The sequence below is a fragment of the Periplaneta americana genome, chromosome 3 (assembly GCF_040183065.1).
Source record: "Periplaneta americana isolate PAMFEO1 chromosome 3, P.americana_PAMFEO1_priV1, whole genome shotgun sequence".
Classification (NCBI taxonomy): domain Eukaryota; kingdom Metazoa; phylum Arthropoda; class Insecta; order Blattodea; family Blattidae; genus Periplaneta; species Periplaneta americana.
Window position 1 is genome coordinate 97,333,838 of NC_091119.1, and position 288,358 is coordinate 97,622,195.

Consider the following 288,358-nt stretch of genomic DNA (forward strand, 5'->3'; position numbering starts at 1 on the left):
CAGTTTAATAATACTAAAAAGGTAAGTAGTTTACATAATTTCGTGGTGCAAAATATAAATTAATGAAATATTACTTTTATTTTATTTGAGAAGTTAAATTTTGGTTGTTACTCCATTATCATGAAAAGAAAGAGATTTTAATGCATAAAACTGCAATAAGTGTATTTGACAGACTCTTTGATGCGAAAGTGGCCCTGGAACTAAGCGTTTTCAATTTTTTTTTCACGGCCTTCAGTAACTATGACAATGTGGTCATAATAGAGGAAGTGTTGGAGCTTCTTTCTTTGCACCCAATTATATAAAACATTTGGAAAAATTATCAACATAAGACGCAATAAGCACGGATTACTAGGGAAATGACCAGTTTTAATAGTATTGCATCTTGGACGTAACTAGTGTTATAGCCTATTTGTAACAAGTGAGGGGGGCTGCAACAATCCATTAAAATACAGAAGAATCAAATTTGTATCATTTTAATAAGTGTTGTCTACAAAATCGCATTAGAATACACAAGTATCAAAAGATTTTTTATCCTGAAAGTACAATATTTGTGGCTGCAAACCAAAACCTTATTTTTACCATATTATACAACTCGCAGAAGCCAGTGAAACGAAAGAAAATAGTGCCTTTCTTTGGTGTAATTTTTCTGGAGAAATACCATTATTCCCTCACTATATTAAACGGCATGTAGGAAATTGTATTTCACTTTATCACGAAACGGAATGGTACTGGTCACTTTTTCATGACCAGGAACAGCATTCTCTTCAGTCCAATAATGTCCAAACGAGTACAATGAAGAAAACTGAATTCTTAATCAATTACCGTGTTGACTAGCAAGTAATACATACAGTACTATCTAATATAAAATCATATCTATTCATTGTTAAGTATTATGTGATCATGAAGTCATAATTTCATTCGCAGCCAAAATTATGTTGATTGGCATTGCAAATTAGACACCTAACCTAATTAATGTCTGATTAAAGTTATCTTCTTCCATATTTATTTTCTTCTTTTATTTGAAAACCTCCCCGGAATAAGGACATAACGAACAAAACTGTAAATTCATGTTTCAATAGAAAGGAAAATTATTTCAGGAGCATATTTTATTAGTGCTATATTTACTATCACAATCATTTCAATAAACAGGGATAAACATTTATTCAGCCATTGAGTTCAATAATTTGTTATAAATAAATGCTTTAAACTTTTCTTTTCCTACCTACATCACATATTTTAATAATTTGATGTTACATTGCTTTTTCTGACGATGTCTTTAATTTAGTATTATTATAGTCATCGTCTCGTGTATCATAGTTATTTGTATGACACCGAAACATTTCAATGGTCGATCTGACATATTAGAATAATTTTGCTGTTTTCTGAATTTAAAACAGCTGAAAAATGTTTTCCCGATATCTGTGTGTAATCGTAATCGTTGACAGAGGTCGAATGTGTCTTGAAAAATTCGCTGGCTAGCGATCAGAGCGAGAAATGTGTTTACCTCGCGCGAGGTGAGCGAGAAACTCGTTGTAGTGTGTGACGTTCCATTTAAAACAATGCTTTCGATCTGACGCATTTCTCGGCGCACATTTCACATTACACATCTCTCGGTATAGTGTGTAACCGGCCTAAAGGCTGTTATGAAGGGACCTGTGAGAGCGATAGCGACCGACCGTCCACGGACCTTGGTTATACGTTATACTATCTCCTGTATTGTTTCCCTGATAGATTTCACACACCTTCTACACTCGAGAAACACCCTATCAACGCCGGCCGTGAAAGCCTACATTCTAAGATTAACTTTATATTAGTCTTATTCTCAATACATTCAGACTAATTTAAAGTTAATATTAAAATGTAGGCTTTCACGACCGGCGTTGATAGGATGTTTGTGTGGCTACAACCATGTTTACACCAAAGATATTTTGTAGTTTAACAAAGCTCAATACGTAGTAAATATGCATCCATAGATAGTTGCTAACTACTAGGATCGCTGCTCTCGCCTCATTACAGACAATGCGAAATAGTACCACCACAGTCTAGCACAATCTATTGTTCCTAGTACCCTTTAAACAAAAGACTGTGATGTTTATATGACTTTTTTTTTGCTCAAGTGTCTTCGGAAATACCGAAAGTGGCGGTAAATCCCAAAGACGTTATATAGTATACTAGACTCACACAGAGCGCTGGTGTGCTGTCCAAAATTGAAACCAGTCTGCGCATGTTTACGCCGCCATGCTACTGGTAGAAATAGAGCGGTAAAAACGATTGTTCGTTTTGTCTCTGGTGTTTTTAGTGAACAGTTTGAAAGTAATGACAATAGAATTTTGAAAGATGATAAATATTATCGCCGCGGACTCATACTTAACATGTCGGCATCATACAATAACGTGCGGTGTGCTTTTAAAACATAATTTTGCCGACCGATTGTTGCTCTGTAGGTTTCACTCTAAGCGTCACGTCTACTTCCTCGATAAGAATAAGCACTAGTTTGTTATATTGTTAAATGGCTATTATTAGTATAATTATTATTATATCATATACGAGTACGCTGGCTTTCTTAACTCTTAATAATAACTCTTTAATAATAATTTTTAATCACATACCTTAATGTTCGTCCTCAGCACAAGACATTGCAACCTCGGTTTTAGTCCACGTGGATTAGACAAGTAAGTGTCATTTAATAATGGAAGCAGCTTATTGGTTGCAATATTGAAACTGAGGCGAGTGATTGGAGCGGCGACACAAGAAATTGAAAACAATAATGCAATTAAATTTCAAAGACCTGCCGAATGTTATGCACGAGGCAGCTCAAAGACCTGCCGAATGTTAACCACGAGAGCGCGGCGATAATACCATCCCTGTTTAGTTTTCCAAGCCATTTGCAAAAGGTACGATATAATATTATCTCTGTTGTTACAATATCAATATCATTAAAAATCAATCAGTAGTTTACGACAATAAAGAATACTTATCAGACTGTAGAGAAATCCCACGGAGTGAATTATTTAGACTAACACATCAGATGTTAAAACATTAGTGGAAAGATACATTTTTGTTTCTATTATGTAAATGAATTTATCTGCATGATTATAAACTTTCATTTAAGATCCATAAATGGATAAATAAATATACAGATAATAAATAAATAAATAGCTATAAAAGCTAAGCCGTCTTTGTGAACTTATGATTCAGAGTTCACCTATAAATAACTCTTTTACATTTTGCCGGACATATATTTTATTAACAAAAGCAAGGAATGGCATTTTATTGATATTACATATGTGCATAAAAATTATGTACCATCACTCCGCAAGCAATGATAATATATTTATTTTATTTATTTAAAATAAAAATACAATGGCGGTATGTAAAAAATCCACACATGAAAAGTATGTGGTTTTTTTTATCTTGCATAAAGTGATTGTTTAGTTTTAGGTCTTCACATTACCTATTGTTTGCAATTTATTAGGTACCGGTACCGATACTTTTTATAATTGATAGCATTCCCTTGAAATTATTCAAATCTGCTTTACAGGGAGCTTCACCTGAAAGACTAGATTTGCATTCCCTTTATTAATTGAAGAATGAATTCAATGTAATTTGGCTAACTTCGCACATTATATTTTGCCAGATTACCTATGTCCTGTGGTCTAAAAGTATCGGTAATATAATTTTCGATTCTCTAAAACTTAACAACAGGTCTATACTGATTATCACATATTTATTTCACTTAAGAATTTGATTATAATAAGAACTTGTGTAATCAAGGTGCATATATTTATGTCTTGTGATCTAAGAGTAATGTATGTTAATATAATATTAGAGTCTCTGAAACCTAACAATTTGCTGATTATCGTAAAATTATACAATCTATAATGTGTATTGTGTAGGCCTATTTATGGATGTATGAGTATGTTTTCTATAAATTGCTGCGTACGTATTTTCTTTTCTTTAATGTTCTAATGCATATCAATGAAACTTTTAATGTGTTTATTTATTATTATTGTTATCCAAATATTGAAACCCTATTTTACCTTTGGTATATTAGGGTTGTAGTTTGTTACATGTGAAATACATTATGTAGTGATAATACACAATTTTAAAGAATTAATAGTAGGTGTGAATCATAGTTACAATATAAATACACTAATTAAGAGACAGTAAACAATACTAAATACGTTATGCAATAATTACTTTCAGTTAAAACAAAATGAAATAAAATTAGAAATTATAATCGAAGGTGTAGATAAATTGCAAGATTATTACATTAATTTGTGATCTTATACATAATTTTAAGCAATATGAATGAGATAATGCACATAATTGGCGTAGTTACAAATAAAATACCTATTATATAGTTGGTTTGCGATAGTAAAGAAAAAATAAAAACAAAATTACTTATGGTTACAAACTATATACCTGTCATCAAATACTCAACAATAGTAAAATCTATAATACAAACATAGTTATTGTTGTCATTACTATTATTATGTCCCAAAGATAGACACCTTGTTTTACATAGTGCATTAGGATTTTATAACATCATTAATTTATATACAATTACCAGCTACAGTCTTGCGTGGATGTGGTGTATAAACTCTGTGAATTGTTTGTAACAACATTTTTTTCTAAGAAAATGGTAAAGGGGTGTGGAGTAATTTAAATTGCAATCCGAGATATGATATCTTAAAAAGTGTCTTTTCCTTTCGAACACTGGACAGTGAAAAATCAAATGTTCAACAGTCTGATTCTCTTTGCATATGCACAGAGATTCTTCTGCACTTTTGATCCTAAATCTTTCAAAGTAGGAACCGAATTTTCCATGGCCGGTCATAAATTGAGTGTAAAAGAAGTCGGTTGAGAACTGACTGCAACATAGTCTGTCTTGTACATTGGGAAAGAATAATTTCTTGGTCACAGAGCCTTTAACACTAGAGTTCCAGTATGTATTCCACTTGAGTGTAGTTGTGTGCTTGATCTTCTGCTTGATGTACGAAATAGGAAAGGTGGAATATTTATATTCTGAGTTGGTTGAGGCCGCTTGCTTCGCTAATGTATCCGCTCTTTCGTTTCCTTCAGTACCTGTGTGGCCGCGCACCCACATTAAGCAAACACGACCTTCAAATTTAAGTATTAGGGATCTAATTTCGACGGCTATAGAATGCAAGTTGTATTTATCGTCAATGGTTTGTAAGGCAGATTGAGAGTCGCTGTGAATACATGAGTCAATCCCGTTGGTAATGCTCCATTTCACTGCTTGCAAGATGGCAAAGAGTTCTGCTTGGAACACGGAGCACATGGGCGCCAGGCGGAACGTGGCAGAGTGGACTTCAGTAGTGTTGTAGTAGGTAACAAAAGCACAGCCCACCAAGGTGACGTCGTTCTCCTTTTGCAACCGAGAGCCGTCAGTATAGATGTTGTATTCATGTCGATCTGTACATGTATTTGATGCACGGTGAAAATCTTTCGGATGACCAGTTAATTGAAAATGTGATCTTTTTTCCACCTCAAGATATGATTCTTGTTCTATAAATATCCCATTTCTTTTCACGTTAGAGATTTCAGCTTTAGCCATGGCTGTTAAAAACAATGGTGGTATACCCGCGATCACTAGGGCTGCGTCTGTCGATGTGGTTCTGTAAGCCTTCGTGATTCGTAGAATGAATCCACGCTGGATTTGTATCAATTTATTTTGAACCCACTTTCTGTGAAGTATATTTTGAAATGCCGAGACACAGTATAATATCAATGGTTCGAAAGCGCCATGATATATTGTTCGCAATATATCAGGACTAAGACCCCAGGTTGGTCTGGTGGCCCTATGCAAAGCAGATTGAAACTGGTGTGATTTAGTGACTAGTGAATCAATATGTGCCTTAAAAGACATACGTTTGTCGAGAGTGACGCCTAAATACAAGAGTGTCTCTACTATGTCGATATCCTTCATGTCCATCTGTATGTGTGGTAGGTCGTAATTTCTTTTCCTTGTAATCAGCAAGGCTTTTGTCTTAAGAGGGTTGAACTGTAGTTTGTTGTCTTTTCCCCACTTGGATATGGAAGTCAGCGTTTCATTGGCTTTGTTTTCAATACAGTTTATATTGTCACCTGTTATTAGGACGAGAGCGTCATCAGCATATGCTATTAATTGACAATCATTTGGCAGATCCATCTGTAGCAGGTCGTCATATAAGATATTCCAAAGCCCTGGACTACAGCAGGAACCCTGGGGACATCCTTTATTAACGTCTTTCATTAGAGTAGTAGTTCCTATCGTGAGTTGTACTTTGCGATTGCTAAAGTAATTTTTGACTAGGTTATATAGGTTTCTAGGACAACCTTTTTTCTTCAGTTGAGACATAATTTTAGGCCACCAAGCGTTGTCAAATGCCCCCGAAATGTCCAGTGATATGAGTAATCCGAACTGCCGACGTCTTAGAGTTTGATTTGCCCAGTTCACAACATGAAGCACTGCATCTTCTGTGGATTTTTGCGGTGTGAACCCATATTGATTCCCTTTTAACATATTTGTATTATACAAGTTATACATAATTCTATCTATAATAAGTTTCTCCAAGTGTTTTCCCATAACAGGTAGCAGACAGATAGGCCGATAGGCGTTTGCTGTTCGGTTATGACAGTGCGGTTTTGGTATTATTTTAACATTTGCGATTTTCCAGCAGTCAGGAAAGACTTGCAATGACATACATTTATTGAAAATACTCACAAAGAGATCGGCACAGCTCGTATGTACATTTTTAATTATATTGGCAGAGATTGCATCAATCCCTGGTGCTTTTTTATCATTCAATTTTTTTATTGCCCTCTCTACCTCTTCTGCTGTGAATTGTGGTTCATCTTCCGTGTCAGGTGACAGCTCGGATTCAAGTCTGGTACGCTTGTGCACATCCGTGTCTATAGAATCATCAGGAAAGAATTTATTGATTAGGACACTAGCTGTTTCGTATGTATTAGAGGTAAACCCGTTGTCGGTTTGGATAGTATTGAGAGATCTGTTGAAGTTCTCGGGTTTTCGACACATTTTATAAATTATCCCCCATGGGTTTTGTGGACTTTGCGATGAGCAGAACTCCTTCCATGCCTTAGTTTTAGCCTGCAAAATTTTGTTTTTGTAATCAGTTTTAATGTTGTTGTAAAATTGCTCGTATTTAATTCGAAGCGTTTCACATTTACATCGTTTGTATCGTCTGTGGCTGGCTAACACTCGTTTTCTCATTATGTTTAACTCTGCGGTCCACCAGTAGTTTTTGATCGCGGTTTGAGATTTCTTTGGCAGATGAGCTTCACATAGTTCTGTTATGTTTCTAGTCAGTTGTTCTATAGCTGAGTTAAGTGATTCCGGCGTGTTGCTATTATTAATGTTTATGGATGTTCGACGCAGTTTGAGTCGTGCTGCTCTTTGGAATCGCGACCATTTGACGTTGTTGGTTTTGTAAATGCGTGCACTTCCTGCATTAGTATATAACTTTGGTTGTAGTTTTATGTCGATTATGATTAATTCATGATCAGACATTGTGTGAAAGTCACTAACTTTCCATTCTACGATGAACGGTGTTAGAGAATGACTACATACACTCACGTCGATGAAACTCGTGGAGTTGTTGCGTCTGAAGGTAGGTTTGTTGCCAGTGTTCAGGATAGCTAAATTGTGTGAGCAACAGAAATCAAAGAATTGCTTTCCTTTAGAATCGCTAACAGGACTATTCCAAGCATGATGTTTGGCGTTGATGTCCCCTACAATTAACAGATGTTTTCCCTTAAGATCTGAGCAAATAGCCTCCAACTCATTCAGTATCTGCGTGAAGTCACAGTCCGGGTCGCAATAGATATTACAGACATATATATCTTGACCGAAAAGATCAACACATACCACTACTCTGTCAGGGGTGCAGTACTGAATAAGATTAATAACATTATTGTGTCTTGTTATTGTTGCTGCCCTTATGTTATTGCCCTGATTATATATGTTTATTTCGTCCTAATTTTACGTTAAATGTCGAAAATGGCAATAATCTGTCAATTTTAGATCATCACAGCGTTAAATTGCATGATTTACGTACTACTATTATGCGTCTGCTCTCCAACAATATGGCGGCAAGCGCAGCGTTCAATTTGCCCCGGTTTCCTCGTTCGCGCAGCCGAGAGTGTAGGGGCTTGGTAAATCCTCGTGAATCACTGAGTCTTCTTCTCTGTATCAACGAGTAGAGTATGGTACCATTGCCACAGAATGCAAAAGAATTTCCTTTCCCTGTTTCAGCCATGTTGTTTACGAAAATATATTTTGCGTGTTGGCGACACTGAATGTTGACGTTTGGTTTGGTTCACCGTTATGGCGCGTGTAGATGTTGTGAGGTTAGAAAATTGGGTAATATAATGGCACATTTGAGTCTAAACCAGTACCTGCAACAGGTAATGTAGATCAATAGGCAATAAATAAGGTGAACAGATAGAGGAGTTGTTAAATTCATTTAACAAAGTAGTCTCATTTATTGTGGAACTTTGTGTCCACTCTAACTTTAACACACTACAAATCTATCCCATTTGACATGATGGAGAACCTATAATTAATCAGAATGAATATTTTTATTTTATTTTATTGGGTTATTTTACGACGCTGTATCAACATCTAGGTTATTTAGCGTCTGAATGATATGAAGGTGAAAATGCCGGTGAAATGAGTCCGGGGTCCAGCACCGAAAGTTACCAAGCATTTGCTCGTATTGGGTTGAGGGAAAACCCCTGAAAAAAACCTCAACCAGATAACTTGCCCGGACGGGGTTCGAACCCGTGCCACCTGGTTTCGCGGGCAGACGCGCTGACCGTTACTCCACAGGTGTGGACTCAGAATGAATAAGTGGAAGGGTTCAGTATACCGTTTCCTCAGTGCGAACAATTTATCTTCATATAAAAAAAATGAGTAGATTTGTCTGTTTGTGGAATGCTCATCATCACACTTACGAAAAGGCACTGCAACAATTTATTTTGTGTGCACAAGGTTGGAAATTTTGAGGGAAGAGGGGAGTTAGGATAACTGTGTTCTGAAGTTTATCCGAATAAGTAGGCAATCGTGAATTGTTTATATAGGCCTACTTCTGCCTTACATAAATTCATTCAATTGAATCTTCGATCTCGCTACGCACCAGGCGGGACTGACGTCTGATTAATGTTGCGTTATTTCATGATGAAATGATACAGAGATGGTATGACTTTATAAATATCTGGAAAAATAAATAAGCGCGCTTTCGTAAAATCGAGGATTAGTGTTAGGTTAAATTTGTCCAGGCTTTTGGTATGCCAGGCATATAGGCTTTCTGGTAAATTATATACATAAATAAAAGAAAGGAGTGCTTTCCTGCATAGTACAACATGATGGTGTTACCAGAGGATTGCGTAATGATTTCGTATAAAAATGCCTGAAAATATCGATCGCGTGGTAATTTCATAGAAGACGGGCACTTGGTTGAATATAGTAAGTATTACCAACTTCTTTATTTCAGAGTTAAATGTTAGTGATCTTTTAGTGACTTTTACATGTTAGTTCTAGGTTTTTGTAGTAGGTGTCGCCGTGATTTTCTTTTAATTTTATTGGTTATAGTTGTCATTTGTTCTAGAATTTTCGTTAATTTTGAATGGATAATGACGTTATCAGTTGTTCTTGGTTGTTTGACGTGAGTGGTGTTGTGTTGTGTCTGATGGCTAAAAGCTATTGAAAGTTTCTCATTTTATGATTTTTGTGATTTTCTTTCGATTTGATTGGTTATAGTTATCATTTATTCTAGAATTTTCATTAATTTTTCATGTATAATGACGCCCTGTTGTTCTTGGTTGTTTGACGTGAGTGGTGTTACATTGTAGATTTGTCTGCATTTGTCAAATGCGCATCATCATGCTTACGAAAAGCCACTTTTCAGTGCCAATAATTTATTTTGTGTGCACAAGATTGGAATTTTGAAGTAAGAGGGAAAGGAAGGAAACCGTGTTCTGAAATTTATCTATTAAATTTTGTGTCGATTTTGGTTTAGTTCTTTCGCTGGTGAAGAAGGATTGTGTTGAATGTTGAGAAGAAATCTGTTTTCCTGTGGTTTAAAGGAATTATTTACTGAATTTTCTGTAGAAGTTAAGATGTAATAAGTGTAAAAAAATTGTACAACATTGTAAAAATTGTAGAAAATTACTAAATTGTAAAAATATAAAAATTTGTAAAAATTGTAAGTGTAATATTGTAAAATGTTGACATGTTCCACATCTTAAAGCTTCATTGCTCATGTAAGATCTATGGAATAAAATAAATGAATGAATGAATGAATGAACGAAGAGAATTTCATTTAGTGTAAACACGTGGTTTATTTATGCAAAGTTGACTGTACGACAAAGTGTTGGTTTAGTTCTTTGTTGCGTGCATGGTTTAAGTTTAGATTACCTTAAAGCCTGTGTCATTTATACTGGAAGTGAAGAGGTTGTCGTTGAAGATGTCGATGAGAATTGAATTTTATTTGATAAGATGATAAATTATTATGTTTTGTTTTGTGTTTTAGTGATTTTTGGGGGTAAAGTACGGACGAAAACTGCCAGAAAAGTACTACCAACTATGAAGTTCGAATGCCACCAAACGCCAAAAAAATCAAAGGCGAGAAATTAAATATATTTTCATTTTTTGGAGGGCTTGTTCTTCTTTATAAAAATATGAATATATATTTGATTTTTCATCTTTGATTTTGCGATGTTTGGTGACATTTGAACTTCATAGTTGGCAGAAGGTTTTTGGTAGTTTTCGTCAGCCATGTTGGATTTTGCCCGTCTTCTAGGAAATTACCGATCGCGTATATAGGAAAGGAAGGTATTTGGGAAAGGCTTGGTTGGGTTAGTATTTTGTAGATGTCACATCTTGCCTCTAGTATGGTGTGCTAGAATTTTGAGGTTATTTTCAATGATTTAAGTACGTTTTTTACTCCCGTATGTTGTGTGTACTGGGATCGAAGATTCACTGTTAATTCATTTACAATTTCAGATTGAAAGTGCATGCCGAAACAAGGATGGAAATTCTCTGTCGGTAAGAAATTTCATTATAACGTAAATGTTTGCTTGTGTGTGATAGTCCTAATTGAAATAAATTCAGAAGGTATAACAATTTTATGTAGGTAGCTCCGAAACGAGCCAAGACTTTAGGTTGGTTTAATTTAGTTTAGGTAGACCTATATATTTTTTGTCATTAATTTCGTATTGTATAAATCATGTAGAGGCTGTCTAACGGTTGGTGAAGATTTACAGATTTGTATTCACTTATAGGCCTATTAAGAGTGTGTATTGTTTTCCCACAACATTTTAGGATTTCATTTCCTTTCGTCATGCTCACGTTGCAAGCAGCAAATTACAGCTTGAAAATCCAGAATCAGCTGTCGAAAGAGTTCTCGAACCCCCACTCGATGAAATCATTGCTGCTCACTTGAGGTAGGTAATGCATCAATTTTATATTTAATTACTGATATGTATCTAGGCCTAAGTATAATTTGCAGATGCTGACAATGAGTCATAAATGTGTTATTCTGATATAACCTGGCTGCAAGTTTATTCTTTGTGTCTGGATGAGAAACTACGAGGTTTGTTGATATGATTACATTACTCATAATATCAAGTACATCTTGCACTACGAAGTGATTTACTGAGGTTACAGTGCTACCTTTAAAACGACATGTGTATCTTGGCCGAAGAACTTCCGTTTCTTACTTAATTTATAATCACTTTATTAATTTGTGCATGTGTTAAACTTCAAAATTATATTGAATTTGCATCCAGAGCATTGTGTATCCCATGCTTCATTTTACATTTCATGCAGACTGTATAGTATTGCTATGCTGTGTAAGCAATGCCAGCGCCACCAAATGAAACAGATAAACCCTTACCCAGGTGATAATGTGAGTACTAGCTCATTTCTTCTTCTTTTTCTGGATCTACAGCCAGATTTCAGCCTTGGCCACTCAATGATACTTTTCCATGCACAGTCAACTCCGGCTATAGTGAACCTCTGCAGATTTGCATATTATGTTCACTATATCCGAAGTTCACTAAATCTGAAGTGAATCTCCCCTAACCTTAAATGACAGAATTAATGAAATTTTGAACAAGAAAATAAAATACTATATAGTAATTAAAATACTTCATTTCTGTGGAATGAATTATACTTGTATACTGTAGCCTATACTGTAACTCACAGTTGATTTACTTAAACTATGCTGTTGACCCACGTCCACTTGTGAAAGACCACTTATAATATTCGCCTTATCTTCCAAAGAGAACACTTTACGCTTTGACATTCTTGTACAGTAAATTCACTGTTCGAACAATAGAAACAGACAGATCAGATAGAAATGGCAAACGCTGTTATGGTGTGACTGCATACTCAGCCTTGGAATTTCCTAGGTCACTTAATGGAAACTGGGAGGGGGTTGATGGAATTTGAAAGCCATCAGAATCTTACCTTCATTTATGCTCTGGACATGGACATAATGTCCGTCCCCTTTTAATAAAAGAAAGCAATTTCATTTTCCGTTGTTTCAATGCTATCCGTCATAATGGAAATGTTTCTGAGAATAAAAGGCAACCCTTCGACAGTGGGTGGGGCAAGATCATCACATGTTGCCTGAATTTACAATTTACAGTTCATTGTCTAGGTATCACTAATCCTACCTTTGTCCTTTGACTAAAGGAGTAAGAAACTTTGTTCTCAATACATTCTTTCAATTTTATACAAGAAGGTCTGACTTCAAATAAGAATTTGTCAGGATGCAACTCTTGTAACTTCAGTTTTTAAGGTTCACTATAACCGAAGCGAAATAAATGGAAATATTAATGTGCTTTTAATGTATGTGGGTCAGGACCAAAGATTTAGGTTCACTATAGCTGAATGTTCACTATAACCGAGTTCACTATATCCAGAGTTGACTGTATATCTCTCCAGTAGCGGCTCGTGAGATTTGATGTTGGGCATTCACATATTGAATATCGGTACTCATAAATAAGTTGCGACATTAATTTATAGCATTACTGTTTTCATGTACATGAACTCGTTTTCAGAAAAAATAAACATAAAATCAAACTGTAAGAATCAAATAATCACCTAACCCAGTAATTCGGAGAAAGATGGTGTTGCTGTCGAATGTTTGTTGAAAATATGTTGATCACTCTCTCGTTGAAATCCACACATGGATTTTTCAATTGATAGCATTGCTAAGGCCATTAGACGTTCTTCCTCCATCGTGTTTCGAAGGAACGTTTTCACCTGCTTTAATGTAGAAAGACATCTTTCTGCTTCCGAGGTAGACAAAGGTACTGTTGCTATTATTTTCAGGCGCTTCGACACTTCACTGAATGACACTACCACGTTATTTTCTATGAGAAATTGCAAAAGAGCGACACCGGACACATTTCTGAAGTCATTTCTCATGTAGATCACATGCAACTCAGATTTCAGCTGTTATAATTTAAGAAATGGGTATGTTTCTATTACAGATTTCAGATTTTTCTCGGGGAACATTTTGTTATAATTTGGAAAATGTTTCGAGTCGAAAAGATTTGCTGCCAACATGTGATTTGTAACGCAGATGTGAAATTGATTAAACCTCTAAAGATCCCTGGGTTTGATGATGATGTTTTTTCATCATGTCCTCGCAGTGCTAATTCAAATTCACCACAAAAAATGAAACAATCGATAATTTTCGATAACACATACCGATTTTTTCTCACCACGTCATTATGTCTTTCAATATTTCTCCTGAACACAGTGTCGAGTTGTTCCCTGATATCTGTTTTTCCAAGCATTGACAGATCCAATGTTGCATTCTTATGAACCACATATTCTTCGTGTTTTTTAATTTCTTGAGTCAGATGACTTAAATCACACACTCCTGTTTTAACCCAACTAGCATCACTTTCTTTAGCAAAGAGCAAACACGAGAAACAGAACAATTTGTTTGTGACTTCACATCCACAGATCCAGTTATTTCTTTCATAAATTTGAGGCCTGAACACTCTACAAAATGATTTACCCATTACATGATCAGTCCTGAGAAATTGATAAAAGTGGAAGTGGTCCTCCCAGAGCCTTTATTTCAAGTTTATTTTCTAATGAAAGAGTTGAAAAGTTGATTGTCTGGAGAACATTAACACTATTTTCCGCCATTACAAATCACAAGTTTTATTATAGGCCTAGTTAAAAACGCACAACGTCCTTACATAAAATGTATAACGCTATTTTCCACAATTACAAATCACACGTTTTATTATTGCTAGAAACACACTTTCTTACGTAAAACGTATTTACAGTAACATTAGTTTCACTATTAGTATCGGTAGGTACTTATATAGAAGTTCGTGCCGCGGGAACACAATTTATGGTATGCATAAATTTGAAGTAAATGCTTTTGCTAAGTTTTCGTAATATATACTACAGTCTTTATGTATAAAAATCCATAGTAAATTCTTTCCTGAGTAGCAGAAAGTCGATCTGGAAGGCCGTGTTTAGTTTTATGCTAGAATCTGTAGTATAAACCACTATTTATATGCATAACAAGAAGTATATACTTCTACTTCTAAGTGTAAACTAAGAAAAATTGTAGTCTGCCCTGTTTGAGACTTCGTTTGCTCAGCATATGCATTTGTGTTGTTTAATATGACAGAAGAAATTAACATAAATTCATGGAAGGCGAAAACTAATGAATCTTAGCAGATAAACCTGAAGTACTGTCGATAATCGATATAATCGAATACTCTTGATAGTGTATACTACTGCCGCATAGTACAGACTTTGTAGTGGAAGTATGAGGTTTATGCATACAAAACGAAGTATATACTTTACTTCAAGTACCTTCTATAGTCAAAGCAAAAGGTAATACCACAGTCTACTTATACAGTCACGAAGCTTGAGTTTTGAGGGTGCTAGAAACAATAGACTGTGACAGTTCTATTTTGCATTGCCTGTAATGAGGCGATATTAGCAATCCTAGTGGTGAGCAACTATCTAATGTTTGCATATTTACTACGTATTGAGCTTCGCGACTGTATATACTAGACTGTGGTAATACTACAACTTTATGCATTCCACCCAATGTTGTATAACTGCTTCAGTGCTTTGCTAAAAACATTTCTTACAAATTCATGAGCTAGTCCTCCCCCACACTCATCCCTTCTAAAGTGTTAACAGAAGAGAAACCTATTCTATTTAGGCAGCTTTGAAGCAAGTTGGATAGCCCTCTTGCTTTAGAGAGAGAAGTGTGAATGACAGACGAGGGTAGTGTGAATGACAGAGAAGGACAGAGTTGGAGCCAAAGATTTCGTTGGCGACAACAGCGGTTTTTCTTTACACACTTTTCCTCTACTTCTTAGCGTGTTCCCACTGCCGCAGGCTGTTTTAAAAGGTCTAGCTGGTTCACGTCTGAGCATGAACCCCCAGATGCAACTATTTTGCCCGACTTTACTGGCTATAACTCACTTATGCTCTAACGGTCTAACCAAAAGAAGCCGAACATCCTGCAGTTTCTTTCTATAGTTACTCTTAATTATGAAGAGAATGAGTGGCTTCAAGAGACAGGGGGTTCAGTGAACCTAAAGATGAGCCGTGCCTGTATCTCTCCAACCATATTTCATTCCATCTGATTATTTTTATCAAAGGGATAGGACAACACTGACTTCCCATAACTTATCAGATTTGTGGTGTCCAGATTAGAGGAGCTAGGTTAGCTCAGTTGGTAGAACAACTAACTACAGACTGGAAATCTTGAGATTTGATACAAAACAAAGCCAATATACCTATTTTTTCTATTTTTTCCTACATTGTGAGAATGGAAATAAAGATGGTCTAAGCATGATACTGTTTTTTTTTTGTTTGATTAAGGAAGTATGGCATCTGTACTATCATGGCTTATATATTGTGGAAATAGTTATTATTTTGATTACGCTTTCAAATGAAGTGGTTATTCAATGTCAAACTTCTATATGATCGAGAAATAGCTGACGAATTTTGCCTGGAACACTCTACTAGGGATATAAGTTAGTTCCTTTGTATACCATAAATTTATGACATGGAACTTCCAGCTTTACTTACCTTTCAGAAGAAGCCATGATAAGAATTTTATTGGCCTTCAAATCCTTGCGAACCTCAAATCCAACAGCCAAGATCACTGAAAAATGACAATTATCGTCATACAATCGTATCAGCCCTGACTTATTTCTGTGATCTAAGAGAATAGTGAAATAAAAAAGGAATGGTTATGAATGAAAACAACGAATTTTGACTCTCATTATTCTCAGTGGCGAAAGTGGCTACCGTACTTGTCATAGATAGAAAGAGTATTCTTAGTCCACATCTTTTAGCCATCATTAGGGATAGCATGTTGGTGAGCTACAAAGTATCAAAATTGCCCTAAAACAGAAGTCAATCAATTCCTGTCAAGGATTAGGCCTTCTGGCCTGTTCCACCTCAGGTGAGCTGGTCTTTCCATTGCTTTTTCGGTCTTCCAAGGTCTCTCTTCCCGTTAGGTCTGTAAGCAAACAGTCTTTGAGTAGCCTGTCACTGGGCATCTGTGATGTGTCCATACCAGTTACCTCGGTAAATTTTTATGGTTTCAGTGATGGTTGTGGTGCCAACATTCCGTTTATGATCAAAAAGAATATAACATGCTAGGGGTCTTAGCAGTCTCATCTCAGTCTCTTCTGAAACAAAAGTAATGACCAAAAATTAGCTTGTGTAACAGTGATGTAGAATCTCATTTAACCATATGCTTGCATGCGGTTCTGTAAGCAGAAGGTCTCTTAACTCCTTGTTCGAGAGTACAGCATGCCTGCACTTGACATCCTTCACATAAAGTAACAATTAGTCTACATGTAGACAATAAATATTAGAGGAGAAAAATTCGCTCCGACACCGGGGATCGGATCTGGGTCCTTGGTTCTACGTACCAAGTGCTCTAATCATTGAGCTAGGCCGAAGTGCAATCCACAGCACCGGATCGAATTCCTTCCCTCCAGTGTTTTTCCATTTGTGGCCTGACTCCAGTTCGACATGTATGTTGACATTTTTATTAAGTCAACTGCCATTATACAAGGAGCGCACTCAGTTGAGTGACTTGGTGGCCGGGATTCCACCGTAATATGCACTGTTGCTCGAAGAATCTACGTAAAGATTAATTGTTACTGTAATAGACGTATTCTGTAGGAACAAAAAAAAATAATCTTTATGCAGATACTACATGTAAAATTACATTTCATTTTAATTCTCATGAATTAATTGGCAAAATAATGTATTATTTTATAAGACTGAAGTGAAGTTGATTGGCGAAACATTTAATTTAGTGTTGAGTGACACATCAGTTATTTATTTACAATACTCACTTACTTGTTTATTCATTTATTTATTTTTTTGTAACTTTTATATACATTTAAAATTGCAAGCCTCATCCAGATCTTAGATGTTCTTCAAACTGTCAGATAATATCCTGTGTAATTTATATAAAATAAACAAAGAAGAAATACCAATCTATATCACAGACACACTCATTGCTAAAACTTCAGTTGTGAACGAAATTCCTCCATGGAAATGGGTGATTCCAGAACATAGCATACAAATTCAGGAAATCATTTCAAAAATGATGCTTCATACATTCTTAAGTTAGATGGCATAGAACTACTCTGGAGCACATATATGGATCACCTTCAAATTCATACAGATGGATCTCTAAATTCTAATAAAGGGACATCAGGAGCAGGATATTATATTCCAAAATATCAGAAAGTTATTTCATATCATGTTCATCCTCCTCCAGTCTTGACACTGAATTGCTAGCTATTGATGCTGCTCTTCAGTGTGTTACTCAAATTTCTAAAAAATCTATTTGCATAGTTACAGACTCCAAGGGGGCTATATTTAATATAATTAAATATGTACCAAACCCATACACATATAGAATTATTCCAATTCAGAAACATCTAAGTAAACTAAAAACCTCCAAAAGGAAATAACATTTCAATGGATACCTAGTCATTGTGGTATATCTGCAAACGAGAAAGTTGATAATATTTAAAAACAGGCAACATATTTGCAACTAAGACCTCTTCAAGTGATATATCTATCCAGTGCTTTTGCTTCAGTAAAGTCTCATTTTATAAACCTATGGATCAACAATTGGCTCTCTTCTGACAAAGGAAAAATTTTACAGTCTGTACAAAAGAAACCAAATGACCTGGAAATGTACAAAAACTTGCCCAGACATGTGCAAACATTTTTAACAAGCGCCAGAACAGGGCACATTGCCACACAATTGTACTTACACCGATTTCACATTTCTGATAATCCTACTTGTCTGTGGTGTAATAATCATGATGAAGATCTGGAACACATTCTTCTATACTGTCCATCCATAAACCACAAAGAAGTAAATTAAAATTATCAGTACCAGTTGCAGAAGACACAGATCTGCAGTATATATTGACTACACCCCAACTCTGGCTACTAGCAATAGGCATCTATAATGAACACCGATCAAAATACCCCTCATTTCTCATGAAAAACAAAAACTGAATAGACTACATACAGTGCACTATAGTGGACTTTATGTTGTCAGCAAACTGCTGGATACATTAAAAAGATTGATTGATTGTAACTTTGATATTAATTTCTCAGTCTAGAGTTGTATTATACAATAGACACCTTGTTGTTGTTGTTCAGTCAACTATCCCAAGACAATTTTAATAACATATTTTCCATTAAGTCAGATGAATATAAAAGCAATAAATTGCAGGAATTATTCCATCTGTAAACTTGTCAATATACAAGCGGGGGTGTAATCCACTACATATTTTAGTGAATAACAAACGTTTTACACCTTAATAAGTCATCTGCAGGTTTACAGGCATCATTTTAAAATGTAAAGATGCTCACAATATCACACAAGATAGTCCTTTGACTTTGTATATATGTTTCAACTTAAAACTTTTAACTGACCTATGATATTTGTTACATTTTGCCCTGTTTTTATGTGTAGAGCTCATATGAAAGAAGTCATAGTTTATTGATAGTGAGCTCTCACGCAGTACATACATATGTATTATTTAAAATTGTAAAGACTGTCATCACAATGCTTATTATTTTTTTAGTAGGTTATTTTACGATGCTTTATCAACATCTTAGGTTATTTAGCATCTAAATGAGATGAAAGTGATAATGCCGGTGAAATGAGTCCGGGGTCCAGCACCGAAAGTTACCCAGCATTTGCTCATATTGGAATGAGGAAAAACCCCGGAAAAACCTCAACCAGATATCTTGCCCCAACTGGGAATCGAACCCGGGCCACCTGGTTTTGCGGTCAGATGCACTAGCCGTTTCTCCACAGGTGTGGGTTCACACAATGCTTATTATAGCTAGTCCTTTTACTTTATGCATATTTTAACCTAAAATTTTAACTGCTGTATGTTATTTGTTACATTTATAGCTCACACGAAACAAATCATGATTAACCGGTACTATGCTTTCATATACATGAATCTGAAGATGACCTATTAAGGTCGAAAACATTTGTTATTCACTAAAATATGTAGTGGGTTACACTCCCTGCCGGAACGGAACAAGAACAATTCTTGCAATTTATTACTTTTATATCCCAAGACAGGTTTGAATCTTATAAACGACACCAATAAGGCATCACTCTTGAGACAACTAAGCCAGGAGATAATGGGCTAGAGTGTCCTTTCCCCTCTATTGCATACATCACTGACTAGTAATATATTACACTAATCAGACTTCAGATGTATACAATTATTCTTTCTTTGACACATATCAAGTGAGATGTACTGCATGATAATAGATGTACACATCAGCCAGAACCTCAATCAGAGGTAAATAGACATCTTATCAAGTTTTAAAAAAATAAGTGACAGATGTTGGCTAACAATGTGGTAGCAACAGCAGAAGGGATTTGGTGGGATATTTTCCACCCTACTATTCCCTCCCTCTTCTTCTGCTGCACCAGATATTGAGAGCATAGCTGAAACTTCTTTTAGAATATTACTATGATGTACCGAAGTAAGTACATATGATATTTCCGTGCAGGAATTTTGCATTAACATATGATGAAGAATGGGTAGAATGGAGAAAAATTCTCTCCAGTACCGAGACTCGAACCTGAGTTTTCAGCTCTACACGCTGATGCTTTATCCATTAAGCCACATCGGATTCTAGTTCCAATCCCGGATTGAGTCCTTCTACCTCTCTGTTTCCCCGTTTGGTGGGCTATCCTCATGTACTGTGTCACAGAATATGTCACAGTGACACAATGTCCAACACTATGTACAGAGGTGCACTCATTACGAGTGACTAAGTGGCAAGGGTCCGATGGAACAAGACGCCTTCTTGAATTACAAAGTGATTACTTATGCATATGGGGCTGTCTTTATACTTTCACTGCATTGATTGGGTGTTGATATCTGGCTCATGGTAATGGAGCCAAGTCTCATCGCCAGTCACGAGTTTGGACATGAAGCCTTCTGGATCCTGACTGTTCACGTCCTTGCACTGTTGTCTGTTTACTGCAGTCAGGGACTTGGAGACCCACTTGGCAGACACATTCCTCATCTTAAGGTGTTCATGCACTATGCAGTGCAGAGTGATTCTGGCAAGTCCTCTGGCCGCCTTCAGTTCCGAAAATGTGATGCACCTGTCCTCCAGAATATGCTGTTCCACTCTAGAGATGTTGACTGGCATTGTCACAGTCACTTTTCTTCCAGAACTGAGTCCCTTCTCTGTTGCTGTGCGGCCATGTTTCCAGTTGTACACGGTTTTTCGTGACGGTACATGCTCACCACACACTGCCACCAGTTGCCTGTGAATATCTGCAGTGTTTACACCTTCTTTCCACAGAAACCATGTCCAGCGCTGTCCTTGATGGTCACTCTCCATGATGTCCACTCACATAATGACAGCAGTTGGGGAAATACACTGTAGTTTTCAGGAATTACGCCCCTCTATATTGTTCTGCCACCTGCTGGCAGATCAATGTACTACATACTTGCAACTGTAATGACAAGTCAAATGTGGACCATGGAGGGTGGGAAATTTGAAAGTGTAAATCAATATGGAACGCCCAATATGGAATTTTTTAAAACAATGAACTAACTTTAAGGATATGCATTATTATTATTTAATATACAAAATAATGTAGATATTTAATTATGTTAAAAAAAGTTATAGACATAAGTAACCAAAAGAATGTCTGACAAGAGCAACGTGGGTGCTCTTACGAACTAAAATAGACAAAACAGGAATAAAAAAAATAACCTAACAAAACCACTCCCACTCTTTTTGACGTAAATGTTAACGTAAGATGTAATTAGGCCTATGTTGTGTCATGTTTTTTATCTTAAAATAAAAAAAAATTTAGATAAAAATCATAGCCACAGCCATTTTTTTTTTGTCTCAGGTGCCTTATCTCACATTACCATGGCTAATGGAAGAACTTAAGTCCATCAGTCAGTCAACGTTTCAATGCTAATGCTAGTTATGTGCTGATGATGATTGCAGGAGCGTATGGGCAGTGAACAACCAGGACTTTGTAGAGGCGTACCGCTGTCAGGCAGTGGTTGTACAGTCCTTTGTTAAGATGCTGCAGACCCAGCGTGATGAGAACTGGTGCCTGCCAGTCATGTATACTGTGTGCCTCGATTTGCGTCTTCTGGCCATGCATGCTGACCGCACCCTCACTGTCAAGGGCATTGGACGTCCAAAGGAGACACTGGAGAAGGCAGCCGAGTGTCTCATGGCCTGTTTTCGGGTCTGTGCTGCTGACAAGTTAGTATCCCATGGAAGTATAGTAAAATTTCGTAAGTTCTGAAATTGTCATTTTACACAGAATTGCACTTGTACATGAAGATAATATATAAAGTTAGTCACCACATACTATATTTCACATAAACAGAGAGAGATAGAGAGGGAGAGATTTATTTTCTTTTTGTTGCTGAAATATTACGTTTATACAAAGTAAGCCATTGTTTCAAAACACTCAATATCATTTTTTTACAACCTAGCTTTTTATTATGACTTAAAAACTATTTAACTTGAACTTAGTTATTGCCCATAAATCATACAAATGACTAGACTCGAGATTTTTATATGATACTGTTATGCAAAATATGTACAATCTTAGAAAAAAGTTTTTGTCGCACAGATACTTATAAGTCCCAGAAGGGAGGTAGTGCACATGGTCAGAGGACATATGACCTGGGTCACAAGGGAACGACTAGTTGAGGTAACAAAATTAGTTTTGTTTCGTTGTATGTCTGATCATGTGCACTGCCTAATTTCTGGGACTTATAAAGTATCTGTACGACAAAACTTTTTTCTAAGACGGCACATATTTATCAAGAAACATAAGTGAAATATTGTGCATATAGTAATTTTGTATTGTATTTCATTAGTTAGATCTCATACTAACAGAGCCATAATGTAAATACTAAATAATTGAACAGAGAGATTTTAATAGTTTGTAATAAAAAATATGAATTAATGTATTTACACCTGTTTATACATAAATTAACTGTATATGTTACGAAATATCTAATTTGTTAAAGTTTTACATTAACTTGCGTGTAATACTTATGGAAGGTTGTATTTACAAAGTGACTCAAACTTAAGGGATCAGCAGTCATGCCATCTCTTGACATTACAGTCTGTCAAGCAGATAGTCAGCTCTCATGTCGTGGATAAAATTCTTGCTATCTCATGGCACTACAGTCTGGTAAGTGATTTTTTGCATAATTAGTGAAGTGTTTATTTAAGGAACTGGAGAAAATATTACCTGAATTTCGAAACAGTTGTTCAAAATTTCTACTGTTACGTTCTTTACATGAGATCGGAAAAACTCAATGTACTAATTACCACACGCAATCTCGCAGGTTAATAAGAATGCCATCTACTTAAGTTTGCTTTAAGGTCAGCGCAGGATACAATATGTAGATTTTTCTCACCAATTATTGCAGCACGCATGCAACACAATTGTGCTCGTACTTTACATTGTCGATCTCAAGGTATGGTCATACATCGCTACTTGTGCTGTGCAACTTTTTTACTGCAGCTCCAAAAGTTGGTTGGTTGCTAATGCTTGGCATATTGGAGATCTTCCATTTGCCCTCTTGTTGCAAAAGTTGCATGCTACTTTTCATGCTGCGCAACCCAAGTGCTGCAAAAGTTGCGACTGGAGGTTGTGAGTCTATTCATAATTCATACACAAGGCACTATTTTTAGCTGCAGCTTTGCATCTCCATGTTGATTCTTCAATATTTATTTTGTGATTATGTTCGCATTAGAATTTCAGATTATGAAACTCATGCGATACTTGCTTATCACCTCTTTTAATTATAACATTGAGAACAAAACATTAAACTACAAAAAGCAGATGATGCTGAGACAAGGAAAGAATAGAAATACAGAACAATTTGAAGTTACGATATCTGAGAACTATGATGGACGGGATGAATAGGCCCTAACTTTTTGCGAGTATTAGAAAAACTATTGTTTTTGAACCTTTCTTTATTGTATTGGTCCCGAAGACACTACATTATTTTTAACATCGTCTCCTGAAATTTGCAATTTCTGCTAAAACCTTTTTTTCTTTTTGTTGTGGGAATTGGCATTTGCAAATTTCAAGGGCATTGTCTTGGTTCAAATAGGTCTATTATTTTTCTGTCCTAATTTAGAAATTGACGTTTTTTTGTAAAGCTATTAGAAAAATGTCTATATACTTCAATGATAACCAATAGCATAAGAAACATTGGAAACCCTCCTGTTTGATATTACGCCACAAAAACAAAAAAGAAAAATTAATTATATCATAACCAAATATACTCCGACTGTGCTGTACATTTAGTTTCTTTTTCTCTTGTACCTCCGCGTACAAGATTCGAAGGCTTGGCCATGCTCTTGTACAAGTACAGCATGCCCCACCATGAACTTAACCCAGACTGTGGTATGGATGATGATATGTGAATTAATGATGGCTAAATGAGTCCGAGGTCCAATGCCGAAAGTTGCCTAGCATTTCTGCTTCAATTGGTTGAAGGAAAACCCTGGAAAAACCCCAATCAGGATTTGAACCCGGAACCGCTTGTTTCACAGTCAGACGCGCTAACCATTACTCCACAGTGGTGGACTGTACATTCAGTTAGTGTTACAAATCATTTATTTTCATCACGTCAGACATCAAAATATATCCAAACAATATAAAGTCTCACTGGCACATTTGGGTGGCAATACTGTTCGCAACTGCTGCAAAAGTTTCAACAAAAACAATATAAAAATATGTTGCAACTGCAACCCTGAGAACCCTGTTCACACATTGCTACTTTTAAGCTGTGTGCAACATGAAAAAGTAGGAAGCAGCTGATTTGACAGCTGCTACATTGTTCACACATCGCTGTATGAAAGTTTGCACAGTATTTTGTACTGCATCACTTCAAAAGTAGTGACATGTGACCGTACTTTCAGTTAGTCAGGTGTCTGAGCTGTATTGAAAAATACGTATTTTTAAAATAGTTAGATACAGTAAACAGTACAGAAATTCATTTTCTTCGTTGAAATGTATCTGCTGAAGAAGTCATATGAGCTGTTTTTACACAGATTTCGTCACTTTCCAGACACCACAGAACATTGTATTGTTAACTACGAGTATTTAATAAGTAGCGAGAAACAGGTTTTTTTCTTGATAAGGAGAAATGTTGTACACAGCTAATACACAATATTAATAAAGATGAACTCCAGCAAATATTCCAGAACTTGATACAAATCTGCATATTTGTGTTACAGCTTTGAAATTCCGATAAGATCCTCTCCATTTCCTTAAATAAATAGTTTATTAATTACATGGGAGATCACTTGCCAAATTCTAGTTACGTGGAATAGCAAGATCCTTATATGCGAAAGCTGGTGATCTGCTTTTCGGATGGTAGTATCGGGAGATGGCAAGGATGCTGATCTCTTAGGTTTCACTTGCTCTGTATTGGTATAGCACAATATAAAATAGGTACAAGGGAAAAAATGGAACTCTCTGCATCAAAATCCACAGTTAATTCTCGATTTACCACGAAAATCGTCTGTAGCTGCATTTAGATTGGCAACAGGCCATGATTGTTTGGCCAAACACCTGCATAGAATTGGAATATATCAGTCCCCTAACTGTCCATTGTGCAACTCAAACCAAGAAATGGATTCGGAACACCTCAAAATCTGTGCTTCAGTGGCTGGTCATGATAATATCTTTGAAAAATATTGGAGTGCAAGAGGTGAAATGACTTTATTGTCAAACGCCTGGCATTAGAAAACAACAACAACATTTGTTTAAATTGCAATGAAATACATGATACGTCTCCATGGTTTCTTCTGTCATGGCTTGTTGGTAATCAAATAAAATGTGTATAATATGTAGAAAAAGGTTTTTCACGTTGCAAGATCTATGTACATATAATATTTTAAAACGTCAGATTTACATAGAGAGATGCACTTCAAAGTATCTAACTATCTTTCATTCAGTTCTTGCATAGTGCAAGGAAGGTGGAGTAGTTCGGAAAAATGTTCCTACATTTAAATACTTGTGCTGAATAGCATACAATTCATTTTATATTGTATACCCGAATGCATTAATACAAACTGCTGAGCCATTTATACCCAAACCCACACTTTCTGAAGTCTAAATTGCAATAGAAAATCTAAAAAATTATAAGTCTCCAGGTATCGATCAAATTCCAGCAGAATTAATACAAGATGGTGGAAGCGCATTAGCTAACGAAATTTATAAACTTGTACTTGCTATTTGGGAAAAGGAAATTGTACTAGAACAATGGAAGGAGTCCATAAACGTACCTATATTTAAGAAGGGGGACAAGACTAACTGTAGTAACTTTCGAAGAATATCACTTTTGTTGATGTCGTACAAAATTTTGTCCAATATTCATAAATGCATCATTAGTTCTTTCCCACAATCTTACTTTAGCTGCTAATGTCAGTGCTACACATGCCATTGCAGATTGGCACACTTTACCTGTGGGAAACCATATAGATATTAGAAATAATTTTTGTATACTAGTTGTTGTGATTCCTTCATTCATGCTCCCTGCGAACCTGCTTCAACTCACATATTCTCTAGTTCGCCCTCCACATGGTAAATCTTAGAGAGAAGACATTCATTCTCCCCCTGCCTTCCACCCTTGCCGCCCTTGTTTGAGAAAAGGGAGATCGGCCACCTGGTAAGAAGGAACACATGCTGCTGGTCATGCTACTTTTTCCCTGCTGATATTGCATTACCCTGCCAGTTCAATTTAAGTCTGCAGGAGGCGCTATCATGGATAGTTCCCCCACCCACTCGACAGCCCTGTGTGACGTCACTAGTCACGTGATGGAGGATCCACCCTATAAAACAGTCTGGACGAAGTGAGAGTAGCTAGTTGTTTTCATTGTCTGAAAGTGCTCATATCTCCTTCCTGATGTTAGCTTCTGCTCCCTACGTCTCACTGTTGTAACGGTTCTGACTTCATTTTCCCCATGTTCACCGCAATTTACTCGATCCATGTCCTTCCTTCGAACCCCTCTGCTGTCGAAAAGTCACTAAGCCAGGCTAACTGATCCCTCGACAGAAGAGTTACCGTTTCCCCACTCCTGGTGTCGAAAAGTCGCGAAGCTAGACTCGTTTGATCCGTCCAAGTGACATGGAACCCTCTTCCACCTTTCCCAATTCTCACTACATGGGATAAGGGGATACTGGTCCTGTAATTTCAACATAATTTTGTATCCTAACAGGAGACTTTTACCGTATTTTCTTACTGCAAGAGACAAATTCATTCGCATATGAATATCCATCTTTTAGTGTCTCACAAACTCGATGCAGTAACATGTAAGACATTTAGTCCATAAGTACTAGCCGCACTCGATCATATTCTGTTCCTTCATTCCATAATACATATATGTATTGTTGAAAATTAATAATTAAACTGGTAATTACTTATGCAGCAGAAACAAGGTGTATGCAAAGGTATGAGAAGCTCAGAATTGCAGCATATTACGAAGAATATGTGGACCTAAGTATGAAAATGAGGAATGGAGAATTAGAACCAATAAAGAACTCTATGAATTCTATGGTGACCCCCAAATTGTTAGAACTATCAAGAGTGCAAGACTTAGATGGGAAGGGCATGTAGAAAGGAGCAAGGAAGGATCTCTATTGCAAAGGATATGGAAAGGAAAACTGGGAGGGAGAAGATGTGTGGGAAGACCAAGGAAGAAATGGATAAGAATATCGAGGAGGATATGAAAGAGTTGGGGAGAAGAGGATGGAGGAGGAAGATGCATGATAGAGGAGAATGGGCTTCGATAGTGAGACAGGCTCTAGCCCTTCAAGGACTGTAACGCCATGGAGAAGAAGAATTGTTGAAACTTTGCATCACATTAGCATTGCCTGTTTTGTTCAGAAAGTAGGTTTTCAAAAGTATGAGTTTCACTTGCTATCCATTTAGGAGTGCTACTAAAATGTTCTTCTTCCTAGCCATTATATTAAAGAGGGTTTTCTCCTGGTTCTACTGTTTAAATGTAAGGATTTGTACCATGTCTGTATGTGTAATCATCTTATAAGTTTTATTTTCTTTTTGAAATCTCTTCTTCATTGGAGAAGTTTTGACAAGTATGGACACAAATTATTTGCTATTGTTTGCAGCCGTTCATCAGAGGATTATACGAAGCGATGGGGCATGCTGGCACTAGTGAACCAGCTGTTCAAAGTGTACTTTCGTATCAACAAGCTACATCTGTGCAAGCCTCTCATCCGTGCTATTGACTCTTCTTCCTTCAAGGATCAATTTGCACTAGGCCAACGAGTGACATACCGTTACTATGTGGGACGCAAAGCCATGTTTGACAGTGACTACAAAGCAGGCAAGTGGTGTGAAGGAAGTGCTTGTCTGTGTTGGCTGGAATGTGTACTGATGTTTGTCATGTTGCAGCGGACGAATTCCTGACCTTTGCCTTTGAGCACTGCCATCGACAATGTCGCCGCAACAAACGCCTGATCCTCATCTACCTGATTCCTGTTAAGATGCTACTTGGCTACATGCCAAGCCCTGCAGTGCTAGAGAAGTATGACTTGACGCAGTTCACGGATGTGGTTCAGGCTGTGCAGCAGGGAAACATTCTTCAGCTGAACCGTGTTATTCAGCAGCATGAAACTTTCTTCATCAAGTGTGGCATCTACCTGCTGCTTGAGAAGCTCAAGACTATCACATTCCGTAACCTGTTTAAGAAAGTGTAAGTGTTATGGATTATGTGCTGTTAAGTACAGGATGTTGAATGGAAGAGAAGTTCCCAGAATGACCAAGGAGGCTTTCATTTGCCAGTGGCTATTATGAATCTGGAATTGTTTTCCTTGTTTTTCACTAAAAATACTTCAAGGTTTTACATGAGCCCTTTGCAGTACAAGAGACAGGAGGAATTCGGTTGGTTCTGTTCCCTTTAAAGTTTTTTTTTTTTTATTTTGCATGGTTCGTCTATCTTCCCTTCTTTTTTACTTGGTTATTTAATGAACAGGCAAGCGCTTTAGTTGACTGAGCTACACCAGTCCTATCTTCCTTTCTTTCTTATAATATTAGAGATTATTTTGTTGCTTTTGAGTTTGTCATTCAATATGCATTGCAGTCTAGCTAAAATACTAGAAGTTATTTTGCTTTTTTATTACCTCTTAAATCTGTATGTAATGGTACTCATTGGAATCTCATTTTCTTTTTCAGACTGGACAGTATGTATGCTATTTTTCTTATTCTTCCTAGATGCTGATTCAGGAGAATTAAAGAAAATTCCTGATTCTAATGTTAACAGAATATCTTTCATAATGATATTAATTCTGTACAAAAATACTGTAGGACAGTACCATTTGCTTTGTTTCATCCTTAAAGTTTGAGTTATTCATTAATAATTGAATGCACAATGGAAAGAGCTAATCTACTACAGTTCCTGTTTCATCATAGTTTGAAATCTAAAGTGTTTATATTTCTTCCAGATATTATCTGTCCAAGGTCTCAGTTAATATTTACATATTTACAGTTCACTGCTGTGAAGTAATGATTAGCATGTCTGACCATGAAACGAGTTGGCCCGGGCTCAAATCTTGGTTGAGACAAGTTATCTGGTTGAGGCTTTTTCTGGGTTTTCCATCAAGCTATTAAGAACAAATGCTGAGTAACTTTCAGTGCTGGACCACAGAGGCCCTGAGTCATTTCCTTATTTATTATTACCTTTATTTATTCAAACACTAGATAACCATCAGCATTGATAAAGCATCGTAAAATAAACTTATGAAAAATATTTATAGACCGGACATTGTCATGATGTAATAATTTGCAGATTGTTAAATGAAAGATGTCACAGCACACATGTTAAGTTTCCTATCTTGTTTATAAACCGATTTTTGTTAGCTTTTGTGGATGAATTTTTTCCTTACCTTGGCAATGTTTATCAGTTTCTCCAACTTCACATGCATGGTAAGAAAATATATTTACTGTATAATGGGGAATTGTAATAAAAAAAAAGAGTAGCCGATTGAAAATTATCTCTCTTTATAAATTTTTTCAGTTTCATATAAAGTTTGGCACAGTTCCGGTATGATTTCTGAAATTGTTCATTTTGAAATTACACGTAAGTAAATAAGAGAAGTGCTTGAATCTCTGGTTGCTAGATGTCTCAATATACAGCTAATCAGTCTGTAACTGAAATGGCTTTACAGTAGTTTTTCCATATTTTAAATCCAATTGTGTTTACTTGAAATTGAAAATTGGTGGGAGAAAGTGAAAGAAAATAACGAAAGACTACTGGGTCATTAATTCTATAGTGCGCGGTAAAAAGGACGTAAGCCAAAAATTGGTGGTTTTGAGTTATTACCACCATGTGAATACAAAAAATGTACTCCTTTAGATTGTAAAAAGGGCATATGTCTATTTTCTTCCACAATGATGTAGTGTGTCAGATTTCCAGCCCATCATAATATTGTATTTACTCGAAAATAAGACCTCATCGATTATAGGACTCTCCCAATTTTTTTAAATATTGTTTTATAAAAATATTTTGTGTGTGAATATTAAACCCATAAGAAAATACTGGTAGTAGAATTCTAGTGCCGTATTCTAAGTGAGACAGAAACTGTAAAATTTTTCAGAAAATCGTTGTCAAGAGAATTCATTAGATTCCTAAGTCAATAGAGAACGGTATGTGGAATACCGTTAGGTTCAGCCCAAGGACAGACTTCACCTTCTTTCCGTAACTTTTAACGAAAACATTGTAAAACAGGCAACATATTTGCAACCAAGACCTCTTCAAGTGATATCTCTATCCAGTGCTTTTGCTTCAGTAAAATCTCATTTTATAAACCTATGGATCAACAAATTGGCTCTCTTCTGATAAAGGAAAAATTTTACAGTCCGTACAAAAGAAACCAAATGACCTGGAAATGTACAAAAACTTGCCCAGACATGTGCAAACATTTTTAACAAGAGCCAGAACAGGTCACATTGTCACACAATTGTACTTACACCGATTTCATCTTTCTAATAATCCTACTTGTTTGTGGTGTAATAATCATGATGAAGATCTGGAACACATTTTTCTATACTGTCCATCCATAAGTAAACCACAAAAGAAGTAAATTAAAATCATCAGTACCAGTTGCAGAAGACACAGCTCTGCAGTATATATTGACTATACCACAACTCTGGGTACTAGCAACATGCATCTATAATGAACACCGATCAAAATACCCCTCATTTCTCATGAAAAACAAAAACTGAATAGACTATAGTGGACTTTATGTTGTCACCAAACAGCTGGATACATTAACAAGATTGATTGATTGATTAACGAAAACAGTGAGATCATAGGAGTGTGGAAGCTGGCCGTTCTATTTATCCTTTCTACCTGATCATGCCTTCAGTATTACAGCTCATAAAATCAGTAACTACTGGTAGTTTTGTGCTTGAATGACATAGTGCTTTCATGTGCCTTATGCGGTTCAGATACTGCATAAGAAAATGAATTTACAGAAAAGTTATGTAGTTTCATTTAAGTTGGATATTCTTGAATTTGCCGAGAAAAGTGGAGTGCAGGCGTTAAAATACTGGTAACTCAGATTGAGACTGATTGTTTTATGTTTTGCAGGCATACCTGTGAATGATGGGTGAATCAGACTGACATCCTGCTTTACTAGTAATTTTAATGATTTTGATTGATTTGATTTTAATTTTAGTCACGTAAATGTTTTTGTAATTTGTTTTATTAAAATAATTGTTACATACCTAGTTATGTAAGTTTAAACATCTTAATATTTTTAGAATTGAGGCCAGTTCCGGAAGAACGGCACATACCCATAAAGTGCATTTTGAGATAATGACCTGCAAAGGTGTTGTGTTGCCAGTACGCATTTCAAACACAGTTTTGATTTAGTTCCTTATATTTTATAAATTCATCGTCTGTTAATATGCCAATATGTATATATTACATTTGTAAACCTACCGATATTTTGTTACAATAATAAGTACAGGAGCTACGACCTATGTGCCCTTTTTCCAAAGATACTTTTATTTGCTTTAAATAAACTTAAAGAGTGATGAAAACGAAAGAATAAACAAAGGTAAAACTATTCACAAAATAATTTCAAATAGAAACAAATATTAACATAAAAATACTCACAATCTCATTGTATTTCAGTGAATAGTATAGCAATAATAATAATAATAATAGTAATAATAATAATGATAATAATAATGATAATTATTATTAGCCTATAATAACAATAGTTCGTTAACCAATTTATTTTACAAAACTTTTATTCTCTATGCATAGGCATAATACTACTTTGTTTATATTGTCAGACTCCAAAGCAGCTCTTCTATCAATAGTCTCTAAACACACACCTTCATCTCAAACAGCAGAAATAACTAAAATGCTCTCTCAATTAATATCACTCAATAAAAGAATTGTATTCCAATGGATACCATCCCATTGTGGAATCCTGGGAAACGAGAATGCGGATGCTTTAGCAAAGAAGGGCAGCACTGCTACTTACAGACCTGTTACTAAATCTACGTTTTACTCTGTGAAAAGATTTATTAAATCTACATACTTAGACTTTAACAAACAAAATTTGATAACACAATCTCAAGGGAAAAAATGGAGCTCTCTGCATCAAAATCCACAGTTAATTCCCGATTTACCACGAAAATCGTCTGTAGCTGCATTTAGATTGGCAACAGGCCATGATTGTTTGGCCAAACACCTGCATAGAATTGGAATATATCAGTCCCCTAACTGCCCATTGTGCAACTCAAACCAAGAAATGGATCCGGAACACCTCAAAATCTGTGCTTCAGTGGCTGGCCATGATAATATCTTTGAAAAATATTGGAGTGCAAGAGGTGAAATGACTTTATTGTCAAATGCCTTTATTGTCAAATGCCTTTATTGTCAAATGCCTGGCATTAGAAAACAACAACAACTTTGTTTTTGTATACATTATGAGATTCGAGGACAAATTCTAGCCATTTCGCGTTGTCCTCGTTTCATCATCATCATATCCGTCACATATTAGACCCTACAGGATCTGTTACGGTCTCATGCCAGCGCTTTCGTGGTCTTCCCAATTTCCTCTTTCCTCTTGGTACATAAGTAAGAATCTGTTTAGGCCATCTAGTGCGATCCATCCTTTCGACATGTTTTTTCCACTGAAGTCGATATTGTTGAACAAAATTAACTATAGGATCCATTTTTAGTTCCTGCAATATGTCCACATTTTTACGGTGTTCCAGCAAAGAGCATCCCGCTGTTCGTCTCATGAACCTCATTTCAGCTGTCATCAGCCTTTGCTCATCAGCTTTTCTGATTTTCCATGCCTCGCTACCGTAAATGAGGACTTAAGTTAAGTACTTAAATAGACATCTTATGTCATCAGCCTTGGCTTGGCTGATTGTTGGAAATGAATAATCGTAGGTTTGATATCATTATAACTATTTCTATTCAGTCTGATGGAATAGTTGAAAGGAATCCATAAGCGGTTGAAATTTTTGGAGCACAGAAGAGTACTATCCACTTTGCATTTCACTTTAAAATACTTCATAATCGTAAATTTGCGTCTAGGAGATGAGTCTTCTTGAAATATGGCGTTATAACTGTATCCCATTCTTTTATAATACGAGTAGTTTTACAATAGTATTATTACAACTTCAAAGTTACTAGGATATTTTCTGAATATTGCTATAGCTTTCAACCATGGTTTTGCAGTTCCAATCATTTCTTTCTTTTCATAGCAGATCTCACGAGTCCAAAATTTCTGTCACAGTGTGTAAATGAATGGCCATGAATAGGAAACATGGATTATTTCAACCTGATATACCTTGGCAAACACGGCAGAAAACTTCAGAAGCGTCAAATTTCTATTTCGTCCTCTTGCAGCATAAGACATCATTATGACAGTTTCCGCGTTAGGACTTTTTAAAGATTTATTTGAAGGCAGTCGTACAAAAACGATGCCACTGAATTAGTTTTCTTTTTTACTTGAGTTTCCATGGAACAATAGAAGTAGGAGTTTCCAAGAAGCAATAATGAACAAAATTACTCCAAGTATCTTCCATAATAATAATTACAAGATAAATTTTTAAATTGTTACACATAAAACGCTATCACCAATAAGCACATAGGCTACTCTATAGGTCTCAATCTGTAAACGGTCGAACCAACTGCACAACAGCATACGGACAGAATTATATACCTGTGAGCAGTGAACTGCCGATGCACATGGGATGCTCGATCCTGACCCCTAGCATCAATGCATAAACAGCTCTCCTGCCTCATTAAAGCATAGTCAAGAAACGAAAAGTGGTAGGTATATTCCTATGAACTCGAGCGGTCAACCCGCCTCAATTAGTCTGTGTTATACAATAGGATAATCTTTACTTAGTTACAGTTTAAGTCCTCAAATTGCATTTTCACTTTTCTATATACTCGAGTTTAAGACCCATTGCAAATATAAGACCCTCCCAAATTTAAAGACAAAAATCTAGTAAAAAATGGGAGTCTTATTTTCGAGTAAATACGGTACTATTCGTCCTGATTTCAAACTTTGCTTTTGCTCTCCTCGAAACTTGCAATTTACGACTTGTGCCCTTTTTACTGTGCACAATAGAATTAATAGCACAACAAGCAAAACCTTTTCAAAAAACAATTATCTTTGTATAATCCTCCTTTCTCACAAGCTTTATCTCTTTTATGTTACAGAGAATAATAAGAAATGCTGCACTTTTTACTGCTTTCTTCTTTCTTACATTCTTTTTATAAATTTTGATTTCGATGTGGACAAAGCACTGAAAATTTAAGTAATAATGTTACTGAACAGTGTTATTGTAAATTTTAATGTTAATGTTGTTGAATATTGTTCATGACCAATGTTTATTAACTCAGATCTAGATTCACATTGTTAACTCTTCTCAACTGGTCGTGGCTTAATTGATAAAATTATTGTGAAGCCTCTTATTTACACTTTTCAAAGGACTTGACGCAAATGTTGTAAACTGCAGGAAAGTGTAAATTGCAGGAACTAAAAAAATGTACTGAAATTATATGGAACCTTACATTAAACATGTATTGTTTACTACAAATTCAAAATTTGTATACATTTAGGATATCTGTAATGTAATTATGACTTGCATATACTTACTAAGCTGTAAAACAGCTAAAGAAAATAAACAATTAATTTGTAAAAATACTATACAAATAAATAACAAATGAATTGTCAGTGCAGAGTAAGGGCTCAGCTTTTTCTGAAATAGTCTGATACAGTAGAACCCCGTTTATCAAAAGTAAAGGGGGCGGGAGCCATTTCAGATAACGTGATTTTTCGGATAATCGATGAGAAATATTTTCGGTAAAAGTGGGAAGGAAAAGAGATAGTTATGCATGTAAATTATAAACAAAAATTCAATGAATGTAATATTGTAATTGCACATTAATTTTACATCGAATAATCAGTTATCATCATCTGTCTCTTTTTCTCGCATTGTTTGCATGGTGCAATATCATGCCAGCGCTTGATGAGTGTGTCACTTCACTGCTCTCTTTAACATATCGCAAGGCCACCTGTAAGAACATAGCAATTTTTTATGTGCTATGTATAACATTACCTTAGAATAACGTGTGTTGTATGCATGAGAAATTGGAAACTTACCTCGAATACATATACCATAATCCTGTAATTCCCGGGTAGATGGGAGGAGGGGGGACATAAAGAATGTCTCGCTTAATGGGATTGACTGCACATGGTTCTTCTACAAAACAAGTGTTGGGGGATGGAGGTGGAAAACAGATGTAACATTGCTGTGAGGACTGACACTTAAATTTGTAGCCATGCTACAGGGGATGAACAAAATATTGCAGGGATAAACAAAACATTGACTGCTTTTTTATTTATTTTTTTATTTTTTTTTTTGCGATATTTCGAATAAGCCAGATTATGGTTAACTGAAGTTCGGTTAAGAGGGTTTTTACTGTAGTTTACTTTGTTTACTACTTCTTTCTCTACTTATTTCCTCTACTTGTTGCTCAATTTTATTTTATGTAAATGATCAAAAACATGTTCACTGCCTTTTACAATTTGTAAATAATTTCTCAGAGTTGTAACAGCTTCCATTGCTTCCTTGTTGGAAGGCACGGGAACTTCTTCACCCTCTTCAGCTTCATCTCCATCATCATCCTTCATTTCAGTCATATGATAATGCAGAATACCATCTATATCTTGAACTTCAGATGTTATGACATTGGCATTTAGATGAACGAAGTACATGAATGTTGCTTCATTCTGTAGTTTCTTCCAGTTAAGAACAAGATCTTTATAATCTTTTAGGGTCTCTTCTGGTCCGTGAACAAAACTTTCTATGAAAAAACCTGCTTTTCAGAAACAGTTGCCAGTAGTTTTCTCTTTGACCTGCTTCCGAACTAGAGCAATGAAATGCAAGGCATCTGGCACTGTGACTTTCAGTTGTTTTGGATCCTGGCCAGAACTAATCAAATTCAAGGTTTTTTAACAAGTGCCTTTCTGTAATTTTGTTTGAAAACATGTATAATATCCAAATCTAATGGATGAAGCTCACTTGTACAGACCCCGAAACAAGGTTTGGGCCACCTGAATTTTATTTCTAGATCTGTACAATTAGCTGGGAAGAACACTAACTTCACATTCCGTAGATGGATACTGGTAGTACTGGATGTGCAAGGCACTGATCTAGGAATAAAGCAGTATTTCGTTTAAGGACCCTTATCTTTGCATCTAATGCGGGTTATTGATCCTGAAATAATTTCGTTGTCCAACTTTTGTGTTTGATGTTTACCTAAAGTGTGTGTGTGTCTCTATATATATAATTTCTTATATTCTTAAAACATATCGGCTTCTGTGCTTTTCTAGTGACAATTTCTCACTTTCATTAGTATTTGTTATTAGTCTTTATTTACTCAATTTGTCACCTTAGCAATTCCCATTCACAAAGCACAGGGTTTTATTTGGCAATACATTATAAAATAGTCTTGTTTCATTTGCGTTATAAATGCCCTATGGAACATATCCAGCCAAGTATGTCTGCAATTGTGATTGCTTCCAGTCCTCTGCAGTCTTCATATCCACACTCTTAATCTCACCACCACACACAGTTCTGTATACAATATTTTGTTTTCTTTTAAAGTTGTCAATCCATCCATTAGACTCAATAAAGTCACAGTCTAGTATATATACAGTCACGAAGCTTGGGATGATTTTTTGCATTTATCGCTATAGTTGCTAGCTGCTTGGAACGCTGTGAGTACTAGAAACAATAGACTGTGCCATTGTGCCATCGTGATCCAATACAGGCCATAAGGCAGACCATGTAACTCGCTTAACCCGATCACAGAGGGTGGCGTTTCAACCATATAAATTAGTTGGAATGCATAAAGAGTAACATATATGTAGTGTAATTGCATTAATAAAATTTAAAACGATTATGAGACACTTCAGACGTAATTCACTTGCAAGTTAAGGTGTAATATTTTTGGTGTGAAAATTACGTTGATCGTATGTGTAATACCTGCCTTTATTTCGATTAAATATTGCGAAATTCTTGTACATTCTTTTATGCATGATTCAGTAATTTTCAGTTGCACTGCACGGATATTTAGATATGTTAAAATTATAGGTTATGTTTACTGTACCAGTTGGCCCTTTCTGTCTAATTTTAGTGGTCTCCAATGCCCTGCCATTCATATCGAAATTATAAGTTATGTTTAGCCTACTATATTTAACTTATATTCCTAAATTCGCAATTATACATTATAATTAAGCACAATTCATCTATGATATCCTGCACATTCAATTTTTCTGTATTTTAATACTAAAATTGAGTACTGAATTATTGTATTTATCTACTACCTAAGAGACGAAGTAACACAATCGTCATCATCATCATCATCATCATCATCATCATTATCTCCGCACTACAGCCACACATGGGCCTTGGCGTCCTCAACAATTCTTTTCCATGTATGTCTTTCCTGTGCCTTCCTCCTCCAATTTCTCACTCCCAATGCCACCAAGACATCTGTCACGCCATCAAACCATCTGAGCTTAGGTCTTCTCTTTTTCCTTATCTCTTCAGTTTCATTAAAAAGCAGCTTTTTGGCTATTTCGTCTTCGCTCATTCTCATGAGATGACCAAGCCATCTTATCCTTTCTGCTTTTATAATCGCCACTATATCTGGTTCTTCATATAACTGATATAATTCTCGGTTAAACCTTCTTCTCCATATTCCTCCCTCATTAATCGCTCCATATATTCTTCTTAAGATCTTTCTTTCGAAAGTTTCCAGAGAATTTTCCTCTCTTTTTGTCAGGGTCCAAGTCTCTGCTCCATAAATCAACACGGGTCTTATCATTGTTCTATAAATTTTAGTTTTAATCGTACAAGGAACATTCTTTGCTTTTAATATATTTGCTGATCCAAAATAGCTCTTATTGGCTGCTATTAATCTAGCTCCTATTTCACTATCCATGGTATTGTTTTCTGTTATTACTGATCCCAAATATTTAAAAGACTTGACCCTCTCAAACGTAAATTCCTGTATCTTAAGCTCAATTGGTATTGATATTCTAGATACCCACTAAACATATATTTTGATTTCTCTTGATTGATGGCTAATCCCATGTGTCCAGCTTTTTCATTCAGTCTCTCAAATTCATTACTCAGACTTTTGATGTTTCTACTAATGATAACTACGTCATCAGCAAATGCCAAGGTCTGGGATGTTCTATAGAAAATAGTATTAGTTGTTTGTACTCCAGCTGCCCTTATTACCTTTTCTAGGGCGACGTTAAACAACAGGTAAGCTAAAGGATCTCCTTGCCTTAATCCCTTACTTATTTCAAATGCTTCCGACAATTCTGCATTTACTTTGACTCTACAACACAATCATACATACACTAATTTCATAAGAGTGGTATGGTAAATTTTCTGTCTACAATTAAGGAAGGTATATGTGCTAAATTAAAATCACAATATAAATTCTTCTTTATTAAACCTCAAACAAAATAGCTTCCATTCTAAACTTAAAATGTTGATGCGAACAGATTATGCTAACATGTAAAATTCTCTTCACATTAAAATAACACGGTTTTGTAATTATTTCTGCAACATATTATGCAACAAGAAGTAAACGGAACTTATGGACACATTGCCTAAATAAAACTTAGAAGTGATATGCAATAAAGTTATAATATTTCACTGAGCTCCATACATTGAAATAGAAAATCCGAACATACATACATCCCCTGGTCTAGCTCGAAAAGGCATTGACTGTGCTGTATTTCTCATTGTTGTGAAAAGTTCTGTAAACTGTGAAATGTTCGTTATCAGTTGTAATAACTGTAAATGGCTAAAATACAATAATTATAACATAAGGAGACATTTGTATTACTATAAATTGTAAGAAAAAGAGGTCAGAGTTATCCTTCTTCCAAAAGATCCAGGAAGGTGAGTTTATAAAATATAATATATACTTTATGAAAATAATATATAAACCTTATGTATTTCATATTTCAATAGTGGAAGGAAGGTGTTAATTTTTTCAAAAGAACACGATATCGAAAGTACAATATATTTTATCATCTGCTAGGGAAAGGGTCTGTGATGAATTGATAGTAGCGATCCTGATGGTTAGCAACTATCTATAGATACATATTTATTAAGTATTGAGCTTCGTGACTGTATATACTAGACTGTGGTAAAGTCTTCAATTCCTAACCTCACTGTAACTCGCAATGCTCCTCACGCAGATAACACCACTGACTGGCACATCTGTTGATTTATAAACCATTCTTTTAGTACCCCTTTCAGCTTTTGGTATTTCGAATTTTTATAGAGGATTCTACGTTAAGAAAAAATCATGGGCATATGGAGCTATTATATTAAATGACTAGTTTCCATGGAAATGCCCAACTCCTACAGTGTACTAGTCAGAGCCCATAAAACTAATGTTATTTTGTTAAAGTGGAATCCTCTATATATACTTCCTTTTCTTTGCCATAGGGGCCACACTGCACTGCCTTACCTTCAATTAATTAACTTTTTTTACAGTTGTATTAAAAATTGCGGTTGGTAAGTTATTTCACCAGAGAAGCACTCATTTCCACGTGCTTGTCAACCTGCTGCAAAAATGTGAGGTTTTTCTTGTAGTGCTTTCTTCCTTTATCATTGTTCCATCGTCCAGTAATCTCTTTCAGAACTAAAAAGTGGTATATTTGTGAAATACCGCATAAAAAACAAGCTATAGAAATAGATCTTATACTCTGTCCATGGAATCTGTAAAGTGTCAATCATGAAACAAGCCTTCTGAGCAACTGGCATCATAGCTGGTTGGTGCAATGAGTAGTTATGACGCGATAGAAATGGTATATGGGAGAGGAAAAACAATACACAAAGCTCGATCGTTAGCTTGGAGAAGGGAAGAGAGAAGCCTGTCCTGAGTGATGTCATGTGCCAATTTATTCTACAGAATCACGGATGGAGTATACAGTTGCTAAATCTCAAGACTGCTGACCACAAAACAAAACATTATAGAGTTACCGGATTCTGTAGTCTGAATAAAGTCTATTTCGTTACATACTGTCGGAACAAGAAGTCGAAAACAATAGATTATTATCATTATATACATTTGGAACAAGTAGTATAAAACAGTTGATTATTGCTGAACTTTCAAATTGCAATGTATAATCGATTTTTCATCACGAGGTTGTGAAGGCCATTGGTCACTTAAAAGGTGGGAAATCAAATTTTAGGATTCATGCTTTCACGAGAATGAAATATATCAAGATTATAGGAAAGAATATTCCATATGGCGGGATAACGTAAATTTGAGGTTTCACTGTACTTTAAATTTGTGCATCTCGTATTAATTAATGTTGGTAGTATCTTTACATAGCGAAGATTATGAATTGGCATGTTTCAGTTTTTCTTATCAGTGGTCTTCCCAATCCTTGTTGAGGTGACATCTTTTACAAAGAGTTAAGAATGGAGTAATGGTGGGCCTGGACATGAAATTGTACCTTTATATATATATATATATATATATATTAATGAACAAACGGAGCTTTGCATGCACTAAATCTGCAATATGGGACCAGCAGCTTTAATTTTCTATCTGATGCAAGCTGCATTTTAGATTTGTTCTGCAGTCTATTAAAGCTGCGTACCCATGAGTTCAGAGGCAATCATAGGAACTACTGAACAATTGAATACGACAAAATTCAAATTCAGAATAATTTACCTTTAAATATGTTGTTGTATGTAACATCTCATTTAAACATGCTTAGTTAGTGATCCTGTTGTCATATAAAGGGACTGTATTGAACTGTAGTGTTACTGAAGTTTTGTTTGTCAGACATGAAATGGAGATGTTCAAGAAAAATTCTTACAATGTCTATATAAAACCAGTAATTACATTCTGCGATAAAGTTTTAATAACAGCATTACATATAAAAAAAAACTATTATAAAATCATAGTTTACAATTAATTACAGGAACTGTCAAATCTACTCCAATACCTGCAATGCAACTAATAGTTCATCATTCTTCTATTCATTGCTGTCGTGGAGACCAAACAGGGCCATACATCATATGAGAACCTACAATTTTTTTAATTAATCATATGGGGAAAAGAAAATTTTGTCTGTATGGAGCTATACGGCATATGGGTGCCTAAGTTTTGTATGCGGAGATCTGTACAGATCTTAGATCATCTCTTGCTGTTCCTAATGTATTCTGTTTGATGTTTATAAACAAAAATTGTCCACCTCTGCAGCACTGGAATCCAGAATTATATAAAATAATGGTTGAAAAACAAGACGTGCTGCAAATACATACTTCAAGATTCATCAAGACAAGTGTGCATCTATGGTGGTGCTACATGGTGTATTCTTTAAATCAAACTTGTACAATTAAAATGTAAAGCAAAACAATTTCTTTACTTCTTCTTTAATATAAAAAAAAACATTAAATGACAGTCGGAGAGATAGAGAAGAGTAAAATATATTTCAAGGGAGAAAACAATGGGGGGGCATATGGCCAAGAAAAGAATTGCCGTGACAGCACTGCTTCTATTGAAAATGAACTCGAAAAGATTGCTGTTATTCAATACGAAAAATTGATCAGACTTCCATTTAACAATTGGGAGCTAAGAAACTTCATAGTTAACTTTAAATCTCAGGAAAACTTACAAAATCCCATGTTAACTTTATTATTTTCAACAGTCAAAAGATTAATTACTCAAAATATGAAGAATTGATTAGGAAGAGAAAAAGAAATAGATTGGATTACTGACTGTAAAGAAACTGCCTGCTGAAGGATACACTGGAAGGAATGATGAATGGGAGAAGAGTTTGGGGGCAGAAGGAGATATCAGAAGATAAACAACATTAAGATACATGGATCATGTGTAGAAACTAAGAGGAAGGCAGAAAATAAGAAAGATTGGAGAATGCATTATTTGCAGTGAAAGACTTGTCCTTGGGCAGAAAACTATGAGTGAATGAATATCAAGATATAATACCATATCATTTTCACGAAATTTAAATAATAAAAGATGAGAATGTCTCAATGTACAACAAAATATAATTCCTGAATATCCAAAGAAAAGTGCAGTTGCATCATTTCAATTACTCACAGGGCATGACTGTTTGTTAAAACACTTGAACAAATTGAAATTATTTCTTTACCACTTTGTCCATTAATGGCTTTAATGCCAAGAATTCAGCATTAATTAACAACAGCAACAACTGTCTCTTCCTTTCTTTCTCTAGTATACAAGTAATTTATTGCACTTTTTCATTGTTACTGCAATGTTTAACGAGATTACTATGACTACAAGGATTCTTTTTTTCGAATTTGTATGCTATGTTCTTTTTGTTAGCTATTTGTCTCTTTCACCAATCATATGCCACCATGAAAACGTGCATTACTTATATAAGAAAACATAACATTTTCTCTGTACTTCCCTTATTAAGAAAATCAGAGTAACATTGGATTAGATACAGGTATCTCTGTATCTGTCTACAACTGGAAAAGATGATTACACTTCCCGCACCTACACATTAGTAATGAATAGATCATTCGAACATGATATACTTCTTTTGTTGCCTTTTAATGTGTACAGTTCAAGCAGTTGTCACATATGCTATTTTGAGGCAAGTTGTGTTGTATAGTATGAGCTGGTAGTAATGAGTTGGAGTAATGGCAGGGGAAACAAGGGTATCACAGAAAACCTGCCAATATCTCTTTTATCTCCACAAATTATAGTTGAAATCATCAGAATTTAAAGTTGGGTCATGTGTGGAAAGCCAGTGCATTAACCATTCAGCTGAAATTTATAATAACAATATTAATTACCATTTAGCACTTGTTTTCATGCAGGTATCTTGTGATGAAGACACATCAGATTCCATTGGAGGCCCTTCTTGTTGCTCTCCGGAACAACAAACTTGATGACATTGACCTGGATGAGACACAATGCATTGTTGCAAATCTCATATACGAGGGCAAGATCAAGGGGTACATTTCACACCAGCACAAAAAGTTGGTTGTGAGTAAGCAGAATGCCTTTCCCGCTCTCAATACGCTGGCCTGAGAATGCAATAATGTAAGTATCACTCTTTTTATGAAAGATAATTGGGGGACGAGTGGTAGGCCTGTCTCTGCCATTTATGATTGCTCATTTAAGAAAACTATTTTATTTCTGAAAACCAATAGTACTGACTACTGCTGCTGTTCCTACTACCAACACCATGACTTACTACTACCATCACCACCATTACTACTACTACTACTACTACTACTACTACTACTACCATTACCACCACCCCCACCACCACCACCACCACCACCACCATCATGACGACTACTACTATTACTACCCCCACCACCATGACTATTTCCACCACCACAACTACTACTACTACTACTACTACTACTGCTACTACCACCACCATGATTACTACTACTACCATCACCACCATTACTACTACTACTGCTATCATTACTACTACTACTATTACTACTACTACAGATGAAGGTATAGAGATACTTTTCTCCTTTCAGTTTCGATAGTAACATCACTTTGATTGCACTTTTGACTGAAGATAAGATCAGCAAAATAGAAATGCAGAAAACATACCATATCCAAAGTGAAGAAAAATTGAGGGATATACATTCTACAATGCAATTCTTCGGCAAAAATGAAGACATTCTTCTGTTTATATAGTTTCCAATGGATTCTGCATTACATAAAAGTAAAGATCATTCAGTACACAAAATTAATTGCACTCCTCTTGCTTTAGTAATGTGTTATCATTAAAAGGAGTTCAATGAAAGAGTGCCATGTAAACAAAAACCATCAGTTTAACTGCAGAACACATGTACAGGAATAAATAACGAAATATTACACATTATGAAATAAATGAAACTTGTTGAAATAAAATCACAATATCACTTTGTATCTCTACTTACTTTTAAATAACCAGAAAAATCCTACAGTAATGCTCTTACTGTTCTTAGTTTGGCGTAGCTCAGGCAGTGGGCACATTTGCCTGTTGATCAGAGCTGTGTTTGATTTCTGCTTGGGTTCATTACCTGGTTGGATTTTTCGAACTTTTCTCAAACTATAACATGAATGTCAGGTAATCCCATGGCGAATCCTCTGCCTCATCTAACCAAATACTGTTTTGTTATCACCATTTCCAGCTATGCTAAATAATCTAATAGCTTATACAGCTTCGTTCAGTAAATTGGGGGGGGGGGGACCGAAATACGATATTCTTAAATTAGTCTTGCTCCCTTAGTGGAAGGAGTACTGAAATGTAGATGACAAGTGAAAGTCAGCTGCATATTTGTCATGTCACTTACAGTTTAATGAAGTTGAAGGTGTCTGTACTAGCTGTTGAAGAAATTAAATCTACTGCGAATAATGACATATATTTGTTGCATCTGTGGCTCGAGCACTAGCATAACGGTCTTCGATCCAGCTGGCCTGGGTTCAATCCCTGGCCAGGTTACAATGGAATTTGTGGTGAACAAAGCAGATTTGCAAAGAGTATTTCTATAAGTACTCCCATTTCTCTCTATGATTTCACCAACACACTCCACCTTTCCCTCATTTCATCTACCATCTGCAATAGTTAAAAATAGGCTTGCAGTTAGTATGGGTTTTCAATGCTGATATAGGAAGAACTTGGAACTCTGGACCCTGGGTCTTATCAGGTACTCGTCTGGAGCAAAATATTCTCTAATGCTGACAGTTTCTACTGTGAGATTGAGTTTTTCTGTTGTGTTTTTATTTGTTTTATAACGAGAAGCTCCTCTCGACCAATACGCTAATAGATGGCAGTGTTAAAGTGAGGAAATAATAACTTATACATTTTTTTCAAATACATCTTTGTCATGAATAAGTTCTAGCACTCTCTTAACTGGTATATTCCTATATTCACTGTTCTGATACAAAAGTTCAAGTTCAGTTTTTAGACACTGCGTCTTTTTGAATATGCTGGAATAACTAGCTTGCAATGAAGAAAGTGCATCATGTGGGAAGTTCCTACTATAAGTGTCAGATTTGGAAGTGTCAGCCAGGCTGACGAAACGAAGTTTTTTTTTTTAACCCTCAAATCTGGTATTGATCTGCGTGATGATGATGTCAATGACCTGAAAGAACAGTGTCTTGTAATTACGATTATGTTCTACATCACTTTTTCTACTGTAGTTTCCCCCTGAGAATTCTCTTCTATTTTTTGCTACATTCAAAATTCGAGCATGGTACTCCTCATTTCTCTTATTGAGAATTACATCACAAGTGGACTTAATTTGTTCATAACAAAAGCCAATGTCTAACGACTTTTCTTTTGTAAAACTCAAAGAGGATGCTGGTAACTTTCAACAGATCACTAAACACAAGGGACAGAAAGGCAAATTCAAAATCGTTTATTTCGTTGAGGCACCCTGTTAAAGACAAACAGCATTGTCATCTGATTTAATATGTTGAAAATCCACTTTCAAATTGTCCCAATGGGACAGTGCACATGATCAGAGGACGAGCGACCTGTTCACAAGAGAAGGACTATTGTCAGCATATTTCAAACTGGCAGATCAATGTCAAGCAATGGATTGCATTTGCCACACATGCTTACACCATTCCTGGACCATTTTCCTTAACTCAAGTCAGCTAGGATAGCTGAAATTACCAGTATTTCTGTTCACAGTTTTCAGTTCAGTGGCTCGTGTGTGCTTTGTACATTTGTACGTGACCTTGATCCATCAGTTCGAAATGCGCTGATTATAGTTGAGGTAATAAAATTAGTTTTGTTTCGTTGTATGTCTGATCATGCGCACTGCCTCCTTTCTGGGACTTATAAAGTATCTGTGTGACAAACCTTTTTTCTAAGACTACATCTATTATCTTTATAAAGTATCTGTGTGACAAACCTTTTTTCTAAGACTACATCTATTATCTTTATAAAGTATCTCACTAGAAGTGGGATGAGACAGTGTTTTGCCATCACAGCTCCGAACTGTGAAAGCTCTGGAAAAGTCACTTGATAAATAATAGCGATTTTGTCACAGTGTGATTTTTGTGTTTGGATGATTCTTGGTTGTAACGTCCTGGCATTCACAGAGTCATTCATTAAAGATGATGGCAATGCATGCCACATTCCAAGGGTAATGTCATCACATCATCAGTCGTAATGTAGAAGTTTCTTGTTGCTGCAAGTCCCAACTTGCTTGGGTTCTTAGTCTTCAATTCGTGCCCATTTTACAAAATTAAGGAATATACAGTCCATGAGGATTTACTTGTCTAGTCCCTTTTAGAAAGAGAAAGAATACTCACCATCTCTCTCTACCCTCATTTATGGTGACGGCGGTATGGTCGACACTCCTTCCAGCGACCAGGAGTTAGCAGCGGCGGCACTCTCTTCCTCTTCAAATTCTGACTCCTCTCCGCCAGAAAGTTCCTCGTCCGTGTCCGTGTCGTCCAAATTTATTACGAATCGATCGCTAATTTCGTCTACTAGTCCGTCCTTCTCCCAATAAAATTGTTCAACTTTTTCCACGTGTTCACAGGCCTTTCTCCAATTATCTTCCGTCACTTTTGCAAAAGCGCTCTCAAACAACAATTTCACGTCTTTACTTTTGAACGAAATATTACGCTTCGCAACGTAATTTTTAACCTGCCCCCATATTAATTCGATCACGTTTAAATCACAATGGTATGGTGGCTGTCTCACTACAGTATGGGAGTGCATTGTCGCAATTTGGTCTATTTCGTATGTTTTGAAATTATCTTTTTTAGTTTTTATAAGTTCATATAATACAGGTTTCGTGGATCGTAAATCAAATTCAATGTTATTGTTACGAAGCCAGGACTGCATTTCAGATTTCGGTGTTGATGAAATTGGTGCCTTATTGAGTTCTGTTGAATGATAGGGGGCATTGTCCATTACAATGATGCTATTGAGAGGAATGTTTGGTAATAATTGATTAATGAACCAGTTCTTAAATACAGTGCTGCCCATCTCCTCGTGGTAGTCCTTAGTTGACTTAGATTTGAAAGTTAGAAGCGCGTTTGGAATGAAACCTGTCGAACATCCGGCATGTAAAATAATAAACCGTTGACCTTTTCCTATTGGGGTTTGAAGTGGGAAGTCAATTTCGTGATCATCGCTTTTCCAAACTTTGCTTTTCTTATGGTTCACATTAACCCAAGTTTCGTCTAGATAAATAACGGCGCATCCAGTGGCGCGCAATTCTTTCATTTTTCTTAACAATTTAAATCTCTTTAAAATAACATCTGACCTTTCCATTAAACATTTTCTGCCTTGAGTATTTTTAACATACCTAAATTTAATTTTTTTAAGAATTTCTCTCAAACTCCATATGCTTCCAGTGAATAAGCTTTCCTTAATTAATGCGTCATTTATATCCTTCAAACTAGGCAAAAAATCAGTCCGATACAAAGAATAAATTACTCGTCTTATAGCGGCGGCAGAAAATGAGTCAATTGCAGTTTTCTGAGGGGTCCTGTTTGGGCGTTTCTTTCCTGGAGTTCGCAGAACACTTCCATTTTCTAGTGCCTCCCTTTGTTTTTTTAAAATCCTGCTAACACTACGAGACGATATACCTGTCGCTGCAGCAGTTCTTTCGATAACACTCGACACAGATATTGTTTGCTTTCCGCATTTCAGTGCCTCATATTCTTCAGTAAAGAATTTGTGTACATTAATAACCATGTTCATACTGTCCGACTTCAAGGCTTTCCCGCGTTTTCCCATATTGCCTACCATGATTATTAAAAACAAGAGCACAACACTCATTACAATGTTTAAGATAACAGGGAAACCATGCAATTCCGAAAACATTTTGTTTAAATTGTGAATTACTGTATATTATATTAAATTGACACAACAAGACACACACTTGCTTCACTATTCACTAAATACTACTGAATAAATGAACTCGAACAACGCCAAGACGCCACTGAGAGACCCACTAATTGGGTTTGCAAAAGTGTGTTCTAAAAGGGCCAAGGGAGAAGGAGGGAAGGGAATTCCAAGAATTCTACAAAAGAAAACCTTTTCCCCCTTACATCTGTTGACAGTCGATAGACAAGGCTGCAGACAAGGACAGTAGAAATCACGCCAACTTAACCCTCATGCACTGTAACTGTTCTTAGCGCAGCTGCTTACGAACTGGAAGGTCCGGGGTTCGATCCCAGGTGGTGACAGGATTTTTTCTCGTTGCCAAACTTTCAGAACAGCCCTAGGTTCACTCAGCCTCCTATAAAATTGAGTACCGGGTCTTCCCTGGGGGTAAAAGGCAGTCAGAGCGTGGTTCGACCACACCACCTCATTCTAGTGCCGAGGTCATGGAAAGCATGGGGCTCTACCTCCATGCCCCCCAAGTGCCTTCATGGCATGTTACAGGGATACCTTTACCTTTGTTTTTACCGTTCTTTGCAAGGATATGTATATCGGAGCAAAACCGGAATGAATCGAATGTTACAATCAAAAAGCATAGTATAGCTCCTAATATACCGAACACAAATCTTCGTTTTGAGGCCCAAACCATTACATACTTCTAACTGGTGACCATTGATGTGTTCAGTCTTCTTCTCTTTCACATATTCCATAACATTCGTTTATTGAGATGTTATAGAAATCAGTAATGAGGGTTACGTTGTTAAATTCATCTAAATTAATCGCCTTTAGCAATATGGACTATAAATTATCACTGTATTTAATCAAATCATTTCAGTGTTTCCCATCATGAGCCAACAAATGTTTATGTTTATCGCTTTTCTGCGGATTAAATGGATATACCTACTGCTGCAATGCCTATAAACAAAAGTGATTAGTGGGCCAAGTATACTAAAAACAAAACACACTCTGAGTAAATTACTGTGACCTGTGTTATTGCTATGTGTGGGTGTGTATATTCGCCCAAGAATATTTACGAAAGTGAGTCATTTGTGAATATCTTCTGACTTGCAGCTGTCTGAACACTGGCACTGTCATACGTACATCATTCACCATCGCTATGAACCACGTATCGTCTGTCTGATCTCAGACCTGTGATTTTGGAACTATAGTCACAGTCAGAACCAGTGACAAACCTATCACAGCAACAAAATCACAGGTCTGCAAATCACACCCCACCACTACATCTCACATGACGATATGTGTCAGAGGAAGAACAATTGTTGTATACAGCTGAAGTTTGTTACTAGTCAGCGATGTATGCGATGGAGGGAGAAGAAATTGGACACCCTACCCCCCATCATCTCCTGGTTTAGTTTCCTCATAAGTGATGCCTTATTGGTGTCACTGATGAGGTTCCAACTGAACAGAGAGACCTTCCTGACACTACATTTGAGTGATAGTTATTGACAAGTGCTTGTCTCTGATACTACTATGCTAGAGCTTGTTGGCAAGTATATCTCTTTATAAACCGTATTTGTAAATAATAGGACTAATTACCCAAGTAATTGATATCATGTCTTAGTCAAATCCTGATATCAAAAGTAATACTAAAAGCATTATTTATAAAGTTTACTGTTTTTTTAAAGAACTTGGAAACTGTGAGAACATTAAAAGTGTCCTATCATCAACACACACAGCCACTACCAAAGCCTGTGGCATTTCTCTACAATCGGTCCAGAGAATTTCTGCAGAAGGGAGACGAACAGTAGAAAACAATGTTGTGGAACCATCTTTTTCGTCTCTAAAGAAAATGGTAGAACATAAGTAACCTGTTACTGATACAGACGATTTCCAGAAGGATCTCATTAGGCGTAAAATTCAAAAATGTTATGACCAAGGAATGTGCCCCATGCAGGAGAATCAATTTCGAAGGTTCTAAGAATTTTGTGGGGAATATTCTGAGGTGTTATGAATATAAGTACAAGAGGAGCAATGATGGCAGAAGTTTTCTTGTGGAAAGAAACGACATTGTTGCAGGACGAATCTCTTTCTTAAGGAAAATGCACATCATCAGAGGAGAAGAAACTCTGAGCCCAATAATTTATATAGATGAACCATGGGTGAACCAAAACCACAGAAGAAAATATAGGTATCTTTCGTGCCAAGGACTAAAAGTATAAGTAAAAGAAAAATCAATTTTCATGCACCCTCACAATTAAAGTCATTTAGCAATAAGTAGAATTTTAAAAAATCACTATGCAATGCACATAAATCAGAAACAAAATATTTTGATATTTCATTCATTTCAAATCTTCACGAGTTTATATTGTTGCTGGTTTGGAAACTTCAAACCTCTGTTCTGAAAACTAGATATTTTGACTTGTACTATTACTGCCTAGCACGAAAGATATATGGACAAATGCATCATAATACCATTATTATGTCAATATTTTAGCGGTTTTTCACAGAATAAGATAAATTCCTTAATTGGTATGGTAATTATATCTATGTGAAATGGATAAATTGTGTTATATTGTATTAACATATTCCAGCCATCAGATAACAGAGGTGTTTCAACTTCCACCCTACAGCCCAGATCTTGCTCTCAGCGATTATCATCTTTTCTTACACTTCAAGAAATTCCTGTCCAGTCAGCATTTCCACAGTGACAGGGAGGTGTAGACAGCTGTTACATACTGGTTTCGATCCTAGGCAGCAGACTTATGACACAGGGATACAAAAGTTGATCCCATGATATGACAGATGCCTCAATTCCGGTGTAGAATACGTTGAAATATAAATCAACTATTGCTGTATCTGTTCCAATAAATCTTTCCATGAAATTGTGTTTCCTTTCTATAAATGGCTTCAGGGAAACTTCTTTCTGGATTCTTCTCAGCTGTCTTGCATAAGAATTCAAGAAGTGCTTGATGATACTGATCAAGACTCATTCGATTTTTGCCGACCAGAGGTTAATTTATGCTTAGTAAATACTGATTGTACATAAATATTCTCAAGAATAGTTACAGAAACATTGTACGCTTCACAATTATTCATATGAGGGGCGTTCCATATTGATTCATACTTCAAAATTTTTCACCATTTATGGTCCGACATTTGGCTTGTCATTACAGTTGCAAGCATGTAGTACATTTGTCTGCCCGCACCAGGTGGCAGCACAATATAGAGGAGAGTAATTTCTGCAAACTACTGTGCATTTCTTCAATTGCTGTCATTACATGAGTGGACAGCATGGAGAGTGATCATCAAGGACAGTGCTGGACGTGGTTTCTGTGGAAAGAGGGTGTAAACACTGGAGATGTTCACAGGTGATTGGTGGCAGTGTGTGGTGAGCATACACCTTCACGAAAAACCGTGTACAACAGGGTGGATGGTTGGAAACGTGGCCGCACATCAACATCTCTAGAGTGGACAGCATATTCTAGAGGACAGGTGCATCACATTCTCTCACAGGATTTGCCAGAATTATTCTCCAGTGCATAGTGCATGAATACCTTAAGATGAGGAAGTTGTCTGCCAGGTAGGTCCCCAAGTCCCTGACTGCAGCAAACAGACAACAGCACAAGGACGTGAACAGCCAGGATCCAGAAGTCTTCATGTCCAAACACGTGATTGGCGATGAGACTTGGCTTCATTACAATGAGCCAGAGACCAACGCCCAGTCAATGCAGTGAAAGCATAAAGGTGCCCCATGCCGAAGAAGTTCAGAACAGCGCCATCAGTAGATAAACGCATGGCCACAGTCTTTTTGAGACAGTGATGGAATCATCCTCGTTGACTGGCTCGAACCAGGGACCACCATTAACAGCACGGCGTATGTGGCGACCCTTCAGAGCATGTGTCATGCAATTCAAAAGAAACAGCCTGGAAAATGGGTGAAAGATGTGCTCCTGCAACATAACAATGCTCGTCCCCACATGAGTCGGGCAACCACGACTGCCGTTACTGAGTGGGGTTTCAGGTGCTGCCACATCTACCGTAGTCTCCTGACTTGGCCCCTTCTGATTACCACCTATTTGGGACTTTGAAGAAACCTCTGTGCAGACTTTATTTCGCGGACTTCCAGGAACTGAAAACAGCTGTCCTATTATGGATGCGACAAACTCCGAAAACATGGTTTCAGAAGGGCCTAGAGAAGTTGCCACATTGGTGTGCAAGTATGTACAGTTTAATGAAGACTACATTGAGAAAGTGAATGTATCTGCCGAGGCATAAAGGTTCTGGGTGACTGTAAAAAAATAAAGTGTAATTTAATATGGAATGCCCCTCGTAGATTTCAGAAGAAATGTGGCTGACGAGAATATGAAGTTTCTCTATTCAAATGGTGAAGGATCTAGGCTAGAGCCAAAGTTCTGTGGTGTGCAGTACTAATGAGTCCATTCCTTTGTTGCTGTACAGTAGCATCCCTATTATCTGGACTGTCTGGATAAAAAAAAAATCCAGATAATTGAGGGTGAGAGTGCTATATGATTTTTGAACCTGTATATTTAAAGATTCAAAGGTCGGACTCTATAATGTAGAAAGAAGTTACTCATTATTTTATTCATAATACACTAAACACTGACTTCAGAAAACTTTATTGTACAGTACACATACAATGGACTTTAAATAATGTTCATATTGTGGAGTTACCTTTCTTGTAGTGTTATCTACTGTTTCTTGAAAAACTTTGCTATTGTTGCCTGAATTTTGTACTATGTTCTTTTCCTCAATGCAATATTTCTCAATCTCCTCAGTAGCTGTCACTTCACTCTGCTCTTCTACATATGCAAGCATTTCTTTCAGGAATTTCAAGCCCTCTGTGTGAGTCATGTCAACAGTTTTTTTCTTCTCATTTCATGATCACTTTGAGTTTCATTGTTTGACACCATATCAACAATGTTGCCGTCTGTCACCTCGTGCATTTCATGAGTTGTCACCTACTCATCAGTGTCTTCATGTATCACAGTAGGTGCTTAAAAACTCTTAATGCAAACAAAAAAAAAAAAAAAAAAAATCTGGATAACATGGAAGGCCAGATAATTAGGACTGTACTGTACTTGAATTTGGGTCAGTGCTATATCTTTAAGGCTTTAGAGTCATTTGCATTATTCTCTTCTTAGTATCTTAATCTTGTTTAATCAATTGTATTGTAATAAAATTTAGAGACCTTTAGATAGGTTTTATTAAACAAGGTAAATTTTACAAAAGCCAAATTTAAAAAAAAGAAAAGAAAGAAAGAAAAGACATAGGGAGACAATGAAATGACTAACCATAAATAGCAAAATCACTGAATAATACACAGTTGCAAGGAGTAAATATTATATCAAAGGCCATTCAAATATCACACACAATTCGAAAAAAGACATGCTTTATTGTTTTATGCAAAAAATTATACAAATTTCTTTATATGCGAGTACTTTACTTTCATTTTGGACATTTGCTCACAACTCTACATGCACCAGATTTGAAGTAATTTGTCTTTTTTTTTATGTACAGTAGAGCTCCACTATAAGCTAGTCACATTGCAAACAGCTTTTTCAATGAAACACATAAATGTACTAGTGTTGCGCATTACATGCTCTACATTCAGTTCAAGTTTATCGAGTATGATAAAAAATTCACTGTGTAGAAGCTAATCTGTTATGTTCGAACTTGCCTTCCTCTTTTCCTTCTATCCCTTCATGCATAAGGATTTTAGAACAAATCTTGTGAAGTTTTATTTAGTGTAACTACAGATAATTTTTATTAGGCCTACAAAAATATGTTTAAACATTCACAGAAATATACATATAAATAAATCACAATCTTTGTTTACTATACGAACTACCGACAAAGCTTAATTTATATTCTTCATGTAATATTCAACTAAATCACAGCAAGAGAAGCTAAGGAGAAAAATTGAACAACATGAGTCATGACAGATGTGCTTCTGCATAGTGAGCTTCGGTTCTACAGAGACTTGGTAAATATGAACTGAACAAGGTCTCTTACCAATTTTCAACGAATTTGGTTATTTTAGTTTACATTCTTCTCTTCTATGTATTCTTGGATGCCTATGAAGTAAGGCAAAGTTTGTAATATCTTCATTTTCTCTCATGTTCGAACATTGTAGTATGCTGAAGAAACTGTGATAATTTGTGATTCTACTAGTCATACACAAACAGCAAACATGTTTTCTAAATTCACAAAATGATGAGGTGTAAGAGAAGTCTGACAAGACAGAATTATCAATACTTCGTAGGTATACAATTATAGGAAACTTTTCAACAATAAAATTAAATTTTTGCCACACCTTCCGGTACAACCACTATGTTACGACTTATCTCAACTAATAAATAATGAGAGCGACGGGCGATGTGTACATATTTTAGAGCCAAAATCATTATTACATATTTTATTATAGTTCTGTTAATTCAAGGTTTCAGAATATAAAACACCACTTTTTAAATGAAAATGTTATTTTCTGTAATGGTATTTTGCTATTTAATTATATCTGGCGTAAATGATCCTTGTAATTCCATTGTTACTGACACTGAAATGATTTAGTCAAATTATTGTAAGATCCCTATCGAACTGAGTTACTATACACTTAATGTAACTGCTTCCGACATGTGCAGAAGACTCTTTCAGCATTGTGCACTGTATGACAGTATTCACTAACTACAATGCATTTATGGTCTCAACTTCCGACAAATAATGGATCTCTACTATAACTGAAGACCACACAAAGAGGTGAAGTAGGCTACTCAGCCAGTGGTACCAGAGCCTCCATTCTGGTTCATCTGCTGTGGCTGTGGGCGCAGAAGGGCACGACCCTGGAGATGTTTGTTCTTAATGCGCTCTAGCTCATTGACACGGCTACGTGCATGCTCCAAGCGGTGCCAAGCCATCTGGAGCACCTTCTGTGATGCATAGCCTGACCCCTCATGAGGCTGGCCTGCAACAGTACCAATGTTCAGTAGAATCAATCTTGGAATTTTCTCATTTCAATCTGAACAATGAATGCATTATAGAACGCAATACTAAAAGAAAGTACAACTATGAGGTAAGCTAATGAAAGAAACAGACTTTTTTTATATACCAGTAACTGATATATCTACATTACCTTCTAAGATTCACTGTTCTCAAGTGCTTTCAAGATTTTACTAACAAAGAGGACAAAGCAATGAAAGATTATGAGTAAGAAAATAAAGTACAGGTATGGTAGTGTACGCCTTTGGACCCCTCCTCCATAAAAGAGAGAACAAAAACTACAATTATTACAGTAGTATCTCGTGTGCTTAAAAGGCGGGGTGGGAGGCTTAAGGGATCAACCTGAACTTTAGCATGCTGCCTCTCTGTTAATATAATGCGAAAACTTAGGCTACATATAGAAATATTTAAAAAGCTATCCCAAAAAAAGCACACCTATTACCTGTGGACACTTGTGTAAGATAATTGATCTGTTCCGTGAGTTTCGATTCCACGTGACCCAGGGTCTTGAGAAACTGGTGCGTTTGTCCTTCAGCTTGTTTTAAGCTCGACTTTTCTTTGCTTAATTCAGTGAGTGCCTGGCCTGAAACAGAGAAGCTACCTGCATCGCTAGTTCTCAATTGAACAGATAAATAAGCAAACAATATCCACAACAGAATATCATAAGCACATTTCTCCCAAAATCATTTCGGGTTCTCTTATCTTACTATTCTTATATCGCGCTGCATGGAGTGTAATTAAGATGCACTCTCCATTATCTAGTACCTATTTAAATTTTGGCTAAATTGCGCTGAGGTAGTTCCCTTCGTACTGCGCTACCTTGCTTATACGAATCTGTGACAGGTTAGGTTTGGTTAGTTTAGGCTTTTGCTATGTCTTGCATAAACGATTAGCCGCATCTTCACAAAAAAAAAAATCCCGGTCACTTCCAAAATCACCGGAACTACCTCCGCCTATTTCCATCTAATTTTTTTCATCAAGAGCAGCAATTACTGAGGTTAGGACGATCTGCGAAGATTACTTGAGTATGGCAGTTTTATGAATTAACAGTACATTATTTATGCCTACATAACCAATTATAAACTAATTATATTTGATAACTCACCCGCACTTTGTAAACATGTTATTATGTCTTTTTCTATGGCGTCCAAAACCTGAATCCTTTCCATTGGGGCCGTCATTGTTATGATATTGAGGTTATAATTTTTAATGCTTATTAATAAGGCCTATTTCACAAATATAAAGAAATGTATGTACAAAACTCTCTGTATATTCCTACTTTTCTTTTACTTATTTGTAATGTATGTTCCTAATTTAACCAAACGCAGAGAAACGTTATTTAAACGACAAATACATATTTGTAGAAGGAATTGTACAGTATATGTAGATGCCGCATCGGCGTTGTCAAACATTAGCATGGCCAACTTCGATATTCAATGTATTATTACCCTGACTTTTATCCTCATTACTATCAGAGTGGGTCATGGCAGATGAACCAAGGACAGTTCATTTCTGACATTGCAAAAAGACAAAAGGAAAGCATTTAATTATACAAAAGAAAAATCAAAATTAAATATTTCATGTTTTGTAGTGACTTATATTTATTGCATCAGTTCAGTCCATTGCAATCGAGTGTGACTTGTCAGAAGAAGAAAGAGCCGATTTGTATCTACTCAAGTAATGGTGTAGGAAATACACTGAAGGTCTTTTAATACAGAAAAAAGGGTGAGTAATAATTTTTTAGTTACAAAATATAGATGTTGACTCATGTATGCAGCTGTGTACTTTAATTTTGTAACAAGTAATCGTCTTAGTCATACGAAAGTAACTGGAAAACTACGAATTTGTAAGTATAAAAACAATTGACAGTATCTCGATGTATTTATTGTATATCACAATAAAAGTGTCAAAATCGTAAAATTAAATTATAAATTACTAGAAGATTTAAAAATTCCGAATGAATTATATTAGATTATATGTTATCAAAATCAGGTAATCATATCTAGATATATAGTTACTTAAACATAAAGGGAAATAGAGGGCTACAGATGTTGGCAGGGTTAAGAACTTTAACTTACTTGAGGAAAATGAACATTTGGAACGTAGGTCTATTAAAATTTTATTTTATTGATACAACATTTTCATATGTTGGCCATTAATTTTCCCATGAATTGGTGCAAAGGGAACATTTAAAAATAACCCATATAGGCTATTTAAAAAAAATTAAAATGTTAATGTCATATAGCTACAAAAATTAGTTACTGACAGGTCTAACATAGCTCTTGGCGCTTTTGGCATATGCCATTACAATTATTGGCAGGTTCAATATTACATGAATTTTATTTATTTATTTATTTTTTTTTTGAGATGCAGTTGATTGTATATCATGCATACTTACTTACTAGTACTTACTTACAAATGGCTTTTAAGGAACTCGCAGGTTCATTGCTGCCCTCACATAAGCCCACCATCGGACCCTATCCTGTGCAAGATTAATCCAGCCTCTTATCATCATATCCCATCTCCCTAAAATCATTTTAATATTATCCTCCCATCTACGTTTCGGCCTCCCCAAAAGTCTTTTTCCCTCCGACCTCACAACTGACACTCTAGGCCTATATTCATTTATGGATTCGTCCATACGTGCTACATGCCCTGCCCATCCCAAACGTCTGGATTTAATGTTCCTAATAATGTCAGGTGAAGAATACAATGCATGCAGTTCTGCATTGTGTAACTTTGTCCATTCTTCTATAACTTCATCCCTCTTAGCCCCAAATATTTTCCTAAGCACCTTATTCTCAAACACCCTTAATCTCTGTTCCTCTGTCAAAGTGAGAGTCCAAGTTTCACAACCGGTAATATAACTGTTTCATAAAATCTTTCAGATTTTTTTGACATTAGATGACAAAAGCTTTTCAATAACAGGAATTTCCCATATTTATTCTGCGTTTAATTTCCTCCCAAGTGTCATTCATATTTGTTACTGTTGTTCCAAGATATTTGAATTTTTCCACCTCTTCAAAGGATAAATTTTCAATTTTTATATTTCCATTTCACGAGACATAATCATATACTTTGTCTTTTCGAGATTTACTTTCAAATCTATCTCTTTACTTGCTTCAAGTAAAATTTCCGTATTTTCCCTAATTGTTTGTGGATTTTCTCCTAACATATTCATGTCATCCGCATAGACAAGCAGCTGATGTAACCTGTTCAATTCCAAACCCTCTCTGTTATCCTGGACTTTCATACTCTAGAGCAAAGTTAAAAAGTAAAGGTGATAGTGCATCTCCTTGCTTTAGCCCACAGTGAATTGGAAACTCATCTGACAGAAACTGACCTATACAGACTCTGCTGTAAGTTTCACTGAGACACATTTTAATTAATCGAACTAGTTTCTTGGGAATACCAAATTCAATAAGAATATCATATAAAACTTCTCTCTTAACCGAGTCATATGCCTTTTTGAAATCTATGAATAACTGATGCACTGTACCCTTACACTCCCATTTTTCCTCCATTAACTTATCTGTCGAATACAAAATATCTGATCAAAGTTGATCTATTACGCCTAAAACCACACTGATGATCTCCAATAATTTCATCTACATATGGAGTTAATCTTCTCAAAAGAATATTGGACAAAATTTTGTATGACGTCAACAAAAGTGATATTCTTCGAAAGTTACTGCAGTTGGTCTTGTCCCTCTTCTTAAAAATAGGTACAATTATGGACTCCTTCCATTGTTTTTGTACAATTTCCTTTTCCCAAATAGCAAGTATAAGCTTATAAATTTCACTAGATAATGCGTTTGCACCCTCTTGTATTAATTTGGGTATAAATGGCTCAGCAGTCTGTATTTGAATTTCATCCCAATCATTTCTATTTGACCTATGTACATTTAGTAATTACCCAAAATAGTTTTTCCATCTGTTTAGGATTGAATGAGAATCTGCGAGCAAGTGACCATTCTCATCCTTGATCACGTTTGCCCTTCCCTGATATCCCTTCTTAAATTCCTTTATACCCTTATATAAATCTCAAATATTTTTATTCTTACTAGCCTATTTGTTTCTACCTCATTTAGTTTTTCCTGCAAGTAATCTCTCTTTTTATTCCTAAGTGTACGACTTTCTTCCCGTCTTTCATTGAAATAATTATCCCTATTCTCCTCAACTGGATCCTGTAAAAAATTCATTTTGCCTGTTTCTTTCTTTCTACTACAATGCAACAATCTTCATCAAACCACGGTTTCTTTTTCTTAGTTTCATAATAACCTATGCTCAGCTGCAGTTTTGATAATATCTCTGATATTTTTCCACATGCTATTAACATCTAATTCTTCCTCAACTTCGTCGGAACTTGCTAAAGTGGTGAACCTATTTTAAATTTCGACCTGATAATGTTGCTTAGTTTCCTCATCCTTTAATTTCAAAATATTGAATCTACAAATATTAACTTGTTGCTCTACTCCCTTGGCTACTGATAGTCAATATCATCATAAACATCACGGGTTAGGCCGTCCAGCCTGTTCTGTCCCAATAGTTAATTGAAGTCTAAAACTGGTCACTCTATCGTTGCCTCGGTCTTCCTACATCCCGTTGTCCCATGGGTCTGTAGTTGTGCAGTTGACATTCTCTCTACATGTTCATGCCATCTATTTATATAGTTATGTGTTACATCTATTATATCTGAAATGCCTAATTCCTGTCTAATGTATTTGTTTTGTTTATGATCTAACAGTGTATATTCTGCCAATGGTCTCAACAATTTCATTTCTGCTGCCTCCATTCTTCTTTCTTGCTGTTCAGTTAGGTTCCAAATTTCTGAGCCATATACCAATGTTGGTATGACCATTGTTCTGTAAAACTTCAGAACTGTATCTGTCCTTACCTTCTTAATGAAAGTTATTTTAACTGTTCCTATTAGTTTTTGAAATTTTAATATATATATATATTTTTTTGTCAAAATCATTTATGTTGTCATATGATAATGTGCAGCCTAATATTCAAAATGGTTCACTTGTTCTACTAGTTCATCATTAAGGATTATTTTTAATCTTATTGGTATTTTTCCTTTGAATCCCATAACTTTTGTCTTTTTTAAAGAAATATTTGAGTTAAATTCTTTAGCTTATTATGTTCAGGTTATATAAGGCCCTCTGCAGGTTATCTTCTGAGTTAGCAAATATTATCTGATCATCTGCAGAAAGTAAGGTGTTCAAATATTCCTTATTTATATTAAAATTTGATTTTAAAATTCTCTGCCACTGTCTTGTGACTTCATCTATATAAAAGTTAAATAAAGTGGGCGACAAAGGGCACCCTTGTCTTACGCCTCTTGTTATTTCTCTAATTTCATTAGTGATACTTTGTTTGATTTTATTTTAATTGTATTTTTATATAAACATTGTATTGTTATTATTAAATGTTTTGGAATTTCTCTTGCTATTATATTTCCCATAATTTTTCTTGTTTGACTGTATCGAACGCCTTTTCATAATCATTGAAAGCTACACAAATTGGGATATTATATTCTCTGTGTTTTTCAAGTATTTGGCTTGAGGAAAATACACTATCTATGCATGATCTATTACTTCTAAAGTCATTTTGTTCTTCTATAAGCATTGTATCTGCTATTATATTTAGTCTCTTTGTAATAATTTTTTAGTACACTTTATATCCAGTATTCAGCAGGCTTATGCCTCTATAATTGGAGCAATCCTTTCTGTCTCCTTTCTTAAATATTGGCACAATAATTGCAATTTGCCATTCTTCAGGAATGTGTCCACATTTCCAGCATATGTTTAAGAAATTTAAAAATCTATATAAAAATATTTCTGGAGCATATTTTATCAGTTCCAAATTTATCTCATCAGAGCCAGATGCTTTTGGATTTCTTTAAGAACTGATTTTAATTCATCTATAGTGATTGGATCTATATTATTGTCAGTACTTATTTATTATTATCGGAGATATGTTATTTTCTTCTTCTGTCCAGTCCACACCTGTGGAGTAATGGTCAGCACGTCTGGCCGCAAAACCAGGTGGCTCGGGTTCGAATCCCGGTCGGGGCAAGTTACCTGGTTGAGGTTTTTTCTGGGGTTTTCCCTCAACCCAATACGAGCAAATGCTGGGTAACTTTAGGTGCTGGACCCCGGACCCATTTCACTGGCATTATCACCTTCATTTCATTCAGACGCTAAATAACCTAGATGTTGATACAGCATCGTAAAATAACCCAATAAAATAAAAAAAATTCTTCTGTCCATAATTTTGTGTAATAATCACGCCACACTTTTGCTATGATTGAGTTAATCTGTATATCATCCTTTTCATCCTGATTTAATTTCTTCAAGACTTTATATGCATTGGTCTGTCTTCCTTGTACATCATATTCAATACCAGCTATGAATTTCTCTCAACTCTCTCTTTTAAGTTTCCTAATCTCTTTTTTAACTATAGCACTCGGTTTCTTATAATTAATGTAATCTGTAACATAGAGCTTGATTGTTAAATGTTATAAGTAGATTTTGATTCTGAATTTCTGGAGAAAATGTAGACCTTCGTTGTTATCTACAGGGTGATCTAATGTTTCGATCTGTCCAAGAGAGTTAATTACTGGTCTCTCTCTTTTTTCTTCATCTGAGTATATGTCTCATGAAACTTTCATGAAATACCTCATTCCACATAAGAAATGGAATGAAGGATTGATTCTTATGCACTTCATGCATTTCTTTTCAGTGTTGTTGAATTTCTGCTATTATTTTCCTCTAATACATTATTTTGAACGTTTCAAGATCCAATTTTGAAATTTTGCCTAATTCATTAAGACTCTTTAGTGAGGTTTTCTTAAATATCTGATTCTCCAAAATATTATTTGTAAAATTAATATTATCATGATCCCAGAGAAGTAGCCCAGAAGCCTGGAATCTATTAATTAGGCCTATAGTATTCAGTTTTTATCGATTTTTTTTTTCCATCCTTGATTGGTATAAACACTGCTACATTTGCTGACTCCAAAATACGGGTAGCGAGCTACCAGAATTATGCCAAGATCACAACCTCACATGTTAGATGGCTCTTGTGCCCGCCAACAGAAAGAATAATAGGAGTTTAAATATTGTTATATTTTATAAATGACCCAAACAAATTAGCAGTGTACTCCTAAAACCCAACCGGTCGTTCCTGCCCATTCTCACGAATCAAATACCGCATGATGATGATGATGATGATGATGATGATGATGATGATGATGATGATGACGACGACGACGACGACGACGACGACGACGAGGAGGATGATGATGATGATGATGATTAGAATTGGAAGTGGGTTTTACCCCAACGCACCTCAGCCTGAAAGACTTAATTGTGCTCTTCCTAATTACTGATTCAGAAGTTAGATTCTACAGCTTTATTTAGATGTATTATCCGCTTTACCAAATCAGAGTTCACTTTTTGTTGTGGGGCGGCTTCAAAGATTAGATAGATTTTTCGCTCTAAGGCCTCACAATTCATTAGTACACTGTAGATGTCTTGCTGTTTGATCAGCTTGTTTACATAAACGACAGGTGTTTTCTGAGAGCACCATGTCCAGTTAGGAAGCAGATAGCTCTTATTAATGATTGTTTATTCAAGCTTAATAGAGTATCATTGAGGTTTTTACTAGACTTCCTTATTATTAGCCTGTAGAGTTTAGTCCTGCGAATCTTCCTCCATCTTTTATAAGATCTTGTATGTCAAGAAAGACTCCAAGAGCAATTTCCTGGTATTCAAGTGATTTTTCAATCCTACTAAAGCAGTTGATATAAAGCAGTATAGCATGACCTTCCTTATGAAAGGCATGTTGATTTTCATGAATGGGATATCTTATTAGAATTCCATTTTGAATATGTCTTTCTACTAGTCTCTCCAAGGTTTTGAGAATGAAGGAGAACAAGCAGATGGGTCGAAAGGATTTGGGACTCGTATAGTTCACTCTTTCTGGTTTCGGAATAAATACTGATCTGCTTTTCCTCCAGGCCAAAGGTATATATCCAAAGGCTACACTGACCCTAAGGATTTCACTGAGTAGATAGAATAACGAATCAGGTCCTTTCTGCAGTAAAACTGGAAAGATTCCATCTTTACAGGCAGATTTAAATGGATCAAATTTATTTATGGCCCATTTAATTTTGGAGACATTGAGGATTGATCTGGCCATTCTCCAGTCCTCTTCGGAGGCTTTTAAATTATGGCCGTTCCCTCGCAATCACTATCAATGAATTCACATTCTGGGAAATGTGTATTTATAAGCAGTTTTAATGTCTCTTTGCTTGAGGTTGTATGTTCCCCATTAGTGCCAACAGAAGAGACAGAATCCCGGGCAATCACTTTATGAAGTCTAGAAGCTGTCTTTGTTGAGTCAACTTCTTGACAAAATTTTCTCCAGAAAGCTCTTTTCGCTTCCCTTACGAATTTATTGTAATTAGTTAGATTTCTATAATATTCTTCTCAATTGCCGTAATTTTGGTATGATTGAACAGATGCCTTATTCTCAGATTATTCTGTTCTAGGTCCTGGTTCCACGATACAGCATCTTTTTGTTTAGGTCCTGTTTGGATGGGACAGTTCTCCTGATAACAATCAACAATTGCTTCTCGTAAATTCGAGGCAGCTGTTTGATGTCTCCTACTCAAAGAAGTCAGTAGTCTAACTAAATAATACTCCTTCTCATAGGATTGCCAATTTGTTGTTTTTTTTAAGGCCTCACAATCCATAGTACACTGTAGAGTCTTGCTGTTCCTTCAGCTTGTTTACATAAACGACAGGTGCTTTCTGAAAGCACCATGTCCAGTTAGGAAGCAGGTAGCTCTTAATGATTGTTCGAGTTCGAGGCAACGAACTCTAGCCCACTGAGCCCAAGACCACTAGCCCGCAGAGCCCAAGCAGACCTCCTTACAGACTCCAGCGATTCCTTCACAATTCGTCACAATTCACTTATATATTATTAACCATTCTTTCTGCAAATAATGCATTGCAACACAATATTCCTTTACTTTATGCATAATATAACATATTTGCGTAAATAATCTTATTTATTACTCTTATTATTTTCAAAATAACAGTATTACCACACTAAACTTGTTCATATTCGAATGAAAAGTAAAAAATATAAAAAAAAAATCTTACTTTATACAACATTACATCAATCCTTCAATACAGAGTTAATGAATAAATGAAATGGCAATTTTCTGACATTACTATTCATTCTCATTATTAATTGGATAATAACATATATTCATGGTTCCCAGATGTGTCGTCCACATGAGTTCCGTTGATTACCTTTTCATTTACATTACTCTTCCATTTTTAGTATATCTTTCTCCACTCCCTTTTCATTCACCTATATTGTTCGTATACAAGGATTTTTTGTCCATATGATATCACGGTCATAGAAAATAATAGTAATAATAATTTTATTATTATTCTATGTTAAGTGTATATTCTTCTCTTCGTCAAAAGATTTGCCTGTAGTTATTAATGTTTTCTTTCTCCTTATGGTTCTCCCGAATACAATTTAATTTAGTAATTTATGATTCTCAAATACAGGTTAATGTTATGTTTATAATATGTTTGATATCTACCCACAATTTGTTATAGTTGCCGTTGATTCAGGATGTAGACTACCTTTTTAACGAGGTATCGGATATTTACATGTCCCGTGGATAACTGTAGAATCGTCATTTGTATTTTCGAACGAACTTTTTCAATGTGTTGCAAAACGTCCGAATGTTTGAATGATTTGTTCTAATGAGCTTTTTGAAAACGAAAGTGCCACCCTTCCACATAATTTATTAATACTCTGCACTCTATTTGTCTCTTCGCCATAGACATTCCAAAGTACGGGCGAAAATCTTGGAGGTAGTTCTCTTCTGTCTCTTGCTAGACTGTTTCTTGCATATATTATCGCAATGTATGCAAAAAGATCTTTGGCATCATCTTCAAAACTGTCTGCTCTTTGATGTAAATTATCTTCTATATCTTCCAGTGAAACAAGAGGAAGGATCAGAAGGCGACGAAAGCCAATGCGAATGACATCATTTAGGAAATGTTCTCGAAGTCCAAGATTTACTGGGTGACGCCAAATGTTTTAACGAAAAAGAAATAGACACCCCTTTACCACAGTCTAGTATATAGTAGACTGTGCCTTTACCATACTATTTTGTGACGAAACTTGAGCGGCATTTATTGCACTAATTTTGAATTCCATTAAAATTAATTGTAGCTTTAAATCCGAGTTTATTCCTTGTGCTGTAGTTTTCAAATGCTGGAATATACTTTTTTACATACTTTCATCTTTTCTAACGGAAAGTGCATATAGGTCTATTATATAACTGGAAAATTTTTCTCAAACACAATTTCATTGACTATGTTTGTTTAGCTGTAAAAATTGAGGAGATATTTTATTACTTACAGACATTAGAAAGTTAATAAAATGTACATAGGTCCTAATGTGGAGTGGACATTGTATCTGTGAACGAAAAATTGTGGTTAATTAAGTTGTTACTCGTGGTGGTGAATATTTGTCTTCATCATTGTAGACTTCTTTTATTCTTATCATCCTCTACATCAGTATCACTCCAGCTCTGTCTTCTATTCCTTTACAAACGCTCAGTAAAGACACATTTTATATGCAATAATAATATTGCTTTTTAACTTACAATTGCATATTTTACATTGCTTGAAAATGAAATAAAAACATTAACAACATTAATTGTAATTAACACAACTTGAAACGCAATTTTTATGTAGACACTTTTTTATGTGTGAATACAGTATTTCGTTCTAATAATAATTTAGCATATTTAATATAAGTACCTTTCGTTCAATTTAAGTTACTTTGAAGGAAACTGTTTACATGTTACTGTCGGTACTATTGAATTTACACCTCTATATCGATAAGCTACCCCTTTTAAATATGCAGTGTGCTTTACTTGGCTTGTGAAGTAAGAGCAATAAACGGTGCAAGCCTGCATGTAGCTGTGTAACGCAAGGCCAAGAGGAACTTGGGCCGGGGACGGCTGATTGTTCATATCTAATACGTACGTACATACATACATACATACATACATACATACATACAGGTGAACCATAAGTAATATCATTAATTTCAAGGGGTTGTTCTTTGAGATATTTTAAACAAAAAAAGTTTAATACAGTTTTGCTCATTTTTGCTTTTCGATATAAAAATGTTATGTGCAAAATTTCATAGTATGTTTTGGGAAAGTTATTGATTTAATTCCCAATATGCTCAGGCAGCAGTGTATCATGATAATAAATTATTGAAAGAATTTTAGTTTTGTCCTTGATCCAAACAAATATAACATTTTAAAATTCTTTTTCAGAACGAAAAGTTACATTAGTTCAGATCAACATTTGTCAACAACTGTCACTATGCCAACAAATACACACATTATGGCCTATATACAAATTTAATTGATGTCAAAATTTGAAATACTATAAGTTTACAATTAAATCATAGTTTGCTTTGTTAATTTTATTTCCAGGTTCATTTCTCGGGTGTCTGCCTCATGAAGAGTCACACTCATTTATAAAGAAAAAATGACCTCTGTTTGGAAAAGGCTGCAGAGAGTCAACAAACATGCTGCCAAGTTTCAGTATACAGTTTCATATCATCAGGTGACATTAGAGACGACATCGAAATGGTAAGTTAACACTTTGGTAGCTATTATCACGTGGATTTAATACATTTACAATATTAATAAATGTCGAGGGATGCTGAATAAATATGTTCAGGTTCAATTTCCAGTCATACCAATTGGATTACATGGAGGAATTTTATGGTGTGCTGCAGGTTTTTTCGCGGCATTTCCGTTTTCTGTGCTGACTTTCCAGTATGCCGTCATCATTCAATTCCAAATGTTTTGAGAGTATCTGTCCCAACACCATCTTTATCTATTATCAGTTGCGCTTGGATTTGCTAGATTTTGAATCTGTGTCTTTGGCGTGGAAAGCTTGTGCATTAGCTATTTTGCTGACTGTGAGCAATTGTGTATACATACAGTTAAACTGAGACAACTGTTGGTATTAATTCTTCATAGAATAACATTGTAGTCATAAGAAAGTGAATCTATTAGTCCCAAGAACTGTTGTTTATATTAATCTAATACACGAGATTGTGGCAATGAGTTAATGCTTTTCTCTTCTGTGAAGTAGTTTGTTGTTGTTGTTGTTGTTGTTGTTATCTAATGCCGGGCTTTGGCAACGAAGCCATTAACGTTCTTGCTCTCCAATATTTCTCTGTGGTGGATTCATCAGGTAGAACTTCAGAGGTTTGTAGATGATCTTCAGTCATTTCTTCTTCTTTGGCAATTTGGATTTGTGTAAATTCCTATTTTATTCAAGTGTTTGGCCAAATAATCATGTTCCGTAAGCAGTCTGAATTTTGCTACTGCAGATTTACATGGGATTTCTGGAATAATTTCTGTTTTTTTTTTTTTTTATTAAAATGCTCCATTTTTTATCTTTGGCTTTGGTACATAGTGCTTGGTTTTGCTTGATTTTATATTTGTTTTTAATTAGTCTTTTCATGGATGTAAAAGGTAGGCTTGTACTTGTATTCTGAATTAAATTGGATCCTTTTTTGGCAAGAAAATCAGCAGTTTCATTTCCAGCAATTCCGCAATGTGTAGGTATCCATTACAATTGAATTTTTTTCTGTAGTTTTTGAAGTTGTTGGATCATTTTGTGACATTCTTTAATTTGGATTGACATCATTTTATATGAATTTATTGCATATAATGCTGCTTTAGAATCAGAGAGAATGACAGCATTTTGAAATTTATCTATTCTGCATAGTAGGTGTTGGAGTGAGATATGAATAGCCATTATTTCCGCATCAAAATTTGTTGTATGATATCCTGCTGGTTGATAAAATGAGAATAATGCACACATAATTCCTGATCCTGAGTTGTTATCGATAGTAGACCCATCGATAGTAGATATGTCATTAATGAATTTGTTTAAAATTGATTTAGGAAACCCAACAAACTGAGTGTGGTATGGACACGACGCAGCCGTAGAGTAACTTCAGAGGCATTGCCATGGGAACCTACCATGAAAGACCCATTGAGGGGTGTAGTGGTGTGGGCTGTGCCAGAGAACAAAGAGGTCTCGGTCACTCTCTTCAAGGACCCCAGGACACAGGAGATGGAGGATAAAGACTGGACATTCGTGATCGAGGATGTGAGCATATAGTTAAGGCTTATCATTAAAATATCTTCCTCTCAAACTTTTTGACATACTTCAGAATGCGTTTTCTTGGCTCTAGAAGCCAAAATCCGTTAAATCTTTCATTTAATTCTTTCATAATTTGCAACTCGTTTTTTGGAAGGGGATATTTGATTAACTTTTTAGTATCATTTATTTCATTATGACTAAAAATGAACATGTGCTCTTTTATTCATTGAGGTTCTTCTACCAGGAACAATATAGTATCTGATTTCTTTTCATAGCATGCTTACTTTACATAAGTTATTCAGTGGAGTATTGTATCATGATATATGATGTAACATCACATCATCTCAGAAAATATAGATTCCTTCAAAAGAATCAAAACATTATACCTGTAAACATAATGGGATAGCAGTTTGACGGTAATTTACTGTATGTAATGAAAATAAATGATAGAATGACCACTAATTCGAGTCCTTGAAATTTCCTCATGGAAGCTCGACCATTGTATGGAGCTGGTGCACATCCAGCATAGTAATGAATAGCGAGCTACATTAGTAGCGAAATCCGATTTTGTAAGCCAGCTATATTGACTAGGAGATCATCATGCTGACTACACATTACCCATACACTGGTTGGATGGTCGTTCACCTCTGGTGAGGCATATAGACATGAGACCTGCAGTCTGTTGATCGGCCTAGGCCCTCCATGGACTGTTGTGCCATGGATAAAAGCTGTTAATGAAAATAAATGACAAAGAGAAGGGAGATGTTCATAAGTTTCGTTGAGAGATTGATAATACCTAGAGGGCTCCAAGCAAAATTAGTGTGCCATTTCTAGCCCACGTTGAATTTCGAAGCTGAATAACTCCTGCAGTTGTAAGCATTATCAAATGAAATGATGAAATGTTATCCATTTTGATTTAATTCTCAGTGGTCCACAGCTCCCTTGACCTAAACATAAATACCCACGGCTCCTTTGGTACGAGGTGCGTCCATAAAGTAACTTTCCCACTCGTCCCACAGCTAGCAAACCAATATGTTGCGCGAAGCGACTGCGTATATATGATAGAGTAATGTCCTGGCATGCGCTAGCAGAACTTCCCGAGTGCTCTCATTAGCTACGTTGCATTGGTTGAAGATGGATGCTCCTTTCCAGCTCCCGCCGCGTGTGAAGTGCAATCAGTGATGAAGTTTTTGAATGCACAGGGCATAGAGCCGATTGAAATTTATCGTCAGCTCTGCCAGGTCTATGGGCCTAACGTCATGAGCAAGCAGATGGTGCGTTGCTGCTATAAACAAATTTCAGCAGGATGCCAAAATGTGCATGACAAGCGCAGTGGGAGGTCAACCATCATCACAGACGACCGTGCTCATGACGTTAGGCCCATAGACTGGCACAGCTGACGATAAATGTCAATCAGTGCTATGCCCTGTGCATTCAAAAACTATATCACTGATCGCACTTCACACTCGGCGGGAGCTGGAATAGAAGCGTCCATCTTCAATGAATGCAACGAAGCTACTGAGAGCACTTGGGAAGTTCCACTAGCGCATGCGTCATGCCAGGACATTACTCTTATCTCGTACACGCATTCGCTTCGCGCAGCATATGGTTTACTAGCTGTGGGACGAGTGGGAAAGTTACTTTATGGACGCGCCTCGTACATGTCATCCAACACGAAGTGTGGAGGTAAAAAAACTTAAGTTTCGAACCAAAATGAATAAGATTAGTTATATTTCGTCACATTAAATGTTAACACATTGTAATTAAATTTTAATTTTATGACATCTTATTCTTGTAACAAAATCAATTGAAAGGATGAGCTTGCTTTTTCTTCATCATTTCTTCAAATCTGGGCACAAGATTAAAACTACGATTCGCATCTCTTTCTCGATATTCAATCACGATCTGTATTTGGTTTTAATGATTGCCAATGCTGAAAACCCTACCTCACATAAGTAGGATGTTGCAAAAGGAATTAAAACTCTTAGGGCCTTATTATCTACTTGTTGATAATCCTGCTTCACTAAATTCCGAAACTTGGGCAGTGATGAGGAAACGAATTTCGATTTCAACGTGGAGTCTGAAGAAATATCAGTGAGTTGCTCTTGTTGTGGCTTTATCCAACTGAATAGCGAAATATCACGTTTGAGTTTTTCAGTCAACTGATCGTTAATATCGTCCATCATATCGAGTATTCAACGACTAATAGTGTTATCTGACAAAGGCACACTTACCAGTTGCTTGGCAGCAGATTCGCATATCATAGTAGACACCATGTCCACAGCTGCTGGTAAAATAAGGTCTTCCACAATGGTGTGAAGCTTCTTGCTCTTTGCTACATGTAGGCAACATTGTAAGATGAAAGAAGAGCCTTTGTGGAAATTGTAGTTTGTTTAGTGAAAGTTGTTTTTTGTCCTGTCATTTCTTTTAACTTGCGGGAAAAGTATTTCCGTGGTTTGTTTACCAAACTATCATGATTTAACTTCAAATGTCATTTCATTTTATTAGGAAGCATGCTTTCACTAGCCAGCTCTTTCAAACAAATGAGATATTATGGTCGTTCATTTCCAACAATAGTGCATGTAAAACCGAAATTCAAGTAACTGTCGTCATACTTCCTGTATTCTCGTCTACTTTTGTCTTTAGAATTGCATGATACATCTGAAATGTCACGATAATTATCATCTTGAACTAAAGATATAATGTAATTATAATAAAATTACATTATATCTTTAGCTCAAGATAATGGTTTTCAAAAAGACACAATAGAACACCTTCTTAGAAAACGTAAAAATAAATTGTTTCGGACTTAACACACTTTTCTTGAACCGGAAACCTTAAAACCCAAAAAAACTTGGACAAGCATGACCTATTTTGGACAAATTTCTGATCGACTGAGTAATTAAAAAAAAAAAAAAACAAAATTTAAACATTGCTTTCTCCGCTAGTAACAAATTAAATAATGTTATATCCAATAAACTTCATAACAGATCCATTCCAAAACAGTGGCGTGTACTTATTACAATGTAAAAATTGTCCCAATAAGTACATTGGTCAGACATGTAGAAACTACAGAACCCGGTTTAATGAACATGTTTCGGATTGTAAATACAATAGACGAAAATCGAAATTTGCAACACATCTGATAAAACAAGGTCACGAGCTAACCAATATAAATGATACACTACAGGTCATTCACCTCGTGAATGATAATCCACGCATTCATGTTGCTGAAGAATTTTACATAAGCAATACATATATTAATATAATATAATATAATATAATATAATATAATATAATATAATATTTTCCAAACTTACATAGTCCCCTTTATAACTTAAATTCTCCATGCACAGACAATTTCCGGCGTTCCAACACATCCTCTCCCTCCCCCTCTACTTTTCAATATGATAATACTTAGTCAATTTGTAAACGTAACACTCCTTTGCATTTGTGGTTCAGCTTCCTGCAGCATCGGACACATTTCTTCCACTCCGTTTCCATAAGTAATTTATTTAACTTGGTGAATCCCTTATGGGATTTTGTGTATTAGATTCACTTAATTAAATAGCATAATAGTTTACATTATCAATTCCCCAATATAACCAGAATTTTCCACGTAATTTCAGATCACAAGACCACACATGTTGCGAGCGTTGCATATATAGTTTACCACACATGGTGCTGCATATTCACCTTTCTACTCTTCTCAGCCATTTTGCAACAGTACAACTTGACGTTTGTAAATGCAGACATCATGCAATTTCAATTATATGATTACATAGAGGGTCGTTCTGATATTTATATTGTTCAGACCTCACATCTATTACTATAGCAATTGTTTGCTTTTTAACATTTTATCTTTTCCCTAATTTTTAATATTTTACAGTAACTTGCGTGTGTTTTACATCCATTAGCATGATTTACAATTTCATGCAACCCATTGTCTTTTCACTGATTGTTCACAATGTTTATTAATATGCTAAAATAAAAACATTGTGATTTTGTAATACAATTAGATAAGTTTTGACGGCCTACTAGTAATAAACTTTAATTACTCATACAACTTATCGGATCCAACATGGTTATAAAATTTATTTGGTTTAGGTATAACATTGGTAATGGGTGATCCATGTGTCTGTCTATTACTGTCATGCTCATAATATTTGCATTTGAGTCTAAAGGATGCTGCAGTGAGGTCATGTTATCACTTATCACTATTGTTATCATCATCTGTTCTAGGAACAGCTATTTTACCATACCCTTAGCTGATTAGCATATTAGGTTTAGCATGACAGCCATCTATTAACTCCACGTGGATTGATGTACAGTAATGTTGTCAAACATTTTTAAACTTGACCAGACTTAAGTATTTCGAATGTTCTTGAAGTAAAAGGTTGATCCATATAACGTACTTATGTGTATATACAAAAACCTATTTTTGGGGTGCCAAGCATTCGAAAATAAATTGCGAAATTATCCCTTAATCTTCAAATATAAATGTGCCAGTGCTGCTTCTTTGTCTGTTGCTCATTTTGATTCCCTCATCTTCATTGCTAGCTGACAGAACAAATGTCGCTATCCTGACTCGATCTTTTACACAATAATACATCAAAGCTATGCATCTCTACATCGCATCACGTGTTTTTTCTCTGTGTTAGTCATGACACGGAATGATCGACTTGTAACCCACTTTCAAGTATGTCCCAAAACAAGGCATTCCCACAACCCATTCTGACATGCCTTTATTAGCAGAATTGTTGGGTTTTAGAGCACTAGAGCACATACTTGTCAGTCATTTGTTGTCTTTCTCTGATGGTGCTTTATACACAGAATTGCATTGTAGTACAATAGAAATGCATCTTGCAACAACAACCAGAATATGAATTTGTGAATTGCAAAATATGTTTACAAATATTGTAAGCAGTTTGAATGAATAATTGTTTGTAATTAGCACATTTTAAAGTATTTCTCTTGGTGTTAGAACCAGACTCAGATTAAATGATATGTGTCCTCAGGTGTCATCAGGGGGCAAGAGACGGCAGGTGGCAGCAGCAAACATGAACATGCGCAAGTATGCAAGTGTGGAGTCGACACAGCACCAGCTGCAACTAGCACTGAAGCCCACCACCAAGAAGATTGTTGCTGCCACCCTGGAGTGCACTCTGTCATGTGTGCTCCTGCGTGAGGGAAAGGCCACGTGCGTACTCTTGCTTTGCAGATGTTCACTGCAATTGAGTTTCTGTGACAAAAATGGTTTAATTTGGTTGAAATGGGATGGATATGGCTGATCTCATCTTGAGAAGAAATGTATGGGAATTAATAAAATGTTGTAATATTATTGTGTTACTTGGTGTGTACATTGTTTAAGAGCAAAAAGGTAGTTGCTGGCTGAATGTTTTGTATGCACTTGCCGCAAAATGTGTGTTTAGTCTGTGTTTGCCTGCTGCTAATACATATTAGGCAGCAGTCGGTAAATATTAATTTTATTTCTAAGTATTTTTAGGTTCCATTTTAAGTTAATCACAGCATGGGCTATGAGGCATATACAAGAACAGTGTTGATTTTCTTTAGAGGGGCGGAAATTATTAAAAGTTTTTAAGTTCTTTTTTTTTTAATGTAATTATAAAACAACAGTTCATTTTTCACAGTGGTATGTATTTAAAAAAATATAATATTTTAACTTAATAAAAGTGAGTTATGCTATGTGTTGTCTCAAACATAAGTTTTTATACAATTAACCAAGGAGTCTTAAACTCTAGTATAGATCAAAGAGAAATACATAGGTTGGATAAAAAGTTATGGCAACACTGCTGTCACATGACGATGGTGCGTTCGAGAGCTGCCAGCTATGTGGACTGTTAGATGAGTTAGTGCAGCCAGCGGCGACAGTACTCTGTCAATCTACTGCAGTGTGTAGAACATTGACTTTCATATGGATAGTGCGAGCGCCCTAAGACCACTTTTACAAAACTAGAGCAACGTTCCTGGATCAAAATTGAAGTGACACGAGGTCGTAGTGCACAAGAATGTTTTCAGGAACTGTGTGAAGCATGTGCCGATGCAGCGTTGTCATATCGCACAGTGGCACAATGGGTTAAAGCGTTCCGGGAAGGCAGGGATCCCATTCAGGACAACCTCCGTACAGGACGATCCCGCATGGAGGACAACACAGTTCAACGCCTTGCTTCCCTGTTGGATGCTGATCGCCGTTGGACTGCACGTGAGTTAGCAGCGAAAGTCAGAGTATGTCACAAAACTGTGCTCCACATTCTGCAAGACATTCTGGGTTACCGCAAAATTACAGGGTGTTGGATACCCCATGAAATTTCCGAGGTTTAACAATGGCATCGCTATGCAGTTGCACAGGCCTTGTTGGACCGGTACCAAAGAAAAGATGACTTTCTTGGACGAATCGTCGCTATGGACGAAACCTGCGCTCACTCATACAAACCAACCAAACTTGAAACGTCAATCAAATGAATGGAAGCATCCAGGTTCTTCTCGTCCGAAGAAAGTGCGCCCTACACAAAGTGCTGTGAAAGTGATGTTAATTGTGGCGTATGAAATTGATGGGGTAATACTGCATCACGCTGTACCTCCAAGCAGATGGCAAACGCGGACTTCTACTGCAGGTTCCTGCAGCACCAACTTCGTCCAGCCCTCAGGAGAAAACGACGACACTTGGTGGTACAGAATCCCATCATTCTTCATGATAATGCAAGGAGTCACACCACTGCTGCTGTCAAGGACTTCTTGCACCGCTGGCAATGGGAGATTCTGGAACATCCACCGTACTCACTCGATATGAGTTCATGCGATTACGATCTTTTCACCAAAGTGAAAGAACCACTGCGAGGGACCCAGTACAATACCAGAGATGAACTTATCCGTGCTATAGGGCAGTCAATACGGAACATCAACAAAGATGGATGCGCTGATGGTGTACAATGCCTTCCAAACATTTAGGAAAAAGTAATAAATAAGGGTATGTAAATGTTTAACCCCTGTGAATAAAGCCATGTCAGAAGTATCGAACTGTTGCCATTACTTTTTATCCAACCTCAGATCATTATATTTATAATGTTGTTGTTTTCTAATGCCAGGCATTTGACAGTAAAGTTATTTGACATCTTGCACTCCAATATTTTTCAAAGATATTATCATGGTCAGCCACTGAAGCACAGATTTTGAGGTGTTCCGAATCCATTTCTTGGTTTGAGTTGCACAATGGGCAGTTAGGGGACTGATATATTCCAAATGACAAGTTGTAGCCAATTTAAGTGAACACCATATTTTAACGTTTTAGTGGCTACTTCATTTACACACAACTCCCAAAATGTCTGGAGGACCACACCTGCTGTTGGTTGACGGGTCCATTGGACCTAGCTGGGAGATCTTGTTGATCACCAGCTTTCCCTCCTTAAGCCACTGGAGGACGATTTTAGTGCCATAGCAGGTCAGCACTAGGAACAGAAAAGTAGAAAGAGGAGGAACGGAAGTGAAATGAACCCCTAGGGTTCGAATGCTCTAATGTCATCGGGGTCGAAGAAAGTAAGAGTTTAGTCAGAGGACTGGATAGGAAAGGGTAAAGAGAGAATTAGGTATTGAATAGAGGAAAATTATACGAAATTCAGTCATTAACTCATCAAGCTGACCAGTGCTAATTGATGAGTAGCCCCTCCCTTTAGTTCAGCTCGTAAAATTATGCTTACTAATAGCTGCACCACAGGAAGGTAGGGATGGGACATTGGGTATTTGTCCAGGTTGGTTCCTTAAAGTGGATTACGGGTATTATCCTTTCTCAAGAGATAATTTTTCCACTTTTTCCTGTATGTCATAATTTTTTCATTCAACGAAAATATACAGTATATCTTCATTTTTAATTTGGTCTAATCTAGTACATCCTTTTATTATTCGAAGGTATTTCATTTTTGTTTCTTGTATATGATTTCAGTCTTTCTTCCTTATAAACAGTCCATGTTTCACAACCATGTAATAAACTGTAACAGCCATTGTTTTATAGAATTTTAGATTTGTTTCTCTTAGACTTTTTCTTTTCAATTGCTATTACTCCACAAATGTGTTGACATTTATTTAGTTATAATGTAATAATTTATTTATAGTGTAAACGTGAAGCTAGAAAAAACATTTTTAATTTTTTAATGGACGTTCCAACACAATGTGCACACCAACTATTAACCAGAAACGACTTATTTACTCTCTAAGTTGCTGGACATATAAGACAGTAGAACATGTTCTTGCAGAGATGAGGACATGCAGAGCCTAGCCAGTCTCATGAGTGTCAACAACAACGATATTGCTCCTCTAGATGACTTTGATGACGATGAAGATACTGAAGGTGAAGTTGAAAATAATTATGTTGTGCCTATTATTATGATATTCTGTAATTTGGCGTACGTGGTGGTATAGGTCTAATGGTTACAGTTCTAAACCAGAAAGCCAAAGATCGCAGGTTCGATTCCTGATGGAGCCATGGATTTTCAAATTAACGTAATTCTTTCAGATGCACTATAAACCTGGGGTGTTTTCCTTGGGTGTAAAGACTGTAAGCACACAGGACTGACATCCTTACTGCTACTAATGTTGATTGCAAATTTAGAAACCTTAACCTCCTGCTATGTTGTGGGTCTCCATAGTCTGTAATAGGGATAACAAGGAAACAACAAATATTATTATTAATATGTACTATAAAAACAACTTCAAGAGCAAGATAGGCAATACATACTACTTGCTTATGAATAATTTTATTGCAAATATGAAAATTATAATATTAATATGTATCTCAAGCATTTGAACCACATTTTTTGCAGTTTTTAATGACTGTCACTACTTTGTTTGTAATAATTATAATTTATTATTTTCAAATATGAATCTTGTATGGATATTTTTATAAATATATTAAGCCACTCAAAGTAAACTGCTCTGAAGAGTGAAGACACAATGGATATTAAGAAACGTAATCCTCATAATTATATGAATTACCCTTATAAGCGTGAATATATGTGATTGTTACAAAAAAGGGGGGTGGGGTAAGCTATTAATTTTCACAAAAGTTAATAAAACAAATGAAACAAAATGTATTCTTTGTAGATCTGTCTCAGAAGCGCCAGGAAATGCTTGACTTGACAACGCAGATTGACTTACTAACCAGCAGTCTGAGCGGCTCTGAGATTGCCAGCACACCAATCAGTGGTAAGCAGATTTATTGTTCAGTCTTGTGTTAATAATGGAATGTCGTTTATATTGGGAACATGTTCATTGTGTCATTTAGCATTCCAATTATTGCAGTGCAACACATGGTTTAAGGAATGCCCTTATTTCAATGTGGTAAACGTTTCACTGCACTAAATCTCTTCATGAACTAGAAATTATTTGCTAACTACTGTGAATGTTTTGTAGAAAAAAATTCTTCAGGCGTGAATTTCATTAGAGGTACTGGTACTTACCATTTTGGTTTTCAGATATGCAAAATTCATAGTTTGAAATATCACTGGTACATACTAAACTTCTATTATCAAAGCTCTGAGTATTATTATTATTATTATTATTATTATTATTATTATTATTATTATTATTATTGTTGTTTGATGATGGTGATATTTGGTAATTATGATTATGATTGTTATCATGATTATCATCATCATCATCATCATCATCATCCTCATCATCATCATCAAGCTCTGAAAGCTCTTGGCTGCTGAGTTTGCAATGTAATACGAAAGCTTGGCTGCTGAATTTGCAATGTAATACCACTGAATCCTGTCCTGACAATTTTCCAGTTAAGTTATCATACATTTCTAAAAGTTTCAAGATCCTCCTTCAGATTGTTCATGTATCTAAGCCTATATCATTCCATATATGGATCGTATGTGGAGATTAAGAGGAAGGCAGAAAATAGGAAAGATTTGAGAATGTTGGGTTTGGAATGAAAGACCTGCCCTTGGACAGAAAACTAGGAATGAATGAATGAATGAATGAATGAATGAATGAATGAATGAATGAATGAATGTCTTCCCAGTGGTCTTTTCCCTAAAGGAGTTTCTGTGAACACCCTTTTACTCTTTTTTCTTCTGGGGCTCTTAGCATATGAGGCGTCTAGTATCAGAACTAGCCAAGTAACTGAAGGCAAATTTTTAGTATTCAGCAAGAACCTCCAGAGATGAACCGATGATAATTAATAAAATTGTTTCCTCATTGTTACATGGTTAATTGCTGTACATTTAGTTTCCCCTTCATATTTAAAATCTATTTCGTAATTTATGTACTTTTTCACTTGTTTTTAATTCTGACCTGGCCGGTTTTGTTGCAACTTTATATAGTTTTACTGTTTTTTATTTACAAATTTTCTGAAAAAGGCAAAATCAGCCACTGGTGTAGCTCAGTTGGCAGAGGCGCACGCCTACTGATCCAAAGCTGCTCCTGGGCGTGGGTTTGATTCCTGCTTGGGCTGATTATCTGTTTGGTTTTTTTTTGCCGTTGTTTTCTCCAGCTGTAAGGCAAATGTCACATAATCTATGGTGAATCCTCGGCCTCATCTCGCTGTCATGAATTCCATCGATGCTAAATATGTAGTAGTTGATACAGCATTGTTAAATAACCTCCTAAAAGAGAAAGGCTAATATTTTCTTAAATGACATGAATTAAACATCACCATTTGACTTTCCTTAATAATAATAAAACTGCATTATAGCATTAAAGTTACTATTGAAATATTACTAAAAAATGTATAAAATTGAGAAGAATAGGTCTACTGTGCATAGTAGATATCTCTTTCAATAAAATCTCAATTCATTTAAAACAAACATAACATTAGGAACTTGCACACAAACAGTGAATAGTCTGTTATAGTAGCAGTATTATGATTGACACTGTTCACACATACTAAGTAATATATATATTTTTTTAACTTCTCAACTAGCTCTCAGATTAGAATATCTGGCATTTCGTCACTAGCAAAGACATCAGGGACATCAGAGACTGTACTGGAACTCTCATGATCAGTGAAAGATCTTACACTAGTAAGATTATGGCCTTGTAAAACTGAAATGACTGTAGACATTCTCATGTTGGACGAAAATGTTTCTCCAAGAGATTTGTTATGTTTTTGGTTTTAGATACAGTAAGAGAAATTCTTACACTCACTATGTTAGGATTCATTTGAGCCACCGATTTGGCTCTTTTACACAGACTTTGATACTTTCCAGTTTCGTTGTGATAGAATACCTCATCTCTTGCAAGGACAGTAAATGGTGTTCTGTTTGTCCCCTTTTCCTTTTGCCTTGACTGAAGGAAAATGCCAGTCACAAGGAGGTTTCATCATATCAGCAGTCTCAGATTTCCAATCACAAAATTTACAAGCCACACCCAAATGAAAAACAGTTCCATAATGAGATAACAGTTGTTCATATTCATCTCGTGCTTTGTAATTTTTTTTTTCAATCCTCCAAAAAAGAAGATTGTCTGAGGGTAGAAACGAATGGCCTACAATTGAGGAAATGATATGAATTTGTGTGGCAGTATTAAATTTGCTAAGCATGTGTTTCATTCCAAGTTACAAAAATTTTGTGAGCAAAAACCTAATAGAAATTATAGCCTATCACTAAGCTAGTCTGTGAAGCACATATTCTTTGGTGACAGAGTTGAGTCACACCTTGTAGATAGTGCTATCTATTATAGTCGGAACTCAAGTCAACAATTGAAGTGAGTCAGCCAAAAAGTTAATTTGTTGGTGAACCATGAAGTTAATAAAGCTTAGTCTGGCCATTGAAGACAAGTATAGCTGTAGTTCAATTTTCCTGCAAAATACCTCAAAATTAATCATTGCATCTGAGGAAAACTATGGAGAGAAAGCAGGTAAGATGAGTGTCCTCTAAGGCTGCGCCAGTCAGCTAGTTTTGGTGATTCCAATGAAAGATCCTTCATACATAATAAATCTCGTCTCCAGATAATGAATGCAGAACTCAGGAAGTTGTGTTGTTGACAATGCAGAACTTCAGAATTTTTTATGCCAACATCATAAAAATGAAATATAAGGATTTCAAGAATAGGCAAATATGTTGTCTACTGATTTGGTGACGTTGTTGCGTAAACCAGAAATGTAGGATTCAAAACAAAAGCATCGCAGCAGGATGATGCTAAGTTGCTCCTTGACTTGGCTGGTTTTGAATTCCCTAGCTGAATGACTTGGCCTGTTTCGTTGCATGACCCTATATTCAGTGATCTGTAATATGATTATTACATGGCCGATTTTGTACTTCACCAGATAGAGATACACTACTACTTTCAGTTCATAATTAAAACTAATTTTCTTAAATTTTGTGTCTTGGCCGGTTTTGATACTATATGCCTCATATGTCCAATCCATCACAGTCGTCTTCTTATAATTCTGGCTCTGTATATTTTGTAACAGATACAGGATCTGCAGGTAATCTTTGTAGTTTCACATTATAATTAATTTATAATGAAGTAATTCTTTTAGAGTTATTGTTTCATCTAATATCTAATAGTTAACACAGTGCAAATATTGTGGTTAGGTTACTAATTATCCGTTACATTTAAAGAGTACATGGGAAAAAAGATGAATGTCACAATGCTTTTAAGGGTGATATCAGTATCTAATTCAACAGATTACTACAAACTTTAGTTTTGTTCTTACCAAACTTGGTGAAAAGGAAAATTATTACTACAGATAGTCATCCTTTTCTTAATTTTTAATAGGAACAGCAATAAATCTTTTATTAATATACTGGATTAGATCATTATCTCACTCTTAACAGCAATGTCACATTCATCCTTTTTCCCCTTTATTCTTCATTTATTTATTTGGCTCCATAAATATTTGAGCTTGGTCTGTAAGGATTCGTTTCGTGAGCGCACGAATCTGCAGATGAAAGAAGCTCCAGCACACTGATCTTCTCAGACTCCTTATTTCCTGTATACTGATCATTGGGTCTGGTGTTACAGTTGCCAGTCTGTCATCATATCAGCGGGATGAAGCCACACCTGTTGCCACTGAGGGTAGGAGCATCTTGGATTTCGACACTGTGGAGCATATAGCTGAGCCATGTAGTCCAGATGAAACAGAGAAGGATAGCGACCCTGAACAGACAGAAGATAAACCAGTTCCACTGTTAGTAACATAATTCAATCACATTCCAGGAAATTTTGTAATTTAGGTTGGCTCTTAAAGTCATAAGTAATGTCGGTTTTGTAAGATTTTATAGTTGAACAATGCAATTTACAGGGCGCTGTGGTTATTATTGCATATTGGAGCATGTGACATTAGTCAATTGTTAGTACAAGCATGTAACATGGAGGTGATAAAGTTTGAGATTAGAGTTCTTCTAAAGCACTCTGTAAACAGTATTACGAAGCTGCTGTCATGCTTCGAAAAAATATCGTAGGTCGAGGGTAAAGGTGTCATTAGTAAGTGTATAGCATAACTATTATTCCAGCATTTCAGTAATGAATAAGGAGACATTAAAGATTTTCAACATCTTGGAAGACCTAAGGCATGGATCTTCAACCTTTCAGACAATGTGGGCCACATTTAAAAATTTCACTAAAGACCATGAGCCACTAAACTATACTATGGTATTTAGAATTGTAAGATGCTTTCCAGATTCACAAGGAATACTGTTCATTTGATACTTTACATAAAATCCTATAAAAATAAATATTAAGTAGGCATGTTTCTTCAGCTATCTATTATACCAGTGATAAGTGGTACTTCAGTGCAGTAGAGTCCCGATTATATGATCTTCTGTGTTATCTGAATCACTTTTTTTTTTTAATTACAGTAATGTACATATATACAGTACTGAACAATAACAGAGTTTTTTAAATTCAATTACATACTGTACTGCATTATGAATAAAAACTCGTTTATTATGTACAGTAGTGGCAAAAGAAAACTGGATCAACGGAATAATAAAAGTCTCCGAAATGAGCCACTGTGCATGCCACACCCACATTCATAAGATAGCGAGTAATCTATTGAAATTGTAGTTTTGACTGCTGACATAGCCCATTTCGAAAGCCATTAGAAAATAAGCTGGTAAAATTCATGTTCTGGGAATAATAAGTTAAATAAAAGTAAAATATCGCTGCAATCGAAAAGTATTGTGAATAAATTTGAATAAGGAACAAAAAAAAGTTTCCTTCCCTGGCAGGATTCGAACCACGAAAGTCTTAGTTACCAGTCTATCGTGCTGTCACTGTACTATGGAATCACTTGAGAACCAACGTTCCTTGAGAGTCTGTCATACAACAAGTGATTTAAAAGGAGACTACGTCCTATGAGTAGCTTTAATTTAGAACTAATTTCACGTAATTTGCATTACTTGTGAAAACAAACGTTTCTGTTATATCTCTTAATTTAATTTATGTATCACTGGGTTGAGAAACTCACTACTAAATCACGTTATATGTTGCACCTTATCACAAATTTGTAGTCGATACAGAATGCTATGAACAGATCTCCTCAAAATGGCCGCTGCTAGAGAAACATGTATCAGACTGACAGCTCTGCTAGATGACAGTTATTCCATATCTCAGGATGCAGATAGGCTAGGAATGGCAAAAACTTCTGCGAAGAGGTGGGCTTATCGATACCTAGAAACTGGGGGGGGGGGGTTGAAAGATGCCGTGGATTTGGGCGTCCAAAAGTTTCAATGGGAAGAGAGGACAGGGCATTGCTCTGATTTCGTGAGCGTAATCCTTTTATGTCTGCAAGTCAATTATGAACTGCCTCTCGATTCCCTGGAGGCTGTAAGATGGTTGGCAATCGCCTTAAGGCTGAGGGTATTAGGAACTATAGGCTGTCCGTAAACAAACTTTTACAGAGGAGCAAGCCATAGACCTCCTGGCATATGCTAACAGTCTAGATGGGGTCGATTGGGGAAGAGTCATCTTCACTGACAAATCCCAGATCTTGACTAGTTATGCAGGACCTATACGTGTCTCTCGCGAGGCTGGCCGATGGCACAGTCGTGCTTATGTGGCTCCAAACCCAAAGCAGGGGCGCATTAGCATCAAGTTCTGGGGGTGGATGTCTCGAGACGGAGCAGGAATGCTACAACGGATAGATGGAACTCTGCGCACGGATCAGTATATTCATATTTTGCAGCACGTGTTTTACCCTCCCACCTGTGCACGTTATCCAGATGGACCATTATTGTTCCTGCAGGACAATTACGCAGTACACAAATCAATGGGTATTCAAAGATGGTTGCCGGAGAGGCTAGAGATCGAAGGGATTGCTCTGCCTCCCCTTTCATCTGATATGAACGTTATCAAAAATGTGTGGGCCAGACTAAAAGGAAGGACACGCAAACTGATTGCAGACAGACCACCTCAGAATCGTGACGAGCTCTGGGAATATGTTTTTGACACCTGGGAGGACATCACCCATGATCTTGACTATTTTCAGAGGCTCGTCGATTCCATGCCTAAGCGAGCAGAAGCTGTCAGAGAAGCTAAAGGCTATTGGACAAAATATTAGTAGTTCAATAGTCTATTTTATTTCATCATTTTTTGTAAATTTTTTTAAAAATATTTTTTTGTTTTGTTAGAGGAAGACCAGATGCATCTTTCAAATAAATCTTTATTTTTTTTTTAGGCCAAATAATAATCCACATTTTGTTTTACTAAAATGAAATTAGGTCCATAAGCTGTGACAATGAATATTACTGTCGTATGCTTAAAAAAAAATTGCCTGCCATGGGAATCGAACCTGCGACCGTTTGCACAATAGCGGCGCGCCCCAAGCACCTGAGCCATTATTATTATTATTATTATTATTATTATTATTATTATTATTATTATTACTTACAAATGGCTTTTAGAGAACCTGCCCTCACATAAACCTGCCATTGATCCCTAAGATCATATCTCACCTACCGGTACCTCAAATCTATTTTAATATTATTGTCCTATCTATGTCTCGGCCTTCCCAAAAGGTCTTTTTCCCCTCCAGATCTTCCAACTTACACTCTTTATCCATTTTTTATTCACACATATGTGCTACATGCCCTGTTGATCTCAGATATCTGGATTTAATGTTCTTAATTATGTTGTTATTATTATTATTATTATTATTATTATTATTATTATTATTATTATTATTTCTGTTTTTATTGAACAGGTAATGATATTTTTATGAGTTACTCATTGTAACACTATTGAATTATGTCAGTGTGAGTCTAAAAAACATGATGATGTGAAAGTTGTAACAATCATTGATGTTTTATCTTAAAATGAATCATACCAGTTCCTGTTGCAAACAGCATAATTGATTAAATATTTACCAGTTGTAACCCTAAAGCATGTGATATTACATAAGAGAAGGTTATTATGAACTAGAAGGGGATGATTGCTTAGGAAATTAACTTTTATGTGATAGTTTTCTATGGAATTATCTTAACTATACTTATCTTTAATTTCTTTTCTTTTGCCAACTGTGTAATTGTGTTGCAGTGGTGTGCAGGAAGTTCAGTCCCAAAATGTGCGTCTCACATTGCAGCCACTGAACTTGCAGCAGGTAAGTGCCAATAAATTAGTTTTGAATAATGATTTTCGAGTACTGGGTTCTGAGTGATGTTGAGTGGTAGCTACTGCTAAGTAAGTTCTGAATGTTGTTTGTTGTCATTGCTGAGTGATGTCTGCTAAGTTGTGAGTGGCTGAATAGAGAATTTTCTAATGACTTCCTAGTTACTAACTTCTGAATGCAGGTTGGCTTACTGTATCATTGTGCTGTCTTCAGGGAGACTGTAAGTCACCCCGGGTAAAGGAAACCACCCCTGGCCAGGACCTTCTGGAATGGTGCAAAGAGGTAACGCGAGAATACCAGGGCGTGAAAGTGACTAATCTCACTACCTCTTGGAGGAATGGCATGGCATTCTGTGCAGTCATCCATCACTTTCGACCAGATCTCGTGTAAGAAGCTAAATGTGTTTTTATTAAATTGTTCTTTAATGAACTTCTAAGTTACAGAGGTCAGACAGTTTTCATGTTAATGTCATAAGAAATACAGAGAGTTCCAACTTTTGCAGGAACTACGTATATACAGTATGTATATGAGAGAGAGAGAGAGAGAGAGAGAGAGAGAGAGAGAGAGAGAGAGAGAGAGGGAGGGAGAGAGAGAGAGAGAGAGAGAGAGAGAGAGAGAGAGAGAGAGAGAGAGAGTCTATTATAGTCACAATCATGCCATGGTATGAAAGAAAAATTTCACAACCACGAGCGGGAATCGAACCTGCGACTTCCTGGTCTCCGGTCAGGCGCTCTACCACTGAGCTATCGAGTTCGTCTCACGTCAAAGGCTCGGAATTATCCTTTCATACTGGCAACTCTGTTATAGAGTACTGTCCCTAGCGTCTGATCTTAGTCAGCACTGCTTATGGCTGGAAAGAAACTTTACAAATGTAATCTTCATCTTACGATGTTTGGGTGACGTATATACGTCCGTTGATGTGACATATTAATGAATTAAATACCGGAGACCAGGAAGTCGCAGGTTCGATTCCCGCTCGAGGTTGTGAAATTTTTCTTTCATACCATATACACACACACACACACACACACACACACACACACACACACCGGTCAAAAGTTTTCGATCACCTATGAAAACAACTATATACTTTATTTCAATGTACAGACACATCGGAAAAACTAAATAGACCAACAAAGTAAATATTTTCTCTCTCTAGCATTATGATATGATAGAATATTCAAAACGAAATCTCTGTTTTAACCACAAATCCATAGTTGAGATAGGTGATTGAAAACTTTTGACTGATAGTGTGTATATATATATATATATATCACACCATACAGTGTCTCTCGCATCCAACTCTGATTAGGTATTGAACAATGATGCCACACCACACATTGTTGGAATATTTCACTTGATAGGCAAGGGGATTTTCTACTCAAAGATGCGTTTTGAGATTGTTATATAACCTAATATGAAGCAACTGGCAAACACACTGTTATCAACCAATTTTGATGGGACCTAACATTCAAACAGCATCTGGCAAACACTGCCTCAGCCTACTATGATGGACCTACCCAAGCAACATATAATTAAACATGCATTGCTTAGTACATTGCTTCAACCTACTTTACTATACTACCTTCACCTTTATTATTTTGTAACATTTGATATGATGCACCATATGTACTACCAGTTTGTTTCTCTTTTTTTATACAATCTTTGTTATACTCTGTTTTTTATACAGGAGGAAACTTTCCGCTGAAATTTCAACCATCTGACTACCTTCACTTTGAGACGGCGCTACTGTATAGGACGTTTCTGAATAAGTTGACAAAAACAAATTCAACTAAAGGAATATATGAACGCAAAATACAGAACTACACTAAAAATAATTTCGTCTAAAAATATTATAGGTCTTCCTAATTTCTTCATTTTTCTCATTGTTCTTAAAAATTCGTTGCGATGGGCAACAATGTTGCCACATTCTGTTAAATATTTCTTGTTGGCCTCGTTTCTGCTGTACTGAAATCCAATAGCTTTTAGTACTTTCCGCAATGAGGAACGTGAAATTTAATTTGTAGTGTTTCATATTTTGCGAGCTTTCGGCAAAATGTCATCTACACTGAGTATAAAGCCTTTTTTATATGAAGCAAGTACTGTTCGTCTTGAAGCTTCTTAATTAAATATGTTCAGTATTGTAACAGAGTCACGAATGCGTATTTTGGAAGGGCTTCTAAGCTTTTCTCTCAATTCATTTCTCATTTTCATTTCTCATTTCTCATTTTCTTTCTGCGGTATATAGATACCGCAGTTTTAGACACACCCGTCTCCAAAACATGGCTAATGGAAGTTGATTGTTTTCCATTCCTCGCATTGTCATATTCACTATTGCAATATTGAACTAATTATTAAAGTTTACAATATAAGCATTTGGCAACGTTGCTGGATGGGGAAGAGGGAGTTTACAAATACACAGTACAGCTCAAGCGGATACAGACATACCGGTACAAAACAGATGCTCTGTTCTAATGCAGGGGTAGACCGTTGTTTACATAAAACGAACAGCAAATACAAACTTACAATCTCATTAATAGAACTTTATGGGTAAATTTTCATTTTATTTAACATTATTGGCAATATTGGTCCATTTTTTATTGTATGTCTAAAAAATAAACAATAATAGTTTACTGCACAAAATCACACGAATTTTTTTTTAATGTAACATTTTAATCTCCCCCCGCTTCCATAAAGCAGTACGATTTTTAATAAATTTCTGTTTGTGTGATTTTTGAAACGAGGTAAGAGACTCCTAGTTTCTAATAATCGTTGAGAAACTGCTACAAAAGTTCGCCAATTAGGTAACCTTCATTGTGGAAAACATTGACAGTACATCTTCTTGCCTCACTAGAATTACAACGACTTTTTCCATAAATTAATAACCTATGCTATTCCTAAACTGTGAATGATATCGTAAGTTGCTTATCGAATACCTAGTACCGAACTCTCATCCGCTCGGCAGTACCTATGGACAGGGAGCTTGAACTCAGCTGACATGTATGTACGTCTGTGCAGAGTACTGCCTGCTGAACACGTTGTTACATCTCTCACGCCAGAATATTAACAAATTTAAGCATGCAGTTTTATTTAATTTCACGAAAACGCAATAGAACACACAAATGTGTATTTAAACTAATATTAATACCTACTGATGTAATTGTTTTCGTAATTTTACTAACGATATAAGCAGTATAACATGAATAAAATAAGAGAAGACATATTTTTTTTTTGGGAATACTATCAAGTTTTGACCGTATGTTGTATAGGCATTTTTTGATCCTGTAGATTGTCCCCGATAGCTGTGAAAATAATGGCACTTATACCCCTTACAACCTGTATAATAACAATTAATATTTGAGGAGAAAAATTCGCTCCGGCGCCGGGGATCGAACCTGGGTCCTTGGTTCTACATACCAAGTGCTCTGACCACTGAGCTACGCCGAATTCAATCCACAGTACCGGACCGAACCCTCCTCCTACAATGTGGCCTGACTCAACGTTAGGCATATATGTTGACGTTTATGTCCAATGTCAACTACCATTATACTAGGAGCGCACTCAGCTGAGTGACTTGTTTGGCCGGGATTCCGCAGTTATGTGCACAGTAATTTGTACAAATATATGCACTGCTGCACTCAGCTGAGTGTGCTCCTAGTATAATGGTAGTTGACATTGGACATAAACGTCAACATATATGCCAAACTTTGAGTCAGGCCACATTGAAGGAGGAGGGTTCGGTCCGGTACCGTGGATTGAATTCGGCGTAGCTCAGTGGTCAGAGCGCTTGGTACGTAGAACCAAGGACCCAGGTTCGATCCCCGGCGCCGGAGCGAATTTTTCTCCTCAAATATTAATTGTCAATATTACAGATATTCTGTAGGACAAATTAATAAATCTATAATGTATAATAACAGCTATAATGCCAGAAATTTTTTTCTGACTTTTGTAACAGTCAGTAGTTCACTGTCATATCCATAGAGAGTACATTTTGTTGAGTATCTGTGCTTCAGTGGCTGGCCATGATAATATCTTTGAAAAATATTGGAGTGCAAGAGGTCAAATGACTTTATTGTCAAATGCCTGGCATTAGAAAACAACAACATTTTGTTGAGTGCAACACTTGACAGATAGGTGGCAGGCCTATTGCAGGAGATGTGATGCTAGATGAGAAATGATGGTGATAGGTTAATTGCTAATTAAGAATTAATGCCAGGAATGTGTACAGTATACATATTTTCTGTCTCATTCATAGTATTCATAAGGCACTCAGTTCGATTTAGAAGTTCATTTATTGCTGTGCTGTACTTGACAGTATGCAGTAGGATTCAGCTGATTTGAATGTCAGGTCATAAAAGAACTGCTGCATTTGAAGTTTTTTTGGGGGGGGGGGGGACAAAGAATTGCTGAATGCTTACTCAAAGACCTTACCTGAACCATTTTTGTAAATTTAATTTAGACATGCATTCTGCATACACTAAGAAGGCCGTTAGGAACTGGATAAGCAGAAGAATACATAGTTTTTTTGGCAAATAGAACAAAAGTGCGATTATCTCGTAAGTACAAATAAGTTTCCGTGGATTACAAGGCATTAGACTCTGCCACTTAAAGAAATACATAGCCGAGATTGAGGAAACCTTCTAAGGAGAAGAAAACTGTTGTTCACATCTTGTGAATGAGTCCTTTGCTGAGGTCAAATTTTTTCATCTTGAATATCCTTTGTGAAAACAAACGAATACTGTTAACATCGTGAATTTCATTAATGCTGCAGGTTTTAAACTGGGGCAAGGCAGAGAAGAGAAAATTCACAACTTGATCCTATTTGGTTTGTTTGTATTACTGTGGCATTGTCGCATTTCTGAGTAGCAAATTATGTCTGCATGTTCACTGGGTGAATGGTGAATGCATAATGAGAGAATATACATATGTGATATTTGTTTTGCATTCCGTAGTTATATCTAAGAAAATTACATAGAATGAGGTGTAGGTTGCAAATATTTACTATATCTATAAGTCACTTTGTGTATTACTAAGAACTGAACGTAGCTAAGTTAGTCAGTGACAGGTCCTCACGAAAAGAGGTAGTGTTTAACCCTTGTCAGTTCTTGCGGAATTTGTGGTGTACAGTGCAGCCATGGGATAATTCTTTATTAATTTTTTTATTTGATTGACTGCAGGGAGTTTGATTCTCTCTCTCCACATGACACAAAAGGAAACTGCAAGAAAGCATTTGATGCTGGAGAGGCACTGGGTATTCCTCGCGTGATTGAACCTGCAGACATGGATGTACTGATGGTTCCTGATAAGCTGGCAGTCATGACATACTTGTACCAGCTTCGAGCCCACTTTACAGGTACAGCATATCATAATATCACATATCGACAATGTATCTTGATACTTCGTCTTATTTGTGTGAAACCAATTGATAGAATTTTCTGATAATGATAACTCAAACAGTAATTAAACAAAGTTGTTAGTCTCAATTTAATATCTTTATTGAATTGTCTGTTATATACTGGATAAATTATCTCCCAGCCAGAAAGCAGCAACTTTGGCTATTGTTGATTGTCCTCCATATGTTATAGAGATGGTGCAGACAAACCACAACTGTTAAGGGGGAATGGAATTGGATTTTGAGTGAAAATGTTGATTTATTTTTACAATTTACGACGGTCGTTTTGTAAGTCATGGCAACCATGTTATATCTTCGGAACATTTGGCAACACGGTTCGTCTTGTATATAATATGTTTGAAAACCTGTGTTACACTCTACAGAATGCCACCGCCAGATGGTGCCTGTGTGCTTTGGTGGCTAGTTAATACCACATGCAAATGTTAGTGTGCTGTTGGCCGTGCTCCAAGATGGATGTAAGTAAAGCTGAACAGCTACCATACGTGAAAAATGCAGTTCTTCATGGCAGAAACGTTCATCAATGCCATGCAGAGCTACGAGAAACTGTGCTATGGATGTTCCAGTCGGCTTACACAAGATGCAAGTGGTTGCTATCAAATAGTTATTGAATGTTATTTGGGAGACCTGAAGGGAAAAGACCTTTGGGGAACCGAGACATAGATGGGAGGATAATATTAAAATGGATTTGAAGGAGGTGGAATATGATGATAGGGACTGAATTAATCTTGCTCACGATGGGGACTAATGGCGGGCTAATGTGAGGGCGGCAATGAACCTCCAGGTTTCCTAAAAGCCATTTGTAAGTGAGTATTGCGAAGCACATTCCAGTGACCTTCAGAAGCATGTAGTGGATTTCCATTGCTGCAGCTTTATTGGCTGATATAACACAGTTGCCATGACAACTACCCTCATATTTATATGGCTTTCCCTCTTTAAAATAATATATCACATATGATTGATTATACTGAAATTGTATCCATTTTAATTTTTAGATTTTCTGAGATAAGGTATACAATTTTTAATTTTAATGCTTATTTTGCAAAAATTTACGAATTTAGGGCGGAAAATTATTGTTTTATTTTTTCAAATTTATTCTTTGATATTTCCTCTTTAAAATGGTACAGTATATCACATACAATTATACTAAAATTATTTCCAGATTAATTTTTCGTTTTTCTGAGGAGTGGGTGTAGTATATGTATGTATCGCATTCCCAGTAAAATACTGTCGTATATCGAAAATTACATTACTTTCGTAAATTATTTCCAACTGTGTTTTACTAGTTGGAAGTATGAAATTTTAATAATGAAATAGTAAATTATCAAAGGTTTTGGTACCTATATGTTGAAAAATGTTTACAGCAGTATTTTACTAGGAAATAATATATCTTTATAAATCACAGTTTTTTAGTTACGATGCTATTTACTGGGAGTGCGATATGTCTTATTTTAACTCTCATTTTTCGTAACTTTAGTTTTTCATATGAAAGAAACCTTTTCTCAGCTTTTATTTAATCTAGAAAGCAAATATTTTCAGGATTGGTTTATTTGAATGTTTTACATGTACTGAAACAATGTTTTTGAAATTTGTTCAATTTTAACTGAAAATCGTCGAAAAAAATATACGAATGGGGGAAAAATTATTTCTCAGTAAGGAAATAAATTAAAGAAAAACTATTGTTTCAGCATAAAGTCAAATTATGTGTACATGAGCTATAGAAACTCAGTTCTCTAGCTTCAACAGTTTTCGAGAAAAACTTCTTTATGTAAGACATAATTTAACATTGTGAAGAGAGACTATTCCATATCCCTTTAATACAAACTATTATTAATTAATATAAACAGCTACAATGTCAGTTACTTAACTAAATCAAGAAAGGAGATTCTGAAACTGTTTCCCTTCTTGTTGAAACATTTTTGGCCAATGGCGTAGCCAGACTAATTATTTTGGGTGGCCAGATATGCAGGGTTTAGAAAGTACCTGAGCCATCTCTTGACAATGCCGCTGCCATCAACTCTCTTGAAACTCATTCTCGGAAGTCTTATTTAATAACATGCAAAATTATGATAAACAATCATGCAAGGCATACCTATACAAACGCTTCATAAGGTGAACTGGAGCTGTCGAGATTTCCTAGCAACGAATCTCTCGATCACTAATGATGGGTCCTTCAACAAATCCCAACTTTTCTCCCTCTCAATGGATAGAATTGCTAGATTACAAAGCCTTGTGCTTGACATACTTGTCGAATTTTTCTTCGTTTCAGAGCTTTGAAATATTTTATGTCATTGCCTTAATGAAGGACGAACATTTACTAATATCCATTTTTGGAGACTGAAGTGCTTCCAATAATGAATTTCCAAGAGCAAGAATATATTCTAAACATACCAAATAAAATAAGGTGTCAAATTTTTCTAGCTGATGTAACAATTCAATAGTATCCACGGCTTCCTTCTTTTTATTACTGCCAGACAATTTTTTAGGCCCAATCCAACACAGTTAAATTGGCTCTTGAAGAAATGAACGCATTTTTTACTTCTTACCTCAATGCTACGGACTGTAACTATTGCCCTGGATCCATGGTTTAGTTTTAATGTTGAATATTTTCCATAAAAAACGCAAATTTCGCATATGTTTGGGTGGGCCTGGGCCCACCTGCTGGCTACGCCACTGTTTTTGGCACCTGCTTGAAAAATATTATTCTCTGCAATTCCATTTGAGACACGACAGCACAGCTTTAAAAAGTAATTAAAGAAGTAAAGCAGACTGCCCGTATCTATAAAACTATCATTAAAATATCACGTTTCCCTTTTATAATCCTCCTAAGATAAATTTGACCTATAATTTTCTAATTTAATAAAATTCCTTATATCGAATTTATTGTTCTGACATATTGCAGGCTGTGAAGTAAAGTGGGGCATCATTCTCTTTATTTTTAAGTATTTACTCTCAGTAGACACTTATCCCAGTCCATAGTAGTTTCATAATCATCCTCTGCCTGCTTACAAACCAAATCCAATGACACTCTTATGATACTGGAATTGTGTGCCATGTTTTTTTAGCTTATTTCTTCTTTCAGCATTACTTTTATTCACGGAACTAACAAGTCTTCCTTTGTATCTCTATAATATGTTGTAAGAGTTATAGCATAGAAAACAATTAACTTCGTAATTTATGCAGCTAATTATATTTAACATCTTTATACAGGGTGTATCTATATATGTGTCCATAAATGTGGGGGCATATTTCTGACACCAAACCATAACAAAAAGTTCATATGAACATGGGTCTGCAAACTCATTAGGGAGTCATGGGTTTTTTGGTAATGGTACATGTGATACATGTACAAACGTTTTTCCACAAGGTAAGTGCCTCCCAGAGTACCTTTCTGCATAAAGTTGACGTGCTGCTACCATATTCCCATCTGCTAGGCCATAAATGTAGTGCATATTCGTCATTTCTCTCACTGACTACATCTTGTGATGTGATGAATGTTACTGTGAATAACACAAAACAGAACAAAAGGCAACCAGACAAAACAAAACAAATGTCATGACCAACTGTAATGAAGAAAGTGGGGAAAAATGCAAGTTTAAAGTGAATTACATAATCAGGGGTCACTACAGGAAATTCCTTTCATAACTACCTAACGAAGGGTTTGTGGACCCATGTTCATATGAACTTTTTGTTATGTTTTGGTGTCAGAAATACGCCCCCACATTTATGGACACATATATAGATACACCTTGTATATGGTACATTCAAGTAATCCCTCCTCAGGTCAAGTGTAGTTCTTAAAGTTCATTTTGGCATGTCCGCACTGAGTCAAGTCAAATCCTACAAGGGTGAGAGTGGAAGAAAGAGAAAGATGTATTGTCTTTACAAGCAGGCAGTATGTTACACAGAGAATAGTTGATCGCACTGTGTTATCTTCTAACTGCTTCTTGTCGACCTATGTACCAACCTAATAGTGACCTGAATAACTATATTATTATCCATCTTCCCGTAAGTCTTTTGATTCATCCATCCACTCACCTAATTCCTATTTATGTTTTATGTGTATGTCTCTTTATTATTCATTATCATTCATTCAGCCATTCACTCACATATTAATTAATTAATTTACTTACTTATTTAGTTCTTTACTTATTTTCTTTATTTTGTTGTTTTTGGTGTATTATGAGGAATCATTTTTCCCTAGCCAGTCAATCCTACTTAATGTGTCTTTTTGTTAGAAACATATATGTTCAGATCTGCGCATTCCATAAGATGTTCATTTAATATTTCGCCAGTGGAATAGAATTTTCATATGTTCTCCTCTATAAATCTGAATCTCTGCAGTTGTTCTCCCAAGCAGTCATTGTCTTGTAGCTAGTCTAAAGTGAGCCATTGCTTTCTTTCTTGAATTTTGTTGTATGGCTTTATCTCTTTTCCTTATGTTGGAGTAGCTTTTGTTTTGTATTTCCTTATTGAGAGTTTGTTAATATTTTTGTTCTATATTGGCGTAAATGGTATTTAGTTTTTCGTTGAGTGTGCTGTGTCTTTTTGGTTTGGATATCAGTAGAGCATCTTGGTCAGCTTTATCATTTCCTGGCCAATCCTACATGGGCAGGGACCCATTTCAGAATTATCTGTTGAAGTTTGTTTTGAGTAGTTTGAACTGTGATTAGATCTTCTTTGATGACAGTAGATTCAAGTGGCTGTCAAATGTTTCCGTTGCTTGAATAGCACAATTAGAATCAGTAGGAACAACTAAGTGTTTTTCTTCAGGTCTATTCTGTTTAAAATTATTTGCAAGGCTATTTAGAAGTTAATTTATCAATTTATTTTCATATTGGGTTAAGTCTATCTCTAAATTCATACATTCTTTCATGGGTGTACACAGGACACGAGCTGGAGGTGCAGCAAATTGGAAAGACGGCTGATGAGTCCTCGTACATGATTGGTCGCTTTAATACAGACACAGACACAGATGTGACTGTGCAACTGTTTGGTCAGGAAATCATGAATCTACAGAAGAGAGAAGCAGTAGAGCGCAAACAAAACAACAAAGGGTCGACAGGGAACAGAAGGTAAGGCAGCTAAATTAAACATAAAATTACTGTATAAGAAATTCTTGCAGATTGCTGCCAGAAATGAATTTCTGTCGAAAGTAATCTTGATTTTGTTCTTGATTTTAATTCCCATGTTTTATGTTATTGGGAAATTCCGACGAAGTTGAGGAGGAATTGGATATTAATAGCATGTGGGAAAGTATCAGAGATAATATCAAAATTTGCAGCTGAGCATAGCATAGGTATTATGAAACTAAGAAAAAGAAACCATGATTTGATGAAAATTGTTGCATGGTAGTAGAAGGAAGAAAACAGGCAAAATTGAAATTCTTACAGATTCAGTTCAGACGAATAGAGATAATTATTTCAATGAAAGATGGGAAGCAAGTCGTATACTTAGGAACAATAAGAGAGATTACTAGAAGAAAAAACTGAATGAGGTAGAAACAAATACTAATAATAAAAACATTAGAGATTTATATAAAGGCATAAAGGAATTTAAGAAAGGATATCAGGCAAGGGTAAACGTGATCAAGGATGAGAATGGTGACTTGATTGCAGACTCTCATTCCATCCTGAACAGATGGAAAAACTATGATGGTAGGGACTGGATTAATCTTGCTTAGGATAGGGCTTATATGAGGGCTGGTTCCTTAAAAGCCATTTGTAAGTAAGTATGTTATTGTGCTTCTTATAATAAAGTTGTATTAAAATTATAATTATTGTTTTAGAACTTCTGTTCTGATCCCACAGAACACCATTTAATTTTGATATTGCTGCTCTGTCTGTATTTATCCTCTCACTTATTTCAACGTAATGACTTCCATCTCTATTAATTTTTATTCTAAAATATGTGTATTCATTAGGCTGCATTTAATATATTTTAATATCCAGCTTTTTTTTTTGCCATTAAAATGAATCATTTGCATGTAGTAAATAATAGTTCGTGTTAATTTTATAATTAAGTTTACGACGTTATAGAGGAAATGGGATTAGGTTTAGATTGTTTTAAATTTTGATGAATTATAAGTAACGAAACTCCCTTTAACTTGTTTTTAACCATTTGTATTGGTCCCAAGTAAGATTTTTGAAAATTGTTTTTACACTTAAGACGATGTTAAATCTAATTTTCATTCAATATTACTCAGCAATAAAAAAAAAAAAACAAGAAGAAAAAATGTATAAGATTTGCTGATGATATGACAATATTAGCAGAAAAGGAGATGATACTAAGAGATATGCTACAGGAGCTAAATGACAGCTATGAGCAGTATGGGATGAAGATAAATCCAAATAAGACGAAGACCATGGTCATAGGAAGAAATATGAAGAAGGTAAACTTGCGAATTCTAAATGAGGCAGTAGAGCAAGTGGACATCTTCAAATACTTGGGGTGCAGTAACATGAGCTCCTGCCAGGAAGTCAAAAGAAGGATAGCAGTGGCCAAGGAAGCTTATAGTAGAAAAAGGAGCATCCTCTGCGAACCTTTGGAAAAAGAACTAAGGAGTGTGGCGTTGTATGGGTCAGAACTAAGGATGAGACTAGTGAAGTGCTTTGTATGGAGTGTGGCAGTGTATGGGTCAGAAACATGGACATTATGACGAAGTGGAGAGAAGCAAATAGATACATTTGAAATGTGGATATGGAGAAGAATGAAACATGTGAATTGAACAGGCAGAATAAGAAATGAAGCTGTCTTGGAAAGAGTGGATTAAGAAAGAATCATGCTGAAACTGATCAGGAAGAGGAAAAGGAATTAATTGGGTCACTGGCTGAGAAGAAACTGCCTACTGAAGGATGGACTGGAAGGAATGGTGAATGGGAGATGAGTTTGGGGCAGAAGAAGATATCAAATGATAGACGATATTAAGATATATGGATCATATGCGGAAACAAAGAAGAAGGAAGAAAATATGAAAGATTGGAGAATGCTGAGTTTGCAGTGAAAGATCTGCCCTTGGGCAGAACACTGAATGAATGAATGAATGAATGAATGAATGAATGAATGAATGAATGAATGAATGAATGAATGAATGAATGAATGAATGAATGAATGAATGAAAAAATCCTATCTGAATCTCTTGCTTCTCCTAATTGTTATTCTTTCTTTTCTCTCTGTCTCTGTCTGTCTCTCTCTCTCTCTCTCTCTCTCTGGTAGACTTTACAGACACCTCTTTACGCCAAGATAGGAATCTCTCCACCTTTTCCTCAGCCTCCCTGGTCATCTCTGTCCTATAGGTATCCCATCTATTGCAGCTTTAACTATTCCATTTTCGACATCCTTGACACATGTGCCTTCCATTTTGTTTTTCTTCTATATATCCACACAACTTATTACGTGATGATTTCTTACACTGTCTAGTCTTGTTTTAATAACTATCTTTCTTAAGATACTAATTTTAATGGTTTCAAGTTTTTGTTTAATTTTGCAGTTTCAACTCTAGTTTCTGTGGCATAATTATGCTACTGTACTAAAGGTTAAATTATAGATTTTATATTCTCACTTGGTTTATTTTCTTAAATATTTGCTTTTTCTTATGCCTTGGTTTAAGTATTATGATATTTTTGTTGCCACCATTGCTTTCCTTTTCCCTTTAAATTTGAAGAATGCAGTTGCAATTTTTAGACTGTTTACGGGCCATGACTGCTTGGCCAAGCATCTCCAGAGGATTGGAATATCTCCTTCACCATTCTGCCCCTTATGTGATCTTCAAGAGGAAATGGATCAAAATCATCTTCAACACTGCCCAGCCACTATCAACTTGGCGTCCTTGAGTGAAAAATATTGGAGAGCAAGAGAATGAATGATTTCATTGTCAGAAATTCAGCATTAGCAAACAACAACAACAAATTTGTCTTATGTTGTTTGCTTAAATATTATGTTTTTCATTTTGCTTTAAGCATGAAGATGCAATGCAAACATAATACAGGACAAAAATTAGGAACATTGTTAAATGAGACCATTCATTGTGATTTTATAATCATCTTCATCGTCTTAATTGTAGTTGTAATCGTCACCACCACCACCACTGCCACTGCCACCGCCACCGCCACCACCACTGCCACTGCCACTACCACCACCACTGCCACTGCCACCGCCACCACCACCGCCACTGCCACTGCCCTCACCATCCCTGCTGCCTGCTTTTTCTTCTTTTCCATTATTATTAGTCCTTACTGCTTCTCTTCATCTCTCAGGTAGTTTATCAAGAGATCTCTTTCTTTAGGGGTGATATCGGAAGATTTCTCTTGTGTTGCTGTTTCTATCTATTTGCTTTTTTTTGTACTATGTACCAAGTTGTATTCCTGGTGTTATTTTTGGTTATGGCTTGATGTAAGTGTAAGAACCTAGAAGCCTAAAATATTTACACTTTTAATTATTTACTTATTATTAGTTGTAGATATAAATGACGAACCACAATGAAAAAAAGAACACTGAAGCAGTCTATATTGATGAATTTATTTCGGTGCTGCCATGTTTGATCTCTTTCTTTGTGTATATTTCTTACTGCTGACTTTCAGGTCCGGGTCTGCTGACTCTGATGGCACAGTGGAGAGTGATGGTAGCAAGGGCAGTGTACTGACTCCCAAGGTAGTGCGTCAGAACTCAGGTCTTCGGTTGAGGCTGCCACTTGTGAGCAATACAGACTCAGGTGATAATAGCGAGCGCTCACCTACATCAGTCAAGGAAGTGAAGGACAAGATCCTGGCCAGCTCCAAGAGCATTCTGGGCAAAGTGCTCTCTCCCACCAAAGACAAGGACAAAGATAAGGAAAAGGAGAAGGTAAGAAGGACACGCAGAAATTATTTGAAGTGACAATAAAGTAGCACATGTATGAGCTGCTTGTCTTGCTTCTGTGTTTCAGAGCAAGTCCCCTGTCACCACAACATCTCGGCAGATGCTCATGACCAGACGCCAGCTGACAGATCCGTTTGGCTCTGATGATGAGGATGAAAGGTCTGTACTAGCATTGAGTATATTTTCAGAATCACATCTTTTTAATGGTGAGTGCTCGTGATATCATGATTTGCAAAGTTTGCTGCAGAAATGTAAAATGAGAATCATGTATCACACATATTACTTAAATTAGTCAACAAGGTTTTTATAATATAAGATAAAAGTAACTACAGTGAAACCTCTCATTTATGGACATCGAAAGGACATAACAATCTTCCGCATCTGGGAGGTGTCCTTTATTGGAAGAGAGGCTCCCCAATTTAACAGTAAATTTATAATATCCATTATGTATCCCTTCACGCTTTAAATGAAATGTATTACTGTAGTTTAATTCTAAATACAGTATACTGTACTACAGTAAATTCTTTGAAACTTCGAACTACCGTAGATAAGACCGAAAAAGGAAAATACAGTATTGTGCCATGCAATTATTCTAGGTCTACAGTTATGCAGTACTGTAATTTACAGTTTTCAAATTAACCTTTACATTCAGGTGCCATGTTTCTCGAAACAGTACAACTGATTGACGTGAAGAGTATAATCCTATTAATCCTATCATGTGTTGAATACAATTTCACGATCGCGGAAACCTTGGACCCATCAGACAGGTTAAATTTTATGACTTTGTTTATCCACCCGCTTCCAGCTAATAAGGGGTAGCCGGCTGGGCTAGTGGTAGGCTATGAGACCCTTATTATCTTCTTTCATGTTAAAGAATTTCTGTACAGTTCTCAAAACTAAATTTTTCATTTTTGTAACACATTAGGTCTTGAAATCCAAGTTCTGTCTGAGGACTGAAGTCAGGAGGTAAAGCAAGTTTTAGGACTGTGAAACAGCTGTCTGTGTCCGTGTCTGAGAGTGTCCGTAAACGAGAGTTAAATTTATCATTATTACTGTATTATTTCAGTAGGGACATAAAAATCTATCCGTATATGAGGAGTGTCTGTATCTTGGAAGTGTCCGTAAGGAGAGGTTTCTCTGTAATTTTTTATAATTTGTGTATCACGAATATGATGCCGAAAATATTCCAGCACATAACATTTTCAGAAACATATTTTATATTGAGTGAATAGTTTAAAAATTTGCTAAAACCGAACTACATTAAGCCCTGTTCTTTCTTTTAATATGGTTCTTTCACATAATTATGTAGCATATCCGTTCTTTATTTAAGATACCATGTAAAATGTGCTTTCATTTTTGTAGATTAGTTGAGCGTTTTGTTATCCTTACCATGTGACTGCTCTGAGGGAGATAGGGGAAGAAGTAGCATTATATTCTGCGATAGCCAATAATGAGAAAGGAAATGCAGTTGTGATTATCTTTTGAGACAAGAAATGAACATTTTTAGCAGTTAGTATCGATTGTGAAAGGTTCGTGTATGATACTATTATTCAGGGGCGTATTTTGTGGACTACTGGGGCTACCGGCAGTAGCCCAAGGAAATTACAAAAGAAAAAGTTTATAATATAACATAATGTAATAATTTTGTATTACCGTATTAGTTTTACCACAGTAATTAAAATTAAAGTAATTGTTAGATTTATATGCGCTCTCTGCTCTCGAAAGAAACAAGTTGTCAAGGCGGCATCACTGGAGAAACCGCTGCCGCGAAGGGTAGCCTGTGACTGTTCCGCTCACGTCGCACAACTCCCTGTCTCCCCGCTCCCTCCTGTTTCCATCGTGCACTGTAGGCGAGGGAGTTGCCGCTCTCGTGATCGGTTTCTTGGAAGGCGCGAAGCAACAATATGCTTAGTACACTAGCTCATTAATGTGATTGTGTTCTTGCAGTGCAGTATTTTAAATTTGTGATTTGTTCGAGTGTCTAAGAGTTATATTAATTGTGAATTATTAAGTTTTTAATTTCCCAATTAAGTGATATTGTGAAAAATATGGCAGAACAAGTTTCTGGAGAGGTTTGTGTTGAAAATGACTGTGTAATAGAAGGTTTATTAAAAGTGCCTTTTAACCGTCGTACATACAACAAGAAAGTTGAAATTGTGAAAATGGAAAGACCAACTCCTGAGTTAAATTTGTCCATGGACGTAAAAGAAAAACAGCGTGAGTACACACGCCATTTCACTTCAACATCATATGGTAAGTGGAATTGGTTGTGTGGTAGTTCTAAACTGTCTAAACTATTTTGCTGGCCATGTTTGTTATTTAGCCGCGAAACTAATGTGTGGTCAAAAGAGGGGTTTTCTAATATGAACTCCCTTCGAACGGCAGTCCTAAAACACGACAAATCAAAAGCTCATATTTATAGTAGCATGAACTTTGCAAACTTTGGGAAGACAAGAATTGATTTACAGCTAGATAAGCAAAAGGTTCTACACATCAACCAACACAATGCTCTTGTGAAAAAAAATCGGGAGATTTTACTGCGTCTTATTAACGCAGTCTGCTTTCTAGGAAAACAAGAATTGGCTTTTCTGGGTCATAATGAGAGTGTGGAATCAGACAATAGAGGAAATTATATTGAATATTTAAGTTCCTTAAGTGAATTTGACCATTTACTGGCCAATCATCTTGAGAGTTCAACAGTATTCCGTGGTACTTCTCCCGCAATTCAGAATGACTTAATATTTGCTATAAGTGGGGTTATGATAGAGAACATAAAATCTGAAATAGAAGAAGCACCTTTTGTGGCCATTGTTGTTGATGAAACAAGTGACTGCTCTAATCAGAGTCAATTGTCCACTGTTTTAAGATACGTCGACAGTACTGCCAATGTTCAAGAACGGTTTATAGGATTCACAAATGTCAGTTCGGGCAAAACTGCTGCTGCTTTGTTTCAGCATGTAGAAGGTGTTATAGCAGAATACAATGTCGGCAATAAGTTAATTGCACAGACATACGATGGTGCTTCAGTTATGGCGGGAAATATTAATGGCTTAAAAACAAAAGTTCAAGAAAAGTATCCTCAAGCACTATTTGTCCATTGTTACAGCCATGTTCTCAATTTAGTTTTGCAACAAACTACTTTATCCATTCCAGAATGCCGCATTTTTTTCAAAACACTGTCGGGTTTAGCTGCATTTTTCTCATCATCTCCTAAAAGATCAGAAAAACTCAAGGAATTTATGAAAAAGAAACTCCCAAATGTAGCACCAACTAGATGGAATTTTGGAATTTTACATCTCGGCTTGTAAATACAGTAAAGGAATACAGAGAACAACTGACTGCTTTCTTTGAAAATATCATTTGTAATGACTGTGAAGAAAACTGGGATGATGATGTAATTGTGCAGGCTCAAGGATATTTGTATTTTTTCACACAGTTTCAGAATATATTTCTTCTTGAAGTCTATGCTAGAGTGTTCGCACATACAGATGTGCTCTACAATATTCTTCAGACAAAAAGTCTAGACATAGCATACTGCTTGCAAGAGGTATCAAAATTAAAACATACTATATCCGAGTTCAGACGTAGTGGGTTTCCGTCCATATGGAGTAATATGGAAAATGAAAATTCTTCAGACAATACAATGGAACCACCATTAAAGCGAAGAAAAGGAGATGATGAATTGAAATACAGGCAGCTGTACTACAGCATACTAGATCGTATGCACATGGAAATTACTGACAGATTTTCTGATTATGGAAAGCTTCAGTTCACACATCTTCTAGATTCTCAAAAATTTTCTGCTTATAGAGAAAACTTCCCGAATGAGGCACTAAACAAATTATTTTAGTCCTATAACAGTCACTTTGATCAAGTACGTTTGAAAAATGAATTAAGTGTAATATATTCAGCAGAAGTCTTTGATTTTTCGAACAAACCTATCCATGAAATATTATCTGCCATATATGAAAACCAGCTGAACCAAGTTATTCCTGAAGTCCTTAAATTGGCAACATTAATTGTGACAATACCAGCTACGTCAGCATCGGTAGAAAGAACATTTTCTGTGTTGAAGAGAATAAAATCTTACTGTAGATCGACTCATACACAAGAACGTTTATCCGGCTTGGCACTGATGTCAATTGAAAAGTAATTTCTACAGAAACTTCGCAAGCGGCCCAACTGTAATTTCAATGACGAAGTCATCAAAGTATTTTCGTCCCAATCAAGACGTCTGGAATTCACATATAAATAGGTAAGGAATTTTATTATAGGGTTTTTAAAATATATTTTGTGTAATAATAGGGTCAGTGGTAGCCCAGACCCTTAAACCAGTATACGCCACTGCTATTATTTTGCAGTAGTGTAATAATGGATCACAGTGATGTTCATGTAAAAGTCTTTCAAATAGTTTCTGTTACGTTTGTTGTCAATTTACCTTGAAGTCACAACGCCAATCAATTACAACATTGTAAAAAGAGATGTATAACTATCACTTTGCTTGTCAAGTGGGTGAACAGGATAAAAATTGGTTGTCACACATTTGTTATATAATGTGTTATGTAAAATTAACAGAGTGGTTAAGGGGGAAAGACAACAATGTGCCTTTTGCTATTCCAATGATTTGGCGAGAACTTATCAGACTGTTACTCCTGCATTACCAAGACAGAGGGATTTTCAAGGAGACGTCATTCCAGAGGAACAAGAGTTATCAGAATTCTCAGACTGTCCAACATTTTCTGGTCTCATCTTTATTTCCGAACATATTAATAACCTACAACCAGAACCTAATGTCTTAATTAGGAATTTTCCAAGCAACAGGCAAGAATTATTAGCTTCTAGATTGCAACAGTGGAATTTACTACCTAAAGGTATTAAGATTTTGGTGTTTAGAGAGCTAAATGATAAGCTGACAAGTTATTTTAATTAAAAGGAGACATATTTATCAATTCATAACTTAGAAAATGTTTGAAAGACACCATTTTTTGAGAAAAACTTAAACCTAAGGAATTAGCAGCATGGAAATCTTTTGCATCTGTTATCAGGGATTTTTATACAATCACAGGACAGAAAACTACTACCAATTAGGGTAGGTATTATTGAAAAACTAACAAACTACGGGGTGCCACATATTGCTGAAGATACAGTCCTTAAATTCGCATTTGGGCTTTCCAAGCAACTTGAGGGCTGTAAGCGATGAGCAGGGATAGCGATTTCATGAATATATTGTTACAGTAGAGCAATAGTATGGAGGAATATGGAGTCTAATGATGATGAGCAATTACTGCTGATTTTTAAAAAGGGAAATTTTCATTTCTTATAAGAGGAAAAAAATAGTAAATTCTTAATTTTTCTGTATTTTATTAAGGGGACATTCAACTTAAAAATTGGAGAAAAAGTGTCATAGAAATGAAAAATTAAATTTCTACACTAATTTACGTGACAGAACTAAATCAATACGCAGAATTCTTCCCCTATTCATTGAGAAGTCACAGTCAAATGCACAAACCCAAAAAAAAAAAAAAAGATAATTAAAAGTGATATTTCAATTAATGATTAATTAAAAATTGAAATATTTTTTATTTTGAAAAGTATTGGATCTAATGAGCTGAGATTTTGCATGTTACTTTCCATATGTATATTAAACTTTTTCTCCAAATTTGAAAAAGATTGGTCAAATAGGAAAAAAGTTCCAAAATATAGTTGAGTGTCCCCTTAAGCATGTGAGAAACTTTATGTTCATTTATTTATGTGCCTAAAAGTTTTAATAGCTGGTTAGATACAGATTTAACAGTTTTCATCATAGCATACATTCAAGAAATGAGACAATATAATTTTTAATATGTAAAAATGCTTGGGTTTTCAAACTAAAGAGCACATATCCATAACACAAAAAACATGCTGTGTTACGAACTTTTCACTGTCATTTTGTGTTCAAGACGTGAGAATTAGCTAAGATCAGCATATTTCATTCATATTGAAAGGAAGTTTAAATTTGTAGATGTGCTATTATATAAAAATCTTCAGTAAAGTCCCATTTTATAAATCTTTGGATCAACAATTGGCTCTCTTCTGACAAAGGAAAAATTTTACAGTCTGTATAAAAGAAACCAAATGACCTGAAAATGTACAAAAACTTGCCCAGACATGTTCAAACATTTTTAACAAGAGCCAGAACAGGTCACATTGTCACACAATTGTACCTACACCGATTTCACATTTCTGATAATCCTACTTGTCATGATGAAGATCTGGAACACATTATTCTGTACTGTCCATCCATAAACCACAAAATCATCAGTACCAGTTGCAGAAGACACAGCCCTGCAGTAAATATTGACTACACCCCAACTCTGGCTACTAGCAACAGGCATCTATAATGAACACCGATCAAAATACCCCTCTTTTCTCGTGAAAAACAACAACTGAATAGACTACAGTGGACTATAGTGGACTTTATGTTGTCAGCAAACAGATGGATACATTAAGAAGATTGATTGATTATATAAAAATGATTGGTTTCTAATATTTCCATATATGACCGACTAAGAGCTCTCTGGATCTGCTAGTCTAGCATGACAGTTCTAGAAGGCAAAAAATGACTCTTGAATTTTGCCTGTATCCTCTTTTCCAGGTACAAATTTCCTTGAAAAATTGTGAAATCTATGACAGATTTCTTTCTTTCTAGAGGAAAGCCATGCTAATAAATAATTGTCATTGCCCTCAACTGGATTTCATCCTGTGAATTACGGATTTATTAGAAAATTATGTAACCATTTGATCATAAAATACGAAAATTCTTTGCCAGGTTTTGTTCATATTCTGTATCCACCAGTCATTTCATCTGGGAATGATGTAAGCCTACATGAAATATAAGGAATTTTAGAAAAAATAATATGTTTAGTTAAAAAATGAGAAAGGCATTTTATTCAAAATCGGCTCTCTAGAGATTTTTTCTTATAAAAGTCAAGTGATGAATGAATTATTAGTTATGATTATGAGGAGTTATAGACAGTCGTTCTCAAGTGCGTAACAAACAATGTAGTACTGGTACCATAATAAACGAATTCTTTAATTAAACAATGTAACACTTTGTTAGGACAATAGTTTTTTTACAATTTATTCTGCAATCGAGAACCTCTTTTATAAAAAATTTAGATTTGTTCAGTCTGAATGACTTTTCAGTATTAACATATTCTTAGCCATCATCACGTAAATGGAGAAAGAACTATTTTTTATGTAACTAGTCATTATCTACAAAATTATGCCATTAATACACAATGAAAATAAATTTAAATGTGCTTTGAAAAAGTACCTGTGTTTACATACTTTTTAACTGTACTTAAGTGTATGTAACATGAAGTCTGTATGTAGGTACAGTATTTATTTTCGTCGGCAATTATAATCAAGTTTCTCAGTATGAAAGGAGGCATTAGTCCTTACATTTATAGAAGACTTCTAGTACAATTCCAGGAATACTGTTTGTCTCGTTTGATAGTTTTCGAGTGGTGAAAATCATTGAAAGAGATGTAATATATAGTTTTGTACATGCTACATGTTCTGTGACTTCTGTCAACAAACAAAAGATTCAACGTGTTGAACTTATTTAGGAAAACTGAAGAACGTGACTGTGAATTGGCCAAAGAAGTAAATATTAGCATTGGTAGCACTGAACAAAATATTTACTAACACCTAAAGTTTTAAAAAGCATGTGCAATGTGAGTAATCAAAGCAAGACAAGTTAAACATTGTTTCCATCTTCAGCATAACAACCAAGCAACCAAGAGGATCATGAGTTCCTGAATAGTATTGTGACAACAGATATGACTTTGGTATATCAATATACTCCTGAAACCAACGTTGCTAACAAGGATTGCAAACATTCAGATTCACCACCTCCCCCCCCCCCCCCAAAAAAAAAAAAGAGAAATCATTTGAGAAAGTAATGAATACTGTGTCCTATTTTTTTAGGACGCTGATATTAGTAGATTTTCTCTTAGCTCAGCAATGAATGCAGCTTATTGTAGTAATATTTTGAAAAACAAATTGAAAGAAGCCATCATGTTCAGAAGATGTAGAAAATTGTCTAAAGGTGTCATTCTCTTTCATGATAACACCCGTCCTCATTGCACAAAAATCATATAAGATACCCTTACTGAACTTGGCTGAAAAGTGTTGTCATCATAGACAAGTAAATAGATTGCTGTATCATCCATTTAACTTGAATTTATTCCTTGCCACTATTACTTGTTTGTACTGCTGAAAAATGCTTAGGAGACAGACTGTTTGCAATGAATGACCTTGTGATGAAAAAAGACTGGAAATGACTGCACAATCAATCAAAGATATTCCTTCAAGAAGGAATGAAGAAGCTTCATGATCACTGGTAGAAGTGTATTAATGAGCTGGAGAAAGTAATAACGGTTTGGTATGTGTTATATAATGTTTACAAATAAATAAAATTTCACATTGATTTTTCTATTGATCCGGGGCTGTTCTTGGGCGTAAGTTTGATTCCAGCTTGGACTGATTACCTGGTTGGGTTTTTGCCGAGGTTTTTCCCACTGTAAGATGAATGTCAGGTAATTCATGGCGAATCTTCAGCCTCATCTTGCTAAATAGCATCTCATTATCACAAGTCCATTGATGCTAAATATTTAAATATTCTAGTAATTCATACAGTATCGTTAAATAACCAACTAATAAAGTCTGTATCAAATTTGACTTTCTTAATACTACCCTCAGAATTACTTTTCATTATCAGGCATTCATATTCATATATGTGGCTATATTCTTAAAAAACGTTTTGAGTAATGAAATATTCTCACTTGCAGCAGTATGGTGGTCACTGATGACAAGAAACCTATTAGCCTGCCCCTCACAAGATCTCAGTCATCACAGGACAGTGTGAGTACTCTGAGTGTATTCAGTTCTTTGAAGTAACTGGTGCCTGGCTCATTTCAAATCCCACTGATGTGAATAAACTATGTTGCAGGAGTCGGTCCATTCGGTGGACACAAGGGCATCAGAGAGCTGCGATGCGAATGGTCTCTCTCCTGTGCATGAACCTTTGACTCGACAGCAGCATGTAAGCCACTATGTTCATAGTCCATTAGTCGACCTGTTCCCTCTGTTTTGTACCATTTTGTGAGATTGCCAGAATGTAGTGCAGTGTTATTAATATTATACATATTTCCGCATTAAGAGTGTATTTCTCTTTTAGTCAGATTAGAGTTGAATTACTTCATTATAGCGAGAAATGTAACAAGTGTTGTCAGTTAATAACTTTTTTATTTCTCTGTTCAGCTGTACCTTGATATACATGGCGAAAGAGAAATTGGTAGACATGCATTCCACCATGTGATTCCTTGGTGAAAATATAGACGGAAGGAAAACGATGTCAGCTAACTAATCCCCAGTGCCATTGCGCAACAACAACATTTATATAAATATTTTAGCCTTGCATAGTTCTCCCACAAATATGAATTAAAATTGATGCTCTGGCAGCATTGTAAATATTCTTTACTGGTGCTCCTACCATAAGGAGTATAATGCTATAGTGTTGCAGTTTGAATGAATGGTTAGATCTTTGCTTTACAAGAACAGAATCTGAGGTGCAATCCTCCAAACATTTTTTTAAAATTCAGATTGAGACGTTTTTATTTTATTTTGTTTTTAAGTTATGAATTGAAGTATTACATATTGCATAAAATTAAAGAACATTCTGAACTCAGAATATATCGTATCTCCCTTGGTTTAATAATGGATAACATTGAATAATTTCAAGGGAAAATTATTCTAGGGCCAGGTATCGAACCTGGGACCTTTGGCTGAGCGTGCCAACACACTACCGACTGAGCTACCCAGGAACTATACCAGACCCTGGCTCAATTTTTCCCTTACATCCACATAACTCAAATGGGTTGACAGATCATCAGAGCCCAGCATTGAGTGCACACTTGCTGTGTGATTTAAATTTGTGGTCTTCTGTTATCGACACAGTAACACATATTATACAAATCTGGCTTTACAGGAAGCTATACTTGAAAAGCCAGATTTGTATAATTAATAACATTTTTTACGACTCATGTCATTGACCTTGGTGTGAATCATTTCATAAAAGCCCATTTGAATGCATTAACTTAAAACCTAAAGTTGAACCAAATCAAATTATTGCAGTAACTTGAAATATATTTGGAATTATTTAAAAAATCTATAATTTAATTTGTATCTCAGCTTAAAAAAATTAATGTGTTATACTGAACCTGTGTGCATGCATTAAGTACTCCATAAATGAAACGATACTCACTCACCCAAGCAACTGAAGTGAAAACTCTTTGTTTTATTATTGAACAGACATCATCTGAGTTTATTTACAATATTGTAAAATCGCCCTACCTTTCAATCTTTCACTGTGTGAAAAATACGCAAGATTGGATATGTATGTAAATAGAATAGTGTCTTATTTTGTTTCAAATAATAACATAGTTAAGTGCATGTCTGCTAATTTTTCTTTACTCTGTATATGTTGTCCTTATTACTACTCACTGACAGACCTGGTCATTCCCTCAAGAGTAATGAGATGAGACTGATAATGGACAGACAGAATAATAGTAGAAGTAGAAGCATACCAAGAACCATGCCCCAAAATCTTTGACTACTACAAATTCCAAAGTTGTCTTCTGTGATGGAGGATTACCTTACTCACTATCCTTAAACTTGGGGTTTGCAAGTTCAGATAAGGCCAAAAATGACTGATTTCTAAGAGTAAGCAAATATTCACAGTAGGTAATAGAATGCTCTTGCTTCCAGTAAAATTTTAAGCATTTATCTCACACGTACTAAAATTAAACTCTGATAGTTATCTTCACTTATCATGTTGCCAGGAGTATTGAATTGTGCCTTACAGGTGCACGCACCCCCTACTATCAAGAGTCCAAAAGAATCTTAATTATTCATATCCAGAGGCAATAGAAGCCAGACAGCAATACAAATTTCACGTAGTTTAGCTTGAATTTGAACATGAGCCTTGGGTTTGAAATGCTAATGCTCAAGAAATCCAGCATTCATTCATACTGCTGAACATAATATATAATAATGTTCCATCATGTGCCTTTTCTTCTTTCGTAATTGTTATCATGTTAAGTAATTTTGAAATGTTTTCGTTTCTTTCTTCTACATTTTTCTGTATTTAGAAATCTTCAAAAGTTTTCACAGGACACTTAGTCCATCTCTACCTTTGCTGTAGTGATGTTGAACCTTTTAAGCTCTGGTGTCATGGGTTTCTCTCTCTTTCACTTTTAATTTTATAGCAAATTATTGTGATTCAGTATGTTGTATGTGATGCATATGAATATGAAGAAACAGTATTGTATTCTCTATATTTACTTCACAGGGCACTGAATATGAGAAATAGGAGTCTCTTTGAACTATACACTGCCATTTCCATGAGAACTGATATATTATGTTATTTTGTGAAATCAAAGTTTACATACTAAGATTAAGATTGCCATGTGTTAATTTTACGAATTACATTTTCGGAATTTTCTTAGTGCCATCTGTTCTTGATGGGCGAATTTCTCTACCATATCATAGATCTGAAAACATGCAATCTTTAGAATACTTGGAACTTTTAGCGATGTTTGTTTCCAAGAGGTACTCTTTCAGTCCCAGATTATGAAGCCAACATTTGGCTCCAAACACTGGATGTTTTTACATCTGTAAATACGATGCAAAAACCTGAAAACCTCATACCGTGTTGAGCACCATGAAATTCTTTAAGTCATATGGCACATAACTATTGTTGAGGGATGTGATAGATGAGTCTCATTGTATGCAATGTACCTGTCCTCTTGACACTGATTACCGAACATTGTTCAACAGGTTGTAGTGACTTTGTAGAAGTCTTCAGAAACTTTGCAATGGTACTGAGAATCAAAAAGGTTTAGGTCATCTTTAGTCTCAGTGGACCCATTGTGGCTCCCTTTTTAACATTAAATAACTAATATTGTTCCACATATTTTAACAAATTTGTAGAAGTCTTCAGAACCTTTGCATTGGTACTAGGAACCAGTATGAGAGATTACTGTGATCTCATAAGGCCTGCAGAGACATGTATACAAAGCAGAAAACTTGGACAAAGACATGACCGGTAATGTTGCCTAAAAAATTCTCATTGAGAGACATAATTTCCTTAATTTTCTGTAAATCTACAACAAAGAAAGCCTCCCTGAGGTTTTTTTTTTGCTGTCAACAATCCACCATCCTTTGCTGTGTTTTAACTTCAAAACTTAGATCCAAACATGAGCCTTAGTAAGGACTAGATCACTGATTTTCCATGAAAATGTGTTTTTATGGTATTGCCCGTAAAACTTTGTATCTATGCCAAGATCATAAAAGCATAGAACTCTACATTCATGTCATTCGTGCACCTTCATGGCGTCTTTACTATAGAACTTCGTACATTGCAACAGAAATTGTGGTTTTGGATAGCCCAGCAAAAATATGGGTGTGTGTACATGCGCGTGTGCGAGAAGTGTATTGCCAATTTGCTCTTCTTACACACTTTGATGCATAATTGGTTCTTTCATCTGTTTCTTGATTCTTTAACAGCAGTTTTATCTTCAAGTGCTTAAGGTACCTGTTGGTGCACACATTTATGTAACTTTAAATACACTTCCCCCCTCCCCACCCAATGGCGGTACTTCATTTCATGTCATTCATCCAAGCATCCCTATCTATGAGCAATGTGCCAAAGCTGTAGTTCATTTTGTCGCCATAGATATTGCCTTTGATGCTACATGGGAGGTGAACTATATAGCACTGCGTGAAGATGCTGTCTAATGGAGCAGTGGTTGAAATAGGGGTAGGGGAAATGGAAGTGCCTTGTGAAAATCCATTGCTAAGTGCCATCTTCACTCAAAATCTCACAGACCACAGGGATTCGAACCCAAATTATTAGTGTAGAAAGCCAATGCTCTGGCCATTCAGCTAACATTGCGCCAATACACGTTTTTAGTAATTCAGTTACTATAATATTTTTCTTCCTTGTTCATATATATAGTTTTTTTCTCCCAACTATTCAGTTTGGCCATTTTTCGAGCCACGTAATAACACATCTCTCATCAGATGGCATTTGACATCTTGATACCTAGTTGTTTTATGAAAATTTATACAACATTTCTTTCGAATATTCTCTAGTTGTCTGTTGTTGTGGAAAAGCACACCTGGGGCCTATTTCTCAAAACTCACAGACTAGTAATACTAGTCTGTACAGTAGTAATATTAGTTTATTTTACAAGTCTGTGTTTCTAGAAACTACAAGGGTAAAGTAGTAGTTACCAGTTCACAGACTAATAACATTGGTCGATTTCACCAGTTCAAAAGTGATTCTGTTTCTCAAAATGCTAATCTAGTTGATTATATTAGTATTTAACAGGAATATTCTTACAAGACTCTAAAGACTGGTGATTTCTATATTATCAGTTACCAGTGGCAATCTTTCTCAGATAATCAAAACAAAATATTGTAGTTATTTTTTTAATAAATGTGGTTTAGTGATTTCGATTGAAGTAGTAAAGAAGTTGTTGTGAGAAGAGCTAAAACTATATCGAGAAAGAACAATTATTATTCCTTTACGGGAGCATTGTTTAAATATAATGAACGGTTTAAATAATGTGCTGAAAAGCTTGGAGAGTTGTTAAATATAGTGGGACCTGCCATAACAAGACAAACAAATAGAAGTCATGCATTATCAGCAAAGTTTCAAATACAAATACAAATCGGGATGTTGATTATTTTCCAATACCATCTGGTTTTTCTGCCCTAGACCAGCAACACATGCAGATTTTTTTCCTAATAATCTAAAACCGATTCATCAACTGCAGTAATTTTTGCTGGCTTTCCTCCTCCACTGCCAGTTCTTCTGACATTGTCAACTTTAGCCTACAAATTAAATACAAAACGACACCAATTTATGAATAGATCAAACCTAAAACTGAAAAAAAAAAAAAAAAAAAATAGCGATTTTTTTCAAGTCATAAGTGGCATCCATGTCGCCAGTAGACTCACTTGCTACATAGTGTGTTCATATTATGATACTGTGAACTTGAATTGGTACTCGTCAAAGTTGCTTCCTTAATGTTGGGCCAATAAGTGTCCCTAACGTAGGCATAATCTTTGTTCTGAAGTATCAGTTCCATAGCCTCACTTATTACAAATTTTTTTGTCCAGTCGTTAACTTTATCATTTTTGTTATTATTATGCTTGAAAACGCACCGAATGATATATCCTTTGAGTCATTAATCATATTGAGTATAGTTAATTTGCTTTCAATTGATGGAATTTCAAGAGAAGAGAGAAGTAAGAACCAAAACACAAACAACTTAGCCTCCTAACCTCAAATAACAATATCTACCAATGGGTATAAACAAATGAACTCAATCAGCTGACTAGCGAAAGAGATCATGTGACTAGTGAAAAATTGTCACAAGTTACTAGACTGGTGAAATAGTTTGAGAAACAGAATCTACTAGAGCTAGTGAAATATACTCTGGTAACTAGTAACTGGTGAACTACTAAACTAGTATTTTTGAGAAACAGGCCCCTGGTGTGTTTTACTCTTGTGAAGTTACATTTTATTACTGTGATTTTGTAACTATTAACATTCTCGCTATCTTGTCGTGCTATCTGTTAACAATGCATCAGAGACGAATTACACTTAACAAGTTTTACTTCTTCTGTCTTCAACTGATCGTTCTATATAAAAATTAATATCAACTATATTTCACATTTTATGAAAAAATTGAATATTGCTGTTGGCTTTATTTAGAAGGGAGGAGGAAGTGGTTTTCTCCATACTACTGTATTTCCGTTTCTGTAAATACTAAAAATAGGCAGCATTTTAAACGTTGAACTTCCCTTCGTCATCAGGTGAGGGACACTGAACATAACTGGTTTGTGTCATATCTGGCTACACCAATTGACTGATTGACGTATATTAAATTGTAATATCTTTTTCATTCTGTTTATGGCTATAAAATGTACTTCAGCAACACTTTGTACTTGTCCCACTGCTTATTTATGACCGTTTGTCCCTTCATTCAATCATCCAATCTCAAATATTCCAAATGTTGGCTTGTAATTTGGAACATGTAGTTGTAACAGCCGCAGATTAGTTAAATTCATCTTCGAAATATCATGTTTTTAAACATATTCACGTCTGCCACTGTGGAGTAATGGTTAGCATGCCTCTCCGTGAAGCAAGCGGGCCCAGGTTCAAATTCTGGTTGGGATAAGTTACATGGTTGAGGTTTTTTGCGGGGTTTTCCCTCAACTCATTAAGAGTAAATGCTGGGTAACTACCTGTGCTGGACCCTGGACTCATTTCATTGGCATTATCACCTTCATCTCATTCAGACGCTAATAACCACAGCAGTTGATAAAGCATCGTAAAATAACCAATTAAAAACATATTCACAGCAGCAAAAATAGTCTAGATCAGCCATTTTCCAGTAGTATATTTTTTGTAAAGTAATGTGTGCTATACCATCACAGCATGACATGATTAGATGCATGGAATTTTTTTCAACCTTATCTTGTAAATAAATTGTTTGTTTAACACATTGTGTGACATGTAATCGGTGTGCAGCATATTTTAACTCGCCATGACGAACTGAGAGAACGAGCTCGTCAGTTGCTGGAGCAGGCAAGAAGAGAGGCTGCTGCGCGTGGAAACAACCCTCCACTGAGTGCACAATCGCCTGTCAAGGTAACCTGTGCTGTGTGGCTTATAAACTTGACTATGTTCAGCCCAAATACTTACATGAAAGATGTGTCAATGTCTCCCCGAAGGATATCAGTGCATTTATATTTACGCGAATTTGAAATTATTTAGGTCTGTTGTTTTTGTATTATTTATTCAGTACATTAGTTCTCTTTTCTGTGGTCAGACTTCAGGAGGTGGGAACATTGTACTTTGTTTGTAATCTATTTCAATTTTTAGTAGCTTAGAAGTATTTAATTTCCATAAATATGAAGTTCTCGTAAACATTAGGCTTGTATTCCATATCAACTCTATTAATTCTTATATTTTGTAAACTAGTTCTTTTCTAATGAAATGTATTTAGTATGGAGTTTGTTCCTACCTGTTTTATGTGGTCTTTTTTTACAAGAGTAATACATGGAATAATTCTCTCACTTTGCTTAAAACAATGATGTGATATGTTGCTCATACAATTAAGTGTTTAATTTCAAATTTTCTTCCAAGGCCCTATGGTTAAGTTTTCCCTTATATGAGTTGTTCAAAACAACAATGATGTAAGTCAGATTTTTTATATTTTTGTATTTCAACTTATGAATGTCAAAAAAAATGTGAACTTTTCTGTTGTATTTAAAATATCAAACAACAGTCCCTTAAATTATATTTCAACAGATTTTTCAATTGCATAGAATTCAAAAGTTAAAATATATCTTTTCTTGCAATTCTTGACATACGCCACTGTTGCTTTTAACCCCTCATGTTTATCAAATTAAACCACTTCTGCGATATTACATTGAGTGATACCTGCTTCGTTGCAAGAGTCTTTTGAGGCACTGTCGCATGTTTTTATTGTTAAGGGTGAAGAGGAGAGACAACAGCAGCTGCGTGAGCGTGCCCGCAAGCTGATTGCTGAGGCCAGAATGGGAGTTGTAGGTGCACAGTCACCGCAGTCAGAACAGAGTAAAGGGCCTTGTAAGTTGTATATGTACTGCATTCAATATGCCAAGTTTTGGACATTCTGGTCGTGTTTAGATTACACCAGTTGATTATAGGTAGTGCACAAGAGTGCCAAGTGAAGTGTATGGAATGAGGAAAGGAACTGTAAAGGTAAGCATTCACTACATCGTATCGCACTCCTCGTACGAATTACACGCAACGGATATTTTAAGTGCAGTGCGTTCACTGTAACGGCTCTACTTCATCGTCTCATTGGATTCTCTATCAGCTGTTTAAAACATATGACGTACGATACTGACATTGCTGAAAACAGAGAAGTTTTGAGGTTAGGTCTGTTAATCAAGAGTGTTAGCGAATAAGAATTTGTAATTGTTTCATGCTCTTAATTGAAGAGGAAGAAACAAAAGAGATATTGGTTACATAATATATATGTAAGAAACGACTTGATTACTGTAATGGGAATGCCTCAAAATTATATAATTCTTCGCAGTTTTCTACAAGCGAAATAAATTTTCCGTCTGCCATTTTGGCACAACACTGAACATGACACAACATAATAGTAACAGTTGAGCAATTAAAATTGATTTATTAAAGAAGCCCATGATCGCACACATCAGGAAAGTTACTCATCTGAGAAACGTGGACCGATTTGCCGAGAGCCAATGCGTGCAATACGATGTAATGAACGTGGATACATAACAAATACAGCAAAGATTGTCTTTTTCCGATCTGTGCAATTCGTCTGATAAGTGCGATATGATGTAGTGAACGCTTACCTTAAGAGGATTGTATCACTGCTGGCGTGGTTTCCAGGGAAAGATTTACAGTACATTTATTATTCATATAATTGTAACAAGTAAGTTTTAAGTACTGAGCTACCAGTAGGGCCTGACCTGATTTTAGTTCATGTTGTGCCCATTGTCTCAAATTTGTAATTGTTTTGGGTGAAGACAAGAAGGTAATTCTATCATTATGCAACGAAACAAATAAGAAAGGCCTGAAGATTTTACGGAGACAGTGTTGCTTCCAATACGGAAGAAAAATAATAAGTTCAGGATTATCAGTCTGATATCACACTCGGCGAAGATTCTTCTGTAAATACTGATTGATGTTTATATTGTAAGATGGAAGAACAGTTGGAAGAAAAGCAGTTTGGCTTCAGGAAGGGAAAAGGTATGAAAGATGCAATTGGACTGCTACGAACAATTGGCGAAAGATACCTAGAGAAGAATAAAGAAGTGTATATAGATAGTATTTATGGACCTAGAAAAGGCATTTGACAAAGTGGATTGGAGTAAACTGATGATCTTAAAGAAAATTGATGTGAATTGGAAAGAAAGAATGCTGTTCAATAATCTTTATATGAAACGAGTCAGAATCAGGATAGGAAAAGAAATGTCAGAAGGAAGTGAAATAGGGAGAGGAGCATGTCAAGTATGCCCCTTATCACCTACCCTGTTCCACATCTACTTGTAGAATATAGTGAAGAACTGTTTTCAGAACATGGGCGGGGTGATAGTAGGAGGAAGAAGAATAAAGTGCATAAGATTTACTGATAATATGGCATTGTTAGCAGAAGAGGAGATGATACTAAGGGATATGCTACTGGAGCTAAATGACAGCTGTGATCAATTTGGGATGAAGACAAATTACAAATAAGATGAAGACCATGGTCGTAGAAAGAATAATAAAGAAGGTAAACTTGCGAATTCTAAATGAGGCACTAGAACAAGTGGACAGCTTTAAATAGTTGTAATGTACTATAAGTAGTAACATGATCTGCTGCCAGGGAGTCAAAAGGAAGATAGCAATGGCGAAGGAATTTTTTAATAGAAAAAGCAAATATCTTCTGTGAACCTAAAAAAGGATCTAAGGCAGAGACTAGTGAAGTGCTTTGTACGGATTATGGCATTGTATGAGACAAAAACATGAACATTACGACAAAGTGAAGAGAAACGACTTGAAGCATTTGGATATGGAGAAGAATGGAGCGTGTGAAATGGACAGATAGAATAAGAAATGAAGCTGTGTTGGAAAGAGTGAGAGAAGAAAGAATGATGCTGAAACTGATCAGGAAGAGAAAAGGAAATTGGCGGGGACGCTGGTTGAGAAGAAGGATGTAGTGGAAGAAATGGTGAACAGGAGAAGAGTTTGGGGCAGAAGAAGCTATCAGGTAATAGACGACATTAAGATATATGGATCATATGGGGAGACAAACAGGAAGGCAGAAATAAGAAAGATTGGAGAAAGCTGGATTTGCAGTGAAAGACCTTCCCTTAGGCAGAATACTATGAATGAATTAACCTCAACTTTTTGTTAAAAATAAATACTACAGAGGAATAATATGTGCACCGTCATGTTCCATGTAGTAACAATGAGACATTGTTATGGTGATAATGGAACACTGGAAATTAAAATGCTCCAAAATTCCTTCATCTATCATACATTTATAATTAGTCGAGCATCGAACTAGAAACTCTGAGATTAGGAGATGTCTGCTAAAGAATGTGTATGAGCTAGGAAGGATAATGAATTCCATTGCACAAGTATTCCTTTCCCAGAAATGGAATTCTTCACATTGCCAGGTTAGCAGAGTTATGACTAAATTAACATAAAAAGCCAAGTGCTATATCTTGCTATATCATCTATTATTTTACACACAGTGCGATTGTCAGCTTAAGACGTAACCTACTAGTTGAGTACAAATTAGCATTAATGTTGAGTCAAAAAATGAGATGAGTTTACACATACAGTTAATGGATTCTGTCTAATTTACAGGTCCTGGTGACATTGACAGTCCACAGGTAGACAGCCAGCAGAACAACTCTTCCCCAGAAAGACTTACGCCTAGTGACAAGGTATGCTTGAAGTGCTATCATATACTAATACAGTGTATCTAAGTTGTGAACTGTAAGTTACTAATGCATTTGAATATAGATGAAAGCACAGAATTTTCTGATGCTTGATAGCAATTCGAAAATTGAACAGCATTTTTTGATACTTGATAACAAATTGAAACTTTCATAATCAATATTCCTCCCAGATTTTGAGAGAAACTGAGCACAGTGGTGTAGTTGTTAATATGTTTACCTTGTGAATTTGGGAGGTTCGGCATTCGATCTCAATGACTGTCTGTCCTGACTTTGTTTTTTGTGGTTTCCCAAGTCTCTTGAGGCAAATGCTGGAATAGTACCGATTACAGGGGCCATGTCCTGCTTCTTAGCCAATCCTACAATCATTCATAACATTTTGTTGTCATCTTTTCACCTTCCGTGACTGGCCAGCTATCAGTCTGAGAAATATTGTAACTGGCTGAGTGTGAACTGCTGAAAAGAGTGGAAAAATCTAAGAGATGATGGACCCATGTTACTGTTACAACAAAACATGTTGCGATTCAACAGATACGAAACTAACTTACTCGACTGGTACAGTAATAATTACTGCAGTGTAGAATCAGTTTACTACAATAGTATGATTACGAACTCTAACATACTGTCATCTGTTTAAGCCTTCTCTTGATACAAAAACAAACGAAGGTATGCTATGTCATACACAGTGACAAAGGGCTGCATTTTGTTTCCTCAATTGTTTCTTGCCAAAGAGCTCACAGTATAGGAGATATGCTGCTCTTACAGTGATGGTAAACAATGTAAGAACAGAATATCTTCTACTGTGAGCTCTTGGATAAGAAACAAAACATGCTCTTATTCAACGGATACAAAACTAGTATGTAGTGACAAACAGTTACATTCTGTTTCCTCATTTGTTTCTTGCCAAAGAACTCGCACTGGAAGATATGCTGCTGTTACAGTAATGGTAAACATTTGCTCATTACTCAGAAGATATTAATTTTAGGACTCATGTTTATAGTTTTATTTCTTGTTTTGATGCATACTACCTTCTCTCTAAATATTGGAATCTTTTTTCAGAACACTCTCTATAATTCCTACTGTTTCAGCACAAGTACTTTCTGAAATACTTTGTAGAGTCGTGCATAACCAGTTACGAAAAATAGAAATTATATATTGCTGTTGAACGCCTGGCGCTGTAGTCAGTATGCAAAGCTCTTCCGTCTTGCAGGGTGTCTCAGGTTTGGTTTAACGAATATTTGAGTTGTTTCTCACTCTTTGTAGGTGGACGGCAAAGACAGACCATATTGAGCCATGCAGGAGTTCCAAGAGCCCTTGCAAAGATGCAATTATCATTGTGTAGGCCTACTATTTAATTGATAATTCTTCTTCTTTCACTACAGTCAGTCATTCAGTCAATCAGTCCATCGACTCATTGATTCATTCATCCATGTATTCATTGATTCATTGACTGATTCAGTGATTCACTAATTGGTTCATTCATTCATTCTCATTTATTCAGGTATTACAGTTGGCATTGTCAAAAGCAAAACTTATCTTCTTAAAAATGCATTATTAATGAAATAATGCATCTACTTAGAGTAAATTAAAGGCATTAACAACTACTGTTTTAGAGGTATGCATTTTGAGTTTAAAGTGTTAACGTTACAACAGAATGTGTGTACTTATTTTCTCTTCTATTTAGTAAGTAATTGTAATTTATCCTATTCTTGCATTTCTTTACACACCAGATTTTGTATTACTCATTACATTTATTTCTTGTTGCTGGTGTCCATTTGTCCATCTATATAATATGTTATGAAGATAAGTGTATTAAAGTATGCAATCAATTGTAGGCCTATATTAAGCAAATACATTTTTTTAAATTACATATGGTAAATTTTCTTCAATTGTTACTCTGTTTGTGTACTCAGAAAATGTCAGTGTTCTGTCTAGTCTGCAAAATATCAGGGTTGAAATTCGAACATTCCTACCTTGAGGGATGCTCTCTGTCCAGTCGAGTGAAAACTGGTTGTAAGCCCAATTCTCCAGCTTTCTAATACTTTGAAATCTTTCTATTCTGAACTTATTTAAATATTCCCCAATTTGAATGACTTTTAGAATAGCTATATGCAATACATTTGTTCATTCATTCATTCATTCATTCATTCATTCATAATTTTCTGCCCAATTGCAGGTCTTTCACTGCAAACCCGGTATTCTCCAATTGTTTCTATTTATATAGATTTCTTTTGTAGAATGCCGAAGAGGATGTCAATATGATTAACGATGACTGAAAACAATACAGAAAATTGTATTTCTTTACTACAACATCCATTTCCCAGACAGCAATATTGCCTTGACCCATGATACTAAAGAACAGAATGAAATTGGTTCTTTGTACTTGTACAATATTCACAAGTCATGAACTGAAGTTTCAGTGTCTTGGTGCTACTTTTGGTGCCTTAATCTCCACAAAAGTTCAGCCTATAATTTGCCTAAATGAAGAGTTAATATGATCCCACTATCTTATATCTGAGCAATAAGTATCAGCGTTACTGTTGCGAGGACATGGTTGTAAAATATCTCAACAGATATGTTTGCACTGACATCTATAAAAGTGTGAGTCTCTTTCGAACCATGCTAGACTCGTCCACATAGTGCAAAATTATGAAAAAACTCTCGAGTTTTGTACGTGAGCATGGTTCGTAATATTCCAAGAGTTAGTTCCCAAAACAGCAAACAATATCATTCTAGTCAAGGTTTGTCATGTTTCAGTATTCAGTGTACTTTGAAATACATAAAGATGATTGTGGATTTAGTCTCTTTTCAGAGTACTCTTTTCAAGACTATGCATAATTTTACTCTTCATTGCTTTCAGTGCATTTTCTCTTGGTTCAGAACGTTAATATTCAGTGTCACTTTTGAGTAACAGAAGTCACATGAAACGAGGATTAGGTGGGACGTTAAATAATTTCGATTTGCTCTGTCAGATATATTGCTATTATTTTTTTTATTAACAAAACTGCCTTCCACTGAAGGTAGCTCAAAAGGACTCAGTATACAAATACATAATAATTATCAAATTAAAAAAGGAAAGTGTTCAAACACATGAAGTGAGTTTGTATTATATGTGTGCAGGGAGATAGGAATGGTGCCGTGCTGATGAGAAGTCCGTCCAAAAGTGCAGATCCTGACAGCACGGCACACCCGACACAGCTACTATGGGAAGAGGATGGCTCCACTAAGAAGGCACACTCTCCTCTGCACTCTTTCACTTCACTCATGGACCGCATCTCACCAGACAAGTCAATGGGAGATATCTACCACAGAGGTGTAAGTCACACAATAGAAAATTGTGCTTTCATATTTCGATGGTATTTAATCTGGATTTTTAATAACATGATTTAAAATTTTTCCTCCAATTTTTCTTCTTCCCTTCTGAAAATCTCTCTATACATTTGAACAACTATGCCTGTAAAGTTCTGTCTGTACATTACTCTTTGAAAATGAACTTTACATTCAAATCTACACTACATGGAACTGAACTTATCTATGCTGAATTTGAAGTATTGGCTTTGAATTTATCATGTCCAAAAACTTTTTTCTGTAGTAAAGTACGCAACCCAAAGAATTGTGAACAGATAGATATATCTGACTTAATTTAATTTTTAAATATTACAGTTTAAGAATTTCTATGCTTTGGTATTGAAATTATTCAGCTCATAAATTTATCTCACTGTTGATTTACGTAAATCAATATATTATTAGGACTAGACAGTTCATTGCAAATCGAAAACATCCTCTTTGAGTAATTTGGTTATTACATTTTATGTGAAGAACATAATAATAAAAGGAGCAAAATTTTCTCTGATTTGTTGTCTTAAAAAATTCGAAATCATGTGTTGTAAATGGACATAAACTCTGTTTCGATTGCCACATTGTAGTATTTGCGTAATTATGTGTGTATTTTCTATCACTACTGATACATCAAAATTTGGATTTAAAATTCAGATCATGTAACTTTTAACTATAAATAATTATAGAGAGGTTTTGTAATTCCATACTGAATACTTGTGAATCATGTAGGGACTGTTACTATGGGATTTTCTTTGGTCTGCTCTCATTTCTATAAGAATATTTATAAACATAGGTGAAAAGTTCCACATTTCGATCCTATGTGTTGCGTAGAATGGCAGGGATATGGTGAACTACATTCAGAACGAGCTAGAGGCACTCGAGAGGGAACAGAAGCAGATTGATAAGCAGGCTGCTTTGCTGGAGAAGGATTTACGCAGAGTAATGGAAGCAGGTAGGCACCATGCCACTCCATGCAGATTACATATGATGCACTTAAGACGTCACGGCCTGCAGCTATATTGTTTATTTCAGGCAATGATCGGGAGAGAGAGGAACAGCTGATGGCCAAGTGGTTCACTCTTGTCAACAAGAAAAACGCCCTCCTTAGGCGACAGATGCAGCTTAACATCTTGTGAGTATTTGATTCTGTTTCGTGTTTGTGCGCGTGCGTGTCATATTATATATATATATATATATATATATATATATATATATATATATATATATATAAAAGCAGTAAAGAAAAGACATTTATATTTTTAAACAGCAATTTTATTTGCTAGACTCACTCTGGTAATGCTGTTTATCATTTGTTGCACATAACTACAAGGTGTTTCTCTAGATTATCAGCTATCAACACGGAAATTTTGTCATTTGACAGATAATACAGTTTTCAGAACAGAAAAAAACTTTCACCGTCCACTATGGTAATTGGAACATACTTGAAACAATCAATGATCAATGGGTCCATGTTCACAGAATCTGCATATTCACCACTGAGAATCTTGCTTATGCTTTTTATTGTTTTTATGTCTCAATTGGCAGACATTACTCTATTGCATTTTTCACTCACTGCAATTCCTATCATGCCTGGAACTGCTTGAATCAACTCCACTGTCCCTTCCTCAATCTTCAGAGATGTAACCATGGGTAATAATTCAAGTTAACTTGCTTAATGGGCAGTGATGAAGGTGAGATCATTTTGAATTTCTGCTTTACTGAAAAGATTTTGGCATCATGAATAGAAACAGCATCTCTTCAGAAAATCTATCTTCGTAGTGTATCCAGCTATTTGCCGACAACACATGTTCCACTATGTTTCACTATGAATTTCCTCTTCTTACAAATGATAGGTAGAAAGCACGATGCTTGTTGTATATTTCAGCAGCCACATTCCAAAGATGGGGTGTATTCAATATGTACTGGAGAGAATTGTCCAAGGTTTCAGGGATTGCAGATTTTAGATTAGTTCTATGGATGTTTATAACAGGGTAGTTTAAGAGGATATGTTCCAAATCTTCTTCGTTATTGTTGCACCAGCAACAACTACTAGAGTCAACAAGATTAAAGCGGTGAAGATACTTCTGAGTGATAATATGGCCTGTCCTGGCTCTTGCTAAGAAAGTTTGTATCTGTCTGGGAATGTTGCGGAACATTTGTGAATCATTAGGTTTCTTTTGAATGTTTTGAAGTACTTGGCCTTTATCAGAAGAAAGCCATAATTCTACCCATAAATTTGTTAAATGAGAATTAACTGCAGAATATGCGCAGGTTAAAGAAGTTATTTGCATAAGTTTGGGCACCAAAGATGTTGCCTGTTTAGCAATATTATCTACAATCTCACTTCCAGTAATGCCGCAATGACTAGGTATCCATTGGAATACTATTTCTTTTTGAAGATTTAGTTTATTTAATATTTTTTGTATCACAGAACTGCATGCATTGTACTCGTATTCTTCACCTGACATTATTAGGAACATTAAATCCAGATGTTTGAGATGGGCAGGGCATGTAGCACATATGGGCGAATCCAGAAATGCATATAGTGTGTTAGTTGGGAGGCCAGAGGTAATAAAACCTTTGGGTAGGTCGAGACTTAGATGGGAGGATAATATTAAAATGGATTTGAGGGAGGTGGGATATGATGGTAGGGACTGAATTAATCTTGCTCAGGATAGGGACCTATGGCAGGCTTATGTGAGGGCGACAATGAACCTCCGGGTTCCTTAAAAGCCATAAGTAAGTAAGTAAAGATTTTTTGTATAGAGGTTGTAATTTGTGCATAGGAAGTTGGAGTATATTTCATGATATTTAGAATAGCTCCCATCAAGTCACTGAAAATGCATACAATATATCAGATAAGGTAAGAGACATGTAAAAGAGCTGCCTCTATGGCCAGTAGTTCTGTTTCGAGACTAGAGGGAGATGAACATGATATATAATATTTCTCATTATATTTTGGAATATAATACTCTGTGCCTGAAAGTCCATCATCAGGATTCCGTGACCCATCAGTACACATTTGGAGAAAATTTTCATATTTGTTACAGATTAGTTCCATGGCACTAGATTTTAAAACATGTGGTGCATCATTCTTAGTATAATCGCCAGAGATATTAATATAACACTTTGGCCTTTTCCACATCCATGGTGGATTTTCATTGACAACTAAATTTTGTTCCATCGTTAAACAAGTTACATTTAAAGGAACATCTTCCATTTGTATATTATAAAACTTGCTGAAGTTGTGATCCGGTATTTGAAAAAACATACAACATCTTGACGAAGACTGAAGCTTAAGGTGAATTTTAAAAATTTTCTCACGTATATATAACCAAACAGGTTGGACATTACATTCAATTTCTATTGCACATGTTGAGGTAGTTTTAGGCACTCCCAAGGGTAAACGTGATCAAGGATGAGAGTGGTGACTTGCTTGCAGACTCTCATTCAATCCTGAACAGATGGAAGAACTATTTTGGGCAACTAGTGAATGTACATAGGCCAAATAGAAATGGTCGGAACGAAATTCAAATACAAACTGTTGAGCCATTTATACCCGAACCCACACTTTCTGAAGTCGAAATTGTGATAGAAAATCTGAAAAAGTACAAGTCTTCAAGTATCAATCAAATTCCTGCAGAATTAATACAAGAGGGTGGAAGCGGATTATCTAGCAAAATTTATAAACTTGTACTTGCTATTTGGAAACAGGAAATTGTACCAGAACAATGGAAGGAGTCCATAATTGTACCTATTTTTAAGAATGTGGACAAGACTAATTGTAACTTTCGAGGAATATCACTTTTGTTGACATCATACAAAATTTTGTCCAGTATTCTTTTGAGAAGATTAACTCCATACGTTGATGAAATTATTGTGGACCATCAGTGTGATTTTAGGCGTAATAGATCGACTATTGATCAGATTTTTTGTATTCGACAGATATTGGAGAAAAAATGGAAGTATAAGGGTACAGTACATCAGTTATTCATAGATTTTAAAAAAGGCATATGACTCGGTTAAGGGAGAAGTTTTATATAATATTCTTATTGAATTTGGTATTCCTAAGAAACTAGTTCGATTAATTAAAATGTGTCTCAGTGAAACTTACAGCAGAGTCCGTATAGGCCAGTTTCTATCTGATGCTTTTCCAATTCACTGCGGGCTAAAGCAAGGAGATGCATTATCACCTTTACTTTTAACTTCGCTCTAGAATATGCCATTAGGAAAGTTCAGGATAACAGGCAGGGTTTGGAATTGAACGGGTTACATCAGCTTCTTGTCTATGCTGATGACGTGAATATGTTAGGAGAAAATCCCGAAAAGACAAAGTATATGATTATGTCTCGTGACCAGAATATTGTACGAAATGGAAACATAAAAATTGGAGATTTATCCTTCGAGGAAGTGGAAAAATTCAAGTATCTTGGAGCAACAATAACAAATATAAATGAAACACGGGAGGAAATTAAACGCAGAATAAATATGGGAAATGCCTGTTATTATTCAGTTGAGAAGCTTTTATCATCTAGTCTGCTGTCAAAAAATCTGAAAGTTAGAATTTATAAAACAGTTATATTACCGGTTGTTCTTTATGGTTGTGAAACTTGGACTCTCACTTTGAGAGAGGAACAGAGATTAAGGGTGTTTGAGAATAAGGTTCTTGGGAAAATATTTGGGACGAAGAGTGATGAAGTTACAGGAGAATGGAGAAAGTTACACAACGCAGAACTGCACGCATTGTATTCTTCACCTGGCATAATTAGGAACATTAAATCCAGATGTTTTAGATGGACAGGGCATGTAGCACATATGGGCGAATCCAGAAATGCATATAGAGTGTTAGTTGGGAGACCGGAGGGAATAAGACCTTTGGGGAGGCCGAGACGTAGATGGGAGGATAATATTAGAATGGCTTTGAGGGAGGTGGGATATGATGATAGAGAGTGGATTAATCTTGCATAGGATAGGGACCGATGGTGGGCTTATGTGAGGGCGGCAATGAACTTTCAGGTTCCTTGAAAGCCATTTGTAAGTAAGTAAGTAAGCAGATTTTATGTATCATGCATTGTCAGTGAGAAATAGGAGAACATCATGATACCTAATTTCCCCTGGCCACAGCATATTCAAGACTGTAGTAAATAACTGACAAATAAGTGTGGATTCACTTGGTGCACTCACTGTTTAGTGTATTTCTCAAAAAATGTCTTCAAAGTTTGTTTCCAATTACCATAAAGATATCCCTGTCTCTAGGAATGCTTTACAGAAATCCATTGAAAACATTGACTGTTTATTCATTAAAGCTAACAACAGAGTACACTCTTTCTCTTGTTGGCCATCTTTGCTACAACAGAAACATGTTTAGCTGTTGCAATATATTGTGAAACAAAATACTACTACTTATAGTTTTCAGACTTTTCATATACTTTATACAATAAAATTGTTCCTTGTCGAGTCTAACTAAGGATGCCGCCAGAAATTTCCAGTGATGCTTTAAATCGGCATCTCAGTGAAAATTTACAGTGATCAGGTAGTGACCTACTTAAACTTGAACACATAAAATAAAATGAAATCTGCTGCAATACATTTTTACAACAGCTTAATGAAAACAAAATCAAATATCAGTATATGATAGCTAAAGGCTAATCCACATAAACTGGGAATGTTAACGACAATGAGAACGAGAACAGAAATATTGTTAAAATAAATTTATTTAGGCCTAAATGTGAGCATTCACAATTAACGAGAAGGTTGCTGGAGCCCGGGAACGGTAATGTGAGAGTTGGCCAAGATTTCATTTTCCATTTTCGTTTCTGATCACAGCCTACTAGATTCAGTCTGTTATCATCAAAAAGCTATTTGGTCGTCTTATATTTTGTAGAAAAGAAGCCGTGACATAATTTCTTGTTTATTCAATGCATGTAACTTATCCAGAAATTCAGTAGAATTACTTTCCATATATGCTATGTGTATATATGACCAGACTACCACATGAATTGAATTATTTAATATTCCATGCCGTAAATTTTGAAGTTAGTTAACCTGTGTTTATGTTAGTTGGCTTGTACTCATGAGAGAATGCATTGGTCGAGTATACACAAATGACATCAGAATGTGTAATATCGACTTTACATATCGTTATTGACATACATATTGATATGCATAGCCATTTCCATCCTCAGTTTATTGTGAATAAAAAATCTTGACGTTCACATTCTTCGCTTTCTGTTCTCGTTCCCGGTTTATTGTGGATCGGCCTTAACTCTAACTATAATGAAGAGCCGTATGTAACAATAGAAACATACAAATTTATGAAGGTAGTCAACTTCATATACCTTAGTTCCATAGTAACTAGTATAAATAATGTGTATGAAGAAATTAGCTCACATCATTGCCACTAATAAATCATATTTTGAACTACTGCATCAGTTCAAGTCACAAATATTGTCCAAAAGAGTAAAGACTATTTTGTATAAACCATTGGTAAAACCAGTGCTAATTTATACCTCTAATGAAAGGAAACTACTCTTGTTAAAAGAATTCTAAGAATAATATTTGGTCCAACACTTGAACATACACTGTCATGAAGGCGATATAACAAAAAATTATATACAGTAATGAATCTGAAGTTAATTATGTTAGTCAAATGGCAGCTACAGTGATAGAATCATGCATCCATAAGCTAACCCCTTGCCTCCCAGTATCTTTGGTGTTCCTTTGTCGCCTATCTCTAGATGGTGCTTGTCCATTTCTTCTTCCCGGTCTCATAGGATGCAGAATAGGTTCGAGTAGATCGCTGTTGATATAGGTGCTTAGCTAGGCAGTTACGTTCAGTAATTAGGCGGAAGATTGCAAAAGTCTCACTCCTGGCCAGTTGGGTTTGTTTATGACAGAATCTTTACACTCTTTTTGGGCTATTCTTGCGAGTTCATCTCTTCTGACTGTGAAAATCTTCTTTACTACTGTTTTGATGATACGAAATGATATTCTCTCTCTCTTTCTCTGTTGTAAAATACTAATGTCCTTTTCATGGATACTGCAATGGCCAATGTCAATTGGAAAATGTCAATTTTTTTTAGACCTCAATATGTGACAGTTTTCTACATTGTTTTCTACATTCTTGGATTGCAGGTGTTTTGTTCGTTGACTGTAGCTTGTATTACAGATTTTGAGTTAGATAATATAACTGCATTTGTGAATGTTATATGGTGGCAGTTCAATTGGTATACTGCTATTTTGATGGCCTCTGTTTCCCCATCAAAAGCAGGACTGTTTTATCCCACTGGTGAGTAAAATGAGAAAAGTTTGCTGTAGAGAACTGTGGCTGTATTTAAACTTTTGCTTATATGTGATCCATCAGTGAACATATAGAAGACCACCAGCGTGGCTCAGTTGGTTAAGGTGCTTGTCTGCCGGTCTGAAGTTGTGTTCAAGCGTGGGTTCAATCCCCACTTAGACTGATTACCTAGTTGGGTTTTTTTCGAGGTTTTCCCGAACCGTAAGGTGAATGCCAGATAATCTATGGCGAATCCTCAGTCTCATCTCGCCAAATACCATCTTGCTATCACCAATCTCATTGACGCTAAATAATCTAGTAGTTGATACAACGTCGTTAAATAACCAACTGTACAAACAACACATAGAACCAGTGATCCTTGGAATGATTTACATTAAGTATTTCAGATGTCATAAGTCGCAGTTGCAATTGGTCCATTTCCTTCAGTGTGGGTTCTTTCAGGTGTATGCAAATTATTTTCCAAAGGATTCTATCATGGCGGGAGATTAGATATGGTATTTTGTCATAACAGTTTATTCTTCAGATCTATGGAATTCTGGTTGAGTTCTAGTTGTCTCTTGAGATGTCATGTGCGGAATTCATATGTACACCAATAAGGGTCCCCTATGACCATAGTCAACCCAATATGAGCAAATGCTGGGTAACTTTCGGTGTTGGACCCTAGACTCATTTCACCAGCATTATAACCTATGACCAAGTAGCCTTTCATATACATTAGAATCAAATCCCTCTCTTCTGTAAGTGATTTGGAAGGTTATAAGTATAGGTACATAATAAATGTGGCCAGATTGAGATGGGCAGGGCAAGTAACCTATTTGGGTGACAATCAACTTACTCAGAAAGTATTATTTAGTTACCCTGAAGGACAGAGAGGACATGGACAGCCCAAATGGATATAGATTGAAGGAGTCAAAGATGTGAGGATAGTAGAGCTGGGGACGGAGCTAGTAGAACTGTTGAGTTACTCGGTTCTATTGGTTTATGTGCTTGGCAGCAGAGCATCGAAGTTACTCAGTTAACCGTAGCCATTACCGATCAGTTGAAACGTTCAAACAGAGTTCGCGTGTTTTACTTAATTCTAGCAGACAACAACATAGGTATTGTTGTATTTAAATTTTTCTGCTGCAGGACAAATTATTTCCTTATCCCCAAGGTGGGCAGAAAGGCCCCTAGTATTGAAGAGGAGTTCATCCTATTATATGACCTGTCAAGTGGACTTAATGAACATTGACATTCTGAATATATTACTATACATACTACTACTACTACTACTACTACTACTACTACTACTACTACTACTACTACTACTACTACTACTACTAATAATAATAATAATAATAATAATAATAATAATATTATTATTATTATTACTACTATTGTTATTATTATCATCATATTAGAGTGTTTGATTAATATTAAAATATGTTAAAAAAGGAAGTGCATTTTATTTTTCTTCTATTTGTGTTTATTGGATTTGTGCTACCTCATCAGTCATAATTTTATTTGTATTTATTTCTACGAATTATGTTACCTAATTACTTTAATTTATCAATAATATTATTCTTCACCAAAGAGAACATGATTGTATTGAAGGCTAGTAATGTTTCATACGACTTTTTATGCTCCACCATATTTCTAACTTGATATTATTAATTTTCTTTGTATCTGACCTTGACCAGTGTCCCGTATGTTGTGAGATGTGCGCGAAAGTATTGATTTTTTCCGAGGAACAGATGTCCACATTGACCTTGCTAGGCCATAAGAACCTACAGAGATAACATTGAAATTAAATTAGACATTGAAAAACGAGATGACAAATTGAATTTATTTGAATATTATTTACAATTAACGCTAATTATTATAGTAACAGAACATAACCTTCTGCGACAGTATTGGATTTCCAGCCTCCGTGACTTTTCGCTAATTCTCTTTCGATTGCATATCCGAGAATAATCGATACTTACGGTTTTATAACGGTAGAAAGCTGACCTGTCATTGGCTGAACAGTTGTAACCTGAGTCGTCATTGGCTGAAAGACCTGACCTTTAATGAGTAGGTGTACTTTAATGACATGCATTAAAGGTCTGCTACCAGGTGTATAATCACTACATTTCGGCATGGTCGAGCATAAAATAAATAAACATTATGCTCTTCAGTTTAAGATTCCACGTTTTATTGATTATTTTATGCACTTTCCATAATAGTAAATACTTCTGTGTGTTATTTTTAAGTGTTTTAGGCAGCGCTTCATGGAGCCCGTTTCTTTCTATCTTCTTTTTTAATTAGCTGCAGTGTTTAACGTTTACATCACATGTTAATTTATTAGTTGTTAGTATTATGAGTTATTTTATCAATTTTATTTTGTCTGTCATATATAACAACACTGAAAGTTAAATAGTCCTTTCATACAAATAACTCCGCAAATAGTTGTAATCACGCAAATGAATTTTGCAACTGCCATTTTGCAATGAAGAGAAGCACTTTTTTCTCGTCAATTGGCAAAGCGAAAGTGCTTTACTACAATGCTTTTAAAACACGCTTGGTTTCACTTTCAAAGTACGTTCTAAAATCGACTCAATCTATATAAATTTTAAATCTGCCACCACAAATTTATACTCGGTACTGTACTCGGTTCAACCGAGTAATGACGTCACAATAACTGCTCTGAACCGAACCGCTCCGTCCCCAGCCCTAGGGGATAGTATGTTATCAAAACTGAATAACACTGGCCAAAGATAGTAATCGATGGTGATACTTAGAAAGGCTTAGGCCCAGTCTAACTGTAGCAACACAGACCAACACCTATAGATAGATTATGAGCTTGTTGAAAAATTATTGTAAGCTACTGTAATTCGTATGCATGCAACAATTAAAAAGAAATATGGTTGGGTAATCATTTAGCCAGTTTAAAGAATATAATGAAAAAGCATAAAAAGTTTGCAAATTGATGAGAACTAGTAGCTTATAATTGATAACTTGATGTTGCAGAGAAAAGGAGGATGACCTGGAACGGCGGTTCGAACTGCTGAACCGGGAGCTACGTAGCATCTTTGCCATGGAAGGTAAGCTTGTAAGATGACTATATGTCCTTGTTTCATACACTTTGCATGTGAGCATAACTGTGATATATAGGCCTACATATCTTGTTACAGACTGGCAAAAGACTGAGGAACAAAAGATTCGCGAGAACTTGCTACTTGACGAATTAGTGACAATAGTCAACAAAAGAGATGAGCTGGTCCACCACTTGGACTCTCAAGAAAATGCGTAAGTTGGATACATTTAACTCCCCAAAGTCATTCTCATAATATTTAATTCTGAAATTTGACTTCAATTATACTTGGTTATTCAGTCACTAAGCATCTCTTGAGAGAACATTATTTGTTCCCAGTGAAAGCATATATTCCTCGTCTTTTACAGAATTAAAGATGACGAGATTATAGAGCTTGATGTGAACAGAGTTTCAATGCCAGCACAAAATCGAAGTTGTGTTGTGCAGTAAGCAGCCATAAATGGTGAGTAGAATATAACAAAATTATGATTATCTCATAGTATTGTTACAGATTTCATCATCATTGTTATTAATTTATCCACCAGAACTCTTTATTACCGTATTTACTTTATTATAATAAACCATCAGATATAACATATACCCCAGTTTGTGAAATTATTATGCAAGAATTGTCAAGTTTTCGAAGTGGAATATCAGTACGAACAAACACATGACATAAATCTTAAAAAAAAAAAAAAAAAAAAAAAAAAAAATCCAGTTTGATTACTTGGAAATCATGAAATTAGGAATGTTCTTTCTTGTTCGTTCATTTGTAAAATTTAAGCTGATTATTGTGTCCTTTAAAGTTACAATGCTGTTGTATGAACAGTCTCTGAACACTACTGATTTTTAAATGACCGGTACATAAATTGCATTGAATTATATTGTCATCTCTAGAAAAATACTGTCTACCAAATTCCTGTACAAGTAGTTGTAAATTAGAGACTATTTTACTTTCGGCATATTTATTTTTTATCACCAGTATTCTGCCATCCGACTACCACACTACTTTTGAAACATCTAATTATTCAAAACGAGTTCGTGTATTCTCCTGTCCCTTCACCACAACTTTGCTGCTGGAATATAGTAGGCATTACATGGCCTTGAGTCCGCTAGATTCAGGGGTTAGTGTCTAAAAAGTCTGCAGTCTAGTGATAACTCTAGTCATGTATCATAGATGACAATTAAAATCATTGTTCTGGTCTATATAATTGTTCCAATTTTATAATGTGCTTCTGCGAATATTAAAAATTAGTATGTCCTTTCTCATTTCACTACAAGAAGTTGCTGACAATAGAGGTCGTTGGTGTTCATATTGAATGGACACACAGAAACAAAATTTTCCCAAAATGTATTCAGGAAACATATGAGTAACGAAGGTTCAAATTGCAAAGATGTAATAATGAAAACAACAATCAATGTGGAGGATCGAACATGGAACATTTTCTTGCAGACTAACACGCCACTATTCAGCTATCAAGTAGATACAAAATGCATGAGTGAGTATAACGTTGAAGTTGGTTGGCATATATTAATATTATCTCTAATAACAAGTGCTGTCATGGTAATTTTTTTCTTGACCATATGCCACACTCTTTATTTTTCTCCCTTGAAATATATTTTACTTTCCTCTCTCTCTACCTCTCCGACCGTAATTTAATGGTTCTTTTAATATATGTTTTACGACTCTTCATCAACTGTAATGGTTGCATTGGGTTTGTGGAAAAACCCCGGAAGAAACTCAACTGGGTAACTTATTCCAACTAGGACTTGAATCTGGTCCCACTTGTTTCACAGTCACACTTGCTAATCGTTACTTAGAATGTTTTAATATAAAAGAAAGTAAAGAATTATTGTTTTGAGTTACATTTTCATAATTATAAAATAAGCGTGATTTAAAGAATATCTCATGAAGCCCTCATAGTAGATGCACACGTATCTTGATGAATCTTGGAGCGTGTATCTGCAGCACTTTGGTGTTTTTCAGTAATTATACAATTATGGTTCTGAATTCCAGCACTGTAGCGATGGACCTTTTATGATCATAAATGTCAAGTAAGATAATTTGCGGGTGCTCATGTAAAGGAGGTTAAGTATGATTTGGCAAAACTGGAATAAGTACAGATTTGAACTATCCACAATTACATTTCTCTTGTGTTAAAGAAGTCATTCTTCCATCTGTGATGCAGTTACAGGGCTCCATATTTTGTGACAAAGGGGTTTTGTTCAGTACCAAAGGAGAGAAGTTTACATACCTTGCAATTTGACTTAACCCCCTTTACACGAGCACCCACGAATTATATTAGGAACAGTATGTAAATGAGAATCTAAAATCAGTACAGATTTCCGTGTAAAAATATAGTTCTCCATGTAGGCCTACAAAACTTAGGCACCCATATGCTGTATGGCTCCGTATAGGCAGAAATTTCTCTTCCCCATACAATTCATTAAAAAATTATAGGTTCCCATATGCCGTATGTTCCCGTATGGCCCCCATGACAGCACTGCTAATAATAGTTTTTCAATCAACAAGCATTTACATTTTATAAATGTATATTCTCAACTTTCTAAATCTTGATTATGATGCATGTTCTTGTATATCAAACATCAGGATTAGTTTTAACTGTATTATTGTTTTTCGTATGCATGTTGAATTTATGCCGACAACTGTACCATTTGATGCTCAGTTCAGGAAACACTGGCGTCTGCTTTATGTTTCTGTGGCTGTACATTACAGTTTCACTGCGACATAGAGTCTGTGGAATCCAATGTTAATTTAACTGAATAGTGTCAGACAGTTTATAAGAAAATCACATCACCTTCATTTCTACTTTGTGATGACATGAAATGCAGAGAATGTGTAAATGAAGACTGCGGTTTTGACATAAATATGCTTGCACTGTGATACTAATTGACTTCCTTCATTTTGGAAATAAGCATGTTTACTTTTGGAAATATGCTGTGCTGCTCCACAGCAAACCTATGAAATACTGGAACTAAACACATTAAGTGAATCTTGTTAGGGAAAATAATTTTCAGTGTATGAAGATGACTGGTAAAAGTCATCTTCATACATGGTGTTGCATCAGTTATGAAAATTAGGAGGTCACGGATTTTCATCTCTTTATGGCAAAGAATATTTAGAGCATAGCTAAATAACTGAACATCTGTCCTACTGTTAGTTTTTTCCAACTGCTCTGAAGCAAAAGTATATTTGTTGGCTTATCTCATACTGTATTACTTTCATTATTGACTAAATAAATATCTTCTTAACACATCCATAGCTTTGTCATATTTTCTTATTTACTTTGCTAAGAATGTTTCGTAACGAATGGAACTCACTATCAGAGATGTCATATTTAAATGTGATTGTATTTTTATGAAAATATACCTGGCCAATCCATTGCCATTAACGTATCCCATATGATTGAAACTGACAAATAACTTGTCTATAAATACGAAGTTAAAGCGGTTGCCACTTGCAGTAACAAAAGTAGTTATAATACTAAGAAATTTAAAATGTAATGAATATCATAAAGTAATAATATAGAATTGTGCACTGAGACTCAAACACTAATGATAGTACTGAATAAACAAAGACTTACATAACAATACAATACCAACAAGATGAAAATCAAAATTAATGGAGAGAGAGACTGAGGAATAAATGGGTCAAGATTAATATTAAATTTTAAAACAGTGGCTAAGACGAAAGCCAACCGAGGTTGATTAGCCAATTCCCTGGCTCTTAGTTGATCTCAGAAGACGGCAACTAGCACAGGTAGAGACTCAGATCAAAACAACAGAGTCTAGACTGATCTGATTAAGGGTTACAGTGGAGGGAAGGATAGAAAGTGTTAAGAAGGGGGCAATTGGAGACCTGCAAAGCGAGAGAAAAAAAAAACAGAATATAAACTGGAGGCTTTTGAGTTGAGAAGAAGGAAGCGTCATTTTGTATCACATGCTTGTAATAAAAAGATAAGTAATATTTTTCACAATGTTGATTCATTAGGGATAAATTCTCCAGTAAATTTATGTAAGAGAATTTTAAGGAACTGATTTTCAAGCCTTCAAGAAGGTTACCAGCTTTAATGAATGTTACGTTAAGAGAATTGCAATTGTCTGCTGGAAGTTGTGACAGCTGTTGGCAGTAACATTTTGTTCTGTCCATGGTTTCTGGCCACTGCAGATTTGTGCTTGGCCAATAACATGTTGAGTAATAAAATATTTATTTTTGTTCGATCGTATTTTTAACAACCTTACCGATGTTGTTGGTGTGGTAAGTAAATAAATCAAATCAACTTTTATTTATTTACTTAAAAGTAACAAACTATCAGTGTCGCACACCACTATGTGCTATGAGGAAATAACTAAATGTCTTCTTATACCTGTATTCTTTCTAAATTAATTTATTGGAGTGGAGATTTGTAAGAAAAAGGATTAATGTAGATAAAATGTGGAAGTTGTTGCTCTGAGTACCACTCATGGAGTCGTGGCTGAATGCAAAAACATCCATGGAGTAAAATACGTATTCAAGCATTAACCTATACTGGTATGCAATTTATTTACACTGATGTATAATTAATGTATCACCCTGCAAACATTTTCTGTATGCTATTTATTTATATTGATGTATAATTAATGTGTCATCTACCTCCTTCTTTGAAGACAAAACTAAACTTTCTATAATTTATATTACCTCAAGGTGCAGTATTAAGCACAACACTATTCAACATATATATTAACGACCTACCACAAGAGCTGGAAAAACATGACACTAAAACAGCACTCTTTGCTGATGATTTGGTTATTTGGACGTCACATAAAACCAATGCAGTAGAGAAACTTCAAAATTCCATCCAATCATCGTTAGTGGCACTTGAAATTTGGTGTTCAAATAATATGATGTCAGTGAACACAGAAAAAACAAACTTTCAACTCTTCTCATTAAGAAAGAAACCAGTGAAAATAAATCTAAACTATAGAGATGATAAGTGACAAAGAACTGAAAATGCAAAATACCTGGGTATACATTTCGACAATAAGCTCACATGGAGAAATCACATTGAACAGATCAGCACAAAGGCAACAGATCGTTTTAAATTACTAAAAAGACTGGCAGGAACGAAATGGGGTAGCTCAAGGAGTACACTCAACACAACCTACAACACATATATAAAGGCTATCTTAACATACTGTGGTGAAGCACTAATAACCTCATCAACCACAAATAAACAGATATTAGAACGCACTCAAAACCAAGCTTTACGTCTCATCACTGGTGCAATCAAAACTACTCCAATTGAAGCCATGCAAATAATCACATCTAATAAACCAGTTGTAACAGATCTTGAAACACAAGCCCTTTTAACCTATGAAAAATTAAGAAGGCTTCCAAATTGGGATAAATGGAGTAAATACAAAGATTCTAAATTTACATTGAGGACCCAAAATGGATGCAGACAAGAGGTAGAAAAGCTTAAGCAAAATCTAGAAATACCAAGTGAAAAGGAAAATTTGATGTCTCGATATAATCCACTTAATAACTTCAAAGTAGATTGCTGCCTTGATCTTGATGAAGTCTTCAACAAAAAAGATATAAATCCAGAAATAGCAAAAGCCATTGCCCTACAAACAATTAATAGAAAATATCCACAAAAGGACTGGTTGTACATTTACACTGATGGATGTCTCATGGATCAAAATGAAGGAGCTGGAGTAGGAGTTACTTGCCAATACTTTTCTCTTTATAAAAATGTTGGCAAGTACACAACAAATTTTGATGGCGAAGTTGAAGCCATTTATACATCACTTCAAAATGTATTTGTTTGGCTAAACCAGTGCAAAAACATAGTCATCCTGTCCGACTCCAAAGCTGCAATCCAGGCATCAACTCAACTACATCCCCTAAAATGGAAAAAGTAAAAGAAATTCATTGCATAGAAAAACAAATTCAAATGCTAAATAAAAAAGTGGTCTTCCAATGGATCCCGGCCCACTGCGGACTGAACGGTAACGAGAAAGCAGATATGTTAGCAAAGAAAGGAACTGATATCAACTTAAAAACAAATTTCAAGTTCCCATATGAATCAATAAAGCGAGTCATAAAAAGAATAAGTTACAGCGAACAGGCAAAACATCAAAATTCAAAATGGAAAGAATCATTCAAAGATCCAAACCTAATTCCTGATCTACCTCGAAAAATCTGCCGTGGCCATGTTTAGATTGATTACTGGTCATGATTGCCTCAGTAAACACCTCCATCGTATTGGAGTATTGAATTCACCTAAATGCTTACTGTGCACCAGAGAAGAGGACATGGAGACGGAGCACCTGGCTAATTGTGAAACTCTTAGGACATTTGTGGACCTTCCATCAAAATATTGGGAAGCAAGAAGGATGATGACTTCATTGTTAAATCCAGAGCATTAGATACACACACACACACACACACACACACACACACACACACACACACACACACACACACACACACACACACACACACACACACACACACACACACACACACACACACACACACACACACACAAAATTTATATTATTACAACATTTTCACAATCGTCACTGATAATAACAAATGAATAACACCTATCGACAAATATGAATAATAACAAATGAATGACACCTATCAATGATTGTTACAGTGGGCCATGGAATTAGTTTACGTCTCCTTTGCATTTGTGTCTCGGATTTTGGCTCCTTGAGCAATATATTATTTTTAATACTCCTCTCTGACATCATCAAGACCTTTATTAGTTGCATAATTATTCGTGTGAGTGTTAGTGCGTCAACATCTTCTGTATTTATGTGTTAAAACTTCTTCCGAGAATCCACATATTTCGTGAAGACATTGTTACTATGGAAAGTAAACACTCTCATAAGTGATCTTTCTGGCTATCAATTTAGCGGCTATTCTACGCAGAGTTGCTTTAAATGCAAGTTTATCTTTCGTTTTGTGTATTTACTATCTCCATGTCTATTTACATTGTCAATTTTCGGTTCTTGCTATATTTTGATTATGTCCGACATTGATGTCTCCACATCAGCGCCGATTTACATGTCAACTCCACCTGAAAATCTTCATCATCCCTCAAGATCAGTTGATTGGTGCAGTGAACGATTTTCAAATTGCGATATCAACACTTCTCTTACCGGGAATCTCTCCGATACTCCAGCTTTTGACAATCATGATACAAGTACTACTACGGATAATGATTTTAATCTTAATGCACCGGTTACTACTAGTTGTGTCGATATTTCCAGTGATTCTTCTGACTTTGTTACCTGTCACTTATGCCCGTCTGGCTCCACTAAACTTTTCAAAGGATCCCTGGCTTGCGTGTTCATTGGTCTTGGGCCCACCCTAATATTCCATTTGCTCCTAATAACATTCCCTTTCCGAAATCATCACTAGATGATTTTCAAACACGTCTTATTAATAGTAAACAACATATACATGTTTTGAGGAGAATTCTTAAAGGGGCTCGTGCATTAGCTGCAAGCCGTTTGTCTCACTTCATTTCCCAATGTTTATCTCAAAATTCTGTTGAAAGTTGATGCAATCTCCTATTATTTGCCTACATCGCACTTCATGTTCCTGAGAAGTCTGGGGAAAAAAATCACTCATTTCGAAGATAAAAGACAATATTAATAATTTTCAAATTGCTGATATAAAGACTTCTTCAAAATCTTTTAAGTCCTCCCATGTCTGCCACATCAAACAGAAGGTAGCAGACGGTGACATACGTGGTGCAGTTAGAATTCTGTCCTCTGATGATGGTGTAGCGGATTTTAACATTTCAAACTATCAAGCCTTATTAGATAAACATCCGGTTCCCTCAAGACCAAATACATTTCCTGATCCTCCTATCCTTACTGATCATTTGTTGAAGATTTCAGAAGATAATGTCATCGTGGGATTACGAAGTTTTCCAAAGGGTTCAGCTTCTGGGATCGATGGCATCCACCCACAACATCTACAAGATCTTGTGTCTATCTCTGCTGGCGATTCTGGCAAAAGACTGCTTACATCTATTTCTAATCTCTGTAATTTTATGTTAGCTGGGAGAGTTAATCCTGAAATTTGCCCTTACCTTTATGGAGCATCGCTATTGGCTATTGCAAAAAAGGATGGCAGTGTGGGTCCTATTGCAATAGGCAATACTTTTCGACGCCTTGTAGCTAAAATATCTTGCCTTCTTATTAGAGATGATATCTGTCATTATTTCCGACCATATCAATTAGGTTTTGGTTCGCCTCAGGGCTGTGAATCTGTTATCCATTCAGTTCGCTCTTTCTTGAAAGATAATTCCTCCTCTAATAAGATCCTCTTAAAATTAGATTTTAAAAATGCCTTTAATTGTATTGAACGCGACATTATGCTGGATGCCATTAAACAAAATCTTCCCCAACATTTTGCCTTTCTTTGGCAAGCCTATAGATACCCTACGAAATTGTTTTATGGATCTGACACTATCTTATCCCAATTAGGCTGTCAACAGGGGGACACTTTTGGTCCTCTGCTTTTCTGTCTTTTATTACAACCAATTATTACATATCTTAATATGATATGATATATGATATATTTATTCCACCAGCTTACATCGGTCGTGATGGCCCTTGGCCCTTCACATTTCTGTATACAGTGCCATCACTCCCTTGGATACATAACATTCTGCTTATGCTTTTTCTAAACCTCGGCTATTACATATAAATGACCTTGATCACTTTTCTATCATGTCCCTCACCTCTGTTTCCCTCCCTTCTTCTTATATTCACCCTTCCCTTTCCTAGTTATCTAACTTATTCTTACTAATCTCATTTAACTAAACAATGACTTCTCTCAATCTCTTATAAATTGTTCCGAACATTATTTATATTTGTTGAACTCTTCCATAGTTGTTAACTTATTTATTCACTTGAATCACTAACATTTACTAACCACTTATTCCCATTAATCTAATCTGTATATTTTCAGACGAAGTAGTTTCTACAGTTTCATTACCTTTCCATTCCCACTTTCGTTATTATATTTGTATCACTACTTACTTATTATCACTCTCTGGTTATTACTTGTATCTTATCCTTTTTCACTATTATTCCCTTGCCTTACCGTCTTTTCTGTCACTATCACTCTTTTCACTTTGTCACTTTCTTACGTTTTGTCACTCATGCATACTATTTTCACTTTATCACTTTCCTATGTCTTGTCACTCATGCACCAACCTCTTAAGTTATAAGTTTTCTGTCCCTTACTTCTTCCCACTGACAAACCTCTATTCGGTGTCGCTAATGTTACTTCATCCCTTCCAGTTCTTGCAGAATCTTGTCTTCTTATCTTGGTATCTTCTTCATCTCTCAATCCCTTCTGTAATTGCTGACCCATATTTGTTCTTCCAGCTGGATTCACTGAACTCTTTTTTCTGTTCTCAGCTCCTGTATGCTGTCCTTCTGTTCTCCCCTGTCTACCTGATGTCGTCATCATAATTTTAGTGCAAGTCTCTTGTTTCTTCTTTAATCATTTGTTGACATCCTCGTCCGCTGCTGTTGCTGAGCTATGCATTCCTCTGGTCGCTGGCCTCTCTTCCTGGTTCATGTTACTCGCTAACTGGTTCATTCCATCACTTGCTATTCTTTCCTGTGTGATGACCTCTCCACCTTCTAATTTTTCAAATAGTTCTCCCATCATATGTTTTACTATAATGTTCCTTATTTCCTCTTTCATTGTCCCTATCTCTTTATGGTTCAAATTTTGCAAACAGAATTCCACATCAAACATCTGCCCATTTATCTTTAATTTGTCTCTGTATAATCTAGCGAATGACCATTTTTTCTTGCAGCCTTCATAAAAGGAATCAATATTCTTCTCCTGCATCTTACTTCATATTCAAAATCATGTTCCAGTCTAATATTTGAGTTTTTTAAGTACTTTCTTTTGCTCAAAATTTTTTCCTTTGCCATTATACTTGAGAATTTAACTAGTATAGGTCTATTTCCATTTTTCCCGATTCTGTATGCTTCTCTTATTTGTCCATCACTCACATCAATCCTGAACCAATCCCAGCACACACTCATTACAGTCTCGTATGTTTCCAATGCCTGTTCCTTCTTCCTTTCCTCGATTCCAAAAAATATTAACTTCTTCTCTGATCTTCTAGATATTTCACTTTACTTTTCATTAGATCATTTTCCTTCTGTAGTGTTTCCAACTTCTTGTAGATCTCTTCAATGTTTGCTTCAAGGTTTACTACTGCTTGACTATTTTCTTCAATATTCGCCATTTTACACTGTTACGCGATATCGGTGTCAATGCCTTTACTACAATATTTCTCCACTGCCGAGCTCCCTCCGCACACGTCTATACTGATCCGCTGTTTGCTGTGGACTGACATCTCTTAATAGTGATCTTAAATCTTTTTATCTTGATGACGGAACCTTAGCTGGTGATCCTTTGGTTGTTCTTAGCGACTTTCAGAAAATAATTTCCCTTGGTTCTCAAATTGCCTTACAACTCAACCCAGACAAATGCGAACTTTATTTCTGCTCTCATAACCTCGATAAAGTTGTATCTGCTTTTCAGCTTGTAGCTCCTGGTATTAAACTAATTTCTAAATCTGATTTAACCATTCTAGGTACCCCTATTTTCTTAGATGCAGTTCAAGATATTGCAGAGCAGAAATTCCTTCGTTTGAAAACTTTGCTTGACAGGTTAGTCCCTCTTAATCCCCACATATCTTACTTTCTCCTTAAGAACTGTTTATTGATTCCAAAATTTAACTACTTTTTGCGGACCCCTATATGGTTGTTTCCATCTTTCCTCTGTCAAACTGACAATATGATACGTCATTACTTAGAAATTTTACTTAATATTTCTCTTAGTGATTGCAGTTGGATTCAAGCTTCTCTACCTATTAAATTTGGTGGGTTAGGTATTAGAAAATTGAGTGATATTTGTACGTCGGCATTTTTAGCTTTTGCGCACGGGGTTTTAGACCGAATCAAATCTATTTTTCCTTCTTACAGTGATTCGGTTCAGGTCCCTTTTGTGCAGGAGACTTTAGTTCGATGGGGTGAGGTTTCCAATAACTCTGATCCTCCGTCTTTTCCAGCAGTTCAAAAGAATTGGGATGAAATACTAATCTCTCTTGTTAAGGAGTCCCTTCAGTCATCTTTTTCTTCAGATACAGATCGTGCTCGTTTTATGGCTCTCCAACAAAATGTTTCAGGATCTTGGCTTCATGCAATTCCTTCCCCTAACATCGGTACCCTTATGGATCCCAGATCCTTTAAAGTTTCCGTGGCTTTACGCCTCGGCTGCAAAATCTGTCACATTCATAAATGTATCTGTGACAATATTGTAGATTCTTATGGCCACCATGCCTTAAGTTGTGTCATAAGTAAGGGGCGTCTCTCTCGTCATTCATCGCTCAATGACATCATTAAAAGAGCATTAACATCCTCAGTGGTTCCATCCATCTTAGAACCTTCCGGGATCAGCCGTTCAGACGGCAAGAGACCCGATGGTCTGACTCTAGTCCCGTGGCATGTAGGCATATCCTTAATTTGGGATTCCACATGTATGGATACACTGACCCCTTCTCTCTCTCTTCAACCTCTAAGACACCAGGATCTGCAGCAGAAAGTGCCGCTATCAGTAAACACCATAAATATAAACATCTTGCAGATAATTATATTTTTGTCCCTTTTGCGGTTGAAACGTTTGGATCATGGTGTAGTGAAGCCAAAGCTCTCATCTCCACCATAGGCAGAAGTTTAGTGCAGCTTTCTGTGGACCCTCGAAGCAGTCAATATCTACGTCAGCGCATTGGTATCGCCATTCAGTGCGGCAATGCTACAAGTATTCTTGCATCCTTCCCCGAGTCCTCTTATTTAGATGAAATTTTCTTCCTTTAATTATTCAATTGATTTGTATTTTATTATAGTATACATGTCAATGTCAATACAATTTCCTTGGAAACAAAACAATTTGTTTAAATAATGACACAATAACTGAAATCTACGAATAAATTTTGAGCAGAAATAGTACGACATACATGTAATGAATGTGCTATAATAAAAATTGTAGGTCTACTTTATATATGACATTGTAACATTTATATGCATTAGTAGTTACTATTTTGTACAATTTAAATAATCCGTTATAAGTTGTCAAATTATAGTAGTATATCAACAAATAACAAATTGCGATCACATATGAAAATTTTAGCGTCCAAAAACACCCATTCCCTACACTACACTAACACTTACCCTAGTACACGACATAACTCTTCACAGATCACAGATACACATCATGCATAACGGGCCCACCGAAGTGGTGTGCAACTTGTAAATTGTAGGGCTCTGAGTTCTGCAGTCACAACTGGCCTACGTCTATGTTCATGATACAACGGAGTGGGCTATGGAAATTCAGCTCTCCTTGGCAACGGTTTTGTTGTGAATTGTTTTTGTATCTTTCTGACGAGAAATAAAAACTGTTCTTGAGTTTCACTTAATCAGTATATTGTATTTTAGCTACAATATTGGTGACCCCGACGTGATATGAACACGCACGAAGATACAGAGCAAAGTTTTTTACCAACTAGTAGTGGTGACAGAGTCGTTGTGTGTGCACAACATATTGAGAAGCCTCCTCCATTCTACAAGGACGATCCAGAGCTATGGTTTGCAGTGGTGGAAAATGCTCTCAGTTTCGCAGGGATTACTCGAGATCAAGCAAAATTCCAATATATAGTAAGTAACGCTGATCATACGTTTATTCCAATTATAGCTGATTTAATTAAATCTCCACCAGCCACAGGCAGGTATGACGCTATTAAAACACGTACCATTGCCGCTTTTGCTGAACCAATCAACAAAAGACTCAATAGATTATTGAGCGGCATACCTATAGGAGAGAAACGACCGTCCCACTATCTACAAGAGCTCAGAAGTTTAGCTTCCGGCCATTTAGGTGAAGAAGTCCTCAAGTCACTCTTCTTAGCACAACTAGCACCCACTATTAGAATGTCTTTGCTTTGCAGAGAAGAGGATAGTTTGGACAAGCTAGCATTTTTAGCTGACAAGATGCAGGAGACGAACGTAACAACTCAAATGTCAGTAGCTCGGCAAGACTGAATCAAAGGAAGAAATTTATTGTGATGTTTCGACGCAGGTCATTCGACCTTACATCCCATCTTGTCTTCGCAAGAAAGTTTTCGATAACATTCACAACCTGTCTCACCCTAGCGGTAAAGCAACTAAGAAACTTATACAGCGCAAGTTTGTTTGGCCTAGAATGAATAAAGAAATTATGCTGTGGGCTCGTATGTGTCTTCAGTGCCAGAGAAGTAAAATAAGTCGTCACCACAAAAATGTGCCCCTACACATTCCTATGCCAAGCGCGCGGTTCGCTCACGTACATATAGATATCATTGGTCCGCTTCCAGTTGTCAAAGGTTTTCAGTATTGCCTGACAATGATTGATAGATTCACAAGATGGCCTGAAGCGGTCCCGATATCTGAAGTTTCTGCAGAGACTATTGTAGACGCATTCTTCAGGACTTGGATCGCAAGATTCGGCGCACCTGCCACTATTACAACAGACAGAGGCTCGCAATTTGAATCTGCTATTTTTCGAGCGTTTTGTAATCTCATTGGTTCTACAAAAATACGCACGACAGCCTTTCATCCCGCCTCAAACGGCATGATAGAGCGTTGGCATAGGTCACTGAAAGCCGCTATCATGTGTCACACGGGATCTAAATGTTGGATCGATATCTTACCGGTTGTCCTACTTGGATTGCGCTCCAGCATCAAAGAAGATTGTGACGCTTCGCCCGCAGAAATGGTTTACGGAGCGACACTAAGACTTCCAGGAGAGTTTTTCGTCGACGATCAAACCGAACTGTCGCAGCGAGCCTTCGCTGAAAAACACAGACAGTTAATGCGCACTGTCAGATCGACTCCCGCTGCTCACCACTGCAACAGAAGAGCTTTTCAGCATAAGACATTATATACGTGTACGCATGTCTTTGTTCGTGTGGCAACTAAAGGATCCCTTGTACCACCGTATGAAGGACCGTATAGAATTCTTCGTAGGATATCTGACTACGTGTTCGAAGTCGATATTCACGGGAGCCCTAAAACCATTTCCACAGAAAGACTTAAGCCAGCTTTCTACGAAGTCTTCTCTGAAGATGATGGGAACAAGACCTCCGATCATCAACGACCAAGTTCTTCACATCCCCCACCATTCAGAACTTATCCTGGTGCAAGAAAAGTTTCGTGACTCAGCGTCACTGGGAGGGGAGTACATGTAGGGCTCTGAGTTCTGCAGTCACAACTGGCCTACGTCTATGTTCATGATACAACGGAGTGGGCTATGGAAATTCAGCTCTCCTTGGCAACGGTTTTGTTGTGAATTGTTTTTGTATCTTTCTGACGAGAAATAAAAACTGTTCTTGAGTTTCACTTAATCAGTATATTGTATTTTAGCTACAAAATGGGTCACAGTCCTGCCATCTATCCGCAGTATGCAGAACTCGAACCACGTAAGTGAAGTGGGTAGGCATTAGACACACACACACTATTTATTTAAAGTAAAAATGATTAATCATAATTTATTTTTTTTATTGAGATCGGCCAAAAAATAGTATGCAATACATGTGTTAAATGCATAACAGAATTTCGGAAGTAGAGGATTCGACTTCATCTCATCTTCTATAACTTTTCTTCGATTCTGTTATAAATGCACTTACCACGCTTGTATCACAATATACTATCTCATGGTATATACATGGGTTGTAAATAAATAATAATAATAATAATAATGCTGGATGCAAACAAGAGCCTACAGAGAGCCGAGGGTATCGTGTAGTTAGCATGATGATTAGAGACCACAGAATTTCGTATTAATTTCGAAAATAAATCGTGATAAAAATATTATATTTCGCGTTTTATCGCTAATTAGTTGTAAGATTATAGCAATAATTTCATATAAATCGGAAAGGAATTTTTACGTAAAAAAATAACGCTGTATTATGTATTAGGGTTCAAAATAATGATAGAAAAGTTTTTATACATAAATTTATTTTACATTTATTCTGATCCTATGCAAATTTTAAATAATTTTTATTAATATACAATAATTTGAAAAAAAAAAAATACTGAAAATTAGTTTGAAATATCAAATTAACATGATTTTATAGGTAGATGCGCTGAATAGTTTAGTATGATGGAACATTTACTTTAACTGGATTACCGGTATTTGTTTTATGAAAAAGCATGTAAAATAAAAATAGTATTGTTTTAATATTATAGTAAAACACGCATGCAATAATAATTATGATTATAAATATTATAATTATAATACTGTAAAAAAGGTAAAGGTATCCCAGTAACATGCCATGAAGGCACTTGGGGGGGAGGGGCATGGAGGCAGAGCCCTATGCTTTCCATGACCTTGGCACTAGAATGAGGTGGTGTGGTCAGCACCATGCTCTGATCGCCTTTTACCCCTGGGAAAGACGGTACTCAATTTTACAGGAGGCTGAGTGAACCTCGGGAATACTGTAGGTATTAAAATAAATATAAAACTATGAAGTCCAGGTGTATCTCAAGAAAAGCTAAAATAAGAATATATAAAACTATTATTAAACCAATAGTAGTATATGGAAGTGAAACCTGGACTCTATCTGAAAGGGCAATAAAGATCTTAAATGGCTGGGAAAGGAAAGTATTACGGAAAATCTTTGGGCCTACTTATGAGCAAGGGTTTTGGCGAATCAAAACAAATGCTGAGTTATATGAATTATATAAAGATATCAACATTGTTGTTGACATAAAACTCAGAAGGTTGGAATGGCTGGGACACGTAGCCAGGATGGAGAACAATCGCACACCCAAAGTTCTACTAGATGCATTGCCAGTAGGAAGAAGGAAGGTCGGACGACCTAAATTGAGATGGCTGGATGACGTTCAGGCTGACCTAACAAAAGTTGGAATTAGAAGATGGAGAACACGAGCATTGGACAGGAGTGATTGGTCGGATGTTCTGAGGGAGGCTAAAGCTAAACTGTAAGGGCCGTAATGCCAATGATGATGATGATGATGATTAAAATAAATACTCACCTGAAACATACTTCAGAAGCCAAGTTCTAACTGCTGTATCATCCACCTTTTCAATAGGAATATTTGCACTTAAAAACATTTTCGTAGTATCCATTACAAACTCCGTTTTTTCTTGTTTGACTTTCTTCTGACGATCGAACGAAGCTTGTCTTTTAGGAGCTACACTCTTTTCTTTAAGACGCACATGCTCTTTATTTTTGAAACAATGTTTGACACTGTGTCTCGTTTCTCCCAGTCTACCTGCATATTACAAAATTCACATATTAAAATGTTATTCTTGGATACATAAAGACCTGGAAACGAGAAAGTCGATAATATTGCAAAACAAGCAACATATTTGCAACCAAAACCTCTTTAAGTGATATCTTTATCAAGTGCTTTTACTTCAGTCAAGTCTCATTTTACAAACCTATGGATCAACATTTGGCTCTCTTCTGACAAAGGAAAAATTTTACAATCTGTACAAAAGAAACCAAATGACCTGGAAATGTACAAAAATTTGCCCAGACATGTTCAAACATTTTTAACAAGAACCAGAATAGGTCACATTGTCACACCGATTTCACATTTCTGATAATCCTACTTGTCTGTGGTGTAATAATCATGATGAAGATCTGGAACACATTCTTCTATACTGTCCATCCATAAACCACAAAAGAAGTAAATTAAAATCAGAAGTACCAGTTGCAGAAGACATAATCCTGCAGTATATATTGACTACACCCCAACTCTGGCTACTAGCAACAGGCATCTATAATGAACACCGATCAAAATACCCCTCATTTCTCGTGACAAACAACAACTGAATAGGCTACAGTGGACTTTAGTGGACTTTATGTTGTCAGCAAACAGCTGGATACATTAAGAAGATTGATTGATTGATACATAAAGACCCTCACTAGCAAATTCTTTAGCTCTGGAATGAACTGTAACTGTCGACGTTCGACCCATCTTTACAACTGAATATTAGAAAAAGGCTTTGGCCTTACTATTTTGTGAACACCAGCAATTCCTTTCCCTTTGTCAAGTGTCAGTGACCAGGTTTGGCAGTAGGGGTATTCTCTTAATCTCCTTTGGAATGTATATTTTTCCAGTTCTAGCTTTCAGCTTGTAAGAAGAATGTCACAAGTTGAAAGTGTTCAACCCATGAAACTAATAAAGTCACACAGCTGTGAAACTAACATATATATTATTGTTGTTAGTCAATTACACTGGTATCTTAGTTCAGAGTTAACTTTCAAAGAATCGGATTTATACGCGTTCAAAGTTCTCGCATGGTTTGTGTGACTACATCTAGGTACCAACATTATAGTAATCAGATCTGGGTCATTACAGGTTAAACCAGGACTGGACACTGGGAGCGAATCCAAACTCTAAACAGGGACGCTTAACCCTTAAGTAGTCGCGCGGGGTGTTGTGAACATCCCAGTCAGATATTTCGGAGCTCATAACTACATATTCAGTAAGGCTGTACCTCTGAAACTTTCAGTACCGTTATTGGGAAGGCAACAATAACCGTAAACATTTTTGAAATCAGAATTCGCATACTCGAGATAACGGTTTAAGTGGATGGGGTGGTTAAGCGCGACTGCTTAATATTCATCCATCCTGGCATCAACGCTGCGTGGTGTTCAGCAGAGAAGAAAGGGGTTGAAGAGAAGTCATATGGCTCCCAGTGAGAGAGTGCCCAGCCCTGGGTTAAACAGTGCATCAAATGTTAAAAAAAAATGAAATTAAAATGTTTAATCAATTTCGCCTTTTTTTCGCCGAAATAATTTATTTCGTTCTGAAACACATCTATTGTGATAATTCGCGATAAAAATTCGCTACTGTTATAGGCATATTCGTAAAAAAAAAAAAAAACAACTGACTTGTTGCTTTTATCGCTAATGCGAAAATCTGTGGTCAATGATGATCTACTAAGCCATTATAGCTGGTTCGCAGAACTGGATTTTGTTACCTATCATAGCTTCCCAAATTTGCCATTCTGTTAGGTGGGCACATCTCCTTTACACTGGCCGAAATTCCATGAGAAAATTTCTTCCTTCATAAGGATTCGAATCAGTATCTTATTCCATAATGCAAGTTCAGGTATAATGCCTTAGACCAAGACTTTAAGGCACTTAGTTTTAAGCAAGTTTAAACAGGTTAAAAAGGAAAAATAGGCACAACTAAATCTGGCGAAAATACTCGGAATTATTATGAAACATGTTTGTTTCTTTCAGTGGCAGCTGATCAGCTGAGGCAAATGAGGCCGGGCCTCAGTCACTTTGCTTTCTTAAACTCAAAATTTTAGTGGTTTTTAGTCGTATATAACATATTATATTAGTTATTTCAATGAAGCGTATAGAGTTGAAGTAGAAAACTTTGTGATGTATATAGGCCTGTCTTGCAGTAAAATTTGTTCCCGAGGCCAGGATCGCTCATGCCGGGTCTGGCTTCTACATTTCGTATGTTTCCACGGGTTTTAAGGTTGCACTCGGAAAGCTGAAACTGAGGCACATTTCTTGTGGCCTCGTGGCCTCGCAGGTATTCCCCCACCCATCAGCCTTCACTTCTCCCATTCAGAACCCGGTCTTTTGTCAATGCCAGTCTCAAGTGTCTGTTGGGATGAGAATAACAGTGGTGAATTGTCGTGTGATCCAGTGTGGTTATATGTTTCGGGAAAATAGAAATCGAAAGAAATGCGAGAAATAATAATGATAATTGTAATAAATTCATTGTTAGAGTATCATTTATCATTATCGATAGGAAATAATATTGAAAAAAGGAAAGTTTTAAATTAAGACAGATCTATGCCATCACTGACAATTTTTCAGAAAGATAATCTTAAAACGCGAGCTTTCAATGCATCCTGGTGTGAGTAACATAAATGGGTCTTTGGTAATGTGGTGCGAAATAAATTTTTCTGTTAGTCATGCTTGTTGCTGTAAAAAAACAAAACAAAAACAAACAAAAAAGAGAGAACAGTGTGTCTACTGATATTCAGCAATCTGAAAAATATTTCCAGGGAAATTTCAACACATGCTTCTTCAGTTGAGCATAATATTCGTTGCTTTATTAAAATTAAATAGTTAAGCAACTGAAATCAACTCACAGCATAGCAACTTATTTGAAGACTGACATATTATTTTTCATTAATAATAATAATAATAATAATAATAATAATAATAATAATAATAATAATAACAACAATAATGTAGTAATAATGTCAATCATAATAAAGTATCATCAATAATAAACATTTTGTATGGAAGGTAGCCTGCTTAAACACTTACTGCAGGCCTCACCAAGGATTTCGGTCACCAGCCGCTACTGGTTCCTTTGCAACTTAAATATACCAAATCGATTAAAAGGCTTTTTTGACAAACATTCAGATTAGAATGATAATGTATGAAGGAGACCATATTGTATACGTGCTTGTTTGTATCTAACAGTATCGACATTATGGAATTAAAAAGTTGAAAAAAATAGGCAAATTGTAACTTTTAATTTTAATGTGCTGTAATTTTATCTATTAAAAAATTACTACCGTTTTTTATGTCTTTTGTATTAACAGGTTGTATTAAAACAGGTACAATCATTCTTTGGAGTTTATATTCTTTTATTGGGTCTTGCTTTCTTTTTTTACAGTTCATTCATTGAATAACGTGCCACATTCAAGATTGCTGTAGACTGCCAAAGAGTCGATATTCTCACTCCATTTTAACTATTGCCAGACGATCCCATTGACGTGACATGCACACAGGTGATATGGTGAATATGTATATTTGTAATTAACTTGAGGTGTACGCCACACGTGACGTCTTTTGAATATGTATTTATTTGTTTTTTGTAATCACTCTGGAACTTTAAAGTGCTCTTGTTTGTCACATTGATGGTTGTCTCATGTGCCGACGCTTGCATGTAGGCACTGCTCTCTGCTCTGATTCTGACTGTAAATACAACGTCCATGCCAGCAGAGCAGATGGTGTCAACCTACATAACTGTGAATTGTGCCATTTTTAGTCTTAATATATATTACATAGCATCAGGTTTTGTTACGTTGAGTTCCTCACTCCTTTAGAGTGAACCATTATAGTTATAAGGCCTTAGAAAGGGAAGCAGAAACTGCTGAAACTGATGGTTACAATAATTGCAATCTGTCAGTTTTGCGGATGTAGCGATTCGCTTTCTTTTTTGAAAGTGAATTTGAGCTGCAGTTACCTGCAAGTTCATGCAGTATCGGGCATTCAATTTCTGTTGAGCAAAATTAAGGGTTTTCATTGCATTATCATAATTTAAAAATGTGAAATCAGGTGAGGAAGAAAGAAACTATTTGAATTGTTATTTAGATTGACTGAAAACCCTTCTTTTCAGTTTATTCAGGTTTAGAAATTTTGCGTTTTGCAGACATAAAACTGTGAATCTGTTACAAATTACATCCTTTGTGTTGTCTTGCATTGCTGTCTGAAATTAAGAGCAACAATTACGCAGGGAATCATTGAAAATTGTCAAAATTCACACATTCTTAGTGTTTCGGCAGTTTCTGCTGGGCCACACAGTGTTACCACATAGTCAGTAGTTGCTTGCAGATGTATAGTCATGTGCTTGACTCGTGACTTACAGTAAACTACTTTACATTATTATGTCTGAATTTGCTCTGCATCACTTTTCTCACATTTATCTTACCACCCTCCTCTCCTTCCTTTCATACGTTCACTTGTAGCCCTGTAACATTTTTTTGTGTTTTTATCATATTTGCTTCATCTGTACAATTCATTCTAAAATTATTCTCAAATAACTTTCTAGATATACAAATATATCAGAGGACTGTCATTTGGTATTACTTTGAGTGAGAGTTTTTACAGGAGAATTTAATACTGTGTTCATTAACTGTTAACATTTTTTCAAGACTGCATAAAAGCTATAAACCAGGAAAGTTTATGCTTCTGAACAAGACTTCATTATTCAGTTAGAAAGTGGAATGGTGCTTAGACCGACACCAGAGCGCTGTATGTGCCTCTGTAGTGGACTTGTGTTGGTATTCATGTTACTAAAAATTTGTACGTAATGTATAGGTAAACGAATATGTAGAGGGAATGTTAAATGTTACTTTACATATTTAATCTTAAATAAAAATTGGCATTGCAACCATTACAAAACTTTCTCCATTCTTACACCAAGTTTAAGCCCCTCTTAACATTGTCCTCAGAACAGATAGTGTTTCTCTAATTCAATATCATTTTCATCCTCAGTACTGGATTTGAAGAAATTTGCAGCATTAATATTCAGGTCTTCATGTTCATAAATCGATAAGGTGAAGACAGTTCCTTACATTAGATATTACAAGATTTTGTGTTAATTTCTGCTTCGGTATCATGACTATATATTTATAAAACACACACAACCACAGTTACAGACTAGTTATAAAATAGTCAGTTTGTATTTAATTTGAAATCTTTTTCAAGTGTGGCAATTTAACAAAGAACGTAATACAGATATAGGCTAACAGCATCAAAGAAACTAAGGAAACTCCAAGCTGAATTTCACAAAGTGGAAAAATACATAATTTTTTATGTAGATGAATGTATTCAAAAAAGGCCGAATTTCACATTTTATTTGCAAGCAGTTATGTGAATGAGTTGAACTGAAATATACTGGATGAAACCCTTGTATCCGTCCCTGACGAGCATCTTATACAGTCACTTTGTGCTGTAATGATGATCCATCTGCCGTGATATTATAAACTTCTTTTTTGCACGATCATGTTTTCTTGCTGTATTTACAGCTATTGTTGTTAGGCCTGAAAGTTAGAATTTCCACAATGAAACTTGTTGCTAAGGAAACCTTTCTTCATAACATAAAACTATATTGAAATAGACCCATTACAGTGCACTTATTGTTACTTAGTTACCATTACATTGCAGTTTTGTGAAGGCTTTGGAATAATATTGCTCTAAATTTTCAATGCAAAATATATTGCATTTGCAATTTTAAAAATATGAGCGTGAAAAAAATGTTGTACAATACATATTTGTGAAGAGCATTACAAAATCTCGGAAATTGAAAAACTCGCTCTGCTCGTTTTTAAAACTTTTCCTCGATTTTATAAAAAGCATTTCCCAACCTTATATCGTAATATACTATTGTGATTAAGTCTGTGTACTTAATGTCATCAAAATGGTGAATTTCTCCCTTGACATTTTTAGTTTGTGTAAGGAATATGATACAGTATTATCTTATACACTTTACTTTTAAATTTCCTTCACATATAAAAACCATATAGAACCTATTGAGGGAGGCTACAAACTATGACTAGGGACCATATTTTTGGTGAAATAAAATGGTTTATTTCTGTGTTAAACCTGCCTTACTTCGTTTGGGATTTCGTGAAATAAGTTGTCAATTCGGTAGGTATTTCGTGAAATTAGTTGTCAATTAAATATATTATGTTATGTTTAATATAAAACATTTCGTTACTTTTTTTGTTTACACATATCACCATCAGCATCGCCAAAAATACAAGCTAAGCATGTTGAGCGACAGCACATACTTTCGTGTATGTAGAAAAGCCTCTCTCACTGTCCACATTGGATGTAGGAAACCGCACTTCCTGCAAACAATTCACACCAAATTCATTGTGGTCCTCTGCTTGTCCTTCCAAAACCTCTTCGCATCAAAATATATTCTCAGGTACAAAGATTGAAGAATTTAGTATGTCAATCTTTGCTGCGATCGACTATAGAAATTGATCTTTTTTCGATAGCTATAGGAGTAAAAGTAAGTGTACACAATATCTGTAGAACAGGTATGCAGCATCCATGGATGTGTGGAAGCATTGCTTCCCTTTTCATTTTTGAATGAAAAATTTGTGTATATAACTTAAATATAAATTAATAATTTTTTTATACGTTTTGACTCTGGATGAATGTGAATGCACAGATGATGTGAGATGTTAGCTTCCGGCTACCTGCTTATGACAATGGGTTGCCGGGAAGAAAAGGGGAGATATACAGTACAACAGCATGATGTTTTCCTTCTCTTTAAACCTCTCACAGTAACTTGCGAATAGCTTTCAGTCTATTTCTGATGTTTCTCCACTGTATTGATGACAAGCATCAGCAAGCAACATGAGGTGCTGTTCGCAGTGCAATACTATAATGCATAGTGTTTCAAAAATTAAATTACTATGATGTTATTAGAAGTCATATAAATGTTAATAAAATGCAACATTACTAGTAAATAATAATAATAATAATAATAATAATATGTAGTGGTTTTCGTGATTCTGTTCGTCTGGTCTGTCCACGCCCATAGCACCAAAGTTATTCAAATGATTTTACACATATTTTTATGAGTAGACCTCGGATATTTCTTAAAAAAAAAAAATTAGATTTTAAAATATTAAAATAGATTCTAAAATACTTTTTTTTAGACATTTTAAAAGCACATCAGAAGAAAACAGCAATGCAGAATTAAGATATGAAAAATTTATGTACCGGTACCTAAATATTATTATGCAACTTTGATTTCATTATAGGTACCTTAGAAGGCAACAGCAATGTTAAAATTAAAGTACAGAGAACTAAAATTATACAGGGTGATTCACGAAGATTGTGCATTACTTTAGGATGTGATTTCTGACATCATTCTGATGGAAAAAGTTCATATAACCATATATCCGATTTTGAATAGTTTTGGATAAAATCACGTTTCTTTCTTCTGTAACATGCAATCTTGTGAACTTGTCTTTCTCTGGACGTCACCTGTGCTGTGAGCGTACAGTACGGCTGATATTATAGGCGACACAGAGTCTCGTGACATTAGGGCTCAGGGTTAGAGATAAGTCACACAATATTGCTTACACACAGGCAGGCATACATAAGATCACCGGCGTAGTGGGTCATTGTCTGTCATTCAATGCGTGTGTGTTAACAAAAATGCCATTTCATTTTTCCAGTATCAAGTATGCAGATATGATTTGTGTTTATGGCTTTTGTGAGGGGAATGCTAATAATTCTATGGACGAATATCAAAGATTTCTGGATTGCAGAATGCCTTCACGTGGTGTTTTCATTCACACGTTTCAGTCACTGAGGGATACTGGTTCAGTCCCCTATGTTGCAAAGGCATATGAGCATGCGGTTGCCGAGAATGAAGCAGAACGCGAAAATATTCTTCATATGGTATAACGAAGCCCATGCATGAGTATCAGGAGCATATCCAGACGACTAGGTGTTGCTCAAAGTAGAGTGTGGAGAACATTGAATGATGAGGGAATGTAATCCCTATCATTTACAGCGAGTTCAACATCTTCAGCCAGAGGACTATGCTAGACAAATGCAATTATGTGCGTGGATAAATGGTGATCTTGAGTTGCATCAGTTCATTTTGTTTAGTGATGAAGCTCAGTTTACCTACGATGGAGTTTTCAATATGCATAATTCACATGTTTGGTCGGAGAAAAGTCTCCAAGAGATCGTGGTACGTAATTTTCAGCATCACTTCAGTTGCAATGTGTGGTGTGGTTTGATTAACAATAATTTAATTGATCCATACATTTTTTAGAGTCATCTTACGGGGCAAAGGTACTTGCAATTTTTGCGAGAGGAATTATCTTCATTATTGGAGGAAATACCATTGCATACACGAGGACTAATGTATTTCCAGCATGATGGCGCGCCCCCTCACTTTTCACGGGAAGTGATGAATTATTTAAACGAGAGATTCCCAGGACATTGGATAGGTCGTGGCATTCCTTTTTCTTGGCCAGCTAGATCTCCTGATTTGACCCCATTAGACTACTGTTTGTAGGGATGGCTTAAAAACATTGTGTACAGTGTGAGAGAGAACATGCGAGAAGAATTGGTGCAAGATATCCACCTAGCATCATCCGAGGAGATTCGTGGCAAACAACGGAAGTTAGAGAATGTGTGACACGCAGTTCACACTTCGGCGGCTACGTGTATTGCTGTAGAAGGTGGGATCTTTGAAAACTGGCTTTAATACAGATTTTTCAGATGAGTAAGAACGTAAATGTTCTTTAATGAATTTATAATACATCAAGTACCATTGTTGCTTAAACCTTCATAATATCTACGTTTATGTTTAACATTCAACAGGGCGTAACTCAATTAAAAAAAATATGATATGTTTATATGAACTTTTTTCATCAGAATGATGCCAGAAATCTCATCATAGAGTATTAAACAATCTTCGTGAATCACCTGTATATCCAAATTTAATTACACAAATTTGATGTCTCATATATTAGGTATGTAGCCGCCACGGTGGTCTACAGACTAGATTGCTGGACTTATAATCCTGTGGACCTGGCTTCGATCTTTTGCATATCCCCGATTTATAATTTGTGTTGGGCAAGCCCGTGGTCCAGGTAACATAGGGGGTTTTCTCTGGGAGCTCTGGTTCCCCTGTGGCATCCCAACAAATCTCCATCTCATCTCATCGCGGGTGTATTGTAGACCAGCCTCCTATGGCGCACCCTGGGAAACAATTCTGTCGGTAAATTGATCTACATAACTGGCTTCATAGTCAAGTACCCGCCATTAGTTAACACACACACAGAATATTAGGTATAGCTCTTTCACGTTTTGATTACTGATCGGAGTTGCAGCACTATTATCGTGTTTTGACTGGAGGACACGGAGATAAAGCACCCCCGCTACGTTCTCCTTCCAACTGCAACAGTTCCAACTTCTGCCGTCAGTAACGAAAACGTAAAAGAGCTGTACGTATCTCAGAGAGGACAACAATCTTTGAATTAAAAGGTGAAGGCAGTACGAATTCCTGTAATTGCGTAGTGTGTGGCTGCTCAAGCCATTAGTAATATCTTGAATATAATGCATTTATGATGATATTCAAACTTCATTTATTTTTCAAATAATGATATGTTTGGGTTGCATTGGCCTGCTGCCGCTATGGAGCAAAGATATGTTGCAGGTTGCATCGATGTGCTCCCACTAAACAGCAGTAGGGGTGTAGAGTATTACAGAATTTTTTTAGATGGTTATTTAACGACGCTATATCAACTACTCGGTTATTTAGCATTGATGAAGTTGGTGATAGCGAAATGAGGGTCTAGAATTCATAATAGATTACCTGACATTTGCCTTAAGGTTGGAGGAAACTTTAGGAAAAAACGCAACCAGATAATCTCTCTCCTCTCTCTTCTTCTTTTTTAATTCATAGTTAACTCTTTGCCATCTCTTAGTGCTTTTGATTGAGCTCATACTTGTCAACAATGTGATGTTGAAACATAAATGTTCAGGTTTCTACCTAGTGACATTTTTTATGTATTTTATTTGAAAACTGGTTAATTAATAACCTGGCACACTCACAATCACATTCATACAAATTTCCAGGCTGTAGACACCCAGGCAATTTTTCTTCTCTGTAGCTGATAGATTGTAGGTGAATGTAAGAGGTAGTAATAATGTCATATTAGCCACAAAGAAAGGAGGAGATATATTACCATTCAAATGTCACCTTGTCAAATGGCGCCTTCAAATGTCACAAGACTGTTGTAGTTTTAATTCCATTTATTATAATAATAATAATAATCAGGGTGTCTACCAGTGACGAAAGTAACTAATTTAAGCAGTTTGTAACGAAAATAACGAAATGTAACGAATTTAAAACATTCGAATGATCTTGGGTAACGAAATTACGCATATTGTTCTGCTTCACTTATTTATTCTTAGTGCCACTGCCTGAACTGCAGTGGTCGGTAGTCAGCTATTACATATGCGAGTCTATTAGTCTATAAGACTGGGAGAGAAGTTGGCTGCGCATCCATTATATCCCTTCTCCAAAATGTAAACATCATCTCTGAAGAACCAAGAAATTCAGCAGTGGCAGCTTTCTGACTTCTGACTGGGCATGATTGTTTGGCAGCTCATTTATATAGAATCAGCATCTCCCTCTCACCCATTTGTGTGTTATGTGGAAAGGACGTAATCATGGATAAGCTCCATCTGGAAAATTGCGAAGCTTTGCCTGCTCATCTCAACATCACAGAAAAATACTGGACTGCAAGACAGCTGATGGCTTCATTGCCATGATACCAGAGCATTGGCTACCAACCAACTGTTATAATATGACGATCAGAGAACAAGTCTGATGACAGACTGTAAGAAGACTGAAATGTGATTGTTTTTTTCATCGTGCTTATGAGTGATTACTAAGATAAACATTCACTGATCCACACTGTACACGCAGCAAAATCCACACGAATCGCATTATTTATGTGGAGTGCATTTATTGATCAGCATCGGTATGACCTGCATTGCATGCATGCGAGCACTCAGACAAGTTAAGATTATAATAATCAAATTTAAACATGTTTTGTAAGCTAGTTATCACCAGTTTTGTATGTAACCAACAATGTACATCCTGTCCTAGGACCTCGACTTCATCAATCAATCTTCGTAATGTATCCAGCTGTTTGCTGACAACATAAAGTCCACTATAATCCACTGTAGTCTATTCAGTTGTTTTTCACGAGAAATGAGGTGTATTTTGACCTCGACTTCAATGTGTATAGAAATATAACATTTCTAAAACTTACGTGGTTGCTTCATTATTGCTCCGATCTCTCCCCATATATCATCTCCTACGTTGATTACCGTAATCTAGGTGTTTTCGATTAAATAATTCTTCGTAAGCATACCATCATCCATTACACATCAACTTGCCAGTGAGAAATTCTATACTTGAAGAAAATGCGGATGCATGATTCTTGTGGTGTCATTCACTAACCGGAATTTGGCTATAACGTCATCAACACATGCCGAAGAGTTGCTCTGCTAAGGAATCCATCCCCATTTCCCGAGAGACGATTCTTGTGGTGCGAATCAGTGAATGCGTGTCAATTTCAAATAATGCAAAGAATATGAAAATGCGATTTGTGCAGCTCTTGCGGCACATGCAGTGCAGATCAGTGAACGTTTACCTTTAAGTTGTGGTAACTAAAAAGTAATTAATTTTTGTTTCACATTTTCGGTAGACATGTTGACAATACGTTAATATTTACTAGGTAACTCTAATCAGCTAATGTCGAATCATCCCCTCTAACTACATACATTTTTCTAATTCGTTTTTATCCAGACTTCTTAAGATTTCGAATGTAGTATAGCTATGATATGTATAATTAGTAAAGCGTCAAAAGCCATCCATAGTTATGAATTGGAATTCAGTGTAAACATGTCAATACGATGATGTCCTGTGTAAGTGGAGGTATGATATGAAGAGTCCACTGCAAGAATGATGGATGCCACTTCCTTGTCGAAAATGAACCAAGACTGTCAATGCATAGCTTAAGACATATAGAATGTACATACAGAGTTACAGGGCATTAACACTGATAGTTATTGTCCAGTAATGATCGGAAAATCACAGTTAACCTTTGAGCGCTAAGCATTTCAAACTTTCAATCGCTTCTCCTGCAAAATGTGTTCCAAATGATATCCATCATTCTTGTAGTGGACTCTTCATATTGTGCCAATCCCACTAGTACCAGACTTAGGAAAAAAAAGTGCAAGGCTCTTCGAGAAATATGAAGCATTACAGAGTATATATGTGTGTTTTTGGGAGTATTTTTCTACATATAAATTAATGACAAGACTCAATTGTAATGGAACATTCATTATTTTGATGATGAATGACACTAGTGAAAAATATTTTAAAAAGAAAAAAAAATGTTTGTAGTTAATTAAATGGATAGAACGGTTTTCATACATACACTAATTTAGTTTATAATATGAGTATAACAAAGATTTGAACTGCCTTCAATGTTTTCTCCCAGGCCTTTTTAAATTTAATGATCCACATAATTATATTGGATTGATTTACAAATGCAGATGAATTCTCATAACTTCGATTTTTTTCTTCGGAAACTTTATAATAAAGTAAGAGAATTGTGGAGTGCAAGTAAAGTGAAAGCTACAGTCTTATGTTTCGTATACATATAAAACTGGATTTATTACATCTAAAATACATTCAAAACAATAACTATGAAAGTGATGACTAGTCATATCACAAGTACATAAATTCTAAACATGTCTAAAAAGGTATCCATAAAATTTTTACTAAAAGTTGATAAAAAGTGGAATGTAGTCTTGCATTACCACACAGGTTCAACTCTCAACCATCTGGAAACTCTCTGACTGCGGCAACTCTGCAATGAACTGCCGGCCTCCTGCATCGCTGTCGTCCAGGAGACTGGCGTCCTCAAATGAACTGTCTGCAAGAGAGACAATGGGCAAGTGTAAAAATGAAAACAAAACAAAATTTATTTATTTATTTTTTTTCAGTCGGAAAAATACAAATAAAACCCTTACTGCATTTGCTTCACCACTGCCTTCAACATCTAAATATTTTGATGAAAGGATTTTGTTACGAAATATAGATACTTAATTTTGTATATCCTATGCTGTAATGCATGTCATTGTTGTTCCTGCAATAACTCCTATGTGACATATTTATCGATTTTCAGATTTTTGCCCTATTAAATAACTTAAATAGTGATACAGCAAATAAGAAAGTCTCCTATGTATGGCTGCCATAGAATGAATAAATGTGTTTTTTCTTCCTTCTGAAAATTTTATATTTTGCACATAGGAGTTATTGCAGGAACGACGACGATATGCATCTTTGGTATGTGGGCTAGCTTGAATAATACTTTCAACTGCCCACAGCTGTGCTGCAAGATTTCCTGAGTTAAAACATGTTGCTTCTATGCTTTTGTCTTACACACTTCCAGTTTCTCTAAATTTTGTAAAAAGATTATGCATTGCAGGAGAACTAAGAATCTCGACACCTGGAAAATTCCCTGCAAACCTTCTTTGTACTTGTCAGGCAGAGTTAGTGAGTACATAAGCAACATAAAACATCCGCTCATGTACAGTAAATTGAGAAAACATCCATTCCAATTAGATGATCGCCACAAAAGAAATTCTCGTTTATGACTGCCAGAACTAGCAGAAAACTGTATAACCCCCTTCATAGGGATTGGGTGCGTCCAATTACCAGATTTATTGTATGTTACCTTGTCATCAATGCCTTGATTTATCCAAGTGTACTGTAGGCTACACAGCTGTGGATAGTAAAGGATGTCTTTGATGACAGATTATTAAGCAGAAATCTGTTGTCACCTCGATTCCTGGTCCAAATGCCTGTGATTTTTAGCTTTGGGGGTGTATTAAAGACAAAGTGTACAGGACAAACCTCCATATTTTAGAACAGTAAAGGCTGATTCACAACAAACCAGGAATGAGAACGAGAATGGAAATAATGTTAAAATAAATGCATTTAAATGTGTGCATTCACAATAGTTAATTGTGAATCCTTACATTCAAATACATATATTTTAACAATATTTCCGCTCTCGTCATTTCTGTTCTCGGTTTATTGTGAACCAGCCTTAACAGGAAAACATGTCAAAAATTCACTCTGAAGCAAGAGATGAACTGTATCAAGTACGATAAGAAATTTTTTATGTAGATCTGACAGGGTTAATATTTTCAACACCATCTTTGAGGATGGAGAGCGCTATAAAGCTACCTTTCTATGTGTAATGTAATAAATACCTAATGGCAATGAGTAACTGTCCAAGAGATTCTTTTGCAATCAACTTAGCAGGCCTCATGATGAAAGCTGCTAGCATAGCTCTGAACAGTTAAAAGTGCCACTTAGCTGTAAGGTCTTGTTTAGGCACATTGTAGAAGATCTACAGTTAGACTTAGAAGATTCTTATTTAAAAGCTCTGTCAGCTGATGTCACCTACCATCAGGTTCTCCCTTGAATGTGAACGAGTCACTCTCCTTGGATTGCAGTGCTGTACCATACATGAAATTATGCTCACTGTCACCCATATGGTGCAAATGCCACCATGACAGTACACAGATGAGCACGATGAAGAAAAGGTTAGAAGTTATGCCTACAGCAGCAGCAAGGACTGGCCAATGAAACATGAAGTAGCGCAGTCCTGTGAAGTGGGCGTGGACGTGCAGCGTCGCTGAGTACAGTTCCACGTGACGTGATTGTATTTCTACATAAATATCCGTCACTGGGTGGTTCTGTAGGCCAAAACATTTAATTGCAATATTGTGTTGGAAAGATTCTCATGGAACTCACTTTTCATAAACTGTCCATAATACAAATTTCTACTCGAAAAACTATAATCTATTCATCACTTTAATTTAATTTACATTAAAAAAATCCAGTGTGCTAAAATGGTTCCTAACTTTATCGAAACAGATCGTGTTAGAACTGATTTTAAGGAAAACAACTCAGCAGACAATGGCCTGATTTCATTAATACTGTATCTTGATGCGCCTTGTTGAAATATTTTGCTTCTAAAATTAATTACATGTGGGGAGAGAAGATAAAATAAATCTTCTATTTAGAATCACTAATAAATGTAACAGATATTTGTGTAAAGATACCTGATCTTCCTCAAAGTCTGCAAAAAGTTCTAAGATAATGTTCTGTTTCTCCTCTTTATTTCCAAACATCATCATCGGAGAGAACATGAGTGTGGTAAGTGTGTGAAGAAGATAACTGCGATAATGTAACATAGTTGAGCGGCAGGAATTGTCAACCAGCTGTCCATCTTTGTCATGCAGTTGAATGCACACCATAAACATACCTGTCAATAAAATATAAAAGCTTGATTTGACATTAAGGGTGATAATGAAACATTTCTTTCCTAACATTTATGGGTCATTCCATGTCAACTCAACTAGTTAAAAAAAAAAAAAAAGAAGTGTTGCATGACTGTTATCAAAATTAACATTTTTTTTTTTTTTTTCGTGAAGAGAATATGCATAATTCTTAAATGTAAATAGTTTGTGTTCCAGGACTGTTCAACATTTTGAAAATCAGCAATACAAAAACGTGTTGAAGAAGCGTTTTCTACAAAACAAACTATGCAAACAGTTATGTCCCAAAACTTAAAGGATTGTCCACAGGAATGTCACATAATATAATGAAAAATTGCTGAAATTTGGTATTTTATAATATTTTTCTTTTCAATGAGATAAATTTAAGATGGAGACTTGTTCTTCTCAGGACAGTCATCTCTCATATCGTCGTTGATTTTATGTGACAGTGTAGAAAATAATTTTTCAAGAGGAATAAAATATCAATTAAATATCAATAGGCCTACACTGATCTTCGATGTCATTTATGTTCATCATATTCACCAACGTTTTCTACCAAATTACTTCATATTCTTATGTAGCCCATTGACTTTTAATTAATTTTTTCTTCCTCCTGAAAAGTTATGTTGTGTACTGTTACATAGGAGGTTTCATAAAATCAACGATGATATATCAGTTTGCAAAAATAATGAGTAAAGAAAAGAAATATTCTGGTCTTAATTTTGGTCAAAATTATTTTTTTCAATTCCGGGAGAGATTTCAGATTTCATACTTTTTCCTCATATTCAGTACAGTTTTAGTCGTTTGTGTCGTAAATTTCGTTTTCCAACTTTGGCTGGTTCATTTTATTGATTTTTAAGAATTACACTCTTTTTTTCAATTTCAAGAAAAATTCTAATACCAAATAACAGCATCTGCTTAACCTTTGTATATACTATATAATAATGGTTCCAAAGATCAAAATCATAGTAGGCCTAACAGTAGCCAGCCGGAATAATACTCGAGGATACTTCTCATGGTAATATATGGTACATTGTATTATTCCTGATATAAATTACTACCATAATCTGGAAGTTCATCTTACCACAATTCAAATCTCTGCATAGTGCAAAACTTCTTCAAATGATGATGTGTGGTGACTGATGACAACTCTGAAGACTGCATGCTGGGGACTGTGTCAATTGTCTAGGCAGCGTTTTTCTACCTTTTTCAACATGTGATATACTCAAGTTGTAATTTAAAATTTCGCGGCACACTCATATAATCTAAATCAGTAGTGGAGATTTTTTTTTCATTAAAACATATATAAAATAAGATATTCTTTAAGGTTGGTTCATAGTGACCCTTGTGGCGGAAAAGATCGCAGTTGGGGTTTTTCTCCCCGTTTTCCCATATTAGGCATCTACAATATTTCGTCAACATCCATTTTGTCGTCATTCCCCGAACCCAGCTGACAATGCATGTAGGGGGCTGGTCTAGGGACGAAAGGGGTTTCTTCCTCGAAACTTGGATACGCAGCAAACCTTAGTGGAATCAGCTGGTGTGGGTTGGGAATGCTCCTAACTTTCAGGATCAGCACACTAGAACTAATAAGGTCGCAGTGATGGGTAGTAGTGTCTCCTATCTTAAATTCAATTCAAGGTTGGTACGATATTCTAACTTTACTGACCCTGCGAACCCTGGCTGCACGTCAGTCATTGTCTTCTCTGCCAATTGCACATCTACAGTGTATTAAATGTTACCAGGAAACATAACTTAGGGACATTTTTATCAATTATAATTGTAATATATTGTATATATTTTTCTCATCATCAATAATGTAATTTCCAGGGTTTTAAAACATTCAGAATTTGAAGCTCTTAGTTAGTTACAGGACATTAAAAACCAGTGTCAGTAAAAAAAAAAATTATAGCAAGTACCTATATCACTTGAGATGAAAGATGAAACTTTTTACACAGACTGTCATAAGCAGACAGCGGATTTTCGATCCTTACACAGCGACAAGACATCAAGTACCTTGGCTTACAGAGCAAGCACAGCAATGAGTTCAATGACCTTTCTGCAACTGATGTAAACCTAACATTCAGTATCGGACTGAAAATCCGCTGTTTGGTCATGTGTGTGAGAATTATGTGAAAAATAAAATAATATTCGTGGAAGCTACACATATTGATTTGTTAACAGCTGAAAATGCCATTTTTACGATGTTTTAAAATTTTTTCCAACATCTGTGCATCTTATCTTCATGTTTGGAGCCTCTCTCTCTCTCTCTCTCTCTCTCTCTCTCTCTCTCTAATACATGTATATCTAATTGCATTTCACTGGAAATAAAAACTAGACTTCGTGTTCGTACATGAAAAATAAATTTCTAAAATAAAAAAAAAATGTTAGTCGAATTTTTTTTTAGATGTTTGGACAGCCCTGGTTCTTTTCCTGCGGGGTTTACAAGTTCTTTAATATGAACTAACTCTTTGAAAAAAAGAAAATGAGCCAATTTAGTGATGTTAATGCAACAACCTTTGGGTGAGTTAACATGGAATGACCCTAATGCTTTCATTACTTACCAAGTTTCTGATTTGTTGGAGATTCTGGCATCTCAAGATCTAAATACATCTTGTATTGCTGTCCAACCATAAGCAGTTGCTGTCTTTTCGTTAATTGGACATGAGCGGATGGAAAACTACAAATCCCTTGGGTATCTTTGCATGACCTAAGTAGAAAGCATAGGTACCCACATGAAAAGGAAAGAAATATGTCTAGGCAATTTTGGATACAGCGCTACTTTCATTTAAATAGGTATAGGCTATTATACAAAACTGTTTGCCTACTTGTTTCTTATAACAAGCGCAATATAGTGCGTTATACTTGAGAAAAATAGTCAAAAAGGACTAAAAAAAAAAAAAAAGTAAGGTTACTTAATTTATTAACATTCACGAATTCAGCACTGCAAGAAACAAAGATTTAATACACTTACTCGAACTGTAGATGAACTGGTCGAACGTGCGATATTGAAGGCATGTACGTGTAATAAAAGGCTACATAAAGAAATATTGCAATCCATAAAATGATAGCTGCTACTAATGCGACTATACCACCTCTGAAAGCTAATTCTCTCAATTCATTTACACCTTCCACGGTTCGTTGTCTGTAATCATGAATTGTTTGGCCAAGAAAACGGAATGTAGGCATTTTTCAACACACAAGAATTTACTTGCTGACAGATACGATTATAAGTATATTTGTTACAGGTGTCTCCAACACGTTATATAATTTGACAATGACAGTTCTAATCTATGACCTGCGGATCCTTGCTAACCTATGCGCCCGCGTTGAAAAGGTCTAAAGTTTCGTGACTGATACATTCAATTGGTTGTTTCAGTTGTCAACGAATTTATTTCATTGGACAATGTCAAACAGTGACGCACTTATCACAATATATCATCTAATGCCTCTTGCATTGTCTTATCGCATTGAAGACTGAAAATTCACTTTTCATTGATATTGTCTATACAGCTGTTTTTCCCGCAATCTGGCGTTTTTCTGTTAGTTTAGCGAGTAAGATTTATGAATTAATATGTATTGCTGATTTATGAATTGAGAATGCTTTACCACTCACAGCGGCAAAATCTCATCTTACATTATATAATGATCAGGTATTTCAATATAGCAATCTAGCGACTTCTGTACTGTTTCATAGCGAGTTTTTAAGAATCGCGTTGGCGACACTGGTTGTCATGCGTACCAATCGTTTATTACACTTTTGACACGGTAAACACATTTGTATCTATACTTCAGTTTTGTTGACATAATTTTGAAAAGTTTAAGTAGACACAAATATATAAATTGATCACGGTACCATTAATCATATTTTCTCTTTCAGAAATTATACTCAATTGTATCCCAATCAACGAGAACGTGTTGATCCCAATATATCCAAGGGATGACTATTATGGCAATTAACACAAATTATTGCTAAGAACACCTATAGAAGGCGCTGATCAATTTCGCCAACCTATTGGCGTTGGAATAGTAATTGAATGTAGCATGGCAGGTGAGGGTTAGGCTCGTCAAATGTTTGAGCCCACCCACTGTTTTTCAAAAGTTGGCGTCACTGCTTTCAATAGTACCAAACATGTTCCGTTCTGTGGAACAGGCGTTGTCATAATGTAGTTCCAAAGCGAAACGAGTATTTGTAACCGCCTAGAGTAACCGCAAGTATTTCGTACTAGCTCAGAGCAACACTGTTATTTTGGAACAAGGTACTGTTACTTTTTGGAACAGTTCCAAACAAGGAACGGTTCCAAAATAACTGTTACGTTATTTTTTCCCCACCACTAATTATTGAGTTGGAAAGCTGTCTGACACACTGACATACAGCATGACAAAGGTTTAAGGCGTTGCAGTAACAGTATATGTGAGTTAGTAAACTCTGTGAATTCGAAAAAATGGCGATAAATCTGGATATTAGAGTCAAGAAAGCCAATAAAGTGTACCATGAAGGGGTATGTTAAAGTTGTGTAATGAACGAATGAGAGGGGAAATGGGAGGAGTAACTTTAATGGTACGTGAAAACACGCCCTTGCAAGGGGAGAGTTGGAGCTGTGAAAAACTGAATATATGAGCTCCAAGCCTGTTGGCCACTTGTCTCACTTCGGGTTTCGCCGTCCCAGTGAAGGAGAGCTAGAAATTTCGAGGGGGAAGCCGAAAATGGGCGTAATTGATTAGCTAAAACATACGGGGGGGGGGGGAGAAGTACAACGACCTGATCCGGAGGAGTTAGAAACGCGATGGTAGCAACTAGAAGGAGAAGTGGTAGAAGTCTAGGCACGAAAAGGTAATAGCCAATTTGGCTGTTTGAAGATTCGAACGCGTAGGAATTAATCATCTTAACGGTAATAGCCAATTGGCTCTTTGATGATTTTTCTCAAATCAGAGACCAGCCAATTGGCTCTTTGATAACTCCATTGATCTGTAGAAGGGGACGATTAAATTCTGTTAGATCCCGAGTTTGATGTGAATAATCATTAATTTTGAGCTGCCACCAATGTCTGGGAAAGTGAATGCAGGTTCGTGGCCCATTTCTTTTAGGGCTCATCCCGACATTTGTCTTAGCGCCTTAGGAAAACCACGGAAAAACTTTAGTTAGGATGAGTTGTCGTAATTTCAGAGACTAGCCAGTTGACTCTTGGGTAAGATGACTGTGTGATTCGATGGATGTAGACTAGCCAATTGGCTCTATTACAACTCCTTCGAACAGCGTGTAAGAGGTCTGGTGAAGTTTTGTGTGATTCGTCTTCATGTCTAAGCTTTATCGGTCGTTATGCATTTCAGACTTAATAAAACCTTTACATCGTTACTGATTTTAGGAAAAGATAACTGGTGTCATCTTAGTACAATCTGGCTCAGATGTCAAACACGATGGCATTTCATTAACTATGGAAGGAACTGTCAATCTACAATTAAGCGCCAAAAATGTTGGAATATTTGAAGCATTTTACAACTCTGTTAAGGTGTGTTTTTATTTTCTTTGAGCTGTAACTTAGCAGGTTAGGCGTAACTTAACATTGCACTTACTTTGTCCTTAATTCTTTACAGCCAATCCAACTGGTTTCATGTGTATTGGAGGTTGCAGCACCGGGGAAGATCCCTGCAGGAAAAACAGAGATTCCATTCGAGTTTCCGTTGATTCCTAGAGCAAATAAAACTTTGTATGAAACTTATCATGGGGTGTTTGTCAATATACAGTATCTCTTGCGATGTGAGATGAAACGAAGCTTTCTAGCGAAGGACCTTATCAAAGTAGCTGAATTCATTGTGGAGTATAAGGTAAGTACAGAAAGATCGAAAAGTTTACTGCATCCTCAGTGTATGATTGTACTACTGCATTGAATGCAATTCTGACAGTTGTAAAATTTAATGGTTCTATAGGTACTTAAGTATGTCTTACAGGCAGTAGTAGCATTGCTCTAACCAGACGCGGCTCCTTTGAAAGGGCACAATGTCACACGCCCTTCCTTTCTGTTCTGCTATTAATTTAGAAGTAAATGTTTTGTATTTTGTTATTAAATCAGAATTAGATGCTGAAACTGATCAGGAAGAGAAAAAGGAATTGGTTGGATCACTGGCTGAGAAGAAACTGCCTACTGAAAGATGCACTGAAAGGATGGTGAATGGGAGAATAGTTCAGGGCAGAAGGAGATATCAGATGACATTAAGATGATAAATATGGATCATATGAGCAGACAAAGAGGAAGGCAGAAAATAGGAAAGACTGGAGAAAGCAGGGTTTGCAGTGAAAGACCTGCCCTTGGGCAGGACACTAAATGACTAAATGAAATCAGAATTTTCTTACTCGATAAGATTTTCTTTTCAAGTTACTTTCTACTTTGCTTCAATCTAATAGGCTAGCATGCTTTTTGTAGAGATTCAGTAATCAGGAACGCTATCCTTTTATAGAGATTCAGTGGTCAGGAGCTCTAACACCCAGTGTCCGCGCTGCCAGTATAATGAGATATCCTCGACTGTTATTTAACCGTTGGACATGTCAGTTGCCACTGTTTTTGTCACTGTATACCGTAATGCTTAATAATCATCAATCAGTCAATCTTCTTAATGTATCAGGTGTTTGCTGGCAACATAAAGTCCACTATAGTCCATTGTAGAATCACTAATTAATTGCATATTTATAGTTACTGTAGTTTGTGTGAATATAAATTACATTTTAACTGCATAAATTGGTATTTTTAGCACTTGAAATTGTATTTACCATAGGAGACTAAGTAACTTTCAGAAATGCATTACAAGGCACATATTACAACTCTGCCACATAAATTGCACCACTCCTCTAAGTCTTCAAAACAGGTAGCTGATTGGTAATAACTAGACCTCGGATTTTAGGTTAAATGCCTATTTTCTTCTGTAGGGATAAACTGAAACTAAGCTTAGTTAAATATCTTCACATTTTATATCCGGTTTTATGGTGCCTAAAAATGCCTATTTTGCTCATTGAAACCTATTTTTAAGGTTTTAGAGTCTAAAATTTCCTATTTGTATTTGTCATGTAGGATATATTTTTAAATTTTCGTGTAGCAGTGAAAAAAAAAATTAATGTCATGGGGTGGGTATGGTTCAAATATCCTGTAATAGTTTGATTGTAGGAATAAAGAAATTCCTGGAAGGTGTCTGATTGAGCAGTTTAGCGCTGGATTTAAATATGCAGCCATTGCTTCGGTAACAATGGGAAGAATTTTATTTTGCTTATAAAATGGTTCTGTCTAGAAAAGGCGAAGTTTCACAATATAAAAATTAGAGCAAAACGTTATGTATTGCAATGCCAATTATTCATAATGTGTCAATTGTAAATTCATTGGTAAATCAATTAATTAAATTGTAATACAGTAGCGTGCAAATTAATCCGAACAAGACATATTTTTACATTTTCTGTCATTTTTGGCCTCACAGCTGCTCATACCGCTTTAATTGACATCTGTAGTACGTGTAATTCCATTGTTGAAGGTCTGTCGTTATTATTTTTTTTATAATATGTGACATTTTGCCTGTCGTTTTGTACTTATAAGCATTTCAGTTGTGTTGAAGACTTAATACTGCAATCCTGTGTACATTCTGTCGTCTTCACAAATGGATACAACTCCACGAAAACAGTCTAAAATTATAACATTAGCAGAGCATTCTTGTATGACACAGGCAAATTGCTGCAGAATGTCACATCGGTTTGGCTACTGTTAATTCGATCATAAAACGATACAGGGAGACTGGATCCATCACACCCCAGAAAAAAAAGGAAACTGTGGCCAGAAAAGGAAGACTTCACCTGCAGATGATCGTTTAATTGTCAGGAAAAGTAAATTAAATCCTAGAATAACTGCTGTCGACTTAACCCGCGAGTTAATGGCTACCACTGGGGCGAATATTCACGTCACAACAGTGCGGCGTAGGCTTTTGGAAGCTGGACGAAGGGCTCGTAAGCCTATTAAGAAGCAACTGCTAACCCCTGTTATGTGCAAAAAAACGCTTAATGTGGGCAAAATTACATCAACACTGGACAGTGAATGACTGGAAGAATGTACTTTTTTCTGATGAGTCTCATTTCGAGGTCCACGGCCACCGTGTTTCTTACGTACGGAAAGGATCCGAAAAAGTAACAGCAGCTCATCTCCAACACGCACCCAAATACCCCCCTAAAGTAATGTTTTGGGGTGTTTTACACATGAAGGGCCTGGAGCATTAATACCTATTAAGGGAATGATGAATTCTGACAAATATATTCACTTATTGGAAACCAGAATCGTGCCCCAGCTGCAAAAATCATTTCCGGATGGCAGAGGTGTGTTCCAACAAGACCTGTCACCATGCCATACATCTCGAAAAACTACAGAATTCTTCAACAAGAAGAATATTCAGGTACTCCCCTGGCCAGGCAACTCACCCGACATCAACCCCATTGAGAACTTGTGGTCAATTTGCAAAAGAAGAATGCAAAAAATGGATTGTTCTACAAAGGAGAAGATGATTTCTGCCCTCATTGGTGTATGGTTTTGCGATGAAGAAATGAAGAATATTTGTGGGAAATTAGTGGAATCCATGCCAAATCGTCTCAGAGCTGTTATTAGGAACAAGAGAGGCCACATAGATTACTGAGGTATGTCTTAGATCCTTTTTTTATCCCGTTTGAGTGTTTTTGCATAAGTAATTACGTTGTTCGGATTAATTTGCAGGCTACTGTAAGTTATGAGCACTTATGTATTAGTAACCTTAGAACAGTGAGCCCAATGAATTCATTAATAATTATGTTCCGGTATTCATAATTTAAGACTTAACAGAAGTCCGAGGTCTAACCATAATGTAACTGTGTCGTGAGAGAGAAGAATGTGACTGCATAAGTGCTGCAGCAGTATGTCACTCTTGATACCATTATATTTACACCATCATGGCATTCTAAATTTTATAAGCTTATTTTTAGAAGGGGAGGAGCATGGACTGATTGTTACCTGTTCTATTGTTCAAATTACATAGTATAGTAGTCCCATTATCATAATTTTTTTCATAGGTACTATCATGTATTATCAAATTGAACCTTTGTTACTGTTACAATTATTATATCAAGAAATTTAAATTTATATAGCATTCTTCATCATTTAGACAGTCTGCTGTGACAGAAAGAATGCTATATATATGAAGGGTCCAGGGAAAAAACCAGGTAAGTCACTTTTTCCATGAAATCTGTTTTCTTCGCTGAAACAGTTGACTTACCTACTTCTTTTCCTGTACGCCAAAAATTTGAAGGCAAATAAACCCATGATTAATCTGTTTCTTTTCCTGTTTCATACCTCTAAAGGATAATCCTTTCCATAGGGAATCTAATGCATCTCAAACTCCATCTCGACAAAAAAGTGACTTACCTGGTTTTTTCCCTGGACCCTTCATATTACAAATATAGAATGAACTATTCAGAAGTATCATTTCTTTAATTGGTTAGTGTTCTGAAGCTAAAAATGTGTTAATTACTTTGTACAGATTTTGTTTTTCAATTTTTAACTAAAAATTACATCATTCTTACACACTTATCACAAAAATGGCTACAAATCATACGACTTTAGGAACTTGATTCTTTACAGTTTAATTATGTATCCTAATATACAGTCTTAAAGAATTTACAAGAGTGGCATCATTTGTAACAATTATTGTGATAAATACGTAAGAAAAAAATGTAATTTTGTAGTTAAAAATCGAAAAAAAAAAAAAAAAAAAATCTGTACGAAGCAACTATAGAATTCACCACACATTTTTAGTTTCAGAATACTAGCTAATTAAAGAAATGATACTTCTGAATAGTTCATTCTTTATCTGTGATGTTTTTAGTCTTAAAACTAAAGAATAATGGTATTTTACAAACAACTTCAAATTAATGTAACTATGAAAATATTAAGATTAGGGCACATGTTTATATGACATTTTTTTGTTCAAAATGCCTTCAGATATATGTAAGTTCCGTAAGTGACGGTAAATCCTCGTGAATCACTCTGGCTCACTTAACTCTTTCATCTCCGATAGCATGTGAAATATTTCAGATATACACAAACTGGCAATTACATCGAAGAGGACATCTGATACATGTAATATATTTTTGTACATGAAATACTTTTCAGGATACTAGAATCAACTGTCTTTTTTTTTTTTTTTTTTTTAAATGGGAACCAGCTATGTTTTGTATTGCAAATGTTAAGTTAGCGCTGTCTAATAAGAACTGGCTACTTTACTGACTCATTGAATGTCACCAGTAAGAGTAAAATAAACAATGTCTGACCAAGAATCGAACAGAGGGAGGACAATTCTGGTTATAATTGTGTGTCAATACTTTTATGTCTCACTTCACCATGTGCAACATTTCCATAGTATTAAAATGTACAGTAGATTGTGATTGTGATTTAACTGACGCACAACTCAAACCAGAATTTTTTTGCCTCTGTTCGATCCTTGGTCAGATATTGCTTATGTTCACTCTTACTGGTGACATTCAAACAGTCAGTAAAGTAGCCAGTTGTTATTAGACAGAGCTAACTTAACATTTGCAATGCAAAATATACACTGACCGGCAAAAAAACCCGATCACTTGAAATACAAAAAGTCAAGTTTAAATGTAAATTATGAAGTAATCCCAGAAAGAACATAACTGTAATCGAACTCAATTTAAAAATTACACTTTTATGAACTTGTGACACTTAAATTCACACCTTTCACAATAATTGTGAGTCAATGACCGTTATGTGTTCATAAATTTACACTTTTGTTGGAATTTTGTAAAATTTTTCACTTAACTTACAGCTGAATATTTGTCCATTAAACTTAACTGAACATGATGATTATGCATAAAACTTAAATTCACACTGACAATAACTGAAACAAACATTCAGTATCTGGTGTGTCCTTCTCTGGCCCTAATTACTGCCGCCATTCTCTCAAGCATGGTCTCAATTAAGGTTATGATGTTTCTCTGGTTGATATTGTCCCATTCTTCTTGGAGTGCCGCCTGCAGATCACCTAAGATCTCCGGAACAGGATTACGATCTTGGATACGTACTCCAGAGATGTTCAATAGGGTTTAGTTAAGGACTCTGAGCTGGCCAGTTGAGACGAACAATCTCCAATGCATCAAGATACTGTGATACGTAGTGCACTGCATGTGGTCGAGCATTGTCTCCAATGAATGGAGCAAAGGTCACGACGTGATCGACGAGAATCTCGTTGATGTAGCGGTGAGCGTGAGCGTTGAGACTACCATTCTCGACAATCACCAGTTCTGTTCGGGCCTCCATGGAGATGCTGCCTCACACCATCATGGGGCCTCCACTGAATGGCGTCCTTGCAGACAATGTGCACTCTGCATACTGCTCTCCAGATCGTCTTCAGACTCTTTCCCTGAACTCATCAGAGAACAGCACACTGCTGCACAGTCCATTGGGCATGCTGACAAGCGAATTGCAGACGGTCGACTCGGTGCTGTCTGGTCAGATCTGGTTCCGTAGCAGGTCGTCGTGATTGAAGATTTTGTTCTCCAAGGCGTCGTCGAACAGTCCTCTTGCTCACATTAACACCCGCATATGTTGTAGTCGATTCCGAGCTTCAACTGCTGTGGTATGGCGGTTTCTTAGAACCTGGCTGACGAGAAATCGGTCATCTCAGGCTGAAGTCTTTCTTTTTCTGCCAGATCCAGGTTTTTTGGAGTAACTGTGTTTCCCAGAACCATTTCACAGCCTCTTGCACCATGGTGTATGGTGCTCCTATGGTAGCAGCGTCATAATGGAGGCTGCGTCCGTCATCAATGAGAGCAGCAGCTCTGGCAACGTCGTGGGGTGACAGAGGCATTGTCTGAACTAAACTTACTGACGAAATGGCAAACAAACCATTTTCGACAGTTGTTTTTCATTTTCAAAAAGGAAAGGAAGCAATAAAGCAATAAAACCTCTTCAATTGTTTATGATGACCTACCCCACATGTTCAGCACAGAAACACACTCCTTCCTTGTTAGGCAATAAACCGAAGATTAATTGGTGTGAAAGGCGTGAATTTACGTGTCAAAAGTTCATAAAAGTGTAATTTTTAAATTTAGTACGATAACAGTTATGTTATTTCTGAGATTACTTCGTAATTTACATTTAAACTTACTTTTAGTATTTTTTTCAAGTGATCGGTTTTTTTTTTTTTTTTCTTTGCCGGTCAGTGTAGTTGGTTCCCATTTGAAAAAGAAAGCTAACTCTAATATCTTGAAAAGTATTTCATGCACAAAAAATACATTACGTGTATCAGATGTCCCTTCGATGTAATTTAACTTGTAATTGTTGGTTTGTGAATATCTGAAATATTTCACTCCTATTGGAGGTGAAAGAGTTAAGTGGACCACCTGTATATATATATATATATATATATATATATATATATATATATATATATATATGGTAACCCCTGCACCAAAATTTAAGGATGATTTTACGTGTTAAATATAACAAAACTTTTATTACACTTTTCCTTTGATGAAGCACCGTTAAGCAGGAAAAAAATAGTTTTTGCCCAAGGTTTGCAGTGCTCTATTGCGATAATGTCCCGAGAGAAATGGCTGAATGCTATACAAGCAGATACAGTAAGTAAAAATAATCTGTACAGTTAATGTCTTGAATCTTTTTTTGCAAATTAAACTGTTTAGGCATAAATTTAAACTGAATAATAGCAAAAATCGTTTAAATGAATCTTGCAATGCAGCACATTTCGTGTATTTCCAACTGAGTACAATAGATAGGAAGGGGAAGGTAAGAAGTGCAGACCGCATTTGCTTAAGAGTTATTGCAGCATCCGTGATGTTGCCAAATGCTTCATAGAAACAAATCTCTCCTCATGATCCATTACCATTTTCATTTTGATGCAGAGGTTACTCATCCACTCTGTATAGTGACCAAATTTTGGCTGAGAACATTTTGGTAACCCGTACATAGCAGTGAAACAGTAATATGAAGCAAGTTATAATTAATAAAGCAGTCCATAGTATACATAAAGTTCTACCAATTTCAATTACTACTGAACTCGTTACAGGCATCCTCATGTGAAAAGGCAGTTCCCCATCCAGTAAACTTCTCCATCACACCAGAATCACTGCAGAACATCAAGGACAAAGGCCGTATCCCAAGGTTTCTGGTGACTGGCCACCTGGACTCAACGTTATGCTGTGTCACCAAACCCTTTACAGGAGAGGTATGAGGTGAATTAACTCACTAAACAGTTAAGTTTGTGAACCCAGCAGATTTTGACAGATAAGCTACATTGCTGTTGTGCTCAAAATACCTGAAGTTTAGTTTATACCATTAGTTGTCATGTTTTCCAGCTAGATATTTTTATTCCTTCTTTACTCAACTACTTAATAGGAGTAGAGTAAGTGCTATGTATTTTATGGGTGTTTTCATTGCACAAAGTACATACATCATACTCGTAGCAGTTAGTATCTTTCGGAGGAGCTATGTCCACTATCCGACCTAAAAGTGTTACTAATCTATTTCTTAGTAAATGTGTTTGAATATCTGACATATTTCTAATCTATTCCTTAGTAAAGGTTTTTGAATATCTGACATATTTCTAATCTATTTCTTAGTAAATATTTTTGAATATCTGACATATTTTTGCGTAGATTGATAGTTTTTATTTAATTGCTGTTTGTTCTTTGTGAAACATCTTTTTTAATTTCGTGTAGCCATCTTATGGATTACATTATTCCTTTGGTGGTAGTATTGTTTTGCTGATGTATCTGCAGATATGTGGTAAATAAAGTCAGCTTTGAGAGACTTTCTTCATGAACTTTTGTTCCTTTCACCCATTGTACCATTATTTCATTATTCTTCATAATCATATAAGGATTTTGTGTATTCTTTGTGCTATGGTAATGTCATTAGGTAAAATTGGTAGTGTTATTTTATAAAACCATTCATTTTTTAAGATCTTCAATACATTTAATTATATATTGACTTGTATATGTATAATATTATTATGTGACATCTGTACATCGATTATAAATGTTGTTGTTTTCTAATGCCAGGCGTTTGACAATAAAGTCATTTGACCTCTTGCACTCCAATGTTTTTCAAAGATATTGTCATGGTCAGCGCTGACGCACAGATTTTGAGGTGTTCTGAATCCATTTTCTCGATTTGAGTTGCACAATAGACAGTTAGGGGACCGATAAATTCCAATTCTATGCAGATGCATATATATATATATATATATATATATATATATATAGTGCTTTTTTCTGGAAAAAAAGGTTTACCAGAACTCTATCACTCGATCACATTGTACAACAAAAACGTAGATTTAAAAATATTAGGCCTACATACCTTATATTATAATAAGTTCCAAACGAAGCTCATCTATTTTAAGCTTAACGGAAATTTTGCGATTTCAAGCTATAGTTTCAGGATCAATAACGGAAGATGGCAGCACTAGATTGCATGAGTTACTTTTGCACCAACGATAATAATGAGAAAATGTAAGCTCTTGGACTCGGCAATGGCGGCAATTTTAATTTTCAATTTTGCTTATAAAATGTATCTCGTTGGAATTTGTAATGGCAAAAAGTTTACCGGAACGTGTTCCGGACTGTTCCGGCTGAAAAAAAGCGCTGTATATATGTATATATATATATATATATATATATATATATATATATATATATATATATATATGTATGTATGTATGTATGTATGACTGTGCTTAACTTCATTTAAGGGTTAACTTACCTTTTGTTAAACTGTTGTATTGCTTGTACTCAGAAATTGAGCATTGTGTGCTTGTTCAGTCCCTGAGTCCAAAATGTTGTTGTTATCCTCTTTTGTTTCCACTTTTCCATGGTGTAGGGATTAATATATTTGCAATTAGGTCCGAAGTCCACGAATGGATATTGTAGGCATGCTTCCTAATTGAAGTGGAGTTTCCAACTTTCTGTAGTTTTCTTTATTGTAGATAGAACTTAAAATGATCTTGCCTGTGAAAGAGAGATGAATGAAAGCTACTTGTGCTGTCCCATCATTTCATACTCGCATCCACCTAAAAAAAAAAAAATTCTCATAGTCTAGTTAATAGAACTCCAATAAGAAATAGCAGATAGATGTTGGATCTAATGCCTACACCTGAATACATTTTAAGCTGTCTTTTTTCAGTGGCATCTGCAGCTCTTTTATTAATTATATAGATGTTTTAAAATACTTTATGAATTGGATGGTAGAAAAAGAAGTGTTTTTTAACTATAGCGGATACTTAATTTTTGTCATTCATCCATATGAAGCCAGTTGTGTAGACCAATTTACCAATGGAGTTGTTGCTCAGAATGCATCGTAGGAGACTGGTCTATGCTATACTCGTGATGATGATGATGATGATGATGATGATGATGATGATAATGATGGTGGAGATTTTTTGGGATGTCAAAGGAGAACCGGGGCTCCCAGAGAAAACCACTGCATTGCCTAGTCCGCGGACTTGCCCAATGCAAGTTATAAATCAGGAGTATGCCGGGGATGGAACCTGGGTACAAAGATAAATTGAATGTACACATAAATTGAATAAATTGCAGATTGGTAAGAAGTGTGAAATCTGAAGGTCATCAGAAAATGTAACCAAGATCACTGAAAATGTAAATTGAAAGCTAGACATCTGCGTTACCAAAACTGAAGAGACTCGACTCGACTGGAAAAACAGGCTTACTAGCCTAGTATACGAAGAAGAGGAAACATTATAGTTTTCATTGATTTCTATAGAATTTTTTGAATACTAGTCGTGTGTCATTACGAAAGTTGGATGGTTGTTCATTGGCACTAGAATTTTAGTGGATTTGAGTTTTTTTATTTCACTCCCCAATACAACATCTGTACTGTTGGTATTTAGATAATTCGTACCTAACATTACATGTGTTTCTTTGCATATCATGAACTTATTTGGATCTAAATCTGTTTTGCGAGATGTCCAGCTTGACACTCATGGCTGCTGGCAATGTTAAATGTTGTTCTATAACTGTAAGATGTTGAATTTGGTTACCTTCCCACTGAGATATAAGTTTACTTGAAAAAGAATTGTACCATTCATTTGCTTGCAATTAATAATCATTGATTATGCAAGTATAAGGCAGCTTGGCAAACTATTAATAAAACCAGAAACAATTGTTCTCAAATTAAAGTTAATATTTTTAATGGTCGATGATTTCAATAATTATTTTATAAATTCAGTGAAATAAATTAATGATAATGTTATCGAATGTAGTGACAACGCATTACACTTTTTTAAGAACATGAATTTGTATAGAAACCATTTTTAGTATAAAAGAACACAAGAATACGTCTCTATAAAACCATTGCAAGGCCAGTGTTAAGCTATGGTAGTGAAGCATGGATAATGAGAAGGGATGAAAACAGGATAACAGCAAATGAGATGCGATTTATGCGATATAGGTCTTGCAAGCAGGGAATACCGACAGAAGGAATGCGAATGAAATACTGCGATAAGGAAGAGCGGGCAACAGGAAAGGTTACGAGATAGCTTGAGTGATATTCAAGAGTACAGTTGGAAGTGAAATGACATTGATACAATCAGTCTTGCGTTGTGATAGTTACATTACGACTTTAGTATGTTTCATTGCATGTGAATACGCGTCTTGTATCACATGGTATTATTATTTCATTTGTAAACATATGTTGCGCATTTAATTAGCTTAGAATGTTTCTCTTGCTACGTTCTTTATTTCATTCATTCATTCATTCATTTTATTCCATAGATCTTACATGAGCAATGAAGCTTTAAGATGTGGAACATGTCAACATTTTACAATATTACAATTACAATTTTTACAAATTTTTATACTTTTACAATTTAGTAATTTTCTACAATTTTTACAATTTTGTACAATTTTTTTACATTTTGGCGAGATGTAGTGAGATGAGATGAGGTCCGAGGATTCGCCAAAATATTACCCGGCATTTGCCTTTTCGGTGGGGGAAACCTCGGAAAAACCCAACCAGGTAATCAAATCAAAGGGGTTGATGCCAAGGACTCGCCATAGACCATCCGGCTTCAGTCCCACGGCTGGGGAAAACCTCTGAAGAAACCAAAGTCCAAAGGGGGATCCAACCCAAGCCCGAATGCAGCTCCGGATCAGCAGCCCAGCGAGTCTGCCGACTGAGCTACATCGATGGCTCTACTAAAAGTATACAATACATAGCCAATCAGATTATTAAATTTACAAACGCAAACAATCATTCATAAGTTGAGCTATATTATAATACAAAACAATTTAATTAAATTTAAGGCATAAACAATTCAACCAGTTGTGATATACAGAAATTGATAATACATATCATGCAAACTACTTCAAATTACAAACACAAACAATTTATCAGTAGAGCTATATAGATTACTATTCAATTTCCTTAGCGATGTCCTCATTTGTTCATCTTCTTGGAAGAGACAGTACTTCCATCAGCTCTCACCTCTCCCCCCTCGGCGTGCCTACATACACACGTCAAAACATACAGCAACACCACCATTGCTTTTTGGTAATTGTTCCTTGCGCGAGCTATATACAATAGGATGTACAAGGTGGGACCATGTAACGAAATGGGAAAGTAATGGAAGAACTGGGACTAAAGCTAATTCTCCACTATATACAAAATTGCCAGGCAAACTGGATGGGCCAACTACAACAGATGTCATCACCCAGAATCCCAAGAGCTATGGTTCATTATCTTCCTTAAGGAGAGAGATCACTGGGACGTCCCAAGAAATGCTGGAGGGACAATTCTTTTTTGAGACATTGTATGACATTAGTGCTGAACTCATTAAAAGTGTTATTCCATATATTGTTGTTCCACTGGCTATTTGCATAAACTGTTACCTAATTCTCTAAAAATCTCTAAAAACGATTTCCATATACAAGAAAGGCAACAGCTCTAAACCAGACAATTTCAGACCAATTTCCTAGTTCCAATATTTTCTAAAATAATCGACAGTATATGAAAATCCAATTAATCCATTATTTTGAACACAGTTCTTTATTATCGAATTTTTAATTTTGTTTCAGAAACGGCTTGAATACATTAGACATAGTTGAAAAACTAGTCTCATCTGTTATTTCTGGTTTTGAGGCCCATAAAAGCTTGTAAACCATTCTGTATTACTTACCTATGGAACTTTTGATTGCATATCTCGACTCTCCTGTATACATAAGTATTTTTGAGTATTGCATATTGTTAATGTTATTTTGTTGTTTATTTAAATGTATTTCTTTTATCTTTGTTTTGTAATTATCTTTTTATAGCTTTTTATATATATAACATCACTCTCGATGCTCATGGCATTAAATATAATAGACATTAAATAAACTAAAAGTGTGTAAAACAAGAATTCAGTTATGCAAATCTGGCTTTCAGGTAGAAGCTCCCTGTAAAGCAGGCTTGAATAATTTCAAGGGAAAAATTGTTCCAGGGCCGGGTTTGCATAATATATTTGTTACTATTGGTACGTTAACAGAAAGCCACAATTTAAGTCACGCAGAATTGTGTGCACTCAAAGTTGGGTTTCTGGCATCTTGTCAGCCCATTCGAGTTGTATGGATATAAAGGGAAGAATTGTGACGGTGTCGTGTATAATTCCTGGGGTAGCTCAGTCAGTAGAGCATTCATGTGCTAAACGAAGGGTCCCGGGATCAATACCCAGCTCCGGAACAATTTTTCCCTTGAAATTATTCAAGAATTAAGTGTTGACTTAAAATTAAGCATTTGAATTATGTCAAGACTTTCAGACGTAAATAAATTTTACAAAATTGCACTTTGTGATGCCGTCTTCATGCCAGTCATGATTATATTAAAACAAGAGGATGTGATGCTATGTTCCAGCTGGTGGTGGAGCGCTGTGAGCTGCCCATAAAGTCTGTAGAGCTACAGTTAGTCCGTGTGGAGACATGTGGCTGTGCAGAGGGCTATGCACGAGATGGTAATAAAACATTAACTTTTGAGGATGTTTCCTCATTTAGCATTCCAATATTATACATTTAGCAATGAAAGAGTAATGGAACGGACGCAGAATATCTGCATGGAAATATCATATGTACTTCGGTACATTAAAATAATATATATTATACATTTAGGCTTTATGTTGAATCTTAGAAACTTCATTTTGAGAGGCATGTCTTGAAATGTATTGTAGTGTTAAGTCGCATGTTGTGCCGAAAGTTATAAACAAATGTTGAATCTGGCAATATTTTGTTCCAACACAGCATATTCTTGTCATATACTGTAGAGCTTTGCATTTTGAAAAGCAATTTGCAGCACATATTTATTAAAATGTTGCATATAAAATTTTTTTGCCATTTTGTTCCAGCATAGTATATCCTTGTCATGTACTGTAGAGCTCTTGCATTAGGTGCTGAAAATCCTACCTATTTGTACACATCAGTGCAAAATGTTATCAATTGTCTGTCTATTTCTGGTGTGTATGTGTGTATGTATGAATGAATGTATGTATGTATGTATTCACACTGCAAATGGGTAAATACCTGGTGGCAGTGGTAACTAATTACACTCAATAATGACAATTAATAATAAATACAGTTAATAATAAATTAATAATAATAATAAATAATAACAATAGTATAATCATATTAACAAGGAGCATCCTAAATTAAATGAAGCGCGATCACTTAAAATAACATTTAAAGTAAATCTAATTTGTATCTTAACCCTAAGTTCGAACTAAAATCCAGAGTATGATATGTTCATACATGCACAAGTACCTGTCAGCACTACACTCATTTCGCTGTCAACTCACTCACTGCACTGGAACTACGACACATTTCACTGTTCAAATACTTTGCACTAGCACTATAAACTATAAAACTTCACTGACACAACACACTTCACTGATACAACACTTTAAATAACAAAACATCAATTACACCCTTTAAATAGTGTGCATAATATACTACCGTCTATTAATAAAGTCCTTAAGCCTATTTTTAAATATATTTTTGGTTATTGATAAAGCCTTTAGTAAATCTGCAGGTAAAGCATTCCAGTCCCTGATAGTACGATTGAGAAAAGAAAACTTTCCAGTGTTCGTCCTCTGTCTTTTTTTCCCTCAATTTATGTGAGTGGTCATTCCTGAAGAGTAATTTGGCAGCTGCAACCTATTTTTTATTACTCACCAGGCAGGCTCACCTCTGTATGTTTTGAACATGGAGCATAATCGAATTCGTGTCCTCCTGTCCGTGAGTGTGTCCCATTTTAATATTGAACTATTACGACCACTTGAGAGCCATTTTTTAATCTTTTCCAATGTCTTAATATGTTCTAATCTGTAAGGATCCCAACATACAGCACCGTATTCCATTACTGGACGAACTAGTGACTTATATGCAATCTCTTTGGATTTATCAGAGCCTTTTCTTAGTACCCTCATCACAAAGTGTAACGCTGTCCATGCTTTTCCCGCTGTGTCAGTAACGTGTCCCCCCCCCAGCCGAGATCGCTGCTAAAAGTTATTTCTAGGTATTTACATTTGTTAACTTCTGGAATGGTTTCACTCCCTAACATATACAATGCATTTATTTTATTTCTTTTTCTTGTAAAAATGGCAGCTTTGCTCTTAAGAGAATTTATTTTCATTTTGTTGGCCATTGCCCAATCGTTTATTCTATTGAGGTCATTCTGAAGAAGAGTAGTATCTTCATAACTTTTTATTTCCCTGTATACGATACAATCATCCGTGAATAAGCAAACCCTGAACAAGATGTTAACTGGCAGATCATTTACAAAAGCCAGGAATAGAAGGGGCCCCAATAAGGGTCATGATAAAAATCATGACAAGGACCACGACATGAACTACGACAGGGATCATGTCATGGCTGAAAAAGATAAGAGAGCACGCACCTAAAGACAAACAAAATTTACACAACTATAGAAAGAACTGCTTAATATGAAAAAGATAGTGCAGGAAAATTACCAAAATAAACTTTTCAAAGGTAAACAATACAGGTGGAGGGAATTTTATAAATATATGAAGAGAGACTAGTGTATTTTATATTACTGACTACATTGAAGAACTGTTCGAAAAGTTTGAGGCAGACATTATTACTCTTGAAAACTGGTTAGGCGCAAATAGGCTTTCTTTGAATTTATAAAAAAACTGTGTATACGATTGGGAGGGGAAACCATGATTCCCTATCTAGTGTGTATATATTTTTTTCACTAAACCTTCATTTTATTATATTATTCCGAAAGAATTAAAATTTAATGATTCTGTAATACAAAAAGTTGCATCAGTTAAATTTTTAGGTTTGATTGTTGATGAACATTTAACATGGGATAAGCATATTTTGTCTGTCTGTAAGAAAATTGCTCCAATGTCTGGTATTTTGAAAAAGCTTAAAAGATCTTTGCCTATATCTTGTCTCTTGAATGTATATTATGCTTTTATCCATTCTCATTTAATGTATATATCATTTATTTGGGGACATAATAAGAAAACTGCTTTGAGACCTTTACAAATTATTCAAAATAGAGCTTTAAGAAATTTATTGGGTTTTCATTATTTGACTCCAGTTAAATATCTGTAACACAAGAATTTATTAAAGAAATAAAGCAAAATAAGAACAAATAGTAAGATAACATAAAGTTTTGGGCAGAAAGAAGAAAAAGTTTGAAACCATGAAATAAATAAATCAACTGAGAATTAAAATAAATAATCTTCCCAAAAACGTATTTTTAAACAATTCTTAAAACACCGGCATATTTGGTAAAATTCTATATTCTAAAGGAAGTTGGTTAAAAGTTGTTAAAAAATGGTGAAGTCCTATTGTTCCGTAAGTTACTGAGCTATGCTGAGAAAAAAAAATATTTTCTTTTTGTCTTGTTAAATAAGTATATATATCTTTATTAAACTGAAATATAATATTATTATTAATAATTTTGTACATGAAAATAGCAGCACCTAATTTGATAATTGATTCAACTGGTAGAACGAAAGAAAATTGCATTGAAATAAGGAAAGTACCATATGACACCATGACAAAGACAACAAGAATCACTGTAAGGACTATGACTTGGACCACGACAAGGATCACAACCACAATGGGTATGACAAAGAAACAAGGATCACAACAAGGACTATGATAAGGGACAAGGATAATGATAAGGATCATGACATGGACTACGACAAGCATCACAATGAGGAACATGGTAAGGATTATGGCATGATAAGGATCATGAGGAGGACCAATATCTCAATAAGGACCATAACAAAGACAACAAGAATCACGAAAAGGGCCATGACATGATCCCTGTCGTGGTTCTTGTCATGATTTTTATCATGACCCTTATGGTGGTCCTTTTCTTTTCATGGTCCTTATGGTGGTCTTTGTTGTCTTTGTAATGATTCTTATTGTGGTCTTTATCATCTTTGTTATTGTCCTTATTGTGATACTTAATGTCTTTGTTATGGTCCTGATTGTGATCCTTCTTGTTTTTGTCATGTTCCTTGTCGTGGTTGCTGTTCTGCGCGTGGCCATTGTCTTGATCTTTTGGTCCTTATCATGGTCCTTTTTGTCTTTGTCATGGTTCTTGGTCCTTGTCTTTGGTCTTATGATCCTTATCATGGTCCTTGTTATCTTTGTTATGTTCCTTTTCATGTCGTGATCCTTATCATGGTCCTTGTTGTAGTTATTGTGGTTGTTGTCTTTGTCTGCTCCTGTATTTGTCATTTCAGTGTAATATTGCTTTTCCATTTGGCAAATGACTTTTGTATCACACGGTAGTAAATCTAGTCTTCATCACAAGGTGTAGATTAAAAGCAGTAAGGCTACATAGAGCTACTCAGTATCTTGTGCATCTACCGCCATGAAAATATTTGAGGCGACCTGCACATGTTCCAAAGTCTTTTCAAAGAGGAGGTCAGCATTCTCACTTGCACGCTTCCCCCCCTCCCCCCCCCCATAGGATGTCTTCCTAAATGGATCAGGCTATGTTAGTAGCTGAGGATACTGTTTTCGTATGTGCTGGTGTAATTTTGTTCCTTCTTGGTGCAATTGTTTTGTGAATATTGGCACTGCATCACTCAGCTTGATAGCAGTAAACTTTTTTTTCTCAACTCTTGTGCTCCTTCATTATCAAAGGAGGAATGTGGTTATGTTCAGTATTGCATTGCATCATGGTTGTGATAGTTTTTGTGCTATTAATACAGGAAAGAAAATTAGTTTTTACATCCTGTATAAAAACTGGTTTGTTTACACCAAGTAAATTACGGTACTAGTAAACTTAAATTATGTGTAATTTACATAAAAAAACTTAACGAAAGAATTACCTTACCAACCTTGATTGCATTGGCTTAGTATTTGGATGAGTTCAAAATGTGATCTCAAATTGAGATTTTCCTTAATCGCTCCAGAAAAATATCATGAATCATCACTTCTTTCCAAACTCTTGTTGCTCATCAGTCTGTAAACATGATATTTTATTTAACTTTTGCAATTAGAAGTGTCTCACTCTAGTTTGAAATTTGCAGTCGTAGTAGCATGTAGGAATAGTGTTTGGATAAGAGCCACATGACTGTGAAAGCATGGTAATAGCCACTGTATTCAGATGCTAGTTAAAGTCACATAATTCTGGGATGACAACAGATTTAGTAAATTATTTCCTGTTACCACATATCCAAGTTAAAAGATTATTCCAAAATAACTGAAAATTTGCGAACTGGCCGTGTCTGGCTGCTGACAGCTGATTTATTCATGTTGTGATGATACAGGTTTAAGTCCCTTTATTGTTTTAATTACATCGTTTATTTGTAGACACTGGATTGTCACTACTGTCAATATTTTGTTTTGTTACTATTAACAATCATAACTGTCACTTACATATCAACGTGCTGTTTACTTGGTGCATTCTCCATTGCATGTGATTCAGTTCTCTATTGTTACTGTAGATTGCAGAGTTTTATGAACCAGGTCAAAAAACTCTCCCAATGGTCATCCATGCACTCTAGTACAGTCTGTGTCATTCTTAATTTTTATTTTTCCCTGACTAAGACGAATGCCAGGTAAGTCCATGGCGAATCCTCTGCCTCATCTCGCCATCACCAAGTCCATCTACTCTAAAAATCTCACAGTTAATATAGCGTCATTAAATAACAGACTAAAATGTTTTGTTCCTTCTTTATTTCTGCTGTGCAAGCAGCATCATGATTCAGATGTTGGAGCTTTGTCATCAGATGAGAAGAAATTTAATAATAATAATAATAATAATAATAATAATAATAATAATAGTAATAATAATTCACTCATTGTGGTTGTTATAGTTTGATGTCCAACTTCATTGGACATTAGAATTTCTGGTTTAAGAAATGTAAGTATAAATTAAAAGTTGTCTATTACTCGATAGACTGTGAGATTGCAGGATATGTGTCAGAGTAATTAGATTTCTTTCCTATACTCAGGTGCAATTTGTACTTCTTCTGTTTTTGTTTTCATAATTTTAGTTGGTAGCTCCTGCTGCTAAGTTCAACAGTAACAATCCCTGTAATTGAGTTTCAGCTTTCAGAGTCATTTTGTCGATAGGAATAACAATTGTAATGACTCCAACAAGGAAGTACTAAGCCATTACAATTGTGACAAAAGTAGGTTCATCTTTAAAATGTTCTGTTTTTCATAATAATTACAGATATGTAAGGGTTAGAAGAAAATTCTTTTGAAAACGCAAGTCACTATGCAATAAATAGTGTGAAAGTGGACTGTAAGAACACTGAACCATCTTCAGCTCTCTTCTTTCCTTGCAGCCACAGAGATACAGAATATTCAGATTGGTGAGGGTAATGTTCCCTGTGGCATGGCGATACCCATTTACATGATCTTCCCTCGGCTCTTCACCTGCCCCACTCTTTCCACCAGCAATTTCAAAGTCGGTGAGTAACATTATCATTCCAAGAGTGTACGGCTATTCATAAGTATGTTGCCTGTAAATACAATAAAACTTCATTTATATGTTTTATGAGGGACTAAAGAAAAAAAACGTGTAAGTGAGAAGAAACTTATAACTGAAGTGACATTTAATAACATTTGAAATAGTATTTGAAGACTATATGTGGAGAACAAATTAAGTGTAGTAAAACTTATACAAGAGAAATTTACAACTTCGCAGTTAAGCCATCTTTGAGTGTATAATTCAGTGCCTAAATTCTTGAAGAATGTAAGATTATTAGTAGAAAATCTTAGCTGCTTAGAGCCAGAGCTGTCTGATATATTACATTTTAAAATTCCAATCCATAAAATTGTTGGAAATTGAGTAAATTTGTTCTTCCACTATGTTCTTCATTTTAATAACAATTATGTGATTATTTTACAAAAAGTCAGTTATTTTGGACTGTTTGCTCCTAAGGAATAAACAATGTCCTCAAATTATGATAATTGTTCCATAATTTGTTCAGTTACATCATGGTGTGTTAAAAAATGATTTACTGTTTCTAACGGTTGGAGGCAAACATGGGTAGCTACGAATTTTAAAGTGGGCTGCATCTTGAAAATGAACACATACTTTATTTTTAGTGTTCTTACATTTTCACAGCAAACCTAATTTCGGAAAAAATTAATTTAGAACATATGTTGTTTTCTAATGCCAGGCGTTTGACAATAAAGTTATTTGACCTCTTGCACTCCAATATTTTTCAAAGATATTATCATGACCAGCCAATGAAGCACAGATTTTGAGGTGTTCCGAATCCATTTCTTGGTTTGAGTTGCACAATGGGCAGTTAGGGGACTGATATATTCCAGTTCTATGAAGGTGTTTAGCCAAACAATCATGGCCTATTGCCAATCTAAATGCAGCTACAGACGATTTTCGTGGTAAATCGGGAATTAACTGTGGATTTTGATGCAGAGAGTTCCATTTTTTCCCTTGGGAACATATAAATGACGTTTTGTGTTTCCTGGGATTTAAAATGCGACTGTACTAGTTTAAAAAACATAAACGAGAAATGTATAACAGAAATAAATTAACATGAAAAGTATAAGAATTTTGCCAGCAAAACGTCTAAAAGAAGTTTTAATGTATATAAAACTAAAGAAGACAGTTTTGTGCTAAAAATTTCTGTTGAATACATCAGTGTAGATGGAAATATAAAGCAAGAGAGGTTACATTTGTACTGAAATTCCTATTGAAATGCATCAATTCAGACAATGCACGGCATATATAGAGCGTTCGCTTACATAATGTAGGTCGACTGGTGACACGCAACTGGCACAAAGGCCATGCATCACACTGCAAACTGTCTCCCATATGCTCGACAGTCCAGTTCAGTCTCTCTGTAGGAGTGATTGTGTTGATGTTACATTGCGTGTTTTCTTTTGATTGTGTTAGTGAAGTGTGTAGATTAGCTTGCTCACATGGCACCACAGAAATTTACATTAGAGCAAAGGATTTTCATGGTAGAGACTTGTCTGAAAAAGAGTAATTGCGGAAAGGTAAAAAGACGATTTACAAGAAATTTTCTAATGTTACTGTTCCGCGTAGCAACAGCAGCAGACGACCATTCCAAAATCTAAATTTAAACACTTCACTAACACAATCAGAAAAATAATACGCAATCTAACTTCAACACGACCACTCCTACAGAGAGACTGAACTGCACTGCTGAGCATGCAGGAGAAGGTTTGCCGCATGTTACATAGCCTTTGTTCCAGTCGCATGCCGCACAGTCGACCTACATTGTGTAAGCAAACACTATGTACAACTTACCAGCATTATAACCAGTCATAACACTCATTTTTAGAGGAGGGTCCCGGCCTCTCTTCCACATGAGAGGAAAATAAATGTGCGGTGAATGATGGTGTTTTAGGCCTATAGTCCCATACAAATAATATGCCGGTAAGAGGTAGTAGTCATTCAGATGACATCCAGTGCTTCTCTATAAATCATTTAGAACACTATAAATTATTTCAGTGATATTCAGTTTTGTTTCGAAAATAATCTAATGTTCGCAGATGTCATTCTCGATATTGATGGGGGTGGGGAGAGGAAGAGAGAGAGAAAAGACGTTCATCTTCTGGCTTGTTCATTAAATAAATTATTGTATTAACCGTAGCAAGAAAATCTTAATCAGATTAACTGGAGAACATGAGAATATTCGAAATAACTGCTATAACACGTGTTCTTGTGTCTTTTCCAACTGCAGGCAGTTGACATTGGCTGCCTGTGGACAAGTAATGTGCTTTTTTGTGTGTGTATCCACTTGCTAAGTTCTGTACAACACCTATAATGAACTGATTTGGAAAACTAAAGCCTTTTTTTTTTTAATTGATTTCTGTTACTTTCAGAGTTTGAGGTGAATATTGTGATTATCTTCCAAGATGACCACCTCATAACAGAGAACTTCCCAGTTGTGCTGACTCGCTATTGAAAGTAGGTAATGTCTTATCCCTACATACTTGTACGTGCCTCAGGCTGCTGGTTTTCAAACTTTTATGGACAATTGTGGACCAGTTTCGTGTTAGGTTATAATACTGTACTCAGGAAAGGAATCAATACAGAAAGTTCTGATGCATTGTTTTCCTCATATTTATGATTAAATAGATGATAGTTATGTAACATACAAGGAATGATTCTGTATATAAACCAACAAGCAGAAGAGATGTTGAAGCTGGAAAGAGAAGACAGCTGGGTAGAATCTTAGAAGAGGCCAGAGCAAGTAAAGGCCTAGTTCACGAAGTGAGAAGGTGGAAAGAGAAGAAAATGAAAAAGAAGAAGAATGATAATTATCATGTTACTCAGAAAGTGTGTCCTTTTTCTAACAAGCGAACTCTTGATGAACTTCTGTCGAAACCTTTCCTTAAATTGGACACACTGTTAGATCTTGACAGCAGATAGACAAATATAAAAAATTAACTGTCCATACTAATTATAGGAGTGTGAAAACTTACTTAGTATGTTGCATTAAGAAACAACGATGTGTACTTGAAGAGAGTAGTTGAGTTACCCTTCTGCTTAAATGCCTACTTTGTTGCATTACATGTAATATAATGACCTGCACTTAACATGCTTTGCTAGCTACCATAAGTGAGCACTATCTGTTTAAGGAGGGAGTACTCAATTTTTCTATACTCTTTTATTCAAGATTTAATTTTGCATTATTACGTTTAATATGGGCAGCTAATATTTTTGTGTTTGTCAATCTGCTGTGCGCAGTTTGAGGGGATGTTTCGAACATGAACTCATTAACAGTTTCCTTGTAAGGTAAAATATTTTATGCTTGCAAGGATCTAAAAAATTACTGGTAACATAGTACCTTTTGTTTAGTTTGATTGCCTGAGTGGGAGTTGAAGCTCACTTAATGATGGATGTTTTATATATAAAACCTTTTTTTAATAAATAACGTTTTTTTTTTCTGTTCAAAGTGAGAGATTAATATTACTTTATTTAGAATTTATATTGAAAAGTGTAAGATTATCTTTACAGCTGTAACTAGTCATTTGTTCAGCAGTTACCAACGTGCTAGAATGAGATGGTGCCAGCAAAACAGTCGTGAAAAATAAGTTTTACATATGCGTGAGTTGTAAATGACGTTTCATTATTGTTTATTGTGTAGACTCCTGAAATTCTGTGGCTATTCAAATTTCGGCCCTCAAGCAATGAAAATAAATTATTTTGTTCATGTATAAGAAAATACCAATATGCATAAGCTACTTCTCAATATAGTTATTCTCAGAATGGAGACACAGTCATTTAAAGTTTGTGTGACTGCAACCTGTATATTTTTGTGTGGCTTTACTTTGTTTATAGTGTTTTTTTTTCTCTCTCTTTATTTCTTGAGCAGCTTTACTTTGTATATTATAGTGTATTTATTTCTGTTTATTTATATTATTGTATTTGTATTCCTGGTGTTGTGGAAGAGAAGGCCTGATGGCCTTAACTACACCAGAATAAATAAATAAATAAATAAATAAATAAATAAATAAACAGTTTGAGTTTGAGCTTTTGTATGCCTGTGTCAAAGAAGATTACTGCCCAGGAGTGCAGTCATGATATGAGACCAGCATCGACTCCTCACTGGTATTGAATCACTGCAATCTTAACTTTGTATGTTTTCACGTGGATGAAGAAGGGATAATCACTCAATGCAAGGTCCAGACTAAACTGAGGATGATGAGACTCCTTCCAAACAAACTGAAACTAGTCTAACATAATTCATGTGCATGTAGGCATGTGTGGTTACACATTCAATTATTGAAGGACTCAGTGTCTATCGTGAATTTGTTTTGGATAATCCTGCGCAATTTTCTTTGTGTTTCACTTTACCTCTCTACTGTTATTGCGATTCCTGGTTCATTGAATTGTGTCAGAAGTGCTGCTTTTCTATCCCTGAAAATAGTTACTATCATCTCTGGCAATGTTTGTTTTGACTTTATGGGCTTGTTTTTTTTTTTTTTTTAATATATATGCATTCACTGCTCTGCTGTTTTGTTTCAATGCTCACAAATTGGAAGTATGTTTCATCACTCAAAACAGTATGTTCAAGAAATTAATTTCCAATGAGGATTTGATTAAGGATGTCAAATCATGGCTGACTTCCCAGGTGAGAACTCATTTTGACACAGGAATACAAAGCTTATACTCTAATACACTAATTTATTGTCTTAACTCAGGTGTTGAGAAATAACCTCGACCTGTAGGTATCTTTTTGTATGTACTGTAATAAAATATTTTTTTTTTTTTTTGTGCCAGCATTATCAACAGTTTTCATCGAGAGTGAAAAGCGTTCATAATATGCCACATTATTGTACCAGTACTATAAAATATTTTATGCTCGACTATGCCGAAATTAGTAATTATACACCTGGTAGCAGTCCTTTAATGCATGTCATTAAAGTACACCTATTCATTAAAGTTCAGGTTTTCGATTATTCTCGGATATGCAATCGAAAGACGAGGGAAACGTCACGGAGGCTGGAAATCCAATACTGTCGCAGAAGGTTATGTTCTGTTACTATAATAATTAGCGTTAATTGTAAATAATATTAAAATAAATTCAATTTGTCATCTCGTTTTTCAATTCTAAATCAATTTCCAGGTTATACATTCTATACATTACATCAAGGTCAATGACATTATTGTTCCTCGGAAAAAATCAATACTTTCGCGTCTGCGCACATCTCACAATTCACGACCTATGAACAAGGTCACTTCCGATCTTCTGTCAGATACAAATAAAATGAATACCGGTACTTCTGAATAATTTCAAGTTAGAAATATGGTCGAGCATAAAAAGTCGTATGAAACTTGCCTATAATGGTAATTAAGACGCTCGTATGAAAATTATGAAACTCGCGCTCGTTTCATAAACAAACATACTTGTGTCTTATTTACTACCATTATAGGCTCGTTGCATAATGTACTATTATGCTCGACCATGCCGAAATGTAGTAATTATACACCTGGTAATAGCCCTTTAATGCACCTCATTAAAGTACACCTATTCATTATAATTAAGTTGTTCAGCCAATGAGAAATCACCATTGTACTGATTGTACCATTATAAAACCGCAAGTATCGATTATTTTCGGATATGCAATCGAAAGACAATTAGCAAAAAGTCACGGAGGCTGGAAATCCAATACTGTCGCAAAAGGTTATGTTCTGTTACTATAATAATTAGCGTTAATTGTAAATAATATTCAAATAAATTCAATTTGCCATCTCGTTTTTCAATTCTAAATCAATTTCCAGGTTATATCAAGCCTAATGTTCATGTTATTCTCTGGATTATATCAAGATCAATGACATTCGTGTTTCGGAAAAAATCACTACTTTCGCGTCTGCGCACATCTCACAATTCAGGTCAGTTCCTCTCCTCACTTACATAACCATAACAAGAATACTTATGAATAATTTCAAGTTAATATGGTCGAGCATAAAAAGTCGTATGAAACTTGCCTATAATGGTAATTAAGACGCTCGTATGAAAATTATGAAACTCGCGCTCGTTTCATAAACAAACATACTCGCGTCTTAATTACTACCATTATAGGCTCGTTGCATAATGTACTAACCATGCCAACTAAAACGTCATGACTTCTGTTATGACGGCATAACTTGTGCCATAAAGTTAATATTATGAAAAGAAAGAAACAAAAAGATTTACCATGCTATAATATTTAATACATTGTTATTATCATAGCAACTCCTTTTCTCCATACTCTCCCTGACAGTAAAATCTACACTTCTAACTAAAGTAAAGTAACAAAAGACACATCAAAATTAATTCAGTGGAATGTATGCTTTAGAAATAGCCCAGGCTAAATATATATAGCAGTTAATGGCTAAGGAGTCAACTGATGTATTTATTATCGCAGCTTGCCATAATAAACGAGAATGTGTACAAAAGATTTTGGGGATTCTTTTTAATGGTTCGGATGCAGATGAGATTTCTAAATGTATTTTGAATGAGTTAAATTCGAAACAGATTCCAGCAAAGTTTTAGCTCAAGCATGTGATGATGCATCTGTTATGAGTGGGTCAATTAGGAATAAAGAACTCTATTCTCATGTGAACTATGTTTATTGTTACACCATCAACTGAACCTTGTAATAGAAAAGATAGCTTCTCGAAACAAATCAGCAAGAATATTTTTCTGTAGTCTTTCTGGGTTTCCAGCATTTTTCTCCTAGTCCCCCTATCACATCTCTGCATTAGAGGAAGAAATGCAAATCATATCTTTATTAGTTATGTAGAATTTCAAGTCAAGAACTGTGAATGTCTTATATGAAAATCAAAATGCTCTGTTAAATTGCATGAAGAAATTAGAAATTACTTTGCAGCCAGACAAAACTGCGGGAAATCCGAAGTCTCAGGTTTAACTTTATGGATAAGGATCTTCTGTTTTTGACTCGAATTTTTTCACAGGATAATGACTCGTGTCAAAATTGTATATAGGTAGATCCAATCAAGGCAGATTGACATCATTAAGGTAAAAGAAAGAAGATATATATATATATATATATATATATATATATATATATACATACAGTAGAACCTCTATTATCCGTGGTATTGAAGGTGCTGGGCTGAACGGTTAATCGAAAAAATCGGATAATCCGTACCGGTATCATAAAAGATTTTCGTAAATTTAGTGAATAATATTTACACTTTCGTAATTCCCTTCGTGGTTTTGACGGTGTTGCGTTTAATACGCTAGATAGTGGATCAGAAGTTCACTAATTTAAGTCTGGTTATCAACAACGGGTTTTTAAGGGGCAAGGAAACTCCTTATAATGGCTGTCTGTGGAAAGATATCAGTATTAGAGGTCTCGTGTTGTAGATTTACGTACTTTCTACACTCCAATCTCGTATTCTGATGCGAGATGAGCCAATGTTTATCTTTCCCCAAACCATTGAATTATTTACACTTTTTTTTTTCGATTCTTAGCACAATGAGTGTTTGTTTGATACTCGAAGAAAATATTTCATATAGAAGTTATACAGCACGAAAATTCGAACAGTAGACCATACTGTGTAAGGGATGAGGCTTGTAATAACCCTCTCTAGAAAAAAATAACGTGCTAATACAATGTGCAATACTTCATATATTTCTGCAGCAAAAAAAGCGAGAGAAAGACAGACGGTTAATTCAGCAATTGGTTAATAGGGTGACGGATAATCGGGGTTCTACTGTATATTTATTGTGGTTGTACAGAATATCCGTCAGAGCATATAATCAATACCTACAAAACTGGATCATGATTACTCAGGAAAAGAGAAGCAGCAACAATTCGAAAACCATAGAGTTCTGGATGCCGAGGGCGTGTAGAAAATGAAACAGGTTAGATGCGATGCAAGCAGTAGCAACACAGTCCATGCATACTCAACTTCAGAGACAACGCACACAGATCTGCCCTCTAGTGATCATATACCAGAAGCACTAAGCCATTTTCAATTTTTCAACCATCTCGATGTTGTCAGATTGCTAGATTCTACAATTTTCTTGAATATTCAGAAGTTTTTCCAGAAAATTTGCTGCAGATGACTATTGAACAATAAGCTCACCCTATGCTAAACAAGGACAAATTTCGGACTGAACTCAAAGTTCTCGAGCAACAGGATTTTCAAAACATAGACTGAGTTGTAGGCCTGCCTCAGATTAATTTAGGTAACATTGGCTAGGGGTGGGTTAGGAACGACCCATTGCACGTCAGCCATACTGAGGCCTATTGTGCAACCCGAATTTATGGGATGAACGAGGATGAGGTGTACCAGCCCACTGACCGCATGTGACTGCTCACCCAGTGAGGGCAACCTACCAGCCCCTGCCCTAAGTTCATACTGCCAAGGTGACCAAGCAGCACTGGTTCCATTCCAACGGCCCTTCCAAGATGTTTAGCACCCTTGGAAGTGCTCTTAAGGAATGAGTCCTGGCAGAGATATTGCAGAAAGCTGAAATTCAGGAACTGGTACAGAGAGGATCCCCCCCCTCCTCCCACTAAGCGGATGAAGACATCAGTGGCGGATCGTAGTCAAATGTTCAGGGTAGGCAAAATTTACAGAACATTTTTATGTAATTCCCGCGATTCAATGACAGCTCGCTTTCATCATGCCCCCCGAAAACTTAACTCTTGCTTACATAACAATACTGTTACATCAATGAGCCGTCTCATAATTTGTCGGTTTTTTCTAGTTTATTGTTATACTGTTGTCTTGCAACCCTTGTTGTTCAGACAACATTTCCGAAATTGGATTCAAATTCTTTTCAAGTCTCTTTAGACTTACCGAGTTACAAATATGATCTGATTCCAAATACCTTCTTTAGATTACAATAACAAACGTGACCACCTACAGCTTAGCTTTAACTTCACTTCCTGTTAGCCATTTATGTGTTTCATACCATACTTACTTACTTACAAATGGCTTTTAAAGAATCTGCAGGTTCATTGCCGCCCTCACATAAGCCCGCCATCGGTCCCTACACTGTGCAAGGTTAATCCAGTCTCTATCATCATATCCCACCTCCCTCAAATACATTTTAATATTATTCTCCCATCTACGTCTCGACCTCCCCAAATGTCTTTTTTCCTCCGGCCTCCCAACTAACACACTATACGCATTTCTGGATTCGCCCATACGTGCTACATGCCCTGCCCATCTCAAACGTCTGTATTTAATGTTCCTAATTATGTCAAGTGAAGAATACAATGCATGCAGTTCTGTGTTGTGTAACTTTCTCCATTCTCCTGTAACTTCATCCTTCTTAGCCCCAAATATTTTCCTAAGAACCTTATTCTCAAACACCCTTAACCTATGTTCCTCTCTCAAAGTGAGAGTCCAAGTTTCACAACCATATAGAACAACCGGTAATATAACTGTTTTATAAATTCTAACTTTCAGATTTTTTGACAACAGATTAGATGATAAAAGCTTCTCAACCGAATAATAACACGCATTTCCCATATTTATTCTGTGTTTAATTTCCTCCCGAGTATCATTTATATTTGTTACTGTTGCTCCAAGATATTTGAATTTGTCCACCTTTTCGAAGGATAAATCTCCAATTTTTATATTTCCATTTCATAGTGTTTCATACCATGAAGGATTAAATTTTCTTGCACCTTTAGCACTGACTTTATGAACAATAGAGCTTAATGCAGGAGTGGGTCGTCCATTGTCCAAAATGCTTCTCTTTTCAATGTCATTACGACGCGAAAACGGACAACGTAACAGTTTACTTATTATATCAGTCATAATATAATATTATTGTTATCACTTACATTAACTATAAATCACCAAATATACATAACATTAATATACAGTAGGTACTTGCAAAAATCACATTTTCTAAAATACACTGTTAAAAAAAACATCTTTTAAAACACACTGTTTAAAAACTGTTATACTACTCGTAACAATCTACGTTCCAACTCGTGAAACTTTCAAACAGAAATTTCGCAAATCGTAGATGTTCGATAATGCTCGTGGGTTCTCGTTAGGGCAGGCAGAATTCTAGCGCTCTGGCTTAAGCATAGAACGCATGCGCTAAGAAAGCATTTAGAATAGCGATCTCTTTTAATGCTTACTCCAGGGCCAGCTTTGAAGTTACGTGGAAGGTCGGCTAACTTCGCTTCTGCCTACCTTCTGACGCATCGTGATCTGTCCAGTGTATTCTTGTCGCATAAATCGAAGTGCCAGTAGTAAGCAACGTCCAACTAACCCTCAAAAAATCCCATTCATAGTTAATTGAAGAATTTCTAAGCACCTAGACAGGAGTATATAATTATATAAGGTTTTCCAAATGTGTTGGGGTAGTTAATAAATATCCACTTTTAGGTTTTTCTAAATGTGTTGAGGTAGGCTTAGCCTACCCTGCCTGCCCTGAGGAGCCGCCTCTGGAAGACATGCTTCTTGACCTGAATATGTCTATGGAATGAGATGAATGATATGAAATCTAAATTCTTTTTCTACACGAGAGGGGAATAGAAATGGACTGTGGCAATGAAAGTTCCAACTGGCATTTTCCTATGTAATTGTGGAAAAACCACAGTCAGGTTGGTTGGTCCAGGAATTAAACCAATGCGAGTCCCAAGCAGAACGCATCAGCTACCTTGCTTGGTAGGCCTACCTCAACTTCGCAGAACAATTTGGAATATGCTTTTGGTGAAGTTACTTTGCTGTTGAGAATTATTGTTACTTTACCAATAATATCAGAATCAGAATGCTGTTTGTCTGTGCTTGCCATGCTATCAAAAGAAAAGTGATTAATGACCAGCACGAAGGATTTCAATATGAGGGTTATTCAGAAATTTGCAGGCAAGAAAAATAGGAGAACTGAATTAAACTTCCGGCATTAGCAGGTAAGACTAGTAGCATGCATGTTGATTTTTCCACGAACTACCAGTGAAATTAATAGACATAGATATATGATTGAAAATAAATTAAATGCCAAATTAGTTCATTCCATGACATTACAGTGGCAGTGGCAGTGGCTTGAAGTAATTTGAGATTGATATGAAAGTAACAATAGATAAAAGTGAACCATAAAATAAAATAAATGGCTTCTAAAAAATAAATAATGCAGTATTTTGCATCGTTAATTAAATAAGCTAACGTAATTAGCCTGACATGTCTTACCTGTGGCACAGTGAATGCATAGTAAATTAAAATTTAGAAACATTATAAAATACCCAAATTTCAAAGTCAATCAAAGATTCTTTTGCTCATCCATAAGCACTCTGGGCATGGAGTGAAATAACAGATGTGGACTCCAGAAGTACAGAAGACAAAGTGGACTACAAGCAATGAAGTGGGCAGGAAGCGAAGGAGGAGGATGAACTGGTGGGTGTAATAAGGAGGTGTAGGATTTTCAATCTCGAGTGCTCCCAACACATACTGGTCATTTAATAGTCTGTTGCTCTCCTTTGCCATAACGGGATCTACTTACCCCATGAAATATAAAACTGATATTATTTACGATTAAGAGTGTAATTAGGCTAAATGTTATCACAGTGTTCATTATTACCTTATATTACAACAAATGTTCGATGTGATACTCATCTCCTTGTAGACAAGTTTCATGTTGCTTCAATAAATTGTTGAGCTCTAGGCCCTCTTCTTGTGTAATGTTATGATTATGAAGACCATAATGTAAATGGACGCTAATATAACTGATGAGGTCAACCCCGATGACGATTGTTTTGGGAATTTACATATTCTGATAAATGTAGCCTCACTGTATCAGTGAAAAATATTGGTTCTGTGTTCACAATCTCACCATGTAGAGACAGCAGGAGCCAATTGAAAAACTGAATTTTAGCATTGCTGTCAGGATGATTAGGTCTAATCAGTTTTTGAACCATTGAAATCTTCTGTGGTCGCAATTTCAGTAGGTTAATTTTGTTGATGTATGGTATGTGCAGATCCGCATGAAATTTCACAAGGCGATTGAGATATTTTACTGGAAAAATCCATTTTCGTTCAATGTCAGTCCCTCTCCAATATGCTTTCTTTTCCAACACCAAACCAGTAGTGCAGATTAAGTCTCTTTATTATTGACTCGCTTGAAACACTTAGAGCAAGAAATTTTCTCACAAATTTAAACCTACATTCAAGATACATTCTATATACAGTAAAATGTTATAACTAATGTCAGAATAACGATTTTTTTTTTTCATTTTTTTCTAATTTATATATTGATCCTCTTATTATAGTTCTGTCGCTTGAACTTGGCAATGATAGACTTCGAATGTAACATAAACATGAACATAAACAAGTAAAAATTAATAACAATTTAAAACTAAGCGTAGTAGCTGAGTATCACATGCATAAATAAGGTGAGATTGGGTAAGAGTGAAAAATGCTTAGAAAAGTAAAATGACAAATTCCAAGAGAATATCTTGCTACCTGGTATAATAGATGCCAATGCCTGGCAGTTGAGAAACACTGCTCTAGAATACATCGAGATGCAGAAGGAAGTGGCACTTTCTGCCTGCAGAATAGCCTACTGCGGCAGTTACTGGGAAGGAGTGGAGACAGTCATTTCATGGAAATCTAATGAAAATACTGGAGTTTCTTAAGTGGCGTTCGAAACAAATCGTAAGCTTATGTGTGAAGCCCTATAGGCTTAACCTACAAATTCCGTATGTTGAAATTTTTTTTTCAGAAGTGTAAATTTATTTAAGTACCAGCTCACAAAATGTTGAAATTAAAATTGGAAGTAGGCCCTAGTTAATGTCTGCAATCACAGATGTCATCAGTAGTAAATGATTTGGATGGAAAAACAAAAAAAAAATTTTTTTTTTTTTGGTCTCCTGAAAAATTTTTTTTCTGTGCTCTAACCTTTGTTGTTTACACTCTTTATTAATTTTATTTTAAATTTATTTCAAACATTACTGTTATAGGTCTATTAGTTTCTCTTCTGTAGCCTTTCGCCACTCTCAAGAAACGAATTTCTGTTACCCTTTCCTATGTGGTCTGCTAAATTCAATGCTTTAATGACATTATTATTATTATTATTATTATTATTATTATTATTATTATTATTATTATTATTATTATTTCTTCACCTGACATAATTAGGAATATTAAATCCGACGTTTGAGATGGGCAGGGCATGTAGTACATATGGCGAATCCAGAGATGCATATAGAATGTTAGTTGGGAGGCCAAAGGGAAAAAGACCTTTGGGGAGGCCGAGACGTAGATGGGAGAATAATATAAAAATGTATTTGAAGGAGGTGGGATATGATGATAGAGACTGAAGCAATCTTGCATAGGATAGAGACCGATGGCAGGCTTATGTGAAGGCGGGAATGAACCTCCGGGTTCCTTAAAAGCTATAAGTAAGTACAGTAGAGCATCGATTATCCGAATACCGATCAACCGAAACATCGGTTAACCGAAAACGTTCTAGTCGGCAAATTCAAATTTGCCCGCGCGCCATGTAGAAATTTCGCTAGCACTGTTTGCGAGATTTGGCTGCAAAAAAAAAAAGTCTCAGCTCTGAAGGAAAAAAATTGGACTTCTTTTCCTAAACTGTAGGCCTACTTTAATGGCCATTTTGAACTTGTCAAACTAGGCTAGTCCCCTGTTTTATTTGTAAGACGTGTGATACAAAATATATATGTAGAGTTTTGTGTATAAGAGTGTTTCTTTGTTTCATACTGCTCCTATGATACCGGTATAATTTGCTTTCGTAAAGATCGGTTATCCAAAAAATCAGTTATCCGAACATTCCCCGTCCCCAGTTGTTTCGGATAATCGATGCTCTACTGTAATTGTTAGTCTATCGTTGTTATTCGACAGAGAAGTGTAGACAGTGTGTTATTCTTTTCCATAAGCTGTCCCAAAACAGCTTTATTTGCTCAAATTAATATATCGTCTTTCGAGATAGGCTATCCCTATGGCAGCATCTGGGATGACAATAGCCTATAAGCATAATACCAGCCGACAGGAAGGATGCCGCGTGGCGGTATATCATGCAGTTTAGCTTACCATGTAAGTTATCATTCACCGAATTAATTTTGTGTTTTGTTAGTTTTAGCCTTTAATTGCCGATTTTTTAGTCTACAGATATGACTAACTAAAATCTTCCTGTCATTTTCTGGCAGAACTGAATTCCATTTCTGAAGTACAGTCCCCTATAAAATGGGTTGCATTATCCCTGTAATAAGATGATAGGCGAGAATGAACACTGACTGACGAATTTTCACATCGTTTTTATTTTATAGTTCTTTCAGGAAAAGAATTGGCAGTTGGCAACTTTACACGGTCTCAAATAAACCAATAATAAGCGCCAGGAAAAGACAGGTTGCCATGGAAACGGCACATCGCTGTCACTTTGATTCTGGGTGACCACATGGTAGTCAGCTGATCTGAATTGCGTGGTGTGACATGGCGTGAATAGAGTGTAGTTACTGATATTATTATTATTATTATTATTATTATTATTATTATTATTATTATTATTATTATTATTGTGTATTAGACTATTTGTATTCTGGCGTGACAGCGTCATTGTTATTTTGTAGTTTCAGTCATACTTTTGTCACCATTTTTATTGTAAATAGTCTATAATTATTGTTTATGTGCAACGTAGAATTTTGTACTGCAATTCATAATATAAACATTTAATGGGTTTTGTACTTTCACAATGTCTGTAAAATTGAGTGCTGCAAGAAGAGGGGATACGAATAATATGTTGCTAAAAATATTAATTTCTGTTAGGAATCAGACAAGGGAAATGCCTTATAATGTAGCCTATTTTGAATTATAAAAGGACAGTGGCGTAGGCCTACGTCTCATTTGCGTGATACAAACGATGCACAGAACTACCGTGGTAGGCCTATATACTCAAAATAGACGAGATCAAAGTCGTAAAAATAGAGGAAGAGAAATCCATTGTGGATTAGCAAGCGACTGGCTCTTCGAAACTTGAAACCATAGGGAAAAAATATTCAAAAACAATTTACAAGTGTACAGTAGATGCTTTTCAAAAAGACGCCAACCAACGTGTAAAGTGGCCGGCGGAAGAAGTGAAGGACTTCTGTTAAGGTGAGAACTGTGATAAACTTTTATTTTTAACCTGAAAACTGTGGTGAAGTTGTAGACCCTAATTACAACTACTCAATTCGTTTAAAACTTAAAAACTTTCTTAGTTGAAACGTTAAAAGTATTATAATTTTAAAGAGGTTATGTAGGTTACCTTATTACAGACGGATCTCGTTTCGACACCGATAATAAATTAATTGACACTTAATTCGATAATATTCCTCTGATTGAGGTTTTGGCTGATATGTAGGCTACATCTATTATCAGGCAGTACATCTCACTTGATATGACATGTGTCAAAGAAAGAACAATTGTTTGTATGAATCCGAAGTCCGACTAGTGTAGACTAATGTAGCTAGTCGGTGATGTATGCAATGGAGGGGAAAAGGAACTGGCCACCCTACCCAATTATCTCCTGGCCTAGTTGCCTCATAAGTGGTGCCTTCTTGGTATTACTTTTGAGGTTCAGACCTGTCTTCGAAAGTTGACTAAACAACAATCAACAATTCGATAATGTTGCGTGTACTGTACATGGTTCGTTTTTCGTATAGGCACCAATTGTATGGAGATGAGCCTACTGCATTTACGTGTTGCAACAGGGACTTTATGATGATAATAATAATAATAATAATAATAATAATAATAATAATAATAATTATTATTATTATTATTATTATTGAGAATATTTGATAGAAATTTAGGCTACTAGTTGTCTTATTTAAGGCTCATTCACAATGAAAATTAAACATAACGTAAGCGTTAACTTAAGGCCCATTCACAATGAAAATTAAACATAAACATAACGTAAGCATAAAACCTTGTGTCCGCGTTATTTAATGAAAGCATTCACAATGAATTACATAAACATAAACTTAATCTTAATCATAAGACGTTAACATGAAAGTTTGCAAACTCCCAACTTTCATGCTTATGTTTATGCGATTTGGAACAGTACACAAGCGGAAAGCGTGTTTTCACTTTTTGTTTAACATCTCATGGGCTTTGCCTACAAGCAATATTTTGATCTATTGGTCGTGATGATAGCTAGGCGCGCAACATGGAATCATATGACGAAAATTTGATTATTTTATACCAAGAAAACCCTTGTCTATACGACAAGAAACATAAACCTACAAAGATATTACATTAAAAGAGAATGTATGGAAAAAAATAACACAGAAAATGAATTCTGAAGGTAGGTATTAGTTAAATCATTTTATAGCTAACATTATTTTATAGTTCAAAGTATTGGTGTTTCAAAATATATTAGTATGTGAATGTGGTTATAAAAGTCCCCCTGTTGTATTCTTCTCTAATTCAATGGATGAATCCACCATCGTTTTTTACATCTCCGTTTCTTTGATTTCAAGTACTGAAAGCCATATACTGATGTCATTGTAGTTATTAGAAACATAAATTGAATAGCTACATCGTCAGTCATTGTGCAATTCTCCATTTTTATGTAATAGATTCTGTAGTTTTGTTGATTCGGTATGTTTGTTTCCACACACGTGTTATGTTTATGTTATGTTTAATTTTCATTGTGAATGGGCCTTGGCTACTTAAGTTTGTGGCATATGTTTATGTGCTTATGTTAATGTTTACGTTATGTTTAATTTTCATTGTGAATGGGCCTTTAAGAATATAAACGTTACGGTAAAATCAAGAAGTCATACCATCATTCACGATGGGAACATAAACATAACCGCAAACATACTTGGTAACCATGGAAACATAACAACGACGCCATTTCCTCATATTCTGTCATATACTTCAGCGCTCCACGATTGTGTTCTGTTTGCAAATCACGTAAGCATAAGCATGAAAGTTTGGAGTTTGCAAACTTTCATGTTAACGTGTTACGGTAATGTTTATGTCAATGCTTATGTGAATCATTGTGAATGATTCCATTTGGTAGCCTGGGCGCAAACTTCTGTGTTTATGTTACGGTTATGTTTAATTTTCATTGTGAATGGGCCTTAAGTTAATGGATGACCTTGCAGGTTATGTTACAAATGTTTCTTTATGTTGTTAATATAGTTTCTCTGAACAACAGAACCGTTTTATGTGATATTACAAAAGTAATACAAAATTGTTAAAGATTGGAAATAAATTATACGTTACCTTCTGTCCTACACTTTATTTCTTGTTACGTCGCGCGTAGAAGCGATAACCAAGATAGCAAGCGTTTCGGTATTACGTCATAGCAAATACGTCATTGCTTTTATCGGCACGCGTGCTATAAGCCAATTACGCACATTTACGATGTAGTAACAACCTGTTTATAATTCTAGGATGGGATAAATTTATTTTACCTATACGAAATCGCCACGTTTTCTGGTGCTTTCTAAACGGGACAAGGCATTGTTAGATGGACGAGTCAGAGCAATACTATAACTAGCAGCACCAATAGTGGTAGTTACGATAGTTTTGTTCTGAGCCATTGATGATATATCATTAGCCTACCAGAAACAATAATTGCCTGAATTAGTCCCAACAAATCTCGCTTTTATTGCTTAAGCATTTATGAGAATAGAATATTTTAATATTAGGCTAAAGGTACAGTTCTCACATTTATTTATTTATTGGCAGTAGTCAATTATTTTTTTAAACTTAAATTTGGGGAGGGGAAGTGCAATTTTCCTATCCTGTCCCTAAATGACGCATTTGTCTTCCTTCCTTTTCTTTCTTTCTTTGTGCTGAAAATAGCAACCGGTGAAATAAAATCAATAGTATAGTGTTGGTGAGAATATTTCTAAACGTTTGGAAAGAAACCTATAAAATAACTTAGACCCTATCATTGATCAGTAACACTTAGCAGGAAAAGATTATAGACTCAGAGAGAAAAGAAAGACATTGACAAGCGCAGATGTACACTACAAGGGTCGAGGAGGACCTTCACATTGTGCCAATGCACATCTCAGCCCTTTACTGTACGCCACTTGCGGCAGCTCTCAGCCTTAGCAGCCCCCTTGTCTTCAACCGCAGGACGACAATGAGTGAAGAGTACGCGATCCGCCACTGCTTCCCACCCCTCGCGCGGAAAAGTAGCGTGAAATGACGGGGAGGGGACCGCTTGTCCGGGCTGTGATTTATGGCGGGAAGTGGTGGCAAATTGCAGGGGCTGCCACCCCTCTGCCACATGAATAACAAACATAACAATCTCATTCGCACCCTTAACTGCAGAGTGAGCCCGAGGTGATAACAAGGGGCGGGGGGCCGCCCTAAATTGACATTTTCGGTTACTGCGACCCTAATCGATGTGCACACCCACTGAGCCTAATGAGCTGCAGCGAGTCGGGTAACAATGCATGCGCGTTCTACGACATCACGCCCTGTGAAATCCAGCCGCGACTAGATAAGGTAAGATGAACTACTGCGGAGGTTCAGACTGGATTTGTTTCGTTATTGATGAAATAAAGAAAACAGTTCTGTCATAAATAGAACGACTTTTTCACGTTTTCAATAGGCCTATAGCCTATAGCAGAGAAATGTAGATCCAAGCTTGGCAACGTCATGTTTTCATTTCATCAACATTCGGAGAAACTCTTCTCAGTAAGTCATCATTCATTTTTTCCCTACTAAGGTAATCTAAATAGTCTATTAAGAATTGTTCGTGCGATGTTGCAGTGACAATAGTTGAATGAAAATGCGGAGAGGAACTAAAGAACTCGGAGACATCGTGTCCTACAACTGCCTTGATCAGAAATTCCATAGACCTGCTGGGGAGCGAATCCCAGCCATTGCTGGTATGTGGACAGTACCTGTCAGTGCATGGACAGAACCTGAGTCGGATCCGGACCAGAAAACTGAGATTAGTGCGACAACTAGAATGCGTAGCGTACTGTAAGCAAATAATATGATGTATCAGGCAGACACGGAGTTGTTTGAATGCTATGACGTATGCAACGGTTAAGGCTGACCATCTTTAACTTCTAATGGAAATGATGGTCGTAAGTTCGAATTCCGCCAAGGCCGTGTATGTTTCTCCGTTGTCAATGTGGTTATATTAGATGGAAATCCCGTTTCGTATTGACGACAAACTCAACGTATCCGTAGTGTAGGTCGAAAAAGTTCAAAATATGAAAATAGATACAGAGGTTTCCGGAAAATAACGCTAATACAATAGTAGGCTATCATAAACTCCAGATGGACGAACGGTCGGAATGTTTGATGGAAGGAGGTGGGTAGGCCTACGTGAGTATGATGAAATTGTGTTTCCACTTGATCTCGAATATCGTATGTCAGCAGCAACCAGCGAATAGACCGATAGGATCATAAAATTCATGGTGTTGACACACGAGGCGTGACGAAGAAAACGAGGATGCAAAGTATGTATTGCGGCAGTTGTTGAATTCAGTTTACGATTCCTTTATTTTACGACTCGGCTATTAAATTTTATGTCAGGCAACTCACTTCGGAGAAAATAATATATTTTAAAATAGTCCGTGTAGATTTATGGTAATCTACAATAGGAGCATTACATATTACAATATCTTATAACAAAATTACTGATAATAGTGTTATGAAAAAATCAACACTGGAATACACTATGCAAATATACCATTTTCAATAGCCTACATCTTTCTTTCATTCTTCCTCCTTTCATTTATTTACTTTTATGTAATATTTCCAGAACAAAGTCGGTTGCTCATTTCAGTCGCTATTCTTGTCTTCCGTCAGTCACTAAAACAGGAAACATTTCATTTCCTAGGCAGATTCCCTGCTAGCGTAAACTCTCAATCCTAGTTTAGGGGGCTATCGTGTCCTCTGCTGATTTTCGGTTCTCTTCTTGGAACATTGTATACCATGACAGCTATAACAAATAGATCCCACAATTATTTATAGGAAATACAATTTTATATTTATAAATAAAACATTCTCCCTAATCTTACTTAGGCCTGCACATCTGGAATTTGAATCTTAACAGAATCTTAAGAATTTTCAGAAAACTGTTGAAAATATTAAGGATCCATTAAGCGAAGAATGGAGAGTGAATAATAAAATAAATTTATGAACCATACAATCAGGTAAGGGCGCGCTATAACGTAGCGGTTAAGGCATTCCACTGCAAGCCAGAATATCGAGGGTTCGATTACCAATGGGATCATGGATTTTCTTCATTGGTATTCTGTAATTCTTCCGGCCGTACTATGTTAATAATTGTAACATAAAATATAATATAAACAGATAAAACTTTAGCTCGCCCCTGAAAGAGTAGAACTCGTGCTCAGGGACGGATTCCTGAATTGAAATTAAGAAGTATACAGGGTGTTTAAAAATACGGGGCATAATTTCAGGTATGTATTTCCCACATGTAGACAATCAAAATAGTTCATTACAACATGTGTCCGGAAATGCTTTATTTCCGAGTTATGGCCTTCACAACATTGAAATTCACCGGAACGTTTTTCTTTCCGCAGGTCGTTGCCGTCAAAGGAGACATTAAGTGGGCACTCTGACAGTTCATTCCTAGGCGAAGGTTACATTCAGTGTTGTGTAGGTACTTGGATCGAAGGTTTCCTGATCGATGGATAGGTAGAGGTGAACCAATTGCTTGGCCTCCACGCTCACCTGATCTGAACCCTCTCGATTTCTATTTGTGGGGCCATTTAAAGTCATTGGTTTATTCGTCTCCGGTGCCTGATTTGGAATCCCTTCGGAATCGAATTGTGGCATGTTCTGAGGACATACGCAATACTCCTGGAGTTTGGGATCGTGTTCGCAGGTCAATGAGACATCGATGTGAGGTCTATATTCAAGCAGGAGGTGGACATTTTGAACATCTTCTGTAATGACAGCGACCTGCGGAAAGAAAAACGTTCCGGTGAATTTCAATGTTGTGAAGGCCATAACTCGGAAATGAAGCATTTCCGGACACATGTTGTAATGAACTATTTTGATTGTCTACATGTGGGAAATACATACCTGAAATTATGCCCCGTATTTTTTAAACACCCTGTATAATACAATTTGTCTTAAGTCTACAACGCAATAAGAATATATAAATTTAAATTTAGAATTTTTCAATTTTTATAAAATCCATACATAACTTTTTTAATTTAATACTAGAACTATTAGAATTGACAAGATTAGGATATTTAAATATAAATTAGTTATAGGCTATATCCTTGGGCCTAAATTACAACTATGATTAAATACTGTAGCAGTGTTGCATTTTAGTTCAAACAATCTTAAAGAATTCATACTTTTTGTTTTATAACTATGAGAATACAATTTAAAATCATTTCGATTTTTATGTATGAATTTTGTTAATGAAATATAATAAATTTGTCTTATTTTAAGAACATTAAAGTCTAAAAACAATTTTTGAGATTGAAAATTGATAGGTTTATGAAGACATATTTTAATTATTTTCTTCTGTAATAAATAAAGTGGATTAAAATTGGATTTAAATAAGCTATCCCTTCCTATAATTTCATTACATAATTACCGATTAAAATAAAGTTAAGTATATTTTTCACTTAAGCTCATTTATTATATTCCATAGATCTTACATGAGCAATGAAGCTTTAAGATGTGGAACAAGTCAAAATTTTACAATATTACAATTACAATTTTCACAAATTTTTACAGTTTTTACAATATTTTACAATTTTTACAGTTTTACACTTTTGTAATTTTCTACAATTGTTTACAATTTTTTACAATATTTTGGCGAGATGTAGTGAGATGAAGTGAGGCCCGAGGATTCGCCAAAAGATTACCCGGCATTTGCCTTTTGGTTTGGGAAATCCTCGGGAAAAACCCAACCAGGTAATCAAACCAAAGGGGTGAAATGAATAATAAACTTATTGCGTAATGAACTTATTGACAAGTAATTCCTCAATAAAACAAAATAATATATTATTTTACGTAATTTATTACAATTAATGTGTTGGTTCCATTTTAAATGATTATCGAAAATTATGCCTAAATACTTAACTTCAGAGGACTCCTTAATAATCGGACATTTACACTGTGTAAGGCAACAATTAGAATTATGTAATTTAATACTTAATATAGATGTAGGAGGTTTGTTACATTTTTGAGATAATGAGAATGGAATAATTATGGTTTTATTTTCGTTGATAGATAATTTATGTCAAACCATTTTTTTATTAATTTAAGTCCATTATTTTGAGTCCAGGAGTATTTCCTTCGGGGTAAAGATGACAAGTACGTAGACTGACATTCCTATTGCTACCGACTGTCTAGAAAAGGTGGGAGCCCTAACCTCCCGTTGTCCCGTGGCTCTCCAATCACATGATAACTCCCGTTTCGACGACCTGCGACATAACCACTCGGACGGACAGTACCTTAAACTAATTAAATGATCTCCTTAAATTTTTCTTCTTTTTCTTGTAAATCCTATTGTGCTTATGTTTGTTGTACTAAGTACACGTTCGCTAGGCTAAACTATAAAACTGTTCTCACGGTACATGATGTTCATTATCTTGTTTAAATCATGCTTCCAATAACTAATTCAATGTGAGCCTGTAGTAATTGTTCACCCGCAAAGGTTATTCAGTGTTGAAACTGAACTGGATGAGAAATGACCGACAAATCTTGCGTGAAGCGCTCTTTCAGGCACAGTGTTATTTACGTGTTGTAAATAGGACAAGAGACACACAGCATTACTTCCACCCGGACCAAGCCATGCTAAGAACTTTACCGCCCTTTAAAATCTAAGGGCATTGCGAAGTTCATATTCAACGGCTACTATGGTAACCACTAGACTAGGCCTGCACAAACAGCGCTCAACGAGCGCGCCCGCTCCTTCGGAGCGGAAGAGCGGTGTTCACCGCTCGCCGAAACGGAGAGGAAGATACGTCAGAATGACATAGATTTGTTATAGGTAGAGGAGAGGGAAACGACCACTCAGTTATCTAGTGGAGTGCAGTGTGTAGGCCTATTCTCAGTAACTGTTTCACGTTGCTTACCTACTGCTACAGTACAGTATGGAGGAATTTAAAAGACGGAACATAACATTTAACATTTAACGATTTACAGCTCGAACTTATTGATTTTCATTGTGACCTAAGGGCTAAAGATCGTTTGAATAATACTACTAGCCTGGTTGAGTTTTACAAGACTAAACATTAGCAATAATATCCACGACTACACAGGCTGGCTGTGAAAATTATTGCTATGTTTGGCTCAACATTTATATTTGTGAGCAACTGTTTTCTATAGTCAACTTTAATAAAGGCAGACATCGAACATCTGTAACTGATGTTTCATTACGATCAGTAGGCTACTGTTCCTTTCAGCTGCCAACAGCATAAAACCTCGTTTTGATGTACTGATAAATAAAAATATAACAAAATGATATTGTACATTTAAGTAGCTATAGAATTTCTATTATTTCTGTAAAATAAATATTTCTTTATTAATTAATAATAGTGCAAGATAGTTTTGTAAACACTGAATGGGAATTCATTTCATGAACACCTTGTGTACATTTTGTACGAGATCACCCCTTCTTCCAGTCCACCCTTATACAGAGCGCAGCTAATACCTGCATTCCGCCCATGAGCTGTGAGCCGGCTCGGAGAGCGCAAACCTTGTGTAGGCCTGCACTAAACCATAGAAGACAAAAGTAAGCTTGTAACTCCTCGAGGAAAATGCGTGATAGAGGACTGTAACAGTGGAATTACAGTTCAGTTTGAGGAGATCTTTATGTTTTAAGAGGTACCCTCGTATCGATCGACACACACTGGGCGTTAAACGCCATCAGTCATTTTCAGACTTAAATAAGGATCTTTATGAATCCAGTCATAATCAGTCGCGATCACTGAATCATGATGGAAAAACTTGTAACTAATCTGGGGAAACGCAAGATTCAAGTGTATGCCGGATATTTTTAGTAGGTTGCTAAAGGCGAGACGTTGTTGGTGACTTGATTAGAAGCCGTTCCACGGTGGTCGAAGCATGACCTTGGATGCACTGTTGACGAAAATGCGTCTACTCCGTAAGATTTCCACATGCTGCCAGCCACATAACCTGCCCGAGATGACTAGGCCATGCTTCAACTACGGTGGAACGGCTTCTATTAGTCTACGTTGGAATTTTTCGAACTCGTGCATGAATCATTCTCTGCGTAAATATTTTATTATTCTATATTATTTATAAATAAATAAAAGAGGCATAACAACTGTAAGTAACCACAAAGGGGTTTCTAGGCCTTCTCATCTCCTGCGAGATGTTTGGCGGACACAGGGAATGTGAGTTTTTTTTACTTCTCTTTTCCTTGTCGTTTTCTTCCCATTCTAAGATACCTTGATGTCACAAACTTCGGATTGCTTTTTCATTTCTATAAGTTTCTAAACGAAGACCCCCTTATCGTTAAAATTCTAAACCTTTTCGGCTTTCCATGCCGGAGAACCTGTTTATAGTTCAACTCAGCATTTGTGTTGGATAATGGTGGTGGTAAAGAGACGATTTCTTTCAACATAGTCTACGGCCTAGACACATTAGATTGGGCCCAGCTATCTTGTTTGTCCTTCCATCATTCCACAAAGTTTCGATTACAATCCTATTATCATTGTCTTGCCAGCTAATAAGATACTATTATGTCCTTCACCATATGGTAGAGATTTCATGCACAACTAGCAATTTCAACAGACGTCAGATTAAGGGACAAATTGAGGAAGTCGGGAAAGATTCAGAGTTAATTTCGTCGAACATTTTTTAACATAATACAGCCCTGCGAGTTTGTAGGTTAGGTCTAGTATATTTTACATCGACGTTGTGTTCAAATAAAGTTACTTTGTCATTAATAATAATAATAATAATAATAATAATAATAATAATAATAATAATAATAATAATAATAATCACGGCATGGCGCGTCCTCATATTGCTGATAGAGGAGACGGCCTCCAGATATGCAGGGTAGCTGCGAATATATTGAATAAGGAGTCGCGGACAGTCGATAAGGGGTGGTCCTCCAGCTTGGGGGTTGAGTGAAGAGCTAACAACCCGTCACCGTTAAAAAATAGCTTGTTACGAAACCCCAAAATAAGCCTCGGAATGGGACTGATTCTCTGGCACGACCAAAGCAAAGGAATAAGGTTAGACCAATAATTAGGGAAAACATGGGAATTTTACTTGAAACAAGTAAAGAGAGAGAGGTTTGGAAGTAAATCCCGAAAATACAAAGTAACTTATATAATTATGTCTCGTGACCAGAACGTAGTACGAAATGGAAATATAAAAATTGGAAATTTATTTTTAAAGAAGTGGAAAAATTCAAGTATCTTGGAGCAACAGTAACAAACATAAATGACATTCGGGAGGAAAGTAAACGCAGAATGAATATGGGCAATGCCTGTTATTATTCGGTTGAGAAGCTTTTGTTATCCAGTCTGCTCATGAAAAAGGTGAAAGTTAGAATTTATAAAACAGTTATATTACCGTTTGTTCTGTACCTATGGTTGTGAAACTTGGACTCTCACTTTGAGAGAGTAACAGAGGTTAAGGGTGTTTGAGAATAAGGAGCTTAGGAAAATGTTTGGGGCTAAAGGGATGAAGTTACAGGAGAATGGAGAAAATTAGGTTATATACAACGCAGAACTGCACGCATTGTAGCTATTCTTAACCTGATACAATTAGGAACATTAAATCCAGATGTTTGAAATGGGCAGGACATGTAGCACATATGGGCGGATCCAGAAATGCATATAGAGTGTTAGTTGGGAGGCCGTAGGGAAAAAGACGTTTGGGGAGGCCGAGACGTAGATGGGAGGATAATATAAAAATGGATTTGAGGGAGGTGGGGTATGATGATAGAGACTGGATTCATCTTGATTAGGATAGGGACCGATGGCGGGCTTATGTGAGTTCATAAGTAAGTAATACTAGGCTTAATAATAATAATAATAATAATAATAATAATAATAATAATAATAATAATATGTTCATTATTTCGTTTTTATTTACTGTGTTTATTAATATGCCTTCATTTTATTATTTAGGAGGCAGTACGCATGATCAGAAGGCGAGCGATCTGGTTCACAAAAGAACGACTAGTTGAGGTAATAAAATTAGTTTTGTTTCGTTGTACATATGTCTGACCATGCGCACTGCCTCTTTTCTGGGACTTATAAAGTATCTGTGCGACAAAACTTCTTTCTAAGACTATACATGCATCTGGACCTATTTTATTTTTATATGTATTAAATAGGCCTAGTCGTATTTCAAAATGTTACATTCGTACGCCTGTAAGATACCATACTGAATATTTTATGAACCATTTTGAATCCGATAAGTTGTGTCTCAGTATCAAATTTGTTGTTGGATGTTAATGTTATGTTTTTTTTTAACGACGCTCGCAACTGCAGAGGTTATATCAGCGTCGCCGGATGTGCCGGAATTTTGTCCCGCAGGAGTTCTTTTACATGCCAGTAAATCTACTGACATGAGCCTGTCGCATTTAAGCACACTTAAATGTCATCGACCTGGTCCGGGATCGAACCCGCAACCTTGGGCATAGAAGGCCAGCGCTATACCAACTCGCCAACCAGGTCGACTAGTTGTTGGAACCGTCTCTTAATATGTACAAATAGGATTTGTGTACTTAACCACAATTGTAGGTCTATATGATAAGTTCTGACGGTTCCAACAATACATTTGTATATTGAATATTTTATACAAATACAAACTTTTAGTTTATTACCAAATTTTGTGTCTGTATTTATAATTCGTTATTTTATAATAGGCCCTGTTAGAATCGTAGGTAGATTAATATATTTGCGTATTTAATAAAAAGCCATAGACTAACAAAATATTTAATTATCCGTCGTTTGTTATCTTAAATTCTCAAAGCAGTTTTTTGAATAAAAGTTTATCATTTTTCAATGGAGTAGGCCTAAATGTTTTCTAATTTTATATTGAAAAAGCCTTTACGACGACAGCTAAGAAATTCACAAATTCCCCATCTTGAAAATGGAAAAGACAGAGATTCAAAGTGAACTGCTATGGACAGACAGTGCATTGTTTTCTTGTGACTGTTCACTTATTCAGTTGACTCAAGAGTTATTAATTAAAATACTGACATTTCGTTAATAGTATGCATAATAATCCGTTTGAGCAAAAGTAGGTTATTTTTCTACCTCGGAAAATTTTTTGAAAGTAAGAAGTAACTTATCAAAAATATTGATAGTAATTTACTTAGAAAGAATAGAGTTGCGTCACACGTATGGACAGACAGACATTTTTCGCTTATTCGCGAGCGCATCCAAAATCAGCTTAAGTTAAATGTGTGTGAGTAATCCGCCGTGGTTCGAGCGGTATACCTTCTAGCTACAAACCCAATGGACGTGTGTTCGATTACTGATGCAAAATTGGAAATTTATCTCATTCTCATAATCCCTTGGAGTGTGTCCATTTTCTTATGTTTGTCCTGTGTTGTCTCAAGCAGTGACTTTACGCTATGTGGCCACATGATCAAGGAGACCCGCTACTTGTGAATATGTAATGTTGCTTTATAATCCTATATCCTCCGATTGAGATTCTGGCTGATATGTAGCTACATCTGTTATGAGGCAGTAGGCCTACATCTCACTTGACAGTAGCCTATGTGTCAGAGGAAGAACAATTGTTTGTAGGCATCTGAAGTACGATTAGTGTAATATGTATCTAATCGGCGATGTATGCAATGGAGGGGGAAAGGAACTGGCCACCCTAACCCATTATCTCTTGGCCTAGTTGCCTCATAAGTGGTGCCTTGTAGTTATCACTTGTGAGGTTCAGATCTGTTTTCGGACAGTTGACTAAACAACAAGAATGAGCACAGAAAAGATACAAGGACAGAAAGCCTTTAAAGAAGGCCTATTAAGTAAATAGGGATATTGTCTGCGACAGTTTTCTATGAAAAAGAATGTAAGTTAGTGGCCTATTATCAAGTAGGTTACAAACTAATCAGATAAACGCAGACTTAAATGTCCCACACCGTATCTTCGAAGCCTAAGGGTACGTACACGTTGGAGCAACGATAAACGATAAAAGAAACGATCTAGCGACGCTTTGGTATTATCAAAGAATCAAGTGTTCATATCGGAGCAACGAGGTCGCGGGAAGCGAACATTTTGTTTTATCAGTAGAAGATATTCTATGCATCCACTTAATGAAAGAAGATATATATGAAATATCAGCTGCTAAGGTCAAGGTTAATGTAACTTAAATACGTACAAAATTCAACCCGTTTCTCATCCCGAAGATAGTATAAATTCGTTGTGTTGTGATTGGTTCTTGTGATCACATAACATATGACGAATAAATACACAACTGATCAATTTGTCAATATCTACAATAATTAATTTAATAAGCCGAAATAATAATAAATCGATTAATATTCGGATATATTGATAACCACCGGTGTTTATACAGGTTAATATTATCTTAATCAGAGATTATATGAACGACAAGAGCGAAGAAAATGGAACTTTGGTTTTTTGTCGCTTTTATCGTGTATCTTCGCTTTTATCGTTACTCCAATATGCACACCTCAATGACAATGCATGCTTCAATTCTCTCTGATATAGCATCGCTGCTTCTTTTATCGTTTATCGTCGCTCCAACGTGTACGTACCCTTATACATGTCTTTGTCTATCGATACAGAATGAGCTCTGGTTCGAGTCCTTATGGGGAAGAAATTTTCAATGAAATGTAGACCAATGCATGGAACTGGTGCCACCCAGCATCGTGATTAATTTGAGGAGCTACAATGAGTAGCGAAATACAGTTTCATAAGTCAGCTGTAACGTCTGGGAGGAGTATCATCGTGCTGACCAAACTTTATCTCCGTATTAAGGTACGTACACGTTGGAGCAACGATAAACGATAAAAGAAACGATCTAGCGACGCTTTGGTATTATTAAAGAATCAAGTGTTCATATCGGAGCAACGAGGACGCGGGAAGCCAACATTTTGATTTATCAGTAGAAGATATTCTATACATCCACTTAATGAAAGAAAATATATAGAAAATATCAGCTGCTAGATTCAATTTCATGTTGTATGGTTTATCCGATAAGCAAGTTGTAATACATGTTAAAATTGAAATATACCGTCTATACTTATCTAGTTTTTATATAATTGATTATAACATAAACGTTTTCGGCACTAATGTGCCATTTTCAAATGTATGAAAACTTGCCTAATTACATATTCAAATAGATGCACATGAACTGTGTGAATGAAACATATAATGTGTACCCTTGATGATCTCATATCACATATAAAACAATCTATATGTAGATAATTAAATCATTAAAAACACACACTTATTACTAACATTTAAAATCTGTTTTGATTTTCTGCTGCAATTATCCATCATTTGGTGGAACACTGGGGTTATCATGACGTATTATGTAGTCAAATGCAGTTATTCAATTACTTAAAATGTTATAAACTTACACTGAGATACTAACTGTTAAAATATTAAAATCCTTTATGTTAATTCATTGTTATTGCACCAAGGTTCCTTGTTTTTTTGTTCACTTTCACATATTGGAGCACTTTACCATGATCGAATGTGGTGCGTAATATAAGTTACATTGATACCTGGCTATTGTTTTACTTCGGTTTGCCGTGGTTGGATTATTACATATTCATGGTTGTCACCGTCCGATTATCAGTCAAGCCTTTACACTGCGAACATAAAATATTGTTGTTACGTATTTGAATATGCTGATGGTTAAATGCATTGAATTGAGCTAGTGACTTACGTACAATGGCTGGACATGTTGCGTGCTCGACGTTGGCCAGGCTACGACTGAGAGTCGTTCGATGCTCACAATGGTTCTTATCTTAATGAACATCTGGCGGAACCGGAAGTAATGTGGTAATTATACAGATTAATATTATCTTAATCAGAGATCATATAAACGACAAGAGCGAAGAAAATGGTACTTTTCTTTTTCGTCGCTTTTATCATGTATCTTCGCTTTTATCGTTACTCCAATATGGACACCTCAATGACAATGCATACTTCAATTCTCCCTGCTATAGCATCGCTGCTTCCTTTATCGTTTATCGTCGCTCCAACGTGTCCTTACCTTTAGGTGGGTGGTCGTTCACTTCTGCTGAAGCATGTGGATGTGAGATCACCATTGAGATGCTCGGTCTTTACCCTTTACGGGATGTCGCGCCACAAAAAATTATTAATCAGTGATAAAATAGGCCTATAGCTACAGAACATACTTTACAGTGTGTTCATAACACGTTGAAACCCTAAATTAATGTGTTATTTTTTATAGGAATGGAAAACTAACATTTTGAATTTTATTTTTATTTTACAACAATCTACGAATTTAATTGAATTTAACGGAGGGGGGCACTATGGCCCAGCACTGCGACCTATTGCGCTAGCCCTCTGGTGACGCATTCCCAAACCCACACCGGCTGACCACACTAAGGTTCTCTGGTCCAGGTTTCGAGCAGGCAACCCCACTCGTCGCTAGGCCAACCCCCTCCCTGCGTCGCCGGCCGGCGTTCGGGGAACGCTACGGAATGGTAATGAAATGGAGAAATGATGACGGAATGATGTAAATGCCTAATTTGGGGAAAATGGGAGAACCCCGGGAAAACCCCAACTGCGACCTTGTCCGCCACAAGTGTCACTTTACAACAATATAACTTATTCATCTGAGTAGCCTATGTGAAATACTTAAATGACGTCTCAACTTTGACTGTTGATCCGAAGCTACGCTTGGGCGTTATTCGATTCCCTCTTAGACTGATTACCTGGTTGGGTTTTATCCGAGGTTTTCCCAATTGTAAAGCGAATGTCAGATAATCACATGGCGAATCCTCGGCTTCGTCTCGCCAAATACCATTTCGCTATCACCAACTCTGTGAACGCTAAATCTAGTAGTTGATATAGCTTCGTGTCCACACCTGTGGAGTAACGGTCAGCGCGTCTGGCCGCGAAACCAGGTGGCCCGGGTTCGAATCCCGGTAGGGACAAGTTACCTGGTTGAGGTTTTTTCTGGGGTTTTCCCTCAACCCAATCCGAGCAAATGCTGGGTAACTTTCGGTGCTGGACCCCGGACTCATTTCGCCGGCATTATCACCTTCATTTCATTCAGACGCTAAATAACCTAGATGTTGATAAAGCGTCGTAAAATAACCCAATAAAATAAAAAAAAGATATAGCTTCGTTAAATAATCTACTATACTAGCAATAGGTCTCAACCACAGAGTTTTCGAAATGACTGAAAACATTTAATAAATAAAGTTCTGAAGTTGACATTGGTGCATTAGCTTCAACCCATCATTCGTGTTCGGATTGATCCGGATGTGTTTACAGGTTGGGTCAGATTGTCATAGATTGGAAATTCCTATAGAACGCCTTCTGAATTGCATTAAGTTCTGCTTGTTCAGACTTCAGATGTTTTAGCCGATAAATCCCATCGCTGCCATCAGAGTGAGCGACCTGTTTCCGAACAATTGCTGACTGTCAGAAACGAAGAAACTTGATCCGTTTGTGGTTCCTTGATTTCTTAAGAACTCTAAGGATTCAAGTAGGCCTTCCAAATCATTTATAAGTGTATGAAAAAAGTCCTAGTAGAATTGGCGATGTGGTATCTTTCTGTATAAAGTCGTAGCTGTGAGAAGTTTTGTTAGAGAAGTACTGAGTGGTAACTCACTCTTCACGTCAAGATAAATAACATTAATGTAGATATTACACACGGAGCAAATATGCGAGGCCATGATTGAGTGAAGGATGTGGGATGAAGAACTTCTGTGCACAGTATGTTCTTATACTGTGTTCTGTGTTTGAGAGTCATCATTTGAACGTGAAGACAGGAACGTGAATGGTAAGAAATTATAGTCTCGTATTAATATAACATGTAGTAACTGCAAATATTCAAATGGGTACTTGTGACTAGTTTAAATTATTCATTGCTTCGTAAAGATATGTCTCACAATATCGATAAATTCATGATAAAGGTATCCCGGAATTTTTCTCAATAAATTAACCGACAGTAAGTAATAGGCCTACTAGTAAAATATGGGAAATAAATATTTTAATTCAAAATTTAAATGAAACGTTTGCTAAAATAAAATAAAGCGCTATACTTCAGAATACCGCGTAAGTACTTGTATACAAATACTGTGGAAATTAAAAATAATTAAAACATGTTTTTTTTATATTGATGGCACAAGGGTGGATAAATAAAGAAATACATAAAAAATAGATTTCCCCTGGACCAAAAATAAATAATTCAATAAAGCAATGACGACACATAGTCTATGTACTTACGTGGTATTTTGAAGTCGTTCCAAAAGAAGTTACTGAAAATACAGTAGGCCTACTATTAATGACACAAGGGTAGATAAATAAATACATAAAATATATTTCCCCTGGACCAAAAATAAATAATTCAACAAAGGAATAATGACATATGTAGGTCTACTTACGCGGTATTTTGAAGTCGTTCAAAAAAAGTTGCTGAAACACAAAATAAATTTGTAGGCCTAGTAAATCATAGTTACTTAAACTGTTCACTTTGTATATCTAAATACAAATACACAAGATAATTATCGATATATTATAGGTTTATATATAATTTCGATACATACACATTATTTAGGTCTTCGTGACAGTGCTATTTTATTGAGATTATAAGTTAGGCCTACATGTTTATCCCCTTATTCTTCCATTCTCGAGAAATCATACTTCATAGCTTTTAGCTCTAAAGAAAGAACGGTTCAACTTATTTAAGTCATTTCCTGCTGAACTGTAGGTCTATCTTATAATGAATGTATCTCATTAGAATATGACAATTTTTTATATTAGCAAACATTCTCAGAAGACTTATGATCTGTTCAATCTTGATCTTCTAGGATTGGATTCTGTATAAAAGACATATTCATTGAAAGGTGAATATTACTTATGTCCCAACAACTACAGGAACTTTATAAAATAGGCTTCCTTGGAAATGCCTTGAATTTATAGCATCGATTAGTAGAAATTGATGTGGTCACTGGAAGAGCTGTAAGCCCACCCAACCCGTTCTAAGTACCTACTGTTATACCTACTTATATACGAGAATCGTCGCGAATGAATTAAGATTTCGGCCATATTTATTTAATGCAACAGTGGGTTTCAGTGTCGCCAATATAGTAATAAGCTTAATAAACTACATACCTAATCAAACCTAACCTAACCTTCCTCATAATACTACACACGTAATCAAACCTAACCTAATCTGTCACACAATACACACATAATCTAACCTAACCTAACCTAACCTGTCACATAAAACTACACACCTGTAATAAAATTTCTCACATTTAGTACAATTTCGTTTGCTTCTCATGGCAGTAGCCATTTAGTGGAAGTGTATCGTAATTCGAGAAAGGAAATATCGCGACTTCCATAATAATTGCATTTACTTTGTCCAGTGTATGTTTTGTGATATAGTAAATGTGTTAATGTAGCCTAGTAATAATTCTGTATAGTACAATAAGAATTGAAATGTGTTGTGGTTATGATAAAAGTATTGAAAATTGGCAGTGATAAAAGTGTGCAGTATTCTTTCAGAGGCTGGTGGATATTCTATATTGACCCATTGGAGTACAGGTATTCCTTTTACTAGAATATCGAAAACTTGGTGTTTTATATCATTGCTAATATTTCAATACTGGGAGAGGAAGGGAAATGAAGAGGATTTCGGAGCTCTGTATTGCAAACCCTATACGAAGGCAGGAATGAATGGTTGAACGAGGAATAATCTGTCTGATTATTTATTTATAGAATTTCAGTTTCAAGTTAAAATGCTTATGTTTTTGTGACTGGTCATCGACAAACGAATGAATCCCAGAACCTACGTAACTCCATATCTTGCCTTGAAAGGTCGCTGGAGAGGTTAGTTCTGGTCTCTGCGTAATTTATTTGATATTTAGTATAGTTTATTTTGCGACACCCACAGTTTCAAGTTTAAATCGTGTCAGCGGACGTATGCAAAACGTCGGCAGCTGTAGGGGAGGGGTGACTTCTCTGCTCTCCGGTTTTTCCATAGCTGCAAGCGAGCTAGCGAGTGAGTGAGTGGGAGGCTGGGTGGGTGAGTAACGTCCCCTATATCAGCTCGCTCATTGTTCACACATGGCTCCATGAGCCAGCACTCGCTTGTAATCCAGTACATATAGAATTAAAGGGAATTTGGGATTAGGGGCGCAGCGTGTGCGTATGTACACAAAAAGAGCAACCTCCATTCGCTTTTTTTTTTTTAAATCCTTGGTTCATCGCTCGTGTTTCAAACTCCGGATGGTGTATTGCTACCGGCAAACAATAACATTTCATATCCGGGTGAGCTTTCAGCTTTCCCTGACTTCAGTATATTATTATTATTATTATTATTATTATTATTATTATTACTACGACTGTTCTGTATGGTTGTGAAACTTGGACTCTCACTTTGAGAGAGGAACAGAGAGTAAGGGTGTTTGAGAATAAGGTTCTTAGGAAAATATTTGGGGCTAAGAGGGATGAAGTTACAGGAGAATGGAGAAAGTTACACAACGCAGAGCTGCACGCATTGTATACTTCACCTGACATAATTAGGAACATAAAATCCAGACGTTTGAGATGGGCAGGACATGTAGCACGTATGGGCGAATCCAGAAATGCATATAAAGTGTTAGTTGGGAGGCCGGAGGGAAAAAGACCTTTGGGGAGGCCGAGACGTAGATGGGAAGATAATATTAAAATGGATTTGAGGGAGGTAGGATATGATGGTAGAGACTGGATTAATCTTGCTCAGGATAAGGACCAATGGCGGGCTTATGTGAGGGCGGCAATGAACCTACGGGTTCCTTAAAAGCCAGTAAGTAAGTAAGTAAGTACTACTACTACGACTACCATCACCACTATTAGGCTATTCCTTTGCTCTTTCCATCATTACCGTCTCGACTTCCAACCACCACCACTACCACCACTTCTGTATATTAATGTTAGTAATCAAGTTTTTCATTATTATTGCGTGATAATATCTTCATTATATTTAGTCATCTCCATCATCATCATCATCATCATCATCAGCTGGAGCAGCAGCAGCAACAATGTTCACCTGCTTCGACCTCACTTTTCCAGATTTCGTTCCGTTAATCCTCCCTCCCTTTTCTTCCTTTTGATACACCGATTTAGTTTTGGGAGTCTGTTTTTTTTTGTCATTTTGTCTACATGTTGAAACCATTTTATTTTATAATTTTCTATTTTTTCAATTATTCTATAATCTTTGTATTTGTTTGTGATCCATCCAAGAGCAAGCTGTTGTTTTTCTCATGTAAGCCTACTATTGCATTCCTACTGCTCTTGTTCTGATGTATGTGCTGTTCTGATTCTCTAGTTTTCGCTACATAGGCCTACAAAATGGGGAGAGCTAGTGTAGAACCTTTGGGTAATTAAAATCTAGCTTTCTTTAACGTTTTCTGCGGTTTATTGTGCCTGTTACTCTATTTTCAAATAATTGTTGTATTTATTGCTGATATCTTTTTATTCTCTGTTAAATGAAATCAAATTTCCTAAATATTTGAAAGTAGCTAATTATTCACTCTTCCTGTTGTTTGGTTATAGTTGACTATTTTACTTGTTAATGGATTCGGTCCTTTAATTGCCATTGATACTGTTTTCTTTACTGAGATTTTTAATCAATATTATTGTTACAATTTTCTTTTACCCTGGATGTAGCTTTCTTTATGTTATATTCTATACCTGACATTATAGTTATTACTGTACCAACATTCTTGCCTCTATAATTGAGGACTTCTATGTAAAACGGACACATAAGGTCATGTGCCCTTTTCAATCAGAAGTCTTTATTAGATTCTTCTGTCTATGAAGTAGGTCTATAATGTGTAAAAATTTTGATTAGATATCAACAGTAATGGTGGTACGCTTGTTTATACTTGTGCGTGGGTGTCGGTCTGTTTCTTCAATCACTCTAGTAGTGTATAGACTGCGTCACAGCACACAGGTTACGTGTACAGACATTTCTGTCTTTATGTCCATGTGTTCAATTATGATACCAGCTATTGCTACTGTTTTACGGAAACAGACGACAAAAAAATCCCAACTCTGTTGTGTCTTTTTTTGATGGTCTTAAGAAAGAATTGGAAAAGTATAAACATGTGCCCTTGTAATTTTTCTTTCGGATGTAGCAGGAGGACAAAACAGAAACCAAACAGTAATGAAATTTTCTGCCTGGATTGCCAAAACCCTGAAGGTGACCGTTACTTATTATTCCCTGTTAGAGGTCACTCGTTTTGTCAGTGCGATTTAAACTTTGGCTTGATAAAAAAAACGACGAAAAAGAAAGAAGTAATTGTAAGTGCGAAACCCTAACTGACTGCAATGGCATTGTGCCGTAACAGCCATTACCTTTTAACGTAGAAATCACTTGAGATAAGACATTGCATAGTAATTTTTTCTCTTTCTTGCATTGATTTACTATTAACAAAACTACCCATGCAATATATGTAGACTACTATTCAAATTTTCTTTTTCAAATGGTATACTTTGTCTTCTAGGAATCCCTGTTTAGGGAAAGTATTTAATAATAATAATAATAATAATAATAATAATAATAATAATAATAATAATAATAATATAACAATAATAATAATAAAATGGATAGACATTTTAAAAGAATGGGTTACGTTTTTGAGGCCACTGTTTTATTCCAAACCAGTAGGAAAAAAGACATTCAATCTTATAAAATATGTGATGCTGAAATGTCAACCAAACGGTGATGTGAATAGTTTAATATATTTCGCATTTGGAAACCTGGAATAACTAAATATCAGAATCCACATCTTGAACAAATGCCTCGCCCAAAAGTAGATCTACGTAAGATTCGTGATGTCAGAAGTTCAAGTTTCTATCTGAGAAAAATGCGGCATTTCTTCAATGTTTCTTGAAATGCGTACAATTACTTAGTATAGAACACTGATCACATTCATAAGTAATAGGCCTATAGGCTAGAAGACAGCTTCTTTAACTTTCGTAAGAATGCTGGCCACAGATAGACTATGATGAATTAACATAAATATGAAATACTAATCTTCTGAGAAGTCTAGTTTCATAATAATATCAACATTTACCCTTGCAATATGTAGTTCTGCGTAAAAAGAGCACATAACATAGGCCTAATAAATAAACCCATTAAAAATAATTTAGAGCATATTCAAAAAGCACTACACACCAATTTCTCGTTTATTCATTCAGTTGATAAAATGTCTCTTCCAGCTGTGCACATTTATTATTATTAAATATATTTTTCTAGTTACAATAATCATAACAAAACATATAACGCAAGTTTCTGGGAACAGCAGTTTTTCATATTATGTGCCCTTCTACGTAGAAGTCCTTAATTGTAACCAGTATCACAACGATCACGTACCTAATACAAAATATTGTATTCAGCACTTTCTTTATCATTGCCGTTGTCATTATCATCGATAACAGCAACAAGATCACCATCACTGTTGTACACTCATTAGTTGTCATTAAATACTATATCACCAGCACTACCAATACTGTCACCACAATAACCATGATGATGATGATGATGATGATGATGATGATGATGATGATGTCTCGCCGTCACCACTATGCATCCACAGCAAACTGCTGTCTAGCAGTCCCAGGTTATTGTTTGCTTTGTGCGCCCTGCATATTTATTATTATTGTTAATATCAGTATCATTATTATGACGTACAAAGCAGCGGTGCCCGAGGGGCGAAGCAACAGCCCCGATCATCGCTGCGGCAATTGTGCGCCAGTTTTCAAAATAAGCCAACAACACGGAAAAAAGCGTTCGTCTCACCTTAGGGTCTTTGTTGGGTTCGTGACACATGTGACAGTTGTGAAGGGTGGTCAATAGGGGTTGTTTCTACCACCACTACAGCGCTGAGGGGGCGGGAGCGGGAGGGATCGCTGTGTGTACATATTACAGACATTCTGATGGTAATGCCCCGCTTTATTATAAGGTTTTGCTCCCTTTGAACCGTATACACACATCAACACAAGCGAGCCCGCAGTTATACCGCTATTCAATGTGTCCGTGGGGACTTGACAGGCGCGAATTGCACTAAACTGACATCTCAAAAGTGCAAAGGAAATCAGGAATTCCTGGGCCGCGTACATTTCACAACCTGTCACATTTTCTTTATGAATGCAATAAACAAACAACGGCTTAATCGAAGCTTTGTATGTGTCTTGTTTCAATGTGTAGCCTATCAGCCGTAATAGTAATTTAGTCCTTCTTCTTCTTCTTCTTCTTCTTCTCCTCCTCCTCCTCATCCTTCCTCCTCCTACATCCTCTTCTTTCCCTCTCTTATTTTTCTTTTCTTTTTCCTACCTCCTTGTCTTCATTTCTTATTTCCTGCACCTCTTCCTAGTTAGGCCTATTTTTTTTTTCCATTTCTTTCATCATCTCGCTTTGTGAGGCATATACTGTACGTATTTTGACGCAGCAAAAATTCGTCTTCGTTATCAAGGTTTTCTTGTTCGTTATTTTGACGGATATAACGTGTTTTTTTTATCAAAATAATAGGCCTATTACGAATATTTCGTGCATTTTCTCCTGAAATGTTGAAAGAATTTTGTTCACATAAAACACATACAGGGTCATTCAGGAGGAATAGTGAATATTTTAAGGACTATTCTGAGTAAAATAGTCATGTGCATTGGCCATCAAGGACCTCAGATCTTACTTCTGTCGATTTTTTTCTTTGGGGGTGGTTGAAAGGCGAAGTGTACAAAAACGAAGTAAACACGAGGGATGAATTGGTCGCTCGCATTAGGCTATGAATAGATCTGCCTTCATCAGAGAACGACAAGATGATTTCAGAAGAGCATCAGTTACCTCTACTGCTGTCAACAGAACGGGAAAGTGCATTGAACTGTTGAAATGTATTAATATGTAAATAAGCAATAAATGTAATAATTAATTCTTGTATTTCCTTCTTGCATTTGTGAGCATTTATGCGAAACATTAAAACAGCTGCACCTCCACATTAATTGAAAATTGGACATATGTTTATAGCCTATGAATTTTTTTTATTCAGATTAGTCCATACTAGAACCCCGTAAAATATTTACTATTCCTCTTGAATCACGCTGCAGGTCCATATGGCCACCGGAGTAGCCTAGGCGGTAAGCGAGTTTGTCTGTTATCCGGAAGCTGCTCTCGGGCGTGGTTCCAATATCATCTGGGTTGATTATATATGGGTTGTGTTTTTTATAAGATTTTCCTCAACCATAATCAGGTATCATAATCTACGGCGAACCTCCGACCTCATCTCACCAAATACATCTTGCTATCACCAATTATATCGACGATAAATAACTAATTGATAGTCTGAGTCATTAAATAACAAACTAAAACACAATTAACAGAGCATAAGTGCTTTATTTGCTTTATCCAAGTCACAGCAAGAAAACGAAGTAATTCAGGTTAGAAAAGCCTGTATGAGTAAATTCACAGGATTGAAAGATAGCTTACATTGCAATTTATACTAGAAAATTAAGTCGACATCCTGATTGAACACCTGGACTACCCACTGTTCGTACATTCCAACTATAATAAATGCTTTTGTTTATAAAAAACACTTTTTTTAGCTTCTATCAGAATTTGTTTCTCCATTTATTCTGTTTTTACGAATTTCTGGAATTCGGAATCACTTTTGTTAGTTATTTTATATTAAACATTAACAGCAGGAAACAACTATTTATTTCACGAAACTGATGTAGAAGCCTACTCAATGTCGGTTTATATTCGTATATTCTTAACTCTCGGCAATACTACTTATCTACACGAAGTCCCAAAGTAAACTGATAAGCTGAAAAAAAATCATAAGTTGCTTGTCATTTTTGGACTAGGTAAGCTGAAATAAAATTGAATCACTTCGAGCCACATGTTAATCACATGTCTTCCGATACCTGAAGTGAAATGAAATGAATAATAATGTGAAACTAAAACCTCAGTTGCTGTTGGTAGACCTATAATCCAACCCGATACCAATCGTCACCAGACTCCCCCGGAGAATCCCAGATCTTGGTTTGGTAAATTTAGTCCTATTTACATATTTAGCAGTAAATTGAGTCCTCCTCCATTTAGGTGGCAGGTAAGCTGAGTCCCGCCTTAATTCTCTTGATGGGTAAGTTGAGTCCCACCTTAATTCTCTTGATGGGTAAGTTGAGTCCCGCCTTAATTCTCTTGATGGGTAAGTTGAATCCCGGGTAAGTAATGTTAGGCAAAATTTTCCTTCCCTTTTTGTGCAGATTTGGGACTGCGCAACCATTTTGCAGAGTGGTGTGGTTAAAAATTTTGTCTTGATAGGCTTGATAGTCATTTGTCTAAAAAATTGGTTGAAATTTCCTGTGTCATGTTTTATCATACAGGTTTAAATGAAACAGTTTTCATAAAATCAAATTTTGATGCTGTATGTCCTGGTTACTCAATTTAATCATCTGTTCCTTCAAAAATGCTTCTTTTTCCATTATTTTTTTCTTCCTATGCTCTTTAAATTAACATAGACAGCTGACTGAATGTCATTCAGAACGTCAACAAAGATGTATAATGTTTGGGTGCGGAGTGTAAAACAAGCCCTTCAGTTCGTTATTGAAAGATTCACAGCTATATGTTGTTCGGTTTGTGGTAGCTGTGAAATCATCAGCCGCAATGTATGTCTCCAGGACGTAATCAATGAACTGTTGTATTTTTGTGTCTTCTGGTTGTGCAGACAAAATCTTCGACGAAGCAGTCGTCTACGTCATTTGGGTTTAAAAAGGGAAGACCGAAGAAATGTTTTAAAAATTCACCTTTTTTGAATTTGATTTGTATTCCTTTGAAAGACCAAGGGCTTGTATTTTGCGCCACCAATTTTGCCCTAGATGCAAACGACACCCTTTTATTGCAACTGAAGGCCAAACAAGCCTCGCGGCCATGTGTATAGCTGCTTCAAAGTCTATAAAAATCACTTTCGGTGAAAATGTTAAATCAAGGTTCGCACAATGGGTTACAATATAACGCAACAATTTTACATAGGTTTCTGTTGTCTTGCTTGGCAACAGAAAGAATGCATGTGACATGTAAACGTCATTCACTAGTGCGTAGATAATAAACAGTTGTGTATAAAACTTCGGGCAGATTTGAATGTGTTATGAACGTAAACTGTGTACTCTCCACACAGAACGGTTAAGTTTGTTGTAGTTGAAAAACCAATTAACTTATACAGTTTTCACGATCATTTATCATTAGGATAGGCTCACCGTTGTTAACTATTTCCATTTGTTGCAATACGTCATACTTATGTTTTTGTAGCGCTTTTGTGGAGATTTGGCCGAATGCGTGCATTACGTAGTCTATATTCCTTTTAATGAAGACGTATCTGCCAGCGTTAACGTCTCTATGTCACCTTATTTCAATTCGACGTGTAAAAGTTTTGATGTTTTATTACAAACGTCTGTCATTGCTTTTTTCTTTAACTTATTACTAAGATTTTGTCTGTTTATTTTCTTTAAATGTGGCGAATCATGGTTGTGAACCCGAAAACTTTCTACTAAAGAATTATTTTCACTTAATTTTATGTAACACTTACATGAGTTCAATCAGCAAGCCCACCGTTGAAGTCCATCCTTCAATACTTTATGGAAACAAAATTTGTAACCATAAACAATAAAAAGGGTTTTATTTTTCTCGCTGATCATCACTTCCTTTCTGCCGTGCTCACTGTTCACTGTTCGCTATACTAAACGATGATTGGCTGTACAGCTGTCAAAAGAAAAAGTGGCCGCACTCATGAACAGCGAGTACATTCTAAGTCCACTTCGGATCACGGTGATGTTACACGATGCATGCGCTTGTAGAATCGCACTCGAAGCAGCTTCGGAACTAAGATGTTTAAGCAGGAGTCATTCGATATCTGCATCTCGTAGAGCAGCGGTAGAATGCTAGCATAGTGATTCGAAGGTTATGAGCTCGAGCCTTGTTCAAGTTATCATTTTATTTTGTTATCGGCCGTTAGCGATATAAATAATGTTCAAGTTATAATTTTTATTATGTTATCATTGTTTAACGATATAAATAATATTCAAGTTATTTATATTGTTATCGTTCTTTAGGGATATCAATAATATGAATTTAATGTTAGGTTTGGAAAATACAACTGCATAATACTAGTGTTAGTTTCTTCTTCTTATATTATTGCATTATACTATCCTGTAACACAACAAAATCAAAAGGAGTGACGAAGATTTGAACCTGAGACGTTGACATCTAAATGCCGACGTTCTTCCGACTGAGCTACGGGGGCACGAGTAAAGAAGTTTATGCAGAAAAATTGGCCCAATAACCCTGAAAGACGTCCTGATGATTTGTAGGAGCTCGTCCAGATGCCTGGGATGCCGTGGTTGAGAACAGTCGCTATTTCAAAAGACCAGTCGATTCCATTCCCACTCGACTGCAAGATGTAATCGAGATGGGAGGAAGATAACTACATATTGAATCGTGCCTTTTTGTTTTATTTTTTGAACTCTTAATTGTTTGAATTTTCTAAAAAAAGACGTAAGTTTGTTTTGTTTATGCCAAGAAAGATTTTTTTGTTGAGAATAAACTCTTTCTTTCTTTCCATTTGAAGTCATAATGACATAATAAAGGATGATAAAACCATGGCATAATACATTCATGAACTGATGTTAATTACTAAAACAGTCATAAAAGAGACGGGAGCAATTGTATTTTCTCTCTCTCTCTCTCTCTCTCTCTTAAAAACAAAAATAAAAACATAAAAGCACTAGGTTGTGTTCGAATGCACGACCTCATGAAGATCAGCCCGAAACGCTACCACTACGCTACAATTGTAACATGCAGAACACTTGAATTATAACTGTAGATATCAGCCACGTGGTCCAACAACATGTAACATAGCCTATCTCCAAATAGTAGCAAAGATACCGGAAAGAAACTTAGCTTCTAGAGATCAGCCACTTTTTCTTTTGCCAGCTGTACGCTAACTGATCATCACTTCCATTCTGCCGTGCTATAGGCTACTAACTGCATTGTGTCGCATTTTGTCCAGACGTCACAGCGCTGAGGAGAAAGCAGGTGTAGCCAACCGTAGTAGACTCAACTTACCGCAAGGATTAAATATGGTACTCAATTTACTGCTCAGATAAAGATAAAGAACTTAATGTGGATTCAATTCACCTAACTCCTCCAGATCCGCGGCCGCTTACGTGCTGGTTCATATTTCATGTCCGTAAAAGACATTTCTATATGAAAATATACCATCTTTTAAAAGGTAGGAAATAAAATTACTCGGCGTAACTTGTGATTGCCCTATTATTATTTTTGCCGCCCCTTCAAATCTTTAGCCCTGGATTTATTTGGGAGCTATAATTTATCAATAGGCTCTAGGGCTATTTATAAGAAGTTATAGCTCACCTGAAAACTCTGTGGAGTGGAATGGAATGTAGCTTAGGCTGATTGCCTGTTTGTTTTTCTTTCTGAAGGCGCATGTTAGGTAAGCTAATTCCATGGTAACTCCTCAGACTCGTTCCGCTGTCACTAATTTCATAAAATGCCAGATAACTGAGCAGTTGATATAGCGTCGTTAATCAAGTTTTAATAAGTTATATAAAGCATGGTCTAAACACAAAACAAGCTATTTACTTGAGATTGGTCGCAATGGTAGCTTTGGGAACATATACAGTCTTATCATGATTAAGCAGTAGTGAACTTTCCATCGTCGTATTCTTTGAAGTAATGAATTCGTAAATTAAATACAGATGCAAGAATGCGGCAGCGGTGGACATTTTTTCTTAGTATTTGAAGCAAGTCACCTCAGAATATTTATTTCATAAGGACAGGCAGATCGATTGTTGTTGTTTAGTCAACTGTCCGAAGACAGGTTTGAACCTCATAAATGACATCAATAAGACATCACTCGTGAGGCAACTAAGCCAAGAGATAGTGGGGTAGGATGATCAGTTTCTTTCCTCCTCCACTGCAAACATCGCTGACTAGTTACCTTGGCCTACATATTACACTAATCAAACTTCAGATGTATACAAACAATTGTTCTTCCTCTGAAATAAGTATATCGTCAAGTGAAATGTACTGCCTGATAATTGTTGTAGGCCTACATATCAATCAGAATCTCAATCAGAGGTCAGATCTACTGACCTAAGGTACTGTATAAAATGATAAAGTATCTTTTTTTCTTTATCCGTTTTACCTCCCTTGTGGTACCGACTTACAGATCACTGCGGTGCAGGGATAGGGTTATTTTTTTTACGACGCTGTATCAACATCTTAGGTTATTTAGCGTCTGAATGAAATGAAGGTGATAATGCCGGTGAAATGAGTCCGAGGTCCAGCACCGAAAGTTACCCAGCATTTGCTCGTATAGGGTTGAGGGAAAACCCCGGGAAAAACCTCAACTAGGTAACTTGCCCCGACCGGGATTCGAACCCGGGCCACCTGGTTGCAGGGATAGGAGGATATTGTCTCCGAATCAACACATCTAGGCCTATACATTGCGGGCCTCTCTGGATGTGAGAGTGACACAACGCAGGGCCATCACAGAGACATCACAGGACTAGGTCTATCGCAAGAAAATGGACAACCATCAAGTACCATAAATAGAAGATAAATTTCTTTCATTCCAACGCCGGTAATCGAATCACTGACCGCTTAGATAGGCAGCGCGAACGCTACATCAGAACCACCATGGATACAGTAGCTTAAATATTTGAATGATTTATTAACAAGACAATACGGTGTGAACATGTTACGAAAACATCTGAGGACAGATTGCCAAAAATCGTATAGGCCTATTAGGCTTAGTACAGGTTCAGGCAGAGAAAGGAGTGATTTTAAGAGCGCATATTATATCTCTTACAGCACAGTTGAGTAACGATAAACTGCGCGCGCACACTGTTGTCAATACAATGCCATTTAGTCATCATGGAAAGGTGGAGCGGTCTACAATGTGCTTTTTCAATTTAAATATTTCACAGAAACGACAATTTTGAGGCTACTAGGCGTGCATTCATAGTTTTAAATTATGGCGGAATGATCCCGCCCATCTGCTTATGCGTCTTTCATTTTCATCCATACAAAATACAGATAGTAGCCTAGGCCTACATCAATTAAAACATCGCGATATTCTCAACCGAGGAGCGTTTGGTGAGGAGATTTTAAATCGCATGGATGAAGTTGAAGACTTTATTGACACTTTCTGGATGTCTGACAAAGCATCTCAGTGGAAGTCACTTAAAGGTCCATGAAGTAAATGGCAGACTGTGTCTTTATGATCTCATGTAGGCCCTATGTCACTTGGAAAAAATACATTCTGGAGTCAGAAACAAACTACAATATTTACAATCGTCTGTTCCTCTGCCGGGCCCTGTAGGCCTACTGCAATGATTCCGAAAGGAAAGTAAAAAGTTCCACCACGAATAGCATGGAAGACTGGTATTTTAGAGGCTCTGAAGGCAAGATTTTATTTATTAAATACCCAGTGGATAGATCGTGAGAGTATAGTGATACTTTATTGTTAAATAGGATAGTTTACAGTGAATATCAAATTTTAAAGTCTTTCTATTACATAGTAGGCCTACTTCTTATTTTTTTAATACATTCTCTTAAGTTCCGAAAGATGATATTAGTGAGAGTACAGTAGTTACAATTTTTACATAGTTTATTACGAGTGTTGTTTGAGGTTAAGGAATGGATGATAAAACTAAAGTGAATTTTATATTCATGTCAAGATTTAGCAAGATTAGCTATTATAATGATGTGTATTAAGAAGAAGAGGATCGTCCACGCCTGTGGAGTAACGGTTAGCACGTCTAGCCGCGAAACCAGGTAGCCCGGGTTCGATTCCCGGTCGGGACAAGTTACCTAGTTGAGGTTTTTTCCGGGGTTTTCCCTCAATCCAATATGAGCAAATGCTGGGTAACTTACGGTGTTGGACCCCGGACTCATTTCACCGGCATTATCACCTTCATCTCATTCGGACGCTAAATAACCAAAGCTGTTGATAAAGCGTCGTAAAATAACCTACTAAAATAAATAAAAAGAGGAGGATCCCAATGAGTAAAACCGTATAAAGTGTTAAATAGGAAATGTTAGTATAGTGATTTTAATTGGCTAGACAGTTAAAATTTATGTATGATATTTTGAAATACTAATAATGATCAATGAAATATACCGTAAAGTAGGACGAGTAAGATAGGATATATAAATTTATGTTAGTAGGAATAGAATTCTGAAAGGAACGTAAGTAAAGTGTGGAACTAACAGATGGTAGATATTTAAGACAATAAGGAGAAATGGAATGTTAACAGCGGGAGTAGAAGAGTTATTAGCAGACATCGGATTCTAGGGCAAATGCCTATTTCGTTTCTTTAGGAGAAAAGTAAAAATAATTATTAATATTTGTGTTTCATGGAAATTGAAAGGTATTCAAAGAGTTTTATAGTGCCCTAAAACGGTTATTAGAGCCTAATTTGTTAATATTCGCCTAAAAATGCCTAACTCACTGTAAAGTTTCGCATTTTACTCTTACTTTTTATAATTTATACATGCATTCACTGCGAAATTTAAGGCATTTAAAAAGTGGAAAGTTTGCTTCACACCGGCCATGAAACCATTGATAAAGGAAACAAAATGTTTTGAATCTCACGACACTCGCAATAGATTTCACCGAATTTAACATGTTTGGAGGCATAAATGCCGACAAAGAACCAACCTTAGTTTTGAAGCAGGCAACAATCACAACATGTGCTGCTACCGATTCAGATATATACTATACTATAAAAATGACTGTTTTCGGTCTGAAACCGATTAGCTGTACTGCCCTTCAAAGTGTCATAAAATCACAATTTTTGGAGAAAGAGTGTTTTTGAAATATTTATGAAAAGTCGTAAAACTGCGAATTAGTAGGGTAAACCGTTACAAAATATTTAAAAGAATGGCCCTCCTAGTGTTAACACTACCAGGAAATGCAACAATAAGTGGAACTTTGTATTTTTGTCCAATTGAATCTCAATAACAAGGGTTCATTTGAATGCTCGTTAACAGTTGCTCTTTCCCTCACCTTATTTGTGTTGAGAAGTTTTGAGCGGTAGGACGTTTTCCTGTGAAGTTTAACGCGATAATGCCGAAAAATATAAGTGCAAAATCTACATTGATCCGGCAATGGCTAACAGAATATTCAGAATTCACTTATGATGGAAAAATAATATTCTGCAAGATTTGTAGCAAACAGGTATGTAACAATAGTTGAAATATATAAATTCTATTAATTTTAATGAGTAGGCCTATAATATTTATACATTGACTGAGCTATCCTGAGGTATAATTCTTTTTAAGACCACTACACTTTAACCTTTTAAATTCCGATAGTTAAAGTATTTGCAGGTCATTAAAATTTTGATTGTTCGAACCCACTAACTTTGTGATAGAAATACGGCAATACAACAATTAGGATTTTATTTTAATTCAGTTTACTTTACATTTTTAGATTTCGCAAGAAAAGAAGTGCCACCTAAAGCAGCATGTGCAAGGAGCGGCTCATAAGGCTAAAGCTCAGCAGAAAAATCAACTGCAACAAACTTTACTAACACAGCCTACTTCATCCAGTCTCAGCAGCAATTTCTATGCTGATTTAACCAGAGCATTTGTTGCTGCTAACATTCCCTGGAATGCAATTGAAAATCCGGTTTTAAGACAGTTTTTTACAAAAATACTGCAAACAAAATATCCCATTTGAGTCGACCCTAAGAAAAAATTACTTAGACAGAATATACAATGAAACTTTAGCTTCCATTCGGGAGGATATAGGTGATTCTTACATATGGGTCTCTGTGGATGAAACCTCAGATCCTATGAATAGGTATATAGCAAATATAGTAGTAGGAAAACTTAGTCCTGATGGACCTTCGATTCCACACCTCGTATGTGTTAAGGAACTTCCGAAAGTGAATAGCCAAGCCATTGCTTATTTTGTAAATAAAGGCCTACAGTCTTTATACTCAGGTAATATAGACGATTCTAAAGTTCTGTTGTTTTGTACTGATGCTGCCTCATATATGGTTGCTGCAGCTCCACTTCTTAAAACATTTTATCCTAACCTCACGCATGTAACCTGTCTAGCACATGGCCTTCACAGGGTTTCTGAAACAATCCGGAATGAATTTCCTCTTGTCATTTCGTTTATTTCTAACACAAAAAAAATGTTTTTGTAAAGCCCCATCCAGGATTTCAATATTCAGAGAGAACTTTCCAGATATCCCACTCCCACCTCAGCCGGTTGCTACACGATGGGGAACCTGGATTCAGTCAGTGGTGTATTATTCTAAGTATTTTAAAGAAGTGGTCACAGTTATTGATAAATTACCTGAAACTGATAGTGCAGCGTGTGTGAAAGCAGTGAAAGATTGTCTGAATGACTCACGAGTGAAAAACGATATTGCCTACATAACATCAAACTTTTCTTTCATACCTGCAAGCATTGAACAATTAGAACGTGAAAAACAATATCTTTGTAGCCAAATAGCAATAGTAAAGGAAGCTCAAGTGAACATACATTCTGCTTTGGGCGAAACTGGGAAAAAAGTTAAAAATAAGTGGGACAACGTATTAAATAAGAATGTAGGATTTTCATTGTTGGAAAAAGTATCAAGAGTGATATCGGGGGAAAGTGTAAATGTTCCAGTAAGTATTGATATTTCTATTGTACCTAATTTAAAATTTGCGCCTCTCACATCAGTTTCGGTTGAAAGAAGTTTTTCTGCTTTCAAAATGATTCTCAGTGACAAAAGGCAAAGGTTAACTGTGGAGAATTTAGAAAAAATTCTGGTGGTGTACTGTGCAGATAATTATAATAAAGTCTGAGCATGGAACTGAATTTCAATAACTTAAAATGAGTAATCTTGATATCAATAATCATTATTTCATTAGTTTCAATATATTAAATTTGTGCAGCTCTGTTTATAAATATAATATAGTATTCTTTTTTAATGTTTAAACATACTTTTTTGTGCGTATTTTAGTGTATAACTAAAAATTTCAGTGAAAGAAATAAGTATGATACCTTGATGTGCCTAAAATGCCTATTTTCATTAAAACAGAGCCTAATTTTACAAATTTTGAGCTTATTTTAGGCGCCTAAAACTGCAATTTTTAGTGCCTAAAAATCCGATGTCTAGTTATTAGGTACCTAACAGACTGTCGAGACTGCATACTAATATTACAAATTTTAGGTAAATGTAATAGAAGTTATGGTGAAATCCGAATATAGAAATATGGTGGTACACCATAACGTATAAATGTTGATGACAATATAAATAAATAAATAAATAAATAAATAAATAAATAAATAAATAAATAAATAAGTTCTCTTGTTCTAGCTACCCTTTTTTGTCCAGTCTAATATTGTCCATTTCCTATTACTTTTCTCTCCTTTCTTATAATATCTCAGTCATTCTTCCCCTTTCCCTTCTGCCTTTTAACAGTATTATTCACTTCTTCTCTTTCTTGTTATTGTAATTGTCATTTATTTTACTTTTCTCCCCTTTCTTTACCTTCCTCATTTTCGTGTCGCTTTCTTTCTCCATTCCCGTCTCCTTTTTCTTCTTTCGTTGTGATTGAACACAAACCTGTTCTATAGGTCTATAGAAGTAAGAGTTTTCTTGTCTCTTTCTGGGCTTCCCTGAGTCTGTCTTCACTTTTTGATTGGTCGGGAACAATTCGCAATATCCTGTCTTCGTAGTTGTTCCATTTGCCCCGCCTTTCTTCATTTTCGCTATGTCACTTTTTTCTATTCATATCTACTGACACCCTCTTCCAATCGGTGCTTGATATCGTCAAATTGCGCGGCACACGGGACGGGACGGGCTGGGTTACAAGTATATGCATCAAACAGTAGTTCAGCTGCAAATGGAAGACATATGATACGAGGGATGAAAATCGATTGTTGTTCAAAGAAGGGACCGCCTTCCTAGATGGGATTGGATTGGCAACAGAAATCAATGTTTTAGAGAAAGCGTACTCCACAACCGTTTCATTCGAAATAAAATTGACAGACTCCGTCGGAGATCGAATCCGGCTTCCCTTGGGTAGAGGTATTGTGCGTTCAGTTCGGGCCGTCTCCCACGCGTGCTGCTCTCCCAAACCCGTTCTGGACCCCTGCATCTGTGTTGTTGCCTCATTATCATACGGAAGCTGGGGTCACCTCCTCCCCCCGACGACACATATAACCGATTTCATTGGCATGACTCGGCTGACCCTTTTATGGAACCAGTTAGGGCGCGCAGCGCAAGAGCGACGTAACTTGGCTCTTCGTGACGTGGTGCTAGATCACGTTGTTTGTTTCTCGTCGCATCTTAGTCGACAAAGTCCTTATAATATGGCAGACCGGCGCTGTGCACCTAATAGTCTGTCATAACTGCGAGTTATTTGCACCAGTAGGCTATAAGAATGAACATTAAAGCCGGGCTCACGAAGGCAACGTTTGGAGATGACAGCATTCCTCACTCGCATTGTGACGGTACGCAATCGCACTCTAATAATGGTGGTCTCTGGCCTATGCCTGCTGCTTGGATTCGTAGATTACAGACAATTCAATGCCTTATAACTTAAAAAGTAAAATATTTACATTTAATTAAGATTTTCTGAAACAAGGGTGATGTCTATCAACTTAACCCTTTGCTTCATGAAGTGTTATTTGTTGTATCTGTGAGTGTAGAGAGTAAACAAACATACACATCTGAGATACTCTGGACATGCCTTGATTATTTTCGTAAAATTTATTTTTTTCTTATATTCCTGATCTCTAGGGCCCTGTACAAAAATGAATATTAAAATATACGTATACGTAAGAGCAGGCAAAGAACTTGCTAAAATTGTTATGTGCACCACGAACGCAATGCCAAATTTTCAGAGAGGATTAATTAACCCTCTTTACGCCCGCGCAAATTTAACGAGTACTGTATAAGTTCGTTCAGTCTTTAATAACTGTTCTACTAAAGCGAATAACATTAGGCTACTGCATTTAAAACTTCATTGGATTCCATTGACAATATTAGTCTATGAAGAGGTTGCAGTGAATATTTTCCTTACATTCTTATAAAAATGATAGACCTAGGCCTATTCGAAAATATCAAAGCGCAGTTTGCACTGTGTTAGGCCTATAGATGTTTCAGCATGTGGAATTTTCTTTCACGTGATTTTCCCTGGTTATAGCCCTACTTATTTGCGAAAGGTACGCATTAGGATACTTACTGTATCTTTGTCTGTCTGTCGACACCGAAAATAACTTTATGTAAGTTATGTAATGTAATATGTATGTATGTATGTATGTATGTATGTATGTATGTATGTATGTATGTATGTATGTATGTATGTATGTATGTCTATACGCATACACGCAGGCATATTTTACATCTATACATGTATACATGTGCATGTGTACAGTCTGTAGGCTATAGGCTACATTTGAATTATCTTGATACAACTTGATTTAATTAGGCTATGAACATTTTAGAAGCACTTCAAAGCTTCATATCCAATTCCTTCAATCCATGAGACCAAGAGAAACTGTAAAATTTTATCAAACAGTTCAAGTTGAAAAAAATTAGACCGTGAATTTGTTCTAACTCGGTTAATCGTAATTTGGGAAATTTCACATTGGCATCATGCTGCATCGGAAGGTGAATAATGCATAATATTCACTTTCGTCCAGTCACTTGTTAGACCTATGCATAACAGTTGAAACTATTGTGAAAAAGTTATGAATGAATGTATGGATTTTATGGTTGCTAATGTGTTGGTTGTCATGGAAAAAGTTTTTAATTCACGGCAGTGGATTGAAAATTTTAACTCAGTGCTGTGAATAAAGCCATTGTTTAGGTTGCTAAGGTCGATGAAATAAAGACCAGTTTAGATACCAGTTTTGGATAAAGTTATTTATTTATAACACTTTAGCCAATAGTAAGCATATAGAACGTAGGCCTATATTGTCTTGAATATGACTAAATTCTTCAATTTCGTATAATAATTTAAGTAGGCTAACTTAAAGGTCTACAGATCAAAGAATTTTGTGAATTTGAGGTAGGCCTACAAGCGAGTGAAGGGTAACAATTTTCATTATGTGGCCTTATATGCAATAAATTATTTAAATTCTTGGAATTTGCTGTAATTATAACATTTTATAAAAAATTATAGACCTAATAGGCCTATGTTGATGAGATTGTCTGCACTCCATCGTTTTAGGCTACATCTCCATGTGATAAAAAATCGTTGAAAAATTCACACCTACAATGTATGAATTTGCTTCTGTAGTCTATAATGTATTGTCCATATCCCGAATTGTGCGTTTTCAACTAGGCCTATAATATTAAATTTCATTTTGTTTTGTTTTCTGTTTATAAATTTAATTAATGGTGTAGCCTATATCAGCGACCGGGTGTGTTTTTATTCTGTTGCAGTGCAGACCACTAGAGTCGTCCATGTGATTATGAATAGGCTAGGGCGGTTGTCATACATTCGAAATATTGAATCACTGCAAAGCTGGTCTTATAAGAATGAAACCACGCTACATCGAATGACGAGTGAGGGGATGGAGGAACAAAGGCTTCGTTCCTTGCTTTCGTCTGTTGTGTCATATGGTGTGACAGCAATACTTCAACAATTAATAGATAATAATTAAGTAGTTGAAAGTTTTACGTAAGGAATAAGTTATTTTAAAATGGAAGTTAAAGCTGCCTATAACATTTTTAAGTTTGAGAAATAATATTTAAAAGTGAAGTTCAAACTATGAAATTCTCAAGTTTAAGGAAAAATATTAAAACATACAGGGCTGTACCGTACTTCGAAAAAAAAAAAAACAAACTTTAACATTTAAAAGTTATGTAGTGCCCTTGCACTTTATTGCAAATTGGTCCGAAAGCTAAAAATAAATAATCAGCATAACTTAGATGACATTCTTACGTTTTATAGTGAGATGCTTTTTTTTATATATAATTTTCAGATATAGGAATAAAACTAAACATATTACGTCAAGAAGATGATTTATGAATATGAACAAGACTGGTATACCTAAACAACGTAGTCTAAGTATGCAATTAAGAAACACTACAATAATAATTATAATGATGAAGTAGCCTACACACCAAGATCTCGGATGCTTTGTAAATGGGAGGATTGTTTCCTTTCGAAACTGACAATAGACCAGTAGACAGATCTGTAAGTTCATAAAATATATTATGAAATTTAGTGTTTAATTGCATAACGTTGAGACTTAGTGTCTCAGATATCATATTGATACAAAATTTAATGTAAATCAAGCTGTAGAGCGTTTGAATAGCACAGGAAATGACCCTGAGACTGACAAATGCCAAAGAATTTCAATATCGACAATGTGGCGAACATGGCACAGTTATGGTTCAGTCAACTGTCCGAAAACAGGTCTTAACCTCACAAGTGATATCAACAAGGCACCACTTATGAGACATCTAGGCCAGGAGATAATGGGTAGTCCACACCTGTGAAGTAACGGCTAGCGCGTCTGGCCGCGAAACCAGGTGGTCCGGGTTCGATTCCCGGTCGGGGCAAGTTACCTGGTTGAGGTTTTTTCCGGGATTTTCCCTCAACCCAATATGGACTCCGGACTCATTTCACCGGCATTTCACCTTCATCTCATTCAGAGATGTTGATACAGCGTCGTAAAATAACCTACTTAAAAAGATGATGGGTAGGGTGGCCAGTTGCTTTCCCCCTCCATTGCATACATCGCCGACTAGCTACATATTACACTAACCGTTAATCAGACTTGAGATTTAGACAAACAATTGTTCTTCCTCTATCGTCAAGTGAGATATACTGCCTGATAATAGATGTAAGCTACATATCAGCCAGAACCTCAGTCACAGGTACCATGGCGCAGTATTAAACAATTTACCAAATTTAAAAAAAAATCCTCATTTCAGATATTTCAGTATACACGTAGTCTAATAATCTTTGTTTATTACTGAGATAGCCTTTTACAGATGTTGGCCGCAAGGATATTGCTGTTAGTATGTGAAACCAATCTGCTTGTGGGACACTATTACACTACATCGGCTATCTCTGAATATAAACTCCTAACTACGTAGGCCTGGTCTATATGTAACAATTCTTGTTCAGTTTTCAAGCTTGTTCCCACATCTTGGCAGACATTATCGGGACTTTGTTATTGGAATAGTTTACGACTAAATCTGAGTTGGATTGAAACCTATAAAATTCCTCCATCTTGTTACAATGTAAGATGGACCAACGTTACCAGACATGTGTATCGTAGATTTTTAGCTGCTCTAAGCCAATGCCGTTGCATTGTGCGGGTTCTGTGGCAGAGAAATAGCCTTGGATCGATTTCTCCTTTTATTGTTACGTTTTCAGCTCTACGCCGCCGCAGTGCACAAACATTAAGCCTAGGCCTACCTGCCTTCATAACCCATCTCTGTTAAGTCTCATCTATTTAAATATGGGCAGTTTGTGAATTTGTGTGGTGAGTGTCTTGTACAATTCAACATGTCATTTTGAAACTCTGTGTTAAGATACATTGTACTGTAACTTATGTGCAGACCCATAACGTTTTATTTCAAGAATAACTTACGGAAAATCTGAAAATAACAATGTAGCGGACTCTTGAAAGTGCATATTTGTGGTTACATAGGCCTACTCAGAATTTTACGAATATATTCCTATGTAGGTCTACTTTCTCATACAAAAGGAAAGTATTGTGATTCCAAAAAAAAATAAATAAATAAATAAATAAAAAATAAAAAAATAAAAAAAAAAGGTCTTTAAGATTTTCACCGAAATACTTGTTTTCAGCATGCCTGGTAAAGAAAAGAGATTTCGGACGTGCTGTCTGTCTGTCTGTTTGTTTTCTCCCCATTAAATGCTTTTGTTTATATTTAGTAGACCTATCAATGTATTCAAGAATGACACACAAGAAATATAATTTATAGCAGGGTCTAATACAGTATTTAGTGAATTTTTATTTGATATTATCTAGGTCTACATGAAATAGCGACTTCCTGCAAGTCGAATGCAACTGTTTTATTCGTGATATTCATACTGCGTATAATGAATTTAAATTGACTGCTGGCCTCACGTCCACATACCTCAGCATAATCAAATCAGTACGGGGTTAACTCGTGGTCAGGACGATGTTACTCCCAGTCCTTGTAGCTGTCTTACGAAACAAGATTTCGTTACTTATTCTACTGTGCTACTATGCACACAGGAGGGCAACTGCAAATTTTATTAAAAAATGAGATAATCATGTATAACAATTCTGTGGAGTATTTTGCACCTAATAGCCTACTAGAGTTTTATGGTCGTATCGAGACTCTAAATATCTTACAACTAGAAGTATGTGCATTTTTGTAGTATACATGTTATTCGTACTAAACATTTTAGTGCAATTATTTCAGAACTAGTTTAACTAGATTGCAGTTACCCCTCTTTGCTTAGTAGGGTAGTAGATCGTCTAATTTCACCATGCTGAGTAGGCACCGGTACTATACACTGGATTCGAGCTATTTCTCATTTCGTATCGCTATAGGCGGTTAATCTTAAGTATTGAGGCCCTATACCCTACCCTAGCCTAACGTCCCTGTACAGAAGAATCGTTACAAAACATCACGCGACAGGCTACTTGCCCTGCCCCACTCGCTCTTTCTTGATGGATTAGCGTCCTAAGCTCTGTGGCCCTGTTAAACTTGGGCGAATGTGTAGCATACAGAAGAATTAGTAGGCTATTACTAGACAACTTTCCTTCAGTTGTCTGATCTAGCTCTGCTAGAGTTCTGGAAATGGAATGTGCTAAAAATCTCATTACAACTCACTAATATAGGCCTATTTCACTATTTACCTAGGACGTAGGCTATATCACTCTTCAAACAGTTGCTCGTAAAAGAAGTATAAAATTAACCATTGTAATTATACGAATATATACAAATTTAATAGGCTTAGGCCAATATTTAAATCATACAATAAATTGATAGGCCTATAGCCTAGCCTATTAAGTTGGATACCTTATTTTTGCGTGAAATTCAGAAAACTTGGGTTTTGTTTTACATAGATCTATTTGTATGTAATTATAATATTAATTCCATTTAAGACTAAATCTAAGTAGGTTTGAAACCTATAAAATTCCTCCATCTTGTAAGATGGACCACATCGCCAGACGTGTAGTCTATCGTAGATTTTTTAGCTGCTCTAAGCCAATGCCATCTTCTGAATGGAGTGCGCTGTAGCATCGCGGTTAACAATGGAGTTGCTCTCTTAATAAGTCTTTATTAAACGCAATGTGTGCAACTTTCAGCTATTTTTTGTTTGTTCTGCGGCCTGACTCGGGACCTAGCAGAGTGAGGATAATGGTGGAGTATTGGTGGAATGATGTTGACAGTGAGGGGAAACGGGACAACTGCGAGAAAACCCTCTCGCGCCTGCTTTGTTCATCACAAATTATTCCTTCATGACCCAGACGGGAGTCGCAAGTCGGAGGGTTGCGGGTTCGATTCCCGATAGTTCTGGATTTTCTCCATCGATCCCATCCTTCCGGCCGCACTAACTTAGCCTATGTCGCTGGAGTTCACTTAGCCTCTAACGGAAATGGAAAGAAATAGGCCTATTTCCTTAGGGGTGAGCACGGCAATCACAGATCACTGACTTCCCTACTGCTACTGATGCCAATTATCTGCAAAAGTAGGAGGTAGTGTGGTCGGTACCACGCTCCGACCGCCTTTCGCCCTCGGGAGAGATCCGGTACTCGATTTGACAAGAGACAGAGTGAACTTCGGGGCCATTCTGGAAGTTTCGACAATGAGAAAAATTCCATCACCACCTTGGACCTTTGCTCTACCAACAGAGCTACCCGACCGTCTTCTGAATAAGGGTTAAGGACAATAAACTGTAAACGTGGCAAAATAACTTGTTACGATACGCGTGAACGTATAGGCCTAACGAAAATGTACTCAGTCTTCATAATATCGATCTGAATAAAACTTGCCAAAGCTTCCTCTCTGCCTAACTGTCATCTCAGTAGCAATTTATTTCACAAAAAATTGTGTAAATAATTCCTCCTTACGTTCGACCGTATTAAGTGGTCAGACAATCTTTATAGATCCATATCTACTTGATGGCAATCGTAAACTACCCTAATAGGGACCTTATTTTCCCTCTAGGGTCTAACTTACGTGTGATAGACAATGATAATTATATGAAACCTCACTGTTTCAGAACAGTGAAGCTATCAAAATTCTTTCCAACAAATACCATTGGATCGGAACTGGTCAGGTTTCTGCTACTATTTGTGGTATGGTTCCTTATTGATTTATGATACCACAGCTTAAAGCTTTGTTCTGCAAACAACAAAAAAATCTGTAAAATTTCCAGCAACAATGAAAGAGGCTGTGTGATCCAAGAAGCCGATGAAGAGCTTGCTAATTCAAAGGATAAGTATTAATATTTGCATGTAGAGAGTATGATCTATACACCCATCGAGTTTCCTATTGGCTGCTGAAACTTGACGATTTGTAAATGAACATTAGATTCTAAAGTTTAATCCTGAGATATTATATGATCATTAGAATGAGAATTTGCGACAAACGAAGGCTAACGGCTGTCCACAGCATAAAGTTGTTGTGTCACTCTTTTAATGAAATGTAGGTCTACTGCTAAAAACAATGGAGATACTTAGTATATATGAAGCGCATCCAGAAATTAAGTTTCCCTATTAAAAAAAACACACACACTTTCAGGAAAACACTTATTGGCAACAGGTACAGCAATGTTTCAGCTATTTTTCAACATAGCAACCATCAGAATTGAGACACTTGTCGCATCGTGGGATCAAATTTCGTATCCCTCTGTCATAGAACTCTGCCGCCTGTGAATGGAACCAGCGTGTGACAGACGTCTTCAGCTCTTCGCCGTTGCCAAAACGCTCACCGGAGGACAGGAATTTCTTGAGGCGCAAGAAAACGTGAAAATTGCTGGGAGGAAGATCAGGACTGTAGGGTGGATGATCAAACAACTCCCAGTCAACTTCCGTCAAAACAGCTGCTGTGCGCCGAGCCGTATGTGGACGAGCATTGTCATGGAGAAGCACAACACCTGCAGTAAGCATTGCACGCCTCTTGTTTTGAATGACACGTCGCAATTTTCGCAGTGTTTCACAGTAACGGTCAGCGTTCACTGTTTCACCTCTTGGAAGGAAGTCAATGAGCAGTATGCCCTTCCTGTCCCAGAACACCGTGCACATCACTTTCCGTACCGACAGCATCTGTTTGAATTTCGTCCTGACCGGAGATCCACTATGCCCCCAGTGCATTGACTGCTGCTTGGTTTCCGGGGTGAAGTGCGAAATCCAAGTCTCATCGCCCGTGACGATCCTGTTGAGGAACTCGTCGCCGTCATCGTGATACCGTTGCAGAAATGTCAGTGCTGCTCCTAAACGTTGCATTTTGTGTTCGGGTGTCAGGTTTTTCGGCACTCACCTGGCACACACTTTTTTGAACAGCAGGTGCTTAGTGACAATCTCATGCAACAAGTATCGCGATATCTGCGGAAGATGGCTGCTCAGCTCCGTAATCGTGAAGCGACGGTTCTCCATGATGCACTGCCGCACCAACTCAACACGATCATCATTGTTGAGGGACGGTCGCCCACTGCGCTATTCATCATGGACACTTTGACGACCTTCGGAAAACTGCCTACACCAGCGACGCACCATCTGCTTACTCATGATGTTCGGCCCATAGACCTGACAGAACTGCCGATGAATTTCAATTGGCGCAATGCCTTGTGCATTAAAGAACTTTATCACCGACCGAACCTCGCAGGCGGCGGGAGAAGGAATAAGAGCTTCCATTTCGGACCACTGCTGCCACGCTACTGGCACCAGGCGGGACCTGTCCGGCTGGCATATGATTGATACGTCATAGATCTGTTACTTGCTTACTTACAAATGGCTTTTAAGGAACCCGAATGTTCATTGCCGCCCTCACATAAGCCCGCCATCGGTCCCTATCCTGTGTAAGATTAATCCAGTCTCTATCATCACACCCCACCTCCCTCAAATCAATTTTAATATTATCCTCCCATCTACGTCTCGGCCTCCCTAAAGGTCTTTTTCCCTCCGGTCTCCCAACTAACACACTATATGCATTTCTGGATTCGCCCATACGTGCTACATGCCCTGCCCATCTCAAACGTCTGGATTTTAAGTTCCTAATTATGTTAGGTGAAGAATACAATGCGTGCAGTTCTGTGTTGTGTAACTTTCTCCATTCTCCTGTAACTTCATCCTACTTAGCCCCAAATATTTTCCTAAGCACTTTATTCTCAAACACCCTTAACCCATATTCCTCTCTCAGAGTGAGAGTCCAAGTTTCACAACCATAGAGAACAACCGGTAATATAACTCCTGCGTTTAATTTCCTCCCGAGTGTCATTTATATTTGTTACTGTTGCTCCAAAATATTTGAATTTTTCCACCTCTTCGAAGGATAAATCTCCAATTTTTATATTTCCATTTCGTACAATATTCTCGTCATGAGACATAATCATATACTTTGTCTTTTCGGGATTTACTTCCAAACCGATCGCTTTACTTGCTTCAAGTAAAATTTCCGTGTTTTCCCTAATCGTTTGTGTATTTTCTCCTAACATATTCACGTCATCTGCATAGACAAGCAGCTGATGCAACCCGTTCAATTCCAAACCCTGCCTGTTATCCTGAACTTTCCTAATGGCATATTCTAGAGCGAAGTTAAAAAGTAAAGGTGATAGTGCATCTCCCTGCTTTAGCCCGCAGTGAATTGGAAAAGCATCAGATAGAAACTGACCTATACGGACTCTGCTGCATGTTTCACTTAGACACATTTTAATTAATCGAACTAGTTTCTTGGGAATACCAAATTCAATAAGGATATCATATAATACTTCCCTCTTAACCGAGTCATATGCCTTTTTGAAATCTATGAATAACTGATGTACTGTACCCTTATACTCCCATTTTTTCTCCATTATCTGTCAGAATACAAAAAATCTGATCAATAGTCGATCTATTACGCCGAAAACCGCACTGATGATCCCCAATAATTTCATCTACGTACGGAGTTAATCTTCTCAAAAGAATACTCGACAAAATTTTGTACGTCAACAAAAGTGATATTCCTCGAAAGTTACCACAGTTGGTTTTGTCCCCCTTTTTAAAAATAGGTACAATTATGGACTCCTTCCATTGTTCTGGTACAATTTCCTTTTCCCAAATAGCAAGTACAAGTTTATAAATTTCGCTATATAATGCACTTCCACCCTCTTGTATTAATTCTGCTGGAATTTGATCGATACCTGGAGACTTGTACTTTTTCAGATTTTCTATCGCAATTTCGACTTCTGAAAGCGTGGGTTGGAGTATAAATGGCTCAGCAGTTTGTATTTCAATTTCGTCCCGATCATTTCTATCTGGCGTATGTACATTTAGTAGTTGCGCAAAATAGTTTTTCCATCTGTTTAGGATTGATGGAGAGTCTGCAAGCAAGTCACCATTCTCATCCTTGATCACGTTTACCCTTGGCTGATATCCGTTCTTAAATTCCTTTATACCCTTATATAAATCTCGAATGTTTTTATTCTTACTATTTGTTTCTACCTCATTCAGTTTTTCCTTCAAGTAATCTCTCTTTTTATTTCTAAGTGTACGACTTGCTTCCCGTCTTTCATTGAAATAATTATCTCTCTTCTCCTCAACTGGATCCTGTAAGAATTTCAATTTTGCCTGTTTCCTTCTTTCTACTACCATGCAACAATCTTCATCAAACCACGGTTTCTTTTTCTTAGTTTCATAATAACCTATGCTCTGCTCAGCTGCAATTTTGATACTATCTCTGATATTTTCCCACACGCTATTAACATCTAATTCTTTCTCAACTTCGTCGGAACTTTCTAAAGTGGCAAACCTATTCGAAATTTCGACCTGATAATTTTGCTTAGCTTCCTCGTCCTTTAATTTCAAAATATTGAATTTATTAATATTAACTTGTTGCTCTACTCGCTTGGCTACTGATAATCTTTCTCTTAATTCTCCAATCACCAAATAATGGTCAGAATTACAGTCTGCACCCCTGAAAGTTCGAATATCTACTATACTAGTATGTCTCCGTTTATCTATCAAGATATGATCGATTTGGTTGTGTGTCAATCCATCTGAAGAAGTCCAAGTATATTTATGTATATCCTTATGTTGAAATGTTGTACTTTTGACAATTAAATTTTTCGATGTGGCAAAGTTGACTAATCTAACTCCATTGTCACTACTAATTGCGTGTAGGCTCTCTTTTCCAATAGTTGGTCTAAAAATATTCTCCCGTCCTACTTTAGCGTTGAAATCCCCCAATAAAATTTTCATGTGATATCTAGGGAACTGATCAAAAGTATGTTCCAATTCTTCATAGAAGCTATCCTTTATATGGTCGTCTTTCTCTTCTGTAGGGGCGTGAGCATTTATAACTATGATGTCGCACCATCTACCCTTAAGTACTAAATATGATAACCTGTCACTGATAAATTCGACCTTTTTTACTGCTGATTTTATGCTTTTGTGAACAAAGAATCCTGTTCCTAATTGGTGATTATTGTTTCCTTCCCCATAATACAACAAGTAATCTCCTATTTGTGATATGCCATTCCCATCTAACCTAACCTCTTGTACTCCCACGAAGTTTATTCTATATCTAGCTAGTTCTTTTGCTACTAATGTTACCCCTCCTGTTCTATAAAGACTAGTTACGTTCCAAGTGCCAAATGTCAAAACCTTATTCCTTTGCTGTGGTCGTGCCAGAGAATCAGTCCTATTCCGAGGCTTATTGTAGGGATTCGTAACAAGCTGTTTTTTACGGTGATGGGTTGTTAGCCCTTCCCCCAACCCCCAAGGTGGAGGACCACCCCTTATCGGCTGTCCACGACTGCTTATTCAATATATTCGCAGCTACCCTCCATATCTGGAGGCCGTCTCCTCTATCCGCAACCTGAGGACGCGCCATGCCGTGGTGATAGGGACATAGATCTGTTACGCATGCGAAATTGACACGGCAAATTACGTTTACTTTGAAGGGGAAAAAATCGGGAAACTTACTTTCTGGATGCGCCTCGTATATAGGCTACCTATATGTTGCCATATGTAGCTATCGTTTATTTGTAATCATTATGTAGTGAGTGATGGCGGATTAACAACTGGAATAACCTCTAATCCGCCTTGACATGAATAAGGAATGATGAAATAAATAAATAAATAAATAAATAAATAAATAAATAAATAAATAAATAAATAAATAAATAAATAAATAAATAAATAAATAAATGTGTGGAGTATGGTATTTTAGGCCTATAGGGCAGAAACATGGACATTACGACGAAGTGAATAGAAGCGACTAGAAGTATTTGAAATGTGGATAGGCCTATGGAGAAGAATTGAGCGTGTGAAATGGATAGACAGAATAAGAAATGAAGCTGTGTTGGTAAGTATGGGTGGAGAAAGAATAATGCTGAAACTGGTCAGGAAGAGAAAAAGAAATTGGCTGGGTCACTGATTAAGAAGAAACTGTCTACTGGAAGATACACTGGAAGGAATGGTGAACACAAGAGGATATCAGATGATAGACAACATTAAGTTAGCTATAGTCTATGTCTTATGCAGAGAGTTAGAGGAAGGCGGAAAATAGGGAAGATTGGAGAATTCTGGTTTTTCAGTGAAATACCTGCACTGGAACAGAAAACCATGAACAAAAAAATGTTCAGAATGGTATAATAGTGCGGAAAAAAAATTCTAATGCAATTGTAATAGCCTCCTTACAAATTACATAGATCTATAACTATTGTAACTTTGCTCAGTGCCATAGAATTAATGATAGATTCGTAAATGTAACAGCAGTGGACTAAGTTAGACAAGTTTTCCATTTAGACATTAGAGCTGATAAAACTTGATTTGGTGATAGTTGAGCAATGTCGTCTGAGATAACTGGCGAAAAATAATTAGCCTACTCGTAAATACATAAAAAACCAGTCTCACAACTGCTTTGTACGGCACACGCAAGCAGCTGATGACTGAACATGACTTCCATTACATCTTAAAACATCCTGCTTTTGTATATGTGGACCGGTATATGGCTTAAAAATTGTAATTAATCTTTTTGCCACTTTTATCACTAAGATAGTGACGAATAGGATGACTGTATGCCGTGTTGTCAACATGGGCAGATGCACAACCACTCTTTACGCAGGAAATAAATTCCAGTTTTCTTAAATAACTTATAAACTTCGAGGTCGCTTGTTTATAGTTCACAGATATAAGTTATTGTTACTAAATCGTCTGGCCGCACACGACACTGGAAGTGTGCTACTAATAGGTCCAGGAGAATCTGATTCCTATGCTTTGTATTGCTAACTTATAATAAAGCAGCAAAATGTAGACCTAATCGTATTAAGTTAGGTCTATGTGAATCTCATTAAGCCACCTACCAGTTTCTATTCTGATTGTCGTTGGTGTCCCACGATGTTGGATGTTGATGTTTACTAGTCATTGTTTTTGTTTGTACAGTGTGTTTCAGACTCGTTTTCTTTTGTAATTGGTTGGTGTTTCACCCCTCATTTCCCCTTCACCTTTCTATTAAGCCTACTTCTCCCACTACTCTGAAGTCTTCAAAGGTCCAATATTACTGCACAGCTCTTTGTATGCCTTTTATTTTCAGCTTAATGAATGTAATAGCATTATCACCATATTTATCATCAATCATCACATCGAGGATCGGGTCTTTCTACTGTTTCGTCCTTTCTCTTTCGTGAGGATTTTGAACTAATACTGGCACTTACCATGTGGGCCATAGAGCAATACCAACACTTGAAACAACATAGAACAAACTGAAACAAGGGACGCACACTCATTCCTTGTAGTCCTATAAGGGAGATAAATTAAATGTCTACTTCCCTGCGGGAATACAACTGAATTTGCAACCCCATATGCTGCCACTCTAGCAACAGCGAAGGACATTCTATTTATTTACTGTAGTGTAGGCCTAATTAAAGATAAAAGTAACCTCTCTATGACGTAGGCCTACTGGGGAAAGAAAGTACGAGATGATTCAAAAGTTAGGATACCTTTGAAAGAGCTTAAATTTATTTAAAAATAGGTTCACTGAACAATAAAAACACCACCTTTACTTCAAGAAAGAATAAAGTTTAGGCTATAGTCTATAGCTATAAAGTAGACCTAATTAGACCTAATACACAATTTAAATGTGACTGACATTGTGTTTCTCTATTATTAATAGTTTCTTTCCAGACAAACTGTAGGGCCCACTCAAAGTAATTCGAGTTCTAAGTCTTCTCATGGCATTTTAACATTTTCTAAGCCTATTGCGTACATAATAAGCTGGATAGGCCCAATAATAAATTTGTTTTCGCACAGAATATTTATTATTCCGAGGAATAAATTTTCGAAAACGGAACTCATTAACTCGCACAAGAATAGCTTTGAGTAGTTCCGGAATAAAACAATGAAAATCAAGCAGGCCTAAACTTACCGCGATTTTAAAAACCACGCATTCTGCGTTTTTATTTCTATGTAAACTTCATTTCAGCAAAGTTCCATCGATTCGAAAAGTGTCTATTTACTACAATGTCCATGGAAGTAATTTATGATGTGTAGGTTATAGCATAGGTTAGGATCTATCCGTTGTTGTAGCAATTTTCGCAACTAACCGATATGAAATAGGGATGTTGATATTCACATCCAGCTACATTTTGAAAGATTACATGATGCGATGTATCAGCTTGCTCCGGCCGTCTTGCCCCGAGTTACTATCGATCGTGTCCTCGCGGTTGCGGTGATCTGCCGCGGTGCCGAAGGGTTCTGCTTATGAACCATCGAGGAGTGGGGGCACTCTTCGGATACTTGTACGGGCGCCCCGCCCCCCGCGCGAGCGGCCAATGGGCGCGCGCCTAGCTGCCATGATGCTTCGCCACAACGAAAGCAAAAACCGTCGCGCGCGCCCCTGCACGGCGAGCCTCGGAAGCACAAGAAATAATAAGTGAAAATCTGGGATATGTAGTGCTTTTTAGTCTCCGCTAATTGTTCCTCGTATCTGTGTCATTGCTAATTAAGGGATATGGATAAGTGAGGAGTGAGTGACCTGCAAGCCAGTAACGTCTCGACTTTGCACTTTGCAGTCGCCGGACGTCGACCCAGGAGCCGCAGCCGAGTCCGCCGAGGCAGCGAGGGGACGGTCGTCGAGTTCACAGGTGAGCACACCCCGCGTGGGTCCGCACGTCCGAGATTTCGTTCCTTTCTGTGTTCCTGAATTTTGCACCACGTCATGCGGCAGCGCCACGTCCAAAATTTTGGAGTCAGAAAGCTGCATAATTGGGCGGGCGTCGCGGCGCACACCCCTGCGCAATGGGTTTGAATATTCAAATTGACGCGTCGCAGCTTCTGAACGCGGGTTCGCGGCGCGGCGCGGCGTACACCGGGCTAGGCAACCCTCGTGAGCCGCCGACCACCTTCACTTCAGCTATTATTATTATTATTATTATTATTATTATTATTATTATTATTATTATTTACTTTCAATATTTTATGTATCTTGGTGTTAAGTGTCCGCAGTTGGGGTCCAGCCTACCTACTTTCCATTCTGTGTTTTATAGAAATTTGTTGATGTGATGTAGTATTATTAATAATAATATTTTCTGCATCTCATTGTTTGTGTTGGATGTTTGAAGATTCCGAAGTTGATAGTATGTTTGGATAAAGTGCATGTATATTTACTGCCACGTGTTTGTGATCTCTTCTCTATGGTCCTCGTATAATTATTTGTTGCTGTTTTCCTTTTTTTTAGAAGCGTTTGCAAGTAGAATTCTAACAAATTATTATTATTATTATTATTATTATTATTATTATTATTATTATTATTATGCTATAGGGCCTATCACAATTAGCATCCCTATCATCGAAGAGGCGGAATATTCAATTGTAGACGATCGTGTGTTTTTTATAGTGAAAATCGTTATTGCGGGCGGTTGTCTCCGAATAATTCGATTCTTCCTCCCAGTATCAAATTCCGAATGCTCCATTTGAATTTCGTAATATAATTTTACATACAGACCTATTGAACATTTCCAGTTCAAAAGCCTTATTAAATGAACGCTATCAAACAATGCGTTACAACCCATGTGATTGACGTCTTCAGATTGTTACAGGCTATAGCCTACTGTCCACGTGGTCTCTTCTTCTGTGAGCGTGATAGACAAATAAACAAGACCTATTTCAATATTAGCTATAGGCCTACAAGAGCAGGATCTTCGTAGCCAGTCAACCTTTGATGGGCGGTTTGCTTCTACATTTAATGAATCTAAATTCTATTTCCCTACAAATTTTGTGATTTTATTTAAAAACATACTGCGCTTTCTGTCGGACGTGTGCAACTGCTTCCACTGGTAGGTGTACTCCAGAACAGATAATTTATTTGAGATTAATTGAAAATAACGGTAAACGAAAATGTACAGGGTTACTTCCGCTTAGTTTATGACGTCTGGAAGTCCCGGCGCCCTTCCGGCACGGCATGATAAACAGTTAGGCCTACTGATCCTCTGTCTCTACATTTAATTTCATTATATTATATACTTTTCATTCCTTATGTAGGCCTAATTAATTAATTTTTTATTAGGCTACTTTCCTTTCTTTCCCTCTTTCATACTTTATTTAATTCTTAATTGCTTTCTCTTTTACTTTTAATGCCGAGATCTTGATATTTATTTTTTCTTGCTTCCAGAAAGACATAACCAAGGCGGTACTGTTATAATTTAGAAAAGCACGTGTTCAGCCTCAAACCTAAAACAATACTGAACACCACATTTCATAGTGACATATTCACATCGTTATCCTGGGTTCGAGTCGACGATCGGCTCTTGAAAACATTAACGCCGGTTTAATTATTTTTACGAAACTAATCAGAGTAGTTTCCGCACGTCACTACTACTGCAAAGAAACGTATCTAGGCGTTTTGACGAAAGCCATTAACGCTATCTCCAGATATTAGTAAGGCAGTTGTCAACATTATGTTGTAAACGGCATATGTATGGAAATGTTGACAGTTACTGATCATGTCCCTAAATAAAAACATTCTTACAAACTTTTCCGTAATCTCAGCAATTATCAGTAAGTTAGGCCTACTATACGAGTCAAATGTTTTAAGTAAGGTTAGTATTTAAAAAAACATTCGAATGCATCATGTTAGAGAGGCCAGCAATTAACATTTATTGATGGTTTAACCAATTTTTGTGTGTAATTTAAAACAAATGGTAAATTAATACGAGTATGCAACAATGTATATTTTGTATAAGAAGTTCTAAAAAATGATTACCTGCCCTGTAAAGATATGCTTTTGTTTTTGATACTTTAAACTTTGGACTTAAGAAAATTAGACTTTTTTTCTTTTGGAACATGATCTCTGTCACCTGTCTAATATTCCATATCTATGTCGTTTACAGTCTGTATAGCTTCTCCGTGTAAGCCTTCGCTTCTGAATCATCAGTCAGGTAGCCTGTCTATTTAATCGTAGGCCTATGTAGAGTAATATTTATGCAGAAGAAAAAATGTTTATAGGACTATCATCATCAACATATGTTAACATTTATTTTCTCGTTAATTGCGAATTTTTGGTGACGGGTAGGTTCTACATTACAGATAGGCCTATATGATATATTGTCGACATTCCATAGGACTAACTTAATCAGAAGACATCTCACTTCATAGCCTATAATACTGCAAGTATGGTCTGTAAAGATTTCTAAATTTCTGTAGCAGCTGTTGGTTTCTAAACGTTTATATAGTCTACTTGGACGAGAGTTAATGGATCTGTTATATTGGTTGAAGTTCATAGATGGATGCGTAAATAAGTTACTAATTATTATTATTATTATTATTATTATTATTACTATTATTATTATTATTATTATTATTATTATTATTATTATTAAATTTTATGGAAACTTCTTGTTGCTGGATATTGTCATGCAAAATTATTTTAACTTTCGCCAATTTTATTATCTAGATATGTGATACGTGATAGTAATAGGCCTAATAGTAGACTAATAGGCTACACATACTTTATATTATTTTAGTATAAACTTTCCACAAAATCTTTATTGTACTACAAGTTGATTTTAATTATTTTCTATAGGCTGAATAGAATATACAATGCAATTTTTAGTAACATTTGTGCATATCTTTTTTTTATTCATAGTTATGAAGGTTATTGTCGAAAATCGAAAACATTTTTGGACAGAAGTTGTAGGATGTGAGTGAACTGCTGCGGCATTAATGAAATACGAATCAATTTTTAAAAGATTTCGTGTTTGTTTTGGTAAGTACTTTTCGTTACTTCGGTAGTCTTTTCCACGCACACGTTATAAGTCTTAATATTATCTACACATCCTATAAAAACAAATAGGGTCTAGCTATTAGCAGTTACAGAATGAGATGACAAACAATAAAATACCACCGCTTTCTTTGTTTCTTAACGGACGAAATAACCTCACTAACAGCTCGTTTAACTTTTTCTTTAGGTTTCAGTACGACCTCCGATTTTCACAGCTTTGTGCTGTTGTTTCTCAGACATTGTATTGAGGGATACGACGTTACCGAGTCATAATATGGCTTGTCTCAAGCTGAATAGGTCATAAACCCTATTAGGTTAATTTATTTCATGTTGGCTATTGGTAGAGATATTGTTAAAGACAGAATCCGCAGTGTACGCAATAGGGCCTAACTAAAGCGCGCAGCTTAAACATTGCGTTGGTCGTGGTTCGCATACCGCAAGGGCACGGGTGATCGTCTGTTGTCAGTGCAATGCCTATGTTGTCTTACTGATGTCTCCTACGACACGTGAGTTCGTATGGTGTAGTCTAAAAATCACGAAATAAGTACGTACAGTAAAACCAGTTCATTGTTCAAGAAATTAACCAAAATTCATTCACTCAAATTGTTTTGAATAAATTTAATTACTCTATAAATACACAGACCTCAGTAATACAGTAGGCCTATATAGTCCTACAGATCTACTCCATATCATCAGAGGAGGTTAATCTTTAGCATTAAATTATATTACCTAGGCCTGTGCATAACATTTCCATGATAGAAAACCTATGTCTGTTCACCTTCTTCGAGTGCAGTTGGTCGTTCAAAGAAGTCACCGAAATGGACACGAGAAAGTTGTACGAACTATCTACATTATGTACATAATATTCATGGACACATTTTTTTTAACTTTTTCTATTGCTTTGAGGTTATTTGTAATTCGTCTAGCCTTTACTTAATTTCTACACAATGTTTTTACGTAAACATGTGTAGACCCTATTAGTATAATATTTCAAACTATTTTGTGTAGGCTTGAGTATTAATTGTTTTATCAATTTTTGTTAGGATAAACCTACTACTTAGAATTACTATCATTGTTACTTACTCTTTTTAACTAGTGACTTTCAGATACCGGTACGATGTCTGTGCTGAACAGAATTGTGAGATAATTTTTCTCGAATACTTTGTTTTCCCTTGCAATTGTCATTTTACAATTTGTCTATTTTCATCACATCGTTCCCTGTGTTCATGAAAAACTTAGTAAGTTGGCTTCATTTAAAATACTCATTGTGAGGATATGGGTTCTTTTTTTTTTTTTAACGAGATGAAGATAATATTAAATTACGGGGAGAAGCATTGCAAAGATAAATATAAAGAATATCTTATTAGCAGCCTACAGGAATAAAACGGCTAATAGACCTATTTTGGCTATGAAATGCGCTGCGATCTATAGATATATAATTTTTTCTGTTACAATTACTTCTCACCAGTATTCTCATTATTGTCTAGTAAGTTAGCCTACTTTACGATTTAAGTTACTGCACGTGTTTTAAATATGACGTATTGATTAGAACGACGAAGACAGGTGGAAATCTACGAATTTTGGTGTAAATGTATGATATTTTACAATTCAACTTCTTTCTTTTAGCATAGCCTATTACATATACTATACTATCGTTCGTATTGTAAACTAAGTGGGCTAGGAAAAAATAAAATAAAACGAAGTAAATCTGTCCAAGAATGTTTTACGGCATTCTTGTTATGTTTAAGTGTTTATTTATATTAATTATTTTAGGGAATGTAACACGTCGTGCTTGAGATTAAAATTAATTCGGCACAAAAAGTAGTAGGGCTATATGCGTTACATGATTTTCGGCTTCAGACCTATGCGTGTTGCGCGTTTACGCAATGGTCGCTTGTGTAGTCTAATGTGGCTGTCATTTATTTTTCTCGTCGTTATGCAATAATCTAACGCTAAAGAAACTGCTAGCTATCTTGTGGTGTTGTGTGTCTGTACAGTCATGAAATATTTGCTACTTTAAAGTTCTTAAACACATAACAAAATTAACGCCACTTTCCCGAATACTTGAAAGTCAGATCGAGTTAGTGTCATAGTCTGAAATTCTTGATCGCTTGCAAATCTTGTAAAATGTTTTCAAGAAATGTCATAGCCATTAGCCTATGTCTGTTTTTTCACAAGCAGGTATACGAAAATACCTAAAATGGCAAAACTTGCCTTCCCACTAATAAAAATAGGTCTACATGTTTTTTCTTGCGTTCTGTATTATAGCATAACGATGGCTAAGAAGTAATATCTCATATCTGTGAATTTGCAGGTGAATTAGGAAACTGTTTTAAAAATTAATTTTCCCTAGACAAGCTTTTTATATAAGTTATGTTTCTACTTTACAAGATCTTCTACCCGAGAACAAAATATTAGTTAACTTTCCAATTTTGTGAACATACCTAATAATGTAGTTAATCTGAATAATAATCCAGTTTAACTAAATGACCATTTTTATAGATGAGGAATCACTTCTTAGCCATCATGTAATGATGCCTACTGTACAGTATATAAAATAGTCTATATTTATTATTATAGTCTATTTGTGAAATCGGTTCAATTTTACGTGTGAGACCCTCTGTACCACGCAGAATTCAAGTCCATTGCTTGAACAGCCCATGTCATTTTCACATGATATTGTTTACATGCGTAATTCGAACTAAAAAAGTGAAAAATTCTATACCGTCGCGTCTTCATCCAGGGCTGCGTGCAGTTGCGAGTTGACCCACGTCGGAAGATGCGCGCGCGGCGAACCGAACTGCTCTGGGCGCCTATCACGCACGATATTAAGATCGCAACTAATGTGTCGTCATCATCATCATCATCATCATCATCATCTACTTCACCGCTTTTCCCTAATGTACTATGTCCTGTTTCATCTCCAGGATTCTTATGAGAGAAACTGATCTTTTCAGCGCTTCATTGGTCGTACATTTGATCTCCTATCTTCAGGACTATAATTTATTTAAATATTCTGCTTGGATTCATTCTCATTATGTGATTTGGTCAGTTTTCCTGATAAGCCTAGCTATTTGTCTATTTTTGAAATTACATTTTACATTTTCAGCTCTTGTATCCTCTCTTAATTTATCTTATAGCCTAATCCAAGTATATCCCGTAAGTGTCTTCAGCAATTTAATGTCTGCCACCTCTCTTCGTTTTCTTTACTCTTATTGATACTACTGCTACTGTTCCGCTGTAATTCGAGCGGCAACTTATTTGCAGATGTGTGTTTGATTCATGGCAAGGAAGTGCAGATTTATAAATCTCTTCTGTGGGAACTGTTGTTTCAAGCGTCGAATTAGCTAACCCATGTTGACTACATGGCTAGTTTCGTTACTTGGGACGTTAGTCTAATTTGAAATTGTTACAAGAGTCAGAACGGATCGCATTAAAAACAGCTAAAGATGACTGTTAGCCTATAATAATAATAATAATAATAATAATAATAATAATAATAATAATAATAATATTATTATTGTTATTATTATTATTATTATTATTATTATTATTATTATTATTATTATTATTATTATTATTGCTAACACCACACTGTACACGAACCTGGCTCTTACGGTAGTGGATAGAAACATTTTTGTTTTATAATTTTAATAATTTGTACTCGCTAGCTAGCTAGTTAAATAAATAAATAAAATATTATTATTATTATTATTATTATTATTATTATTATTATTATTATTATTATTGCTAACACCACACTGTACACGAACCTGGCTCTTACGGTAGTGGATAGAAACATTTTTGTTTTATAATTTTAATAATTTGTACTCGCTAGCTAGCTAGTTAAATAAATAAATAAATAAAATATTATTATTATTATTATTTACTATAGTCTACCAGACTGGATAAGAAATGGAATGAAAATGTACGGGAAGAACTATGAATTCTACCACTTCTGAACCTTACAGATGATTGCTGAAACAGAAAAAAATCACGTGGTGCGAATGGATACCACAATATATGCACGCCAAATTTTGAATAATCAGGCTAAGCGAAAGCGGTCATTAGGAAGATCTATCAAATTGTGGTTTGAGGCCGTAATGGACCAGTATAGGCCTAATACAAGTCATGATGATGATGATGATGATGATTATATATTATTATTATTATTATTACTATTATTCTTAGTCTACCATCATCATCATCATCATCGCCACACGCATAGTCTCGGGTTACGAGTGGGGCTCATGGTCCGCGATTGCGCTCAAGCGCGTGTGAAAAGATTATGGGATCCTACCTTTTTTTTAGTCACTTAATTTAGAAACAATTTACATTATTATGCCTACTAACAGACTTACTGCTATTATTATTAATGATTCCGTACATTTTTTCCAATCTGTAATTCCCAATTACAATTTTTCCCAATGTCTTTTTTCACCAAAGATATTTTTCCCAAACTGCAGTTTTCCAAGACTAAAGTTCCCAATTCTTAAATTGGTCACTTTTCACAAAAGTCATTTGCATCATTGACATTCCGAAAAATTTCAAACAACATATAATTTTCCAAAATTGTTTACTTAGAAATGAAAGATGATCAGTTACAAACAGAAGTTGTGGCCAATGGATCTTAGATAATCCAGAGTTCTGTTATCTTCTTTGTACAGATTGTAATCAAATTTCTTATTCTTTCGTTCATACGAACCCATTTTTGTTTAGGCTTTGCCTTAACAGACTGACTCAGTGACAGTGCTTCGGTGTCTGCCTTTTCCTTTTGAAACTCATGAAGTGTGGCATACAGTAGGTCTATATTAACAGATGACGTTTTCCAAGCAACAGTTGAAATCGATTGTGCCAGCCTTCGCTGATATTGTTTGCCCTCTGTTGACTCGCAATTATGTCTTGATAAACATTCCATAATTCCGGAGGACATCTTGCTGGCACCGCTGCTCTTCTTCCTCTTCTTGGCCTGCCAGTAGGTAGTATTCCTCAATATAGTCTGTTACAGGAAGAACATCGTCGGGAACAGTCTTAACAAGTTGTTCAAATGCGGCTCGTACTTCATGAACTGGGATAAAAGCCAAACTGAGCAGTAGCAATTATTTTCATTCGTTGAGCCACCAATTCTGCTTGACCTCCTCTTGGTTTGAAGCATGGAATGAATATACCTACTTTCTTTCAGTATGGTAATTTGTTCTCCAACCCTTGTGTAATTGCAGTAGCTCTGCATTTCTGTCTTCGAGAGCAATACTAGTAATCTTTGTCATTTTTTGTATAAAATAAATATTATGTTTTATTTAACGACGCTCGCAACTGCCGAGGTTATATCAGCGTCGCGGTGTGCCGGAATTTTGTTCCCCAGGAGTTCTTTTACATGCCAGTAAATCTACTGACACGAGTCTGTCGTATTTAAGCACACTTAAATGCCATCGATCTGGCCCGGGATCGAACCCGCAATCTTGGGCACAGAAGGCCAGCGTTATATCAACTGCGCCACCCAGTTGGACCATATTTTGTGTATCTTCTATAATATAAGTGTCCATTATGTAGCAGACTAATTCCTTTCCTCCTGCAAGTGAAATTATAATCTGTGTTATTTACTGGAATTTTGTATTACATTACACCTAAATAGCGTTACCATGGATACTCAATACAATATGTAGTGTACTTGGAAAAAATTGACTGGAAGAAATGGCCATTGGGATAATTTGACAGTGGGAACATTAGATTGGGAAAATTGCTTTGAGAGAAATGATCATTGGGATAATCCATAAATATGACTATCTGATTGAGAAAAATGGTTTGGGAAAACTGTCCGGAAACGTTATTAATAGCCAATTATTATTATTATTATTATTATTATTATTATTATTATTATTATTATTATTACAATAGAATTCTTGTAGCCTAGCTATAAGCCATAGCCTATGCCGGAGTTCTTGTAGAAGTTACTGAATGTCGTCGTAATAGGCCTTTGTGGTTTGTCGTAAGCAACAGCTTAGTTGTTCCCTTTTTCCTGCTTATTTACATTTTAACAGTGATGATAGATAACGTGTAGACCTAATTGCTAAAATAAATACATCGAAAACTGGGATGTCGCTGAGAAATTCTCTACTGGCACCGTCTTTATTCAATACAGTTCGTTCGCCAAACCACTGTAATAAATAGATGTCTATAATACACATAAATTGGAGATTTTTTAGTGACTAATACTGCAGTTATCGTAGTATCCTACGATGTTCTTAGATGATTTTATACCTTAACTCACTTCTGGATATTGAACCTAAAAATATTTGCATTGGCATTAACAGTGTAGTGTTCGCGGAACTTCAGTAAATAGCTCTTGAAGTTCCATTATTTAATTCAGAAACAAAGTGTAGGCAATTCGCCAAAGTTTTAAATAGACTGGCTAATTATCTGGTGTTGAGTCCGGCCTCATCGAGGAAAAAGTCGAATCATGCTCCGTAGTGTCCAGAAGAAGTGTATTCATTGAAATTTGCAAACATGGCCTATTTTATATTTTAGTCGTAGTCTGTAGAGAAAGAACAGTTTGTGTATTTAAAACTTTGGAGTCTCATTAAAAAGCTAAAATATGCTAAATATAAAATCTGACTTCAAAACATAAAAGTAACTTAAATTTAGGCCTCTAGCATGTTATTTGTATACAAGTCTAGCGTCCATTAACAGTAAGAGCAATAAATGTGAATTTCTTTATGAAACTGAAGGTTTGTAAAATAACTACCGTAAATACCATTGGTGTTATGAATCTAACTTCAAGGGCTGTGTGAAATACTAAGTACAGTACGCATGCGTGTGCACTGTGCGTGGGATAATACATAATTTGATAGGGAATTAAATTTAAAAATTTCCAGTCATATGAGCAAGTTTCCCTATTCCTCAAATCAACGCTTCTCCTACCAACGCAGAGTAGTCTATTGCTTTAAGGACCAGCCCGATGGCTTCCTATTAGAATCACCTCTGCCCCCACACTCGCATTAAAATAATTCTGGATTTCGACTCTATTTGTGCCGCTCGACGCGCGCATGCCCGCCGGGTAATGAAATAGTGACGACATCCGCCCCCTTCCATTCATTAAGTGATGCATGCGGCAGTGACAGTTGGCTGCACCGGGGTGCGATCCCAGTCTCGTCCGAGCAGTGCGCCCTGGCAGAGTGGTGGGTCCCACTTAATACCAAGAAGATAATGTCCCCGTATTTCATGACCTCTGCCCGTCAGCGACTAAGCAAAATGTTCCCTTTTTACGTGTGTCCCACATAACAAGCGAGACATAAACAACTAGGCCCTACTTCAAAGTTTAACTGCCATGACGTTTTAGGGTTATATTCGAGGTAGGCCTGCATTGGAATAAAAAAAAAAGGTGTGCTTGCAACAATAATCTAGGCCTACTTGATTTATAGTATTTTTCTCCAGCACAGAGTAAAGTTGGTAATTGAAATAATTTACAATAAAACATAGCTACACTAAAGAAGGAAGTAGAATGTAAACTGCTGTTAACTAGCAGATAACGTGTGCCACGCGAATTATAAAACTCGTTCTTTTTAAATTCTAAAATATTTTCAAATGGACGGAAAGCTCAGTAGACTATAATTATGTTCTGTAACTTATCTTGTACCCTATTGGATTCCGGGCGTGCTTTAGAAGAAAAATATTACTTTAACCCTGGAAGTTATAAGGAAAATGCTTTCATAGGGTTATTTTCTATTCTTTTTAAAACATACAGTAGTTTTTTTGTTTTGCTATTTTACATCTGGTGGCTTGGTATAAAGTAGAGTCTGCCGTTATTCTCGAATTTAAAATGACGAAATGTTACGCACAATTTTATATTTACTGGAACAATTAATTCGTAAATACCGAATACGAACAGTCGGCCAATTCAGCAGGCTTGTTGAATAGAAAAGGGCGTTCACACACGAGCAAACAAATAGACAGGGAGATAACCGCCATTGTTCCATTAGGGATGTTGGAAACGTGTGTCCGTTAAGACCTCGGAATCACAATGCTTCCGTCATGTAAATCGAAAATGCAACATTGCAAGACTTCTTCTTTCTATCTAATAGCTACATCCTCAAAATATAAGCCATGTTGTAAAATACTCCTTACAACTCACTGAAGTATAAATAGGTTTACACGGTGTAAATTGAGTTTTCAGATACTGAATGTGAAATTTCCGTTGCATTCGTAAAGAGGTATAGTTGCGATCGTATAATTTACATTCTTGAATAAAGTAGGTTATGTACAGGGCGGTATTTATGGAGATCGCGAAAATCACGACATAATAGATATGCAGTAGATTTTTAATCTTTAGCCTACGAATTAAGTGATATTATTAATAATGTGCGGATAAAACAATCGCGATAAATCGCGAAATAGAGTTATAATAGCGAAAAATGAACACATTCGCGAATTAGGATTACTATTGCGTCGTTTTATGGGGAATTTCATATTCTGAGTTTTTTTCGGATTTTTTTTTCATTTGAATTGTTATATATCCAAGTAGGCTACATTACATGGTATTCCAGGTGTTCTGATACATTAGTGAACTCAAAAGACGGATAATTCAATATTTCACTAATAAATTTGAAAGTGTTAATTTGAGCGCTACAAGTTTTTTTAATGAATATATTTTAAATATAATCTCAATCCAACAATATTGTCTATTGGCCATAACACACCTTTACTAGAATCCAACGAATGTTTAATTTTAATTATTTGGAAAATAATATTCATAGGCTGAGTTAATACTCCAATTCCAAAATAATTATATTTTCCAAAATTTCCATTAATCTCCGTCAAGAGTACAAATCAATCTCCAACAATCTGCGCCGAGACCAATATTAAAAAAAAACAAATGATAAAATTAATTCCCATAAATGCCTGCCGCTGGTTATGTAATTTTGGTTTTGACCTTTGTTTTCCGAAATGTAAACGTGTCTATGAATATTTTAGTTTGGAATGTGGTGTTCCATGAATTTTTGTAAAGAGTAAAGACCTATTAATATTGTCCACAATATTGATTAGTTGCTTGACCGAATAATAATAGTAGTAGTAGTAATAATAATAATAATAATAATAATAATAATAATAATAATAATAATAATAATAATAATAATAATTTGCATGAATTGAATTTGGATCCATTTAGTGTTGTAGTAGGGCCTATATACTTTTTGGAGTATTATGTCATATTAATTTATGTCTTTTGTTTAGATATGTTTTATAATATTCTCGTCATCTTGTATAGCCTATCTTTGTAATATTATTTATATGATTCCATTCTTCAATTATTTAATTCCATTCTTTCATTTGCAATTATCTTATTTAATTGTCATTATTTTAATAATTATTCAAATGTAGGCCTACTTTTATTGTAATTTATATCATTGTTAATGCTTTTTATTGTCTTTGTGCTGAACTGTAATTAGCCACTGGCTGTTGTACAGCACATTAAATATAAATAAATAAATAATAATAATAATGTTATTATTATTATTATTATTATAAACATAGAACATCTCGCAATAGGACATTGACAATTCAACTATGAATTACTGGGACAATTCGAAGCAGAAAAGTTGCAATCAATACGGGCTCGACCAGCAACACTTTGACGTTTACATTGTTCTGGTTATGTAGACCTACTCGTACTTTTTATTGCTGATTGTTAGTTGTACTCTTGCTTCATTGGCTACTTTCGCTACTTCACAATAAATGGGTTCTTTACAAAACGGGAGTAGTCATTTGAAACGAAGTTTACTAAATTACTAAATGTTGCTCAGGTATGTCCAGTGACTTAGCGAGCCAGTTCACCTGATTTTTTTTTCATTTTTTAGGGGGGGGGCACATGGAGACTCTTTGTGCAGTCTACTTTGTTAAAAGTCAAGGACACCTCTTCTGTAAAAGAACTACAACAAAGAAAAATACCCAGATTAATTGGCTCTGAGAACTTCATCCTAATTGCCCACTCATAATCCCCTTGTCTTCGATTTCAAAAGATTTAATGATCTCAGTAGAAATCTTCAGAATCTTCGCTAGGAACCTTTTTCTCTTCCTTCCTTCCTCATTTTTTAATTTTCCTGATTCAAGTTAACAAAGACTGCTGTAGCCTCATAAATTTCGGAATTCTGTGGAGAAAATGGCTATTAATTTTGTCTGGAGACCTTTTTTAACGTTAGGTATTTTATGTGCTTTAATTCTACGACACGGGACCCTTAGCTTTGCTTCCTGCATAAGTTACAGTACATCTCTAAAAACTTTCCGCTTTCCTAAAAGAATCCATAGCCTTCGGAAGAGCTTTTCATGAGTGAATCTCGCACCCAACAGTGAGCATTCCAACCAACCAGATCACAGGGGGCGATGAAATCTTTCAATATATAGCTAGCTGTAAGAATGGGTCTATGTAAAACGTTTCATAAGTAGCTAACTTTATATGCAGGGTTAGAGGGGTTTCTCTGGTTGATTGCTGTTTATCATGACATGTTGAGAGACTAACCACAAACCGGAACGCGTATAGAGGAACTTGAAGCGTGTGCTTCTGCTGAAATCGGAAAATCGATTTCTTGTGATTACTGCACTCTGTTGGCACGGCGGATCGCTGCTGCTGTTTGTTTTATTTTCTTGCGTCCGGTAATCTCGTGTTGGTTCATAGCCAGTTATCCATTACGCAAGCTGATGCTTGTTTTACGCATGTTTCAGAAAAGCGAATGCGGATTAGCGGCCGCGTTGCCATGGCGACGGCTCTAGCGATGGCTGCGTGTAATCGCCTAACCTTGCTAGAAATGTTCATCGGTTACATGAATGTGCCCCAGGCAAATATTCAATTCAAAAACGCAGACTTTTGTTAAGTGCTCGTTATTATTATATTTTTATAATTGTATGAATTCAGCCGACCGCGGAGTACATAAAGATCAATCGGAGCTTTGATGTTGCGTAAAAGCCGCAAGCGCAGTTTTGAAACTCGTAGAAGTGAGGGTTGTTTGTTGTTAGCGTTATGCTGTATGTGCAAGCCCGTATTACGGGAATTATGCAAGGCTCCTTGTGTGAAGATCTTAAAAATGAAACGATATTAGAGGCGAAAGCCAACAGGCAAGAAGACCCGTATAAATAATATACTAAACTATACATCATAATCATAATCGGCGTTGCTATGGCATAACAAAACGGTGAAGCTTCCATAAATGAGTAGGGCCTATCTACTCCTATCTCTCATTGTCAGTAACTAATAGGGACACCTAAATGTGCATACAGAAGATTTAATAGCGGACATTATTCAAACACGCAATCTTTTCTTCATTTCCTCACGTGTACCAATAGGCCTGCTGTTACGTTATACGAAACATTGGCCATTTATGATGTAAAGATGTACCTAGAATCATTCATTTTAACAGTGTCGCAAAGAAAAAAAAATCTACGAACTTTAAATGCATGAAATGTATGCGCCTTTGATCGTATTCATGTTGAAATGGTACTTATATTTCTTTAAATATATTTCATAATAAAATTGTATTAAGATAGAAAACATTTAACACTACTTCAGAAGTTGAATAAAAATGAATAGACCTAAGTGAAAAATAGTTTCATATAGGCGGGCATAGTAATCTTTTTAATTACATCATATAGGCCTATCTCATAGGCATAAGATGCATGTAATCTGGAACATATTTAAATATGGTAATATATTTATTATATAGGCCTTTGTATTTTAAGTTCTTATTAACATAGTTTGTATTAATAATAATTAATTCGAATAATATGGAATATAGAAGCAAGAATAATATTATCTTACCAGTAGTGTGCATTTAGTAATACTTTGCGAAAACACGTCCTAATGATCTCAAAAGTAAATAGACCGGCCACCAGGGCAGCAAAAAAGCAACACACACAGGTCTACTGAGAAAGAATTGTGAACTTTTACAAAATATTAGCTTTATGGCTTAACTGTCTCTAGTAGAAACAAACTGAAGATTTGACTGATATTGTAGCTAATAGAATGCAATACTCGGTATTAGGCTCGTGTGAGAGTTCGAAACAAATAGGTAAGATATTTTACTCATAAATGAAGATACAGACCTTACTGAACATGCATATAGTAATAGATATATCCACTCAAAACAACCCGCAGCAGAAACATAACCTAATTTCATTTTTCATTTCATTTATTGTTTTGAATATATATTATATCAGCATTATAACTTTAAGCAAGTTAGAAGTTATACAAAAATGTACACTACAGTAGGTGTATAACAAGCAGAATAATTTAATTTACAATTCATCAGTTGAGTAGAACGTAAGTTATGAGTATGGAGAAAGTTTGCTAATTTTGTTCTGAACATTTTCTCTTGGCCTTCACTTTTTTTCAGAATTTCATGAATAATAGTTTTTATTTTTCAAAATTTCCATTAAAAATAAAAAAGATGTATCTTTTTCTAAAAATAGACTTAAAACTTTGCACATGTGTTACCAATACCTAAAGTAACATTTTCCTGCAACCAAATATTTTATTTAGACTTTATATTATTTAAAAAAATATATTAGGTATGAAACACTTTTATATTTTTTTTCTAAGTTTTGTAATGTATAAAACTCACAGATATTAACAAATCAAAATTTTGTTGCAGAGAATATAGATAATGCAGTTTTAAGCGTGTGTGCAAAATTTCATATTTTTAATTCTAATGGTTACAGAGAAAAAAGGTAGGCCTACATAAGCATTGAAAAATGTAAGTTACGGAAAACTACATTTAAAGTTATAGTACTATTTTTCTACTATCTCACCTCATACAGTGCACTCAATGTTCTCCATATCCATAAGGAAGTAGTAAGCCACAGCCTTCTTAGCACCGGTCAGATAGTTTGCCTGTCTAAATTCCAAGAAAATTTCTGTAACACAGAAACGTCAGAATGGCTAATGAAGGGGATAGTGGCACATTGCGCCGCGCTGTGGTATTTAAATTTTAAAGACCACTTAGATCCTTCAGACAAGCAAAATATTTCAGTATTTAATACGGAAAAGTATGTACTATATATTATATCGATAAAAATACTTCCATTTTTGTCACAATTTCGCGTCTGTTTGTCCTTTCCTACATAAGTTAATAAACCAAACCTTGTCAGTAGATAGGAGAATGAGTGTATAAAACCTTTAATCTAATCGTTCGATGGTTTTTGAGAATAAGGAGCAACTACGTATGTGGTCAGTTTCTTGCATTAGGCCTAGTACTTTTCATGTTAAATTAAAAAATGAATTGAAGCCTCTATAGCCTAAGCTTAAAACTCGCATGCTTAATTTCTATAATCCTAAGATCATTTGTTGACAAATTCATGGTAACCCACGCAGGTGTTGATGAGACATGACCAGTCCTGATGTGGTTCACATTACCCGGTTCCCTTAAAAGTCTCTCATGTGCTAACTTCATCTCTACATTTTTCTAATTTGCGTAATGATGAATAGTCTACTTTTACTTAACAATATTTTCACAATATAAAAACATCTCACTATTAAAAAAGCCATGCTTCAGTGCTCTACGTTTGAAGTAAACTTGATAAAATAATGGGATTTGCTTGTATTGGTTTGCTCGCACTCTCTTTGTCATCAGATACGTTGTTTGTTCGAAGACGATCTCTTGCAATGATTGGTGTTATTTTAAACACAGGTTCAGCGAAAAATACGCGTGTGTATGTCATTTCGACGGTATCTTAAAGGCCTATTAGAGGCCTGGATTGTCTTGGAAGTTTCTGTAAACACTTTTCACTTCACAAAATAGTTTTTGAGAGACTCTTCTAACTTTCCAACAAATTCCAATAATCCTCGAAACACGACAGGATTCGATTACTATAAGGTTTCATCATGGCTACAGTGCGTAATGGAAGTTCAAATTTCCTGCAAAATTTTATACAGCCTATAATTTTCGAGAGAATTTCACTTTCTTATTATGTTTCTTTGATTGGTGTCTGTAAGCGTCACTTAGTTGATTTGCGATGTTTACTTTCCCAAACATAGCCAAATCAATGACACACTTAATATGTTTTGCAGAATACCCGTGTTTTTTAGTTTTCTCGGCTAAATATTTTAAATCATTTACCCCTGCTTTTGTCCAGGTCGCATCTCCTCCGAACAACAAACACGGAAAGCAAAGTAGCGCATTTTTTTTTCAGGATAGCCACACGACTTATGCTTATAATAAATAGAAGAATTAAATTTCCTGGAGTAAGTTTGATTTCTGCTTGATGACGCCTGAGAAATAAGTCAGAAGTGTCACGACCTAAACTCTTTATTTCACTCTTCCCTGCAAACGACAGCGATGAAAAACTGAAAAAGTTTAAATAAGCACACTGCACAGTCTTAAAAACACAATAATATGAGAACACATTCACTGAAAAATAATGCTTTTGGCACAATAAAAAGAACAACACATCACGAAAGAATGTGAAATCTCTATCTGCTTCTACTTCGCCGTGCGGTCTACTTCTGCTGCAGTCCGAAGCTGTTGGTAGACACCCTCACCCCTCCGCTCTCAAACAGCAGACAGCACAAAAGTACCTACTGGTTTTTTGCTGAGACAAAGACAATAGAAATAACTAATATATTTAATACATAGGCATATCTTTCAGGAATGGCTTACTATTAGCCCAGATCACATATATAGCAGATTGCTCATTCCTATGTTAAAATCGGTAGCACTTTGAAGAGAACAACCGCCAGGATCGCCACCCGTCCGCCGTAAACGAACACGAGATGGCAGTACAGTCGCTAATGCAATCCAAATGGGAATTATGACGTGACTCCTTACGTACAACTAGATGGCAGCATACTAAACCTGACAAAAGTTGTTACCGTCAAAGCCTGTAAGGCCGAGCAATCTGGGTTCATATGATCTAGGCTATTAGGTAGAGCGGCAGCCCAGCAACCCTTATGCGCGCACCGCCACTGCAGTGTAAAATAACATGCATATAGTATCTTGTCACTGAACTGGAGTTAAGCTGAACGTTGCTGTTTCACTTCTATTTTACAAAGTTAAGGAAGGGAAAAAGTACGAGAGATGCAATGGGACTGCTGCGAACAATGGCGAAAGATATCTAGAGAAGAATAACGAAGTGTATGTAGTAACTTATTTGTGGACCTGGAAAAGGCATTAGATTGGACAGAATGGTTTGGAAGAAACTTATGGAGATCCTGAAGAAAATAGGTGTGAATTGGAAAGAAAGGAGGCTGTTCAGTAATCTTTGTATGAAACGAGTTAAAGTCAAGCCAGGAGAAGAAATGTCAGAAGGAAATCGAATAGGGAAAGGAGTATGACAAGGATGCCCTTTATCACCTACCCTTTCAACATTTACTTGGAGGATTTAGTGAAGAACTATTTTCAGAACATGAGGGGAAATGATAGTAGGAAGAAGAATAAAGTGGATAAGATTTGCTGATGATATGGAGTTCAGAAGAGGAGATGACTAAAAGATACGCTACTGGAGCTAAAAGAGAGCTGAGAGCAGTATGGGATGAAGATATAATACAAACAAGACGAAGACCATAGTTATCAGAAGAAAAATAAAGAAGATGAACTTGCGAATTCGAAATGAGGCAGTAAAGCAAGTGAATAGCTTCAAATAGGGTACTTGGAATTTACTGCAAGTATTACTTGCAAAGGAGGATGAGAATGGCAAAAGAAGCTCTTAAAAGAAAAGAGGGCATCTTTTGCGGACCCCTGGAAAAAGAACTAAGTAAGAGACTAGTGAATTACTTCGTGTGGAGTGTGACTTTTTATGGAACAGAAACATGGACATTACGACGAAGTGAAGAGAAACGATTGGAATCATTTGACATGTGAATATGGAGAAGAATGGAATATGTGAAATGGATAGGCAGAATAAGAAATGCTAAAAAGAGTAGGTAGGCCTATAGAAAAAATAATGTTGAAACTGATCAGGAAAAGAAAAAGGAATTGACGGGGTCACTGGCTGAAAAGAAGCTGCCTGCTGAAGGATGCACTAGGAGGAAAATGGTGAAAGGAAAAGGAGTTCGCAGCGGGATAAAAGTTCACGGCAGAAGCCTTGGTTTTTCTGAACCGACGCATGCGATGTGCAAGGTCCGCCTCGCACAAATCCGGACTACACGAGAGATAGTGAGTGGTTTCTATGGCTGCGAGGTACGCAGACCTCGCACCTCGCAGCCACAGAAACCACTCACTATCTCTCGTGTAGTCCGGATTTGTGCGAGACGGACCTTGCACGTCGCATGCGCCGGTTCAGAAAAACCAAGGCTTTAAGGTACATCGTTCGTATGTGGAGATGAAGAGGAAAGCAGAACATAGAAAAGACTGGAGAATGCTGTGTTTGCAGTGAAAGATCTGCCTTGGGCAGGAAACTATTAGGCCTAATGAATGAATTAATTAATACAAAGTATAAACAGATGCATTCGTAGGTGTTTTCCTTAGGAGGACGAGCGTCCTAGTCAAACAGTACATTTCCTTTAGCACCTAGGATTCATCCCAAACCAAGCTCGCTGAAAACACTTGCCATAGGGTATAGTGATGGGATGTCCCGTGCCGTGGCGTCGTGGTCTAAGGTATCCTGCCTAGGACTCGCGTTACTGAATGCGCGCTGGTTCGAATCCCCATGGGGGAAGAAATTTTCTCATGAAATTTCGGTCAGTGTATGGGACCGGTGCCCACCCAGCATCGTGATGCACTTGGGGAGCTACGATTGGTAGCGAAAGTCCGGTTTCGCAAACCAGCTATAACAACTGGGGGATCATCGTGCTAATCACACGATACCTCCATTCTGGTTGGATGATCGTCCACCTCTGCTTCGTCATGTGGACGTGAGGCCAACAGCCGGCTGGTCGGCCCTTCACGGGCTATAGCGCCACGGATTTACTATAGTGATGGGATGGTATGATAGGCTTCGATTCCAACTACGTAGGCCTATAGACTACTGTAATACGGATGCCTGCCGTGTGAAAGTCTTAACGCCGCACATGGATATCCACGGCTTGCCTGTAGATAGTATAGACTAGAAGTTGAAAGGATCGCTCATAGATAGGCCTTCACTGAGAATTTGAATAACATTCGTTATATAATTAGGATATATTACAAGCAAACAACATCCTCTGGGTAGGCCTATTCTTTTTCTTCCTCCGCTACCTTTCCCAGTTATATATATATATATATATATATATATATATATATATATTATTTTAATATACCGAAGTACATATGATATTTCCATGCAGATATTCTGCGTCATCATGACCTGTTCGTAATTATTCGTACATGAGATCAGTCTGTAGTTTTAGAGATCGAAAGCAATGATGGCTTGTCATCTGGAAGAGTTTTTCTTTCGGATATTTGTAGACCTACTGCTGCAAAAGCTTAAACGAAACGACGGATCTTCTATTGTCAAATAGCCATGAATTGGAATAGCGTTTTATAGGCTAATTGACCTTTCTCATCGCCAGCTGTAAGTTTTTTTTTTTTTTTTTGTTCCTTGGTTTTTAATATATATATATATTTTTTTATTAAGAGTTTATTAAGAGTTGAGTTGAAGTTGTTAAGTTTGAAGTAGAGGTCCAACCTTCTAAAAATTAGTGACGGTACATCTCTTCTTAAGAGGTAAGTCGATATCGTTAGCCATGAGGTGTGTTTACAGACCATAACATAAAATATATTTTGTATTTCCGAAAAAAGAAGACTAACTGAAATGAGAACTGTTACAAGGGGATCAGTCATGAAGTATGTATGTATTTATTTACACTGCAAGTGGGCAAGCACCCGGTGGCAGTGGTATATACAATATTAACAATACACAGTTAAAATGATAAGCAATACACAATAAAATTTACAATAGCCTACATAATAAAATTTACAACACATATACAATTTTATACACAATACAATAAGATTACACAATACAATTTAACACAATAATAATTAAACATAAAATAAAACACCTAATTTTACAACACAACCTACATAATTATGTATAGGTCCTACATAATTTTCAATAGTCTTTCACTTTACTCTCATCTCATTCCCTGTAGTGGCACTATGACGCATTTCACTGACACTTTAGCACACATTTCACTGACACTATAGAACACATTTCATTGACGCTATAAATTATCACTGATCGGAACTGTTCACTGCACTGTAAAACCATAACTTCACTGACTCATCTCGCTTCACTGATACAATAGTTCAAATAAGTCAAATAATTGCAGTCAGTAGTCAGGAATCCTAATGCGTGCATTGTGTGAGCCTGTCGAATGAATGGAGTGATGCAATTTTGGTGGGTTTCTCGTGCTCTAGTTTTAACACTTGAGAGACTTCAACCCTATGGCGTAGCGTGACGGAGGGTGTCGGAATCGCCGATCAATATACAATCTCCTGAATTCTAAAACTCGCGTGACTCTGCCGCACAATATTAATTGAAGTGCTAATCCTGCACACTGCAGCTTTCACTACGTTATGTCCCTCGCTGCAGAAGTTGGCATAAGATATCTCTTCCATTGTTAACTGGTTTCAATCTCTGTAGGGGTTTCTTTCTTTCTTTCTTTCTTTCTTTCTTTCTTTCTTTCTTTCTTTCTTTCTTTCTTTCTTTTATCAATATTTTCTCGCTCCGTAGCGTCGTGGTCTAAGGCATCCTGCCCAGGACTCTCGTTACGGAATGCGCGTTGTTTCGAGTCCTCATGGGGAAATAAATTAAATAAATTTTCTCATGAAATTTCTGCCAGTGTATAGGATCGGTGCCCACCCAGCGTCGCGATACACTTGGGAAGCTACGAGAGGTAGCAAAATCCGGTTGTGAAAGCCAGCTATAACGGCTGGGGGATAATCGTGCTAACCACACGATATCTATATTCTGGTTGGATGATTGTCCACCTCTGCTTCGACATGTGGACGTGAGGTCAGCAGCCGACTGGTCGATCTGAGCCTTCAAAGGGCTGTAACGCCATTATTATTATTATTATTATTATTATTATTATTATTATTATTATTATTATTATTAGTAGTAGTAGTAGTAGTAGTAGTAGTAGTAGTCGTCTATTACTTATTTTCCTTGGTCTTGTCTCTCAGCCTTCAGTTTTTATCATAATTTCTCTTTTTTCAGTAACGTTTTCTTCTCATAGTTTTATCTTTATTGCCTTCCTTCCTTCCTTCTATTCCTTTCGAAGAATAGAATGAACGTGATTGTATATTTCGGAGATACCCTTACATTCAGTACCAAATCTTAAATAACTTCTGTAGGCCAAATTGAACTCTCCTCATATATCGAGCGTGCAGATCGACGCTGAATTAAATTGTCATTTTAAGTCTTTAACTACTTCTTGGAACAGAACTATCACCCTTATTAACTCGTAATTGATGAGGTGGTGGCTGTGAGTACCCCAGCCATTGTAAGAAAAGGAGCCTGCGCCAGGTGGATGTGCGGAGAAAAAATTTTTTATTGCTTATTATGCTGCCCGCTTCCCTAATTTTGAAGAAAACCTAGTTAAAACAAATAAGAGTACTTGATTATATTAATTAAAAATTCAGTTTGATTATCTGAGTGCTACGATACAAGTTTCTAAGTTGGGGTAAGTGCAATCCCCACCTCACCAGTTACGTGAATAGAAAAATACCTTACCACATACGGGTTAATTTAATATTCTGGATACTAGCTATTTGCGTTATGTTGTCTCAAAACATGGACAAGGTGATGATGCACAGTCCCAACCAGACAAAGAAGATTGAATCGTGGTGGTGATCATTTCATTGTGATTAAAATGCAGATAGTCTATTTATTTCTTTTTAATGAAATTCTTAGTCGAAATGTCACACTGGTATTTATTTCTTTTTAATGAAATTCTTAGTCGAAATGTCACACTGGACCTCTTTCTGTTTTGTAGAATCGACGAAGATGAAGTGAAACATCGCTGGAGCGTTAGGAGCAACTTTCGACTGCCTGGCATTTCCTCTATTAATCTGTATTCAGCCCGTAGCCGGTCAGAGATGACGCCTCTGATGTCTCTGCCCCCTATACTATGTTGGGTCGGTTGGCAAGGTCGGGCAGAGATTATGAGATGACAATGGATAATGGCTAGGGAATCGAGACAATTTCGGTCTAGGCGTCCAGTGTAGCCAACTCGACTCATGTATACCCCTAAATTGCTACCGACTTGGAAGACGATGATGATGCGACTGCTGCCCTGAAAACGGCGTCGTCATGCGCCTTAAAGCCCAGAGCCGCCCGCGCAACTTTTGTTGGAATCTGAATCCGTGTTCATTTATATAACGCGGCATTTAAAAACTTGTAAATGGCCGAGTGCTGAGTCACGCGGAGCATCGTGATGTCTTCATAAGGCGCGCAGTCACGTCACCTGACACGAACACGTGTACGCCGGGCTCGTAATGAGTTATCGGCCACTCTGGAACAAAGAGGATCGACGCAGGCGAGCGTGAAGAAGTGAAGTCGCGTGCCCCGGATCGATACTCGAGTGGCCTACACTTGGCTTGCTTCGTACATTCAACGCCGCAAGCCATCTGATTCCTTAAATCTGAAAACTGGGCTGGAAGGAATTGTCAAACTTGGTCTTGTAATGGGGAAATGATAGGCCACAATTTCTTTCGAATCCTTTGACCGAAGTGGTGAAAATCTGTAGGGGCGTCATGCCATACCGGGGAACAATATATACGAAAACCAGTTCTGTTCCGTCGACTGTCAAAGAGAAATTAGTCTTCCTTGAGATGAGTGAGCACAACACCATCTGTCATCGCATATTTAACTTTTCATTACTACAAACAACTTTATGTACGGACAAATTAGTGTTTTTTTTTTTTTTTTTTTTACTTGTGTAACTTTATGATCTGTAATTTCTTTTGATCCTCTGTAATTTTCTTATGTAGAAGTACCCTGTTACACGTACTATTCAGTATCGAAGTAAAACAAGCATAGTAATGTTGTATATTATATCCTCAGATACACAGCAGGCCCTTCATATCCAACCAATTAAGCTGAACCTAAGCTTATAAAAATAAATCGTCATCATCTACACTTCATGGATAGGTACATATTGCCTGTTGGGCTTCACAAGTCTGACTATCGTCGTTTCCTTGGTCTTGTTTTATCCCATTGTCTTGTTTGTCTGTATTGTAGTGTTTGTTTTGGCATTCTCTAATTATTCGTTCTTAGTAGGCCTACATCAGATCATAGCGGTGGTGTGTCACTGTGAAGGCACACATCAGTTCATAGCGGTGGTGTGTCATTGTGTCACTATGATGGCACATATCAGATCATAGCGGTGATGTGTCATTGTGTCACTGTGAAGGCACACGTCAGTTCATAGCGGTGGTGTATCATTGTGTCACTCTGAAGACATATCAGATCGTACGGTGGTGTGTCACTGTGAAGGGAAACGTCAGATCATAGCTGTGGCGTGTCATTGTGAAGGCACATATTAGTTCATAGCGGTGGTGTGTCATTGTGTTACTATGAAGACATATCAGATCATAGCGGTGGTGTGTCATTGTGAAGGCACACATTAGTTCATAGCGGTGGTGTGTCATTGTGTCACTATGAAGACACATATCAGAACATAGCGGCGGTGTGTCACTGAAGACACACATCAGATCATAGCGGTGGTGTGTCACTATAAATATGTAAATATTTAACGAAAATAATCTGCCCTCAATGAGGGTGGCCATAAAGATCCAGAATAAAAGCACTACAGAATAATTTAGAAAGACAGAAATTGTTTAGTAAAAAATTCAGAGAAATGCAAACCCAACACAATTATCAATGACCAAAATATAAATGGTAATGTAATATTTGGTTTCAATCCTTAAGAATATTCAACAAAATTTTTTGAATTTCAAAAAATCGGAGTCCGAGTGCTTTTAAAATATCACATGTGAATTTAGGGAGTGTGCCACGTGCACCAAACAAAAGACCAGAAACACTCCACTGACTAGTGGGAATGTTATATTTCTCACTTAGATCATATCGGTGGTGTGTCACTGGGGAAGCACAAATCAGATCGCGATCATACGCATACCATTGAAAGAGCACAATAATTTCATAGCGATGCCTGTGCTTCTACGGCGCACACATCAGGCCATGATGATATCCTTACCATTATAGAAGCAAATCAGGCGCTGCTGAAACCCGTAGGACTGTGGAAGCGTAGCCCTACATGAGAACATATTGGTGCCTGTGTCACATCAGACCATAGCCTACTCTTTGCTGCTGTGGGGATACACACCATATCATGGTGATAACCTTACCACTATGGATGAATGCTTTGGATCATAGTGGGGCCTGATGAAGACTCACAGCAGATCGCAGTGGTGACTGTGGCACATAGCACGTCGCTGGAAAGTTATGGATACCCGCTGAAGATCAATTTTTCTACCGCAGCTCATTAGAACCTGTTCTTGGTTTCGTCACGTAGCTGGGCGCTATGAATTCCTTATAAGGCGCGCATGTCTCGTAGCGGCACGCGGTCGTGACATCGGATTCTTTACATATTCACAAATACGTGTCCATTTTTTGTGTGGCGCGCATTACTCACGAGCACGGAGCCCAATTTCAAACTTTTCAAGAAGAAAGCGCAGACGAGGCGGAGTTCCTCGGTAGCCGAGAAATGTTTAACTTATTCCACAAAAAATATAACGTATGGGGCTTATTCACGCGGCTACCGGTTTCGAGACACCCGATAAATAATATCACGCAGGTGTGAGCCACAGGGTGTCCCGCAACGCGGCACTGTGGCATAGGTGGCAGTTGTAAGATGTGCTGGTGGTGGCAGTAGTAATGGAATGGTAGATAGATAGTTACAGTGTTGCTGAATGTGCAGTAATCTTAACTGTTATATCGTTAGCTGTAATACTGTAGGCCTAATATTAGCAATAATAACATTTGTAGTTGTAACAATAATAATATCAGCACAGTATTAGTAGTAATGACAGAGGAACAGTCACAGCACAACAAAATTAGCAGTAGAAATAATAACACAAACATATTAGTATAATGTCAGGTGTAACAACACTAGCAGCACAGTGTAAGCAGGTAATAGAGGAGTAACAGCATTGACAGCAGACTATTAGCACTTAGTTACTTATTGGCGTTTAAGGAACGCGGAGGTTCATTGCCGCCCTCAAATAAGCCCGCCATTGGTCCCTATCCTGAGCAAGATTAATCCAGTCTCTACCATCATATCCCACCTCCCTCAAATCCATTTTAATATTATCCTCCCATCTACGTCTCGGCCTCCCCAAAGGTCTTTTACCCTCCGGCCTCCCAACTAACACACTACATGCATTTCTGGATTCGCCCATACGTGCTACATGCCCTGCCCATCTCAAACGTTTGGATTTAATGTTCCTAATTATGTCAGGTGAAGAATACAATGCGTGCAGTTCTGTGTTGTGTAACTTTCTCCATTCTCCTGTAACTTCATTAGCACTAATAGACCCAATAGTAAGAGTAATAAAACTGTCATAACGCAACAAAATTAACAATAATGGCAGAAGTAGAATAGCGCAATATTAACAATAGGCCCTAATGGCGGTAGTAATAGCAGTAGCAGCACAGTTAGCAGAAATGCAGATACCGTCTCATAGGAAGTAATGTCGATTTTGGAGCAAAATTTATTTGGAGTGTATTGAAACAAGAAATTAATCTAATTTTCGTAATAAAGGCCATTAGATTCTATGGTTTTGAACCAACTATTAGTAAGATTTGTTATCCCGGAGTTCCCGCGCCGTGGCGTCGTGGTCTAAGGCACCTGCCTAGGACTCGTGTTATGGAATGCGCGCTGGTTCGAATCCTCATGGGAGAATAAATTTTCTCATGAAATTTCGGTCATTGTATGGGACCGGTGACCACCCAGCATCGTGATGCATTTGGAGAGCTACGATAGGTAGTGAAATCCGGTTGCGAATTCTAGCTATAGCGACTGGGGAATCATCGTGCTAACCACACGATACCTCCATTCTGGTTGGATGATCGTCCACCTCTGCTTCGGCATGTGGGCGTGAGGCCAGCAGCCGGCTGATCGGTCTAGGCCCTTCACGGGCTGTAGAGCCACGGATTATTATTATTGTTATTATTATTATTATTATTATTATTATTATTATTATTATTATTATTATTATTGGTCGCCCTCGGTAGCGTAGTTGGTATAGCGCTGGCCTTCTATGCTCGAGGTTGCGGGTTCGATCCCGGCCGAGGTTGATGGCATTTAAGTATGTTTAAATCCGACAGGCTCATGTCAGTAGATTTACTGGCATGTAAAAGAACTCCTACGGGACAAAATTCTGGCACACCGGCGACGCTGATATAACCTCTGCAGTTGCGAGCGTCGTTAAATAAAAGATAATTTAAATTTAAGTTATTGTTATCCCGGAACGGTAGCAGTTTCTGGATTTTGAAGCGAAGAATTCAGTGACACCAATTTCAACGGTTTCCAAGTTTTGGAAATTTCTTCCATGCAGGAAGTGGGTCATGGACCAAAACAAACGGTAATCTGAAGGCGCAAGATCAGGGATATATTACGGATGTTGTAGCAGTTCGATGCCTCCCAATTTCAGGATTTTTTCCATGGTTGTTAGAGTGTGATGGGGTCTCAAATTGTCCTGTTGCAAATAATTTCATTTCGATTAATTAATGCCGGTTACCTAACTCAAAACTACATGAACTCGTTCTAGTTGTTGAAAATAAAGATCCGCATCGACTGCACGTTCATTTGGAACAAATTCCCAGTAAATAATACCTTGGAAATTCAACCAGACATACAACATTATTTTGGAGCCGAACCGATTTCTGTTTTGAGATGTCAGGTTTGCGGTAATATACCCATTTTCTATCAAGTGTGATAAATTATTCTCCTATTCAGGTGTCAGTTCATGAGGTATAAATCTACAACATCTGTATGATTTTCTGAACGTCTAATTGTGGCTATGTATTATAACTTATCTTTTGAAGCACTAAGTTGTTCTGGTAACCTACCAATAACTTACTTGTTCGTGTATTTTCTCCTAAAAGTGCATATATTATCAATATTCCATACCTTAGATCTTTCAGGACGTTGTAAATCTTTTATGTTTCCTTCTCCATTATTGAAACGTTGGAAATATCGTTGTGCTTCTCCCTCACTAACGACACCTTCACCCTCAACTTTCCATAAGTTATTCTTTGAGCCGCGGCAGCGACTTTATAGGCCTAATCTTGTTTCCAGTAGGCCTAGTGTTTTAGAAGGATTCTAATCTCAAACTTTATAATCTCCATTTCATATTCTTTCTATTAACAATTGATGACTGTCACATACTTACATTACGCAATAATAATAGCTTCCTGTACATTGTATTACCCAACTAAAGGAAGTAGTTAAAATGTTACAAAATACAAAACTTAGAACACAGACGTTACTTATGAGGTAACCTAACAGTAGCCCTAAGAGTAATAGGCCTACTTGTTTGAATAGCAGTCCTAGTGGTGGTGATAGTGGTAGTAGTACGGTAAATGGTGTAAGTGTTGATTAATTGCACCTTCTATTGCGAGTTAATTTTCTAATCTAGTATCCGTAATTCAATAGAACATAAGCTGTTAGCTCTCATGTAAATTTTTACTAAATAGTCTACAAGCAGTTGCGTGTACTAACTCAAATTAACTTAGCCTATAGGCCTACAAAGTGCGTCTTTAGTTTTCCAAACATTTTTGACAACTATTTATGAAATTGCTCATTACACACTGTGGTTTCCCGTAAGAAATGAAGGCAGTGTTTTGACAATAGCCTATTACATATTTATTTTCAGTTCTTCCAAAATATGTGGATTTGTTTTATGTTTTTTTTTTTTTTTTTCTAATTTAAAGTTTCCAAAGAAATAGGCTACAGTATGTGGCTGGGAGTTGCGTTCGAAATTCTAGGGATTCACACATTATTACTAATAGCCTATTAGTAGCAGTGGCGACTCGTGATATGTTTTGTATGTAGGATATGAGATTGATGACTGATGACCAATAATAATAATAATAATAATAATAATAATAATAATAATAATAATAATAATAATAATAATAATAGAGCATACGCAATTAATTTCTTACTACAGTTAAATTCTTCTAAATGATCAAATACAACTTCAGATATTCTTTCGGCATTCCTGTCATCTGAAAGTCCTGTTAATTCTTGTTCTATTATAGCTTGTTTTATTTATTTTTTATGTAATTTTGGTTTTTATTCATTTTATTTTTTACATTATATTATTTTAAGTTATTTATTATTTCGTTTATTCTGATCTTTTAAAATGACCAATGAACTGCATTTAAGGAAGCTGCAAGGGTACTTGAAAATTCGTATTGTAGTCTCTAACAAGGTCTCCACCACCCAGAAAGAAGGGTCGTAGTATTAGGATATACGGTCACACGCGGTTTAAGTTAAGTCATACCCTGCACTCCGCATCCTCCCTTGTCCTTAACTTCACTGCTAGAAAAAAACCGTTTGCTCTAACATATTTGGATGGTTCCTTGGAAAGTATTAATAAAGTCTGAGATGCGCAGTGGCGACAACTCAGGACAGAAAGTGAAAGTTTGAAGAAAATTATTACGTCAGGACACATTAAAAATCAAAATCTGTAATTTAAATGTTTTCTATCCTCAGAGGCAAGAAATTAAACTGTAGATCATCCTCATATCCTTCATGGAGGAATCGCCACTGATTAGTAGTAGATCTACTTTTGGAAAAAGTATTAAATTTCTTGCATGGAAAAGTTGACTTTGTATACTGCGATAGAATTCTGTTGGAAAAAGGTAAAATTAAACTTCATACCAGTCTTTTCAATATCAACAGTTCCTTGAAAGGTGACGGGATTTTTAAATCACATTGATTGTGTGACTACGTCTTTATTTTTTGTTAATTTTTTAATAATTCTATATTGCATTAAATTAAATTATACTAATGTAATACCTAGTTGTCGATTATTTAGTCCACACCTGTGGAGTAACGGCTAGCGCGTCTGGCCGTTAAACCAGGTGACCCGGGTTCGAATCTCGGTTGGGGCAAGTTACCTGGTTGAGGTTTTTTCCGGGGTTTTCCCTCAACTCAATATGAGCAAATGCTGGGTAACTTTCGTGCTTGACCCCGGACTCATTTCACCGGCATTATCACCTTCATCTCATTCAGACACTAAATAACCCAAAATGTTGATAACGCGTCGTAAAATAACCTACTAAAATCGATTATTTATTGATACCTACTGTGTTGTAATTGTACGGATATGTATGCCTGTATTAATGCATATTTGGTTAATTTATACTTCAGTTATTGAGCAACTTGAGCATTTTGCCCCTTACTTGTCTTATAGGCCTATCGTGTGATCAAATATTTTCGGCCTTTCTCGCCAGTCAATTTGAATAAATGACTAGTTAGTGAGCATTGTCTTGAAGGGGTGGCGGTGTGGGGGAGAGAATGAACGTCTTCGAGAGTACTTTGCGACCAAGCGGATAGTTCAAGAACTAGCATGACCAATATCGCCAGTCACATTGTCCATTGCCAGCGAGATGGAAAACACCACCGAGCACCGTATTTTCATGGTTGAAGCTTATTTCCGATCTGGAAGGATAATCCAGGGAGAATACCATTACGATGTGGGTCGCTATGTGCATGAATTTCGCCTCTCTTACCCAGAATTTCAGCAGGTACCAGAGAAAACATTACAAGGACAGTTGAGAGGTTAGTTGGATGTGTTGTAATCAGCTTGTAATGTCATACTAAATTCTTCCTTCATAATGACTTTCTTTATTCCCATTTTCAGTGATCTGTTTATGATCAAATTTCTCTCTTTCTTACGGTTTCAGTCTTTTCTTTACTCATTTACCAAACGCACAGGTAGATACTACGTACCGGTATTTATCTAGGTATTTTTATTGTTTGAATACGATACTGTATTTTGCTTGTCACAGATACATCGCCTTCTTTCGCGCGACTGGCTCAGTTACCCGGAAAAAGAAGAGGACTGGTCGCTCTAAACTTACAGACGTTACCATGGACATAGTACGAGCACAGTCTAGTATAGGCTATACAGTCACGAAGCTTGAGTTTATGAGGGTACTAGGAACAATAGACTGTGCAGGTACTATTTCGCATTGTCTGTGATGAGGCGATAGTAGCGATCCTAGTGGTTAGCAACTATCTATGGCTGCGTATTTACTACGTATTGAGCTTCGTGATTGTATATACTAGACTGTGGTACGAGACGTATGACAGAGAGGCCACTGACATCACTACGTCAGTTCAGTCTAGAGATTGGGTTGTCATATGGCTCCTGTCATACGGTAGTAAAGAAAGTAATGAAGCTCTACTCATACAAAATAACACGGCTGCATGAGTTGAGAGATCCTGATTTGCCAGCCCGCATCAACTTCTGTATTTATTTTTTGGAACAATTTGAGGCAGCGGACGAACAAGACATGTTTGAGGTTCAATACGCCTAACTCTAGTTATCCATCAACGCAGTGTCGAGGCTTCAGTGGGTAGAAACTCGCTCTGCATTAGTGACGACATTAATTCAAATTGAATGGCGGGAAAGGCCGAAAATATTTGATCACATAGTATTTCCATTTGTTCGCTGAGTACATGACATCAGTGTCTCCTGTTACATAGACCGACAGCAATACTACCTGCGGATGCGGTGTTTCTTACTGTATTACTGCATGACGTCACTGCTTCCCGTTACACATACAACATGATTTTTTTCCGTTTATATCTCCTATAAAGACGTAGTCACGTCGAAAAAAGACACGTAACAATCATTGCCCCGCTGCGAATGGCCGATCATATTCATACCTTTCACGCAACGTGGAGGGGCGCTTGATTAAACAGATCAGCAGCTTTGGAATGAGTTATTATTAGTGTTGTGGTATTTAATCGATTAATGATTAATCGATCAATTTCTGTTGTAAGATTAATCGATCAAAATTATTTAATCGAATAATCGAGTCGATTAAAATTAATCGGTTGTAGTTGATATTAATTATTATTTTGTTAATACAAACTCATACTAAAAATTCCGACAATATTTCCCTCTCGGAAATTGCTTACTTAAAACCACAATAGTTCTGTTATTTTCTAACTAAACCAGGTAGCGTAGGGAAAATATTTGCACACACACTTCAGAAAGAGATGGAGATATGAGGATAGTGACCTAGTCTACCTCTATTGAAAGTTGAAACACAATGCGAAACCCTTATTAAGTTTTATGGTTTTCCAAGAAAACTTCCACCTTATTGTCAGCTCATCTTCCTAGCATATTATGAAATACACACTTTTCTGGGATTCGTCACCCTCATTTCTTATAAAATAGCCATGTCTACACTGTGTGCAAGTGAGAGCGTAACTACCTTCTTCTCTTTCTAAAATCTGGTAATTCGATTACAATAGGGGCCAGTCTTCTGTTTCGACCGCTGTACCGCAGTTGCAGTTTCTGTACTGAGTTTGTATATGAAGGTTGTGTGTTTAGTTTGATAAAGAAAAAAATCAGTTTTCTGTGGTTTGTGAAAAGTGTGAACTCCATTATGTCATATGAGAATTTGAGAGGTAAACTCAGTGAAACATTTGGATTTAACTTGATCGATCGTGGAGAAGAGCTTGACAGAAAAAAGGTTCCCCCCCCCCGTGTTTAGTGATGGAGGAAACATTGTTATTAAACGTAGAGCGGCACTTAATTCGGAGCATGTGAATGTACTCACATTTTTAAAATCATGGATGAAGCAGTACCTATTAACTAGATGAGTCCTCATACTTTTTGTTATTTTTGTCTCAAAATTCCCGTAGAAATTGACACAATAAATTATCAGCCTCATAATAAATATGTTAGTAAGTAATTAAAATAGCTGTTTTGTAATAATAATAATAATAATAATAATAATAATAATAATAATAATAATAATAATAATAATAATAATAATAATAATGCAAGCCGTAGATCCCAAGTGGCCAAGGCCTCCTGCTTGGGCAGGGATGGCTCGAGTCTTGACCCTCAGAAGAACCGACCTGATGGTCTATTTGTAATATAACGATACAATACAGATATTCAACATATAATACTTATGCTTATTACCTAACACAAGTTAAATTTAACAATAATTGTGTATTACTGTACCTATATTAAAATATTTTTTCAACTCAAAACTCGATTAATCTATCGATTAATCGATTAAATTCAAATAGTTAATCGATTAAATATTTTGATCGATCAACAGCACTAGTTATTATGCTAGTTTTGAACGGGTTTAACTGCAGTATACTTTTGAACTGAACTTCGGAAGGGGTGGCACTACCTTTGAAGATCTATTGCGCTAACCTTCAAGCTAGGCAAATTCCCTACCCACACCGGCTGACTACACTAAGGTTCGCTGCGTACCCAGTTTCGAGCAGGCAACTCCACTCGTCCCTAAGTCAGCTCTTTCCGTTCGTTGCCATCAGCGTTCGGGGAATA

At 36.1% G+C, this 288,358-nt stretch overlaps 5 protein-coding genes across 16 annotated transcripts; 3 read left to right on the forward strand and 2 right to left on the reverse strand.

Moving 5' to 3' along the window:
• Positions 1 to 8,294: 8,294 nt before the first annotated feature.
• On the forward strand, positions 8,295 to 50,947 carry PCID2 (PCI domain-containing protein 2). 3 transcript variants are annotated; one of them, XM_069821050.1, is made up of 8 exons: positions 8,295 to 8,433; positions 11,033 to 11,074; positions 11,351 to 11,472; positions 21,587 to 21,853; positions 27,759 to 27,976; positions 28,045 to 28,345; positions 43,057 to 43,282; positions 50,657 to 50,947. In XM_069821050.1, the coding sequence occupies exons 1-7, from the start codon at positions 8,326 to 8,328 to the stop codon at positions 43,268 to 43,270; spliced, it is 1,272 nt and encodes a 423-aa protein (XP_069677151.1). In that variant the 5' UTR covers positions 8,295 to 8,325; the 3' UTR covers positions 43,271 to 43,282; positions 50,657 to 50,947. The 3 variants fall into 3 exon arrangements, with proteins under 3 accessions (XP_069677151.1, XP_069677152.1, XP_069677150.1); XM_069821051.1 differs by having other exon boundaries at positions 50,696 to 50,947; XM_069821049.1 differs by lacking the exon at positions 50,657 to 50,947 and adding an exon at positions 43,741 to 44,137.
• A 2,511-nt stretch (positions 50,948 to 53,458) lies between these two features.
• MED11 (mediator complex subunit 11) lies at positions 53,459 to 56,541 on the reverse strand. 2 transcript variants are annotated; one of them, XM_069821064.1, is made up of 3 exons: positions 56,185 to 56,541; positions 55,522 to 55,662; positions 53,459 to 55,044 (listed from the first exon to the last, which is right to left on the reverse strand). In XM_069821064.1, exons 1-3 carry the CDS (start codon positions 56,258 to 56,260, stop codon positions 54,854 to 54,856), a joined length of 408 nt encoding a protein of 135 aa, XP_069677165.1. In that variant the 5' UTR covers positions 56,261 to 56,541; the 3' UTR covers positions 53,459 to 54,853. The 2 variants fall into 2 exon arrangements, with proteins under 2 accessions (XP_069677165.1, XP_069677166.1); XM_069821065.1 differs by having other exon boundaries at positions 55,522 to 55,676; positions 56,185 to 56,474.
• Positions 56,542 to 56,590: 49 nt separating this feature from the next.
• Ehbp1 (Eps15 homology domain containing protein-binding protein 1) lies at positions 56,591 to 153,739 on the forward strand. 4 transcript variants are annotated; one of them, XM_069821052.1, is made up of 25 exons: positions 56,591 to 56,804; positions 66,634 to 66,792; positions 68,125 to 68,332; positions 73,345 to 73,526; positions 76,594 to 76,688; positions 77,441 to 77,542; positions 81,314 to 81,479; positions 84,827 to 84,890; positions 85,113 to 85,285; positions 90,077 to 90,252; positions 95,198 to 95,384; positions 98,889 to 99,150; positions 99,233 to 99,324; positions 108,000 to 108,072; positions 108,161 to 108,253; positions 114,815 to 114,934; positions 115,783 to 115,897; positions 118,661 to 118,740; positions 121,873 to 122,067; positions 122,923 to 123,043; positions 123,124 to 123,223; positions 132,380 to 132,453; positions 132,544 to 132,658; positions 132,812 to 132,906; positions 152,229 to 153,739. In XM_069821052.1, the coding sequence occupies exons 2-24, from the start codon at positions 66,689 to 66,691 to the stop codon at positions 132,891 to 132,893; spliced, it is 2,979 nt and encodes a 992-aa protein (XP_069677153.1). In that variant the 5' UTR covers positions 56,591 to 56,804; positions 66,634 to 66,688; the 3' UTR covers positions 132,894 to 132,906; positions 152,229 to 153,739. The 4 variants fall into 4 exon arrangements, with proteins under 4 accessions (XP_069677153.1, XP_069677155.1, XP_069677156.1 ...); XM_069821054.1 differs by lacking the exon at positions 152,229 to 153,739 and adding an exon at positions 144,999 to 145,207; XM_069821053.1 differs by lacking the exon at positions 56,591 to 56,804 and adding an exon at positions 56,828 to 56,925.
• A 7,806-nt stretch (positions 153,740 to 161,545) lies between these two features.
• Seipin (lipid droplet biogenesis associated protein seipin) lies at positions 161,546 to 167,975 on the reverse strand. 2 transcript variants are annotated; one of them, XM_069821057.1, is made up of 5 exons: positions 167,874 to 167,975; positions 166,822 to 166,967; positions 164,042 to 164,244; positions 163,381 to 163,672; positions 161,546 to 161,838 (listed from the first exon to the last, which is right to left on the reverse strand). In XM_069821057.1, exons 2-5 carry the CDS (start codon positions 166,889 to 166,891, stop codon positions 161,732 to 161,734), a joined length of 672 nt encoding a protein of 223 aa, XP_069677158.1. In that variant the 5' UTR covers positions 166,892 to 166,967; positions 167,874 to 167,975; the 3' UTR covers positions 161,546 to 161,731. The 2 variants fall into 2 exon arrangements, with proteins under 2 accessions (XP_069677158.1, XP_069677157.1); XM_069821056.1 differs by lacking the exon at positions 167,874 to 167,975 and adding an exon at positions 167,232 to 167,867.
• A 500-nt stretch (positions 167,976 to 168,475) lies between these two features.
• LOC138696299 (vacuolar protein sorting-associated protein 26C) lies at positions 168,476 to 191,889 on the forward strand. Of its 5 annotated transcripts, none has more exons than XM_069821060.1 (7): positions 168,476 to 168,516; positions 169,624 to 169,767; positions 169,853 to 170,083; positions 177,359 to 177,517; positions 183,196 to 183,292; positions 189,122 to 189,247; positions 191,658 to 191,889. In XM_069821060.1, the coding sequence occupies exons 2-7, from the start codon at positions 169,693 to 169,695 to the stop codon at positions 191,738 to 191,740; spliced, it is 771 nt and encodes a 256-aa protein (XP_069677161.1). In that variant the 5' UTR covers positions 168,476 to 168,516; positions 169,624 to 169,692; the 3' UTR covers positions 191,741 to 191,889. The 5 variants fall into 5 exon arrangements, with proteins under 5 accessions (XP_069677161.1, XP_069677160.1, XP_069677164.1 ...); XM_069821059.1 differs by lacking the exon at positions 168,476 to 168,516 and adding an exon at positions 168,585 to 168,671; XM_069821058.1 differs by lacking the exon at positions 168,476 to 168,516 and adding an exon at positions 168,594 to 168,759.
• Positions 191,890 to 288,358: the final 96,469 nt, after the last annotated feature.

Excerpts from the sequence above, each read along its gene's own strand:
- Ehbp1 (XM_069821052.1), top strand. The coding sequence starts at position 66,689 with ATGACCTCTGTTTGGAAAAGGCTGCAGAGAGTCAACAAACATGCTGCC. Across the intron at positions 68,333-73,344 it reads GGACATTCGTGATCGAGGAT|GTGTCATCAGGGGGCAAGAG; the intron begins GTGAGCATATAG and ends ATGTGTCCTCAG. Across the intron at positions 85,286-90,076 it reads CACTTTCGACCAGATCTCGT|GGAGTTTGATTCTCTCTCTC; the intron begins GTAAGAAGCTAA and ends GATTGACTGCAG.
- Seipin (XM_069821056.1), bottom strand. The coding sequence starts at position 167,446 with ATGCCTACATTCCGTTTTCTTGGCCAAACAATTCATGATTACAGACAA. Across the intron at positions 166,968-167,231 it reads CCAGTTCATCTACAGTTCGA|GTCATGCAAAGATACCCAAG; the intron begins GTAAGTGTATTA and ends CTTTCTACTTAG. Across the intron at positions 163,673-164,041 it reads CAGACTTTGAGGAAGATCAG|AACCACCCAGTGACGGATAT; the intron begins GTATCTTTACAC and ends TTTGGCCTACAG.
- MED11 (XM_069821064.1), bottom strand. The coding sequence starts at position 56,260 with ATGACGGCCCCAATGGAAAGGATTCAGGTTTTGGACGCCATAGAAAAA. Across the intron at positions 55,663-56,184 it reads AACATGTTTACAAAGTGCGG|GCCAGGCACTCACTGAATTA; the intron begins GTGAGTTATCAA and ends TCTCTGTTTCAG. Across the intron at positions 55,045-55,521 it reads TCTTACACAAGTGTCCACAG|GCCAGCCTCATGAGGGGTCA; the intron begins GTAATAGGTGTG and ends GTACTGTTGCAG.
- PCID2 (XM_069821050.1), top strand. The coding sequence starts at position 8,326 with ATGTTGACGTTTGGTTTGGTTCACCGTTATGGCGCGTGTAGATGTTGT. Across the intron at positions 21,854-27,758 it reads CGGGTCTGTGCTGCTGACAA|CCGTTCATCAGAGGATTATA; the intron begins GTTAGTATCCCA and ends TATTGTTTGCAG. Across the intron at positions 28,346-43,056 it reads CGTAACCTGTTTAAGAAAGT|GTATCTTGTGATGAAGACAC; the intron begins GTAAGTGTTATG and ends GTTTTCATGCAG.
- LOC138696299 (XM_069821058.1), top strand. The coding sequence starts at position 168,703 with ATGGCGATAAATCTGGATATTAGAGTCAAGAAAGCCAATAAAGTGTAC. Across the intron at positions 170,084-177,358 it reads AATTCATTGTGGAGTATAAG|GCATCCTCATGTGAAAAGGC; the intron begins GTAAGTACAGAA and ends AACTCGTTACAG. Across the intron at positions 189,248-191,657 it reads CACCAGCAATTTCAAAGTCG|AGTTTGAGGTGAATATTGTG; the intron begins GTGAGTAACATT and ends TGTTACTTTCAG.